Genomic DNA, 288,358 nt, shown 5'->3' with positions numbered 1-288,358 from the left:
GTCAATACGAACTGGGAGGTGGGACTGAGGTCCAGTCCTGTACTGCCTGTTGTTGCCTGGGATAGTTGGGCAATGTTTGGCCTGCTGGAATCTGAATTTGCTGAGGAAACACTGACATTGCCCCTATTGTTTGATGGGGCCGGGGAGGGCCCCATTGTTCGTTTCCCTGCCCTCCAGTAGTACATTTAGGCCTCCCCTTATTCTTCCAATGTTTCCCATGTCTACAAAGTGGGCAGAGGTCTGGAGCCTTAAGGGCTGGCTGTCCTTGAGGGAGAGGCCGAGACCAATATCCGGGGAAAGCAGGGCAGTTTTTAGCAAAATGCCCCGAACCCCCGCATTGAAAACAGTTTCCACGGGCAAAAGTACTTCCCTGACCTTCCTTCCTTCGCTTGTTCTGTCCTTTATCAAAATTTTGTCCTGGAAATCTTGCCTTATTACCTGTGGTAAAGGCAAGACCTTGCATGTATGAAGGCCCAACATCAGCGCAAATTCTAATATAATCCTCTATATCTCCCTTCTTGCGGTGAGGCCGAAGTGCAGCCTGACAAGCAGAATTAGCATTTTCATAGGCTAGTTGTTTTATTAAAACCTTTCCCACATTTTTATCCCCTACTATTCTTTCAACTGCTTGAATTAGCCGTGAGACAAAGTCTTGAAATCGCTCGTCTGCACCCTGCCTAATTTTACCAAATTCTTCTGGTTTGGTCCCTGGAATAGGCAGGCATTTCCATGCCTGTGTGGCTAGCTGATTAATTATATCATAAATAGCTGGTCGATACTCTAATTGAGTTGCCGTATGGGCATACTGTCCTTCTCCAGTTAACATATCTACAGTAACAGCAACCTCCTCTTGCTGATTTTTCTCATCCAGCTCTATAGCCTTTTCATGAAAGTCTGACTTCCACAACAAATAATCACCCCCAGAGAGACAAGCACGAGCAATCGCCTTCCAGTCATTTGGGGGAAGAGCCTTTGCACTAATGGTATCTAATAAACCAAGTGTAAAAGGGGCAGTAGGCCCATACTGAGCACAAGCAAGTTTAAGCTCTTTCAGAGTTTTAAAAGGTACAGGTTCATGTTCTCGCACTAGTCTCCCTGTATCATCCTGTCTTTCCACAATAGGAAAACAGGCAAAGCCATCTATTGTTTCCCCTATATTTCGAGCCTGGTCTATAGATTGTTGGAGAGGAGATTTCCCAGATTTTGAGCTATAGACTATGGAATCAGCCCGATAAGGGAACGGAGGAGCAGAGGGTTGAATGTAGGAAGGAGCTGAGGGCAGCGGAGGCCCCGCGGCTAAGGCAGCCATAGCCACGGATTTTTCATCCCCCCTGTCATCCTCAGACTTCAAGTTATCCTCATATTCACATTCTTCTGTTTCCGGCTTACCCTGATACTCTTCAGACAATGATTTGTCTTCATATGGAAACATTTTTACAAAAAGGTCCCTTACTTTTGACCCTATCTGTCCCATATTCTTTTACTCCCAACTACACTTTCCCTAAAAACTTTCTTTACTCACTGTGCGCACTTCACTTTGGGGAGTTCCATCACCTTCCTTCAGTTTTAGTTTCCTCGTACTCAAGTCGTCTGTTCGGGCGCCACTTGCCGCAGACCAGCGCAGCTTCCAAATAACGGTGCGGAATTAAGGAAACACACTTTGTCAGAACAAAACCGATGGGACTGGGAGGACTCTTCAAACTGCCTGGCAGTATCTGAGTGCCTCACAGCCCCAGTTCGCTTTATTATATGGACCTATGCAAATCAAGGACCCTGATACAAACTTGCACATCAAAGGCTAAGACAGGAACTCTCCCAAGGCAAAAACAGGATACATTAGTGAAATTTACAAACATCTGAAACAAACAGAGTCAGAGGAAGGGTATGTATATTGCTTCCTGCAACCCAAGGAAGGAAGTGGAGTGGGTGCAAACACTTAGCATCAAAGCCAAATATGGAGATGGAGGGGGGAGAACTTAGCCTTTTGCTAAGCCTTGAATCTATAATGGCTTCCTGCCATTAACGGTCCACAACAGGCTAATTAATAATCCACCTTGAATATTTTTCAACCAATCCTTTCTTCCTAGAATATATACAAGGAAACTCCACTCAAGCCTAGGTAAAATGATCATCAATTCCAAATGGGTGGTGGCTTAAATCAATATAGTGTCGCTGTTTCTATTCCTTGCATTAGATTCCCCTCCATTTGTGCAGATAACTGAGAACTGAAGTAGTCAACATAAAATGTGAGAGCCATAATGCCCAAGTGGCACTTACTTAAGGAGTGATTATGGCTAGAAAATGGCCCATAAAAATAGCTCTCATCCTTACATCACCTCACTCATTCCCAGCAGCGCTTTCCAGACTTCCTGAAAACAGGCCTGCCCTCCTGCAGACCCAGGATTCTGTTCTGCCCCACACACCCCGACACAACTGCCAGCTGAGTTTTAATAGCAGAATCTTCATTACCAGGGATGATTGAAACTATAAAAAGAACTCAGCTGAATTTTTCCCATCCTGCTGGGTGAGCACAAGGGCTGGCTCTCCTGTTCCTGCCCCCTCTGTCTCTCAGCAATTATCCTGGGTCCCTGTGTGGTCAGGCTCCTGCAGGAATTCTGAGCACTTGATAGATGTTACCTCCCTTCTCCTCTGAACCTCCCTCTTGGGGGGGGCTGATGGCCATGATGAATATGATTGGCCTTCTTTGACAGCTGCAGAGATAAGAGCTTCATTTATTAACCTCCCCCCACAACACACACACCTCTAAGTATCTGCCTAATGTCACCCAGAAATGTGTGACTGGAGGGAAGTAGCAGACATTTCTCTGGCCCCTTAGGCCTTTGTGACAACCTATTGGCCTCTTTCAGTTACATCCTTTGTACTTTAGTCCATCAACAAGCATTTATAATGCACCTGCTCAGTGCTCAGTACGGAGTTAATTGGAATGAAGGGAGACATCCAGAAGCAAGAGGCCACCAAGGAATTTAAAATCTAATTGGAAGGCAAACGAGACCGAACTGCTCTTGGTTCTATAACTAGTAACTTTCAGAATCAAGGGAATGATTTATGCAAATTTTATATAAAATGTATGCAAAACCATTTTTATCTTTTTCTATCTGGGACAGGGAGAGGAGAGAGAGAGAGAGAGAGAGAGAGAGAGAGAGAGAGAATGGATTTATATATCTAAAAAGAGAAAGGCAGAAATGTCTGGAAAGATGTTCACTAAAAAAGTTAATTGTTGCCATCTCTCAGACCCTTGTAGCAAAATGATCAAGAGTGTAGTCTGAAGACACAAAGTAGGCTTAAATCCCAATTCTGCCACTATGTTACCTGTCCTTGTTATATTTAACTTCTCTAAGTTTCAGTTTTCTTAAAGTGGGATAGTAACTGTAGCATCTCATAGGGTTCTTGCCAGAATTAAGTGGGATAATGTATGCAGAGTATTTTGCAGTGCCTGGCATTTAAATATAAGTGCTCAAAAAATGTAACTGTTTACACTGATGAGATGTGGAAAAGAGAGAGGATGGGAGGGGAGGTCTTGGAAAAGGCAAGACTTGAATTGGTCCTCAGAGAATGGTGAAGACTTAGTTAGCTAGAGGGGAAGACTGGGATGGGTTCTGGAAACATTCTGAGCAGAGGCAGAGGCAAGAAAGAGCTTCATCTATTCTCTAAGATAGAGAAGGCTGTGTGTGGAGTGAAAAACAAGGTTGTGTAAGGAGGGGCCCCAAAATAGAGGGTCTCAGGGAAAAGAAAGCTCTGGGTTGTATTTGAGTGGGAAAGATTCTCATCAGTTGAGTGTGCTAAAAAAAATTGTCCTGCAGATAAGATTTTTTTTAATGGAGCTAGAAGGAGAATAGAGACAAGATGGTGGCTAAGATGGTGTGATTTTTAATCTCCTAGATGTCACCCAACAAAAATAGACAACTAACATAGCAAAACAAGCCAACAAGAAGGAAGCCACCAGACTAGAAGGCTACAGAGGGAAGACAAAGAACATCTGACAGTTCTAAGAGCCAGAGAATTTAATTACTAATAAGTATTTGCCTTCAAAAGGAGGGAACTTCACAAAGGTGTTGAAGCTGAGAATGTGAGGGGTCTACTCAGGCTCCAAATGTTGGCCTGTGGCCAACTCCCCCACAGAGGGAGAGTCAAAAGTGGAGAGAAGTCTTTAAAAGACTTAAAAAGAGAAGTGCCCTGGGTGGATCACTGCCTGCCCCAACATCACTGAGAGAAGGGGAGAGAGTTCCAGGCCAGCAGAGGGTTGGTGTTATGTCAGTCTAGAAGCCTGTTGCGAGGAGGCGTGAAATGGATAGCCACAAAAGCAAAAGTTATAGTGGCTCTTCTTCCTGCTTCCTGCCAAGGGAGTAAAACCCCTTAAAAACCAGAGCTGAGGACAGAAGTGAGATGACTAGGCCTCTGTCTCCATGAGGGCTTCCATCCTCAAGGAGGTTAAACTGCATTCCCTCACGAGGTCAGAGAAGTGTGCCCAAGTGCTTATTAAGTCTGCTTCAAATTTACTGATGTTACATTAGTCAAAATGAGTCACATAATTACCTGTGCACTCCCCTCCTCAAAGTCACATGAACTTAACACATCTCTGATTGTTTCCTGTTTATTGATGTCCCATTGGTCAAAGTAAGGCACATGACCAAGCTCAGCATCCATGTGAGAGGAGACTGACTACACATAGTGAGAAATGGGATTCATTGGGCACCAGATTGTTACAACCCACCACATCTTCCTCTCTTAACGTGTTTTTCCTTCTGGGACTCCTGTTACACGGATGTTAAATTTCTGTTTCTGGCTTTCATTACTTTTACCTTTTCCACTACAGTTTTTTCACTTTATTTCTTCCTGATGCCTTGTGAGATATTCCTCAACCTAATCTTTTGTTTGCTAATTGAAATTTGTATGTATCTATATTGTGGTCTCTTCAATTGTATTCCTTAATTAAACTGTTATATATTTCCTAGCTGGAATTTTTACTTGATCTTTTTAAAAATTATTATATTCACTTTGTGTTAACAATATTCTGTGTGTCACTCTTTGATAGTATTATACTTGTTCAAGTTTTTAATCTGTCTATCCTGCGTAGTATAGGTAATTCAGTTTATTACCTTTTTTTTTTTATTAGCAGTGGCATTCCTCAGTTATCTGGGTACTTTTATTTCTGTTTTCTTTTGGTCTTATAAGTGTCTGCTGTTTGGTTTATGTACCTTTATTGGGGAGGAGTATAAACTCAGCCTCTCATTTGTGTCTTTAAAGGAAGATGAGGAGGTCGCCAAGCGAAAGAAATCAGTGGATCATAGTCTGGGTTTGACCATCCCCAATTGCTGCCTTTTCATGAGGTGATCTTGTCCTCATAGTGTAAGTTATTAGAAATGTAGGTCTAGACCTTAGGAGAGAGAGGTTAGGGTAGAGGACATAAAACTGAGAATTACTGGAATTTGAGAAAGTGACTGAAGCCATGGGTATGCCTAAGTTTCGCAGAAAGGGAGTATGGGAAGTAAATGTCAGGTGGCCAAGTTCTCTAGGAGTCCATGGTCCAAAAGGAGGATCCAGTTCTGCCTTTGAGATGTGCAGGGAATGCTGGGAAAAGTGAGAGCCACGTTTTGGTAACTGTCAGATCACATCTGTGTTCTTTGGTGTTTCCTCACTGACAATCAAAATGCATAAATACATGCAACATATTGAACAGACAAATCCACTCTGTACAGATCAGCCTAAATATTTAGACATAGCCAAGCAGTGACAGAAATTATTAAGAAATTAACTTCCAGTCACTAGAGGTGGTCCTTGAGAAAGAACAGCTCTCACTCCGACCTGACTGTCACCGTTGGACTGGAGGATGTTGTTTCTTCTGGAACGGGGAAAGGACAATTCAATGGGTGTGGACAATTATCTCTCTGTCTGATTGTGTGTATATCTTATTCCTTAATTCTCCTTTGGTGAGCTTTCTTCCCATGGGCTCCCACCTTGTGAGGGTTTATCAGGGAAGTGATCAAAGGGCAGGGTTTACACACAGTGAGAATTTTATATCTGGTGTCAGAAGATTGAATTCAAGCCCCAGCTCCATTGATTGCTACCTGTGTGACATAGCCTCCCTGCACCTGTTTTTATCTATAAAATAGGGATGTTAATCCCTGACCCATCTACCTCACAGGGAGGGCACTTATATGTCACTGATTTTCAAATTGTGTTCTTCAGGCTCCAGACTTCCCTAGTGGTTTCTCAGGAGCCACTGCTACAAGGGGTAAGGAGGGCAGGAATACACTGGGGGTCCTGCCCCCTAAACACACACCTAGCGATGTCTGACAGCTCCACTTTTATCTGCTTTATATACTGAGGTCCCAGAGGACATTTTGTATGAAACTATGTATCTGTTGCTAAAAACATCCTTGAAAATCACTGATGTATATAAAAGGGCCACGTATTAAATGTGATTTTTTTTATCACTGAGGTATAATTGACATATATAACATTATATTAATTGCAGGTGTGCAGCATAAAGATTCAACATTATATCTACTGTGAAATGGTCATCACAGTAAGTCTAATTACCACTGGTTACCAAATGTTTGTTCTTGTGATGACAAACATAAATTACTATTATCATTAGAGAGTAAGTTCATGGCCCTTGATAAATGTTGAATGAAAAAGAACATATATCTGAAATGAGCATTTTGGATTATCTGCTCTGGTGTCTTCTCTTGAACTTCGTTATCAGCTAATTAAGAATGCATTGTATGTGAATTTCTATTATAATAATTATACCTTGGCTTTAAGTACTACACTGAATTGCAATCTCCTCCAGTAAGACCATACGTAGATTTACTTATCTGGATCACATCTATGGACTGGGTGCTGAGCAACCAGGGACGAGTTCCACCGTCCCCCATTTAATTATGACTCCCCAACGTGCACCCAGTGGAACTGTCGAGCAGGGGCAGCCTCCCACGCATCCCATCCCCACTGCAGGGACACCATGCAGGAGAGTGAAGTGCCTCCTCGGCCCAGAGAGCCTGTGGGAGAATTCAATTTTCCTGCGAGTTTAGGCATGTTATTTCACACCATTAGATAAGGAAGGCCCTGTCACAAAGGCCGGTGCTGGGGACAAGAGGCCGAGCCTGGCTTTTCTGCAGGCAAATGATGAATAACCTCGCTCTGATCTAAGAGTACTCCCAGGAACTTGGCATTTGAATGGCCTGTAGTGCTAATCTTCCACGTAAGGGAAATGGGTTAACAAAGGGAAATTTCCAGACCTGCTCTAGTTTTAAAAAGAGCGGGAGAAATCCTGATCAGGTGTCGTAACTATGGAAGCTGGAGGTAGTTAATTGTTATTCATGTATAAGAATATCACGTGTTAGCCACAAATACCTCCTTTTCGGCAATAACACCGAAAAATGCCAGTCAGAAATAAAGGGAACATTTAATTTAACAAAACTCTTAAATTCTTAATTATTTTAGCTGCTGATAACTGCTGGCCTTTTGGTCAGCGTCTCTGCAGATGCAGCTTTTGTGTCAACTCACTTTTTCCAATGTTGGCTTCCACCTTCTCAGAGACATGTCACATGGCAGCCTGTCTCTCTTCAAGTTTTTTCTCTAAGGCCACCTGGTCATCCCAGGACACTGGGAGAAAACATTGCATATTTTTTCCACTTCAAATCAGCCAGAAATAGTGAGTGTTTCCTAAAGTCATGTTTAAGGTCCAGGTGACCTCTATCATGGAAAATGAGAAAATATTTAGGTCTCTAAATGGCAAGCAACAAGACCTTATGTAAGGGATTAAAGGAAAATTCCAGAATCCTTCAATTATCTGAAGCAGAAGGAGCACAGAGACCTGTTGGCTTCCAGGAGAGCCATGGGATTCCAGCCCCCATCAGCTTATATCAGAAGTTTAGAGGGAGGACATTGTCAACTAAAAGGTCAGGCCCAAAGTTCATACTGTCAGACTTCATTTGGAAATTTCCAAACCTCACCAGGAACTCTACTTGGCTTCCTCAGGGAGCTTAAGAACGAGAATGGCCGCACAAACCCCAAACGTGATCCACCCAGCCCAGAAGTTGCTTTATCATGAAAAGTCTGGTGCTGTGTTACAGAGAGCATGCTGCTCCCGAAACCCAAATGTACTCAGTGTCCACCAGGAGTACCTCTGAGAGCAAAGTCTCCATAATTCAGAAGACTAGTGTGACTGATTTTATTATTCTACTGCTTGGAAACCTTCAATGACTCTGACATTGACAGGATAGAGACCAGACTCCTCTGTGTGACTTTGAGGCTGTCCATGGCCTGGTTCTGCCAGTTGCTCCAGTCTCTTTTCTGGCCACATTAAACCCTACGATTTGACATTGAACTCTACGCATGTCATGCTCTCTAGCAATTCTCCAACCTGTTTCCCTGGACTATGATGCCCTTACCACCTACTTTAGACTGTCTTGGTGAAGTCCTTTTTCTTTTTTTTTGTCCCAACTAAGAGCAACACCAGTTCTGTGAAGTCTGCTCTGATCTTCACAGGCTCAGAAGCTCCGCCCCCAGTGCAGTACCTTATAAACTGGTCCCTTAGAGCATTGATGACATTATCCCTATTTATTATCCCTGTTTTTCAGATGAGGCAACTAGGGATTGGAGAGGTTAAAGTGACACACCGAAAGTCATACAGAAGCAGAGATGGAACATAACCCAAGAACTCTGAGGGCAAGTACAGCAATCTTTCTCTACCAGGACACCTCTGAGAGCAGTCTTTGGTCATTCTGCTGATGGTGAGAGGGTACTATGATTTTCTAGTTTAGCACTCTGACAGACTCTCCTTTCCCTTTCTGACAATAGACAATAGGGTCCCAGACAGCCCAAGACCGAGGCATCTCAATAGGTCCCAGGCACCTTAAGACCCAAGGCAGGTAAACTTGTTCAGGGTCATGACTCCACTCCCTCAATCTTTCTATCAACAGCTGACACTGTGATTGATTTGGCTGCTCCATTGTCTCAAGCTTCAGATTAATTTTCTGAAGATTGTAGCCAGAGAGGGTAAGTAGGGCAAGGAGAGGCAAGGGTGAGAACAGAGAGGTAGTGGAGGGAAGTAGAAAGAGCAGACAAACCTAGGGTCAAAGTCTAGTCCTATCTACTCCCTGTTCCATATAGATACCCAGTACCTCTAGCACCATTTGTTGGAAACACTTTTCTTTCCCCAGTGGACAGTTTTAGTGCCTTTGTTGAAGAACAGTTGCCTGTATATATAAATGGTCAATTCTTGGGCACTCAGAGGTGAATTAAGGTCAGTTGAGGCCCCAGGTGCAGAAGAGAATATTGGACCCCTTACATTAGAAAAAAGTGTAAAGTTGGGGTTTTGCGGGGCCTTCAGAAGTCTGGGCCCAAGACACATGCCCCATGCGCCTGCCGTTAAATCTGCCTCTGTGGGTACTCTATTCAGTTTCACTGACTTATTTACTTGTCTTTCCTAGTACCATACTGTCTTGAGTGTGGAGCTTCGTAATAAGTCTTGAAGCCAATTTAAATCCTCCAACTCTGTTCTGTTTCAGCATATCTTTGCACAGTTTATGTTCTTTGCATATAAATGTGAGATTCAGTTTGAAAATTTCTACAAAAACTCTGGGGAGATTATGATTGGAATTGCTTTGAATCTATAGATCAATGTGAGGAGAATTTACATCTTAACAATACTTAGTCTTCCAATTTGTAAACATGGTATATCTATCCAGTTATTTAGGTTTTTTCAATTTTCCTTAGGAATGTTTTCCAGTGTTGAGGCCTTGCACATATTCTGTTAAATTTACTCCTGAGTACTGCATGTTTTTGCTGTTATTAAGAATGAAGTTATAGCCTGACCAGGTGGTAGCACAATGGATAGAGCATCAGACTGGGATGCAGAGGGCCCAGGTTTGAAACCTCGAGGTTGCCAGCTTGAACATGGGCTCATGTGGCTTGAGTGCAGGCTCACCAGCTTGAGGGTGGGTTTACCAGTTTGAGTGTGGGATCATAGACATGATCCCATGCTTTCTGGCTTGAGCAAAGGGTCACTTGCTCTGTTGTAGCCCTCTGGTCAAGGCACATATAAGAAAGGAATCAATATATAATTAAGAAGCCGCAACAAAGAATTGATGCTTCCCATCTCTCTCCCTTTCTGTCTCTCTGTCCCTATCTGTCCATCTCTGTTTCTCTATCACAAAAAATAAAATAAAATAAAATAAAAAAGAATGGAGTTATAGTTTTAAAAATTAAGTTTATTTTCTAATTCTAAGCTATTAACAACAAATGTAAATTTACACAGAGTTAGTAAGCCCTAAGCTTCAGAGTCCTCCTTTGCAAAGACTCTTTGCTAGATCTTTGGAGATACCCAAGCAGTTTTGTAGCCATACATTTTTATTATTTTTATTAAATAAGGCTCCCTAAATTGTAAAAAAAAATCATACCACACAAAATTTAGATCTATCCCCTATTTGATAGTAATATTCTTGATCTCTCTTAGAGCCTCAGTTTTGTTATCTGTAAAGTTGGGATCATAATACTTATCTTCTAGGATACTTTTATGGTGATAAAATACACCTGACAAAATTTACCAGTTTAATCATTTTAAAGTGTACAATTCAGTGGTGTTATGTACACAACGTTGTACAACTATCACCACTATATTGTTCCAGGACTTCTTCATCACTCCAAAAGGAAATTCTGCACCCATTAGGCAATTGTCCCCATTCTCCCCTCTCCTAGCCTCTGACAACCACGAATCAGCTTTCTGTCTCTATTACTGTCTGTTCTGGATATTTCATGGAAATGAAATCACACAATCTGGCCTTTTGTGTCTGGCTTTTTTCACTTAGCACAATGTTTTCAAGGTTTATCCTTGCTGCAACGTGTACCAACACTTCTTTCCTCTTGTGGCTGAGTAATATTACAATGTAATATACCACGTTTTGTTTATACACCTGTTCATCTGTTGGTGTACATTTGAGTTGTTTCCATCATTTAGCTATTGTTAATAGTGTTGCTATGAACATTGACATATAAGTTTTTGTCTCAACATCTGTTTCCAATTCTTTTAGGCATATACCTGGGAGTGGAATTGCTGGGTCATATGGTAATTCCAAGTTTAACTTATCAAGGGAATGCCAAATGGTTTTCCCTCATTGGGTTATTTTTCAGGAACAAATGAGCACAAGGGACTTAATAACATCATTTCCCAAAGATAAAATTCAAATTACTTATACAGTACTGGCAACAGAGAACATCTGTTGTAAAATATGTCATATGTTGACGGGAACAAGTAGTCCCTGCTCTCTATTGTTTTGTGTGGAGGGACTACCCTTAGAATAACATTCCAAGACCCTTTCCTTCCCACTTCCAAGAAAAGAGGAGTGACTTTCTATCTGGAAAACCAAACTGGGTGATCTTATGTCAGCCCGTTTCACTCTTCCCTTGGGATCTATATGCCACAGGAAGCATATACTCAGTCCCCACTGCCATGCCATCAAGGTAAGGGTCAGGCCCCTGAATCAGCGGTCTGAGGCTGCTCAGCTCTGACTAAGGCTGACATAGCAGGATGGGACAGGGGTGAACATAGTCTGGGCCAGGCTACTAGCAAGCACATATACTAACAGATCTAAACCACCTTCTCCAAACACCTCCCTCATAAGTAATAAAGATTATATTTTCACTTTACTTCGGCCTGACCCCTGTGTGCCTCACATAATTGGTTCTGTCAGTGGAAAGGACAGGGATATGATATATCACCTGTCCCCACATTCTCCCCACACACACACACAAAAATACTCTGAACAGAACCATAAGACTTAACAAGCCTGATTTTAATTCTCAAGTTCTTCTACATCAGTCGTAGTCAACCTGGTCCCTACCGCCCACTAGGGGGCACTCCAGCTTTCATGGTGGACGGTAGTGGAGCAACCAAAGTATAAGCAAAAAGATAGATTTAACTATAGTAAGTTGTTTTATAAAGATTTATTCTGCCAAACTTAGCAAAAATCCGACACAAAGTACCTGGTAAGTAATTATTATTATATGCTTTAACTTGCTGTAACTCTGATTTATAAATTTTATAAAGTAAAGTGACTTCCCTACTTTATAAATCACCATTACTGTGGAACCAGTGGGCGGTTAGAAAATTTTACTACTAACAGAGATACAGAAGTGGGCGGTAGGAATAAAAAGGTTGACTACCCCTGTTCTACATCAAATATAAGTTAAAAGATGAACTTTAAGTTGAGATAAAATATCATGAGTAACTATTTGTGTTTTTCAGAGAGTTTTATCTTCTTTGATCTTGGAGATGTTAGAATTAAAATAGAAAGGCTTTGGGCTATCCTGTGGTATTGTTAGAGTAAACCCTGGTCTACAACGTGCCTTGCCAGCAATTCACTATCGTGGAAAGGCTTCACTCCAGGGGCCCCATATTCTTCAATTACCAGCCTTGAGATGGCATTTGTCTTTATTGTCATACTTACCAGAGCAGGGCGCCACAGTCCTGCTTTTCTCGCCTACGATAAGGGTAGAATTGATAAGTCGTGAATGTTTTCTTTTTGGTTCGATTCAGCAAACACTTATTGAGCATTTGCTCTGTGCCAGGCACATGCCAGGCATGTGGAGGAGACCAAGATGAGCAACCTTTTCATACAGGAGCTTTCGGTCCAGTGGCAAATTAAGAAAGATATTACATAAGCAAATGCACAGCAAAATTTAGCTTGATTGGGTTTTAAATGGGTTTCAGCCATTTGGTTCAGATAATTAAAATCTAATACATCTCACCAAAGGAAATTAGATTCAGAATTTTTATTTCATTACTATTCCCATGTTGGCTATCCTCCCTCTGTCAGGCTAAATTCCTCTCTCCCTTCAGAAAATAATGTTTCCTATAGTTGCCAACATATCATGGCCTATTCCACAAATAGTCTATTTCATCATTATGAACCAAGCCTTTAAGGAGCCTCACTGTTTAGAGTTGTTTTTCTTTTTCCTGCTACTTCTTAAGCAGGTAGCAGAGAAAAACAGGTTGACAAATGAACAAACTAGCCAATAAGTAGCATCCTAGACTGAGTCACAGAAAACCTGAGTTTTAATTTCATCTCAGCTTGGAGAATCTTAGACCTTAGAAATTCCTTTCCCAAAGCCACTTCCCAGTTCACAGCCTACATTTATATGAAAGGTATCTCAAAGGAATAGAAAACGATGACATCCATAGAGCATCTATGTCCACAGAAACCTAGGTAAGAAGGTATCCTGGAGGACAGATGTGGGTACATTCAAGGCCCAAATGAGAGGTAGCTGTCACTAAATGATTTAGGATGTGGCTTTCAACTTAGATTGCTCAGCCGTGGATCTTGGCTCTTTCCTTCACTAGCTCTGGGACCTTGGGCTAGTACAGCAACTTGGTTTCCTCATTTGTAAAGGATCATTATAGTGTCTGCCAAATAGGTTTGTTGTGGGGAATGAAAGGGAGTTAATATTTGCATGCGTGTGGACTGGCATATGGGAAGGACTCCAGCACTCAGTTGAAATACAGCCAGGAGTGCAGAACCCAGAGGGATCAACACAGAGCCCCCAAAGGACACAAAGAGGTTGAATGGGATGGGATGGAGTGAAACAAGAGTGGTCACACTACAGGGAAACATAGAAAATGGAAAAGAACATGAGGCAAATACCTGGCTCAGAGTGAGAGAATGACCTAATTGTAGAGTGGGGAAGCAGGACTGATGACCTTCTGCTTCCTGTTCTAGGTGACCCTGGACAGTTCACTGACACTCCCTGACACCTCTGACTCCTTCCCTGCATAACAGAGGAAAGGCGGTAGAGTATACTGTGTAAATACCAGCATCAGCACTGACCAGCTGTGTAACCTTGGGCAAGCCACTTAACCTGTCTGGGCGTTAGTTTCAAATGTTCCATGAGGACTCTAATAGATACAACTTAGTAGGTACTATGGGGTCAGGAAGTGTGTGTTTAACTCGAGGTCTCAGGATATCAGTCTGTATGTTAAATAAAGCACTTTATAAACTTCTAAGGAAACTGCCCCTATAAATATTAGGAATTATTATATGGGCTTCAAATTCATTTTGTGATTTTCATTTAGAGAAAATGAAATGGCCTAAACATTTTCTTTTTCTCCCCATCCAACCCATTTGAGAAGTAACTGAGAATCTTGATCAGTGGAGAGATTTCATAGCTCTGTCTCTCCTCACTGTGGGCTGGCTTCCTAGCTAATTCTCTCCCTCTGGATAGCTGTAAAAGCAAGAACACCTGCCAGGACAGTGCTTATCAAAATATTTTAGCATTTCTGCATCTGGTCCTGGCCATAAAATAAAAGTGAGGAAACATTTATGCAAAGCTATTAGTGCCGTGAAGGAAAAAGAGATCTCTTATTTTATTGGCTCCTGTGCATATGTCTTTCAGGTCAGGAAGGAAAAAAAAATAACTCAAAGATTTAAACCAAAAGGCATTCAGTGAAAGAAACTTCAAGATATGACATGAGTAGCAGCAACTAAGATAAACAAGAGAAGAAAAAGGAGTGAATGTTGTGGAGTGAATTATCTTTCCCCTGGGCTCTGTTTAGCTCTGTGTACCAAGTAAAGTAATGAGCTGGGTCAATGGGAGAACTCAATGATCCATTTGCTAACAAATCAGCTTCGCACGCAATCTTCCCACCCTTAACCAACTGCTGTGCTGACCGTCCACATCCGTACCAGTCTCCGGGCCCCAGACGCCTTCTTTCCATTTTCTTCTACAGCCCAATCCTGTCTGTCCCAGCCGTGATCAAATAGAAAATGGGTAAGAAAGACAGCATTCTTTTAATATGCATGGGACTGTTGCGACCAGGCTAGAATCTGGGTGTGAAGATAAACAAGACAAAAAGCCTTGGCGGAGGAGTGAAGGGAAAGCTGTGGCAGGAACTCCTTGGGGATGTCCTGGGAGCACAGAACAAGGAATTGCCACCCTCTGAGGGCCATGGGAAAGACAAAAGCTTCACTTGGCACTTCTTATACCCATTGTCTCATATGGTAGGAGGGAGGTATTATTTTTTTCACTTTATAGATTAGGAAACCAGGGCTCATCATAAGTAAATGACTCAAGGTCACAAGTGACTGAATATAAATCTGACTGCAGAGCCTCTGTTTTTTCCAGTGTCCTTGTGTTGTTGGCATGGAAGAGGAGGGTCCAACGTTGAGATTCAGAGGGAAGGAGAAAGGGTCGTGGAACCCCTGGGTCCTCCCAGGGGTTGTGTGTAATAGTCGCAGGGAGGGAGGAGTGAGGAGTGAGGTTCTTTGGAGAAAGAGAGGGAAGCAGTGGTATGCTGAAGGCTGCCCTTACCAAGTCCCAGATTCAGGAGTTCTCTAGCTGGCTGTCAGACCACTGGTAGTCGGATCTGCCATGGCGAAAGAATTTATAGAGCAGAAGGTGCTGAATGTTACAGATCAGCAACCCCCGCCTCCCCAAAAGCCAGTGCACCAGCACGCCACTGGGGGAAAGGCATGGAAGAGTGTGGATGGTCAATGAAGCATTTACATGTAATAACTTTGTAGTGGCTGGGGAAAGTCTGAAGTCTCAGCGAGGACACCAATTCATTCACATACCTCTGTTTCTAGTGATGAAAGAGAGTTCTGCGCCTGACCTGTGGTGGCGCAGTGGATAAAGCATTGACCTGGAAATGCTGAGGTTGCCGGGTCGAAACCCTGGGCTTGCCTGGTCAAGGCACATATGGGAATTGATGCTTCCAGCTCCTCCCCCCTTTCTCTCTCTCTGTTTCTCCCTCTCCTCTCTAAAATGAATAAATAAATTTTAAAAAATTTAAAAAAAAAAGAGAGTTCTGCGTGGAGACTGTGGTGTATCAACATTAACTGACTTTTCTTTTCCCTCGTTAACATGCTGCAGTAGACTTCTTTGGGTTTTAGGTTGTGGGTGACTGAAACCAAACTCAAGTTTCCTTGAGCAAAAAGAGGCTTTTGTTTAAAAAGGAAGTTCAGAAAAAAGTTGGCCACAGGGGTCCCTGAGAGTCAGAAAGTGCTGTCAGTTGCCAACCCTGTATCTTTTTCTCCTTTTTTATATTTCAACTTTATTCCAGGTGTTTGCCTTATTCTGTCCAATTGCACAAAAGGTTTCTATGCAGAGGAGGTGGGAGTAAGTGAATCTAGAATGGGAAAGGGGGGAAATGGCCACACATATTGTCAAACTGTATCTTTCCACCTTGGTGACTTCAGAGGAAAGAGACTGCCTCTCCTTTCCAGTATCCAACTCTATCGCAAGAACAACTGTGAAAGTTCTGGCCTTAGGCCATAATTCCACGTATGGGATACTCTGACTGCCTAAACCCAGGTGATGTGATACTCCTGAGGCCAGGGAGAGTGAGGTTCTGTTTGGTTGACCCACCTGGTTTGGAGTAGGTGAAGTGGGTACAGTAATTACCAGAAGAAATGGGAAAGAGACTCATTAAGTTAAGTGGATCAAATGATATCCCCTATATCTGCGAATCTTATTTTCAGTTAACACAGTGCTCAATAAATGTGTCTTGAATGGGTGAATTTCTCAAAGTCCTCTCAAGTCTTCTTGGCTCATTTTTAACCCCTATCCACATGTTGACTCATCTCTTTTCCCCAGTAGACACTGACCTCCCCGGGGACAAGGACAGTCACTCACATTCACCTTTTTATTTATTTTCATTCCTATCCCCCTACACCCTTCCCCTTTGGCAAACCTTCAGCTTGCTCTCTACATCTGTGGGTCTGTTTCTGTTTTACTTTGTTTATTTATTTGTTTTGTATTTTTAGATGCCACATATAAGTGAAATCATACAGTATTTGTCTTTCTCTGTCTGACTTAATTCACTTAGTATAATGCCCTTTAGGTCCATCCTTGTTGTGTTGCTGCAAATGGCAAGATTTCATTCTTTTTTACTGCTGAATAATAAATATTTATATATATATACACACAGACACACATGCACATACACACACACACACACACACACATATATATATATATATATATATATATATATATATATATACTGATATATGATATCATATCTTCTTTATCCATTCAACTATTGACAGACATCTAGGTTGCTTCCATATCTTGGCTATTACCAGTAATGCTGTAATAAACATAGGGGTACATATACCCTTTCAAATTAATGTTTTTGTTTTGTTTGGATAAATATCCAGAAGTGGAATTACTAGATTGTATGGTAGCTCTACTTTTACTTTTTTGAATCTTCATACTGTTTTTCTTCGTGGCTGCACTAATTTACAATCCCACCAACAGTGTACGAGGTTTCCTTTTATCTCTATATTCATTTCTTCTAGATTGTTGAATTTGTTGGCACATTTGTCATAGTATTCTTTAATGATTCTTTGTAATTCTGGTTTGGTTTTAATGTCTCTTTCATTTGTGATTTTATTTATTTGGGCTCTCTTTTTTTCTTGATTAGTTTGGCTAATAGTTTGTCAAATTTGTTTATTCTTTCAAAGAACCAGCTCTTAGTTTTCTTGATCTTTTCTATCATTTTTTAAATTTTTGTTTTGTTTTTTCTGCTCTGATTTTAATTATTTCCTTCTGTCTTTATACTTTGGAGTTTTTTTGTTCTTTTTTTTCTCCCTTGTTCCTTTAGGTATAGAGTTAGATTGTTTATTTGGGATTTTTCTTGTTTCTTGAGGTAGGCCTGTATAGCTATAAACTTTCCTTCTTAGAATTGCTTTTGCTGCGTCTCACAAATTTTGAAAAGTTGTGTTTTCATATTTATTTGTTTTAAGATAGTTTTTTATTTACTGTTTAATTTCCTCTTTGACATTGGTTGTCTAGTAATATACTGTTGTGTTTTTTCCATTTTCTTCCTGTAGTTGATTTCTAGTTTCACGCCATTGTGGTCAGAAAAGATACTACATATGATTTCAATCTTCTTGAATTTATTGAGGCCTGTTTTTGGCTTAATATGTTAATTATCCTAGAGAATGTTCCATGTGCACTTGAAAAAAAAGGGGATCTACAGTTTTTGGATGAGGTGTCTTATAAATGTCTATTAAGTTGATCTGGTCCGATGTGACATTTAAGGCCATTATTTCCTTATTAATTTCTATCTGGATGGTCTGTCCTTTGATGTGAGGAGAGTACCAAAATGCCCTACTGTTACTGTATTACTGCGGATTTCTCCCTTTGTTGGGTATATAAATATTTAAAATTCTTCTTGAATTAAACCCTTTGTAATTACCATATTTTTCGCTCCATAAGCATACCCTTGTCCCCCAAAAGTGGGAGGGGAAAAGCCCGTACATCTTATGGAGCAAAAAATATGGTATTTTATTAAATATTTTAACACACCATTTGGTTCAGAATTTTTTTTTCTTATTTTCCTCCTTAAAACCCTAGGTGTGTCTTATAATCAGGTGCGTCTTATGGAGCAAAAAATATGGTATATAATGTCTATTTTTTTTACATTATTTTAAGTTTAAAGTCTATTTTGTCTGATATGAGTATTGCTACCACAGTTTTCATCTCTATTTGCATGGAATATCTTTTTTCCATCATTCACTTTTAGTCTGTGTGTGTCTTTCAATTTGAAGTGGGTCTCTTGTAAGCAGTATATAGATAGGTGGGGTATGTTTTTTCATCTATTCTGCCACTATGTGTCTTTTGATTGGCACATTTGGTCCATTTATATATAAAGTAATTATGGATTAGCATGTATTTATTGCCATTTTGTTCATTGTTTTTTGGTTGTTTTTATGGTTCTCTTTTTTTTTCTTCTTCCCTTGATCTCTTTGTTTGTGATTTGCCGTTTTTCTTTTGTGTTTTGTTTAGGTTTCTTTCTCTTCATTCTTTGTATATCTTTTGTAGGTTTTTGGTTTGTGATTATCATGAGGTATATATATATATATATATATATATATATATATATATATGATCACTCTGTATCTGTAGCAGTCTATTTAAGCCAATTAGCCTTTAAGGTTAAATATATTTTATGAGGACTATATGTTTACTCCTTTTGCCACTCTTTATGTTATTAATGTCATATTTTGGGTCTTTTTGTGTTGTACATCTTCTAACTACTTATTGTAGTTTGAGTTGAGTTTAATACTTTTTTCTTTTGACCTTCATAGTAACTGTTTAAATGTCTGATTATCAGCATTTATTAAATATTTGGCTTTACCTGTGAGAATTTTTCCTGTCTCACATTTTCTTATTTCTGGTTATAGGATTTCCTTTTCTGAATAAAAAATATTTTTAACATTTTTTTTTATAAAGCTAATTGAATAATGATGAACTCCTTTAATTTTTGTTTGTCTAAGAACCTCTCTGTCCTTCAATTCTGAATGATAACCTTGCTGGGTGAATTCTAAGTTGTAGATTCCTTTCACTTAGCACTTTGAAGATGCCCTGTTGTTCCTTCTGGCCCATCAAGTTGTTGCTGAGAAATTAGTTGATAGCCTTATGGGCTATCAACTTCCTATGTTTCTTTGTATGTAGCTCATTGTTTTCCTCTTGCTTCCTTAAGATTGTCTCTTTATATTTTTTTTGTTATTTTAAGTACAATATATTTTGGTGTGGGTCTCTTTGAGTTCATCTTATCTGAAACTCTTTGTGTTTCCTGGACCTAGATGTCTGTTTCCTATGCCAAGTTAGAAAAGTTTTCAGCCATTATTTCTTTTTTTTTTCTTGACAGAGACAGAGAGAGAGAGTCAGAAAGAGGGACAGATAGGGACAGACAGACAGGAAGGGAGAGAGATGAGAATTCTTCATTGTGGCATCAACCTTAGTTGTTCATTGATTGCTTTCTCATATGTGCCTTGACGGGGGGGGGGGGGGCTACAGCAGAGCGAGTGACCCCTTGCTCAAGCCAGCGACCTTGGGATCTAGCTGGTGAGCCTTGCTCAAACCAGATGAGCCTGTGCTCAAGCTGGCAACCTTGGGGTTTGAACCTGTGTCCTCCATGTCCCAGTCCAATGCTCTATTTACTGTGCCACTGCCTGGTCAGGCTCAACCATTATTTCTTTAAATAAAATTTCTGTCCCTTTTTTTCTTCTTCTTGGATCCTATAATGTGAATGTTTGAGCACTTGATATTACTCCATAGGATCCTTAAATTTGCCTTGTTTTTTAAAATTCTTTTTTCTTTTTTCTGTACTGCCTGGTTCATTTCCACTAGTTCATTTCAGGTCACTGAGCCATTCTTTTCTTTTAGCTCAAACTGCTGTTGATTCCTTCTAATGTATTTTTATTTCAGTTACTATATCCTTCAAGGCTGCTTGGTTCTTTATTGTACTTTCTCTTTGTTGAAGTTCTCCCTAAGCTTCTTTGTCAAGTTTGGTGAGCATTCTTACAATCATTTCTTTGAATTATTTATTTATTTTTGGTGAGGGAGAGAGAAAAAAAGAAAGGGAGACAGAGAGATAGGAAGGGAGAGAGATGAGAAGCATCAATTCATAGTTGCATCACTTTAGTTGTTCATTGATTGCTTCTCAAATGTGCCTTGACTGGGGGCTCAAGGCAAGCCAGTGACCTTGGACTCAATCCTGCAACTTTGGGTTTCAAGCCAGCAACTTTGGGACTCAAGCCAGTGACCTTGAGAGCATGTCAATGATTCCGTACTCAAGCTGGTGGCCCTGTGCTAAGCCAGATGAGTTGGTGCTCTAGCTCATGACCTCAGGGTTTTAAACCTGGGTCCTCAGCATCCCAGGTAGATGGATGCACTGTCCACTGTGCCACTACTAGTCAGGCTCTTTGAATTCATTATAATGCAAATTACTTATCTATTTCTTTAGGATTTTTTTCTGGGTTTTTTTCTTGTTCCTTTATTTGAGAGATATTTTTCTATTTTTTTTATCTTGTTTGACTTCCTATGTTTGTTTGGATGAATTAGGCAAAATAGCTATCTCTCCCAGTCTTGATAAAGTGGCCTTATGTAAAAGAGGCTCTGTGAAGGCTGTGTGTGCTGGGTGGTTTTGGCAGGCCAGTAGGAGTTGAGCAATTGCCTAAGGTATCTGGTGCATGGGCCTACCAATCTGGAGATGCTCCAGGTGGGGAGGCCAGGTATGTGTAGTAATGCCCTTTTGATCTTGCTTGCTTCCTTTGTTTAGAGCCAAGCCCAGATGATGTGTCTGGGAATGCACTGCAGCAACCTTCCCGGTAAGTCAGTGTACCTGGATAGAGCCCCTACAACTTCTGTGTGGGCTTTATATGCTGGGTAGTTTGGGAAGGCTATTTGGAGCCAGACAGGTGCTTGTGGTGCCTGGGGCGCTGGCCTGGCTGGAGTGGCTCTGGCAGGGAGGTCAGGTGCAGTTGTGACACCCTGTTGTTCCTGCTTCCTTTGTGCAAAGACAAAATGCTCAGGCGATGTAGTTATGAATGCACTGCTGTGATTTTGCCGGTTTCCAGAGCAGAATAGAGCTCCAGCCACCCTGTTGAAGCAGAGGGGGTGTAAACAATGGCCATCACTGGCTCCTCCGGCCCAGAGTTCCCACAGCTCCCAGAGGGCTCTCGGCTTCTCTTTATCTCACTTGTTGTTCAGCAGCCGTTCATTCAGCTCTCTATATGCATGTATATTTGAGTTTGTTCACAGAAAGGGCAAGGTTAGCATCCTCCTGTGCCACAGGCTTCTTAGACCTCCTAATCCTTTATTTTCTTATTAATTGACTGTATCTTTCTATTAGAGTATAAGCTTAACCAGAGCTGGAACCATGTCTGTCTTATCCACTTTTATGCTCCCCTGCCCTGGCACAGTGCTCATATAGAACAGTGTTAAATAAAGACCTGCGGAATGAGAAAATGGATACAATTGCATTTATTATTTTACTCTAATCAGCAGAATAAACTTGGGGCAAAAGAGGAGGTTCAGGTTTTATGTAATTTTAATTTAGTTGGTAAAATCCCTCTGTCTTCTATCCTCATTTCTCCACATAAATTGCTCAAAAGTAAATGACGCTCACTTTCTGGCCAAATCGAATGAAGGTCTCTTTGAGTCACTTTATCCTGACCTTTCTGCTGCCTTTGGCACAATTCCCAACTACTCACTCGATTTTTCTCTTTCTAATTTTAATTTCCACATCTCGTTGTTACCTTCCTACCTCTTCTGCCCTTCCTTATCTCTTCTTCACTTGCTCCAAGTTTTTCCATTAATCCTGACATCCATCAAATCTCAGTTTATTTTGTTTGCATATTTATGATCGTGTTAACACAGCTCAGCCCAAAAGAAACATTTAGATTTATAGGAATCAAAGCTAGTAAACCAACCAAGAATAGGAGTCAGAATTCCCAAGTGTTATTGACATAACCTATAACAATATTTTCCAGGAACTTTAATATACAGGGCATCCTCAGGTTATGACACACTTCTGTTCCTATGCCAGTGATGTAACCCAAATTTTGGTGTAAGTCAAAACACACCCTAGTCTAAGTCACTTACCTATCCAAACAAAGTTGTGAAATCATAATCTAGAACATAAAAACACAAGTAAGCCATAGAAAAAGGAAAAGGACATAAATATACTGTACTGTAGTAACAGAAAAAAATGACAAAAAACAAGTGTAAAGAAAAGTATGATGCTAACGGCATAAGCTGAAACACATTTTAATTTTTTAAAGTTTTTATGGGAGTGAGCATAATAAACTCAAAATGTTCTATGTCGAGACTGTCGTAACCTGAGGTCCTCCTGTATAACTCAGTTATATACTGACTAGAATAGAGTTAGGAGTATTCCTAAAGAAGTAGCAATCTTTTCACAATATGTAATGTCAGAGATATAATTTTTGAAAACTTTGGATTATTTGCAAGAACAGCTTTTTTCTGTTTGTAGCTTCTGAAAAGAGAAAGTATACATAAAGTTCTGCACAAAGGAGGTCGAGCTCTCAGTCAGAGTGGGATAACTGTACTTCCCCGGTGTCACTGTGCATCAAATGTCCAGGGTATAGCAGGAAGTAGCAGTGTAAAATATGGAATTAGATTCTTAACTTTCTGTCTGTGAAGTTTGGCCTCGTTTAATTAAAGAAGAAGATTGTTTGTCAATAGTGATTTCCTGAGTTTTACAGGCAAGCCTCGTGATGAGAAAACAACTGAAATTAGAGACGATGGAATGAATATTTAATAGACAAGAAAAGCTGATATGTTGAAAATGGGAGGCTGATTCATAAGGTGAAATGCATAATCTAATTTATTAGAAGTAATCAGTAAATCTTTATATCTACTAATGGAATAAAATATAAATTACACAGTCAGCACAATTCAGGGCATACAAGCTATGAGGATAATGCAAAACAATAAAGAACAACAGCTAAGATAATTGACCGTTTCCATTTTTATTCATTGAAGAACTATATGGCAATCACTTAACTTGGAAAGAACTGTATTTTGTGGATAATACATTTAACCATACCAGCAATTTTCTTTGGTAATATATTTATTTTCATCCTATTATTATATTATTTTTGTTATTGGGACTTTTGATATTAAAAGCCCAAGCAGCACGCAACATCTCTGGGCCTTCATTTTCTTTTTTTTTTTTTTTTTTTTTTTTTTTTTCCGTATTTTTCTGAAGCTGGAAATGGGGAGAGACAGTCAGACAGACTCCCGCATGCGCCCGACCAGGATCCACCCGGCACGCCCACCAGGGGCTACGCTCTGCCCATCAGGGGGCGATGCTCTGCCCATCCTGGGTGTCGCCATGTTGCGACCAGAGCCACTCTAGCGCCTGAGGCAGAGGCCACAGAGCCATCCCCAGCGCCCAGGCCATCTTTGCTCCAATGGAGCCTTGGCTGCGGGAGGGGAAGAGAGAGACAGAGAGGAAAGCGCGGCGGAGGGGTGGAGAAGCAAATGGGCACTTCTCCTATGTGCCCTGGCCGGGAATCGAACCCGGGTCCTCCGCATGCTAGGCCGACGCTCTACCGCTGAGCCAACCGGCCAGGGCTGGGCCTTCATTTTCTTATCTGTGCAATAAGACTGTTGGGATGCTAGTTCTAATACATACTTCATTCTGTGGCTTTGGGACCACAGGATTTCACAAACATTTTATCCCATTTTAGGAAAGCTGATGTTGACATAAGAATGTATTCATCATCCATATCCTTGGAGTCCAGTTTTTCTTAATCAAATAGCCTTACTCATCATGTAGATAAGTTTTATAGCATGCAAATATTATATATTTGAACTGATAAAATAAATTTACTCTGATGTTTTAAAAATTGTTTTACTTATTGGGTAGAGCTTCGTGTAAGGTTTTGTTGGAAGGAACATGGTTTTACTGCTCCAACAACAATAATAAAAAGTTTGAAAACTGTTGAGCTAGAAGAGCTGCAAGGTTGTGCTCAGTGCTCAGACTCTGAAATTGTATACAAACAGCATTCCCAAGATTCTTGTTCCAGAAGTATTAGGTCAGGCCTTGCCCTAACATAGCTCATCACCTTGAACTAATCCCCTCGAAGGACCAAGGCCCATTTGTTACACTACTCTTCACTTTTGAAAATCACTTGAAGGATCTAATGGTTTCTTTGTACTTTTAAAACTGTCACACGAGGAAAGAAGTTCATGCTATATTAATACATTAAAAAAAACAAGCTATAAAGAAATATGAATACTGCCCCATTTTATAAAAATATACAGCTGGATCTAGATAGATAAATGCTATAGATATAGATAATATTACTTTTATAGATCTGACTATGCACCATTACTATTTGAAGAATTTTGTGTGAATTAGCTTATGCCCCCAAAACTCTGTGAGGGGAGGTAATATTATTATCTTATTTCACAAACAAGAAAACTTATGCTCAATAATTAATTATGTAACTTACCCGAGGTCATACAAATGCACAGAAACACATTTCTGACAGTATCTGTTCCAAAAGTTTTTGTTCTAAAAGAGTATGAGGTGATGTTTGTGCCTTTGCCTGTGTATAATTTCTTAAAAAAGAGAGAGAGAGAGAGAGAGTCTGTATTACTTAGGTAACAAAATGAAAGTGGAGGCTATTAAAGCCCCCACGCTCTTGTTTCCTGAAAGGGTCTCATTTGGAGTCTGAGTGGTAGAGAGCCTAGGATCCTAGATCCTGCTCTATTTGGGAATGGGGCAATGGTCTATTAGGATTTACAGAGGATTATTATGCCTTTCCTAAATATTCTTTTATATTATGTGGGACAGTAGCAATTTAGCTGAGGGGAAGAAATGATTATGATAAAATGTCTTTGGGAAGAAACCTTGCCCTCATAGGCTATCTCCCTTTTACGAAAGGTGAGTCTTCAACCTGCCCTCTGAGGCTGTCAGTGCCAAGCCCCAGATGAATCAGGATTGTAGAAATCATGTCTTCATCCACTTGGCTCCATGAGAATCAAAGATCTGGCACCAACTTGTGCCAATATTGTATTGAACTGCTTATTTTTGATTTGTGTTATTTATCTGCTTTAGGTCTCTGTGTTTAATATTCCCAGTGAGATTATGAACTTCTGGATTACTTTATTTTTCCCACAATGCATTCAGCACAGAAAGTGCTTGATGAATTGTAGCTGAATGGAACGGAGTCAAATTAGTATGTAATGGTAGATTTTGGCAATTTGGAGTATTTATTTTCTGTTTTAGACAAATGGGCAGCACAGTGATAATTAGATCCATCATCAAGATAGTGTCCCATTGAAAAAAGTTCACTTAGATATATGTTCTAAAAAATCAACATCATGAAGGCCTGACTGGACGGCCTGGATGGCCTGGACTGTGCCAGGTCATACTATAGTGCTATAAGCTACCTTAGAGAACCCACACTACAAAGGTGGCCCCCACTGATGCTGCTACATAAACAAAGAACAGAAGGGTCTCCTCGATCTCTTCCCTTCCCTTCCCTTTCCTTCCCTTCCCTCCCCTCCCCTCCCCTCTCCTCCCCTCCCCTCTTCTCCCCTCTTCTCCCCTCCCCTCCCCCCCTCCCCTTCCTTTCCTTTCTCTTCCGTTTTCTTCCTCTTCCTTCTGCTTTCTGAACAATTCAGTCCTAAAGCCATTATGTAGGGCAGCGCAAGGTGGTGGTGGCCTGGTGCGGGGTGTCAGAGCCCAATAGGATGAGCATGGAGATGCTCTATTCAGGAAAAAGGGCAGTGGCAGGATAAGAAACTGGCTACATACAGGGGAGTTGGTCGAATAAATAAATATATTAAAAATAATGGGAGGAAAGTTTCTCACTGTTGTATAAGAGAGTTAGAAATAAGGAAAGGGGCCCTGGCCAGTTTGCTCAGTGGATAGAGCATCAACCTGACGTATGGATGCCCCGGGTTCAATTTCTAATCAGGGAACACAAGAGAAGTGACCATCTGCTTCTCATCCCCTACCTCTCCCCCTTCTCTCCCTCTTCCTCTCTTATAACCAGTGGCTCTGATGGTCTGAGCGTCAGTCCCAGGCCCTGAAGATTGCTAGGTTGATTCAAGCATCAGCCCTAGATGGGGGGGTGCTGGGTGGATCCTAGACAGAGTACATGTGGGAGTCTGTCTCTCTATGTCCCCTCCTCTCACTTAAAAATAAAGAAATAAGGAAAGGGAGCCCTGGCCGGTTGGCTCAGTGGTAGAGCATCGGCCTGGCATGCAGGAGTTCCAGGTTCGATTCCCGGCCAGGGCACACAGGAGAAGCGCCCATCTGCTTCTCCACCCCTCCCCCTCTCCTTCCTCTCTGTCTCTCTCTTCCCCTCCCGCAGCCAAGGCTCCATGGGAGCAAAAGTTTGCCAGGGCGCTGAGGATGGCTCTGTGGCCTCTGCCTCAGGCACTAGAATGGCTCTGATTGCAGCAGAGCAACGCCCCAGATGGGCAGAGCATTGCCCATGGTGGGCATGCCGGGTGGATCCCGGTCGGGCGCATGTGGGAGTTTGTCTGACTGCCTCCCCGTTTCCAACTTCAGAAAAATACAAAAAAAAAAAAAAAAAAGAAAGAAAGAAAGAAATAAGGAAAAGGAGAAAATAAAAATGAACACTGGAGTGTTAAATTGATAATGGAGGTATCAATGTAAGCTTATAGATTTCAATAAATATATATAGATATGGAAAGAAATTTAAAGGTTAATATGTATATATAGATCTATCTCTAACATATATCTATATCTATATACTATATGCATGTATGTGTATACTTATATACATACATATGCCTTTCCTCAATATTTTTTGGCTTTTCAATATTTTCACTTCCACATTTACTCTATCTGGCATTCATTTTTGTGGACAGTATGAATGGTGTACCACATTTTTTTTTACTAAATAGCCAGCCAATTTTTCCAACACTATTTACTGAATAATTTATCTCTCTCCATTGATCTGAGATACTTCCACTTCCATATATTACGTTGACTGCAAACATCTTAGAAAAGCAACCTTGATTGTCCGATTGTCTCATTAATGATGGAGAAATGCTGACATATCTCTGCTTCTTTTCCTCTGACATCTTGCTGGGCATCAATGGCCTTTTTCCAACTGAGTGTCCAATAAAGCATCCTTAAGCTCAACTCTTCCCAGACTAACCTGATCCTGTTTGTCCTCATATAACCTCAGGAAACATCGTCATCAGCCTAACCACCCAACGATAAACTCAGCTGTGTCTGACTGCACGTCTTTCTCCCTGCTAAGTTTCTTCCTCCCCTCCTTTTCCTCTGCAGCTCTTTCACTAAGACTTTATGACTTTTCTCCTGAGCTATTGCAGTAGCTTTTTTAATGCTTACTGCTCCTAATTCATCCTTCATACTGATTTCTGAATAATGAATATAAACAATAAATAAATAATACACAATATTAGTAATAATCTGAGCCTGTCCTTTGACAGCAATTCAGAAACTCTCAGGTTTGAACGTTGTCTCGAACACCATGATGGAACATTCACGGCCACTATAATTGACCCAGTTGCTCTTTCTTCTACCTGACTCACACACACTCTTATATCTCATACTCAGCTCCAGGCCTGGATTTGCCAAACACTCCCCAGTTTTATAACTTTTTGCCCAGCCTGGAAAATAGTTTTTTTTTGTTTTTTTTTTAGGATAATCAATTCTTGGCCCTTGCTGGTTAGCTTAGGTGGTTAAAGCATCATCCCAATGTGCCAAGGTTGCAGGTTTGAGCCCCATTCAGGGCACATACAAGAAGCAATGAATGCATAAGTGGAAAAACAAATCGATCTCTCTCTCTCTCTCAAAAATCAATAAATAAGTAAAAAAGAAAATCAGTTCTTTCAAGGTCCAGCTTCAACACAGGCCCTGTCCATGAAGTGTTTTCTTGATCCTCCAGTTGGAGCTCCTTGCTTCCCACTTGTCTCCACGTACTTTACGCTTGTCTTATACAGTACAACGTGTTTCATTGTGCCTCGTATGTAAGTGCTGTACACCTTAGCTTTCAGACCTGGGTTCTAATCCTGAGGACAGGACCACATCTTTGTTATGTCTGACTTCTGTCTATAGCTAAGAGTTTTAGCCCACTTATTCTGGCAGCCTCCTTCCTTCCTTCCTTCCTTCCTTCCTTCCTTCCTTCCTTCCTTCCTTCCTTCCATCTTTCCTTCCTCCCTTCCTTCCTTCCTTCTTTCATCTTCCTTTCTTTCCTTCCTTTCCTTCCTTCCTTCCCTTCCTTCCTTCCTTCCTTCTTTCATCTTCCTTTCTTTCCTTCCTTTCCTTCCTTCCTTTCCTTCCTTCCTTTCCTTCCTTCCTTCCTTCCTTCCTTCCTTCCTTCCTTCCTTCCTTCCTTCCATCTTTCCTTCCTTCCTTCCTTCCTTCCTTCCTTCCTTCCTTCCTTCCTTCCTTCTTTCATCTTCCTTTCTTTCCTTCCTTTCCTTCCTTTCTTTCCTTCCTTCCTTCAGTACTAATCAAATAAATGCCAACTGTACACCAGGCACTATTCTAACACTAGGGGTATTGTGATTAACAAGATAAGCTTCTTGCCCTCATGGAATTTGCATTCCTTATGGATTCTTATTTAATCCTATCAAGACTCTATGACATATGGGCTATTACTCTTTCCCTTTAAATCAGGAGTCCCCAAACTACGGGCCGTGGGCCGCATGCGGCCCCCTGAGGCCATTTATCCACCACCACCACCCCCCCCGCACTTCTGGAAGGGGCACCTCTTTCATTGGTGGTCAGTGAGTATGTATGTGGCACAAAGCACAGTGTCACTCAGGTACAGTACTACTTCTGGTGACGCTGGATGCACGCGTCACGTCTCCGGAAGCACGTCATACCACTTGTTACGGCTAGCAGTGACAAATATGGAACCGGACATTTACCATCTCATTAGCCAAAAGTAGGCCCCTAGTTCCCATTGAAATACTGGTCAGTTTGTTGATTTAAATTTACCTATTCTTTATTTTAAATATTGTATTTGTTCCCGTTTTGGTTTTTTACTTTAAAATAAGATGTGTGCAGTGTGCATAGGGATTTGTTCATAGTTTCTTTTATAGTCCAGCCCTCCAATGGTCTGAGAGATAGTGAACTGGCCCCCTGTGTAAAAAGTTTGGGGACCCGTGCTTTAAATTATCCTTCAGGAATGGCCACATATTTGTTAAGTGGTAGAACTGGAATTCAGATTTGTGTGATACCAGCTGTCCCTAACACCATGCCTTGCAGAAATATTTGTGGAACTGAAAAGGAAAGAGGAAAACAATTACATGTTACTGTTTAAAAAGCCACAATCCCCTTTGCTGTCTCTATATGCCAAGAAGTAATTAGAGAAACTGAGTCTTACACCTGCATTGGATCTTCATTCTCAGGGCCCACATTGCTTTATTACAGAAAATTGAACAGCTAAACACTCTTATTTATTGAGGTAGACATATATATCCACATACTTTGCTTTTTAAAATCTTCACAAGAGCCCTGGCTGTGGTGCAGTGGCTAGAGTGTCCTCCTGGAGCGCTGGGGTTGCTAGCTCCATCCCAGGACACACTAGTCAGAGCCGCAATTAGGGCATGTGTGAGAAACAGTCACGGCTACATAACTAAGTGGAAAACAAGTTGATGCTTCTTTCTCTTTCTCTCCCTCCTCCCCCTCTTTCTCTTTCTCCAAATATATAAATAAATAAAATATTCACAAGAACACTGGTAGGTAGACACTGTTATCTCCATTTTTTATTGATTGATTAATTTTAGAGAGAGAGGAGGGGAGAAAGAGAGAGACAAACATCAATTTGTTGTACCACTTATTTATACATTCATTGGTTGATTTTTGTATGTGCCCTAATCGAGGATGGAGCCTGCAACCTTGGTGTATCAGGACAACACTCTGACCAACTGAGCTGCCTGACCAGGGCTTGTTGTCTCCATTTTTATAAGTGAGAAACAGACTCAGGTGGGGAGTGGGGTAAACAACTTCCACAGTCACCTAGCTATTTCTCATATTACATTTTAAATAAAACTTTTATCAATGCATATGTAGAGCTTATATAAATCAAATCATGTTTAAAATGTACATGGGGAAGTTGATATTTAAAGGACCCCTATAAAAGGTAGATTATTCAATAAGTGGTAATTGGATTTACTGTATTGACATTTTTTGGGGAAAAGACAAGTAAAATTGGTTTCGGATCTCACTTCTGATGCCAAAATAAGTTCCAGATAGGTAAAGATGTACATGTAATTCATGAAATCACAGACATCTTAGAACATGTGGATGCATATTTTTATAATACTAGAATGGGCAAGACTTATAGAAAATCCAGAAGTCCTAAAGGAAAAGAATGATAAATTTGATTGCATAAAAGTTAGAGTTTTGTATAGCAAAACTCTTAAAAATCTTTTAAAAATAAAGATAAAAGGTAGATCTCACCATAGGACTGCACTGGGGTTTGGAGCTAAATCCCTGTAGGTAATGCAGGACTGCATGGTCTGCATGCAAATTTTGCCTGACAGCTTCAAGTGCTAGTAGGCAGCCAATCAAAACCAGGATTGGGGTCCATACTCTATATCCTGGACTATTTGTTTCTTCCTAGTCTCAAATATAACTATCATTGATCCTTGAACAACATGAGTTTGAACTGCATGGGTCATTTGAAAAAAAATCTGAATTACACTCAACTGTAATTTCCAATTTACTAGTTGAGGGCCTTAATGTAGGGAAGGAAATATGTGGTGTGATTTTTGAGGCTTTAGGATGGGAGGAATAGATGTGAAACTGAAACGTGGTCTGTTTCACAGTCAGGGCTGACTTGGTGGATCTGGGTGACCAGATCCCCACAATCCCTGTCACTCTTGGAAGCTGAGTCTCAGTCATAGAAGAAGAAAGAAAAACAAGAGCGAAGAGGCAGGTGAACTCTATTTGCTGTCAAAACTGGATTTTCTGTGCATGGTACCATTGTGCTATTTTTAAAAGAAATTTAGTTGAAGGGAAACTATGATTGAACTTCCTTTAGAAAATGTACAAAATGTATTAATTTAGAACACCGTTAGAAACTGGGTTAGAGGTCTGTGGGGGACTCTCTGTGTATTTGTGTTATATTTACATTTGCAAAGTTCAAATCTTCTATTAAGTAATTTGTTAGACAAATCTACACTTACTGGAAATGAGCAATAGAGTCTTTTCTTTTTGTATAGCTGTGCTTTTATTTTCCATAGTCATTTAAGTTATTTTCTAATGAGACTTTTTGAATAACGCTGAAATTTTACAATAGGAAGATGGTGTTTAGGAAAGCCAGTGACCTGTCTCAGTCTATTTATTTTTGCTTTGTAATGGAACCTCAGGGTGTGTGTGTGTGTGTGTGTGTGTGTGTATGTGTGTGTGTGTGTGTAAAGAGCAGCACACTCCAAAAGCTATAGCACTTTGGGGCCCCAACAGCTTTGCTATAACCCTGGAAAGATGGCTGAGAAGATCTTCAAAAAGACTACTGAGCTGTCATAGAACCCTGAGAATGAGACATGAAACCAGGAAGTAACAGTGAGATCAAGGCGAATCATCACACCTGGATCCTTGAATAGAGGGCAAATGCAAGAGAGTCCCAAGCACGCATTACCAAGATGGGCAGTTTCAGAGTGCTAGTGTCATTAGCAGGCTGGAGAGGATATGCAGACATTCACAGGAACTCACGGAAACAGTGGAACCCAAGAAAGATTGGATTTCAAGGCACATCCTCCAGGAGACGGGTGAGGGCAGGAACTATGCTCAGAACCACCCCAATTTGGGTATAAATGCCTGTGAGGCCTTGCAGGGTGATAAAGTCTGAATATTGTTATATTTCAGGCTTCCTTCCAGAATTTTTATGAATCCTGGAAATACATAGATATGTCCCAAGGACTGTTATTTCCTCTAAGAGTTACAGTCATTTGTTATTTGGAAATGGCAGTGATATTATAGGAGTGATATGCATGGAAGTGGATGTGGGTCCTCATTCGTCTGTGAGTGCCAGGGAATAGTGAAGAAGCTAAAATTAAAAACACTCAATAGCCTTCTTTAAAGACCTCAGAAAGGTAAGGACATTGCAACTTTTTCAGAAAGGAAGAAAAAGCAAATGCAGCCTTACTAGAACTTACTTTGCATCTCCTGGCAAAACAAGCATGTGGAAAGTTGTTTTTCAGCCCTACCTTCCCCCACCCATCCTTAAATAATGAATTTCCATAAATATTGAACCTCTTCCTAGATCACAACAGGCAATGAATGTCAGACATGACCGGAGTCCTTGGGTCAATGATCATTCAACAGATTTAAACCCATGCCAGCCACCTGCCATAAGTACAGCTGCTTATGGGACAGAGTGGTGGAAACCGTGTGGTCAAAGGCAAAAGCTGGTATGCTCCTCACAGTGCAGGGGAAGACACACACACCCTGGCAAAGGAAAACCATGCAAACACTGCAAAAATAGCAGGCATCAGAAGTAGAGTAATAACGGCATCAAACACAACTGTGACCATAACTCGCATTTACCAATTGCTTACAAGGCATCAGGCATTGTGCAAAGCCCTTGACAAGCATCATCTCATTTAGGAAATTGAAGGGGTGAATGCAGAACCTGAGAGGCTTGACATTTGAAGTTATATATACCCTAAGTCATGTGGCACTTCAGGAACAGTGGCTAAACGTTGGAGAACTCTGGAGCGGGTATTTGGGAGTGTTACCAACTATAGAGCTGCACAAGCAAAGTTGCCAAATCATCAGTGGGCTGAAAATTAACAAGAAGCTTATTTATTAAAACTGGAGACCCTCTGATGGTAGAGAAGAAAATCTGGATCAGCCACTCTGTGAACAGACAATTTAGGGGCTGCCTTGAGCGGAATACTTCAATTAAAACTCCAGCTGCCAGTTTAAGAACAGGCTCCTAATTCCTTCCAGCTGCTCAGACTAGGGACTGGAAGCTAGGAGTCACTCAGACCACTGGGGCAGCCACTGAACTGCTAGGAAGGCAAGGGCCTCGCCTCAGATCTAGAGCTTCTGAGAAGACCTACGGTGGCCTCCTTCCAGTCCCGAGGCTGTCTTCCAAGAAACAATGTGGGGAATGTTGCCCAGAAAACTGGGCGGCAGAGCTGTCCTGCAGGGGGCTATCAAGGCTGCCTGCAGAAAAGACCTTGACCAAGAGGAAAAGCCATGCTTAACATTCCGGAGATAAAGCGCATCAAGGAGAGTCAGACATGGCAAAGTGGCCCAAGACATGAATTGGCTCTGTCCCTCACAGTAGCAGTCACCAGGCATGCAGAGATTTGAGAACATCAGAGGGGAGCCAAAAAGAACAGAAGGGATTTGGTGTTCAAGCCATGCAGAACAGCGGGTCACACGCAAAGATTACTTTCCAATCACTCTGACCTACACCTGACCCACCTCCTTTTATAAGGGTGGAGAGGATTATGTGGTTTTAGCGTAAAGGTTTTACCCCTCCCCACTCTGCAACTGGGGGCGCAAGGCTAGAGTTTCTCTGGAGGAAAGGAAGAGGTGGATGTAGGCAGCAGCGCCTGTGTGCCTGAAACAAAAAGGCAGGAATGGGGAAGCTGCCGGGGGAAGAACCCTCATTTACTCAGAGGGTTCAAACGTGATTCACACGTGGACTGCAGGCTGGAAGGAGCTCGGGAATCGCCCCCAGGCTCCACCTATGCAAGCTGAAGCCTAGAACACAGGTGTGGGAACCAGCCAAAGGCTTCTCCTCCTGAGGCTGTTCCAACTGCATTTTCAAGAATAAACTTGAAAATCTTAGAGAGTGCCACTGCTAGGTGGAAAGAGAGGTGGAGGAGAAGGTAATTCTCTGGAACCAAATTTCCCCTTTCTGCAAATGGGGCTCAGTGGTCTTCAGGGAAAACAGCATAGAAGAAGAGAGCGGCATGACCCTTTTCCCTCTAGGGGTAAATTTGCAAAAATTGCCTTGCTTGGGATTAACGAGATCACCTTGAGGAATTCCTGATACCTGTAAAAGTCTTGAGGTCCTACGGCCTCTACGCTTCCTCATGGAAAAGGCAGGAAAATGGGTTTAACAAAAGGTGTAGATTTTAGCATTCTGAATAGATTAATTAAAGCAGACCACTGTCCACAGTGCTTGCCCCAGACTGCCTGCTGGAACATCAGTGATTTTCAGTATTTGAGCAGAAGGCTGTCAAATCCCCATGATTGAAAGGAATAAAATACGACCGTGAAATAATCTGCGTAAAATTGCAGTTGGAGAATTTGGAAGCAGAATGACTTGTGTCTAGGCCTAGATGTTATTAACAAATATACTTTGAAAACTAATGTATGCTGCTGTAAAGCAATAAGAAAATAACAAAGGGAGGGGCTTGCGCTGCTGGGGCCGCTCTGTCCATGGGGAAGGGCATGAGGTGGCCCAGGGCCAGCGAGCCTGCGCCGTCTGCTCACTGGTCAGTCTTATCCCAAGTCCACGTGTCCTGCAGACGCACCTGGCATCAGAGCAGAGCGTGAACTGCAGTGGCCAGAGTCGAGGCAGGACAGGCATTTAGAAAGTTTCTTCCCTTCTATGACTGAATATTTGTTGAAAGGAGTGCTGTAGAAACTATTATGCTTCCAGAAAAATATCAAGGGGAAGTATTGCAAGCGACAGTAGTAGCTAGCTGTCAGATCGGGTTCCAAAGGGAGGGTGGAGAGATTCAGCCAGTTAGCATGGAAGCTGGAGATAAAGTTCTTGCAGAATATGGAGGCACCAAAGTAGTTCTAAAGGACACTGAAGTTCTGAAATCTTTCATCATGCAAATACTACTTTCCATGTCTCTTATTAAACTAATGATACTAACATTAAAAAAAAAGAAAGCAAAAAGAAAAAGAAAAAAATTACAAAGATTGAGAGCATGAGTCGAGGCTGGTATCTCCCTAATTTCAGTCATTCCCACGCCACCACCTTCAACATTTTGGCCATTTCTTTGTCCTTAGTGTTTTTCTTTAAACTAATGTGCACTTTATACTTACACCCTTTCAGAGAAGAAAACTTTATATCATGACTCTAAAAAGAAAATTATATCACTTGGCATAAATAGGAGATAACAATAAAAACAGGTATTTGTGTAATAAAAACTTAAATGTTATAAAACACTAGCTAGATACTATTACATGCCAAAGGCTTTCAGCCTGAGGCCAGCTCTCTTTTAAAAGGGGAGATTAGCAAGTGATAGACCAAATGGAAACTTTTTCCTTGAAGTAATCAGCAGACCTGAGAGAGAATTGGAAACTGGATAACTCTCTCACTAAGTGATTCAGTGCTGTTTAGTGTCAGTATCTGGCCACTATGGGTAATAAACGTATCCAGTCCCACTTATGCTCATTCACAGTTTGCATGCTGTATATACTTTGGGAAACATAGTTTCTGACCATCTTACATGGTTCAAACCTCATGCATCCTGAATGGAGTAGAAATAAGATGGGGAAAGACGGCATTAAAAAAAGGCCCTGGGCCTGACTTGTGGTGGCGCAGTGGATAAAGCATTGACCTGGAAACACTGAGGTGTTCAAAACCCTGGGCTTGCCTGGTCAAGGCACATTTGGGAGTTGATGCTTTCTGCTCCTCCCCCCTTTCTCTCTCTCTCTCTCTCTCTCTCTTTCCCTCTCTCTCTCTCTCTCTCTCTCATTCTAACTCTCTCTCCTCTCTAAAATAAATAAATAAATAAATAAGAATTAAAAAAAAAAAAAAAAGGCCCTGGCCAGTTGGCTCAGAGCGTTGGCCTAGCATGTGGATGTCCCGGGTTTGATTCCTGGTCAGGGCACACAGGAGAAGTGCCCATCTGCTTCTCCACCCTTCCCCCTCTCCTTTCTATCTCTCTTTTCCCCTCCCGCAGTTAGGTCTCCATTGAAGCAAAGTTGGCCCGGGCGCTGAGGATGGTTCCATGGTCTCCACTTCAGGTGCTAGGATGGCTCCAGTTGCAACAAAGCAACACCCCAGATGGGCAGAGCATCGCCCCCCTAGTGGCATTCCAGGTGGATCCCAGTGGGGCGCATGCAGGAGTCTGTCTCTCTGTCTCCCTGCTTATCACTTCAGAAAAATACACACACAAAAAAAGCTTAGGCTCTGGTCAGTTGGCTCAATGGATAGAGTGTGGGCCTAGCATGCAGACATCCCAAGTTCGATTCCCAGTCAGAGCACATAGGAGAAGCGACCATCTGCTTTTCTCCCCCTACCTCTCCCCCTTCTCTCCCTCTTCCCTCCCACAGCCAGTAGCTCAATTGGTTTACACATAGCTGGTTGATTTGAGCATCTGCCCCAAATGGGGTTGCTGGGTGGATCCTGATCAGGAAGAATGCAAATGTCTGTCTATCTCCCTTCCTCTCACTTAAAAAAAAAATCTATAAAGCAGATTAGAAAAATTATGAAACAGAAACAGCAGGAGCAAAACATAAAAGCAGCTAACAGGATGAACTTATGTTTGAAGTAAACCAAGGAAGAAGCAAAGGTCTTTAAAGACTGAAGGTGGCTATGAAGTGACATCTCCAATCAAGATCAGCACAAGCAGAAATGCAGAAAGTTATCCAAAAGAGCTCGTGGCTAACGGTAGGCCATAGCAACCCTTGTTCATCGAGGGGAATTGGAGGTGGGGAGGTGGTCGAGAGATGACTGGTGGACCCCTCTGATTGCCCGCTGGTAGGCCATCACATGATTGCACCAGCTGCCGAAGTAACAGGCCCTGCAGCAGAGTCAGGTGTTCCAGCTACTTTATTTTTTTATTTTTATTTTTTTTATAAATTTTTATTAATGTTAATGGGATGACATTAATAATTCAGGGTACATATATTCAAAGAAAACTTGTCTAGGTTATCTTGTCATTAAATTATGTTGCATACCCCTCACCCAGAGTCAGATTGTCCTCCGTCAATAGAAGACTGGATAAAGAAGATGTGGCACATATACACTATGGAATACTACTCAGCCATAAGAAATGATGACATCAGATCATTTACAGCAAAATGGTGGGATCTTGATAACATTATACGGAGTGAAATAAGTAAATCAGAAAAAAACAAGAACTACATGATTCCATACATTGGTGGAACATAAAAATGAGATTAAGAGACATGGACAAGAGAGCGGTGGTTACCAGGGGTGGGGGGAGGGAGGACGCAAGAGGGAGGGAGGGAGAGAGTTAGGGGGAGGGGGAGGGGCACAGAGAAAACTAGATAGAGGGTGTTCCAGCTACTTTAAAACAAACACGTTCTCCCGCTCTGCCCCTGCCCCACTCCACCACAGGGAGAAAATGGGTATTTGTTCAGTCGAGTTTTACATCTCAGACAGCTGTTTTTCTCATCACTTAGTTTGTTTTCTAGATAGAAATAAAAGGTGATTTATAACTGGTAGGTTCAGTGGCCAGTGAGAGTGATAAAATTCCAAACGAAAGCATTGGTATTCAGTACCTTTAGCTATTCTGCTATCTAATCTAGTTTACAGCAGGCAGAGATGGGTCACTTGGGGCTCCTAGAGTTTCCATTTATACTTCAGAAAATAATTTCTAATGATTGGGGCAGGGTAAATAAATAAAAAGTCAATAAAGCTCAAGGTAAAAGCTACGTGTAGATCACATCAGAAGCTACACATATGCTAACTGACATAAAACTGTGTTTTGTTGCTTTAAAATTCCACCATCTGGGTTATAACAGTGACTCAACATAATAAACATAAACATGTTATAATATACCTCATATGAATATAATGTAAAAATTTGTAAATATGTATTTTAAGCTTCAAAATGGTTCTCAAGTACTGTTCCAAATGTGATTCTCTGAATTTTAAAGTCCCTTCTAATTTTGGTTTGTCTTCACATTTGACAGAATGAAGCAGAATGAAAAATATCCTAGATTTTAATGAAAAATTTCAAAAATAATGGCTTACATTTATATATATATATATATATATATATATATTTTTTTTTTTTTTTTTTTTTGCATTTTTCTGAAGCTGGAAACAGGGAGAGACAGACAGACTCCCGCATGCGCCCGACCGGGATCCACCCGGCACGCCCACCAGGGGGCGATGCTCTGCCCATCCTGGGCATCGCCATGTTGCGACTAGAGCCACTCTAGTGCCTGAGGCAGAGGCCACAGAGCCATCCCCAGCGCCCGGGCCATCTTTGCTCCAATGGAGCCTTGGCTGCGGGAGGGGAAGAGAGAGAGAGGAAGGCGCATTGGAGGGGTGGAGAAGCAAATGGGCGCTTCTCCTGTGTGCCCTGGCCGGGAATCGAACCCGGGTCCTCCGCACACTAGGCCGACGCTCTACCGCTGAGCCAACTGGCCAGGGCCTGGCTTACATTTATATAGTGCATTGCAGCCTATGGAGTATTTCCCATATATAACATCTGTTGCTCTTCATCGTGGACCTTGAAGCAGGTAAACTTTAAAGAGGAGTTAACCGAGTCAATAAGAGTAAATAATTGAAGCCCACACAGCTGGGAAATGAAGCTGGTACTCCAAGTGAGCATGTGTTGAAGCTGAGGGGCGGCCAGGGGAGGAGAGGCTGGCTGTCCCCTTGGGGACTTCACAGGTGGCCTTATTCCATTGAGTAGCCAGGTATAAGATCTGTCCTTCGCTGTCAGTGTCCCAGAACTTTGCTTTCAAAGTCAACTGAAGCACCCTAACCAAACCCGTGAGGGACCGAGGTCTGCACTGGTTTCTGTACTGTGAGAAATATCACTGCCATGGGAAGCGGAGGGATGCCGTTGTTGGCACACCGCCATGCCCTCCTTGTGGGCAGAGGTACATGGGGTGACACATCACAATCACAAAGAGTGGTCGCATGAGGAGGCAGATGTTGGCAAGGAGAAAATGACACGTATTGACACAATATGCCCATTATTATTATTATCAATTGCCTTATTACCAGTACTTACCATTATCTGTCCCATTCTAGAAAGGAGGAAATCGAGACACAAAGAGACTAACTTGCCCAAGGTCACACAAGCAGTATGAGAGAGGATTCAAACTTGGTCTCTCTGCTTTCAAAGCGCTTGGACCTTCTTGGAAGGAATGAGTAGTGATTATATGGGATGATGGTGATGGTGGGGGAGGAAGAAGAGGGAGGAGAGGAGGGGGAGGAATGAGGAAGGAGAAAGTGAGGGGGTAAAGGGAAACAGAAGTAGGACAAAGACAAGAAAGGGAGGGAGGAATGGGATCGATCTAGAAAGAAAGGAACAAGGAAGGGGCAGGGGCAGAGGGGAAGGAGAGCCAAGGCTAAGACATAGCCTCTCTAATTGAAGTAGGATTCCACACTTTGAAGGTGCTCTCACAGTAACTCAATCTGGAGCCAATGGCAGGCCTCTGCCTAGTCTGTGCTACCCAGGGAGCAAGGCTATTTATTCTCCTGGGGGGCAGAGGTGGGATGGGGAAGGGGAGAGCCAGGCAGGCACTGCAGGGCTAGTATGTGTGCAGAACTTCTGCCCACTTGTGACTGGGCTAATCTACCACTGGGGAATTTGTACAACAACCTATTACAAGAAGAAAATTCTAGCCCATACCACTTAGAAGTGACTGTACTATCTCATCAGATCTTTAACTTGAGGTTCAGGCTTCACTGTTCATTTTCTAACTCGAGTACATCATCACTTAAACTCTCCGAGCCTCAGTTTTCCCATCTGTAAAATGGAATTGAAATATTTGCTCTACCTTCCTTATATTATCTAATATTTTGAAGCATTTGCCAGATACCTGCACTATGCAGTGCTCTCTCCATAGGCGCCATTGTTTTTAATACTTATAACATCTTATGATTCATAAAATAAATTATGATTGTATTCATTTTATAAATGATTAACACGAGGCTGAACAAGGCTGAGCATCTTGCCCAAGGTGATCTTAGGGTACTTTGTTATAAAAATCTCGGACTTAGCTTAAAAGTTTTCAACTCAAAGAGTAATGTTTTTTGGGTTTTTTTAATCCTAGCCCTGGGAACACTGGAACTTCATGAGGAAGAAAGCATCTGTTTGACCTCATTTCTAGGTACTGCTTCCTGATATGGTATTCTCACACTTGAGCTGGAAGTAACTTGTTTTGAATTACAGCCATAAATAAAGGGTGAGGGAACTTCTCACATAGTGGGTCAGGGCATACAAGCTTGACAGGAGCCAATCTGTCTATGGATAAACCCCCTGGCAGGGCCAAGATAATTCCCTTTGAGTCTCAGCCCCGTGACTGGTGCATCAGTGAATTTGTTTAGTAGAGTGCTTCACACTGAGCAGAAGGCATTGCAGTCCTCTCTGGGGCTGCCCTCTCCTGGTGGGGCCGTCCTGCCAGACAAGAAGCGGTTTGGGACTTGGATTTAACAATTCCAAAAAACCTTTTGAGATTCTTTGTTTTTCAACAGTGACATAAATACCCCATTGCTGACATATAATTTGATGAGTAGTAATAGAGGACCCAATCCCTCTTCTTTTGTAATTTTATAGCTTCCACATTATTTTTTAGAGGTTTAAACACATAATCTCTTTAGGACCCTGTAGATTTTAATTACCAAAACAGCTATATCAGTTTTTACCAAAAGCAGAGTGATCTTATTTTATAACTGAAACAGAGCCCAAAGCTTGGTCCTAGCAGTGGGCAGTTAATAGGTCATTCCATAAAAATTTATATGTACTTTGTGGACAAAGAAGAATGTCAAATAGGGTAAGTCAAACTATGAACTCACTTTAATCACTGTAGGCAAGTTAGGATTTACTTCAATTAGAGGCTGCATTCTGGCTCAACGTGGTTTGTTTTTATGAAGGTTCCAAAAAACACCACCATTAAAAAATTTGGAGAATAGTAAAATCAGCAACTAATTTTCATCTACCTGCAGGGGAAACAAAAACAACAACCAGGTTTTCTTCTGTTTCGGCATGAAGGCAGCCTCCCAGTGGGACCTGAGAAGCAGGCAGTGTCTCATAATTGCATTTACACAGCTGACATGAGGAGATATTACTCCCAAAGTGAAAGCAAAACGTGGACAGAAATAGCTGGGTGTTGGAGGGAGGGTGTGTGTGCGTGTAGGAGAGGGTGTGGAGCCCTCTTATCTTTTAGATTTAGTGACAGAAATATCAACTCAGCTTCCAGCCCATTTTGCCTCTGTGAAATTCTTTTTTTTTTTTTTTTTTTTTTTTTTTGTATTTTTCCGAAGCTGGAAACGGGGAGAGACAGTCAGACAGACTCCCACATGCGCCCGAGCGGGATCCACCCGGCACGCCCACCAGGGGCGAAGCTCTGTCCACCAGGGGGCGATGCTCTGCCCCTCCGAGGCGTCGCTCTGCCGCGAACAGAGCCACTCTAGCGCCTGGGGCAGAGGCCAAGGAGCCATCCCCAGCGCCGGGGCCATCCTTGCTCCAATGGAGCCTTGGCTGCGGGAGGGGAAGAGAGAGACAGAGAGGAAAGGTGGGGGGTGGAGAAGCAAATGGGCGCCTCTCCTATGTGCCCTGGCCGGGAATCAAACCCGGGTCCCCCACACGCCAGGCTGATGCTCTACCGCTGAGCCAACCGGCCAGGGCCCCTCTGTGAAATTCTTGAGAAAAAAAAATCTGCAATTAAAATTCTCAATCTCTACATCCCTTATCCCACACCCACTAACCTCTTCCCTCATAAAAAATCTGTTGCCAGTGCCTTTGCTCTGGTCCTTTCTTGTAGAAGTTTTCTCTGTGAAATGACAGCAAAATCAGGAAAATGTCTTGACCACAGCTCACTGGTTTGGTGACCACATTGAGTCCAGCTGGGGCCCTGCGGGCTTAGACTCCGGCCAATTGCCACAGAGGCAACTGCTTTGAAAAGCAGCTTCTCAAGTCACCATTAACCTCATGCAGGAAAAAGAAAAATGGGGAACACAGTAATATTTTATTCAGTTTTCTGCTCGTTCTAGAAAATAGAACCAAGGCAAAATAGGATTGGAATGAAACAAGGTTATTTTTAGCAAGTAAACATTCCACATACAGATCAGTACAAAATGTGGTATAGAGAGTATTCTGAAATAAAGTCTAGGGGCATTCTTCATTTTCCTATCAGTGAGGACCAGGATGAGGTGAGCAGAGGGGTGGGTCATGAATGATTGACATTTAGAGAAAAGGCCTCTTTATTCCTGTTTTTTAAAATAGCCTTCAAATGTGTATAAGCTTTACAGATAAGTTTGTCATTACAGAGAGAAGTGTCTTTTAAGCATATTCTGGGTGAAATATAAGCGAATGTAGTTGTTACAATGTTTTGAGGTATCAAAATTAAGACTACTAGAATCTTCTGCACTATAGCATATTCTTCATTTGCAGTATAAAACCCAGAGCCCCTTTGCTCTTAGGGAGGAAGATTAGGAGGGGCTGGTTTCAAAGCAAGAACAACACCAGGCACAACGGAATGAAAGTGACAGTTTGCCACCAATGATAATCCATATATCTTGGCTCTGACATAGTGAATACACATCTCTAATCACTTGGCTTATTCCTGGCTCTCTTTTTCTCCCCGAGCTCCTGCTGTCGGTTAATAATTTCTTGCATCCGCCTGAATGGCTGTGTCCCCTCATTGCGGGAGCTCACTGAGGCCGGCATGCCTAAATGAGCAGAGACAGGAGTTCCCTGGTGTGATCCTGCCTTGAAATTACATTGTTCTCTTCACTGTGGGATAGGCAAAGGAGGGGCTTCCTACAGTTCAGATGTCACGTGAATCCACAGTTCTCACTCTGCTTCATCGCACAGAGAGAGAGAAGCTCAGCTGCAGAGAATCAGACTTCAAAGTGAGATGGAAGTCAGGGTGGGACTGGACCTGCCTGGCCAGTGGGAGAGAGGCTGGTGCCTTAGGAGGAAGGTCAGTGCAGTGGCTATGAGTCCAGGCTGCGGGGTCAGACAGGCTGGTTCCTACTAACCACCTGATCTTACTTAGGCTCATTTCTAAACCTATGCAGTTTCAATGGCAGCATTGAGTTTCCTTATTTCAAAAATGGAAAAACTATGTTCTGATCATTACAAGAGCCTGGCTGGTTGGTTCAGGTGATTGAAGCATTGCCCCAATGTACCAAGGTTGTAGTTTCGACCCCTAGTCGTGGCACATTACAAGCATCAACCAATCGGTACATGAATGAGTGGAATGGTAAATAGATATTTCTCTCTCTCTCTTTCTCCCCTTCTCTCTTTCAAAAGTCTGAAAGTAAAAAAATTAAAAAAAGAGATAGCACATATCTGACATGTAGTAAGCACTCAATAAATATTATATATATAGACTCACAATAATTGTAAGTCATGCTATATATCTTAAACCTATACAGTGAAGTGTGTCAATTATAGCTCAATAAAACTGGAAACATTGAATAAAATAAACAAAAATAACAACACTATTTAAAAAAAAAGAGTAAACAGACACATATTTTTTCAAATGGCATCTGATGTGTGACTGATGGTTCTTTTGTCCCTGAGCTCAGGTTCTCGGATAGGTAAGTAGGGGGCACTTTTAGCCAGGCTTTAAATTATGTCATTAACTTCAGTTCTGCAAATTTTGATTTTGTGTTGGATTCATTTCTGTGCAGAGGAGCTGGCATGAAAGTAGGCTGGAGCTCTCAGTTGGCCATTTTCCCTTTTTGCTTTACCTGGTCTCTACAAGCCATTAATGAATATTAATGAAGCAGTTTTAATAAATGTCTACCTGAGAGAATTGCAGAGTGGAAACCTCTGACCTTTCATCCTGTCTCCCCTGTTTGCTGGGGCTTTGAGAGTGACAATTATGGTTGTAACATCAATTTTTATTAAATAAGGAAAGAGACTAAATTAGGAAAATGAAAGGCTTGGTGCAATTGGTTGTGCTTTTTTAAATGTGTATTAACTGTTAACACTAACTTTGTTCTGGGCACTATGCCACCCACTTTCCTCACACTCTGTCCTTTGGTCATTGCAGGAACCTATGTGGAAGTAATTTTATCCCTGCTTTAATGAGGATCAGAGAAGTCAAGTAACCTGCTTTAAGTTACACAGCAGCTAATCCATCACTAGCTATGTCTAACTATCCATCCATTCCTTAAATATTTTTGGAGTGCCTGCTATGTATTAGTCACTGTTCTAGGTGCTGGGGACAAAATGGGGAGGCAGATAGACCCAATTCTGGTCCAGGGGCTTCTAGCCTACTGAGGATAGTGGACAAATAAATAGACAATTGTAATTTGTTATAACGCAGAGAGTGTGGGGTGGAAAACTCATTTCAGGCAGGAAAAACAGCCTCTGCTAAGGCCTAGGGGCAAAAATGAACAAGACACTTTAGGGGAACTGCAAGGAATTCACTGAGGTGTTAAATGTTATATAATAAATAAAGGAACAGGTCAGAGCTGTGGGCTCTCAGGAAGGGGACCACTATCTCTGCCCATGAAGATTTAGGCTGACTTTGAGTTTATTTGACAAATTGTGCTGTCTGATTCTGATGTTTTCCAAAGCAATAATAATAGGCTCTGAGGATGATTATGTGTTATTTCTCGGATTATAATTGTCTGAGAAAGAACGGGACTCAAGGTTTCTCCAGGGTTGTTCTGTGTCCCTATGCCTCCACAGAAGGACGGCAGCCCTGACTCAGTCACAGCACAGCAGACTCACCAGAGGAGTCACCAAAACATGATGCAAGGTCCTAGTGTCCCAAAGGGGTAAAACATTTCTCCTCACAACATCACTTGACCTTGACCACCTAACACTATGTGCCAGGCTGTGTTCTCCAGCTACACAGGCACCAACTCATTGAGTCTTCATAATAACCCGAGGAGGTTGGAGCACTTACTCCTAATGCTTCAGATGAGGAAACTGAGGCACAGAGCTTAACTAAATAAGATGCCCATGTAAGTGCCAGAACCAATTTTTAAACCCAGATCATCATGGTTCTAGCTCTTATTCATGGTCCTGTACCCTCTCTTCCCTCCAACTGTCTGAAGTATGTTCAAATTGCTGAAAGGTCATGGAATCATCTACGCAAATTACGGAAGATGAGCCATAGTTCCATTCTCTGGCAGTATATGAATTAAAACCACCCATAGGCAATCTTGTGGATAAATCTATCACCACCCACACTCGCCCCAGTGCTTTCGACTCAGTACCTCTGCACCTTCACCAACAACCAGGTGTTGTAAAGCTTGTAACTTTCAGTGGAGTGGTAAGCAAAGGCATCACAACTCTGACCTTGGTTGCTTGGAAGTGGAGTGACTGCCTGCAGGTGGGTGTTTTCTTCACTCAGGCCTGAACCCTGGCTCCTCCTCTGATTGCTCTCGAAAGGCTGAACCCAAGGTGGGTGGTGGTGACACTATGGCAGCCTTTTGTTCCCAGGGAAGCACCTTAGGGTTCATTACATAATCCCACTCCAGGAGATTCTTATTTAGTGGCTCAGGAAAGTATGCAGATTAAAAAAAAACAAAATTCTATAGTAATAATGATATACTGCTGAAACGAAGAACCACTGGAACTGGTTGATCAGATGGGTCGTTAATATGTCTGGTTCAGAGAGAAAGGTGAACACACCTGGAGCCAGTGATGATGATGTGATGATGATGGTGATGATGATAAAAATTTACATGCTACCAGACTATTTGGCTATTTCATTACAAATAAACAGAGTTCCGTGCCTTTGCTGTGCTGCAGTCTCATCAAGAGACCCATCTCTCTATGGAAAGTTATAACATAATCTACTTGCAGTCCTGTGCCTCTCGCTCCATCTTTCTCCCTCCCTCCCTCCCTCCCTCCCTCCCTCCCTCCCTCCCTTCCTTCCTTCCTTCCTTCCATATACATTATTTTTCGGGAAATACAAAGATTTGAAGAAAATATTTACCACCAAACACAAAAACAAAACCCCCTCAACTTTAATACATATGTCGATCAACTGGAAAAATAAAGAACTATAATTTTATTGCCATGGCCTAATTTTGTCCATTATGTTTAAAACTAACACATTGTAATTTTGAAAAATATCAGAAAAGTAAAGTATGTCAGCTCCCTCACCTTGCATTATAGGAAGATGCCGCCTACAACACCCTGATAGCAGGCCCTCTGTGATTTCAGCATTTCTCCAGTTAACGGAGAGGTATCTGTATTGCATTATGGCACCCAAATCATGCTTTAGGTTGAGGGACATAGCAACAGGCCCTAAAGGAGAAGCCCATTCACTATTTTGCTTTCACTACATCTACCTGGATGCGGAGGGCTGCAATTGAAGAAGGAATATGGATGGTCTAAAGTGAAATTATACAATAATGGCTTGTAATAAACAACAGCCTCCAGGTGTAAAATTTATTGCAATCTGAGCCCTCAAAAAAGTGTTAACTTTAAAAATCAGACACAAAAATCGCTGGCATGAAGAAGGGATCATCATCATGACCTCATTGTCACTGACTTGAACCCAAAGGTTGCTGTCTTAAAGCCCAAGATCACTGGCTTGAGCCCAAGATCACTGGCTTGAGCAAGGGGTCAATGACTTGACTTGACCCCCAGGTCAAGGCACATATGAGAAGCAATCAATGAACAACTAAAAGTGATGCAACTAGGAGTTGATGCTTCTCATCTCTCTCTCTCTTTCTGTCTGTCTCTCTCTCTCACACACACACAAAGGTTGGTTTTGACACAAAGTAAGGTTTTGTCTCTTCAAAACACATCCTTGCCATCATTTAAGAGGCAATAGTATAGTCACACATTTCATTATGTTTTTTTTTACTATCAGGAAACTTCCAGTCTGCAGACTCCCAGTTGGATTCCCTCTTAGGTTCCAAAGGATTTCTCAGTTGTTGGAGCAGTCCTGTTCTGGATTCCACGCTCAAACTTTAGCAGTGTGATAGAATGTTGGCTGAAATTGTACAGCCCGTCTGGAACTTTAAAACTACATCTCATTTGCATTTTGGAATGACTGTAAAATAAATATGAAACCTTAAAATTTATATTGGAAACCTGTAAGTCTTTTCCATCTTTTTCATGCTTAAAGCTACTAAATAAAGCGCCTTTGGAAAAATAGCTCCTTAATTTTCAGCACTTATAAGTGATCTCAGTTTGTCCACCGCACCCAACATCAGTCAATGAAAAATCATTGTTTTTAGAAGGATAACACACATTGTAAATTCAAACAGTAGTTTAAGGTATTTAATAACAAGCAGGAAAAGAAAAAAGAGTCATATGCTACGAAATCTATGACTTGGTAAGAATTCACAGGTCATCAGACAGGATTTACTTGTTCTTAATACAAGCTGTGCCCTAAGGAAAGTCATGACTACTTTATTTCTTCAGTACTTAGGCACATAGGTGTGTTTGAAAATCCATTATCTATATACATATAGAAATATGAAAATATGCAATATAATATAAATAATCTTAAAAGACTATTATTATTTTGTGGAAACAATTATTTAGAATAGATGCACTTTTTTTTGGATATTATTATTATTTTTTTTTTGTATTTTTCCAAAGTTGGAAATGGGGAGGCAATCAGACAGACTCCCACATGCGCCTGACCGGGATCCACCCGGCATGCCCACCAGGGGGCGATGCTCTGTTGCAACCAGAGCCATTCTAGCGCCTGAGGCAGAGGCCACAGAGCCATCCTCAGCGCCCGGGCCAACTTTGCTCCAATGGAGACCTGGCTGTGGGAGGGGAAGAGAGAGACAGAGAGGAAGGAGAGGGGGAGGGGTGGAGAAGCAGATGGGCGCTTCTCCTGTGTGCCTTGGCCGGGAATTGAACCTGGGATTCCTGCATGCCAGGCCGACACTCTACTACTGAGCCAACTGGCCAGGGCCTAATTTAACTTTTTAATGAACCAGTATGAATGCCAAAATTGAGGGGCTGGGAGTTAAGTGGCACTATCAGAAACAAGGAAATAATCTCATCTTTCTCCCCAAAGTCCCACTCTTCCTCTTTGTTGCCATGCATCAAGTTCTCTAGGGCAGGAATATGGATACTGTCTCAGATCCTCTCCTCCACTATCCAATCTACTATGCCATCTGAATGCTTCTTGAAATGCCTACTGTTCTTATACACCAATGATACTACTATATAGTTCAGGCCATTTGTATCTCTTGCTTAGATGGTAGAGTTTTTTGTTTTTCTTTCTTTCAATTGATTTTAAAGAGAAAGGAAGAGAGAGAGAGAGAGAGAGAGAGAGAGAGAGAGACATCAGTTTGTTGCTCCACTTATTTATGCATTCATTGATTAATTCTTGTATGTGCCCTGACTGGGGATTGAACCCACAACCTTAGCATATGGGGATGATGCTCTAACCCAGTGGTAGTCAACCTGGTCCCTACCGCCCACTAGTGGATGTTTCAGCTTTCATGGTGGGCGGTAGCGGAGCAACCAAAGTATAAATAAAAAGATATATTTAATTATAGTAAGTTGTTTTATAAAGATTTATTCTGCCAAACAACAAAAATCCAACATAAAGTACTTGGTAAGTAATTATTATTATATGCTTTAACTTGATGTAACTCTGCTTTATAAATTTTATAAAGTAAAGTTACTTCCCTACTTTGTAAATCACCATTACTGTGGAACTAGTGGGTGGTTAGAAAATTTTACTACTAACAGAGATACAAAAGTGGGTGGTAGGTATAAAAAGGTTGACTACCCCTGCTCTAACCAATTGAGCTACCTGGCTAGGGCCAGGAGGAATTTTTTTAGAAAAACTGATGTCCCTGCCTTTATGTAGTCTGACCACCCTGAAGTTCATTCTCTATTTTATAGCCAGAGTGATCCTTCTAAAAATGTATGTCTGATCTAATCATTTCTCTGCTTAAAACCCTTTAATGGCTTCCTATTGCTCTCAGAATAAAACCCAACTCCTTAATGTGGCCTCCTTAGAGGCCCTTCATGATTCCATCTCTATTAGCTCTGTTTTTGTCTGCCTGATCTAGCTGTGTCTGATTGATTGTTAAAATCTCCCACTCAGAGGTTGGGCTTATCAATTTCTCTTTGTAATTCTGGTGGTTTTGCTTTCTGTAATTGAAGGCAATATTTTTAGGAACATTTAACTTCTTGGTAATGACCTTCTTTATTTCTATTAATACATTTGGTTTAAAAGTTATTTTGTCTGATATTAATAATGCTTCATCAGCTTTCATTTTGATAATATTTTAATAATTTATTATTTATCCCTTTATGTCCAGTATTTCTATGGTTTAGTTTTGTGTCTTTTGCTAGCTTTTTATACCTGAATATTATTTTATATGACCTTGATAATCTGTCTTTTAATAAGGAATTTACATCTGTTCAGTTTTGTGTTTACTGGTATATTTGGACTTAATTCTCTTTTCTGTGTGTTGTTTGACATGCCTTTCTTTTCTTTTTTTCTCCTTTTCTGCCTTCTATTGAATGATCTGTTTTCTATATCAAATCTCCCCAACCTTTGGCCACATTTTTCTTGTTGCAGGTTTAGAAGCTCCAGATCAGTTTTTTATTAATATAAAGTTTCTTATAAAGTATTCAACATCATTATTTTACACCTCTCCCAAATCTGACAAAGGCCTTAGCATGCTTTACCTACCCATTGTGCATTTCCTTTTTTCTTGTTATTTTATTTTAACACTAGAGTAGTTATTTTTTATTCTACCATCACATTTATTAATATCTTTCCTCCCCAGGATCCCTTGTAGCCTATGCCTTCCCTTTGGGCTTATTTTTCTTACTGGGAAGTACATTCTTCAGTAGTTCTTTTCAAGTAGGTCTGTGAATGTTGTACTCCAGGGGTCCCCAAACTTTTTACACAGGGGGCCAGTTCACTGTCCCTCAGACCATTGGAGAGCCGGACTATAAAAAAACCATGAACAAATCCCTATGCACACTGCACATATCTTATTTTAAAGTAAAAAAACAAAACGGGAACAAATATAACATTTAAAATAAAGAACAAGTAAATTTAAATCAACAAACTGACCAGTATTTCAATGGGAACTATGCTCCTCTCACTGACCACCAATAAAAGAGGTGCCCCTTCCGGAAGTGCAGTGGGGGCCGGATAAATGGCCTCAGGGGGCCGCATGTGGCCTGCGGGGCCGTAGTCTGGGGACCCCTGTTGTACTCTCTTAGTCTTTTATGATTGAAATGTTTTGTTTTGCTCTCTCTCTTCCTGAAATGACAATTTATCTGGAAATCAAATTTTTGGTTGAGAGTGTTCCATTCGATACTTCTAATATACTCAATTGCCTTGTTTCTGTTCTTGCTTTTCAGCACTCTAGAGTCCTCTTGTAGATAATCAATGTTTTTCCTTTGGTAACTTGAGATTTTATCTTTTTCCTTATTGCTCTGTGGTTTCACTATAATGTGACAAATGTGTTAGTTTACTTTTATTTATCTTGCTCATTACACATGGTGTTCTGATGTTTTTGATTAGAAAACCTTTGTTATATCTTCCTTTTTATAAAATATAGCTTTTGTACTCTTCAATTTTTCCTTCTGGAACTCTTGTAAGACATATCTTGGTGCCACTCAACAGAACCCCATGAATCTTAACTTGTGAAAAATCACATTTTTAAATCCCTTTACTATTCTCTACTTGTGTTCTGGGTAAATTCTTTAATACATCCCTTTAATCCATTACGTTTTCTCTTCAACTTTGGCCAGCTTCCAGTAACTTCACGTATTGACTTTTTTCATTTCAATGATCGTATTTTTATTTTCTATATATCTCTTAGTTCTTTTTCATATTTACCTATTCTCAATTCAGCTTGTATCTGTTACCTAATTTCTTGTCCTTTTAAAATGAGTGCTATGCCTTCACTTGTTACTTTGAGAATACAAAAATACTAATTAAAAATAATCTTTGTCAGACAGTCCCATGGAGTTAATTTTATGTGGAGTAAATCCACGTTCTGATTGGTTATTCGGTTGGCCTTTTTCTTAGTATTAGATATTTGTGTGTGTTTGCAACTTGCCAATCATGCTTATGCTGAATGGGAAGTTTTCCTTTGCTTTTCTCTGTTTCTGCTGGTTTAGTGTTACTCTTTTCCTCTCGCCCCTCTGTGTTTGTCCCTGCATGTCCCGTGAATTTTGCCTCCACCTGCTTTCCTGGACCTCCATTCTAGAATCAGTGTAACACTGGCATTTCCGTGCTCCTACCTCACAGTGACATTGGGGATACTGCAGAACCAATCACATGGCCAGCTGCTTGGCCTGGTTCCTGACTCTAAGGCTGGATCTTTGTCTGCTGCTTCCCAGGCAGTGGGTTGGCAATTATTTATTTCCAGCCCCCTTTCACCAACTCCTGACCTCAAGAACTAAGTGTCAATTCTCTCCTCCACCTTGTTTAGAGCAGCTTCAGTTCCTGTCTCCCTGCAGGAGACAAAAACCTTGGCTTTTGAAATAGGTCCATGGGGACCCTGTGGCTTCAGACTTGCTAAATGCTGCTTCAGTTCCATTTCTGATCTATGAAAAGGTTTGTTTTTGAGCCTGGTTATGTCTTTTTGGTTTTCTCCTATATTTTAGCTAGCATTATTATTTGTATACGGTAAAGGGAGTAGATCAAAACATGACCTTACTGCACCAACTCAAGCAGAAATTTTCCTGTGTTTAACATTCCAGCTTTATCTCACCATCCCTTCTTCTACAATCTATGTTCTAGCCAAAGTTAATTTTTTTAGAAGATCAATAAATTGCATGCCCTTTCCCTTCTTCCTCCCAAAAAAATTTTGGATGAAATAAGACAAAGAGGATAATCAAGTGGAGAGTTTTTTAAAATGTCAGCTTTCTTACAGATAAGTTAATAAAGAACAAAGTTCTAGGTCTGTAACCCAAAAGAGCTTGCTAACATTCTGCAGCTTTCAACCATCATAGAATTTAGCCTCTAAATAGCCCACCAAAGGGTAAGGCAGGGTCTGTAGAGCAGACATGTTTACCCAGGATCACCATCTGCACTGGTCTGGGGCAGAAAGGGAACTAGAAAATGAATCCTCAGTAATTGGAGATCTTTTTAATAGATTAGTTCCATCCAATCAAAAACTATGAGCCATTGAAGGTAATGGTACTCTCCAATAAAGTAACTCATTTCTGAGTGTGAAGGTTAGTGGTATAGGAGCCAAAAGTTTTATTCTAATAGAATATGCTTCCAAGACAGTCCCCTAATCGCCTAGAAAATGGGATCAGGGGAAAGGAGGAACTCCTAACATATGCCATGACCTTTCTCCTTCATCCAAGTCTTTCCTTAGGTTCTTCCCACCTCTTTCTCTGCTAACTCCTATAATATTTACTGAATGCCAACAATGGAGGAGCAGTATTTACCTCATTTAATCCTCATAACAACCCTATGAGGTATGGATTTTTATTTTAATCTTAAGGGTGAAGGAATTAAGCATAAGGAAGGTTTCCAGTGTTCTCAAGGTTACACAGGTAAATGGTGAGGTAGGATTAGGCCCAGGGTTCTCTAGTTTCAGAGTTTATATTCTTTTCATTATAGCCAGCTGTCTCCCATATTTTATTCCTTTTCAGACATGCTCAGTAATATTTAATGAATGAATATGTAAATCAGTGAGACATTCTCAAACTAACTGCCTTGAGTGGATTAATAACAATTTAATATGAGAATTGATAAAGAATGCTTAACCTCCTTTGGCATCAGATTGCTATTTATTTATTTATTTATTTATTTGTAAGAGAGAGAGCAAGAAAGACATGAAGGAATAGAGATGAGAAGCATCAACTCATAGTTGTGGCACTTTAGTTGTTCATTGATTGCTTCTCATTCATGCATTGACAGGGGGCTCCAGCCAGTGACCCTTTGCTCAAGCCAGTGCCCTTGGGCTTCAAGCCAGCAACCTTTCGGCTCAAGCCAGTAATCCCATCTTCAAGCTGGTGGGCCTGCACTCGAGCTGGCAACCTTGGGGTTTTGAACCTGGGATAGTGTCAACCTCAGCGTCCCAAGCCAATGCTCCATCCACTGTGCAACCACCGTTCAGGCTCAGGTTGCTTTTTATTAAGGTGGACATGGGCATTCGATTTTGAATGTATGTGGGAGCTGCTAGGTTGGTTCCATACAGCTTTGCTGTTATCTCTGTCCAGCCCTTTCAATTTTAGGTCTTCTCCCCCTGGTGTCCCAAAAAGACAGTGGCTCTCTCTTTGTTCTACTCCACCTTTGTCCCTGGCCCAAGCCTGTTGGCCCTTAAAAAGTGGGTACCTTTGGTCCCTGATGCTTTGTTCTTGTGGAACGACTGATGCTTTATATCCTCCTGGCAGCCACCTGTGTGCAAAGACATGCTGTGTATTAGCCAAGACTCTGCACTGCAAGCCACAGAAACTAATTTACTTAAAAAGAAATTTATAGGCTTGTGTAAATGAGAAGTTTACAGAATGAACTGTCCTTAAAGATGGCTGGATGCAGAACAGAAATAGATTTATGATGAACCCAGTGAAGTTTAACCTTCTTGGTTCCTCATTGTTTTTAGCTCTGTCTTCGGCACTGGGAGAAGTCCTAGCAACATATTTACACAGTCATATGTTTTTCTAAAAGTTGTAAATTTCACTCCCCCAGTTCAAGAATGTTGGGGGATTAGGGCCAGGAAAGCTATATATTGGAAGAGTGAAGCAAGGGAGAGGTGAGAATAAGTGGCAGGAAAAAGCAGCTATGTATGCCTGTGCATGTTCTGCTACCTAGGTTGGAACACCACCCTTCTCTCTCCTGGTTAATTAAAGGCTCAGCTTAGGTGGCATTTGGTCTAGGAACCTTCCTGACACATTCCCAATCCCCCTCCCCTCACTCTGGTGCTCCTTTAGTGTTCCTATGAGCCCCTGGGGCTTTATTCTAACTGTTCTCTTCTTCCTGTCTTGTAATTGCCAGTGCTCACCTGTCTCCCCACGTCAGACTGTGAGCTCATTGGATAGGAATTCTGACTTATTTCTCCAATTTCGGACACACAGTAGAGGGTTTGTCACACAGTAGTCCAACAAAGAACTGTTATAAGCAAATGAGCCTCAAAGGCTTTAGCTCAGAGAAACAGCTGAAACTTTTTCAGCTTTGAGTTTCATAACACTGAACTTCAGCCTACCTTTGACCTCGGAGAAAAAAAAGCTTCACAGAATAGCGATTTTCAATCTTTTCCCATCCTATGAAACACAAACTAATTATTATAATTCTGCGGCACACCAAAAATAGTTATTTCTTGTTCACCTGACAAAAAAATAGGTATAATTTTGATTGATTCAAACTGGACAGTTATTGTTGTGTTGGTTGTCATTTTTTAATTTGACAATCTAAGGGAAAAGAGGTCAGTGTCCCTGACTAAAGTCATGTATTTCATGTTTTAAAAATTCTTAAGGCACACTGGTTGAAAATCAGTGCCTAGAATACAAGAGAGGAAAGAGCTAAGTTAAAGCCTGGTCCTTTGGTCATTTTTTCACCCTATATATTTTTTACATGTCCTACATTTCTCTACACATGGCCATGTCTGATAATTTCTTCTCTAGTATCTTCCTTGGATACTCTAGTTGAAAGTAAGAAGGAAGAGGTTATATAAGTAAATCAAAAACCTCTTTTTGCATATCAACTATATTTCCCCCCTCTAGCATATAATTTCAGTTTTATTAACACAGAGCTAGAAGGAGTGTGCATGTGTAATAGGTGTTAAAATTGTTTCACTAATGAAAAACAAAACATTTGATTGAGCAAATACAAGTTACGTTTATATTGCAGTACATAAGTGGATCTCAGGAATGGTCCTATAAATCTGAAATATGTAGGGGTAAATTTTGTTTTGTTAGGAATTTAATAATTTTAATTTCTTAAAAGTTTTTAATTTATATAGATTTGTGAAAGGAAAATCACCACTTTATAGCCACTTTGTTATCTTCTCTATACCTTTGATCAAAGTGTAACTATTCTTGGAAGATGACATATTGTCTTTAGACCCTCTAGAATGACATCTTTTCTTGTTGCATATTTATTTATTTATTTATCTATCTATCTATCTCATGTACTATCCACTTTCTGTTGATTACCTTCAGATGAACCCATTCCTGTGTCCACCTATTTGAAATCTGACCTTAACTTTCTCAAGTACCAGTTTCTTTAAAATTATTTACTTATTTAATTATGAAAGTAACACGAACCCATAGGGGAAAATCATATGTAATACCAACATCTTAATACAACAGCTATATTTTCAAATATTTCCTTTTCATCTTTTTATATGCATATTTTATACTTGTAAATCTTACTTTATGAATAAATTTGCAACTTCCTTAAAAAACAAAGCAGAACTGATTTTTTTAAGAACTCATTTGAGAGCCCTGGTTGAATAGCTCAGTTGGTTTAGAGTAATGCCACAAAGTAGAGAGGTTGTTGGTTCAATCCCTGGCTGGGGCACACACAGGAACAGCTCTATGTTCCTCTCTCTCTTCCTCTCTTGCTAAAATCAATAAATAAAAATAATTTAAAAAAACCTCATATAAGACAGACCTAGTTAGTCTCTGGGAGAAAATACACACACCATATTTTTTGATGCTGGTGTAGGATCAAAATAAAATAACTGATAGCATCATCACTGGCCTTAGAATTGCAGACTGCACTTGAACATCTTGCAATAACCCCTAATTTAAATAATGATGTTTTTACTCTCCTAAAGGAAAAATAAATTTTATAAAACAGGAAAGGGCAAAAATAAAAAATGGCAGGGGCACATATAAGTCTCCTCTGGCTATTAGGCTGAGCCTGCTTATATCACACTTGTCAACTAGGTGATGGCAGGTTTCATTTATCTCTGTGGTTAATGGTGTCAACCTAGATAATATTTACTTTTCATATAACTTGCTATTTCATTCAGAAGTCAATATTTATTTTCCCTCATCTTTTCATGGAGAATAATGATCTCAAAGGTAAGAAACCAAAGTGTTTTCCTTTCAGAGGTTCATCATTAGAAACCTCCTCATAAAATTGACATTTTATAAAGACACATTGGGAAGGCAGTGACTTTCTTACATCTACTCTTCACGAGAACTCTCACTTTTTTGGGCACTCTTTCCTGCCACCCTGACTGGGTGAACGCTGAGAGCTGGACTTATCATTGTACAGCTTTGTTAGATTTGGTGAAGCGGGGTTCATGACAACGACTTCTTTTGTCATATGGTATGTAGTTAGATATGCAGAGCTTCTGGAAATAGTGCAGACTGGAATGTACTTTGAATTATGCCAATGAGCATGAGGATATTTGCTTTTTTTTTAACCTAAGGCTGACCCCCCCCCCCCCTCCATTTAAGGGCCTCCAGTCCAATTCCCAGTCATCAGTAAGGTTATGTAGAGGGGTCTGGAAGTGAAAATACACATCTATATATTACAAAGAATTTTTTTTAAAAATATTTTATTTATTGATTTTTAGAGAGAGAGAGATTGAGAGAGAGAGAGAGAGAAGGGGGAGGAGCAGGAAGCATCAACTCCCATATGTGCCTTGACCAGGCAAGCCCAGGGTTTCGAACCAGCGACCTCAGTGTTCCAGGTCGACACTTTATCCCACTGCGCCACCACAGGTCAGGCTTACAAAGAATTTTTTAAAACTTAATCACAACCTGGTTCTTCTCAATACTCTGATTAACAGAATCCACACAAGAGATGAGAGGGGGACATCTTCCAGACACTGAGCCAGGAGAAAGCTGTGTCACAGACTCCTCAGAAAGGAAGACTAATAATGGAAAGCCAAGGTCGCCATTTTCTTTTTAACACAGAGCCTGGCACACGGTTGGTGCTCCGTATTGATGACTCGAGCCTCGGGTGCCCAACTGCGTGCACATGGGCTACATATAATAAGTCTGAGCCCTTGTCGGGCTCTCGGGATCATAGATCTGTAATTGCCGACAAGACTTCCACGGAGCAAGATGAAAGGTTAGCCTTAGACGTCAGAACCCTTAATTCCAGTTTTCCTTAATTGCAGGGAAACCTCAGTGACCCGAGCCTCCTCTCCTCCCTTTGGCCCGAACGGCTGTCCAACCGCCCCCCTTCCCCCAACTGGCGATGGCAGGGCGCCTGGCACCGCTGAAGTTGTCAGCGAGGAACAGAAGCTCGCCGTGCCCCATCGCGCCCGGTCGGCGGGCGGCGGGCGGCGGGCGGGCGCTGGAGCCGGGAGCGGCGGAGGCCGGAGCGCGGCCCGGCGGGGCGGGGGCGGGGCGGCGGCGGTCCGGGAGCGTGCGCGCGCACCTTACACTCCACCGCCCGGGGACGCCCGCTCGCCAGTCCCGGCCGTCAGGCCAGCCCCAGCCCGGCCGCCCCCCACCGCCCGGCTGCCTCTCCGGCGTGTGCCCAACGAGTGTCGGCGGCCAGCTGTGCGGCGCTCTGGCCCCGAGGAGACCGGTGGCAGGACCGAGTCGCAGCCCCGCACCGCGTGGACGCGCCGCCTCTACCACAGCCGCCGTCAGCGAGCCGCGCCAGCGACCGGAGGCAGCACGGAGGAGGCCCGCGCGGCGGCCGGCAGCTGGGCCGATCTCTGCCCGCCCGAGGCGTGGCCGCTCCCGCGCGTCCGGGGCCGCCGCCTCTCCAGGGCTGAGCGAGGAATGAGCGGGTGCCGGCCCCCGGCTCTCGGACCGAGGGGCCGCGGCTCGGCTTCTCCTCACGCCGCAGAGCCGCGCGGACTCGGTCACCACGAGCGGGCGCGGCGGGGGTAGCGGCGGCCTCGCTTGGAGGAGGAGGAGGAGGAGGTGGAGGAGGAGGAGTCGGAGTCGGCGGGGCGGCCCCGCGCGCACGCCGGGGCTGCTCAGTGGCCGCCCGAGGAGGAAGTTCCGCTGGCTGACAGAGCCGGGCGTTAGCAACAGCAGCGGCGGCAGGTGGGCGCGGGTCCCCGGGGTGCCGATGCCCTTCGAGCCCGCCGTCGAGGGGCAGTGTCGGAGCTCCCCCCGGAGCTCGGAGCCGCGGCGGGAGGCGCGGGGGTCTGAGACCTTCTGCCGCCTCGGCGGACGCCGCTGCTCCGGCTTCCTGGCGCGGCGGGAGACCGCCCTCCCTCCCAGTCGGCCGACTTCGTGGAGAAACCCTGATTTGTCCACCGCTTAGGTTGAGAGATTCTGGGGACGAAGCATCGGAGGAGGAGAAGTGAGCCTCCCGCTACTCCGCGTATCTGGTCAGGCTGCTCTCGGGGGGCGGGAGACTACACTGGAGCCTCCGCGGGGTGCGGGAATGGAGGAGCCCACCTGGCATCCTCTCGGCGGAGCTGCTTGCCGGACCCACCCTTAGGAATGAGGACGGCGCTTGTAAGAACCCAGAGGAGGTCCTGAAAGGTAGCTGTCACAGGACAGAAACCAGTGATCTTTTGGGGGTCACAGGCGTTTCCGAATGTGACTGGACGAGCGTGGAAGAGGTGTCCTATTAAAAAAGCACAGCAATCCTTTACGAGGAGAAAAACTGAATTTTCCCATTTTTTGGACAAGATTTTGAAGACTGTTCAATGTATTGTACATTTGATGTAAGATGAGAACTTGAAAAAAATATTCTGTCCAAGAGCATAAACGATGACTACCCCAGCCCTGCTGCCCCTGTCTGGACGAAGGATACCACCTCTGAACTTGGGGCCACCTTCCTTCCCACATCATAGGGCTACCTTGAGACTTTCTGAGAAGTTCATCCTCCTCCTTATTCTAAGTGCCTTCATCACCCTGTGCTTTGGGGCATTCTTCTTCTTGCCAGACTCTTCAAAACACAAACGCTTTGATCTGGGTTTGGAAGATGTGTTAATTCCTCATGTAGATGCCAGCAAAGGGGCTAAAAACCGTGGCATCTTCCTGATTCATGGACCCGATGAACATAGGCACAGGTTTGTTTATTTCAGAACTTCTGAATTAACATTTGGCAGAACAAAGTAGAGTTTCTTGCATCAGATCGGTCTCTCTCTCTCTTTTTTTTTTTTTTTTTTTTTTTTTGCAGTAAAATGCAACTTTCCCTGAGTTGTGAGACTTGTTATTTTGAAACTGGTTGAGTAGAACCATAGATTGAAGAGGCTCCTAGAACCCCATATATAGTCCAGCTCCTTTATCTTATGCAGGAGAAACATTAGTGTCCAGAGATAACCTAAAAAATAGTGGCACACTCCATGCCTGCATTTATTAAGAATATGTTGCATTCAGTCATTGTGCTACCCAGTGAAATAGGGAATCCTGACAGCTTCTTTTGGTTTGTCCTCTCCCAAAGGGCTTTCATTCTCATTCTGTGACTGAATAATTAAAGCTTGGTAGTGAACCTTAGTTTTTTAGGAAGATAAATTGCATGTCATTTCTTTTTTTTTTTTCATTTTTCTGAAGCTGGAAACAGGGAGAGACAGTCAGACTCCCGCATGCGCCCGACCAGGATCCACCCGGCACGCCCACCAGGGGGCGATGCTCTGCCCATCCTGGGCATCGCCATGTTGCGATCAGAGCCACTCTAGCGCCTGAGGCAGAGGCCACAGAGCCATCCCCAGCGCCCGGGCCATCTTTGCTCCAATGGAGCCTTGGCTGCGGGAGGGGAAGAGAGAGACAGAGAGGAAAGCGCGTTGGAGGGGTGGAGAAGCAAATGGGCGCTTCTCCTGTGTGCCCTGGCCGGGAATCGAACCCGGGTCCTCCGCACGCTAGGCCGACGCTGTACCGCTGAGCCAACCGGCCAGGGCGCATGTCATTTCTTAACATGCAAAAATACCCTTGTTATTTTCAGGGGGTGTTTTTGTGCGCTCTGTATGGAGTCAGTTAAGTTAAAGATGTCATTGAATCTTGTCATTTCGCTTTGTGAATCTTGTAGACAAGATTTGGTTATGTTTTTAAATTTAACCATGATATATATATTTTCATTCTTTGTTTAATTGAGAGATGGAGTGTGTGGAGTAACTATTAGAAGATATGGTTGATTAAAGGGTCCACATTCTTTCAAATTGCCAAATCTGAAGTGAGCTCTTGGGAGAGTTTGGTCAAATTAGGATAAAATAAAATGGGAGCTCTAGTTAAAATCTCTTTGGCCCTGGCCGGTTGGCTCAGTGGTAGAGCGTTGGCCTGGCATGCAGGAGTCCTGGGTTCGCTTCCCGGCCAGGGCACACAGGAGAAGCACCCATTTGCTTCTCCACCGCTTCCCCTTCTCCTTCCTCTCTGTGACTGTCTTCCCTTCCCACAGCCAAGGCTCCATTGGAGCAAAGTTGGCCTGGGCACTGAGGATGGCTCTGTGGCCTTTGCCTCGGGCGCTGGAATGGCTCTGATTGCAGGAGAGCATCGCCCCCTGGTTATTGAATTCTAATAGCAAGGGATAGTAAGTGAGCCAAATCCCGAGACTCTGGATAGCAAGTGCTGTATGTGAGAATTTATTCAAATGTATCTGTTTCCTGAATTTTGGAAAGCAGGAATTCACATAGAGGTTAGGTAGCAAGGTATCTCTGCATAAATTTCTGGGTTTTATCAGTTATTTTTATATTTGCTTGGTATGTTATAAGTTGTTACTTAACCATATCTGAAAACACAGGCAGTGGTATAAGAAGTCTTCTAATTTGAGCAATCAAGTGTACATTTCAGATTAGAGATCATTCAAATAACAAGTTCAAAATGAATCATTAAACATCAAATCATTTTTAAACATTAACTTACTGAAAAATTCAGAAAGATAGCATTTTAACAATTAGTTGGTACTAAGATCATACCTAATTTGAGTGTGGGTCAGAAAAACATCTTTCTTAATTTGGAAAAAATAAGTTGATAATTTATCTTAATTTTGTGTGTGTGGAGAAGGATGCAGGATAGAGGGATGAGAATGAGTAATGGAAAATAAATCATGTCTGTTATTTCTTGTTCACAGTATTTAAGAGATACTTTTTGAATTGGTTCCTTTATTAATGAGTTAGTTTATTATAGTAGTTTTAGTTTATTATAGTAGTTTAAGTACTTAAGCTCTGAAGTTAGATTTAGACTGCATGGATTCATACTGATAAGATGTATACAGGAGCAAAATTTTAAACTTTGTACCTAAGTTGCTTCCTCTGGATGACAATGGCATCTTCTTTAGAGATCGTTATATTAAATGTGATAGTACATGCAAATTTCTTTTTTTTTTTTTTTTTTTGTATTTTTCTGAAGTTGGCAATGGGGAGGCAGTCAGACAGACTCCCTCATGTGCCCGAGCGGGATCCACCCGGTATGCCCACCAGAGGGCAATGCTCTGCCCATCTGGGGCATTGCTCTGTTGCAACCAGAGCTATTCTAGCGCCTGAGACAGAGGCCACAGAGCCATCCTCAGCGTCCGGGCCAACTTTGCTCCAATAGAGCCCTGGCTGCGGGAGGGGAAGAGAGAGACAGAGGAAGGAGAGGGGGAGGGGTGGAGAAGCAGATGGGCGCTTCTCCTGTGTGCCCTGGCCGGGAATCGAACCCAGGACTCCTGCACGGCAGGCCGACGCTCTACCACTGAGCCAACTGGCCAGGGCCAGTACATGCAAATTTCTTAACATAGTTCCTAGCATTTAGTAAATGCTCAATAAATATTAGCTATTATTGCCTGACCAGGTGGTGGCGCAGTGGATAGAAGGTGGAACTGGGAAGCATAGGACCCAGATTTGAGGCCCCAAAGTCACCAGTTTGAGCATGGGCTCATCTGGTTTGAGCAAGACTCACCAGCTTGAGCCTGGGGTCGCTGGCTTGAGCAAGGGATCACTCAGTCTGTTGTGGCCCCCTGGCCAAGGCACATATGAGAAAGCAATTAATGAAGAGTTAAGGTGCTGCAGTGAAGAATTGATGCTTCTCATCTTTCTCCCTTCCTGTCTGTCCCTCTCTGTCCCTTTCTCTGTGCCTCTCTGTCTCTGTCACACACACACACACATATATATATAAGCTATTATTATCAATAATTACAGTTTTAATTGAATATTTTAATTCTGAGTCTACTTACATTTAAGTACTATACGTGCTTCTGGAAAGTTGGGTACACATTAATATTTCAAAAGTATATGAGAACCTTGCCTGACCAGGTGGTAGCACAGTGGATAGAGCATTGGACTGGGATGCTGTGGACCTAGTTTCGAGGCCCCGAGGTTACTGGCTTGAGCAAGGGCTCATCCGGCTTGAGCACAGGCTCACCGGCTTGAGCACAGGGTTGCTAGCTTGAGCGTGGGATAATGGGCATGACCCCATGGTCGCTCGCTTGAGCCGAAAGATCTGTGGCTTGAGCCCAGGGTTGTTGGATTGAGCAAGGGGTCACTCGCTCTGCTATATCTCCCACCCCTAAGGCATATATGAGAAAGCAGTCAATGAACAACCAAGGTGCTGCAATGAAGAATTGATGTTTCTCATCTCTCTCCCTTACTGTCTGTCCCTATCTATCCCTCTCTCTGACTCTCTCTCTGTCTCTGTTAAAAAAAAAAAGTATATCAGAACCTTATTGTCTAAAGCAGGGGTCTCAAACTTAACTCAGCATGTGGGCCGCAGAGCAAGATCACAGCCGTTTGGCGGGCCGCACTAGGTCTACAAAAGGCAACTGTTATGCAACACTTTTCTCACTGCAGTTGAAAACAAAAAAAAAAATCAGTACAACAAGCACAATCGTACGTGCAGTTTACTCAGTGTCACAAAACGACCAGAAACTGTAGTTCGCATCACAACTGCTGTTAACTAAGCTAATATCTAGCTAGGATGCTAGAGAAATGAAAAATACAAGTAGGCCCCTAGGCTTACTTAATTTTATCCAAAATATTTTGAACTTCGTGGATTAGTCTGCAGGCCGCACAAAATTGTTCAGTGGGCCGCGAGTTTGAGACTCCTGGTCTAAAGGAACGTTTTATAACCAAATTAGTTAGCAACAAATGTGTATTATGTGTTCAGGCCCTGCTTTTATGGACCATCTGGGGGGGGGGTTATGGACATTAAATGAATAAATTTATTTTTGAGATGTGATGAGTGTTAGGAAGTTCTCAGTGCTCTCAGAGCACACACAGTGTGTTTAGCCTGTGGAGGCCCCAGGGGGTGCTGGGTGTGGAGGGTGGCAGCAGAATAGGGAATGCCTCCCTGAGAAAGCAATGGCTCAGAAACTTGAAACAAGTTGGAGATCTCTGAGGGAAGTAGAGATGTGGGAAAAACGTGGTCAAAGCAGAGGACATGATGTGGGTCAGCCCTTAGGTCAAAAAGCTTAGCATCGCTGAGGATCTGAGAAATGTTCAGTATGGCTGATAGAGAGATTACAGTGTGGGGCTAGGTGAGATTAGGAGGGAGATCAGATTCGGCCTCCTTATTGTTGTTCAGAAAGTTGGAGTTAGCTGCCAGCATTCACATACCAGGAGACTTCATATAGAAGTATGGACTTCTGATTTCTCTTGAAAAATTAGAGTTTATGGCGACACCCAAGTCTGTGTTTTCAGAGGACAGCACTCAGCTGGATCTGGGAAGCAGTTACTCTCTCTATGCCACTCAATCAAGTTGCCACATAAGTAAATCTAACCTGGTTATTTTGAGTTCAGATTTTCTAGGCAGCATCCTGGAGAGTTTGTAGTTAAGTGTTTCTGTGGGAAGTCATTGAAGGGTTTTCATTAAAGCAAGGGAATCACATAATTATTGAAAAAAAAAAGAATCACTTTGGTTGTAATGTAAACACTGGATTGGGAAAGAACAGGAGGAGATGTAGTGAAATCAGTTAGGAGATTCTAGGTCCCAGATGATATTGGCTTAGACCACACTGGTGATAGTGGAGGACAAAAATAAGTGGAGAAAAGTGGTTGATTCCAGAGATGTTTAACCGTTAAGTTTCACAGAACTTGGTGGGAGTCCAGGATAACTCCCAGTTTCTGGGTGACATGATTATGGATTACTAAGAAATATATATTATATTTAAAGTTATGTAATTGCTATTACATGAATTTAAGATAAAATATTTTCACCAGAAAACCTATGTGTTCCTTTTCATTAAGTGGTTCATAAATAATTTAGAGTTTACAGACAATATATACCTTCCAGAAGATAACATGAAATGTATAGTTTGATGTGGATGATAGTATCAATAATTTTTAGCATCTGTGATTTTAAAGTAACAAAAACAAGTGTTGGCTATAATATACATGAATGTTGTTATAAATGTATATAGATATACATGAAGTATTATGTTTGTAATTTGTATATATACTAAACCTAATTAAAAATTTCCTTTCTAATTTCTTTCATTTTTTTTAAAACTGACATTTGTTTTAAATAATGGTAGTATATAAATGGACTTTGTGGTTTTGTTTTGTTTCTTAAATACTTTTTTGAGTTGCCAGTAAGTTTCAGCTACCAGTCACGATTTTGTTAGTCTGAATTGAATACTTGAGGGTCAGGTATATGTTAACTTTTGATTGTTTTCTCAAACAGAAGGAACATAGGCTTAGGATTTAGAAGGTCCTAAAGTTGCCTCTTGGTTCTACTAACTAGCTTTGTGATACTGAACTAGACAATTATTCTAAATCTGTGTTGGCCAATATGGTCCTTTAGTGATATTTGGCTCCGGAACTTGAAATGTGGCTGGTTCAAATTGCAGTGTGCTCTATAAGAAATTCTCAGGTTTTTCATGTCATGATTTATATTTTTGCTTGATTCAGTTTTGTTTTTTATTGCAAAAGTAGAGATTTAAAATCTCACTCTTATAATTTAAATTTTCTTTCTTTCCTCGTCTTATCCATTCTTTTCCCCCATATCACTCAGATATGAATAAGGTAAGGTCTGTTATACTTGATATTTATCAGTAGCCTGTAATATAGATGACTTTATCACATGTATTGAATGAATACCTCTTTTCAGCTGTGTAGTTCATCAGTTGATCTGTACAGCTCTCAGGCTATTTTTCTCTATTCTACAGTGACGGTAGAGACTTTTGTCCTCTCATCTGTTTTGGTGATGGAGTAGATTTTATGTCTTTCTAAATTCAGAAACAGTTGGCAGTGTGGACAGCTGCTGAGATTTCTTTTGTCTTGTCCCTTGCCACCTAGAATGCAGTTTTTCATTTTATACTTCACGTGTGCTTAATTTCCCCAGTCCTCCAGGAATTGCTCTCATAAGAACCTAGCTAGTTAGATAATAAGGTAAGAATTAAGAAGGGACTGTGGGGAAAGGCAACTTGAACAGTATTCTGACTACATATTGATAGAAGTCTCTGTCCCATTTTTTCATTGGAACAGACTGGTTGCTGAGATAAGTTACACTTGGGGTGGGGTGGTAGTTTGACATATTTTGTTTCATGAGTTTGGTCTTGGTGTTCTGTATATTCTAGCTATGGTTATAAGTAAATAAACAGTTCTTCCAGATTCTGTTATGATTGCTCCTGTTTCTTTGATAGTCTGAGTTTTTACCATTTTCTGCATTTTTATGAATTATAATAATGATTTAGAAAAGGCTATATTTTGGGGCTAAGTAAAGTGATAGTAACTTTGGTTTTTTTTTTAGTTCAGTATTTTAAAATCACTGAACATACCAGTATATTTTTCATTCTTCTTAGAAATGAGTAAAGTATTAGTATGCTATGGTTAAAATGCAGAATGCTAAGGTAGCAATCCTGATTTTCATGTTGATCAGTAAGTGTTGGAAGTTCCAGAAAATGACATACTGTACAGTGCCACACAAGTTGAATATTAATAGGTGAACAGTATTTATTGGATGAAGTTAAATGTTTTAGGGAAATAAAATTTGTTCAAGCATTAATTTATTTGCTTTAAAAGCTATCTTTACCTTTTTCTAATTTCTCTTGGGTCTTATAAGAAGTGTTCTAGGGCCTTGGCTGGTGGGGCAGTGAATAGAGCATTGCCCCGGAGCACCGAGGTTGCCCACTAGATCCTGAGGGCCCTGGCTTGACCCTGAGGTTGCTGGTTTGAGCCCCAGTCAGGGCACATATGAGAAGCAGTCAATGGGTGCATAACTAAGTGGAACAACAAGTTGATGCTTCTTTCTTTCTCTGCCCTTTCTTCCCTCTTTTCCCCCTTTTCCTTTCTCTTTCAAAAAGAAAAGTGTTCTAAGGCTATGAAATGTTTATTGACTCTTATTTATTAATATTTCTCTTGGACTTTTGTTTTTAAAGATTTTATTATTTTTATTGGTCTTAGAGAGAAATATAAAAGCGGGGGTGGGGAGGAGGAGCGGGAAGCATCAACTCATAGTAGTTGCTTCTCATATGTGCCTTGACCACTCAAGCCCAGGGCTTTGAACCAGCAACCTTTGCATTCTGGGTTGACAGTTTATCCACTGATCCACCACAGGCCAGGTTGGACCCCCACCCCCTTTTTTTTTAAGCAAGGAGAGAGAGAAAGACAGGCAGACAGACAGGAAGGGAGAGAGAGGAGAAGCATCAGCTCATAGTTGTGTCACTTTAGTTGTTCATTGATTGGTTCTCATATGTGTCTTAACAGGGTGGGGAGAGCTCCAGCTGAGCCAGTGACCCCTTGCTCAAGCCAGCGAACTTGGGCTCAAGCCAGAGACCATGGGATCATGATGATCCCACATTCGAGCCAGCGACCTTGCACTCAACCTGGTGAGCCTGCGCTCAAACCAGATGACCCTGCACTCAAGCTAGCAACCTCGGGGTTTGAAATCTGGGTCCTCAGCATCCACCACTAATCAGGCAAGGCTGGACTTGTTAAAGAATCAAACATACAATCTTACAACATACAAATTTAGAATATTCCTTCCATATTATTAACATAGACTTATGTAGATTATGTAAGCCTCTATAACATGTAGTTTAAAATTAAGTGTTGTTTTTATCATTTATTGTAAAACTGTGCTTGAAATTACTTTGAGTGATATGCATTTAATCTTATTTCCTATTAGCGTTCTCTCATCTAGTGGTTCTTGTTAATGTTAATTTATGTATTAACAGCTGAGATTTCCCAACGTCATGTATAGATTTAGTCTCTTAGCTCTCCTGCCTCTAGGTAGTCTTTTTCCTGCATACTTTTATCTTTCTCATGGATTGTCTCTGATTGCTTATCTGTCACTTGCTTATCTGTCTCTCCCAATTTAACATGGGCTCCTTGAGGACAGATGACTATCTTTTATTTATCTTTATATCTCCAGTGCTTGAAATGTCTTAGTAAAATTGTATACCTATTGAATAAATGATGTCCATGGTAAGGTGACGGATTCCACAAGAGAAAGTATAAGGAGAATGCAAGGAAGAATTGAGAGAGAAGATACTAAAGTAGGAGGAATAATGTCTTAAAGTGAGAAGGATAGTTTTAATAAAGGCCCTTTATAACAAATAATTTAAAAAATTAGGGAATAATTTGTATTGACCCTTTCTAGAGCATACTTATTCTTGAAAATGTGTCGAAGGCATTTTACATGCCCCCCATTGAATTTCTCATTATTTAAGGGAAAAAAAAGAAAACAATAAAGAGTATGTAATGACTTCACATATTTAACCTTTATTTTTCTTAAAAAAAATTTTTTTTTAAAATTTTTGTGACAGAGAGAGGGACAGACAGGCAGGAAGGGAGAGAGATGAAACATCAATTCTTTGTTGTGGCTCCTTAGTCTCCTTAGTTGTTCATTGATTGCTTTCTCATATGTGCCTTGACCAGGGAGGTGGGGGGGGGGCTGCACCAGAGCAAGTGACCCCTTGCTCAAACGGCGACCTTGAGATCAAGCTAGCGACCATGGGGTCATGTCTATGATCCCACACTCAAGCCAGTGACCCCATGTTCAAGCTGATGAGCCCATGTTCAAGTTGGATGAGCCTGTGCTCAAGCCAGTGACCTTGGGGTTTCAAACCGGGGTCCTCCGCTTCCCAGTCTCACGCTCTATCTGCTGCGCCACCGCCTGGTCAGGCTTTAATCTTTAGTTTTCACATCTGATCTATAAGTTGAGTATTAGTAATCTCAATTTAACAAAATATGGGTACTGTAAAACTTAGATCATACTGAAAGTTGGGAGATTGTCACCGTAGAAGCCAAACACCTATTCAGTGGTACATGAAACATTAATACGATTGCTCAGCTGGGCAAATGTTATGGTTTCTATTGTGTGGCAATTATAAAAATATTTGGGCTGACTCTCCAAATTCATTGGCTAGGGAAATCATTTTGGTTCTTTCATTTTCCATAATTGTGCAAATTCAGTCATAAAAGTTTCTTTTGATTGCCATTGAATTTTTTTATTGATTTTAATTTATTGTGTTTACATAGATTTTAGTGTTGTCCCAAATGCATCCCTCCTCCCCTGTATTCCCCTCAACATCTCCTTTACCTCCCTCTCCATAGTGCCCTCCCCCTTCCCTTCAGGTTTATCCCATCCTATCATCCCCTATCCCTCTGTCCTCTTTTCCTCTGTTTCCTTTGATCTTTCCTGTGTCTCCAGTCCGTTCCTCAGTTCACATTGTTCATTGGATTCCTCAAATGAGTGAGGTCATATGATATTTTTCTTTTTCTGCTTGGCTTATTTCACTTAACATAATAGTTTCCAGGTCCATCCATGTTGTCGCAAAAGGTAAGATTTCCTACTTTTTCATAGCCCCATAGTATTCCATAGTATATATGTACCATTGCTTTTTAATCCACTCGTCCACTGACGGACACTTGGGCTGTTTCCAGATCTTCACTAATGTGAACAATGCTGCCATAAATACGGGGGTGCATTTCTCCTTTTGAAACAGTGCTATGGTGTTTTTGGGGTGTATTCCTAAAAGTGGGATAGCTGGGTCAAAAGGCAGTTCCATTTTTAATTTGTTGAGGAATCTCCATACTGTTTTCCACAGTGGCTGCACCAGTCTGCATTCCCACCAGCAGTGCAGGAGGGTTCCCTTTTCTCCACATCCTCGCCAGCATTTATTCTGTATTGTTTTGTTGATGAGCGCCATTCTGACTGGTGTGAGGTGATATCTCATCTTTGTTTTAATTTGCATTTCTCTAATGATTAGTGATATTGAACATTTTTTCATATACCTATTGGCCATCTGCATGTCATCTTTGGAGAAGTGTCTATTCATTTCTTTTGCCCATTTTTGATTGGATTATTTATCTTCCTGTTTTACAAGTTCTTTATAAATCTTGGTTATTAACCTCTTATCAGACATATTGTCGAATATGTTCTCCCATTGTGTAGTTTGATTGCCATTGAATTTTTGCTGGAACCTTTTTTCTTTTAGAACATATCTGTCATGAATGCACTGGAGATTTATCTGCAGATTGGGTTTTAGGATTTAAGATAAAGAGAAATCTTCAAAGGGCTTTCATTCCAATGATTTATTTTGGAATTTTATGTATTCCAGAAGGAAATCACTATTGTATATTTAGAAGAACATTGGGCTCAGTGTTAAAAAATAGAAGCTTCAGAGCCTGACCTGTGGTGGCACAGTGGATAAAGCGGCAACCTGGTAATGCTGAGGTCGCTGGTTCAAAACCCCAGGCTTGCCTGGTCAAGGCACATATGGGAGTTGATGCTTCCTGCTCCTACCCCTTCTCTAAAAAAAAAATAAAAAAATAGAAGCTCTGGTTTTAGCATTGTTCTTACTTGTTGGAGTGTATTTAGATAAGCTATTAACGTCTGTGTCTTATTTATAAAATGAGGAAATTGATTTAATCTTTAAAGATTCCTTCTAGCTCATACATATGAAATACGAGTAATTTTATGAAGCAGGGAACCATGAAAATAAAAATGTATTCTAAATAGAATTAGCAGTGCCATTTTTATATGTAAAAATTGAGATTTAAAAAATCATTTTATAAATGACTACAATTCATTTATATATTACAGTAGTCCCCTCTTGTCCATGGTTTTGCTTTTTGAGGTTTCAGTTACCTGTGGTCAACCGTGGTCAGAAAATATTAAATGGGAAATTCCAGAAATAAACAATTCATAAGTTTTAATTGTGTGTCATTGTGAGTAGCATGATGAAATCCTACTCCATCCCATTCTGTCTCTTCTGGGATGTAAATCATCCCTTTGTCCAGTGTATCCATGCACTGTACACTGCCCATCTGTTAGTCACTTAGTAGCTCTCTCAGTTATCAGATTGACTATCCTGATATTGCAGTATTTGTGTTCATCACCCTTGTTTTTCATAATAGTAACCCCAAAGCAAAAATGTAATGATACTGACAACTCTCATATGCCAAAGAGAAGCCATAACGTGCTTTAAGTGAAAAAGTGTGGTATATAGGAAAAAACATATTGAATGTGTCCCCTGTGGATAAGAGGGGTCCTACCTACTGTATATGATTATTTATAAAGTGAAATATGTACCAATTTAAAAAGTAAATGAATGAAGTGCTGTTTTATACGTTCTTGTTTTTCATAAGTTTAAAAGTAAAATTTATTGAACATTTTATATACCAGCCTGAAGGTAATAGGTATATTTACAAAAATATTTCCAGGTCTCATTTTTTAGCCCAGTTAACAATTACATCTTTTAATTTATCTAAGACTTTAGGATAGATTTTGTAGAAAATGATAGTCCTAGCCTCAGACCTTGTGAAATTTTCTTGTGTTTAAGATTGTAATTTTCTGCCTGGCCTGTGGTGGCACAGTGGATAGTGTCGACCTGGAATGATGTTGCCAATACAAAACCCTGGACTTGCCTGGTTAAGGCACATATGACGAGCATCAAGCAAGCAGTGAACAACTAAACTGAAGCAACTATACTTCTCGCTAACCCCCCTCCCTGCCACCCTTTCCTCTCTCTGTAAAATCAATAAAAAAAAAATCTTAAAAATAAGACAAATTTTCTGACCTTAATATTGAGAAACACCCTTGAAAGGTGTTTCTCCATATCTTAACAAGAACTTTAGGGACAAGTTATATAGTTAAAAAAACAAACAAAAGGATATGAAGTAACCTGGAGAATACAAAGAACAATGTGTGTTGTTTTCTTTTTATATTCTTGACATTTACATATTTATAAAGTTAATCTCTGTTCCTTAAGCAGATTTCTTGATATCTCCTTAGTGATATTGCCATTACATCACTTAAAAAATATTGGTCACATTTTGGCCTTGGCTAGTTGGCTCAGTGGATAGAGTGTCAGTCCAGCATGTGGACATCCCAAGTTTGATCCCCAGTCAGGGCACACATGAGAAGTGGCCATCTGCTTCTCTTCCTTTCCTTCTCCCCCTTCTCTCTCTCTCTTTCCCTCTTGCAGCCAGTAGCTTGACTGGTTCATGCATTGGCCTCAGACACTGAGGACAGCTCAGTTGAGTCCGGCATCATGGGCCCCAGATGAGGGTTGCTGGTGGATCCTGGGCAGGGAGCATGCGGGAGTCTATCTCCTCTCCTCTCTCACTTAAAAAAATATTGGTCACATTTATTCAGCAAATGTTTTTGAGTAGTTATTATGTGCTAAGCATTATACTAAGTATTGGGGATTATTGGACAATAATATAGACCAGTGTTTTTCAGGTGCCAGTCTGCCAGAAATTTTGTACTGTTTCACAGAAGAGTTAAACACCCTGATGTCGTATGAAGATTATAGACCCAGTGATCTTAGTCAAATTCACTTATGCTGAGGGTGAATTCTGCTTTAGTAGTCCCCAAATAATTCTATTTTCACTGGTTCCCAAGTGTTAAAAAGGTTGAAAACCACTAATATAGATGACTAATTTTAACACAAATACTACTGAAAAGTTTAAATCTTAGGTTAACATAATTCTTAAAGCATATATTATCATCTTTGGAGTCAGATTCTAGGGGTTCTTAACAATATCTTTTAACTAGGTGAGGCTCTGATGCATGCATTTAGATCATTGGCATTTTTTTTGAAAGTTTAGGTAAGTTATTGCTTTATCTTTCCTTTTTTTTCTAACATGCATTAACTTATTCATTTCTGGCATATGGACTGGTTATTTGGATATAAGTTGCAATGTTCTTGCAGCTTTTTTCAATAAGGAACTAGACCCTAGCATCTGAAAAAAATAAGCTAATCATTGTGCTAAATTGAGATCTGGCACAATTGTATGTGTTGATGTACCTAAAGCTATTTATATGTAGCTACATGGTTGCATTTGTTAAGTTTATATAAAAACTTATATGTTCCTACATGACCTCTTTAGTTACTTGGCAGTATGGTAGCATCTGAAATGAAGTTTATATCTGTTTGCTGTATATCTGTTATGTGTGTAATAATTAATGTGAATTTTTTGTTAATTTGTGATGCCATCATAAAGCACTTCCTTTTTCATGACCTAGATAGTTTCCTGTATTAAAAGGATTGGTAATACCTATGGTGTGGTGAGCATTGAGCTGCTAATTCCTCTTTTGCCTACACTGTTGGTGTTAAGTATAAATTAATAGAATTTTTGTGAAGAACAATTTAGTAATAACTAATTTAGAGTACATATTCTTTGATCCAGCAGTTCTTCTAAGAAGTTATTTTTGGTAAATTTTCACATCAGTGTGCAAAATAATGTTCAAGAATGTCCCCTAAAGCTAAAATATGACATATTGTAAATGATTTAAATGTCTTGTCAACAGGGGATTAGTTACATAAATGATAATATATCAATATATGTACAGAATTCTTTTTTTTAACTTCCTCCTGCCATAGACTTTGCTGGTTATTCCTAAAAGCACCATGATATTATTGTTTTTATTATTTTTATTTATTCATTTTAGTGAGTAGAGACAGAGAGATAGAGAGAGAGAGAGAAGGGGGGAGGAGCAGAAAGCATCAACTCTCATATGTGCCTCGACGGGGCAAGCCCAGGGTTTTGAACCAGCGACCTCAGCATTCCAGGTCGATGCTTGATCCACTGCGCCACCACAGGTCAGGCTGCACCATATTTTAATTGTATCATTTTATAATACTATGTTTAGATATCTGGTATATATTTTCACTATAATTCTTAGTTTTTAAGTTATAAGCATACATAAAAATATTAACAGATAATATTGTCACTGTATCCACTATTTCAAATCTTAACATTTTAACTGAAGATTACCCTTCTTGAGGTAAACCTCTGAGTTTGATGTTATCTTGCTCAATACATGGTTTCATACTTCTACAATATATATATTGAATAAATATAGCTGGATGATGCTCTAACCCAGCAGTTCTTAACCTGTGGGTGGCAACCCCGGCGGGAGTCGAATGGTCGTTAGACTCCTGCCGGGGTCGCGACCCACAGGTTGAGAACCGCTGCTCTAACCAACCAAGCTATCAGGCCAGGCTAATTTCTATTGATTTTTTTTTTTTTTTTTTTTTTTTAGAGAGAGAGAGAGGGCAGGGGGAAAGGAAGCATTCATGTGCTGTTCCACTCAGTGTGCATTCTTTGATTGCTTCCCGTGTGTGCCCTGACTGGGGATAGAACCCACAATGTTGTTGTTTCGGGATGACACTCTTGACCGACTGAGCTAACCAGTCAGGGAGGGCTTACTCAACATTTTTAAATGATTTATATATGTTGATATATTGAGCTGTGGTTCAGTTATTTTATACACTTAGATATATGATTAAATCTCAAATTATACATTCCCCTGTTGATAGATTTTTTTTTTAATTAATTTATTTTTTACAGAGACAGAGAGTGAGTCAGAGAGAGGGGTAGGGACAGACAGACAGGAACGGAGAGAGATGAAAAGTATCAATCATTAGTTTTTCATTGCACATTGCAACACCTTAGTTGCTCATTGATTGCTTTTTCATATGTGCCTTGACCACGAGCCTTCAGTAGACCGAGTAACCCCTTGCTGGAGCCAGCGACCTTGAGTTCAAGCTGGTGGGCTTTTTGCTCAAACCAGATGAGCCCGTGCTCAAGCTGGTAACCTTGGGGTCTCGAACCTGGGTCCTCTGCATCTCAGTCTGATGCTCTATCCATTGCACCACCGCCTGGTCAGGCCCCTGTTGATAGATTTTTAAGTTGAGTCCATATTTTTGCTGCAAAATATTCTTGTACATGTATTTTTGGCCATCTGTATTTTTTATCCAAGGTAAAAGCTTAGTAATAGAACTATTAAGTTGTAAAGTATGTGTGTTATTGACTCTAAATTTTGTTGCTCAATTAGCCTCTCCAGTGGTTGTACCAATTTACACTCACACCTGCATCTTTGCAAACCATGGTATTGTGTATTTAAAAAATCTTTACCAATCTGATGTTAATTTTACTTTTCATGTTTCTCATTACTAATAAGGTGGAATATTTTAAAACATATTTATTGGTTGTTTGTGTTTCCCAGTCTTTTAGTTGCTCACTCACATTTTTTTGCCAATTTTTCTTACGGGTTTTCCTTTCTCTTACTCATTTGTAGGAATTATTTATATATCCTGATGAATTCTTAGGTAGATACATCACATGTATCTTCTTGCAGTGGATCTCTTATTTTTATACTTTGTTTATGGTGTCTTTTGTTTTACAGAAGTGATAAATTTTAATGTAATTTAAATTGTCAATATTTCTCTTTATGGTATAACTTTTTGGATTTTGCTTAGGGAATGCTTTTCTACCTTGTAGTTATAGTCTCCTTATTTTCAGTTTTGGTAGTTTTAAAGTTTTGTTTATCCTATCTAGAAATTTAATCATCTTGGTTTTGGTTTTTGTATATGTTGAGGTTGGGATTGAATTTGTATTTTTCCATATGGGTGTTCAGTTGTCCCCATGCCACTTATTGAAGCGTCTGTCCTTTCCCATGGATCTGTAATGCCACTTCTGCCATATAACAATTTTTTGTATTTTCATAGGTTTGTTTCTAGGTTCTCTAGGACCTTTTGTATATTTTTGTTGGATCAGTATGGCATGCTGTTTTAATAATAATAATAATAAGTGTAGTAATAATTATAGCTTTAGATAATGTATAGACTGAATATTTATGTCCTCCCAGAATTTATGTGTTGAAATTCTGTTCCCCAATTTCATGGCTTTTGGGAGGTAATATTTCTATAATTAGGAATGGGATTAGTGCCCTTATAAAATGACATGAGAGCATTTGCTTTCTCTCGCCTTCTACTCTTTCCTTCATGTCTGCAACCAGGAGAGGGTTTTTACCAGAACCTGACTGCATTGGCACCCTGATCTCAGACTTGCACCTCCAGAACTGTGAGAAATAAATTTTTACTGTTTATAAGCTACTCAGGCTATGTATGGTGCTATGTTACAGCAGCACAAAGTGAATATGTTTGTTTGAGTTCCTGTTGTCAGTTCTCTTCAGTAGCTGAATCATTTTATATTTTCATCAACAATTTCTAAAGGTTACAGTTTCTATGGTCATTGTCAACACTTTTAAAAAATTATATCTATTCTAGTGTATGTGAAGTAGTATCTTACGGTTTTGATTTGCATTTCCCTAATGACTAATGAAGTCGAACATTTTTTGTGCTGTTGGTCATTTGTTATATCTGTGTTGGGTAAATGTCCATCCAAGTTCTTTGTCCAGTTTTAAAATTGGGTGGCATGTAATTTTGTTGTTAAGTTTAGGAGTTTTTTATATCTTTTGGATACAAGACCCTTACCAGTATATGGTTTGTAAATATTTTTCTCCTTTTCTGTAGGTTTTCACTTTCTTTATAATGTCTGTTGATATAAAAAGTTTTATTTTCTTTTGTGGCTTATGTATTTGACATCATATTTGGGAACCTTCCATTGCCAACCAAGGTCATGAAGATTTCTGTTTTTTTAAAGACTTTTATGATTTTAACTTTTTTTTAAACGAGAGAGAGAGCGAGCTACAGAGAGAGACAGAGACAGGGAGAGAGATGAGAAGCATCAACTTGTAGTTGCGGCACTTTAGTTGCTCATTGATTGCTTTTTCATATGTGCCTTGACCTGGAGGGGGGTGCATCAGCTGAGCCAATGACCCATTGCTCAAGCCAGTGACCTTTGGGCTCAAGCCAGTGACCATAGGGTCATGTCTATGATCCTACACTCAAACTGGCGAGCCTGCACTCAAGCCAGATGAACTCATGCTCAAGCTGGTGACCATGGGGTTTCAAACCTGGGTTCTCGGTGTCCCCAGACGATGCTCCATTCACTGCGCCTCCACCTGGTCAGGCTATGATTTTAATTTTTATATTTAGGTTGTGGAGCCATGTTGAGTTTTTGTGTATGGTATGAGATGAGGGGCCTCAGGTGTAATGGATGCCTTTTGTGATGGGACCTTTTCTCTAGAGAGGCTTTTCATCTCCCTTAGGTGATGGTTTTGAACTGGGTAGATGATCAAGACCTCTCCCCAGGAATGACTGAGGCAGACCTTTTTAGCTTTTGCTGGAAGTTATAGCACAGGGGTTGGGAACCTATGGCTCACGAGCCAGATGTGGCTCTTTTAATGGCTGTATCTGGCTTGCAGACAAATCTTCAATAAAAAAAATAATAACGTTAAAAATATAAAACATTCTCATGTATTACAATCCATTTATTTCCTACCACTCATGTTCATGGTTGCGGGTGGCTGGAACCAATCACAGCTGTCCTCCGGGACAACACCAAATTTTTATTGGATAATGCGTAATGTACATGGGTCGTTGTATGGCTCTCACGGAATTACATTTTAAAATATGTGACATTCATGGCTCTCTCAGCCAGAAAGGTTCCTGACCCCTGTTATAGCAGTTCTCAACTCAGGCATGGGAACAGTCTTGCAGGAGACCAGGCTATATAGGTTAGTGCCTTGCGAGGTCCCACATCTCTTTCCAGATTTCTGAAAGTACCTTCTATATGAATGATTAATAGTAAAAAGTAATTATGTGCTATTTGACTGTCTCCCTATATTGCATCTTGTTCTCACTTATGTCATATTCAGAATAACTTTGAGTTTTATTTTTTCATTTTTTATTTTTTATTTTTTTTAATAAATTTTTATTAATGGTAATGGGATGACATTAATAAATCAGGGTACATATATTCAAAGAAAACATGTCTAGGTTATTTTGTCATCAAATTATGTTGCAAACCCCTCGCCCAAAGTCAGATTGTCCTCCGTCACCCTCTATCTAGTTCTCTGTGCCCCTTCCCCTCCCCCTAACTCCCTCCCTCCCTCCCTCCCATGTCCTCCCTCCCCCCACCCTTGGTAACCACCACACTCTTGTCCATGTCTCTTAGTCTCATTTTTATGTTCCACCAATGTATGGAATCATGTAGTTCTTGTTGTTTTCTGATTTACTTATTTCACTCCTTATAATGTTATCAAGATCCCACCATTTTGCTGTAAATGATCTGATGTCATCATTTCTTATGGCTGAGTAGTATTCCATAGTGTATATGTGCCACATCTTCTTTATCCAGTCTTCTATTGAAGGGCTTTTTGGTTGTTTCCATGTCTTGGCCACTGTGAACAGTGCTGCAATGAACATGGGGCTACATGTGTCTTCACGTATCAATGTTTCTGAGTTTTTGGGGTATATACCCAGTAGAGGGATTGCTGGGTCATAAGGTAGTTCTATTTGCAGTTTTTTGAGGAACCACCATACTTTCCTCCATAATGGTTGTACTACTTTACAGTCCCACCAACAGTGAATGAGGGTTCCTTTTTCTCCACAGCCTCTCCAACATTTGCTATTACCCGTCTTGTTGATAATAGCTAATCTAACAGGAGTGAGGTGGTATCTCATTGTAGTTTTGATTTGCATTTCTCTAATAACTAATGAAGCTGAGCATCTTTTCATATATCTGTTGGCCATTTGTATCTCTTCCTGGGAGAAGTGTCTGTTCATGTCCTCTTCCCATTTTTTTATTGGATTGTTTGTTTGTTTGTTGTTGAGTTTTATGAGTTCTTTGTAAATTTTGGATATTAGGCCCTTATCTGAGCTGTCGTTTGAAAATATCAGTTCCCATACAGTTGGCTGTCTGTTTATTTTGATATCAGTTTCTCTTGCTGAGCAAAAACTTTTAATTCTGATGTAGTCCCATTCATTTATCTTTGCCTTCACTTCTCTTGCCATTGGAGTCAAGTTCATAAAATGTTCTTTAAAACCCAGGTCCATGATTTTAGTACCTATGTCTTCTTCTATGTACTTTATTGTTTCAGGTCTTATATTTAGGTCTTTGATCCATTTTGAATTAATTTTAGTACACGGGGACAGGCTGTAGTCGAGTTTCATTCTTTTGCATGTGGCTTTCCAGTTTTCCCAACACCATTTGTTGAAGAGGCTTTCTTTTCTCCATTGTGTGTTGTTGGCCCCTTTATCAAAGATTATTTGACCATATATATGTGGTTTTATTTCTGGGCTTTCTATTCTGTTCCATTGGTCTGAGTGTCTATTTTTTTGCCAATACCATGCTGTTTTGATTATTGTGGCCCTATAATATAGTTTAAAGTCAGGTATTGTAATGCCCCCAGCTTCATTCTTTTTCCTTAGGATTGTTTTGGCTATTCGGGGTTTTTTATAGTTCCATATAAATCTGATGATTTTTTGTTCCATTTCTTTAAAAAATCTCATAGGGATTTTGATGGGAATTGCATTAAATTTGTATATTGCTTTGGGTAATATGGCCATTTTGATTATATTTATTCTTCCTATCCAAGAACAAGGAATATTTTTCCATCTCATTGTATCTTTTTCGATTTCCCTTAACAATGCTTTGTAATTTTCATTATATAGGTCCTTTACATTCTTTGTTATGTTTATTCCTAGGTATTTTATTTTTTTTGTTGCAATCGTGAAGGGGATTATTTTTTTGAGTTCGTTTTCTAATATTTCATTGTTGGCATATAGAAAGGCTATGGACTTTTGTATGTTAATTTTGTATCCTGCGACCTTACTGTATTGGTTTATTGTTTCTAATAATCTTTTTGTGGAGTCCTTCGGGTTTACGATGTATAGGATCATATCATCAGCAAAAAGTGATAGCTTTACTTCTTCTTTTCCGATATGGATGCCTTTTATTTCTTTGTCTTGTCTGATTGCTCTGGCCAGAACTTCTAGCACCACGTTGAATAAGAGTGGAGAGAGTGGACAACCCTGTCTTGTTCCTGATTTAAGGTAGAAAGTCCTCAGTTTTATGCCGTTTAATAGGATGTTGGCTGATGGTTTATCATATATGGCCTTTATCATGTTGAGATATTTTCCTTCTATACCCATTTTGTTGAGAGTCTTAAACATAAAATTGTGTTGTATTTTATCAAAAGCCTTTTCTGCATCTATTGATAAGATCATGTGGTTTTTGTTCTTTGTTTTGTTGATATGGTGTATTACGTTAACCGTTTTGCGTATGTTGAACCATCCTTGAGATTCTGGGATGAATCCCACTTGATCATGATGTATTATTTTTTTAATATGTTGTTGTATTCGGTTTGCCAGTATTTTGTTTAGTATTTTAGCATCTGTATTCATTAGAGATATTGGTCTGTAGTTTTCTTTCTTTGTGCCATCCTTGCCAGGTTTTGGTATGAGGGTTATATTGGCCTCATAAAATGTGTTTGGAAGTATTGCTTCTTCTTCAATTTTTTGGAAGACTTTGAGTAGAATAGGAACCAAGTCTTCTTTGAATGTTTGATAGAATTCACTAGTATAACCGTCTGGGCCTGGACTTTTATTTTTGGGGAGATTTTTAATAGTTTTTTCTATTTCCTCCCTGCTGATTGGTCTGTTTAGGCTTTCTGCTTCTTCATGACTCAGTTTAGGAAGGTTGTATTGTTCTAGGAATTTATCCATTTCTTCTAGATTGTTGTATTTGGTGGCATATAATTTTTCATAGTATTCTACAATAATTCTTTGTATTTCTATGATGTCTGTGGTGATCTCCCCTCTTTCATTTTGGATTTTATTTATTTGAGTCCTGTGTCTTTTTTCCTTGGTGAGTCTTGCCAAGGGTTTGTCAATTTTGTTGATCTTTTCAAAGAACCAGCTCCTTGTTTTATTGATTTTTTCTATAGTTTTTCTGTTCTCTATTTCATTTATTTCTGCTCTGATTTTTATTATCTCCTTTCTTCGGCTGGTTTTGGGTTGTCTTTGTTCTTCTTTTTCTAGTTCCTTAAGGTGTGAAGTTAAGTGGTTTACTTCGGCTCTCTCTTGTTTGTTCATATAGGCCTGAAGTGATATGAACTTTCCTCTTATTACTGCTTTTGCTGCATCCCAGAGATTCTGATATGTCGTATTTTCATTTTCATTTGTCTGTATATATCTTTTGATTTCTGCACTTATTTCTTCTTTGACCCATTCATTTTTTAGAAGTATGTTGTTTAGTTTCCACATTTTTGTGGGTTTTCCCCCCTCTTTTTTGCAGTTGAATTCTAGTTTCAAGGATTTATGATCAGAAAATATGCTTGGTACAATTTCAATTTTTCTAAATTTGCTGATATTGTCTTTGTGGCCCAACATATGGTCAATTCTTGAGAATGTTCCATGTACACTAGAGAAAAATGTATACTCTGTCGCTTTGGGATGAAGTGTCCTGTAGATGTCTATCATATCCAGGTGTTCTAGTATTTCGTTTAAGGCCACTATATCTTTATTGATTCTCTGTTTGGATGACCGATCTAGAGCCGTCAGCGGTGTATTGAGGTCTCCAAGTATGATTGTATTTTTGTTAGTTTTTGTTTTAAGGTCAATAAGTAGCTGTCTTATATATTTTGGTGCTCCTTGGTTTGGTGCATATATATTAAGGATTGTTATGTCTTCTTGATTCAACTTCCCCTTAATCATTATGAAATGACCATTTTTGTCTCTGAGTACTTTTTCTGTCTTGTAGTCAGCATTATTAGATATGAGTATTGCTACGCCTGCTTTTTTTTGGGTGTTGTTTGCTTGGAGTATTGTTTTCCAGCCTTTCACTTTGAATTTGTTTTTATCCTTGTTGCTTAGATGTGTTTCTTGTAGGCAGCATATAGTTGGATTTTCTTTTTTAATCCATTCTGCTACTCTGTGTCTTTTTATTGGTAAGTTTAATCCATTTACATTTAGTGTAATTATTGACACTTGTGGGTTCCCTACTGCCATTTTATAAATTGCTTTCTGTTAGTTTTGTATCTAGTTTGATTCTTCTCTTTTGTTTTTCTATCATTTTTTTTTGTTTGTTTGTGTTCCATACTTCTTTCCTCTGTTGCTACCTTTTTTAAGTCAAGTGTTTTTGTGGTGGTTTTTTTGAAAGTGGTTACCATTAAGTAATGAAAAGGGTACCTACCATATTCATTGTAGTACCCTATCTTATAAGTATTTCTGCACTTCATCATCCTTTGCTACTGTTAATCTCCATCCTCTCCCCCCTTTTTTTCCTTTGTTGTCACAGTTTAAGTTTGGTTTTGTTGTGTTCTTGGTGGAGCTGTTACTTTTGGTGTTGTTTTCTTTTGTTCTTTGAATCTGGTTGGAAAACCCCCTTTAGTATTTCCTGGAGTGGGGGCTTTCTGTTGATAAATTCTCTCATCTTTTCTGTATTTGTGAATGTTTTTATATCTCCTTCATACTTGAAGGATAGCTTTGATGGGTATAGTATTCTTGGCTGAAAGTTCCTCTCTTTCAGGGCTTTAAATATTGGGGTCCACTCTCTTCTAGCTTGTAGAGTTTCTGCTGAGAAATCTGATGATAATCTAATAGGCCTTCCTTTATATGTTGTACTCTTCTTTTCCCTGGCTGCCTTGAGAATTTTTTCTTTGTCATTGGTTTGTGCCATCTTTATTATGATGTGCCTTGGAGTGGGTTTGTTGGGGTTAAGAAAACTTGGTGTTCTGTTTGCTTCTTGAATTTGAGGCTTTAGTTCCTTCCACAGGCTTGGGAAGTTCTCATCTATTATTTGTTTGAGTATATTCTCCATTCCATTTTCTTTCTCTTCTCCCTCTGATATACCTATTATTCTTATGTTATTCTTTCTGATGGAGTCAGACAATTCCTGTAGGGCTTTCTCGTTTTTTATTATTTTTGAGTCTCTTTCTTCTTCTCTCTGTTGTGCCTCAAGTTGTTTGTCTTCTATTTCACTAATCCTATCTTCAATCTGGGCTGTTCTGTTAGCTAAGCTTGTTACCTCGTTTTTCAGCTCGTGAATTGAGTTTTTCATTTCTGTTTGATTTGTTTTTATAGTTTCAATTTCCTTGGTAATATATTCTTTGTGTTCATTGAGTTGTTTTCTGATCTCCCTATATTGCCTTTCTGTGTTTTCTTGTATATCTCTGAGTATTTTTAAGATTTCTATTTTAAATTCTCTGTCATTTAGCTCCAAGGCTTCCAATATGTTAAGCCTTTTCTCCATAGATTTTTCCACATCTATTTGTGTTACCTCTCTTTCTTTTGTATCCATAATATTCGATTTCCTCTTTCTTATTGGCATCTGAGGGTGGTCTTATTGATAGCACTAATTAGAATTAATAAAGAGTAAAAAGTAAAAAAAAAAAAAAAAAAAAAAAAAAAAGGTAAAACACCCCACAAAAAAAAAACAGTAATAATTTATTATTTCCCCCTTTTTTTCTCTCTTCTCTTTCCCTCCTCTCCCCTCCTCAGGGAAATATCGTGCCTATAATAGAGGGGCCTGATTTGGGGTGAAGAGTTCAAGGGGCAAAAAAAAGGGAATAGGGACCTACTAAATGCAAAAAAAAAAAAAAAAAGGAAGAAAATCTTAGACAAGCATAAGATGATTTGCTTGTAAGTGATGGTCAACTAAGAGATATAATGAGAGGGATAAGAGGGAACCAGAAAAAAGGACCAAAAAAGAATAATAAAGAAGAAAAAATAAAAATAATAAGTAAAAATCTGTTGTATTAAGTGGAGCGAAGACTAAGTACAATGGAGACCTTGGGTTGGGAGGACCCAAAATGCCACAAAAATAAACAAACAAGAAAAAAAAAATAAAAACAAAAGCAAAAAAGAGAAATAAAGCCAAAAAATGCCTTGAGTCCCAAATTAACTAATTTGTTCGTGATTGAGGATTATATGGGAGGAAAGTAAAATGAGAAAAGAAAAAACGAATAGAAAGGAAAAAATAAGAAAAAGAGAAAAACGAAGGAAGAAATAAAATAGGAAGATAAAAAAACAAAATAAAGCAAGACAAAAAAAAAAAAAAAACAAAAGAGGAGAGAGTGAGAGTTAAGTGTTTTGGAGTATAACCTTAAAGGAGGGTGAGGATAAAGAAGAAAAATAAAATGCAACACTCATGGGTAGTGTAGCTCAAGAAAGGGGAAGCATAAGATGGGCAGAGAATAGAAGGACCGAGGTGGAGGAAATAAAGGCAAAAAGATAGAAGAAACAAACAACAACAACAACAAAAAAAAAATTAGTGGATCAAGTTGTAAAGTCTGTGGGTTTTTCTTGATTTTGAGAGGTTAACTTCTTCCTTTTTCTTTTCTCTCCCTCTTCCTGGTCGGTGACTCTGTACCCCAGGCTCTGCCCCTGTGTCACTCTTAGGTAGGGATTTGCAGTTGATGGGATTCTATGGCAATGTCATATAATTGGCTTTAGTCTTGCTGGAAGTAAAGGCTTGTTGGCGTTTGTAGTGTCCAGCGATGAGAGAGTTTGCTTTCCTGGATTCTCTCTCCTAGTCCCCCCTTTCTGAATTAGCAGCCTGGTGATCCAGCTATAAGGCTGCAACTGCTTCTGCCTGGGGAGTAAGAGGCTCAAAGAGCTGGGAAATCCCCACTCTATCCCCACTCAGTGCAAGGCTTTGGGAAAGGCTCTGAGAGTCAGGGCCTCCAGTGTAATCAGGCGGGGGTGGGAGTCAATTGTTGTCAAGGTGACTGTTCAGCGCCTATCATTTAGTTGGACCTCTCAACCCAGGCTTTCCACACTTTGTAGCCTGTTTTTGCAGGGAAGAAGAGGCACTAGTCTCTGCTTACGACTAGTGTAGTATAGACCTTATTATCTGCCAAGTCCTTCTTGTTAGCGTTTATCCCTGAATATGGAGGCTCTATCAATCAGAAGTTGCCCCCGCCCCTTTAGCGAGAGGCACTAAAAAATATCACGCCTCTTGTCTTGGATCGCTGAACTGAGATAGATCTTATCAATTAGAACCAAGGGTGCGCAGATTTTATGGGTTAAGCTAATTTCAGTGATTGGGTCGCATCTGTGCTTCCGAAGGTATTTTAGGCTGCCTGTGGGCGCCCCTCCCCCAACGCTTGATTGTTAGCTTGAATGGCTGGGTGAGGTGCCCCGCCCACGGAGAGAATCTCCCAAGCCTCTCCCGCTCGCCCCGCCGCTGGCGGCTGGACCGCACCAAGCGCAGGATAATGGAGCCCCCTGGGTGTGCGGGCCAGCAGGGTGCCCTGGGCGCGTGAAATGCCCAAGGCACGCGTGCGAATGGGGCGCTCCGGGCACCGGTGGCCGGCGACCCCCACTCGCAGTGTGTGGGCCGCTGGGAACGTCAGCGGTGCTCAACCGGACCGGGCGCGCGCACGCGGCTCACGGCGGCGGCTCGTGGCGGCCGCTCGCAGTGGCGGTTCACGGCGGCCACGGGTCGGGGCGGCTCGCGGGGGCTCGCGGCGGCTCGCGGTTCCCAAGTATATGGGCTGACTCACCACAGGCGCACTTCCTTGCGGTTTGAAAGAACGTCCCTGTGGTAGATTCCTCCACACCCTCGTCTCTCAGATTCAAGTGATAACAGTCCTTTCGCTATCAGTTTGTGTGGAACTCCGGAATGCTCCGAGGATAAATTTTTCTGTTTCTAGTTGATAAATTTGTTGTGATTTAGGGGAGAGCTGTCGGACGCGCTGCTCACGGCGCCATTTCCGTGACGTCACTCCAACTTTGAGTTTTAAATATGTAAGTTGGACCCTATTTCAGTGGTGTTGGTGGGCCAGAATTTTCTATTCTATGTTAGTTGAATTGTTTAACAAGAATTGAGAGGGATTGAGTCAAAGGCATGTACTTTGGTTGTAGTCCTAGAATACCTTGTCCATATTTGCACTGAAAAGACTTGTAGAAGAGGAATCTTGTATATAAATAGTAGTGACCAACTATAATATAATGCATGTAAAATGGGTATTAATTGAAAGACTGTTGGTTGGCTTTCAGAACTGACATAAGATCTAGAGAACTAGGTTTAGGAGATAAGCATTGAGGGAAGGCAGGTATGGCAGAACCATGCTGAAGATTAAGGAACAGTTAATGTACCATTGTCAGTGCGGCTAGTCACTGAGACTGTTTATGGCTTTGCTACCTTGGGACACTGGATTTCTCTGCTTTCTGACTGATTTCTAAAGCTGAGTTCTTGTTTCTTTAAGTCATTTAGTCCAGATCTTTGTTTTCAGCCAGACCATCTGATTGCCTAGGCCTTGGTCGGCAAACCGTGGCTTGCGAGCCACATGCAGCTCTTTGGCCCCTTGAGTGTTTAGCAAAGGCCAGTTTAGGAGTACCCTAATTAAGTTAATAACAATGTACCTACCTATATAGTTTAAGTTAAAAAAATTTGGCTCTCAAAAGAAATTTTAATCGTTCTACTGTTGATATTTGGCTCTGTTGACTAATGAGCTTGCCGACCACTGGCTAGTGTAAGTCATAGGGCCTTGCCATGCTGTTAGACAATAGAAAGATAAGGTACTGAGGACCATTTGGCTTCTATAGTAAGAAAAGAGATTCTGTTACCAGTAAACTGAAAATTTGAATTTAGATAGGGGATTACATATTAACATATTAAGAAATGTAAAGTAAATTGGAAAGAACCCTAAATTTTATTACAGTGATTTGTATTATAGTTGAGGATAAAGTTCTTAACTTGTGCTGAGTTATTTAGAAATGTAGATATAAAAGTTTTCCTAGACTCTACTCTTTTAGCACTTTCTGTGCAGTGGGTTAAAATAGGCCAGTACTGCTCCTCTTAGAGAGGAATCTTGGAAACATGAGGGTATTTTTTGTTTTTCACCATGAAGATAATTCTGAGTGACACTGTTGGCATTTAGTTGATGAGGGCAAGGAATGCTAACTACTCCACCATAGTGCCCTGATGTTCTGCATAACAAAGAACTGAGTTATCTTGCCTAAAATGCCCATAGTACAGTTGAGAAGCACTAGGTTACATGGATCATCTTAATGAGGGCTAGAAATGCGTACTGGCCCCCATTGCTTCACAGTCTGCACTGTACAGCTTGAACATCATTTCTCACTTTCTTGTTCTGCTTCTGGTCTCTTCTTAATTCAAGGGACTTGATTCCTATTTAAGCCCCCTCCCGCAATTTAAAATCTGCCTCCAATACCATATATAAAAATTAACTCAAAATCAATCAAAGACCTAATGTAAAAGCTAAAAAAACTATATAAAACTCTTGGCATTAGTTTTTGGGCTTCAGGGCTTGGAGTTGAGGGCAGGGGGCTATCATAGTCTTCTTACGCTGCCATAACAAAATACCATAGACTGGTGGTTTAAATAACAGAAATTTAGCCCTGGCCGGTTGGCTCAGCGGTAGAGCGTCGGCCTAGCGTGCAGAGGACCCGGGTTCAATTCCCGGCCAGGGCACACAGGAGAAGCGCCCATTTGCTTCTCCACCCCTCCGCCGCGCTTTCCCTCTCTGTTTCTCTCTTCCCCTCCCGCAGCCAAGGCTCCATTGGAGCAAAGATGGCCCGGGCGCTGGGGATGGCTCTGTGGCCTCTGCCCCAGGCGCTAGAGTGGCTCTGGTCGCAACATGGCGATGCCCAGGATGGGCAGAGCGTCGCCCCCTGGTGGGCAGAGCGTTGCCCCTGGTGGGCGTGCCGGGTGGATCCCGGTCGGGTGCATGCGGGAGTCTGTCTGACTGTCTCTCCCTGTTTCCAGCTTCAGAAAAAAAAAAAAAAAAAAAAAAAAATAACAGAAATTTACTTCTCACAGTTTGAGGTTGGAAAGTCCAAGATCAAAGTCTAGCAGGATTGATTTCTGGTGAAGGCTTCTTCCAGGCTTGCAGGTAGCTGTTGTCTTGTTGCATAATTACATGGCCTTTGTTTGTGCTTGCAGTGGGTCAGGAGGGGGTGTTGGGGTGGGCGATAGGAGAAAGTTATAAATAACGATGAGATATACTGCTCACAAAAATGAGGGGCTATTTCAAAATGAATATGAAGCAATAAAAAAAAGCATTTAATTTTTTTCTGTTAAACAAGAACATCAGAAAAACAAATGACAAGTCAAAGAAAGTTGATTATGCAAATGAGATGCAAAATCAACTTTTATTTCATTGATGAAAATGCACTCTACAAAAGGCTGAAAGTATTGAAGTGTCTGCACATTCCTTGATCCCCTAATTTTTGTGAGCAGTGTATTTCTTTCTCTCTTCTTTGTTTTATAAGACCACTAATCCTATCAGAGGGCCTCACTCTTATGAATTAATCCAGTGGTTCTCAAACTTTTTGAAGTCAGGGCGCATTTAAAATCCTACAAATAATTGTAGGTGTACTATATACAAATTTCTGAGAAATATGTTATAATAATTAAGTCAAATATTAAAGAAAAATATATAAAGTCCAAGCATGCTTTTATGGTAATTAAACCAAATAAATATGTCAAAATTAAATGTATTCTGACATTAAAAAACATTTTTATGTTACATTTTTTGTTATGCTTTTTAGAATTCGTAAAGAAAGGGGGTTAAAAAATTTTAAAAACGACAAAAAAGTTATCTTTTTATATATATAGATGCATTCTTAGTAAGATTTAGTAAATTCAGCAGGTCCCTGTGCAAATGTGTTAAGTTTTTTCATTCTTGTGTTTATGAGAACATGAGCCTGATGTGTCCTAGTGATTTCTTCAGTGTTTGGGCATATATTTGAAAGGCAAACTCTCATTTCTTCATCAATGCAATGAAAAATTTCTCATTTTACTCTTAATTGTGTGGAGTGCAGAAAACCCCCACCATACATATTATCTTAACTTTACACCAAATAAGAAGAAGACGGAAGAAACTTGCCTCCAGTCTTTCCGGGGAACATGGGAGTTAGTGTAAGCAATCCAGCACCACAGTTTAACAGCCTTTTGCAACCTAATCAAGCAAGTAAGATGGGGGGTTGGGCAGACTGTCAGCTTATAGCCAATTCCCCACACCTCTGTCCCCCAAAAATCTAAACTCTAAAAACCCTGTTGGTCCCCAACAGACACATATTTCTCTGGAACACCATAGGGCGCACCTGGAAATCTTCTAGGGCACACCAGTGCGCCCTGACACACACTTTGAGAACCACTGACCTAATCTAACACTAATTACTTCTTTTGCAAAAGCCTCTTCTTCATATTCCATCATGTTTGGGGTTAAAACTTCAACATATGAACTTTTAGGGATACAAACATTCAGTCTAAGAGGTAATATCTTATTGAGAAACCAGATGAATGTAGGTAGACCACAGAAACATTGTCAGTGTTAGAAATTTGATTCTGGAGTACTTAGTAACCTGGGAATGGCTGACCATGTGTATTTCATTATAACAGTTGAGAAAATACAGTTGAATGATGTTGAATGGGAAGAGTACATAGAGTACAAACAGAAGTGAGGATGGAATAAAATATTTTGGGGGGCATTGATGATTTTGGAGCCAATGATAAGCAATGTGTTGGAAAGGCAGGTCTGAGGAAGAGGGAATTTCAAAGGAATGATAAACTTAGCTACCAGTTTTTTTGGTTTTTGGGTTTTTTTTTGCATATTTCTAAAGTTGGAAATGGGGAGGCAGTCCGACAGACTCCCGCATGCACCTGACCAGGATCCACCGGGCACGCCCACCAGGGGGCGATGCTCTGCCGCAATCAGAGCCATTCTAGCACCCGAGGCAGAGTAAAAGTAAAAGGAGAAAAGAAGAAACGAATAGAAAGGAAAAAATAAGAAAAAGAGAGAAACGAAGGAAGAAAAAAAGGAAAGGAAAAAAACCCCAAAGAAAAACAAAAGGGGAGAGAGTGAGAGTTAAGGGTTTTGGAGTGTAACCCTAAAGGAGAGTAAGGATGAAGAAAAGAAATAAAATGTAACACTCATGGGTAGTGTAGTTCAAGAAAAGGGTAGCATAAGATGGGCAGAGAATATAAGGACCGAGGTGGAGGAAATACAAATAATAATAAAGGCAATAAGAAAGAAGCAAGAAACAACAACAACAAAGAATTAGTGGAACAAGTTATAAAGTCTGTGGATTTTTCTTGATTTTGAGAGGTTAACTTCTTCCTTTTTCTTTTCTCTCCCTCTTCCTGGTTGATGACTCTGTACCCCAGGTTCTGCCCCTGTGTCACGCTTAGGTAGGGATTTGCAGTTGATGGGATTCTATGGCAGTGTCATATAATTGGCTTTAGTCTCGCTGGTAGTCAAGGCTTGTTGGGGTTTGCAGAGTCCAACAATGAGTTTGCCTTCCTGGAGTCTCTCTCCTAGTCTCCCCTTCCTGAATTAGCAGCCTGGTGATCCAGCTATGAGGCTGCCACTGCTTCTGTCTGGGGAGTAAAAGGCTCAAAGAGCTGGGAAATCCCCACTCTATCCTCACTCAGCACAAGGCTCTGGGTAAGGCTCTGGCAGTCAGAGCCTCCAGCGTAATCAGGTGGGGCTGGGAGTCAATTGTTGTCAAGGTGACTGTTCAGCGCCTACCATTCAGTTGGACCACTCAACCCAGGCTTTCCACACTTTGTAGCCTGTTTTGGCTGGGAAGAAGATGCACTATTCGCTGCTTGCTGTATAGATCTTACTATCTGCCTAGTCCCTCTTGTTAGGTATATCCCTGAATATGGAGGCTCTGTCAATCAGAAGTTGCCCCCGCCCCTTTAGCGAAAGGCACTGAAAAATATCACGCCTCTTGTCTTGGATGCTGAACTGGGAGAGATCTTATCAATTTGAGCCCCGTGGGTGCGCAGATTTCGTGGGTTAAGCTAATTTCAGTGATTGGATTCGCAGCTGTGCTCCAGAAAGTATTTCAGGCTGCCTGCGCGCCCCTCCCCCAATGCTTGATTGTTAGCTTGAATAAGCCCAGGGTTTTTAACCTGCAACCTCAGCATTCCAAGTTGAGGCTTTATCCACTGTGCCACACCACAGGTCAGGCAATTTTTTTTTTTTTTTTTTTTTTTTTTAGGTGAGAGGAGGAGAGCTAGTGAAATGGACTGCTGCATGTGCCCCTACTGGGATCTACCCAGCAACACCCCCCTGCCCCTCATTTGGGGCCAGTGTTCACAACTGAGCTATTTTTAGTGCCTGAGGCTGACACTTGGATCAACTAAGCTATCCTCAGCGTTGGGGCTGAGGCTTGAACCAGTCAAGTCATTGAATGTGGGAGAGGAAGAAGGAGAGCAGGGGGAGAGGGACGGAAAGAGAAGCAGATGGTTGCTTCTCCTGTGTACCCTGAGTAGGAATCAAACCCAGGACAAGTATATGCTGGGCCAACACTCTATCCATTGAGCCACCAGCCAGGGCCCTTAATTCTACTTTTAATTTTCTCCCTCCCATCTAATTTCTCACTGGTATGTCTCCCTTCATTCCTTTCTTCCTCATTCCCTGCCCCCCCCCCTTTTCATGTGTCTACTAATAGGTTACTGATTGCTGTTTTTTCTGTTCTCATTGGCCCTGAAATTGCAACTTTCTTTCTAGGTTTTCTCTTCATGCATTCTGTAAAGTGTTAGCTTGACAGCATCCAGGGCCCATACCAAGTTATATTTGTCCTGTTCTTTAGCAGATAGATCAGAATCTCTACAGATTGAATCTCTACAGATCATTCTTACCTTTTAATGACAGAAGAAGGAAGCTATCAGAGTTTGGTGGAGGAAACTTCAAGTTTTACATTTAAAGCTTGAAGTTCTTGAGGGTCATGCTAACCAATCTTTTTTTCCTCCTCTTCTTAAAGGGAAGAAGAGGAACGTTTGAGAAATAAAATCCGAGCTGATCACGAGAAAGCCCTGGAAGAAGCAAAAGAAAAATTAAAAAAGTCAAGAGAAGAAATCCAGGCAGAAATTCAGACAGAGAAAAATAAGGTATTCCAAGAAATGAAGACGAAAGAGAAAAAGCCACTGCCACCAGTCCCTATACCAAATCTTTTAGGAATAAATGGTGGAGACCCAGAAGATAATGACATAAGAAAGAAAAGGGACAAAATTAAAGAGGTAATAATAAGCTGAAATTTATGATACAGAGTGGTTATGGATATATATTTGACTGGAGATTCACACATGCACACACAATTTATGTTGTCATATTTGATCTTGTTTGTTTTTGGGTCATAATTGTAGTTCGACTTCAGAGTTGGCAGTAAGGGCTAGAACTCTCCTAATATGGATTATAATATAGTTATTGGACACTTAAAATTTTGTAATGTTGTTTGGATGGTTACATCACTCAACCCGTGTTCAGAGATTTGTTGATATTTAGCATTTTATAAATAATATAGAATAGCTCTATAAATAATTTATCTTTGAATGAGAAATTTCCTAAGTGTTAAGTTATAAAGGACTCTGTTAGGTACTGTGCATATCTCCTTATAAATATGCTTATGAAAAATTAGCATTATATCTGCCATCTTTTAAGGGACATGTCATAAAACCCATAACTATACAGCTGATTAAGAACATATTCCTTCCAGAGAGTTCAGTGGATTGAAGAATGGGGAGGGATTGATCTCAGAAGTTTTAAAATTTGTTTAGTCACAGAAGTCTTTCAGTTTGTTATTTTGGGAATGACTTAGAGATAAAGAGAATACTGGGTGGAGGGTATTTAGTGAACATTTCAGATGAACTTTATTAATTAGAACTCCAGCTAATTCTGGGTATAATTTGCAGTTTTACTACCCATGTAAAAGAAGATTTTGTCTGAGTGTAATAGCATCATCAATATTTTAAATAATCAGATATCTCTATGAATATATTCTAGTAATGGATATGAACCATTTAGCAGGTACTTTAAGCTTGGCCTTATAAATTATTATAAGACCTTGACCTTGATGGAATAAAAATAGAACTGTACTCTGAGTTTATCTTACCCCTGGTGTCTTGTTTATGCATAGATTGCTTAGGCACTTTGTTTAGGTAGTGTTGGGGAGATGTTAATAGTTTTTTTTTTTTCAGATGCCTGACCTGCATTTTTAGATGCCATTAGGATTTACTGAAATACTTTCTCATGTACCTAGTAATTTAGATAGGTAACTGTGTGTTTAGGGGACCCTAACACCACCCAAAGGCTCAGTGATATGCTAGAAGTTCTCATAGGACTTAGCAAAGCTATTATATTTGTGGTTTCAGTTTATTACAGCAAAATTAAAATTAGTAATAGAAAAAGCACATAGGACAGAGTCCAGAAGAAACCAAGTACAAACTTCTAGTTTTCCTTTCCTCACGGAGTGATATGGACAGTGCTTAATCCTCCCAGCAGTAATGTGTAGCAGTGTGCATGAAGTGTTGCCAACCAGGGAAGTTCACCTGAGCTTTGGTGTCCAGGGTTTTTATTGGTTTGTTATGTGTAAACTTGGCTGAGCTTAGTTCTCCAATTCCTACAGGGGCCAGGCTGATACTATATGGCCCAAGGCCCCTACTGTAAATCACATTGTTCACATAAACTATCTGACACAGTCTAAGGCTTTAGGTGAACAAAGCTACTTTTAATAGGTAGGGTAATAAAGGGTTATAGGTTATTTTTCAGGAGCCCAGCACTGGCTAAAACCTTTCTTAGCTCCGTGCAGGTTTTGGACAACCCAGACCTTCTGAATTAATCCTCTAGAACAGTGGTTTTCAGCTGCAGAGCTGCCAGAAATTTTGTCCCAGTCCGTGAAAGTTCATAACCACCCTAATGTTGTATGAAGAAGAGCACAACATATTATCCAGTGTTCTTGTAAATCAACATAAAACATATTAACAACCCCTGTGTAGGTTCCTGTTAAACATTGTAGTTACTTAGTGAGCAAAGAAAGTTGAAACCTAAGCTCGCAGGGGAAGAGCTAACAAGGGCAAGGTGGCTGGGTAGGTCAGTTGGTTGGAGCATTGTCCCAATATGCCAAGGTTGCAGGTTTGATCCCTGGTCAAGCACATGTGAGATTCAACCAATTAATTTGTAAATTAGTGGAAAAACAAATGGATGTTTCTCTCTCTCTCTTCTGTGTGTGACAGAGACAGAGAGAGACAGACAGGAAGGGAAAGAGATGAGAAGCATCAATTCTTCGTTGCAGAACCTTAGTTGTTCATTGATTGCTTTCTCATATGTGCCTTGACCAGGGGGCTACAGCAGACCGAGTGACCCCTTGCTGAAGCCAGCAACCTTGGGCTCAGGCTTTTTTCTTACTCTCTCTAAAATCAGTAAATAAAAATTAGCCTGACCAGGTAGTGGCACAGTGAATAGAGTGTCAGACTGGGATGCAGAGGACTCAGGTTTGGAACCCTGAGATCACTGGCTTGAGCCCAAAGGTTGCTGGCTTGAAGCCCAAGGTGGCTTGAACAAGGGGTCACTTGCTCTGCTGCAGCCCCCCCCCCCCGTCAAAGCACATATGAGATAGTAATCATTGAACAACTAAGGTGCTGCAACAAAGAATTGATGCTTCTGATCTCTCCTGTCTGTCCCTGATGTGCCCCTCTCTGTTGCAAAAATAAATAAATAAGTAAAAATAAGTAAATAAATAACAATTAGAAAATATATATGTAAAAAAGGCAAGGTGATGTGAACTACAGAATATCTGGAAGTTTCAAGAATTAGAGACTATTTTAAGAATTAGATACTATTTACCTTTGAAGGCATGGGTTAAAAATAGATCTGGAAGAGGATTATTTGAAAGTTTTAAAAGATGGTTAACTTCTAGATACCTAATTTTCTGGCTATGTATCTTAGCTGCTGTCCTTCCCTTCCCAGCAGAGGACCAAAGTTAATCTTTTGGAGGAATGAATTAAAGAATATCTGGACATTGGGAATATCAGACATGGCTGCATGAAAAGTTCAGAGGCCATTCTAAAAAATGAAAGGAGTGGTGGGGTAGAAGGAATTAAGTGAAAAGTGCATTCTGAATATTAAGATCACTTTCTGCTGCTCAGTTCTCAGAGTTCTGGAAGCCAGGTTTCTGTTCAATAAGTTGGGGAATGGAATACTTCTCTCTGAGGAGACTGGTCCAAGAGAAAAGACCTATACTGTTTCTCCAGCACGCCTGGGTTTCACCTGATCTAAGATGCAGCTCAGTCAGCTAGTCTTGCTCATTCACTGACAGTCTTTGTCTTGTAAGTACATCACTCTTATGTGGAGAGCAAAGCAAAGATCACCAGACATTTAAGGAAAGTTGGTCACAGGAGAAAACAACAGATGGAAGAAAGAAATTCGGAGGATACAGAAATAATATAAGGAGCAGAAAAAAATATGTAAAGAAATTAATATCACTGGAGTGGCAAAACAATTGAAATCATGAAATGAGAACAGTAAGTTATAAGAATATTTATAAAGTAAGAAAGAACTCTTAGAAGTTAAAAATATAAAATTTAAAAATTCAGTAGAGGAGTTAGAAGATAAAATTAAGCAAATCTCTTAGGGGGAAGAAAGGATTGAGAAAATAACAAAATGTTAAGATCAGTCTAGACAGTGATTTTCAACCTTTTTATTCTTGTGCCATACATGAACTAATTACTAAGGGAGAAGAAGTCAGTGCCCCTGACTAAAGACAATTGTTTTTATCTCACGGCACAAATAAATTAGTTACTAATGGAGAAGAGGCCTGTATAACTCTTTTTCCTTAGTAATTAGTTTATGTGTGCCATGAGGGAAAAAAAGGTTGAAAATTGCTGGTCTAGGACATCTAGGACAAGTGATTAGATAGGTATGGTCAGGAGAGAATAGGGATAATGGAGGGGAAGAAGTCAAAGAAGCAATTTTAGAAAATTACCAAATCTAAAGGAAGTAAGTTGCCAGATTGAAAGGACCTGCCAGGCATCCATCACAATGAACAACAACATAAAGACTCCTGAAACTTTAGAAAAATAGGCATTAAAGAAAAAAAAATAAAGATCCTAAAAGTTTACAGAGGAGAAAACAGGCTCCACCCAAAAGATTGGGATTGTACATAATGGCGCATCAGATTCCTCAGCAATAATGGAAACTAGAAAGAAGTATGTGTTCAATCAAAATTATGAGTCAAATCTGAAGGTAAAGATATTTTTAGGCATTTTTCTCAGATTGCTACTATAAAATATGTTTTAGCTCAAAAATAGGAAGAAAAGGGATTTGGAAATGGTATCTGCCATTAGAGAGAGTAAAGAGGGCATTCCTAGGACTGTGACTAGGACAGTCAGCAGGATGGTGGCTGAACTTCAGCTGGAGAGAACCGAACTCCAGATTAAAGGAGGAGGTGAGAGAGCTTCAGGAAGAATGTATCACAGGATAAAGTAGAACTGATAGTTTATCTAAAGTGTTTGATTATATTGTGACAAGTTGTGAAACTCATAGTTTCATCATTGTTACATTAAAAACTAAGCAAACAAACAACCCCAACAAACCCTCAGACCAGTAGCTAAAAGCAGGGAAAACAAAAATTGAATGAAGTTATATAATAATTATAAGAAAAAATGTTAAGTAGTGTATCAGGAGGATGAGGGTCAGGGAAATACATATGGGGAAGTATATGTGGAGGTGAGGTGATAGAGACATTAGAGAGCTAAATTATCTTAATGGCTAAAACAAAAAACACCCAAGCAATAACAGTATAACCTATATTTAGAAATATAATGGTAAATAGAAAAAACAGGTGAAAGTTTAAGTGATTGCCCCAGGAGAGTAGAAATTATGAGTGGGGAAGATATGGAAGGTTATTAATTTTTTTAAATTCAACTTATTGAAACATTATATACATCAAAATTGTACCTGTTTTAAGAGTACAGCTTGGTGGGTTTTGACAGATGTATACACCGGTGTAACAGCAATGATAATCAAAATGTGACTATGTCTCCTGACCAGGTGGTGGCACAGTGGCTAGAGTGTCAGCCTGGGATGCTTAGGACCCAGGTTTGAAACCCTGAGGTCACCAGCTTGAGCGCAGGCCCACCAGCTTGAACACGGGGTCATAGACTTGAGCACGGGGTCAATGATGTGACCCATAGTTGCTGGCTTGAACCCAAGGTTACTGGCTTGAGCAAGGGGTTACTGGCTTGGCTGTAGCCCCTGGTCAAGGCACATACGAGAATGCAATCAGTGAACAACTAAAGTGCCACAACTATGAGTTGATGCTTCTTATCTCTCTCCCTTCCTGTCTGTACGTCTCTCTCCCCCTCCCCAACCCCCCTTGCAAAAAAAAAAAAAAAAAAAATGTGACTATGTCCATAATCTCAAAATAGATTTTTTGTGCCCCTCTTTGGTCAGTTTACCTGATTCGTTGGTCCCAGGCTACCACTGATCAGCTTTTAGTCATTGTAGATAGATGTCTTTTCTAGAGTTTCAGTCAAATGGAATAATAAGGTCTGTAATATTTTGTTGCTGGGCTTTTGCTCAGCATAAAAGTTTTTGAGATTTACCTGTGCAAATGCACATAAAGGTAATTTTTTTCTTAGTATTCCATTTTATGGATATATCATGGTTTGTTCTATTCATTCACTTGTTGAACATTTGCTTAACATTTGTTCCAGTTTTTGGTGGTTATGAATAAAGTTGCTGTGAACATTCGTGTGGGCACGTTTTAGTTTTTTAACTTTTCAGTCTGATCTGTTGTGAATTAGTTTTTTTATTGTGTGAAGTAAAGGTCTTGCTTTGTTTCTTTCACATGGCTCTTTCTACTTGTTCCAGTTGTTGAAAGGATTATCCTCTCCTGATTGAATTATCTTGGCACTTTTGTTCACAATCAATTGACAAAATCTATACGTGTCGTGTCTCTTTCTGGACTCATATCTATTCTCTTAATCTACGTGCTCCTTAATGCCAATATGATACTATGTTGATTAGTTTATAGTAAGTTTTTTAAATCAGATAAGTCCTCCAATTTTGTTCTTTGTATAAATTGTCTTAGCCATTCAAAGTGCTATTATTTTCTGTGAAAATAAAAGGTTATTGGATTTCAATTGGGATTTTACTGATTTTGTAGATGAATTTGGAAAAATTGTCATCTTAACAGTAGTCTTCATTTGATGCACGTTATATCTTTCTACTTTTTAGATTTTCTTTCATTTTTCTCAGCAGTGCTTTGTAGTTCCCAGTATATAGTTCTTCCACATATTCTGTTATATTTATTTCTAAGTAGGTCATGTTTCTTGATGCTATTATAAATGGAATTATATTTAAATTTCCATTTTCATTCATTACTAGCATATGGAAATATATTTGATGTTAGTTTGCTAAATTTGTATTCTATTATTTTACTGAAATAATTTAATAATTCTAGTGGCTTCTTTTTTAGATTGCTTAGAATTTTCCTTGTTCAGAATCAAGTCTTCTGTGACTAGGGAAACTTTTACCTTTTTTCTTTTGATTTTTATATCTTTCTTTTATCCTCTCTTATTACACTCTAGGACTGTTACATTATAGAAAAGAAGTGGTGGGAATTGACATACTTGATTTGTTCTCAATTTTAAGGGTTAAGCATTGAGTCTTTTACCATTAAATATGTTGTTAGAAGTAGGTTTTTTGAAGATGCCCTTTATTAGGTTGAGGACATTTCCTGATAGCTGTAGTTCACTGACAGTTTTTATCATGAATGGGTATTGGATTTTGTGAAATGCTTTGTCTGCATCTATAAGATTATTGGATGATGTTTTTCCTTTTATTCAGTTAACATAGTGAATTATATTGTTCGGCTTTTTAATGTTAAATTAGCCTTATATTCCTGGGTTAAACTGCATTTGGTCATTTATCTCTAATTTTTGTTCAGTAGTTTTACATTTGTGTTTTATATTGGTCTTTAGTTTCCTTGTAATGTCTTTGCCTGTTTTGTTTTTTTTTTGTTTTTTTTTTTTACAGAGAGAGAGTCAGAAAGAGGGATAGACAGGGACAGACAGACAGGAACGGAGAGATGAGAAGCATCAATCATTAGTTTTTTGTTGCGCTTTGCGACTTCTTAGTTGTTCATTGATTGCTTTCTCATATGTGCCTTGACTGTGGGCCTTCAGCAAACTGAGTAACCTCTTGCTGGAGCCAGAGACCCTGGGTCCAAGCTGGTGAGGTTTTTTTGCTCAAGCCAGATGAGCCCGTGCTCAAGCTGGCGACCTCGGGGTCTCGACCTGGGTCCTTCCATATCCCAGTCCAACGCTCTATCCACTGCGCCACCGCCTGGTCAGACCGTAATGTCTTTGCCTGGCTTTGGTGTCTGAGTAAGGCTGGCAGTAAAAAAACAAGTTGAGAAATGTTTTAATTAATAGTGTACTATTAAATGAACAGATTCTAGATACACTAAAGTTCTACTATTAAATATAAATAATTAAACTGGTGTATAATTAAACACTTTGCTGTTGTGTTGCTTAGACTCCTTGGGTTGTAAGAAACTCAGTTCAAACAAATTGATACAAAAATAATTATTAGCTTAATGGCTCTGAGGGCTTCAAGGTTGGCTGAATCCAGGTCTGTAGATGTTATTGTCAATAATATGTAGCTGTCTCTCTTTCTTTCATTATTAACTTCTCTATGTTGGGGGAGAATTAGCCCCCTTCAACTCTAGGATTCTATGTTAGACTTTGAGGTTGCAAAATGAGAGAGTTCCTCTGCCTCCTACTGTCTGTAAAAATATGTGTAAAAGGACTTGATTGTCAGTGCTTAAATCATTTTGTCTAGGTCAGGGGTTGGCACACTACATCCTGTGGGCCAAATTCTGCCTTTCTAAAAATAAAGTTTAATTGGAACAGGCATGCCATTTGTTTACGTATTGTCTAGCGCTGCTTTTGTACTACAACAGCAGACTTAAGTAGTTGATATACAACTGTATGGACTGCAAAGCCTAAACTACTTACTCTAAGGAAGAGTTTGCTGATCTTTGGTCTAAGAATAAGGGTTTTTTTAGCCAGGCCTTGTTAATTGTTGTGGAATCAGAGCCTCTTGATTGACAACTCTATCGAAATCACAGTGAGGGAAGGAGATTAGTTCCCAAAATAATTGGCAGTTCCTAAAAGAAAAGAATGCCAGGCACCTTCCTTCTTAGTAAACAGAACTTGTCTATTACATCCAATTTTTTCTAGTGTTGTGTAAACACTGAGATTAAACATTACTTATGTGTTTCACACTGATATAAATGTTAACAGAATAACATATTAATGTAGGAAATATAGGAGAATGTGTAAGGATATAGTGTTAGAATCTATAAATTACATAAAATGAAGAGATAATAGTGTGAATGATGGGAATTTATGGATTATAATTTTTCTTTCCTCAGATGATGAAACATGCCTGGGATAATTATAGGATATATGGATGGGGACATAATGAACTCAGACCTATTGCAAAGAAAGGACACTCCACTAATATATTTGGTAAGTTTACGTTTTTTCTTACAGTTTCCATTTTCTATCTTCATTTTAAAAACAATTTCTAACTTTTTAAATACTTTCTAAAACCTGAGTATTTCTATGGAATTATAATTTGGAGCAACATGTATTTTTTTCTCAAGTTTCAGTCAAGATTGATTATGGTTGCTGTGTTGCATTTTCAGTGTACATATATGTGCTGTAGTCATTGATAGAGTATTTTGAAGCTTTTTTTGCGTTATTTTTAATACTGAGAAATTAGGTATCTATTTGTAATTCCTTTTCTTCAACACAGTACCAGTTCTGATACTCACACATTATAGATCACAGGGGGGAAGGAAAGGAAATATCAGTAGTGCTGTGTACAGGCATAACTTGGAGATGTTGCAGGTTTGGTTCCAGACCACCACAATAAAGTGAATACTGCAATAAGGCACAACATACAAATTTTTTGGTTTCCCAATGCATATAAAAGTTATGTTTATACTGTATTATAGTCTATTAAGTGTGCAATAGTATGTCTAAAAAACAATGTACATACCTTAATTAAAAAGTACTTTATTGCTAAAATTACTAATTATCATCTGAGCCTTCATTGAGTCTCAGTCTTTTTGCAGATACAGGGTCTGGCTGACTGATCAGGGTGGGAGTTGCTGAAGGTTGGGGTAACTGTGGCAATTTCTTAAAATGAGACAACAGTGAAGTTTGCTGCATCAAATGACTCTTCCTTTCACCATTGATTTCTCTGTAACATGAGAAGCTATTTGGGTAGCATTTTACCCATAATGGAACTTATTTCAGAATTGGAGTCAATCCTCTCAAACCCTGCTACTGTTTTATTAACTAAGTTTATGTAATGTTCTAATTTTTTTTTTTTAATCTTTCTGAAGCTGGAAACAGGGAGAGACAGTCAGACAGACTCCCGCATGCGCCCGACTGGGATCCACCCGGCACGCCCACCAGGGGGCGACACTCTGCCCACCAGGGGGCGATGCTCTGCCCCTCCGGGGCATCGCTCCGCCCGGACCAGAGCCACTCCAGCACCCGGGGCAGAGGCCAAGAAGCCATCCCCAGCGCCCGGGCCATCCCTGCTCCAATGGAACCTTGCTGTGGGAGGGAAAGAGAGAGACAGAGAGGAAGGAGAGGGGAGGGGCAGATAAGCAGATGGGTGCCTCTCCTGTGTGCCCTGGCCGGGAATCAAACCCGGGACCCCCACACACCAGGCCGACGCTCTACCACTGAGCCAACCGGCCAGGGCCTAAATTTTTTGTTGTCATTTCAACAGTCTTCACAGCATATTCATCAGGAGTAGATTCCATTTCCAGAAACCATTTTCTTTACTCTTCCATAAGAAGCATCTCCTTACCTGTTCAAGTTTTATTATGTGATTGCAGCAGTTAAGTCACCTCTTCAGGCTCCACTTCTAATTCTAGTTCTCTTGCTATTTCCACATCTGCAGTTATTTTTTTCACTGGAATCCAGAACTCCTTACTTAAAGTTATCAATGAAAGTTGGAATCAACTTCTTCCATACTCTTGTTAATGTTGATATTTTGGCTTTGGGCTGTGAATTATGAATGTTCTTAAAGACATCTAGGATGATGAATCCTTTCTATAAGATTTTCAGTTTATTTTGCCCAGACCCATCAGAGGAATCACTGCCTATGGCAGCTATAGCCTTATGAAATGTATTTCTTAAATAATAAGACTTGAAAGTCGAAATTATTCTTGCAGATTGTATGTTGTGTTAGCAGGCATGAAAACAACATTAATCTCATAGTCTCTATTAGAGTTTTTGAGTGACCAGGTGTGTTGTCAATGAGTAGTATTTTGAAAGTAATTTTTTTTTCCTGAACAGTAGGTCTCAAATATTAAAATATTCAGTAAACCATGCTGTCAGTAGATGTGCTGTCATCAAGGCTTTGTTTTTCCTTTTATAGGGTGCAGGCAGGATAGATTTAGCATAACTCTCAAGGGTCCTAGGATTTTCAGAACAGCACATGAGAGCACTGACTTCAATTTAAAGTCACCAGCTGCATTAGCCCCTCACAAAGGAGTCAACCTGTCCTTTAAAGCTTTGAAGCCTTGAAGCCAGGTATTGACTTTTCTGTAGCTGTGAAAGTCCTAGATGGCATCCTCTTCCAATAAAAGGCTATTTTTTCTACATTGAAAATGTGTTATGCCTGACCTGTAGTGACACAGAGAATCAAGTGTTGACCTGGAATGCTGAGGTTGCTGGTTCAAAACCCTAGGCTTGCCGGGCCAAGGCACATGTGAGAAGCAACCACTATTGAGTTAATGCTTCCTACTCCTCCTCCCTACCTTTCTCTCCTTTCCCCTCTCTCCAAAAATCAATAAGTAAAATCTTAGAAAATGTGTTATGTAATGTCACCACCTTCATTAATTCTCCTAGCTAGATCTTCTGGATAACTCACTACAGCCTCTACATCAGCTGTTGGTGTTTCACCTGCCATTTTTATGTTATGGAGCTGGCTTCTTTCCTTAAACCTCACAAACCAACTTCTGCTAGCCTCAGACTTTTCTGCAACCTCCTCACTTATCTCAGTCCTCATCGAATTGAAGAGATAGTTAGGGCCTTGTATGGATTAAACTTTGGCTTAAGGGACTGTTGTGGCTGGTTTGATCTTCTGTCTGGACCACTAAAACTTTCTCCATGTCAGCAATAAGGCTGTTTTGCTTTCATATTTGTTTATTTATTTTTTACAAAGACAGGGAGTGAGTCAGAGAGAGGGATAGACAGGGACTGACAGGAACGGAGAGAGATGAGAAGCATCAATCAGTTTTTCATTGCGCGTTGCAACACCTTAGTTGTTCATTGATTGCTTTCTCATATGTGCCTTGACCGCGGGCCTTCAGCAGACCGAGTAACCCCTTGCCGAGCCAGCGACCTTGGGTCCAAGCTAGTGAGCTTTTGCTCAAACCAGATGAGCCCGCGCTCAAGCTGGCAACCTCGGGGTCTCGAACCTGGGTCCTCTGCATCCCAGTCTGACGCTCTATCCACTGTGCCACTGCCTGGTCAGGCTTGCTTTCATATTTGTATGTTCACTGGAGTAGCACTTTTAATTTCCTTCAAGAAAATTTTCTTTGCATGCACAACTTGGCTAACTGGTGCAGGAGGCCTGGCTTTTGGCCTGCCTTGGATTTCGACATGCCTTCCTCACTAAGCTTTATTATTTATAGCTTTTGTTTAGAGTGAAACATGCAACTCTTCCTTTTACTTGAATAGTTAGAGGCCATTGTAAGGTTATTAATTAGCCTGATTTTAAATTCTTGTGTCTCAGAGACCTGAGGAGAGGGAGAGAGACGGGGAATAGTTGGTCAGTGGAACAATCAGGACATATACGTTTATTAAATTGTTTATCTTATATTGAGACCACAAAATAATGACAACAGTGACATTAAAGATCACTGGTCAGGAGACCAGTCCCTGAGCAAGGGCAGAGGAGCACAGCCTTGCCCTGCCCGTGCAACCCAGGCTTGCAGTCTGACTTGGTAGCTGGCTCCTCCCGCAGGGGTGGAGCCAAAAGCCCAGAAGAGGCGGAGTTCCGCTACTGAGCTGAGCTTGGGAACGCAGTCCTGCCCAGCGGTAGAGCCAAGGCTAGCAGCCGTTCCTTGAGTGGGCTCCTCCTGCAAGGGCAGGGTGAAAGCCTGGAAACAGGCGGAGACCCGCAGCTGAGCAAAGGTGCTCGCCAGTGCCCTCAGGACCGAGCATAATATCACACACAGGGGCGGGGCAAAGGCCAAGGCCACCAGCGCTTGTACACCCGCACGTGATCACAGCCACTCCCGTGAAGAGAAAATGCGGAGGCAGAGAAATACAACACAAATATACCAAGAGAAATCCCCAGAAAAGGACCTAAGTGAATCAGATATAACCAAATTTCCAGATGCAGAGTTTAAAATAACGATTGTTAGGATGCTCAAAGATATCAGAACAACCATAGATGGCCATTACAAAAATCTAAATAAAGAGATAACAAATATAAAAAAGGACATTGAAATAATAAAAAAGAATCAGTCAGAAATGACAAATACAATATCTGAAATAAAGAATACAATGGAAGGAATTAAAAGCAGGATGGATGAAGTAGAGAATCGAATCAGTGAGTTAGAGGACACAATAAATAAAGGCACGGAAGCAGAGCAGAAAAAAGAAAAGAGACTCAAAAAGTCTGAGGAAACTCTAAGAGAGCTCTGTGACAACATGAGGAGAAATATCCGCATCATAGGGGTTCCTGAAGAAGAAGAGAAAGAACAAGGGATAGAGACTTTGTTCAAACATATTATAGCGGAAAACTTCCCCCAATTAAGACAGGAAAACATCACACATGTTCAGGAAGCACAGAGAACTCCATTAAGTAGAAACCCAAAGAAACCAACACCAAGACACATCATAATTAAAATACCAAAGCTAAATGATAAAGAGAAAATATTAAAAGCTGTTAGAGAAAAAAAGACTATCACCTACAAAGGAGCCCACATAAGGATGACTTCTGACTTCTCAACAGAAACACTTGAGGCCAGAAGGGAATGGCAAGAAATATTCAAAGTAATGCAGAAGAAGAACCTACAACCAAGACTACTTTATCCAGCAAGGCTATCATTTAAAATTGAAGGAGAAATAAAAAGCTTTACAGACAAAAAAAAAAACCTCAAGGAATTCACTGCAACCAAACCAAGGCTGCAAGAAATGCTAAGGGACCTGTTGTAAACAGATCAAAGGAAAAAAAGAATATAGCAAAAGAGGAATACAGTTTCAAAGAAAAAAAATGGCAATAAACAATTACATTTCAGTAATAACCTTAAATGTTAATGGATTAAATGATCCAATCAAGAGACATGGGGTAGCTGCGTGGATAAGAAAACAGGACCCATACATATGCTGTCTACAAGAGACACACCTTAAATCAAAAGATGCACATAGTCTGAGGATAAAAGGATGGAAAAAATATTTCACGCAAATGGAAATGAAAAAAAAGCTGGGGTAGCAATACTTATATCAGACAAAATGGACTTTAAAACCAGGACCATAGTTAGAGATAAAGAAGGTCACTACATAATGATAAAGGGAGAAATCCAAAAGGAAGATATAACCATTATAAATATCTACGCACCTAATATAGGAGCACCTAGATATATAAAGCAGACTTTGATGGACTTAAAGGGCGAGATCAACAGCAATACTATAATAGTAGGGGATTTCAATACCCCGTTAACATCATTAGATAGATCCTCAAGAAAGAAAATCAACAAAGAAACAGCAGACTTAAAGGACATATTAGATCAACTCGGTTTAATAGATATCTTCAGAACCTTTCACCCTAAAACAGCAGAATATACATTCTTTTCAAGCGCTCATGGTACATTCTCTAGAATAGACCACATGTTAGGGCACAAAAGTGGTCTCAACAAATTTAAGAAGATTGAAATCATATCAAGCACTTTCTCTGATCATAATGGCATTAAACTAGAAATCAACCACAATAGAAAAATTGAAAAACATTCAAACACTTGGAAACTAAATAGCACGTTATTAAATAACGAATGGGTTAACATTGAGATCAAAGAAGAAATTAAAAAATTCCTAGAAACAAACGATAATGAGCATACATCAACTCAAAATTTATGGGACACAGCAAAAGCAGTCCTGAGAGGGAAGTTTATAGTATTACAGGCATACCTCAAGAAGCTAGAAAAAGCTCAAATAAACAACTTAACCCTGCATCTAAAAGAACTAGAAAAAGAACAGCAAGTAAAGCCCAGAGCTAGTAGAAGGAAGGAAATAATAAAGATCAGAGCAGAAATAAATGACATAGAGGCTAAAGAAACAATACAGAGGATCAATGAAACCAGGAGCTGGTTCTTTGAAAAGGTAAACAAGATTAATGAACCTTTTTTTTTTTAAACTTTATTTACTTATTTATATTTTACAGAGACAGTGAGTCAGAGAGAGGGATAGACAGGGACAGACAGACAGGAACGGAGAGAGATGAGAAGCATCAATCATTCGTTTTTTGTTGCGTGTTGCAACATCGTTGTTCATTGATTGCTTTCTCATATGCACCTTGACCGTGGGCCTTCAGCAGACCGAGTAACCTCTTGCTGGAGCCAGTGACCTTGGGTTCAAGCTGGTGGGCTTTTGTTCAAACCAGATGAGCCCGCGCTCAAGCTGGCGACCTCGGGGTCTTGAACCTGGGTCCTTTGCATCCCAGTCCAATGCTCTATCCACTGTGCCACCGCCTGGTCAGGCAGATTAATGAACCTTTAACGAGACTCACCAAGAAAAAAAGAGAGAGGACTCAAATAAATAAAATTAGAAACGAGAGTGGAGAAATAACAACTGACACAACAGAAATACAAAATATTGTAAGAAAACACTATGAAGAACTGTACGCCAAAAAACTAGACAACCTAGATGAAATGGATAAATTCCTTGAATCATATAATCTTCTAAAAATCAATCTGGAAGAATCAGAAAACCTAAACAGACCAATTACAACAAATGAGATTAAAACAGCTATCAAAAAACTCCCAAAAAAGAAAAGTCCTAGGCCTGATGGCTTCACAAGTGAATTCTACCAAATATTCAAAGAAGAACTAACTCCTATCCTTCTCAAGCTATTTCAAAAATTTCAAGAGGAAGGAAGACTTCCAAGCTCCTTTTATGAGTCGAGCATAATTCTGATTCCAAAACCAGGCAAAGACAACACAAAGAAAGAAAATTATAGGCCAATATCCTTGATGAACTTAGATGCAGAAATCCTCAACAAAATATTAGCAAACCGGATCCAGCAATATATGAAAAAAAACATACACCATAATCAAGTGGGATTTATTCTTGGGAGGCAAGGCTGGTACAATATTCGCAAATCAATCAATGTGATTCATCACATAAACAAAATAAAGGAGAAAAACCACATGATAATTTCAATAGATGCAGAAAAAGCATTTGATTAAGTCCAGCACCCATTCATGATAAAAACTCTCAGCAAAGTGGGAATACAGGGAACATACCTCAACATGATAAAGGCCATCTATGACAAACCCACAGCCAACATCATACTCAATGGGCAAAAATTAAAAGCAATCACCTTAAGATCAGGAACAAGGCAGGGGTGCCCCCTTTCACCACTCTTATTCAACATAGTTCTGGAAGTCCTAGCCACAAGCAATCAGACAAGAAAAAGAAATAAAAGGCATCCGAATTGGAAAAGAAGAAGTAAAACTATCATTATTTGAAGATGATATGATATTGTATATAGAAAACCCTAAAGTCTCAGTCAAAAAACTACTAGACCTGATAAATGAATTCGGCAAGGTGGCAGGATATAAAATCAACACTCAGAAATCAGAGGCATTTTAATACACTAGTAATGAATGGTCAGAAAGAGAAATCAAGGAATCAATTTCTTTACCATTGCAACAAAAGTACCTAGGAATAAATCTAACCAAGGATATTAAAGACTTGTACTCGGAAAATTATAGAACATTGATAAAAGAAATCAGGGAAGATACGAATAAGTGGAGGCATATACCGTGCTCATGGTTAGGAAGAATAAACATCATTAAAATGTCTATATTACCCAAAGCAATTTATAAATTCAACGCAATACCGATTAAAATACTGATGACTTACTTCAAAGATATAGAACACATATTCCAAAAATTTATATGGAACCAAAAGAGAACACGAATAGCCTCAGCAATCTTGAAAAGGAAGAATAAAGCGGGAGGTATCACACTTCCGGATATCAAGTTATATTATAAGGCCATTGTACTCAAAACAGCATGGTACTGGCATAAGAACAGGCCCATAGATCAATGGAACAGAACAGAGAACCCAGAAATAAACCCACAGTTCTATGGACAACTGATATTGGACAAAGGAGGTAAGGAAATACAATGGAGTAAAGACAGCCTCTTCAACAAATGGTGTTGGGAAAATTGGACAGCTACCTGCAAAAAAATGAAACTAGACCACCAGCTTACACCACTCACAAAAATAAACTCAAAATGGATAAAAGACTTAAATGTAAGCCGTGAAACCATAAGCATCTTAGAAGAAAACATAGGCAGTAAGCTCTCTGACATCTGTCGCAGCAATATATTTGCTGATTTGTCTCCACAGGCAAGTGAAATAAAAAGACAGGCTAAACAAATGGGACTTTATCAAACTAAAAAGCTTCTGCACAGCTAAAGACAATAAGAACAGAATAAAAAGACAAACTACACAATGGGAGAATATATTTGACATTGCATCTAATAAGGGGTTAATAACCAAAATTTATAAAGAACTTGTAAAACTTAATACCAAGAAGACAAACAATCCAATCCAAAAATGGGCAAAAGAAATGAATAGACACTTCTCCAAAGAGGACACACAGATGGCCAATAGGTATATGAAAAAATGTTCAACATCAGTAATGATTAGAGAAATGCAAATTAAAACCACAATGAGATATCACCTCACACCAGTCAGAATGGCGCTCATCAATAAAACAACACAGAATAAGTGCTGGCGAGGATGTGGAGAAAAGGGAACCCTACTGCACTGCTTGTGGGAATGCAGACTGGTGCAGCCACTGTGGAAAACAGTATGGAGATTCCTCAAGAAATTAAAAATCGAACTGCCTTTTGACCCAGCTATACCACTGTTAGTAATATACCCCAAGAACACCATAGCACTGTTTGAAAAGAAGAAATGCACCCCCATGTTTATGGCAGCATTGTTCACAATAGCAAAGATCTGGAAACAGCCCAAGTGTCCATCAGAGGACGAGTGGATTAAAAAGCCTTGGTATATATATACTATGGAATACTACTCAGCCATAAGAAATGATGACATAGGATCTTTTATAACAACATGGATGGGCCTTGGTAACATTATACTGAGCGAAAGAAGTAAATCAGAGAAAACTAAGAACTATATGATCCCATACATAGGTGGGACATAAAGATGAGTCTCAAAGACATGTACAACAGTGTTGGGGGTACAGGGTGGGGGGAGGAGAGAGAGGGGGTTGGGGGAGGAGAGGGGCACAAAGAGCTTGGCTTTTCAGCATTTGCCATATTCCCCCTTTAATCTATCGACAGACAGCAAATATCTACTTATGGTGTTTCCACTATAAAGACCGCTGTCTTAGCGACAAATGTTGATGAACTATTTCAGCAGTTCCTCCTTCTTCAAAGACTTATATGTCAACATAGAGCTCCATGTTTCATTAGGACATACTTAAGCTCACTCCATGCTCCCTGGAGCTTTAACACAAGGGAATGCCTTTTTTTTTTGGTTGTATTATTTCTTTTATTTATTTATTTTTTGTATTTGTCTGAGGATGGAAATGGGGAGGCAGTCAGACAGACTCCCGCATGCGCCTGACCGGGATCCACCTGGCATGCCTACCAGAGTGGAATACTCTTCCCATCTGGGGTGTTGCTCTGTTACAACCAGAGCCATTCTAGCGACTGGGGCGGAGGCCATGGGGCCATCCTTAGTGCCCGGGGTGGCTTTGCTCAGGTGGAGCCTTGGCTGCGGGAGGGGAAGTGAGAGACGGAGAGGAGGGAGAAGGGGAGGGGTGGAGAAGTAGATGGGCGCTTCTCCTGGGTGCTCTGGCCAGGAATCGAACCCAGGAATCCTGCACACTAGGCCAATGACTCCTACGGGTCTACCATATCATGCTTTTTACTTTAAAAAAAAAAAAATTACATTTCTTTTGAAGGCTGATGAACAGGAGACACCAAATCTTTTTCGCCTGCAAACTACTACCTTCTTTATTAGATCCAGCTAATAACACTGTTTTGTCTTTTTCCAAATAGCTGCAGATATATGGAAAAGATTTATATAGGCAGATGGGGATCCTCAAACCCCTCAGCGAGATCTTCTGAGCATGGCTTTTAAGATACCTAGAGGCAGAAAAAGCCCAATAGAGATCAGGGGAACTACCAGCTTTTAGGATACACCCTTAAAGGCTCCAACGCCCCAAAGGGGTCTCATAGGATGCCATCTGGGTCCTGCTTCAATAGTGGAAAGGAAGGTCATTGAGTGAAAACCTGCCAGGCTTACTACATGCCTCTGCTGTGAGGAAACAGGGACACTGGAAGGTAGGCTTCCCCCTTGCTCCTCTAAGGGAGGGTTCAGTCTCTTCCAGCCCTGCTCCAGCCACCTATGACCTAACCTTGCCCAGAAAGCTGGGGTTTGCCACTGAAGGCTGAAGGTGCCCAGGGCCGTCGGCCCCATCTATGACACTGTGGACGAGCCTAGGGTATTTCTTCCAAGAAGCAGGTAAACTGATCTCATTTGCACAAGGGCCACTTAACTATGTTTTGCCTGAATAGTCAGGTTTTTTATTCTTCCCTCAAAGATCTCTGTTGTGGGTGTTGATAGTCTTATTTTCTGCTGCTTTGCTTAATATATAGTGTTTCCTTTATCCCTCCTACCTCAATGTCCCACTCATTTTTCAGGCTGGGACCTACTCCTAATTTAGAGTTTTCTTCCCCCCTTTTGCCAACTTGTATTATGAATTTACCTTTCCCACCCAGCTTAGTGTATCCCAAGGTTCTCTTTACCATGCCATAGTTGCAGAGCTCCAGGGAAAAGCAACCTGGTCTCATCTCTCTAGGCAGAGGAGAACAGAAGCTTCATATCCATGCATGCTGCAAATGGCTTTTCCAGTCTACCTGAATCATTACCAGCTAGAAGCAGCGGTTATTGGGACTTGGACATGAGCTGCAAAATATAGAATGGTGACAATTCCAGTGCCATGTGGACTTTTCCTGTGTGGACTTTTCCTGGACTCCTGTTCCCTGTGACAGCTCCTAACAGACTGAACTGTGGTTGGGTTGCATTTTTCAGGGATTTGGCATGGTGATGGGGCCAATTTGGACTTGGTGAACAGGTTAAGGACACCACTCTTTTATGGATTCTTGCTGTATTGGCCAAGAGTTTGCTTAAAGGCTTTTAATCACTGTAAAAAAAATAGAAGACTGGATAAAAGAAGATGGGGCACATATACACCATGGTATACTATTCAGCTAGAAGAAACGATGACATTGGATCACTTACAGCAGAATGGTGGAACCTTGATAACATTATGCGGAGTGAAATAAGCGAATCAGAAAAAAACAAGAACTGCAGGAGTCCATACATTGGTGGGACATAAAAGCGGGACTAAGAGACATGGACAGGAGTATGGTGGTTACGGGGGGTGGGGAGAGGAAAGGGGGGAGAAGGGAAGGGGAGGGGGAGGGATACAAAGAAAACTGGATAGAGGGTGACGGTGGACGATCTCTCTTTGGGTGATGGGTATGCAACAGAACTAAATGACAAGAAAACCTGGAAATATTTTCTTTGAATATATGTACCCTGATTTATTGATGTCATCCCATTAAAATAAAATTTTATTTACAAAAAAAAAAAAAAAAGATCACTGGTCACAGATTACATCACAATAATGAAAAAGTTTGAAATGTGAGAATTAATCTAAGTATGACACAGAAACACGAAGTAAAAAAACAACAACAAAAAACACGAAGTAAGCAAATGCTGTTGGAAAAATTGGTGCTGATAGACTTGCTTGATTCAGGGTTGCCACAACTTCCACTTGTAAAAAACACAGTCTCTGTGAAGCACAAGAATGCGAAGCGCCATAAAGCGAGGTGTGCCTGTGTATAAAACATTTAACCTGCTTAAGGTGATTTATTTGGTAAATTGAGTGGTTTATGTTGTGCTTTCACAGTTACAAAGAAAATATTAAGTGTGATTGTAGGTGGATGTCTGGGGAAGAGATATGTTCAGTTCTCTCGAACTTTCTACCTCTTTTGAGTTCAGTCCACTTATTAAACTTCTCAATTTAAAAAAGTTAACTTACTTAACTAACACCTTTTACTTAACTTCATGATTAATTTTGAGAATTATTAAGCTGTTTTTTATAGTCTTCACTTCTTTCACTATTTTCAATCCTTGTTGTGATGGATATCTTTTAAGTAACAATAGATGAAAATATTAATGGGGTAACAAGATACATAAAGCAGTCATATGCAGTGTAGTTGTCTTTACTAAATGTAACACACCACCACAGTCATTCAAATAGCAGCATTTTCTTTGTGAAACCATGGAAAAATTTTTCTAATGCTTTGTTTTGCTTATAATTTGTTTTTGCTTGGGTGTTTTCTGTAAAAAAGAAAATGAATGAAAATATAATTTTCCCTGGGTATGAAAGATATTGGGACGAAAGAGTAATGGAATATATATTTTAAAATTTATATTATTTAAAAATTATAATGAGATGCTTGGGATCTCTTGATATGACATTTAATTTAGTAAAAATCACTTAATGAAATAAAGTATATTTCCTCAGCAGAGGTTACAGTTGGACAAGTTCCCATTGCTTTGTGGATGCCACAGTGCGAGACATTAGTGCAGTAAAATCCATTATATATATATATATATATATATATATATTTTTTTTTTTCCCTGAAGCTGGAAACGGGGAGAGACAGACAGACTCCCTCATGCGCCCGACCGGGATCCACCTGGCTCTGCCCACCAGGGGGTGATGCTCTGCCCACCAGGGGGCGATGATCTGCCCCTCCGGGGCGTCGCTCTGCCGCGACCAGAGCCACTCCAGTGCCTGGGGCAGAGGCCAAGGAGCCATCCCCAGCGCCCAGGCCATCTTTGCTCCAATGGAGCCTTGGCTGCGGGAGGGGAAGAGAGAGACAGAGAGGAAGGAGGGGGTGGGGGTGGAGAAGCAAATGGGCGTTTCTCTTTTGTGCCCTGGCCGGGAATTGAACCCGGGTCTCCCGCACGCCAGGCCGATGCTCCACCGCTGAGCCAACCGGCCAGGGCAAAATCCATTATATTTAATGGTTAATTAAAACTAGATCCTCTTTTCAAGTAAATATCCCTTTATATTAAACTCAGTAGTAGATAGTCCTTTTATAGGATTGGAATATAAAAATGTATGGAAAACAAGAGTTGGATATTAAGTTTTTACTTGTTATTTTAACCTTATTTCTCAAAATAGTTAATGTATTAACATTTATCAAATAGATACTGGTTCTAGGCAGTGTAGTGGGTGAATAACATACATAATTTTATTTAATCATTGCAATAACTGTTAGGAAAGATTGCTGAATTTATATTCAGAAGATTAATGAGCTTTCATGTAACTTTAAAAATTTCATTTCTTAAAAGTCAATACAAATCTTTTAGCGTGCAAAGGGATGTTTCTTTCTTAACTGAATATAATTTTGTTAAAAGTTTTTCTTTTTAAAAGTAATAGAATATTTAAAAAATGAAAGGCAGTTCTGGTTTTGGTAATTCTGTCAGACTTATTCAAATGTAAACTTTGTAGATCACTTTTTTGTTAGGTTGGTAAATGATGAGTAGGGCCTCAGGTTCAGATTATATCAGGTGAATTCTTACTAGTTGGTCATTAGGAGCACTTAAGTTGATTTACTGTGTACACTAAGAGTTATTTGTGAGATCATAAAAGTCAAAGGAAGTTAAAGTTGGGAATGAAGACTTTACAAAATAACCCTCTCATTCTGGGTTAACTGGGTATAGAAGCAAGATTTTCCCAGTGGTCCTCCATTTCAGAGGAATCATTATATAAGTGAATATTAATTAAATATATAGTGTGTCCGTAAAGTCATGGTGCACTTTTGACCAGTCACAGGAAAGCAACAAAAGACGATAGAAATGTGAAATCTGCACCAAATAAAAGGAAAACTCTCCCAGTTTCATACCTATTAAGTGCAGTTCGATGTGAGCTCACGCACAGATTTTTTAGGGCTCCTTAGGTAGCTATCCCCTATAGCCTCTACAGACTTGTCACTGACTGATGGCCTACCAGAACGGGGTTTCTCCACCAAACTGCCGGTTTCCTTCAACTGCTTATCCCACCGAGTAATGTTATTCCTATGTGGTGGCACTTCGTTATAAACGCGCCGATATTCACGATGCACTTTGGTCACGGATTCGAATTTAGTGAGACACACAACACACTGAACTTTCCTCTGTACCGTCCACATCTCGACTGGCATGGCCGTGGGCTGCTCTGCTGTATACATGGTGTTATGTCATCATCTGCGCATGCGCACATGCTGCCACATCATCCTACAGAAATTGGGAGGGTTTTCCTTTTATTTGGTGCAGATTTCACATTTCTATTGTCTTTTGTTGTTTTCTTGGGACTGATCAAAAGTGCACCATGACTTTACAGACATGCTGTATATTCCAATAAAATATTTTACTTTTGTCCTGGCCAGTTAGCTTAGTCCACTAGAGCATCGTTGCAACACAACAAGGTTGTGGGTTCAGTCCCTGGTCAGAGCACATGCCGTTAAGCAGCCAGTGAATGCATAACTAAGTGGAACAACAAATGGATGTTTATCTCTCTCTCTCTTGCTAGCTCTCTCCTTTTCTTTCTCCCTTTTCTCTTCCTTTCTCTCTTCCTCTATCTTTAAAATCAATCATTAAAAAAAAGTTTTACATTCTCTTTTGCCAGTCTGACCTGAGGTCAGTTATTTGCTTTAGATTTTGTAATTTGGTTTGTGAATAAGGCTATTTTTCTTTAGAGCAGTAGTCATATACACATTAATAGTAATTAACATCCACAGTATTTATATAGTTTATAGTGCTGTGAAGTGAATTGTGTTCCTCACAAATTCACATGTTGAAGCTCTAGCCTCCAGTGTGTATTTGGAGATAGAGCATTTAGGAAGTAGTTAAGTTTAAATGAGGATGTAAGTGTAGGACTCTAATCTTAAGGTTAAATGAGGTCATAAGTGTGAGGCTTCTTAAAAGAAGAGGAAGAGACACCAGAGCTCTCTCTCCCTTTGCATATGTTCCAAGGAAAGGCTATGTGAGGACATAGTGAGAAGGTGGATGCCTACAAGCCAAGGAGAAAACCACCAAAACCTGGAGCCGTGATCTTAGGCTTCTAGTCTGCAGAGCTGAGAGGAAATTAATTTCCTTGTTTAAGCCTCCTAGTCTATGGTATTTTGTCATGGCAGCCAAGCTGTCTAATAAATGTAGTATGTGCCAAGGACTCATTTCAGAGATTTATGTGAATTGTACTTATGTAGTACCAACAGCAACTTTATGAGACAGATACTATACTTGTTTCCATGCATAGACTAGAAAGCCAGTCTGAATCAACTAACTTTCACAAGGTCACAGAGGAACTAATGGGACCAGGATTTGAATCCAAACATCCTGGTGCCAAGATCCATGTTTGTAAGCACTATTCTAAACGGATTCAAGAATCCTTCAAGATAGAAACAAACAAAAAAAAATCCAGTTATTATCAGCAGAGAAAAAAATCCATGTGAGAAGGAAAATATAGTGAAATAGTAGACAAAGGGAAAATGCAATCTGCAGAATTTTCAATAGTCAAAATGAGATGCTTATATTTATTATTAATATTTTTGAGTTGGTTACAATTATTTTCCCAGCCAAATAAGAGTTTAGGAATGGATCCTTTATTGTTTTTTTTTTTAAATCTTATGTTTTAGATCTACAATTAATTTATTAAAGGATTAATAAACAAGGTTTAAAACTTTGTTTCCTATGTACTCTGTTCCTTTTCTGTATCTAATATTCTTGGTAGTGAGTATAATTTGGGAGTTTGTGTTTTTTTAAATCTATTCTTTTACCTTTTCTTTGTTTAAATAGAAGTCTAAAAGAGGGGTGGTAGTTCTGAGTGTCTCATTTGACATCCCAAATTCAGTATGCCTTTATAGAATCAGAATCTTAGAGTTCAAAGGAACTTTAGAAGTTTAGCCTCTCTATTAGTATAGGTACATACAGGCGAGTATTGGTACCTTTAGTTACAATATTCTAGATTATACATAAAACAGCTTAAAACGTTTTATTTTATTTTTTTTTAAGCTTTGATTATTAAAAAGTTCTTATACAAAAACCAGTATTCCTTTTACTTCTATCCAGTTAGTCCTACACATCAGAAGATTCTTCATGTGCAGATAACAGAAAATCCATTTCAAAATGGCTTAAACTAAAAAAGAAATTTAATCAGTTTAATGAAGTCCTGGAGTAGATTGGATTCCAGCTAAGCTTTTTTTCTCTATTTCTTTTCTCTGTTTTCCTCTGTGGGCTGGTAAATTCAGACTGGCTTTTCAGCAGGGTGGCTGCAGCAGCTCGAAGCTGCCTGTTTCATACTACCACATCTACAGAAAAGAGAACACTGTAGAGAAGAGAGCACTTGGCTGTTTAGAAACTTCATTGAAAGACTCATTGTTTCTTGTTTCTAACTGGGTTTTGTGCCCATCCTTGAACCAAATGCTATATACCCAGAAGGATGAGATTTATTTGTTTGGTTTTGCCCAGTTAGGACTCACCGCTGGAGCTTGTGGGTAGGGAGAGGGAAATGTTGCTGGACATAAATTAACACTGATACTACTTTTTCCAATAGAGATTAGAGTCTATATATGCTACGTTCCCTTTAGTCACTTAATAGCTCTCTTGGTTATCAGATCGACTGTTGCAGTGCTTGTATTCAAGTAACCCCTTTACTTAAAAATGACCCCAAAGTCATTCACATAACTTTTATTATGGTATATTGTTATAATTGTTCTATTTCATGGTTAGTTGTTATTGTTAATTTCATACTATGCGTATTTATAAATTAAACTTTATCATAGGTATGTACGTATAAGAAGAAACATCGTATGTATAGAGTTTGGTACTGTCTGCGTTTCAGGAATCCATTGGGGGTCTTGGAATGTATCTCTTGTGGATAAGGAGGTGGCTACTGCACTGAATATTGTTGTAATGTCAGTTCTCTCTAAATTTAGATTTAGAGTTAAAGCATTCCCCCCAACATGACTTTAATGTATAAATGATAGGCTGACTCTGAAATCTATATAAAAATGCAAAGCATGTGAAATAGAACAGTTTTTAAAAAGAAGAACAAAATTGAAGGATTTCCATTACCTGATTTTAAGATTTACTGTATAGCTGCAGTAATGAGGGCAGTATGATCTTAGCTAGCATAAGGACAGCTAGAGATCCATGGAAAAAAATAGACATAGTTCTGCACATACAAGGTTAATTGATTTTCATCCATGGTGCTTAGGTAATTCAGTGGGTAAAAAGATAGTCTTTCCATAAATTATGCTGGATTCACTACATATTCATGTAGGAAAATAATGAACCTTGACTCTTCAACGTTGTGCACAAACATTAACTTGAAATGGATCATAGATCTAAACATAAAGCTAAAAATTTAAGCTTCCAATAGAAAGCATTTGAGAAAATCTTTGTGACCTTGAGGTAAGTAAAGAGTTTTTAGAATACAAAAGCATAAACCATTAATGAAAAAAAATGGTAAATTAGACATTAAAGAATTAAAAATATCTGCTCTCCAAAAGACATTAAGAAAATGAAAAGACAAGCCACAAGACTTGGAGATATATATGGTATATATATACAAAGATCTATTCAGAATATGTAATTAATTCAGATACCAAAGAAGGTATATGAATAGCCAATAAAGCACATCAACCACCAGGGAAATTAAAATTCAAGCCATAGTTCAACATCCTACACAGCCATTAGAATGACTGAAATTAAAAGACAAACAATACCAAATGTTGACAAAGATGATACAGCAACTAGAACTCCATATTGGTACCAGAAGTATAAAATTGTGTACTCTGGAAGGCAGTTTGTCAGTGTCTTATAAAGTTAAACGTAAACTTACCATACAGTGCAGCAATTCTCCTAAATTTTTCTCTGATGCTCACTATGAGATCAGATAGTTTTATTTTTATATATATAAAACATTATAATAAGCCTTATATGAAGGGTATCTTTTTAATGACAGTTTTTCCTTTCCAAATACAGGAAGTTCACAAATGGGTGCTACCATAGTAGATGCTTTGGATACCCTTTATGTCATGGGACTCCATGATGAATTCCGAGATGGGCAAAAATGGATTGAAGACAACCTTGATTTTAGCGTGGTGAGTATATGATTGATGATTTCTTTGATTGACTATGAGAAAAACAGTGTTGAACCATAATAGTTTTGAGCACTACACTTGCAGTTTAAGGAAATCCTGTCTCATTTTTTGGGGGGATTATTAGTTGTTATTTAATTTTTGCATAAAATACTCTCACCATCTTCCTTGTAGTTTTCTTGCCCTTATCATTTGAGGCAGTGTGTTAAATGTGTTAAGGCAATAGTTGGGGGAGGGGTACACTGAACTAGAAATATGAGGAAAGCATGAACTGTAAATATTGCTTTTTTATTTATTTATTTATTTTTTTAAGATTTAATGATTTGGTGCAGCTTTGATGAACCTTCCTAATTAGGCCTGTGCCCATCCTTCCAGCATTTTGGCACAGTTGTTAAGTGGTACTGCTTAGGTTTGAAGCCCAGCCCATCTACATACAATCTACTGTGTGACTTGGGGAACTTTCTTATTCTTTGTAACCCTATCATTGAAGTGCTTTCCCGTTGCAATATTGTGAGAATTATTTGAGATAATCTGGTACATAGAAAATGCTCAGTAAATGAAAGCAATTATTTTCATTATTATCAGTCTTTGTCTAAAAGATGTGTGGACTGTTTTGTCATCTTCATTATCATCTCTCATGGTATTTGTGCTTGCTGTGCTCTGGCTCCTCTATGAGAGTGGCTCACGCTCCTCTATGTGTTTTTCTTTTTGGCAGACTTTGTATATTCTAATTGTGATTTAAATTTATAATTACTTTTTTCTCTGATGTCTTTTCTGATGCTAACTAGACAAAACTGATTACTTTCTTTTATATTATTCTAGTAGTTTGGACATCTCAATTAGAACAATTTCTATTATCAGGTAGGTTTAGGCTTGGCTGTGAGTGGCAAGAAAAGTATTATGAAATAGCTTAGATTATATAGATGTTTATTTCTCTTTCATTCAAATTAAGTACAGAGATAAGCTGTGTAGAGTTGATTTGGATAGCTCCTGATCATCAAGGTCCTATAGTTTTTTGTCTCACCAACGTCAGCGTACAGCTTAGAACTCCAGGTATAAGGTGGCTTCTCAAGATAAGGTAGAGAAACCTTCCAGTTACAGAAAAGAGGAAAGAATAGAGGAATATGCTATTTTTTAAGAACACTTCTTGGGAGTTGATCAGCCCACTTTTTCTTGTATACTGTTGAGGACCTCTTATTCATATGGCTCTACCTTACTGTAAAGGAAGACTGAGAAATGCAGTCTCCCCCCAACTTCCATTTGGCTATGTAGTCCTTATAGATGTAGTACTTTTTGATTCGGGTTTAAGAAAGCCCTGCTCCAGAGTCATGAAGATATATTGCTATATTTAATTTTAAATATTTATTGTTTGTTTTTGCACTTAGGTCTTTAATTCATATGGATTTGATTTTTTTTTTTTTTTGTATTTTTCTGAAGCTGGAAACGGGGAGGCAGACAGACTCCCGCATGCGCCTGACTGGGATCCACCTGGCACGCCCACCAGGGGGCGATGCTCTGCCCATCCGGGGCTTCGCTCTGTTGTGACCAGAGCCACTCTAGCGCCTGAGTCAGAGACCATGGAGCCATCCCTAGTGCCCAGGCCATCTCTGCTCCAATGGAGCCTTGGCTGTGGGAGGGGAAGAGAGAGACAGAGAAGAAGGAGAGGGGGAAGGGTGGAGAAGCAGATGGGCGCTTCTCCTGTGTGCCCTGGCCGGGAATCGAACCCCAGACTTCCTCATGCCAGGCCGACGCTCTACCACTGAGCCAACCGGCCAGGGCCATGGAATTGATTTTTTATGTAGGCTACTATCAGTTAATGATAGCGCTATTTATTTCCCCACTATTTGTACATGCCACATTAGTCATATTAGTCTATTATTTTCTATTGCCCTTTTTTCTTTACCCCTTCATTATTAAACTGTCTTAAATACAATATTTTTATAAGAAACTTGATATCTGTATTTGAATCCTGATATCTGATCTTGTTTATCTTAATTCGCAGCTTTTCATTCTTTTATAAAAAAAATATTTTAGCCTGACCTGTGGTGGTGCAGTGGATAAAGCATCGACCTGGAAATGCTGAGGTCGCTGGTTCGAAACCCTGGGCTTGCCTGGTCAAGGCACATATGGGAGTTGATGCTTCCAGCTCCTCCCCACCTTCTCTCTCTCTCCCTCTCCCTCTCTGTCTCTCTCTCTCCCTTTCTCTCTCCTCTCTAAAATGAATAAATAAAATTAAAAAAAATTTTAAAAAAAGAAATCTTTAAAAAAATATTTTATTTACTGATTTTACAGAGAGAAGAGAGAGGAGTGCGGGGACTGAGAAGTATCAACGCATAGTTGCTTCACTTTAGTTGTTCATTGATTGCTTGTTGTATGTGCCTTGACCAGGGAAGCCCACGGTTTTTAACCGGTGACCTCAGCATTCCAGGTCAAAAGGCAGATCTTTGTTCTTTTAAGCTCTGGAATACTGTTGAAATTTTGATGAGGATTACATTAAATTTATAGATTAATTTGAAGAGAATTGACATCAGTACAATCTAAAATACTCCTGTTCATTAACGTGGCAGCTTTATTATGCCTAATAATTTGCTCATGTGTTATTTTATCAGGAATCAGAACTAAACTATTTATTTTAATTAGAAGATTTGCTTTTAAAAATTGTTAACCAGGCCCTGGCCGGTTGGCTCAGCGGTAGAGTGTCGGCCTGGTGTGCGGGGGACCTGGGTTCGATTCCTGGCCAGGGCACATAGGAGAGGCGCCCATTTGCTTCTCCACCCCCCCCCCCCTTCCTCTCTGTCTCTCTCTTCCCCTCCCACAGCCAAGGCTCCATTGGAGCAAAGATGGCCCGGGCGCTGGGGATGGCTCCTTGGCCTCTGCCCCAGGCGCTAGAGTGGCTCTGGTCGTGGCAGAGCGATGCCCCGGAGGGGCAGAGCATCGCCCCCTGGTGGGCAGAGCGTCACTCCTGGTGGGCGTGCCGGGTGGATCCCGGTCGGGCGCATGCGGGAGTCTGCCTGACTGTCTCTCCCCATTTCCAGCTTCAGAAAAATACAAAAAAAAAAAAAAAAAGTTAACCAATAATGGGGAACTGAAAAGGCAAAAAGAGGACACTGTGGTATCACAAGAGGTAGTAGTAACTCTAGAAAACAGCTACCACCCCTGGCACTTTGAGAACTATGTGAAGAGATTGGGATAATGAAAATTTAGTAGCTAGGGACTCTGCTTCTGGTACCTTAGGAGCTGTTAGAAGGGCTTTCTTGGAGCTGGGCCTCAGACTTCTGAGGAGCAGATACCTAGCTAGCACTTGGTATTGCTAACAGCTGTAATGAAGCTGATTGGGAGATTGTGTATGTGTGGCAGGGGAACTGTAATCTGGAACCAATTGCCGCTGCCAGGGTGAAACTAGAGGTAAATTGGGTGGAATAAGTCCTTTCTCCTTCCTCTATTCTTGTATTATCTTCGTAAATTTCCTATTGGGACAGCCTGGAAGACAGCCAGCTGGCAAATGAGAGCTGCATTTGCAGAGTTCCAATTCTGGTATATGAAAGTAGAGTACAGAGGGTGGGTATGAACCTGAGTAAACATAGCTTAATGATTGGCACGATCATTTATCATCCCTTTACTTTTAACCTGTGTCATAGGTTTAACTGTACATTATACATATGGTAGTATTTTGTTTTTGTTATATTTTTTAAATCTTGGAGGCTTTTAAGTGTTAAGTGTGAAGTAAGTATATTATAACATATTTAGAGTTGGAGCTTTGTCTTTGTTCAGCTGCCTTTATTATTGTACTTTTCATTTGCTTTTATTTTCTGTCTTTATTTTGGTTTAAATTACTTCATGTTTCTTTTTCCCTCTACTAGTTTGACATTTATACTTTTCATTCCCATTCATTTTAGGGTTACGTTTAAAATTTATATGTATTCTTATCAAAGTTTAAAATTAATCAGTTTCTTTGTTCTCCTTCTAGAGAACATAAGCATCTTAGAATACTTTAATTTAGTTCATTCCCCTCTTATCTTATAATTCTTATCTAATTGGTCCCAACTTGTATTTGAAACTTCCAAATAAAGTAATGAATAAATAAATATATTGAATGCTTCCTCTGTAAAAGATACTTAGATTTTGTGAAAAAAGTAATGAACAAAACAGTCATATCTCTTTCTTTAGGTTATACTCCAGTTTTTGGGAGAAAAACAGTTGTTAATCTAAAAAGGAAAAGCGAAAGTGAGAGGCAACAAGAATTTATTTGGGATCAAAAAGAATTGAAATATAAGAATATAAATTCAGCAGAACCCCAAGTTATGTTCCAATTAGGAGGGAAGGCAAGAGCTTTTTATGAAAAAGGAAAAAAAATGTGATTGAAAGGAAGGAATTTCTGTTGGTACTAATGAGCCGAGTTATTCGCTATCTACCCAGTTGGTAGTGCTAATTCTAAAGAGAGTCCTTAATTTTCAGTCCTTGTCAGGATTTCTGCTTCCTGTTAGCTTTACAAACAACTGCTTGCAATATACCGTCATTAGTGTTGCCCAGTTCAGAGGTATTGTTGCCCAGTTCAAATATACCGAAAGTTAGAGGAGTAAGATAGCCAGGTAGCTCCTCTGGAACGACAGCTCTGATTCCATTCTGAAATTGCTTCATTTATAACATTTTCACACAGTAAACAAATATTCTAAGTTATAAGTAGTCTATCAGTTGGTAATAAGTGCTATGGAGAACAATAGAGTAAGTAGGATTGGAATAAGTAGTCCCTGGGACTGCTATTTTACAGCAGGTAGTTTTGAAGGACTCTGTTATGATGATATTTTTAAGAGGAGATCCCAGGGAAATCATAGGGCTATAAGGCTTCTTTCTAATAGATATTATAGCTGGATATAGAATTAGAGATTGATCATTATTTTCTCTTAACCTTTTATAGATACAGTTCCATTGTTGTTTAGTTTCTGTTATGCTGTTGAAAACTGTCTAATTTTTCAAAATAATGTCTGTTTTCTCCTTATTTTAATATTTTATGTTTTGCTTTGTTGTAGTGTAATTCCATTATCATGTGTCTATTACCCTTTGAAGGACTCAGGGTGTTATCAGCCTGAGGATTTATGTTTTTATCAATTTTGGAAGATTCTCAGTTCCTACTCGTTTGAATAATGCCTGTCTCCCATTCTCTCCCTGCTCTCCTTCTAGAACTTCTCTTGTGAGGGAAGGTATGAGTTTTACAAATACCTAATTATATAGTAATCAGATGATAACTGTTAATCAGGGGAATAATGCAGGATAAGGGGCATTAGTGATGAGGGATTATTTTACTATTTTACATTGTGTTGTCAATTCTGGAACAGCAAGTAGAGCCATTTGATAATAAAAAAGTGAGTCCAAGAAATATTGGTAGGAAGTGACATCAGAGAGGTTGTGAGTAATCTGATTATGTTGAGTCTTATCAGTCATTTTACGCTGAGTATAGCCAGAAGTCATTGTAAGGATTTGCGCAGACTCATAGCCTAAACAGATTTAAGGTCACTCAGCTATAGGATGCTGTATAGATAGAGTGTAATCAGAAGGGTAAGGATGAAATCAGGGAAACTGGCTAGAAGATTATTAAGGTGATAGAGACCCTCCCTCCCTCTTTCCCTGCTGTCTATATTTGTGAATGTCTGTTACAGTACGTTATATATTGGGAATATATGGAATAATATAAAGCACCGTGCTTTTGAGGATGGGGTGTGATGACAGTTATGTTATTAGAAGTTACATTGTATTGTGAAAATTCTATATTGGAGAAATATACTTGTGTTATCAAATGATGTGTTCTGTCTATGAATGTTGGAAAGACTTCAAGGTAATATGTATTTCCTTTTAATTTTTATTAATAAATTAATCATAAATGTTATCTTTATATTGGTTGGTTGTGTATATCCTGTGAATTCTTGGGTCATATTCTCTGTCACTGCTGCTTTTCTTTTTTTGGGTTAGTATCAAATATTTTGATAATTTCAGGATAATATGTAAAGGACATGAAAATGGCCTATTGTTTTGTCAGTTAGGAAGCAGCAAGGACAGTAATGGAGGAGCAGCAGTAACATTAGCAAATGGGAGGGGAGATTGCAGTTGCATAGAAAATGGAGATGTAGAAAGTGGAAAAACCTTCTCCACAGGATGTTTGCAAGGAATATATGAAGTATGGAAAACTCTAAAGACTTAAGTATATGTGACTATTTTCAATATGTTTTCACAGAATTCAGAGGTGTCTGTGTTTGAAGTCAACATTCGATTTATTGGAGGCCTATTAGCAGCGTATTACCTTTCAGGAGAGGAGGTGAGCAAGATCAAGTAACACATTGTTTGTGTTGGGGAAGGAATTGTGAATGGAATTTAATAAAGTGAAAGATTCCTCTAGCACAGCATATTGTTTTCTTAATTGTTGAATATTGAACTAATGTTAAGGTTTGCTGGAAGAACTGGAGGCTGCAGGTGGGACTGTTCTATGGAAATAGCTTTTCATTTTGAGAATCTCAATAAAACATAAATTCATCACAGATCTTAGCTTTATATATAGCAGGTCTCCTCTGCAAGAGCCATCCTTCTCCAAGCTGTTGCCACTACAATTAATTACATGGTCAAAACAAAGGGGGGAAATTAATAAGACCATAATTAAAGAATGAATCAGGAATATTGAATATGGATCCTCTTAAGATCAAAAATTAATTATTAAAACTGTCTGTCTGAAATTGAATTCAGTTTTTTTTTTTTTGTTTTTTTTTGCTATAAGTTAAAAAAACAAAATAACTGAATTCTCCTTTCTAGCAGTCTTGGTGTTAATAGGGACACACTTGAGACCTACTGTGTTGGGGAAGTGGGCATGGAAAATTTCCTTTTCAACACAGATGGGGTAAAGAATAGGGCTGAATGGCCAGTTGGCTCAGCAGTGGAGCGTCGGCCTGGCATGCGGGGGACCCGGGTTCGATTCCCGGCCAGGGCACATAGGAGAAGCTCTCATTTGCTTCTCCACTCCCCCCCCTTCCTCTCTGTCTCTCTCTTCCCCTCCCGCAGCCAAGGCTCCATTTGGAGCAAAGATGGCCCGGGCGCTGGGGATGGCTCCTTGGCCTCTGCCCCAGGCGCTGGAGTGGCTCTGGTTGCGGCAGAGCTATGCCCCAGAGGGGCAGAGCATTGCCCCCTGGTGGGTGTGCCGGGTGGATCCCGGTCGGGCGCATGCGGGAGTCTGTCTGACTGTCTCTCCCCATTTCCAGCTTCAGAAAAATGCAAAAAGAAAAAAAAGAAAAAAAAAAAAAAAGAATGAGGCTGAATAGGAGGAGAAAGAGAGACTAAGAGAAGGAGGTTTTAAGTTTTTTCTGTTCCGTTTGCTGAGACACTACTTCCCCTAAATATTTAATTGGTTTGTTGGTCTAAATAATTGCAAGAGCTCTTTGTAAATTTAAGAAAATTCATCTTTTGTTGTATGTGTTGTAAAGATGGATTTCTATGTTGTTTTTAGTTTTTATGTTTGTTGGTTAACCTTAAATTCATGATTTTTAGAATTTTTTTAACCTTTATGACATAGATTTTGTTTATTAGAAAGTCATCCCCATGTCTGTATATTATACAACAAAAATTCCCATCTTTCTTCTGGATTTTAATGATTTTATATGCTTATATTTAAATATTTCATCTATGTTGTGTGCTTGTATGTGTGCAAAGAGTGAGATATTTCTGTAGTATAATTTTTTTAGAAGTAATATATTCTTCTAGTATTTACTTCTAAAGATGCTGGTATGTACTGTCAAACTTTATTATGTAACCTTGTTAATACCTTCAACCCATTTGGCTATAGCCAGAATACTTCAGTTCACATTTAATACAATTTTCACAGAACTCAGTTGTACTCTGGCCAGCAAACAGGTGTTCAAACTTCAGTGTGTACCAGAATCACATAGGGTGCTTTTTAAAAATTAAGGTTCTAAAACCTCCTTGCAGGACTGTGATTCAGGTGGTTTAGTGCGGAGACCATTATTTTAATGTTTTTTTATGGAGGCTTCTTGTTAAAGATGGTTTTGGAAATGGTGCTTTTATACTTTGAGAAATTCTGACTTAGCTTATTTGAGTAAAATTATTGTAAATTAAGTGATAGTATTTTTAAGGTCAGATTTATTGAGATATTATTACATTGAGTAAAATTTACCCATTTTTGTGTATACTCCTGTGAGTTTTGGCAGTGAATATAGTCTAGTAACCACCATCATAATCTAGATAGAGAAGAATTCTTCCCAGAAAATTCCTTTTCTCTTTATAGTCACCCTACCCCCTACTGCCTGCCCATTAGTCACTTTGCTGTCTATCAGCTTGATTATCACAGTATATCACAAGTGTTTGTATAAGTAACCCTTATCTTACTAATAGTGGTCTCAAAACATAGGAGTAGTGATACTAGCAATTAGGATATGCCAAAAAAGAAGCTGTGAAGTGCTTCCTTTAAGTGGCTGTAAATTCTCTCAGTTTCTTTTAGTTTGAAAGTCTATATGAATTTTTTTCCTGTGTGTTAAATTTAGGTTTTTTTTTTCTTTCAACAGTTTAAAAATGTCACTACATTATCTTATAGTTGATGATGAGAAGTCTCTGTAATTCTTTGTCTCTCTGTATGTAAAATGTTCCTACCCACCCCATTCCTCTTTTGGCTGCCTTTAAGATGATCTGTTCATATTTTGTTTTATGAAGAATCTGAGTGGTTTTTCTTTTCTTTTCTTTTTTTTTTTTTTTTGGAGGGACGAGTTGGATTTATTTATCTTTTAGGTTCTATGAGCTTCTTAGATATATTTTCATATTTTTCTTTTGAAAAATTTTTAATCATTATCTTTTAAATTATTTTCTTCTGTTTCCTTTCTCTCCTCCTCCTGGAATTCCACTTACACATACATTAGTCTGTTTGAAATTGTCTCATGGCTCTTGCATTTGATATTCCTTTTTCTCCTATTCACAACTTTTTTATTCCTTGTGTCTCAGTTTGGGTAATTTTTATAAATCTACCTCTGAGTTCACTGACTTTTTTTCTCAGCTCTATTCATTCTACTTTTAAGCCTGTTGAAGACATTTGGCATCTTTCTTACTTTGACTTTTTATTATTATTGTAGTATTTCATTTGACATTTACAGTTTCAATTCTCGTTGTCTTTATGCATATTATGCATATTTTCCACCTTATCCACTAGCTAGATCTTTTAAGATAGTAATCAGTCATTTTACATTCTGTTTCAATCTCAGAGTCTGTTTTGTTACTTACTTTTTCTCTAGAGAGTAGACTGTTTTTTTTCTTCCTTTCTTGGGTATTTTATAATTTTTGATTGAATGCCAAATACTGTGTATGGGGCAATAAAGACTGAGGCTAATAATATTTCTGCCTGGATTTGTGTGCCTGTATTGTTAGCTGTCAGTTGAGTCGGGAGTTGAACCAGGTGTAGGTTTTTTATTGCTCAGATTACCTGTAGTATAACACTAGGTTTAAATTCTTCTATCATTATTTTGTAATTAGAGTGGGCCTGGTTTGCAGACCAGTTTTTCTTAATGTTCTTGCTCAGGAATGCCTGCGCCTCAGAGTGTCTCTTTCTTTTCTTTCTTTTTTTTTTTTTTTGTATTTTTCTGAAGCTGGAAATGGGGAGAGACAGTCAGACAGACTTCTGCATGCGCCCGACCTGGGATCCACCGGGCACGCCCACCAGGGGCGATGCTCTGCCCACCAGGGGGCGATGCTCTGCCCCTCGGGGGGTCTCTCTGCCGCGACCAGAGCCACTCTAGCGCCTGGGGCAGAGGCCAAGGAGCCATCCCCAGCACCCGGGCCATCTTTGCTCCAATGGAGCCTTGGCTGCGGGAGGGGAAGAGAGAGACAGAGAGGAAGGAGGGGGGGGTGGAGAAGCAAATGGGCGCTTCTCCTATGTGCCCTGGCTGGGAATCGAACCCGGGTCCCCCGCACGCCAGGCCGACGCTCTACTGCTGAGCCAACCGGCCAGGGCCGAGAGAGTGTCTCTTTCTATATGTACTTTGCCTCTCCCCAAGCCATGGACTGCCGTTACTCCATGCTTCCTCTCCTTTATATCCATACTCTTTTTTGTCTTTATATATATTATCTATATAATTATCTATATATAACTATAATTACCTATATATATCTATATTATCTATCTATATATATTATCCATATATCTACATATCTAGATCTAGATATATAGATATATGGATAATATATATACATAGTGGAAGCCATGAGTTCATGCCAATAGCTCTAATTTCAGCTAACACAGTAAGATTCATTCTAGCTTTCTGCCTTTTCATATTTCTACTTCTCTAATAGTGAGAAACCTGCCTTCTAACATTCCTTATGTATTTACCTGTTGGCTTAGCCTTGCTGGATGAAACCACTTCCTGACCTCACCAGGCTGCTGCCTGGTTGGGTGTATCATCTTCACATGGACTCCTTTGCTTGGTCGGCCTTACTTTCCTCATGTTGGTCCCACCCCCTCCAGGAAGTTGTGCCCACTTCAGTCATACCTTCTGTGCTCTGACCCTGGACCTCAGGAGCTTGTGAAATATGAAACAAGGGAGGAAGAAAATGGAACTATTTGATGCCTTCAATTTCAGAGTTTTCCCCTCACATGTCCATGAGAAAGGAGAGCATTTTTCTTCTTACTTTTATGCTTATCTGATTATGTAGAAGAAATACTAAATATTCTGTGTGCAATTGGCATACTTGATTAATTTCCCTATCAAAGGCATATGATTCAGAATTCATTATGAACAGCTTGTGAAAGAGAAGTGTCAGCTTTGGCAATTTCGCATTGGGCTCCGTATCTGAAGGTTGAAACAGAATGTTGACAGTTTGGTTGCTGCTGTCATAGGAAAACACTAAAATAATGAAAAACTTTATAATCTTACCAGCATTTCTTTTTGCCATTTTTATGTCCCAAATTTTAAGAAGAAACATTTTGAGATGGAGGAAAGTACATATGCTTTGACATTAGAGGTTTGAGTTACTACTCTGCCTCCCTTTGTTAATGATATCTGGCAAGGCACTTACCTTCAGTTCCTTCATCTGTGAAAATGTGAGAGTTCACTTGAAAGCTGTGAGGTTAAGTTTCATGACAGTGCCTAAAGTAATACCTGACTCAGTAGATTCTACTGTATTTTTCCTCCTCTTCTGACTTTTTTCTGTGTGGTGAATAGTCTATTTCTAATGGGTGGGGAACCCTTTTATTTATTTTTAAATAGCCATCATATATTAACTTCTTAGGATATAGTCTACTAAAAAATAAAGAGAATGTGTTTTACTTTTGTGACTTTCTCATACAATAGACTATTACCGACTATTTTACTTTTCTCTTTGATCATTTTACATCGAAAGCTCTATGTCCCAGGAAACCAATAGTGAGTCCCTCAGGTTGGCTAAAAAGAAGTTAAAACATAGAAAAATAATTTAAATATGATGCATTCTAATACTGGATAGACTTATACATCTCACATAAGCCAGAAAATTACCTATAACTATGGCAAAGTGCCTCTCTTCTGGAACATTTTACATGTGTTCTTCTGTTCATTAACTACTTGAGGGTTAAATGTCATCCTAACAAAGTGTTCCTCTACCGTTGATTTATTCATATCATAAATGTGAAACTTTATCATTTTCTTTTCTTAGAACAAGGCTATTTTTATTAAATATTCACAGTTTTAAAAATCTTGATGATTTATTATGTTTACTTGCTGCTAGCCTCAAATATATGGCATTTCTTTTACAGGATTGTCTCTTCTCATTTTTTAATAGTTATCGAAGTGGCATCTTTTCCTGAGTAAGATAATAATGTAATTTATGTGGATAACTGTATCTGAAATCTGTCAGGTGGAGTAGAGAAATGATTATGTAGAGTTTAACACATATTTCACAGATAATAAAAACAAAATAAAAGAAACACCACCACCAAACTCTTTCTTTACCAAAACCCAAATGGTACTATATTGCTTATAGGATAAGATCATTTCTGAATAAGTTCAGGGATATTTTCTTAGACAAATGAGATATCCTTTTTTTTACCTAAAGTCCTTTAATAAAAGTTGTGAATTAAAAAAAATGTAGAGTATTTATTTTCCCTGCTTTAAATATTGGTCATTAATCTCCTACTGCACAAATTCTCAATTTATTTTTGGAAAACCTGATTTTGCTCAAAAAATTGCTGAAATTTTCATTGAAAATTTGTCATCTTTATTTTCTATGGAAGTGTTGGTAATTAGACAAAACATTTCACTCTGCTTTGCTGACCCGGATAACATTTTAAAATACACTTTTCAACATTTTTCTCCTAAATGTGTGAGTTCATATACAAGTTTGTACACAATCATACATGTATACATGTTTAAAGTCACAGAACTAATACCAATTCATAGTTGCTGATTATGGTTATAATTACTGGTTGGACAAATCAGAAGACAGTGTTTGGAGTCTCCTACCATAGGAGTTTGAAATTTAGGTGTGAAACCCAGGATTGAGGGAGCAGAGAGGACAGCCTCAAATTCTGCATACATGAGACTTTGTATTTAGACCACATTGTTTTTATTTCTTTGTATTTTTGTAGAGCTATTCCATAATTTTCTGACAGAAATAAACTCTCATCCTTCTACTTTCCATCTAGTAAAGAACTTCAACTCCTTTGAGGTTAATTTACATGCAATAAAATGCACCCACTTTCAATGTATGAAATGTAATTAAATGTATAGTTTGAATTTTAACAAATGTATGATAAGCTGTTGGAAAGAATACAAAAGATACAGCTTCTGGAAAATTATTTGAAAGTGTCAGGTAAACATTTAAAATTTAAAATTCTCTTTGACACAGTAATTCACTTCTAGGAATATACTCCCTAAAAGTAAAAATGTAGATACATGAGATATACTTAGGAAGGAGATTTCATTGTGTTTATAGTAGTCAATATTTGAAAAGACCTAGGGGGAAATGATTGAATAATTACTATATCTCTTACTATAGAATGCTATAGAACTATGAACATAAGTTTGTTATATTTTAACTAGAAAAGTATGTTTGCTGTGTGTGTGTGTGTGTGTGTGTGTGTGTGTGTGTGTGTTCCATTCATCTAATCAGTTAGTCATTGCAGTATTTTGGATAATACATAAAGGCATCTTGAACTAAGATGGGTTGTAGAGATGAGAGATATAAATGACTTCTAGGGATTTCGGAGGTAAATTCAAAAGGATTAGTGATATTTTGGAGGGAAAATGAGGCAGAAGGAGGATTTGGCTTGTCTCCAGATTTCTGGTTTTTAAACTAGACTGATGATCTGAGAGTTATATATAGAATACTTTAAGAATACTGGATTGGGAAGGAAGATCATCGTTCATTTTAAGTATTTTGAGTTTGAGGGATTTTGCTGTATTTAAGTGGAAATAGGTAGTAGACAGTAGTAGATTTGGTGCTTTTTGTAGAAGTCTTGACTCGATTTATAAATTTGGGAGTCAATTGCTATGTAGCTGATAATTGAAAAAAATTACATGAAATCGCTCACATGTGCAATGTAAGGGCTAGGAAGAGAAATACAACATTAAAGGTTAGATATGAGGAGGATAAGTCAGTGGAGGAGGCAGGGGTATTTTAGGACTACTGAACACAAGGGAAGAACTGCCCAGTAATGACTGAAAATGCTTTTTACTCAGATGTGTGGCTAATTCTTTGCAAGATTCATTTCAGTGAAATGATGGGGCAGAAGCCATGTTGGGATAGGTCGAGGAGTAAATAGGAGGAGAGGAAATGGATACAGTAAAGTAGACAATTTTTTAAAAATTGGAAAGGTACTTGTGTTATGTTAGTAGCAGGAAAAGATAGAATAAAAATCCAGCTACTTAAAAATTATAAGTATATACAGAAAAAAAGAGGATATAAATTTATCAAAATATGCAGGAACCATGCAAGATTTAAAACTTTTCCTTTTGTATTGATACTTTTTATTTTTTTGGTTTTTAAAATAAGCATACATTTAATAATAGACAATAATAAAAAATATGGCTTATTTATTTATCATTCAGGTCCATTAGGAGCTAGAAACTATGCCAGTTATTTGAACAGAATTTAATATAAAGTTTTAATAACTAGGCATAAAGTTAACTTGATAAGTGCTAGATTAAAAACAATACCTAAAGGGTATTTAAAGTGAAATAAGTCAGAGAAAAACAAATACTATATGATTTCACTTATATGTGGATTAAAAACAAACAAAACAGAAACAGACTCATAGATACAGAGAACAAGCTGATGATTGTCAGGGGAGTGCGGGGTGGGGGGAAGGAGAGGGGCTAGGGGAGGGGGAGGGAATGGCACAAATTTCCAGTTATGAAATAAATACATTATGGGAATAATAATATGTACATCATAGGAAGTGTAGTCAGTAATAATTGTAATAACTTTATGGTGACAGATGGTAATTAGACAACTCATTGTAAGGTAATAAAATATACAATCTATATAAAATATAGAATATACATAAAACAAATACAATATTGTACATGAACTATATTTTAATTAAAAAAATGAGTAAAGTGTCATGGAAATGGCTCCTACAGGAAGCAACCAGAACTGAGGGACTAAGGGGAAAGGTTTCATTACTAAATCTTAGAAACCTTAAGAGGAAGAGCTATGCAGAGCTGAAACAGACCTGTCATGACTGTGCGCTGCAGGTGGTGCACCTGCTACTGTCCCTGGAGTGAGGGTTGAGGGTGATGAAGCTGGTTCTGCAGGTGTTGGAAAAACTGCAAAGTGGATTCATCTGTTGCTGCAGGAAGGAGGTGTTGCCACTGCTGATGTGAAGGGTTAGGAAAGCAGTCAACCATAGTGCTTGAATGTCCTTGCTCACTTTTGCTGAGAATACAAAGAATACAAGGCCCTGACTATTCCTTACCCAGGTCATTGCAGCTATACTTTCAGGGATGCAGCTAGACCAGAGCCGAAGGAGGTCTATTGGCTGCTGTGTGCCAAGGTGAAAGGAAAGGGCACTACTTGCATGGTATGAACAGTCAGAACATGGAACACAAGCATGGACCAAGGTAAACTGGAAATTGTAGAGTAAGAAAGGGACCATCTTAACATTACATTGCTTGGTGAGCTAAAATTGCCTGGCTTGGGACATTTCCAGTCACGCAACTGCAAAGTGTTTTATTCTGGAAATGACACATACAACAAGGAAATGGAATGGCTTTAATATTGAGGCAAGGTGTAGCATGGGTCAGTCAGACTTCTAGAAAAACCTGTTTACATAACCATCATTCAAGTCTATGCTCCAACTGCAGAGGCTGAAAGCTTTTACACCAGTATCCAAGAAAAAATTGATCACACACCAGAACAAGCCAGGATAATAATTATAGGAGACTGGATGGTAGAAGTAGGAATATAGCAGAATCAAATGCCATTAGAAAATTTGGACTACAGGTCAGAAATGAAGGAGATTGGTCCATGAATTTCTGTAGAGTCAACAACTTGTTCATTACAAACACATGCTTCAGACAACTGTATACATGGACATCACCAGATGGCCAATACAGAAATCAAACAGACTGTGTAATTGGAAGCAGGAGATGGAGAAGCTGTACTTTCTCTGCCAAAACAAGATGAGGAACAGATTGTACTGACCACGAACTGTTAACATTAATCATTATTAGAGTAAAACTGGAAGACGATCATTAAAAGAATAACAGTGCCAAAATATAATGTAAATAACATTCCTGAGGGATTTATTTTTGCAACTAATTTTTTTCCTTTTTATTGATGTATTGGGGTTACATTGGTTAACAAAATTATTCAGATATCAGGTGCACAATTCTACAACACATCATCTGTAAACTGTATTATGTATTCACCTCCCCATGTCAAGTCTCTGTCCATTACCACTTATCCCCCCCATATCCTCCTCCATTTCCCCCTGCCAAACAGTTGTCTGTGTACATGAGTTTTTTCTCTTGTTCAATGCCTCCACCCCTGCCCCCATTTAGCACCACCCCCAACAGCTGTCAGCTTGCCCTCTAAGGAGCTGTCTCTATTTTGCTTATTTGTTCATTTTGTTCATTAGATTCCACATATGAGTGAAATCATATGGTACTTTTCTCTGACTGGCTTATTTCACTTAGCATAATGCTCTCCAGATCAATCGTGTTGTCAAAGAGGGTAGGATTTCCTTCTTTTTATTTTTACAGCCAAGAAGTATTCCAGTGTGTAAACGTATCATAGCTTTGTGTGTGTGTGTGTGTGTGTGTGTGTGTGTGTGTGTGTGTGTATTTTTCTGAAGTGAGAAGCAGGGAGACAGAGAGACAGACTCCTGCATGTGCCTGACTGGGTTCCACCCTGCCCATTTGGGGCATTGTTCCATTGCAACCAGAGCCATTCTAGTGCCTGAGGTGGAGGCCATGGAGCCATCCTCAGCACTCAGGCCAACTTTGCTCCAATGGATCCTTGGCTGAGGGAGTGGAAGAGAGAGATAGAAAGGAGAGGGGAAAGGGTAGAGAAGCAGATGGGCACTTCTCCTGTGTGCCCTGGCTGGTAATTGAACCCAGGCCTTCCAAATGCCGGGCCGACGCTCTACCACTGAGCCAATCGGCCAGGGCCACATACCTTAGCTTTTTATCCACTCACCTACTGTTGGGCATTTGGGCTGCTTCCAAATCTTGGCTATTGCAGATAACTCTGCAATCAACATAGGGTGCATATATTCTTTCAAATTAATGTCTCAGGTTTCTTTGGATAAATTCCCAGAAGTGGAATTGCTGAGTCTTAAAGCAGTTCCATTTTTATTTTATTTTATTACTTTTTAGAGGAAACTCTGTGCTGCTTTCCACAGTGGTTGCACCAATTTGCATTCCCACCAACAGTGCAGAGGGTTCCCTTTTCTCCACATCTTCACCAATACTTGTGGTTTGTTAATTTATTGATGATAGCCATTCTGACAGGTATAAGGTAATCTCATCGTGGCTTTAATTTGCATTTCTCTGATGATTAGTGACATTGAGCATGTTTTCATATGCCTGTTGGAGAAGTGTTTATTCAGGTTTTTTGCCCATTTTTAAATTGGATTGTTTGCTTTTTGGTTGAGTTTTATAAGTTCTTTATAAATTTTGGATTCAGCTGTATTCGTGAATCATGTTCTCCCATTCAGTGGGCTGCCTTTCCATGTTGTTGGTTTTTTCCTTTGCTCTGCAAAGACTTTAATTTGGTGTAGGTAGTCCCATTTGTTTATTTTCTCTTTTGTTTCCCTTGCTGAGGAGATATATCAGAAAAAATATTGCTACAAGATATGTGCAAAATTTTACTGTCTATGGTTTTGAGTCTTACATTTAAGTCTTTAATCTATTTTGAGTTTATTCTTGTGTATGGTGTAAGAAGGTGGTCTAGTTTTACTTTTTTGTACTTATCTGTTCAATATTCCCGACGTCATTCATTGAGTAGACTATCTTTACCCCCATTGTATGTTCTTTTTTTTCTCTTGCTGCTTTTAAGATTTTTTCTTTGTCATTAATCTTTGTTATTTTGATTATGATATGTCTTGGTGTGGGCCTCTTTGAGTTCATCTTCTTTGGGACTCTGTGTTTCCTGGACCTGTGTGTCTTTTTCCTTCACCAGGTTAGGGAAATTTTCAATCATTATTTCTTCAAATAGGTTCTCAATCTCTTGCTTTCTTCCTTATTCTGGTACCCCTATGATGTGGATGTTGTTAACACTTCATGTTGTCCCAAAAGGCCCTTTAAACTGTCCTCATTTTAAATGATAGTCTTGCTGGATAAAGAAGTCTTGATTGTAGGTTCTTGTTCTTCATTACTTTGAATATTTCTTGTCATTCCCTTTTGGCCTCAAGTGTTTCTGTTGAAAAGTCTGATGTCATCCTTATTGGGGTTCCTTTGTAGGTGATTGACTGTTTTTCTCTTACAGCTTTTAGTATTTTTTCTTTATCTCTTAGCTTTGGTATTTTGACTATAATGTGTCTTGGTGTGGGTCTCTTTGGGTTTTTTTTAATGGGGTTCTCTCTGCTTCTTAAACCTGAGTACTCTCCTGAATCAATTTAGGGAAATTTTCAGCTATAATTTCTTCAAACAGGATCTCTATTCCTTGTTCTTTCTCTTCTCCTTCAGGAACCCCTATTATGTGGATATTGTTTCTCTTCATGTTGTCACAGAGCTCTCTTAGAGTTTCCTCAGACTTTTTGATCCTCTTTTAATTTTTTTGCTGTTCTGCTTCCATGTGTTCAGTTATCTTGTCCTCTAAGTTGCTGATTTGATCCTCTGCTTCATCCAGCCTGCTTTTAATTCCTTCTAGTGTAGTCTTCATTTCTGATATTTGTGTTTGTCATTTCTGTCTGGTTCTTCTTTATGATTTCTGTGTCCTTCTTGATGCTTACAGTTTCTTTATTGAGGTGTTCATGAAGTTCGTTCATTGTAGCTTTGAGATCCTTAAGCATCCTAACAATCATTATTTTATACTCTGCATCCGGTAATTTGATTATTACCGTTTCATCCTCAGATCTTTTTCTGAGGATTTGTCTTGTTGAAGCATATGACTTATGTTTCTCTATCTCCCATTGTTTCTGTGTGTGGCTTGCCGGCTTGTTCCAATTGTGGTCTCCTTACCTAGTAAAGCCGCTTTGAAGTCTTGATTTATTTGTTTTCTTTTCAGTTTACTTAACTCAGTGGCAGGCTTGTTTACTGATCGCAGCAGGGGGCTTATTTGAAACTGTATCCAGGAACGTGGTGGGTGTGACCTCTGAGAATCTGAAGGAGTACTGCCAGCTGCTCAGGGGAGGGGGGGGGTGCTTTCTCAGCTTCAGTAGGGGGAGGTGTATCTCCTAAACTGTCCTTGTTTTAAAATTATTTTTTCTTTTTGTTGCTTTCTGATTGGGTGTTTTTTCTTACCTTGTCTTCCAAATCACTCATTTGATCCTGTGCTTCATCCAACCTTCTGTTTATTTCTTCCAGTGTATTTTTTATTTCAGATATTGTATTTTTCATTTCTGACTTGTCCGTTTTTATGGTTTCTATGTCCTTTTACATGCTGTTGAGCATCCTTATCACCATTACTTTGAACTCTATATGTGATAAATTGCTTGACTCCATTTCATTTAGCTCTTTTTCTAAAGATTTCTCCTGTTCTTTGATTTGGAGCCTTTTCTTTGCTCCTCATTTTGGCTCCTCTTTGTGTCTGTTTCTATATATTAGGTAGATCTGCTGTGACTCCTACTTTTTGTAGGATCGCCTTCTATAGCAGGTTTCCTGTGAAGTCCATGGTGTAGTCCTCTTTACCACCTGAGCTGGATGCTCCAGGAATGTACCTGGTGTGGGTAATGTGGGCTGTCCTGCTGTAATTGAGTCTTGACGGCTACTGGCCTGTTTGTGTGTGGGATCAGCCCTCAGGCTAGCTGACTGTGAGGCTCAACCCCTATGAAGGCATGCGAGCTGCTGTGCAGGTGCTGACTACCTGGAGCGGAATTCACCTCAGCAGGGTCTGGTGCTTGCTGAGATCTCCCTTTGTACATGTTGCCTGTGAAGTTTATTAGATCCTGTCTGATGTTATCTGAAGCTGGCCACTGGATGTATTTGTTCTGGGCCTTTTAAGAGGTTCTCTGGTGCAGGTCAATGTAGAATGCTGCTGGTGACTGGCCCATGACAACCTGTTTGGAGCTACAAGCAATCCATCATTTGTGGCTGCCTTTGCTGGACCTGGGTGCATGCAGCAAAGACCAAGCTGTGTGCCTAGGCTCTTTTTTTTTTTTTTTTTTAAATAATTTTATTTTTTTAATGGGGTGACATCAATAAATCAGGATACATATATTCAAAGATAACAAGACCAGGGTATCTTGTCGTTCAATTATGATGCATACCCGTCACCCAAAGTCAGATTGTCCTCTGTCACCTTCTATCTTGTTTTCTTTGTGCCCCTCCCCCTCCCCCTTTCCCTCTCCCATTCCCCCCTCCCCCCCGTAACCACCACACTCTTATCAATGTCTCTTAGTTTCACTTTTATGTCCCACCTACGTATGGAATAATGCAGTTCCTGGTTTTTTCTGATTACTTATTTCGCTTCGTATCATGTTATCTAGATCCCACCATTTTGCTGTAAATGTTCCGATGTCATCATTTCTTATGGCTGAGTAGTATTCCATAGTGTATATGTGCCACATCTTCTTTATCCAGTCATCTATTGACGGGCTTTTTGGTTGTTTCCATGTCCTGGCCACTGTGAACAATGCTGCAATAAACATGGGGCTGCATGTGTCTTTACGTATCAATGTTTCTGAGTTTTTGGGGTATATACCCAGTAGAGGGATTGCTGGGTCATAAGGTAGTTCTATTTTCAGTTTTTGGAGGAACCACCATACTTTCTTCCATAATGGTTGTACTACTTTATATTCCCACCAACAGTGTATGAGGGTTCCTTTTTCTCCACAGCCTCTCCAACATTTGCTATTACCTGTCTTGCTAATAATAGCTAATCGAACAGGTGTGAGGTGGTATCTCATTGCTGTTTTGATTTGCATTTCTCTAATAGCTAAAGAAGATGAGCATCTTTTCATATATCTGTTGGCCATTTGTATTTCTTTCTGGGAGAAATATCTGTTCATGTCCTCTTCCCATTTTTTTATGGGATTGTTTGTTTGTTTGTTGTTGAGTTTTATGAGTTCTTTGTATATTTTGGATATTAGGCCCTTATCTGAGCTGTTGTTTGAAAATATCATTTCCCATTTAGTTGGCTTTCTGTTTATTTTGTTATCAGTTTCTCTTGCTGAGCAAAAACTTCTTAGTCTGATGTAGTCCCATTCATTAATTTTTGCCTTCACTTCTCTTGCCATTGGAGTCAAATTCATAAAATGCTCTTTAAAACCCAGGTCCATGAGTTGAGTACCTATGTCTTCTTCTATGTACTTAATTGTTTCAGGTCTTATGTTTAGATCTTTGATCCATTTTGAGTTAATTTTAGTACAGGGGGACAAACTGTAGTCCAGTTTCATTCTTTTGCATGTGGCTTTCCAGTTTTCCCAGCACCATTTATTGAAGAGGCTTTCTTTTCTCCATTGTGTGTTGTTGGCCCCTTTATCAAAAATTATTTGACTATATATATGTGGTTTTATTTCTGGACTTTCTATTCTGTTCCATTGGTCTGAGTGTCTATTTTTCTGCCAATACCATGCTGTTTTGATTGTCGTGGCCCTATAATAGAGTTTGAAGTCAGGTATTGTAATGCCCCCAGCTTCATTCTTTTTCTTTAGGATTGCTTTGGCTATTCGGGGTTTTTTATAGTTCCATATAAATCTGATGATTTTTTGCTCTATTTCTTTAAAAAACGTCATTGGAAGTTTGATGGGAATTGCATTGAATTTGTATATTGCTTTGGGTAATATAGCCATCTTGATTATATTTATTCTTCCTAGCCAAGAACAAGGTATATTCTTCCATCTCATTATATCTTTTTCAATTTCCTTTAACAATGGTTTATAGTTTTCATTATATAAGTCCTTTACATTCTTTGTTATGTTTATTCCTAAGTATTTTATTTTTTTTTGTTGCAATCGTGAAGGGGATTATTCTTTTGAGTTCCTTCTCAGTTGTTTCATTGTTGGCATATAGAAAGGCTATTGACTTCTGTATCTTAATTTTGTATCCTGCGACCTTACTGTATTGGCTTATTGTTTCTAGTAGTCTTTTTGTAGATTCTTTGGGGTTTTCGATGTATAGGATCATATCATCTGCAAAAAGTGATACCTTTACTTCTTCTTTTCCGATATGGATGCCTTTTATTTCTTTGTCTTGTCTGATTGCTGTGGCGAGAACCTCTAGTACCACATTAAATAAGAGTGGAGAGAGTGGACAACCCTGTCTTGTTCCTGATTTAAGGGGGAAAGCCTTCAGTTTAGTGCCATTTAATATGATGTTAGCTGATGGTTTATCATATATGGCCTTTATCATGTTGAGATATTTTCCTTCTATACCCATTTTGTTGAGAGTCTTAAACATAAAATTGTGTTGTATTTTATTGAAAGCCTTTTCTGCATCTATTGATAAGATCATGTGGTTTTTGTTCTTTGTTTTGTTGATATGGTGTATTATGTTAACCGTTTTACGTATGTTGAACCATCCTTGAGATTCTGGGATGAGTCCCACTTGATCATGATGTATTATTTATTTTTTTTTTCCCCACCCCGCGGAGCTGCGCTCGGCCCCCTCTGGTGCGGCGGCGGCACTTTGGAGGGGTGGTTGTGGTGTGGGGGAAGGCGGGGCATGTCGTTCCGCCGCCCTGCGTGCTCCCCAGCCGCAGTGGGCTCCCACCCCCGACCCTCTCGCGGCCTGGCGGCTGTGTGCTCTGCGACCGCGACCCCGACCCCTCCCGGCCGTGCGTTGGGGGGAAGCGTCGCTCGCTCTCTCGGCCTGTGGGTTTGAGGGGTGTGCTTGGTGAGGTGTGGCGGGGAAGAGCCGCTTGTTGTTCCCTGTCCTGGTCCTCGCCTGGTGTCCCTTCCCCGGCGGGCTGCTGGGCGTGCGGGCGCCCCTGCTGCTGCTGCTGATGTATTATTTTTTTAATATGTTGTTGTATTCGATTTGCTAGTATTTTGTTTAGTATTTTAGCATCTGTATTCATTAGAGATATTGGTCTGTAGTTTTCTTTTTTTGTGCCATCCTTGCCTGGTTTTGGTATGAGGGTTATGTTGGCCTCATAAAATGTGTTTGGAAGTATTGCTTCTTCTTCAATTTTTTGGAAGACTTTGAGTAGAATAGGAACCAAGTCTTCTTTGAATGTTTGATAAAATTCGCTGGTATAGCCGTCAGGGCCTGGACTTTTATTTTTGGGGAGGTTTTTAATGGTTTTTTCTATTTCTTCTCTACTGATAGGTCTGTTTAGGCTTTCTGCTTCTTCTTGACTCAGTCTAGGAAGGTTGTATTGTTCTAGGAATTTATCCATTTCTTCTAGGTTGTTGAATTTAGTGGCATAAAGTTTTTCATAGTATTCTACAATAATTCTTTGTATATCTACGGTGTCCGTGGTGATTTCTCCTCTTTCATTTTGGATTTTGTTTATATGAGTTCTTTCTCTTTTTTCCTTGGTAAGTCTTGCCAAGGGTTTGTCAATTTTATTGATCTTTTCAAAGAACCAGCTCCTTGTTCTATTCATTTTTTCTATAGTTTTTCTGTTCTCTAATTCATTTATTTCTGCTCTGATTTTTATTATCTCCTTTCTTTGGCTGCTTTTGGGTTGTCTTTGTTCTTCTTTTTCTAGTTCCTTAAGGTGGGAAGTTAAGTGGTTCACTTGGGCTCTCTCTTGTTTGTTCATATAGGCCTGAAGTGATATGAACTTCCCTCTTATCACTGCTTTTGCTGCATCCCATAGATTCTGATATGTCGTATTGTCATTTTCATTAGTCTGTATAAATCTTTTGATCTCTGCACTTATTTCTTCTTTGACCCATTCATTTTTTAAAAGTATGTTGTTTAGTTTCCACATTTTTGTGGGATTTTTTTCCTCTTTTTTGCAGTTGAATTCTAGTTTCAAGGCTTTATGATCAGAAAATATGCTTGGTACAACTTCAATTTTTCTGAATTTGCTGATGTTGTTTTTGTGGCCCAACATATGGTCAATTCTTGAGAATGATCCATGTACACTGGAGAAAAATGTATACTCAGTCACTTTGGGATGAAATGTCCTGTAGATGTCTATCATATCCAGGTGCTCTAGTGTTTTGTTTAAGGCCACTATGTCTTTGTTGATTCTCTGTTTGGATGACCGATCTAGAGCCGTCAGCGGTGTATTGAGGTCTCCAAGTATGATTGTATTTTTGTCAGTTTTTGTTTTAAGGTCAATAAGTAGCTGTCTTATATATTTTGGTGCTCCTTGGTTTGGTGCATATATATTAAGAATTGTTATGTCTTCTTGATTCAGTGTCCCCTTAGCCATTATGAAATGGCCATTTTTATCTCTGAGTACTTTTCCTGTCTTGTAGTCAGCATTATTCGATATGAGTATTGCTACACCTGCTTTTTTTTGGATGTTATTTGCTTGGAGTATTTTCCAATCTTTCACTTTGAATTTGTTTTTATCCTTGTTACTTAGATGAGTTTCCTGTAGGCAGCATACAGTTGGATTTTCTTTTTTAATCCATTCTGCTACTCTGTGCCTTTTTATTGGTGAGTTTAATCCGTTTACATTTAGTGTAATTATTGATACTTGTGAGTTCCCTATTGCCATTTTATATCTTGCTTTCTGTTAGTTTTGTGTCTTGTTTGATCCTTCTCTTTCGTTTTTCTATCTTTTGTTTTTATTTGGTTGTATTCCATACATCTTTCCTCTGTTGCTATCTTTTTTATCTCATGTGCTTCTGTGGTGGTTTTTTCAATGGTGGTTACCTTTGAGTAATGAAAAGGGTCCCTACCCTGTTCATTGTAGCAAACTATTTCGTGAGTACTTTTGCACTCCATCGTCTTTTGCTACTGTTAATCTCCATCTTCTCCCCCTCTTTCTTTTTGTTGTTGTCACAGTTTAAATTTGGTTTTATTGTGTTCTTCTTGGAGCTTTTACTTGTGGCTCTGTTTTTTTTTTGTTCTTTGTATCTGATTGGAGAACCCCCTTTAGTAATTCCTGGAGTGGGGGTTTTCTGATGATAAATTCCCTCATCTTTTCTGTATCTGTGAATGTTTTTATTTCTCCTTCATATTTGAAGGATAGCTTTGATGGGTATAGTATTCGTGGCTGAAAGTTTCTCTCTTTCAGGACTTTAAATATTGGGGTCCACTCTCTTCTAGCTTGTAGAGTTTCTGCTGAGAAATCTGATGATAACCTAATGGGCCTTCCTTTATATGTTGTATTCTTCTTTTCCCTGGCTGCCTTGAGAATTTTTTCTTTGCTGTTGGTTTGTGTCAATTTCATTATGATATGCCTTGGAGTAGGTTTGTTGGGGTTAAGAAAACTCGGTGTTCTGTTTGCTTCTTGAATTTGAGGCTTTAGTTCTTTCCACAGGCTTGGGAAGTTCTCATCTATTATTTGTTTGAGTATGTTCTCCATTCCATTTTCTCTCTCTTCTCCCTCTGATATACCTATTATTCTTATGTTATTCTTTTTGATGGAGTCAGATAATTCTTGTAGGGCTATCTCATTTTTTTTAATTTTTGAGTCTCTTTCTTCTTCTCTCTGTTGTGCCTCAAGTTGCTTGTCTTCTATTTCACTAATTCTCTCTTCTATCTGACCTGTTCTATTAGCTAAGCTTGTTACTTCGTTTTTCAGCTCGTGAATTGAGTTTTTCATCTCTGTTTGATTTGTTTTTATAGTTTCAATTTCTTTGGACATATATTCTTTGTGTTCATTGAGTTGTTTTCTGAGCTCCCTAAATTGCCTTTCTGTGTTTTCTTGTATATCTCGGAGGATTTTTAGGATTTCTATCTTGAATTCTCTGTCATTTAGCTCCAAGGTTTCCAATATATTAAATTTTTTCTCCATAGATTTTTCCTCATCTAGCTGTGTTACCTCTCTTTCTTTTGTATCCATGATATTCGATTTTCTCTTCCTCAATGGCATCTGAGGGTGGTTTTGTTGATAGTATTAATGAGATTTAATAAAGAATAAAAAGTTAAAAAAAATAAAAAATAAAAAAGTTTTTTTTTAAAAAAAAATTAATAATGAAATAAAGAAAAATAAAATAATAATTTTTAAAAAAAGGAAATTATTCCCCCCCTCCTTTTTTCCTCTCCTCTCCCCTTTTTCTTGAGAAAATCTTGTGGTGAACTGTGAATTATAACAAACAATGCCTGTGATGGAGGTCCTGAATTGGGGAAAAGTAATAAATGGGTAAAAAAAATAAAAGAAAAAAAAAGGAAAAAAAAAGTGGGGCGGTATGGACCCACAAAAAGCAAATAAGGAAAAAATTTGAGTCAAGAATAAAATGATTTGCTTTTAGGTGTTGGTGTTGTCTAAGAGTTATGATGAGAGGAATAAGAGAACAGAAAAATGGGGGGACAAATTAAAAAAATACTATTGTATTTAGTGGAACAAGAACTAGATAAAATGGAGAGCCAGGGATGGGATCACTGCTAGTTAGTTAAAAAGGTGAAGTAAAAAACCCCCAAAATGCCACAAACATAAGTTTGAGTCCCAGATAAGATCATTTGTTTGTTATTGAGGTTTGAATGAGAGGAGATGTAAAGGAGAAAGGAAGAAACTAATATAGAGGGAGAAAAGAAAGAGAGAGAGAGAAAAAAAGAGGGAACCAGTAAAAGAAGAAAAAAGAAAGGAGAGAGAGAGAGTTAAGGGTTTTGGAGTGCAACCCTCATAGAGAGAAAGGAAGAGGAGAAAAAAGATAATGGGAGATGTAACACTTATGTGTAGGGTAGTTCAAGGAGAGGAGAGAGTAAGACCGGCAGAGAGTTAATCGGCCAAATTGGAGGAGGAAAAAAAGTATCAAGAATGAAGATAAGAGAAACAAACGAACAAATATAATAAAATGGGATAGGTTATAAAGTCTGCAGATTATTCTTGATTTTGAGAGGTTATCTTCTTGTTTTTTCTTTTCTCTCCCTCTTCCTGGTCGGTGACTCTGTACCCCAGGTTCTGCCCCTTTGGCACGCTCAGGTAGAGGTTTGCAGTTGATAAGTCTCTATGGCAATATCATGTATTTTGCTTTAGTCTCGTTGGGAGTCAAGGCTCATTAGCTTTCATAGGCTCCGACAGTGAGAGAGTCCGTGTTCCTGGAGCCTTTCTCCTAGTCTTTCCTTCCTCAATTAGTAGCCTGATAATCCAGCTATTGGGTTGTTGCTGCCTCTGCCTGGATAGTAAGAGGTTCAAAGAGCTGGCAACTCCCCACTCTATTTCCACTCAGCACAGGGCTCTGGGTAAGGCTCAGTCAGTCAGAGCTGCTAGCATAATCAGGCGGGCTTTCCGCCCACTCAAAGACCTCTGGCTCTGCCACTCTGTCCGGTAACACAGGCAGGCACCCACTTCCGGGGTGCTTGGAGGAAACTCTCATTCACTATCTGCGCGCGCAGACCAGGATATCCGGCCAGTAGTCTCACGCTCTGAGTGAAACCCCCAACCGCATGGAAATTTGCAGCGCTGGAATTCGCTCTCGCTCCGTCCCCGTGCGCGGTTCTTGCAAGGCGCTGGGGCGGCCCGAGATTCTGCTTTTGCCCACACAAAGGCCCCTGACTCTGCCCCTCTGTGCGATAACACGGGCGCGCCCTGCCGAGGCACTCGGAGGAATCGCTCACTACCTATCTGCACGTGCACACCAGGATATGAGGCCGGCCACATTTCCCTGAGTGAAACCCTCACCAGCACGGAAAATTTCCACCGTTGGAATTAGTTCTCGCTCCCTCCCGTGCGCGGCTTTCCCAGGGCGCTGGGGCTGCCCAGAGATTCTGCTTTCGGCCCACAGAAAGGCCTCTGACCCTGCCTCTCTGTGGGGCAACACGGACACCCACTTCTGGGGCTTAGGAAGAGATCTCTCGCCCACTAACTGCGCACCAACCAGGAGAACGGGTAAAATGGCTGCCCCGCTTGTCTTTCTTTCTTTGGGTTTGGCGCGAGTGTTAGCTTGTATTGCCCGGCTTGCCACAGGAACAGTTTTTCCTCCGCTAGGATCTTCGTGCCACAGCCTGGTTCGGCCTTTTGTGCGCGGCCTGGATGTATTCACCCCCTTTGCCCGCCTCAGTTTCTATATTCACAGTTACCAGAGAAAGCCGCCCTGTTTAGGTTAGTGAGGAAGGCGGAGCATTTCTTACTCCCTATTTCCTTCAGGATTTCGTTATATATTTAGCCAATTTTTCACTCGACCATACCTTCGGGTGTATTGTGAAGCATCTGGAGGCTCCAAGTATAGGTTTTTCTGTTTCTGGTTGAAGATCTTGTTGAGTTTTGGGGGAGATTTATCGGTATCGCTTCCTACTCCGCCATTACTCTGACGTCATCTCTTTTTTTTTTTTTTTTTTTTTTTTTTTTTACCAGCACTGGGCCCGGGGCAGGTCAGCAAAACTCCCAGGCACCCCAAGATCTGCCTCCACCTTCCAGCTACCTTTAGGCTCAGTCACTGACAGAGCCTTTGGCTCCACTCCTCAGTAGCTGTTAAGCTCCACAGGGTGGAGCTTTTGCTTTCTCCCAGACTGATCCCTCATGGCAGGGAGTGCTCCACTCAGGAAAGATGGTGTCTGCTATATGGGAGAATAACTCAGCACAGAGATCCCACAGGCTTTCCCTTCAGCTCTCTCCCCAGAGCAACAAGCCCCAGACTCTTCTCACACAGCTCTATACTGCTCCACCTTCCCTTTGCCAGAGCTCAGAGTGAGTGGTTGCAAATGAAATTTTGTGCATGGGCCAATTAAGCAGGCACCTATGTCTATAGCAGACTCCCATCTCTTTTTGCCAGACAGCTCTGGCAAACTGCTCTGCTTTTCATAGCCAGATGTTCGTTATATAGCTAACTCTTCCCAGCTCTTAAGCTCTGGGCCGGGGTGCCCTGCTTTGCCCTACTTGGGTTTAGATCCCATCCTTCTCAGGATGAGCCCCCTGCAGCTGAGAGATCCCTCCAGAACCTCAGCCGCTGCCTACATGTGCTGGGCCAGCCATTTCATATCTCCGCCCTTCCTACTGGTCTCCATGTGGCTTCTGTAAATCCTTAGTTATGAGACTTCAGTTATTTTTCCGTTGGGTTTTCAGGATGATTGTTGTATAATTTAGCTGTAATTTCATTTTGGTTCTGGGAGGTGGTGTGTGTAGCTTCCACCTACTCTGCTGCCATCTTGGATTGCTTTTTACTTGGCCTGGCTGGTGGGTAGAACCAAGCTGATGTTACTGACTTCTGACGAAAGGGAATGAAGAAAGTGCCAAAGTAGGATTTCATTTGAACAACGAGAAGACAAAAATCATGACCACAGAAGAAATGCATAACTTCAACATAGACAATGAAAATATTTAAATTGCTAAAGGTTTTGTTTTCCTTGAGCAAGTCATTAATTCAGATGGATACTGTGGCTATTTAATTAAGAAAAGGCTGAGACTTGAAGGGCATCTGTGAAAGAATTAGGAGAAAGCACCAAGAGCAATGATGTGTCATTACAGACCAAGGCTAAGATCATATACACCCTCATGTTCCTATTTACTGTGTATGGATTCAAAAATTGGACAGGGATGAAGGCTAATGGAGAACAAATTAATTCATTTGAATTATGGTATTGGAGAGAGCTCTGAAGATACCCTGGAAAGAGAAAGTGGGTCCTAGACAAATTAAGCCTGAAACATCACTGTAGTAAAAAATGACAAAGCAGAAGCTTACTCTGGGGACATCATGAAAAGGCAAGGTTCTTTGGAAAAGACAATAATGCTGGGGAAAATAGAAAGCAGGAAAAGAGGAAGATCAAATAGGAGGTGGATTGACTCTGAAGGAAGCCATGGCATGAGTCTATAGGAGCTGAGCAGGGCTGCTGAGGACAGGACATTGTGGACGCCACTCATTCATAGAGTTGACAGGAGTTGGAGTCTACTCACTCGCATGTAACATACAGTATCTACGTCTGTAAGTAAATATTGATATTTAAATGTCAATATCTGTATTTAATGTACTTGACCCTTGAACAATACAGGTTTGACCTGTGTGAGCTCACCATTTAAGTGTTGTTCAAGGGTAAGCTGTACAGTGAAATAGTCAAGCAGGAACACAGACTCTAGATCTGACTACCTGGATTTAAGTTTAGGCTTACCGCTTACTAGCTGTATGACTGTGGGCAAGTTAACTTGTCTGTTTGATACCTCAGTTTCCTACTCTGTAGAATGGTGGTCACAATGATACTTATTTCATTGGGTTGTTGTGAAAATTAAATGGGTTAATATATCTGTTTGCCATTAGCGTCATAGTCATCATTCCATCATTTTTGTAGACTGTCTTAAAAAGTGCTTAAGACCTTTGTATATTAACATTGGCTATTTCAAGGAGATAGGGGTTGGTATGAAAGAAAGAGAAGGTGATTTACTTGTTTATTATAAATCTCTGTGCCCTTTGGCTTCCTAAATTTATTCATTCGACATTTGTTGAGTACCTCTTATATGCTAGGTACCAAGTATACAACAGTGAATAAAACAAAAAATTTTCTGCCCATTACTGTAGGGGTAACAGGCAATAAACAAGATAGATATGTGGGAGAGTGTGCGCTTACACATATACATGTATAGCTACATACACTAAAAAGGATAAGTGCTAAGGAGAAAAATAAAGCATGGCAGGGAATAAAGGGTTTTTAATTTCAAATAGAAATTTGAAATTAAATTTCAAATTTAATTCAGGGGAGTGTGTGCCAAGGTAAAATTTGTGTAAAGGCCTAAAGGGGATGAGAGAATTGTGTGGATGTCCTGTTATAAGAGCATTGAGTTGAAAGGAACAGCAAAGGAAGAGATAGTGAAGCAAAAGCATCACTAGCATTCTCAGAAATAAACAAAAGAAGTTAGTAAGGTAGAAGCAGGTTCCTGTAGGGGGAACAAAGAAGGGAGTAAGGCCATAGAAACGCTCACTTAAAGATTTATATCCTTTTAAAGGATTGTGATTTTTACTCTGAATGAGATGGGGTACCATTTTAGCATTCCAAACTTGACTTCTAGTTAACATTCTCATTCTGACTGCTAGGTTGAAAATAGGCTGAAGAGTATATTACCTTAGTAATTTAAATAATCCAATATAGAAAACAAAAGTACCCATAGATTCTAATATCACTTTCCTCCTCAAGAATCTACCATGGTTCTTGTTATCTATTGTCTTGCTTTGTTTTATTGCTTATATTTTAAAGGTTTTTGTAATCTTGCCATATAGTTTCTGTTTGGCCCCATTCCTCAGATCTAGGAATAATTTTTTCAGTCCTAATTCTTTCAAATGTAGGACCAGTTTTAATATAAAGAAAGTTGATTTTATATAATGGACATTGAATACATAAAGATTTTTGTTCTGTAAATAAATGTTTTCTAACATTTAATCTTAAACAGGCGAGTAATTGATTTACTTTTGTCATCTTATTGGTCAAGGGTCCTAGTTGCAGAAAACAGAATTTGTTTTACCTAGTGACTTATTAAAGGCTAATGACTAGCTAACAGAATCTTTAGGAGGGACATGAAATCAGATGCTTTTTGTTATATAGCTTGGAACCAGACAGCCAAGAGAAATTCCCAAGCATACTATACAGGTGATCAAGCACCAGCTCCGTTGCCTTCATTGCCTACGAGGTATCCATGAAGATGAAGACTAATTGCTAGAACTTCTGTTAGAGCTACCACAGAAGAAACAGACACCTTTGCCACTGTGCTTGCAAGACCACGACCTCAGATCATTTGCTTCTTATTTCCCAATATTACATATGTTGGTATATTTGGCAATGCTTATGCCATTATCTAGAACCTTAGCTGGAGTGGAGTCTGAGAAATGTTATATAGTTTTCTATCCTCTGCAGTTTATGAAGGTATGCTTGAAAGGACTGAATGAGTGTTGAATATCTGCCACCTTTATCATAAAAGAAATGGAAATAAAAATGACATTGGGATATTCTTTTTCATATCATATTGGTTCTATAAATTTCAATAACTTTGGTGTTAAGAAAAATATAGGGAAACAGCCACTCAAATTCTGTTAGGAATATAAATTAGTAAAATGTGTGGAGGACAAATTGGCATTAACTCTCCAAATTACAAATGAATGTACCCATTGATTTAATAGCAACAATTAGGACCAAGGGATGAAGCATTTATAACTCTCAAAATTAAACTTGGAATGTTAACAGATGTTTTTTTTCCTTTAATAATTTGAATAAACCTTGATTGAAAATGTTGAGACATAAATGTGCTTATAGTACTTCAAGGGCATTTATCCAGATTTTATTGCTTCTCTTTTGTACTAGTCTTGTATATCATGGATGAACATTTCAAAGCCTAATAATGTTTTCTCTTAGATCTTTTTCCAGCTGAAAATACAGGTACTAGCAACACCAAAACCATGTCCTTCCCTTTCAATTAATTGTAATTTCAGCCCATTATACATTGGGTAGCTTTCTTCAGTATCCAGTTTATATTTTCCCTGATTGCTGTCTGCCACATGGTACCAAAGAGATGGCATTTTTTGCCCTGAACTTCTTCCATGTATCTAGTATCTTACATATGCATCGTAGGAGAGACCAGTAAATAGTGATGGCTATCATCTATGAATATTCATGTTTTTATCTCAGATATTCAAGATTAAAGCAGTCCAGCTGGCTGAGAAACTCCTTCCTGCCTTTAACACACCCACTGGGATTCCCTGGGCAATGGTGAATCTGAAAAGGTAGATTCTATTTTTATATGGTTATTTCTGTTTTAGAATTCTATTTTAATTTATCTATTAGGATTTTATTTTAATTTATTTATTAGCTATTTTTTAGTGGTTGCTTTAGGAATCACACTGTACATAATTAATACATAATTAATTTTTCAGTTAACAGTTAATATTTTAACACCTCATGTAAAGTATAGAAACATTTCAACTGTACCTGTTCCTTTATTCTCTCCCTCTCCTACATTATGTGCTATAGTTGGCAAGTAAATTACATCTAATACACTATTAATCTCAGAATGTATTGTTAAAATATTAAACATATCTATTTATTATTTTATAGAATTGTGGGGAATCTAATATATATTATCCAGTATTCTTCATTCAACTTTAAACATCTGAGTTTTAATCTGGAATTACTTCACATCAGCCTGAAGAATTTTATTTAGCATTTCTTGTGATAATCTGTTGGGGTGAATTCTTATTTTCTTTGTTTGATAAAGTCTTTACCTGACTTGAGCCCAAGTTCGCTGGCTTGAGCAAGGGGTCACTGGCTCGGCTGGAGCCCCCCAGTCAAGGCACACATGAGAAGCAATCAATGAACATAAGTGCCATAACTATGAGTTGATGCTTCTCATCTCTTTCCTGTCCTGTCTGTATGACTCACTCTCTCTGTTTCTCTCACTAAAAAAAGAAAACTAAAACCTTTGCATTCATTCCCTCCCTCCCTCCCTCCCTCCCTCCCTCCCTCCCTCCCTCCCTCCCTTCCTTTCTTCTTTTCTTCTTTCTTTCATGAGAGAAGGGGAGAGTGAGAGAAACAGACTCCTGCATATCCCCTGACCAGGATCCACTCAGTAACTCCTGTCTTGGGTCTATGGTTGAATCAACTGAACTATTTTTAGTGCCCGAGGCTGATCTGCTTAGACCATCCAAGCTATCCTCAGTGCTCAGGGCCAAGACCAATCTAGTCACTGGCTATGGGACGGGAAGAGGGACAGAAGGCAGGGGCGGTAGGGAGAAGCTGATGGTTGCTTCTCTTATGTGCCCTGACTGGGAATCGAACCTAGGATGTCCATACTCTGGGCTGATGCTCTGTCCACTGAACCAGTTGGCCAAAGCCTGCCTTCATTCTTAAAAGATATTTTCAGTGTATGTATAATTTTTGAATAATGGGTTTTCTTCTTACTATGCTTTTCATTGTTTCTGATGTCAGAATTTGAATTGCTTTTTTAATATTTTGTTTAGGGTCTTGGATCTTTTTTGTGTGTAGGATATTGGTCTGTACTTTTCCTCTTAATATTCTTGTGTAGTTTTGGTATCAAGGTTGTGCTTCTCTGAGAAAATATGTTGAGTAGTGTTTTTATATTCTTCTTTGGAAAAGGTTGTATAACAGTTTTCATTTTTATCCTTTTGCTTGGTAAAAGCTTCTGGTAAAGTCATTTGGGTCTGGAATTTTGAGAAAGTTTTATACTGCTGATTTAATATTTTTTATTACTTAAATAAATTAGATAATTAGATAAAATAGATAATTAGTTTTTTATTTATTTTAAGTAAATTTTAATAAGTTATACTTTTCTAGGACTCTGGCCATCTGGCATAATATAGTAATTATATCCTTGTATTATTTACTCTCAGTATTATATGTTGCATATTTTCATTTTTATACTAATATCAAACACTCAGTAAGGAATAGCATTTAATTGTTTTCTGCATACTCCTAAGCAAGAGACTGTAGATATTTGGGTGGAGAATACTCAGTTCTCCTGTCAAAGTATCAGCCAGGACTATGTGAGTGATATTCAGTGGAGTGAACATGGGACCCAAGTAATGTTATAAAGTAGAGGGCATCTGGCTTTGGCCAGTTGGTTCAGTGGTAGACCATTGGCCCAGTGTGTAGATGTCCCAGGTTCAATTTCCGGTTAGGGCACGCAGGAGAAGAGACCATCTGCTTCTCCACCCCTCCCACTCCCTTCTCTCTCTTTGCCTCCTGCAGCCATGGCTCAATTGGTTCTAGCACATCGGCCTCAGCTGCTGAGGATGGCTCCAGATTGGCAGAGCATTGGCCGCAGACAGGGGTTGCTGGGTGAATCCCACTCGGGGCACATTCAGGATTCTGTCTCTGTCTCCCCTCCTCTCACTTGGAAAAAAAGAAAAAAAAAAGTTTAGTATTCTAGGAAGTGTTTAAATGCACTATGGGATGAAACTTTCATTTGGGATTTTTGGCCAGAAAGTGTTTACAGGGAAGAGGAAGGGGAAGCTGTTGGACTTCCTAGGGACTTTGTGTTTATACTTGACCACACTATCATTTATTCTCCATGCTGGTGCCTAGGTAATCTTTCTAAATGATATGATTTATTCCTTAAATCTTATGTTACATTTCTTAAAGTCCTCCATGACTTTAAAATTTTACTATGACCTTACAGAATTCTTATGTAGTTTAGATTATGCTCTCTAACATTTATTTCACCTTCCTGGGCTCTAGCTGCACCGGCCACCTTCTTTTTTCCTCAAGGTCGTTGCATTTGCTGTTTCTTTGCTGGGAAGTCTCTTCTTCCAGATCTAGTCATCACTTGCTCCTCCCTCATATCATTCAGGTCTCAGTTCCAAATTGTCTTTTCAGAAACATTTTCTCTGAACATTATACATAAAAAATCTCTTCTAACTCACCTTCTTCACTAGTATCCATTTTCTATATCTCTATTTAATTTTCATTTATTAGGGGAGCAGGAATGTTACGTTAGGTTCACTCCTCTATCTCCTGGAGCATAGTAGGCACTTACTATTTGGAAATGAGTGACAGTTCTACGTAGTTACTTACTGATATGTATTTATATTTCTTCCTTGATTCTCACTTCTAGCAACAACAAAAATCTGTTACTGGTACCATATTTTCTAAGACAGTGTAAAAACTGCACCAAATAATTAAAGAACTTTAAGTGAAGCAGTGATAATATCTTGACATCTATTTTAATGTTTTCCCAACACAGATAAATAAAATATGTCATATTGAATTGGCAGTATACAGGTGGATGTACAATGAGTAAAAGACTTAAATTTTTACTTTGTCAACAAAGTAAAGACTCTTGAGAATGGTTTAGAGTTCTAGGAGGAATAACTCAGGAACTGTGCCTGTGAATAATTAAACTAGACTTCCATTTCCAATCATGGAATAGACTATGTCAGTTTACCCCTATTGCCAAAAACAATCATGAACGGTTGGCAAAATGGTTTGGGGCATTGGAGAGCAGCTGACTCAGGTAGGACTTCCTAAGCGAAAGTCATCTCCATATAAACATTGGCTTTTTCTTTTTTCTTTTTTTAATTTTCAATTTTTTTGACAGAGACAGAGAGAGAGAGGGACAGATAGGGGCAGACAGACAGGAAGGGGGAGAGATGAGAAGCATCTGTTCTTTGTTGCGGCACCTTAGTTGTTCATTGATTGCTTTGTCATATGTGCCTTGACTGGGGGGGGCAGCTCTAGCAAAGCAAGTGACCCCTTGCTCAAGTCAGTGACCTTGGACTTCAAGCCAGCGACCGTGGGGTCATGTCTATGATCCTACGCTTAAGCCAGTGACCTTGCGCTCAAATTAGTGAGTCCACAGTCAAGCTGGATGAGCCCACACTCAAGCTGGTGACCTCAGGGTTTCGAACCTGGATCCTCCATGTCCCAGTCCAATGCTCTATCCACTGTGCTACCACCTGGTCAGGCTAGCTTTTTTCCTGAGGGCATTTTTCAAGTCATAGGGTAATAAAAGTCAAGACTAACATGCTGGTCATTGGGAGTAGAGGAGGCTGTGATCAGGTATTGGAGCTGCCAAAATGACTGAGACATGAGGCACAAAATCTCTAGGCAGAAAGGAGTTGCAGGGGAAAAGCTCAAAGTTTTATGTACAAATTTTCCTCAAGTTTTTGGCTGATTCTCTTGACTGCACATTCATAGGGCAAGACTCAAGGAAACCCAGTAGAAAACAGCATTTGGAGGCTAAAGGGCAAAGATGAAAAGCTAACAGTCACATGGCAGTAGGGAGACAGAAGTTAGTGTTTAATACTGCCAAGGTGAAGGTCTATTAGTAAATACCTCTGGTTTCAGCTGAATCTCAGATGGCCAAAGGAGTAGAGGTAAAACTGAAATCAATGACCCTTAAATAAGCCTAACACCAAAGTAATCTGCCTGTATTTAACCTGTATTTCAGAAGAAGCTTAACCTTCCTAGAAAAGAGAATGTCCAAAGCCTCAACACATTTTCATTTAACTTGCCTGGCTTCCAATAAAAAATTATAAGTCAGACTAAGAAAAAGGCAGTAATATATCCTAGCAATACATCTGCACTAAAGAAATGTACATAAGATGATTCACTGTACAGGTTTTCATACTAACAAAATATCAGAAATATACTAACAGACCACCTATAGAGGATTGGTTAAATTATATCTATTCATATAATGTAGGTTTTACACTGGCACTATTAGCATTTGGGGCTGGACAAGTTCTTTATTGTATGATACTGTCCTGACCTTATAGGACATGTTACATCTTTGGCCCAAGCACAGTAAATGCAGGTTGCACCTTCAAGGTTTGAGATAACTCAGAATGCTCTCACACATTTTCATAGGCCTCTGGGGTGGGGCATTTCTAGTTGCAAATTTTGTGTAGCTGTAAAAATAAAATGAGGATTTTTTTATGAACTAATATGGAAAGGCTACTGAGGTATATCTTAAGAGTAAAATACAAGGTACAGAGAAGTAAGTATACTTTGCTATGTTTTGTTAAAGAAAGAGGAAAATAAGAATATATATTTAGATTGCTTATATAGGCATAAGCACTCTGTACTAACACATAAGTTAATGAAAGTGATTACCTATGGGGCTTGGTGTGTAAAGAGGTTGAGATTTCTGGGGTGAAATATATTTACTATCTACTTTTCTGTTTTAATTTTTAAAATGTGGATATAGTACCTAGTCAAAAAATAATAAAATTTTAGATATTAAAAATCTTTTGTTAGATATAATAATTTCTAAGAGATTTATTTAAAGTCTATGTTTTCATTAAAAAGATATTTTGGTCTTTATCCAATTCTGTCTCCTTTTCCCTTTGCTTTCACTCAGTGGAATTGGGCGGAATTGGGGCTGGGCCTCTGCAGGTAGCAGCATTCTCGCTGAATTTGGGACACTGCACATGGAGTTTGTCCACCTCAGCTACTTGACAGGGGACCCAGTTTACTACAAAAAGGTTAGTTTTCTTGCCTTCTTTTCTTTGTTATAAAAGAGTCCTTTAAGCTTTACCAAAAGACTTGATGAACGCTTAGAAAATGATTACCTTTCTAGAAAATGGATATCAGGACTCTGGCCTTCTTTTTCTTTTTAAATTCTCTAAAGAAATATTCTTTCTATTTAGAACATATTTAAAATATTTACTGTTACTTGAGAAATTTTAACCACTATTAGGCTTTTAAAAAATTCATTGCCATCTCTGTTCAACATTGTGCTGAAATTCCTAGCCAGCTTGGGAAGGCAAGAAAAACAAAGTGAACAAAAAGTTCAATAATTGAATTGACACGGAAGAAAGAAAACAATGATTAATCATAAATTACATGTTTATCTACCTGAAATATTAAAATAATCTACATTAGAAATTATTAGAAATAAGTTTAATATATTTTTTGAGTAGAGATATTAAAAAATCAGTAGCATTTCTTTACACCAGCTACAACAGTCAAGAAAACATACATTATGCGACAGGAACTAAAGTGTAAATTTTCTATAGATAAATCTACCAAAAGGTAAACAAAGTTTAAAACTATTGAATACCATTGAAGAGGACCTTAATAGAGAGATATATCATGTTCATGTATAGTTAAAACAATATCATAAGAATTTCAGTCACCTCCAATTGATCTGTAGTATCAGTTCAGTGCTAGTCGAAAATCCAGTGGCTTTTTGCTTTGTATTTTGTTTCTTGATTTTAAAATAATGATCATATGTCATCATAAAAATGAGGCATTCTTGACCACCATATCAAAAAAACAAAACAAAACAAAAAAACAGGCAGGGAGGTGGTGAAGTTTCTGAGTGAAGAAAAAACACAAACCTTAGATTAATATAAAGCCACGATGACATTTATTTTTGTTATATGCATTCTTTATTTTGTTTAGGTCATGCACATTCGGAAACTACTTCAGAAAATGGATCGTCCAAATGGTCTTTATCCAAATTATTTGAACCCAAGAACAGGTCGCTGGGGTCAATGTAAGTATTTCTAGTACAACTTGATATTTGTTAAAGGATCGTTTGTGTGAAAACTTTGCTTGATGTACTAAAATGTACAACACATGTAGAGTGAGAAGCCCCAGTTAGTGTCTAACCTTGTGATTTATAAGAATGTTAACCTTTGGCAAGTTTCTCATCTCTTTAGCTTCAATTTTTCTACTTGTAAAATGGAAACATTAACCTGTCTCACAGAGCATTTTATTTTATGTTTGTGTAAGTATTCAATAGTTTGTTAAAATATGGTGGGGCATTCACCAAGGGTTGTACTTTAAACCCCTATTTATAAGGCCTATCTTCATGTAAATAGGTATTTACTAAAGGAATATGAAGAACAAATGAGTATCTTAAATGATTAGAAATGGGGGTTATGGCCCTGGCCGATTGGCTCAGTGGTAGAGCGTCAGCCTGGCGTGCAGGAGTCCCGGGTTCGATTCCCAGCCAAGGCACACAGGAGAGGTGCCCATCTGCTTCTCCACCCCTCTCCACTCCTTCCTCTCTGTCTCTCTCTTCCCTTCCCGCAGCTGAGGCTGGCTCTGTGGCCTCTGCCTCAGGCACTAGAGTGGCTCTGGTCGCAACAGAGCAACACCCCGGATGGGCAGAGCATCGCCCCCTGGTGAGCGTGCCAGGTGGATCCCGGTTGGGTGCATGCGGGAGTCTGACTGCCTACCCGTTTCTGGCTTCGGAAAAATACAAAAAAAAATAAAGAAATGGGGGTTATGTCCCATCTTTTGTTTTAAAAGAAGGTATCAATGTCTGTTATTTACCAGGCTCTGTACGAAATTCTTAGATGAAATGAGATAGGGAAGAAGTACGTTAAGAGTTATTCTGAATTCAGGGAGCTCCCAGTATAGCTGGGTAGGCAGGCAAACACACTTAGAAGTAGCTGGAATATAATGTGATAAATGTGGTAGCAGAATAGTGTTCCAATTGTTATGTGAGCCTGTGGTAGAAGTGATTCCCTCTGAGGACAAAGTATTTTCTTTGGAGAGCAGTGATTTTCTCATTAGAGCTTTAGAATTGCTCTTTGAAGAATTGACTTTTTAAAAATAATAAATATTTATGTGGAAATGTGGGATTTACAGAATTTTTTTCTCTTTTGTGACAGAGACAGAGAAAGGGACAGATAGAGACAGACAGATAGGAAGGGGGAGAGATGAGAAGCATCAGTTTTTCATTAAGTCTCCTTAGTTGTTCATTGATTGCTTTCTCATATGTGCCTTGACCAGGGGCTACAGCAGAGCAATGACCCCTTAAGTGAGCGTCCTTGGGCTCAAGCCGGTGACCTTGGGCTTCAAGCCAGTGACCTTTGGGCTCATGCCAGTGACCATGGAGTCATGTCTGTGATCCCATGCTCAAACCAATGACCCTGTGCGCAAGCTAGTGAGCCCACGCTCTAGCTGGATGAACCCACTCTCAAGCTGGAAACCTTGGGGTTTCAAACCTGAGTCCTCTGCATCCCAGTCCGATGCTTTATCCACTGTGCTATTGCCTGGTCAGGCTTTTTTTTTTTAATAATAATTATTTTCTAAGACTTTATTTATTTAAGAGAGGAGAGACAGAGAGAGAGAGAGAGAGAAAATTGGGGGGAGCAGGAAGCATTAACTCCCATGTGTGTCTTGACCAGGCAAGCCCAGGGTTTCAAACTGGTGAACTCAGCATTCCAGGCTTTATTCAGTGCACCACCACAGGTTAGGCCTGGAACTTGCAGAATTTTAATAAATTGTGGGTTTATCAGTCATTTTCTATTAAAAGATCAGAAAACTGAAACAAATAGAAGTTGTGACTTTGCCTCTAGTGTAACACATTTGGACATTTTTTGAGACTAATAACATTATAATGAAGTAGTAAAAAAGAGGTAGAAGTAGTAATTACTTAATTTTATCTATGAGGATCACTGTTGAATCTGGCAGTAAGAAGTTATGTGGGCTCATGCTACTGAGAATAGGAAAACGTTTGCCATGGACTTGTCTTTTGGATTCCACTCAAAGGAATTGTCCTCTATTTTATGAAAGGAAAGCAGATTGGCCAATACAGTTATGTCTTTCATGGATCTGGGAACAAATAGATCTTTTGGCTCATACGTATTTTTCCTTTCCTGAAAGTCTTTACATGTAGCTCATCTTCTAGATCTAATTCCTAGACTGAGTGGAAATGGTACTTTCTGAAAAAACAAAACCCTGTGAGCAGCATTTCTAAAACATAAAATTGTACTTTTCTTATTTTACATAAGGATGACTGGTTTGGATGTCAACTCAGTAATTGGGGGAATTTTTTATCCTTAGAGTTATATTAAGATTTGGGAATATTCTAACACTGGGGGGAAATTATGTTCATTTTTTTCCTTATATGCTTTTATATGTTTTATATGGTATAACTATTTAATTGTAAAAAATGAAATTATAAAAGTACTAAATAAAAGATTGGTTATAATTAGGAAAAACTTTTCTAAACATGTCACATAAAGCAAAAACCATAAAGAAGAAGGTGTCAGTTTTACTACATTTAAATGTTAATCTACAGTTCATAACAACAGGCAAGTAACAAATTAAGCAAATATATTTGAACATATTTGGAAAACAAAATTTTTATATCCTCTCTACATCAAGAACTCTTATAATAACATAAGAAAAAGATGATCACCCCAATAGAAAAATAGATTAAGAACAGTTCATGAAAAAATCAACACAAATGACCAATAAACACATGTTCATACTTAACCTTAAAAGTGGTGCCTGGAGACAATGTAATGTCTGTACTATAATAAGATTTATAAAGATGAGCTTCTTTGGTGCCATATTTGTAGCATCTCTACAGGCCAGAGACCTTTGTTTCTCTCTTTTCCCACTTCACCACCTCCCTAATAAAATTAATACAGCTTTTAAACAGAAGACAGTATTCTTTTTTTCCAATATTGTTGGCAGTATTTTTTATTTATTACTATTTTTTTAATTTAAAATTTTTGTTAGTTACAGTATATATTCAGTATTTTGCATTAGTTTCAGGTGTACAGCATAGTGTTTAGCTTTAGACAGTCATATACTGTATTTTTCGCTCCATAAGACGCACTTTTCCCCCCAAAAGTGGAGGGGAAAATGTCCGTGTGTCTTATGGAGTGAAAAATACTATATTTTATTAAATATTTTAACACACTATTTGGTTCAGAATTTTTTTTTCTTATTTTCCTTTTTAAAATCCTGGGTTTGGTCAGATATGTCTTATGGAGCATAAAGTACGGACCGTTACAAAGTGTTCCCCCTAATATTTCCAGTACCTACCTGGTACCATACACTATTATTAGAGTATTAATGACTATATTCCCTATACTGTACTTTACATCCCCATGACTGTTTTCTAACTACCAATTTGTACTTTTTAATCTCTTCACCTTTTTCACCTAGTCTCCCAAACCTTCTCCTCTCTGGCTACTCCCAGTCTGTTCTCTGTATCTATGAGTCTGTTTCCATTTTGTTTGTTTGTTGATTTTATTCTTATTTTATTCTTTAGATTCCACATATAAGTGAAATCATATGGTATTTGTCTTTCCATGACTGACTTATTTCACTTGCCATAATACCTGTAGGTCCATCATTGCTATCACAAATGGTAAGATTTCATTCTTTTTATGCCAAGTAATATTCCATTGTATATATGTACCACTTGTCTATTGATGGGCACTTGGGTTGCTTCCATATTTTGCTATTGGAAATAGCACTACAATGTACATAGGGGTGCATATATTCTTTGGAATTAGTGTTTTAGGTTTCCAAGGACACTAAGGCCTTTATTTATTAAATTGATAAAGGAAATAAACATGTCTCTGGATGCAGTGGTTCAAAAAGTGGAAATTTGTATTCCTTTTGAACCAGCAACTCATTTCTAAGAACTTATTCCAAAGAAATTTGCAGAGCTATATATATAAAAAGTTTATTACAGTAATTTTTAGTTATTTATTCTAGGGATAATTTGGAAGCATTCTTGAGCTATCCAGTTTAGTAAAACTTCTTATGATGAGGAAAATGTTCTAAATCTGTGCTAATACAGTAGGTACATATGGTTATTGAGCTCTGAAAATGTGACTAGTACAATGTGGAACTGCATTTTAAGTTTTATTTACTTTTAATTAACTTAGATTTAAATAACTGTGACTATTGCCTACTATGCCAGAGAGTGCAATTTTAAAACATCCTATAAAAGAGATTTGGTGAAATAAATTATAGTGCCTCCAGATGTGATGTGTTATATGAAACCATTGAAAGTTATGTTGAGGCTTTGGCCGGTTGACTCAGTGGATAGAGCATCAGCCCAGGATATGGACGTCCTGTGTTCGATCCCCTGTCAGAGCACCCAAGAGAAATGACCATCTGCTTCTTTCCCCCTATTTCTTTCCTTTCTCTCCCTCTTCCTTTCCCAGAGCCAGTGGCTCAATTGGTTTGAGGGTTGCCCCAGGTGCTGAGGATAGCTCTGTTGGTTGAGTCAGCCTGAGGTGCTAAAAATAGCTCAGTTGATTTGAACATCAGCCCCAGATGGGGATTGCTAGATAGATCCAGTCAGGGTGCATGTGGAAGTCTGTCTCACTTGGAAAAAATGATAAAAAAAAGTTACGTTGTATGATATTTGGCATAGATAAATATGACATGTAGAGAGAGAAGATAAACACTAGAAGAATAGAATCCAGAGTGTTTTTTTCTGAATGTTTATTTTTTCTTTGCTTACCTTTAATAACCTAAGTTTGATAATGAACATCTATTACTTTTAAAGTAATATTAAAAACATTTTTAAATAAAAAAGAGGATGCTATCTTCCAGCCCCAAATCTTAGAATACTGAAAAAAAATAAATCACTGTTTGAGAGTTGTCAGCCTTTGAAATAACCCACAGTTTAGCATTGATAACATCTTAATATACTGTATTTTTCGCTCCATATAACTCATTCTTTTCAGCGTTTGGTGTTGTAAAACTGGATAGCCACATGTAAGAGAATGAACTTGTGTCTTTCTACCATATACAAAATTTAACTTGGAATGTATCAAAGACCCTAAATTTAAGACCTAAAACTGTAAAACTCTTGAAAGAAAACAGGGACAAATCTTTAGGACCTTCAATTTGGCAATAATGTCTTCAAAAGCAGAGGCAGCAATAGAAAAATTAGATAAATTGAATTTCATTAAATGAGAAAATATTGTGCATCAAGGGACTCAGGAGAGTGAAAGACAGCCCACAGAATGAGAGAAAATATTTGCAAATACCATATCTGATAAGGATTTATTATCCAGACTATATAAAGAACTTCTACAACTCAACAACAGAAAGACAAACAATTTAAAAATGGGCAAAGGAATTGAACATTTTTTCGAAGAAGATACACAAATGGAAAAACACATGCAGAAGATGCTCAACATCATTAGTCATCAGGGAAATACAAATCAAAAGCACAGTGAGATCCCACTTCATCCCTACAAGGATGGTTGTATTCTTGTATTCAAAAAGACAGAAAGTAAGTCTTGGAAAGTGTGTGGGGAATTTGGGACCCCCTACATTGCTGGTGGGAATGTAAAATGGTACAGCCACAGGGAAAAACAGTTTGATGCTTCCTCAAAAAGTTAAACTTAGAATTCTGTATGATTCAGTAATTCAATGCCTAGGAATGTAACCAAAAGATCTGAAAAAGGACTGAAACAGATTCTTGTATTCTAATATTCATTGCAGCATTATTTACAATAGCCAAAAGTAGAAGAGCCATGTGTCCAACAGATGAATAGATAAACAAAACTGGTATATTTATACAATGGAATGTTTTTCAACCATAAAAAGGAATGAAGTTTTAACACATGCCACAACGTAGATGAACTTTGAAAACATTATGCTAAATGAAAAAAACCAGTCATTAAAAGGACAAATAATGTATAATTCCACTTATATCAAATATCTAGAGTAGTCAAATTAATGGAGCCAGAAAGTGGATTAGGGGTTTCTAGGGGCTTGGATGAGGAGAATGGAGAGTTATTGCTCAATACATACTGTTTCCGTTTGAGGTGATGCAAAATTTGGAAATAGTGGTGATGGTTGTACTACATTGTGAAGTTATTAGTGCCACTAAATGGTACTTTAAAAATGGTTAAAATGGGAACTTTTATGTTATATATATTTCACCACATAAAGAATGGCAATAAAAATAATCCTTTCACTCTTCCTTGTTTTTTTCCTGCAAAATACATTGAGAGTGAATGCATTTACTCTCAGCAGTTACTACTTTTGAGAGTGCTGTCCAGAGCTGTTCAATGGTTATTTTGGCTAGGGTCTTGAATATACTAAGGGGTTGCCCGGGTATCCTTTCACAGCTGTAGCCCTTACTAAATTGTACAATTTATTCCTTTTCATGTTTTGTATATTTTATATCAGCTTCTGAAAAGTATATCAAATTTCTTTATTATCTTTGAGCAGGGTACATCTGTCATGTCTATAAATAGTCTGCAAAACAGTGAATTGAATTGAAATTTAACAATTCAGCTTCGGCTAACTGTGTTGTAATTAGGGTAATGATAATGTTTGTGACATGCACATAGCAATCACAGAGTAATTACTGGTAATTACCTTTAGGAAAAGTTCTTTCCAACAGATATAAAAGAATATAGTAAGAAACCTAAACTTAAAGGCTCATCATTACTATTTTTTATTTTTTTACTAGTATTCTAAGTACAATCCTTAGCCTATGCCATTTAATGACTGAAGTGGAGAAGATATAGGTAACTGGTCATTAATGATTCATTAAATTTTATACTACTAAATTAAAAATTGTGAAAAAAACAGAATGGGTATAATATTTGAGTTAGAAGACTAATCCTAGCTTTCCCACTTAATAATTTATTTATTTAACTTCTCTATGCCTTTGTTTCTTCATCTGTTCTGATTGTACTTATTTCATAGGGTAATCATTTGGGTCATATTTTGAGTTAATATATTTGAAAATGCTTCATAAATTATAACACATAATATAAATATTAGTTTTTAATTCTAGAATTTTCTATAAAACACTTTAATAAATAGCTTCTGTTAGTAACCTGCCATTAACTTCATGACATGCTGACATAGATTATATGAATCATTGATATTTAGTAGTGCTTATAATGTGTTATCAATTTCTGAATATCAGAAGGACCTTTAAGGGACACGGTCCATTGAATTTGACAGCTAGCAGTCATGATTCAGTGGTTCAAGTAAAAAAGTCAGACTACTGGGTGATAGTTGTCAGGTTTCTGCTGTATATTTATTTATTAAATGTATAATCTTCCACTGGAGCAACAGCCTAGAGGAGCTGCAGAGAACCTGTCAGCAGAACTGTGTCTACATCGTACAACCTAAGTAACATACAACTAAATCTGTAAACTGCAATAACTCACAGATCCAAAACACATTTCTCCTAAACCATGATGCCAAAGGCTTTTTTGTCTTTCTTTCCCTGCTTTCCCCTCTATTTCACCTCCTTTTATTCTGTTAAATTTTTTTTTTAATTTATTTAATTATTTATTTTTAAGATTTTTTTATTTATTCATTAGAGAGGAGAGAGAGAGAGAGAGAGAGAGAGAAGGGGGGAGGAGCAGGAAGCATCAACTCCCATATGTGCCTTGACCAGGCAAGCCCAGGGTTTCGAACCGGCAACCTCAGCGTTTCCAGGTTGACACTTTATCCACTGCGCCACCACAGGTCAGGCTATTCTGTTAAATTTTTAACCTCATTTTCTTTCCTGCTTATTTGTTTTCTCCTTAGATCTACAACATATTCATGTATATATATATATGAGGCCAAAGTACAAAATTTTAAAAAGTCCTTTATATTATGTTATTTTAATTGCTCTTTGAAAAGTCTTATGCTCCAAAGTACCATATTTCCCCGTGTATAAGACACTCCCATGTATAAGAGATGCACCTTAATTTGGGGGCCCAAATATTGAAAAAAAATGTATTGCATAATGTTACTGAATTCAAGTTTTATTCATCATAAAATTTATATAACTTCTAATCCCTGTCAAAACTCCCATACATTAGCTTGTCGTCATCTGTGTCTGATGATGAATCACTGTCTTCATATATTGCCTCATCCTCAGTTTCACGGCATTTGAAATGCCACACTTCTTAAATGACTTGACAACGATCTCAATCTTGGTATTATCTCGGGATCTTTTCACCCAGGTAAAAACTTCTCCTATAATTGGTTTCTTCACTCTTCCTGCTGCTGTCAAATTGTCCCCAGAAGACTTCATCCATTGGTTCCATTTGTTTCTCATGGCAGCTTTGAAGGGTTTATTAATGCTGACATCAAGTGGTTGGAGCTGCGGTGTCAAACCTTCAGGTATGACAGCAAGTTTTGATTTTTGCTCTGCAACAATCTTTGTGGTTTTTGTTATGTGCACCCTGAACTGATCAAGCACCAATATCGCAGGTTTGCATAAGAGCCCACCTGGTCTCCTTCTCCAAACTTTCTCAAACCAGATCTTCATCCCATCCTGATCTATCCAACCCTTGTCATTAATGTGGACAGTCACTCCTCGAGGAACGTCTTCTTCTGGCATTGTATTGCGTTTGAAAATCAGCATAGGAGGCAGCTTGGTTCCATCGGCACAACAAGCTAGAACAGCTGTATCATGGCTCTTTTCATGTCCACTTGTCTTATCAACAGCTCTGTTACTTGGGACATCAAATTGAAGGGGGACTTCATCCATATTTGCAATCTGTCCCAACTCAAACTGATGTGTCTTCCAACACTGAATGACGAAATGATGAAATTCAAGGACCTTCTGCTCATAGCTTTCAGGCATCTTTTTGACAAGTCTGGTGTGTGTACGCATGGTTAGTCCATTCCATTTCATGAACCTGAAGCACCATTTGTGTCCTCCTTTGAAATCAGCAACTTCTTTTTCAACAGCAGTTCTTCTTGCCTTATGGTGAACCATCTGTGTGGACACAGGAATTCCAATTGTCCTTTACTCTTCAATCCGTATCTTCAATTTTTTCTTGAAATCAGGCCATTTTGCTGACTGGCTTCTCATGGCCTTCTTCTGCTGTGGCGTTTTCAGTAGGGTTTCTTCATCCCATAGCCAGTCTCAGATTGATTTCTCAGTTGGAGGAGGACCAAATTTAGGCTCACAGCACAATTTCCATTTACTTTTGCAAACCGGATCACTTTTAACTTGAATTCAACACTGTATGAAAATCTTTTCTGAGCCTTTCTGGGCAGAAAGTGGCAAAAGGTAACCTACCGAAATATACCGGTAACAAATGCAAAACAATGAGTAAGAAGACAACAAGCGTGAAAAAGTGGAAATGCAAATTAAAAAATCTACAACGAGCACAAAAATAAGTGTGAAAAAGCGGGAAATGCAAGTAAAAAAAAATCTACAACCATCTATAAAAGATGCACCCAGTTTTTAGACCCCAAATTTTTTGGAAAAGGGTACGTCTTATATATACAGGGGGGAATATGATACTATTTGTGTCCTTTAATCACTTTGTGCATTCTCTCTGGATAAACTCTTATGGCTTAGATCCATTTTATATATTGATAACTCCCACCTTAGCTCTTTCTCTGGATTTCTCCATATCTGATTGACTATTTAGCATAGTAATTTAGATAGCCATCTCATCTGGCACTTCAAAGTCAACATGCCTATAATTCAGACTCCTTTAAGGGTCTGGCTTCATCTCTTCTTCCCTTTGGTTAATTTAGGCCTTCAGTTCTCTCTCACAGTTTGGTATCACCCCTTACCAATACATCCTTCACAGTGGCCTCCATGTTGATGGCTGCTGACTGATTAGGGTGGTGGTTGTTGAAAGTTGGGGTGCCTATGACAATTTCTTTTTTCTCCTTTTTGTTTTTGAGAGAGAGAGGCAGGGAGAGAGACAGGAACATCGAGCTCTTCCTGTGTGTGCCCTGAGTGGGGATTTGAACCAGCAACCTCCGTGCTCTGGGATGATACTCCAACTGACCAAACTCTTTGGCCAGGGCAGTGCGGCAATGTCTTAAAATAAGAAAACAATGAAGTTTGCAGCATCAATTGATTCTTTTCACAGAACCTGCAGTGCTGTTTGAGAGCATCTTAGAACTTCTTTCCACACCCTACTGCTGCTTTATCAACTAATCGCTTAATGTAAGATTCTAGATCCCTTTTTGTCATTTCAGCAGTCTTGACAGCATTTCACCAGGAAGAGGAGATTTCATCTCAAAAACCACTGTCTTTGTTCATCCATAAAAAGAAACTCATCAATTAAAGTTTTATCATGAGGTTGTAGCAATTCAGTCACATATTTAGGCTCCATTTGTAATATTAGCTCTCGTGCTATTTCTACCACATCTGTACTTCTTCCACTGAAGTCCTGAACTCCTCAAAGGTGTCCAGGAGGGGTGGAATTAGCCTCTTCCAGACTCCTGTTAATGTTGGTATTTTGACTTCTTCCCATGAATTACAAATGTTCTTAAAGGCATCTAGAATGGTGAATTCTTTCCAGAAGATTTTCAATATAAACTGCTCACAAACATTAGGGGATCAGGAAACATGAAGATACTACTCCAGTACTTTCAGCCTTTTGTATAGTAAGTACATTTTCACCAATGAAATAAAAGTTAGTTTTGCATTTTATTTGCATAATTGAACAACTTTTTTTAACTTGCCATTTGCTTTTCTGATGTTCTTGTTTAATTAAAAATAAAACAGCCTGACCAGGTGGTGGCGCAGAGCATCGGTCTGGGATGTGGAGGACCCAGGTTCGAGACCCTGAGATCGCCAGCTTGAGCGCGGGCTCATCTGGTTTGAGCAAAGCTCACCAGCTTGGACCCAAGGTCACTGGCTCGAGCAAGGGGTCAAGACACACATGAGAAATCAATCAATGAACAACTAAAGAGCCACAACGAAAAATTGATGTTTCTCATCTCTCTCCCTTCCTGTCTGTCTGTCCCTATCTGTCCCTCTCTCTGACTCTCTTTTTTTATTGCTTCATATTCATTTTGAAATATCCCTGAATTTTTGTGAGTAGTGTACTTTGCCAAGATCCAGCAGAGGAATTACTACCTACGATAACCTTAGCCTTACAAAAATGTATTTTTTAAATAATAGGACTTGAAATTACTCCTTGATCCATGGGCTGCAAATTGGATATTGTGTTAACAGGCATGAAAACAACATTAATCTTCTAGTACATCTCCATTAGAGAGCTTCATTAGGATGACCAGGCACATTGTCAATTAATAATATTTTGAAAGGAATCTTGTTTCCTGAGCAGTAGGTCTCAACAGTAGGCTTAAAATACTCATTAAACCATGTAAACAGATGTGCCGTTATCAGGCAGGTTGTTCCCATTTCTAGAGCACAGAGTAGATTTAGCATAATTCTCGAGGGTCCTAGGATTTTCAGAATGGCACTGGCTTCAACTTAAAGTCACCAGCTGTGTTAGTCCCTAACAAGAGTCAGCCTGTCCTTTGAAACTTTGAAGCCTGGCATTGACTTCTCTCTAGCTGTGGAAGTCCTAGGTGGCATCTTCACCCAGTAGAAGGCTGTTTAGTCTATATTTAAAATGTGTTATGTAATATCACCACCTTCATTAATTCTCCTAGCTAGATCTTCTGGATATTTCTATGCAGCCTCTACATCAGCTGTTGCTGTTTCACCTGCCATTTTTATGTTATGGAGACGACTTCTTTCCTTAAGCCTCATAAACCAATGTCTGCTAACCTCAGACTTTTTCTGCAGCCTGCTCACTTCTCTTAGTCCCCATCAAATTGAAGAGAGTTGAGGTCTTATCTGGATTAAGCTTGGTTAAGGGACTGTTGTGGCTGGTTTGATCTTCTGTTTGGACCACTAAAGCTTTCTCCATGTCAGCAATAAGGCCAGTTCACTTTCTTATCATTTGTGTGTTCACTGGAGTAGCACTTTTAATTTCTTTCTAGAACTTTTCCTTTGCATTCACAACTTGGCTGTTTGGTTCAAGAAGCCTAGCTTGGCTTTCAACATGCTTTTCGCACTAAGCATAATCATTACTTTTGATGAAAAGTGAGAGGTGTAGCTCTTCTTCCACTTGAACACTGAGAGGTTTATAGGGTTATTGATTCACTAAATTTCATTATTGTTTTGTCTCAGGGAATAGGGAGGCCTGAGGAGACAGAGATAGGGAAACAGCTAGTTGCTAGAGCAGCCAAGTTTTCCCTTTTATCTGGGTATAGTTCATGGTGCCCCAAACAATTACTAATATTAAAAGTTATAATACAAAACAGATGCAATACAAACCTATCATACATCATCCTGACAAGTGTAATAATGAAAAAGTTTGAAATATTGTGAGAATTACCAAAATGTGACAAAGAGATAAGAGGTGAGCAAAGGGTGTTGGGAAAATGACGCCAATAGACTTGCTTGACACAGGGTCACCACAAACCTTCAGTATTTAAAGAGCACAGTATTTGCAAAGCACAATAAAGCAAATGCATTAAAACAAACTGTATATTTCATTATTTACTTTTCTTGAGCTTTAAACTTCTCTTCATGTCGAGGGTATTTTTTTCTGGTTATTTTTTAGGTATCTTAAACTCAGTATTTACAGAATTAAACTTCTTGTCTCTCCCTTAAAATTTACTCCTGTGATTTCTTGTCTCACCCACACTCTACATAGTCTGTAGCCTGCGCCAGAAACTTGGCAGTCTGAGCAGACTCACATCCTATTGTTTTTACCTTCTTAGTAATTCTAAAATCTGCTCTTTCATCTCTTCTTCCCTTTGGTTAATTTAGGCCTTCAGTTCTCTCCCACAGTCCAGTATCACTCCTTACTGGTTTCATCTTCCACAGTGCCCTTTACATGAAATAACCAATTTCCTTCATGAGTGGGGACTGAGAAAAAATTACTCTTAAACTGTAGAGCATCATTTGGTTTGGCTATATTATCAGCTAAAGCCAGAATTTAGGAGATTAAGGAGTAAGTAGATGAAAAGGAAGCAGCTGTCAATCCAAACTCTGTAAAGAGAGAAGAGAGGAGTGGAATTGTATATTTTTTACAAAATACATTTCTACTGCAGTCACCTGAGTAGTCTGAAGTATTTTATCTGGACATTGAGCTGTGAGGTGGTTAAAAAGCTGTAGGTGCAATGGTATGTTTACAGAAGATTATAAAACTCCAAAAGGAAAAGCTTAGTATCAAGATTTTTATTCATTTTTCTAATAATTCACATTATTGGAGTAGTTTTTTAAACTATCTTTTCAATGTAAACAATTTTATGTATTATAGTTATGGACACCTTAATATTGGGGGAATAAGGAAGTGTTTAAAATAATACACATGAAAATTTTATTAAAATTTGAATGAGTACTTCAGGTATTTAATGTATTCATTCTGCAAACATTTTTTTTGTTGAACTTGTAATTATTGTGCTAGGTATTACTACCTATGTCATAATTACTTGTTTTCCTAAACTGAAAGGCATGAGATACTATACAAATGGAAACATTTTTTTAAATGGTTTAATTTTTTAAAGTAAAAGTACCTTAAAGACAGGTTATAATTGTGAAATGCTATTAATACTTGAAAATGGAAATTTAGCCAATCGTTTAATGCATGCTTAGTGAGTACGCGTTACTGTAAGAATTGCGCCAGGTGCTGTAAAGAAGCTTTTAAAGCAATAATGTGAGTGTCCATTGTCAAGTTGCTCATAGGTGGGCAGAATCTGATTTTCTTTCAGGTAATTCTGACTTCTCAGAATATTAAACAGGGCTGTTTTCAGATGGAGTCTGATTTTTTTTCTGATCGATTCATTGTTTTTCAAGTAGATTTAATAAAATTTTTTATATTTGCCAATTTTTCAATGGAATTTTTATTTTGGGTAATATTATCTTTTTACTTTTTTTCTTAGTACACTTTAAAAATATACTTACCATTTTTTTTCTGTATTTTTCCGAAGTAAGAAGTGGGGGTGGGAGTGGGGGTGAGGGTGGGGAGGCAGACAGACAGGCTCCTGCATTCACCTGACCGGTATCCACCTGGCATGCCCACCAGGGGGCGATGCTCAGCCCCTCTGGAGTGTTGCTCCACTGCAATTGGAGCCATTCTAGCACCTGGGGCGGAGGCCATAGAGCCATCCTCAGTGCCCGAGCCAACTTTGCTCCATGGAGCCTTGGCTACGGGAGGAGAAGAGAGAGATAGTGAGAGAGGAGAGGAGGAGGAGAGGGGGAAGGGTGGAGAAGAAGATGGGTGCTTCTCCTGTGTGTCCTGACTGGGAATCAAACCCGGGACTTCCACACACCAGGCCAACACTCTAACGCTGAGCCAACCGGCCAGGGCCTTCAAGTAGTTGAACACATGCGTGAAAAGTAGCTTTGTTTAAGGTGATTATAGGGTACATGGGCTTTACTTGAAATTTTTCTCCATCACCTTATTCTTGGCATTTACTAGTGGGCATTATCATGCAGCTCTTTTAAAAAATTGAATGATTTCATTGAAGAATGGTAAGACTTTTTATATGGATGTTGGTACCCCAGAATAATGCCTCCTTTCATTCTACAATTCAAGCAGATCCACAGAGCACAATATGTACATCATTCCTGTCTCTAAAGCAAAGCCTGCCAGTTAGCCCACCTGTCCTCCTTAGCTACACAGAAAGCATCCAGTCAGAATTCCCAATCAGGAGAGAGACGTAGTGACAGATATATCTTTCTAGTGGAGGAACACCCACTGTTCAGTGGAGGAAACCCACAACTAGCTACCCAGAACTTCAGTGGAGCAGAGCTATATACATCAACATGATTGAATCTCACAGTGTTGAAATACAGAAACTAGACACGAGAATAAATAATGCCACTTATTATGTATACCGAAGGACAAAATAAAGCAATAGTGGTTAGAAGAGGGTATTCCATGATAACCATATGGAAAAATCAAAGTGATTACTCCCAAATTCAAGATACTGGTTACCTCTAGGAGGTGGGAACTGTGATTGAAAAGGGGTAGGCTTTTGGGGTACTGACATTATTCTGAGCAGAGGTTCTCTATAATGAGCATAATATTTGTCTTTTACATGCTTTTTTGTATGAATGTCAAATTTCACAGCAAAAAAAATGTTTAAATTTATAAAGGGGATCCCAAAGGAGATTAAGGCAATTTTATAAATAAACATTTTTAATCTTCTCTTTAATTCAAAGAACTCTAAAAATATATTCCTAAAATAGGAATAGGATACTATGAAAAAGAAGCAATTAGAGAACAGAAAAGAACCCAGAGGTTAAAACTATGATTGCTGACATTAAAGCTTTAATATAAGGACTAAAAGATAAAATTGATTTTTTAAAAGTTCCCAGAATAAAGAGAAAGAAGACCGAGAGACTAAAAATTGAGAGTAAAGAATACTAGAGTCAGTTTAAGAGGTATAATTTCCAGCTAGTGTGAGTTTCAGAGCAGAGATGTGGAGAAAATAAATAATGTAAGAGCATTTTCTCCAAGCTGAAATACATGTGAAAAGTGCTCAGCACAATGAATGTAGGGGAAAAAATTAACCAATATCAAAATGAAGATTTTAAAGCTCAGGAAGGCCAGTTGAGTGAGAGGAGGGGGAATTGAGACCTACACAAAATAGAATGGGGGGGGGGGTATAAAAAAGACATTTTCAGACAGCATGGTTACATCCCACATATTCTTTCTTGGGAAATTCTGTGATAATATGATTCAGTAAAAGAGGTATAAACTAAGACATAAGCTTGAGGAAATAGTGAATCTAACTCAGGAAAGCAAGAAAAGTCTCGACGATCGCTTGTACAATGTGCTTAGAAAATAAGATTGGGAGGAAGGTCTCTAGGGGCAGAAGAAGGGCAGGGGAGACTCAATGTAAGTCTGAGTAACTTGATTGTGAGGCTGGGATACAATACGAATGACAAAAGAAAAAGATAGGAGGCAACCGAAAATCTGGGGCAAAAACTTAAAAGCTAGCGAGAGAATCATGGTTAAGATAGGAAGACAATTAAAATACAGCATGATTTTAAGCAGCTGATGAAGTCTAAGAAAAACCCAGGCAGCTGGTCAAATAGTAATGCTGTCGTTTCCTCATTGAGGCAAGACATGTTGCCATAGCCACAAAACTGAAGTAGAAGTATTGATGGAGATATTTGTTATAGTGCTTTGAATATAAAACCACTGCCTTTTATTCATTGCCAAATAATGTGCCCAAAAGGCATCCCTAATCCTTGCTCTGTCCCAAATGCCTGTTAAGTATGAGGGACTTTCCCACTCTATTCCATATTGTTTTAATATATTATAAGTATATTGTCTTTTTGATTTTTTATAATTATAAAATGTTTAAGTGTTAGAATTAATTTAGCATCTAGGTATAATTTATCCTCTAAACCCATCATCATTATAAAATTCTTAAATGTAAGTGTGATGAGTATTGAATGCTATTAGAAATTTAATTGTGATTTTTTTGCATGTGTGCAGTTTGAAGCTTAGAGTAAGGGATCACATGGTAACTGTCTTCTGTTCCTCTAAGTGTCTTCTCTAATACCCAGTCACTTACCAGTGTCAGAAACACAGAGTGTCAAATAAGCAGAGGCATCCTCCTCCTAAATATTTAGATGGAAAACAGTGGAGAAGATTGTTAAGCTAACAAATTACAGTTGAAAGTAAATTCTGTTTTATTTAATGGCCATTTATATAAGTTTATATATGAACTTGGCAAAAAAATCCATGATGATAGAGATCAGAAAAAATGGTTATCTTTGGAGTTAGACATTGATTTTGAAAGCCACATGAGGAAGATTTTGGGATGCTAGATACTGGAAATGCTATATATTTTTATCTTGGTGGTTTTGTGGCTATATACATATGTAAAAATTCATTAAATGTATATTTAGGTTAAAAAAAGAAATAAGAGCATTTTAGATGCAAGTTGTTTAAGGTACAAGTGAATTATTAGAGTATCAGCAGACATATTACCTACAGTGAATGAGGGCACTTTTCCCCCTTTTATTACTTTCTATAACAAAAGATGACTTAATTATGCAAGTTACATGTATTCTAATAAAATATAAGTACATAAAGTAAAAATTGAAGGGCTCCTTCCTTAGAGTTAATCACTGTTGACACTTGTCAAACCTTTTATATGTGTACATAGCATTCATTTAAACACATAAATTTTTAGTAGTATTAAACTATTGTTATGAAACCTGCTTTTTTGCTCCCCACTGCATTCAACAACATATAATAAATATCCTTCAATATGACTTATAGATTAACCTGATTCTCTTTAATGATTTCATGGTCTGCTGGAGTATGTTTAGACATAATTTATTTAGCCACTTCCCTAGATATATGAAGAATCTTACTATTTTGCTAGTGGGAATAGTGCTGTGATGCATTTAAATCTGTGTATTTATACAAGTATTGTTACAGGATAATTCCAAAACTAGAAAAACCAAGGTTTAATTTTAATAGCTACTACAAAATTGCTCTTCAATTCCAGCAACTGTGAACCATAATCTTAGCAACATTGTTATTAATCTTTTAAAATGTTTGCACATTAAACAGAAAAAAATGAAATCTCATTGTTTTAATTTGATTTTCTCTGATCATTAGTGGAGATGAGCTTCCTTTCTTAGGTTAATTATCAATTTGTATTTCTTTTTTGTTAATTATTTATATGTGCCCTGTATCAGTTTTCCTTAGGTTTCAGAGTTCTTTGTGTAGAACATAAGCCCTTATTTCTATTATATATGTTACAAATATCTTCTCCCAGTCTCATTCTTTTTTTTTTTTTTTTTTTTTTTGTGAAGCTGGAAACGGGGAGAGACAGTCAGACAGACTCCCGCATGCGCCCGACCGGGATCCACCCGGCACGCCCACCATGGGGCGACGCTCTGCCCACCAGGGGGCGATGCTCTGCCCATCCTGGGCGTCGCCATGTTGCGACCAGAGCCACTCTAGCGCCTGAGGCAGAGGCCACAGAGCCATCCCCAGCGCCCGGGCCATTTTTGCTCCAATGGAGCCTTAGCTGCGGGAGGGGAAGAGAGAGACAGAGAGGAAGGCGAGGCGGAGGGGTGGAGAAGCAAATGGGCGCTTCTCCTGTATGCCCTGGCCGGGAATCGAACCCGGGTCCTCCGCACGCTAGGCCGACGCTCTACCGCTGAGCCAACCGGCCAGGGCTCCAGTCTCATTCTTGTCTTACAGATTCATTTATGATAGCTTATACCTATCATATGATACAATAAATCTTTTCCTTTATGGCACCTTTGTTTTGTGTTTTGTTTAAGATCATCTGCTTAAGAAGAGCAGACATTTTCTTATATTTTTTTCTGGTATACTTAAGTTTTCTGTTTACTTTGAAATCATTAATCCACCACAATTTTTTTTTTTTCTGAAGCTGGAAACGGGGAGGCAGTCAGACAGACTCCTGCATGCGCCCGACCGGGATCCACCTGGCACGCTCACCAGGGGGCGATGCTCTGCCCATCTGGGGCATAGCTCTGTTGCGACCAGAGCCACTCTAGCGCCTGGGGCAGAGGCCATGGAGCCATCCCCAGCGCCAGGGCCATCTTTTGCTCCAATGGAGCCTCGCTGCAGGAGGGAAAGAGAGAGACAGAGAGGAAGGAGAGGGGGAGGGGTGGAGAAGCAGATGGGCACCTCTCCTGTGTGCCCTGGCCAGGAATCAAACCCGGGACTTCTGCACGCCTGGCCGATGCTCTACCACTGAGCCAACCGGCCAGGGCCTAATCCACCACAAATTTATTTTTGTGAGCTAAAGATATAAATATTGATATGCATTTCCCCCTGACAGTTGTTGCCATAAACTACCGACTAGTCTATCCTTCCCTCACTAATTTGAAAAAAACCCAACAATAATTCTAAATGAATGATTGAAAGGGCTATTAGATACATGATCATTTTCTTTTTATGCAGAGAGGATGTGAGTTTTGAAACAAAGTTCGTGGATGTAGGGTATGGTTGCCTTGGGAGTGATATTGAATTGGATCGAGTTAGAATAGATGGGATAGAATAAGAATATACCTAGGACAAATAGGTACTAATAGCTATATAAATAGTAATCAAGGGTATTGATTTAGGAACATTCTATAGAATGTAAGCAAATATTGCAAAGGAATTCTTGGGCTTTTTTTTTTTTTTTTTTTGAAGATTCATTTTAATTTACTGTCTTCAGCAGAGAAATCACTGTTCACCACTCTATAGAAAAATGAGCTCTTTTTGGTTAACATCACATTTAAGTATATCTCATATTTAATCTTATAGCTTATATAGTTAAAGCCACTAAAATATGAAGGATAATTATTTTTAGTTCTGGAAACATTTGTATGTGTGACAATATGCAAACTATGTGACTAAAGAAAAGACTACTAACTGTGAAATACTACAACTAGCAGGAAAAGATTTTCTAGAAAATTGGATACACGTGTAGGGGAGAGTAATTATGGTGTGCTCTTACTGGACTAAATTTGAACTATATGTTGGAAATAAAGCTGTTAATATAATTTTTAAATTATTGACCTGTAATAGTCATTATAATTGAAAAACATTTTTGCATTGTTTTCTCTCTTGTTACAGATCATACATCAGTTGGTGGTTTGGGAGACAGTTTTTATGAATACTTGCTGAAAGCATGGCTGATGTCGGATAAAACAGATCATGAGGCGAGAAAAATGTACGATGATGCTATTGAGGTAATTACAGTCAGAACATTTACTAATTTAACATATTGAATATCCAGTGTATTTGATATAACAGATGAATATTTTATATGCATTTTATTATATGCACTTGCTATAAAGTTTGTTAGTATTTTAATATAAAAGTCATATTAAATTTTCCTTTATTGTGACATTTTAAAGAAATTATTGAAAGAATTTAGTGTAGCATATTTATGTATGAAAATTTATTTTAATAATTAAAATAATTAAATAATTAAAATAATTCCAGTTATTGTCTGCAGAGACTGGATAAACTTCTGACTTTACATGTACTTCCATTAACATTTCTTCTTTCAAACGACTCACTGAACCTGCATATTGAGAGCTTATTGGTAAATAAGAAAGGCAAAACACGTATATATACTGCTCACAAAAATTAGGGGATATTTCAAAGTGAATATGAAGCAATAAAAAAAAGCATTTGATTTTTTTTTTAATTAAACAAGAACATCAGAAAAGCAGTCAACAAGTCAAAGAAGGTTGTCTGATTATGCAAATGAGATGCAAAACCAACTTTTATTGCATTGGTGAAAATGCACTATACAGTGTGTCCGTAAAGTCATGGTACACTTTTGACCGGTCACAGGAAAGCAACAAAAGATGATAGAAATGTGAAATCTGCACCAAATAAAAGGAAAACCCAGTTTCTGTAGGATGATGTGGCAGCATGTGCGCATGCGCAGATGATGACATAACACCGTGTATACAGCAGAGCAGCCCACGGCCATGCCAGTCGAGATGTGGATGGTACAGAGGAAAGTTCAGTGTGTTGTGTGTCTCACTAAATTCGAATTCGTAACCAAAGTGCAACGTGAATATCGGCGCGTTTATAACGAAGTGCCACCACATAGGAATAACATTACTCGGTGGGATAAGCAGTTGAAAGAAACCGGCAGTTTGGTGGAGAAACCCCGTTCTGGTAGGCCATCAGTCAGTGATGAGTCTGTAGAGGCTATACGGGATACCTACCTAAGGAGCCCTAAAAAATCTGTGCGTGAGCCCACATTGAACTGCACTGAATAGGTATGAAACTGATAGAGTTTTCCTTTTATTTGGTGCAGATTTCACATTTCTATCGTCTTTTGTTGCTTTCCTGTGACCGGTCAGAAGTGCACCATGACTTTAAGGACGCACTACAAAAGGCTTAAAGTACTGGAGTATCTGCACATTCCCTGATTCCCTAATTTTGGGGAGCCTATTGGTTAATTCTAGCACTGTTCTAAGCCCTTTTCACATGTAAAATAATTTAGTCTTTACTGCCATCTTACGTACGAGGACCTTAAGTCACTGAGAGCTTCAGCAACTTGATGAAGACCACACACTTAATAAGTAGTGGAGCTTGGAACCAAACAGTCTGGCTCTGGAGCCTGTGCTCATAACCACTGTATTGTACTACATTTATATAACCTCATGCCACAATGCCCTGACAGTTTGAAATTGGAAAAAGTTTCATTCTTGGAAACACACATGATATTTCCAAGCAAAAACTGAAATAGAAATTTGTTAATTACTTAGTAAGTTCTTTGCTTTTTGATCTAGTATAAACATATCCTTTTAATGATTTTAACCACTTTTTTAAAGTCCTATATTTTGTATATACTAAAATATATATACAATTCTGACTGTAGTCATCAGTCAGTATTTAGAGTTATAGTTGTTGTTTGTTTTTAAATTGTACCAAGGATTTTATTACCTATTTTATATCTTTACCTTTTAGGGCAGCGGTTCTCAACCTGTGGGTCGTGACCCTGGCGGGGGTCAAATGACCAAAACACGGGTCGCCTAAAGCTATCGGTTGGCGCGACCCACAGGTTGAGAACCGCTGTTTTAGGGAAACAGTTTTCTGTAGTTGTTTACAAAAATGCAGAGGAATTGAACTAATATGTACCATGTAGTGCTTTGCTCATTGTAGGCATTAGATACATTTTCTTGGGGAACTGAGTTAACTAAGAAATTGAACTAAATTAATGTATAATCAAGAATCTTCATTTTAGTATGTGACTTCAAAAATTCAAAAATTCTTACATTTTGGAAAGTTATTGTGTTATTAAACTTTAGGCCTAGAAGGTTTTATGACTTGGAAAAGTCATCTCTAGGAAGAATGTAGTAGTCTTAGAATCATAGTGTTGAAAATACAAAGCTTTTAGCCAGGGGTCCCCAAACTGTTTACACAGGGGGCCAGTTCACTGTCCCTCAAGACCGTTGGAGGGCTGGACTATAAAAAAAAAACTATGAACAAATCCCTGTGAACACTGCACAAATCTTATTTTAAAGTAAAAAAACAAAACGGGAACAAATACAATATTTAAAATAAAGAACAGGTAAATTTAAATCAACAAACTGACTAGTATTTCAATGGGAACTATGGGCCTGCTTTTGTCTAATGAGATGGTCAATGTCTGGTTCCATATTTGTCACTGCTAGTCATAACAAGTGATATGCGCTTCCGGAGCTGTGACATGTGCGTCCCGTGTCACCGGAAGTAGTAGTGTACTTGAGTGCCGCTGTGCTGACCACCAATGAAAGAGGTGCCCCTTCCGGAAGTGCGGCGGGGGCCAGATAAATGGTCTCGGGGGCTGCATGCAGCCCGCGGGCCGTAGTTTGGGGACCCCTTCTTTTAGCCATTACCAGTAGACTGTGGATTCCTTGAAGGCAGACTGATTTCTTTGCCAGTGTCACAGCACCTTGTGTAACACCTGAAACAATAGGTTATTCAGTATTTGATAAATGAACAACTACAGTATATTTAATATTTTTAACATATATATATATTTTTTTTGTGTGTGTGGCAGAAACAGAGAGTCAGAGAGAGGGACAGATGGGACAGACAGACAGGAATGGAGAGAGATGAGAAACATCAATTTCTCATTGTGGTTCCTTAGTTGTTCATTGATTGCTTTCTCATATGTGCCATGACTGCAGGCCTTCAGCAGACCGAGTGACCCCGTGCTTGAGCCAGCGACCTTGAGTCCAAGCTGGTGAGCTTTGCTCAAACCAGATGAGCCCACGCTCAAGCTAGCGACCTTGGGGTTTTGAAACTGGGTCCTCCGCATCCCAATCCGACGCTCTATCCTTTGCGCCACCGCCTGGTCATGCTTAACATATATTTTTTATATGTTTTTTATATTTTAAATATACTTATAAAGTAACAATTAAATTTTAATTTGAAATATAATATACTTAATGTTGTACATCTTAGCTTTCTTTTTCAAAATTATGTACAGTTACAGGTTTTATATTCTGATCAAGTTTTTGGGTTTTTTTACTTTGTTTTTTTTAAATTTAATTAATTGTGTTCACATAGATCTAGGGTCACCCCGAATGCAACCCCCCTCCTCCCTATTCCCCTCAACATCTCCCCTGCCACCCTCCTTACAGCGCCCTCCGTCTTCCCTTCAGGTTTGTCCCTTTGATCCCTCCTCTGTCTCAATTCCGTTCCTCAGTTCTCGTTGTTCATTGGATTCCTCAAATGAGTGAGGTCATATGATATTTTTCTTTCTCTGCCTGGTTTATTTCATTCAACATAATAGTTTCCGGGTCCCTCCATATTGTTGCAAAAGGTAATATTTCCTCCTTTTTCATAGCCCCACAGTATTCCATTGTATATATGTACCAAGCTTTTTAATCTACTTGTCCACTGACAGACACTTGGGCTGTTTCCAGATCTTCGTTATTGTGAACAATGCTGCCATAAACATGGGGGTGCATTAATTTTTTTCAGTTGGTGATATGGTGTCCTTGGGATATATTCCTATAAGTGGGATGGCTGGGTCAAAGGGCAGTACTATTTCTAATTTTTTGAGGAATCTCCATACTGTTTTCCACAGTGGCTGCACCAGTCTGCATTCCCACCAGCAGTGCAGGAGGGTTCCCCTTTCTCCACATCCTTGCCAGCACCTACTGTGTGTTGTTTTGTTGATGAGCACCATTCTGACTGGTGTGAGGTGATATCTCATTGTGGTTTTAATTTGCATTTCTCTAATGATTAGTGATGTTGAGCATTTTTTCATTTGTCTATTGGCCAACTGTATGTCCTCTTTGGAGAAGTGTCTCTATTTTTTGTGCCCATTTTTTGATTGGATTATTTGTCTTCCTGGTGTTGAGTTTTACAAGTTCTTTATAAATTTTGGTTATTAATTTCTTATCAGATGTATTGTCAAATATGTTCTCCCATTGTGTGGTTTGTCTTTTTATTCTGTTCATATTGTCTTTAGCTGCACAAAACCTTTTTAGATTGATATAGTCCCATTTGTTTATCTTTTTATTTCATTTGCCTGTGGAGATAATTCAGCAAAAATATTGCTGCGATAGATGTTGGTGAGCTTACTGCCTAAGATTTCGTCTAGGATACAAATGGTTTCACGATTTACATTTAAGTCCTTTATCCATTTTGAGTTTATTTTTGTGCATGGTGTAAGTTGGTAGTCTAGTTTCATTTTTTTTGCAGGTAGCTGTCCAGTTTTCCCAATACCATTTGTTGCAGAGACTGTCTTTACTCCACTGTATGCTCTTACCTCCTTTGTCAAATATCAATTGTCCATAAAGATGTGGGGGTTATTTCTGGGTTCTCTGTTCTGTTCCATTGATCTATATGGCTGTTCTTATGCCATTACCAAGCTGTTTTAAGTACAATGGCCTTGTAGTATAACTTGATATCAGGAAGTGTGATACCTCCCACTTTATTCTTATTTTTCAAGATTGCTGAGGCTATTCGTGTTCTTTTTTGGTTCCATATACATTTTTGGAATATGTGTTCTATATCTTTGAAGTATGTCATTGGTATTTTAATTGGTATTGCATTGAATTTATAAATTGCTTTGGGTAATATAGACATTTTAATGATGCTTATTCTTCCTAACCATGAATACGGTATATGCTTCCACTTGTTTGTGTCTTCCTTGATTTCTTTTATCAATGTTTTATGATTTTCTGAGTACAAGTCTTTAACCTCCTTGGTTAAATTTACTCCTAGGTACTTTATTTTTTGTTGTTGTAATAGTGAAGGGGATTGTTTCCTTAATTTCTCTTTCTGACAGTTCATTGTTCATGTATAAAAATGCCTGTAATTTCTGTGCATTAATTTTATATCCTGCCACCTTGCTGAATTCATCAGGTCTAGTAGTTTTTTGACTGAGACTTTAGGGTTTTCTATATACAGTATCATATCATCTGCAAATAATGAGAGTTTTACTTCTTCTTTTCTAATTTGGATGCCTTTTATTTCTTCTTCTTGTCTGATTGCTGTAGCTAGGACTTCCAGTACTATGTTGAATAAGAGTGGTGAAAGGGGGCATCCTTGCCTTGTTCCTGATTTTAGGGGAATTTCTTTTAATTTTTGTCCATTAATTATAATGTTGGCTGTGGGTTTGTCATAGATGGCCTTTATCATGTTGAGAGGTATATTCCCACTGTGCTAAGAGTTTTGATCATAAATGGGTGCTGGATTTTATCAAATGCTTTTTCTGCATCTATTGAAATTATCATGTGGTTTTTCTCCTTCCTTTTGTTTATGTGGTGAATCACATTAATTGATTTGCGAATGTTGTACCATCCTTGCCTCCCCAGAATAAATCCCACTTGATCATGATGTATGATTTTTTTCATGTATTGCTGGATCCGGTTTGCTAATATTTTGCTGAGGATTTTAGCATCTAAATTCATCAGGGATATTGGCCTATAATTTTCTTTCTTTGTGTTGTCTTTGCCTGGTTTTGGAATCAGAATTATGCTCGCTTCATAAAGGAACTTGGAAGTATTCCTTCCTCCTGAATTTTTTGAAATAGCTTGAGAAGGATAGGAGTTAGTTCTTCTTTGACTATTTGGTAGAATTCACCAATGAAGCCATCGGGCCCAGGAGTTTTGTTTTTTGGGAGCTTTTTGATAACTGTTTCGATTTCTTTTGTTGTAATCGGTCTGTTTAGGTTTTCTGATTCTTCCAGATTGATTTTGGAAGATTATATCTTTCAAGGAATTTGTCCATTTCACCTAGGTTAATTTTTTGGCATACAGTTCTTCATAGTGTCTTCTTACAATATTTTCTTTTTCTGTTGTGTCGGTTGTTATTTCTTCACTCTCATTTCTAATTTTATTTATTTGAGTCCTCTCCTTTTCTTGGTGAATCTTGTTAAAGATTCATCGATCTTGTTTACCCTTTCAAAGAACCAGCTCTTGGTTTCATTGATCCTCCATATTGTTTCTTTACCTTCTATGTCATTTATTTCCACTCTGATCTTTATTATGTTCTTCCTTCTACTACCTCTGAGCCTTACTTGCTGTTCTTTTTCCAGTTCTTTTAGATGAAGGGTTTGGTTGTTTATTTTAGCTCTTTCAAGCTTCTTAAGGAATGCCTGTAGTGCTATGAACTTCCCTCTCAGGACTGCTTTTGCTGTGTCCCATAAATTTTGAGTTGTTGTTTGCTCATTATCATTTCTTTCTAGGAATTTTTTTATGTATTCCTTGATTTAATTGTTAACCCATTCGTTGTTTAATAACATGCTATTTAGTTTCCATGTGCTTGAGTATTTTTCAGTTTTTCTGTTGTGGTTGATTTCTAGTTTCATGCCATTGTGATCAGAGAAAATGCTTGATATGATTTCAATCTTAAATTTGTTGAGATTGCTTTTGTGTCCTAACATGTGGTCTATCTTAGAGAATGTACCATGAGCACTTAAAAAGAATGTATATTCTGCTGTTTTAGGGTGAAAAGTTCTAAAGATATCTATTAAATCAAGTTGATCTAGTGTGTCCTTTAAGTCTGCTGTTTCTTTGTTAATTTTCTTTCTTGAGGATCTATCTAGTGATGTTAGTGGGGTATAGAAATCTCCTACTATTATAGTATTGCGGTTGATCTCGCCCTTTATATCCATCAAAGTCTGCTTTATATATTTATGTGCTCCTATATTAGGTGTGTAGATATTTATGATGGTTATATCTTTCTGTTGGATTGTTCCCTTTATCATTATGTAGTGACCTCCTTTATCTCTTACTCTAGTCTTTGTTTTAAAGTCCATTTTGTCTGATATAAGTATTGCTACCCCAGGTTTTTTTTCATTCCCATTTACATGAAGTTTTTTTTTTTTTTTTTTTTTTTTACAGAGACAAAGTCAGAGAGAGGGACAGACAGGGATGGAGAGATGAGAAGCATCAATCATTAGTTTTTCATTGCACATTGCTACACCTTAGTTGTTCATTGATTGCTTTCTCATATGTGCCTTGACCGCGGGCCTTCAGCAGACTGAGTAACACCTTGCTCAAGCCAGCAACCTTGGGTCCAAGTTGGTGAGCTTTTGCTCAAACCAGATGAGTCCACACTCAAGCTGGTGACCTCGGGGTCTCGAACCTGGGTTCTCGGCATCCCAGTCCGACGCTCTATCCACTGCACCACTGTCCGGTCAAGTTGCATGAAATATTTTTTTCTATCCTTTTACCTTCAGTTTATGTGCATCTTTTGTTTTAAGGTATGTCTCTTGTAGACAGCATATGTAAGGGTCCTGTTTTCTTATCCATGCAGCTAACTTATATCTTTTGATTGGATCATTTAATCCATTTACATTTAAGGTTATTATTGATATATAATTGTTTATTACCATTTTATTCTTTAAAGCTGTATTCCTCTTTTGCTATATTCTTTTCCCACTTTGATCTGTTTACAACAGGCCCCTTAACATTTCCTGCAGCATTGGTTTGGTTGTAATGAATTCCTTGAGTTTTTTTGTCTGGGGAACTTTTTATTTTTTCTTCAACTTTAAATGATAGCCTTGCTGGATAAAGTAGTCTTGGTTGTAGGTTCTTGTTCTACATTACTTTGAATATTTCTTGCCATTCCCTTCTGGCCTCAAGTGTTTCTGTTGAGAAGTCGGATGTCATCCTTATGGGACCTCCTTTGTAAGTGATAGCCTTCTTTTCTCTAGCAGCTTTTAATATTTTCTCTTTATAGTTTAGCTTTGGTATTTTTGATGTGTCTTGTCTTAACTTATATAAAATGCCAAACTATTGAATTACAATTAAGAGTAATATTATTGCTCTTGGTGTAGGTCTTTTTGGATTTCTCTTTAATGGAGTTCTCTGTGCTTCTTGAACTTGTGAGACCCTTCCTTGCATCAATTTAGGGAAGTTTTCAGCTATGATTTGATTGAATACAGTCTCTATCCCTTTTTCTTATCTTCTTCTTCTTCTTCTTCAGGAACCCCTGTGATGCGGATGTTATTTCTCTCCATGTTGTCACAGAGCTCTCTCAGAGTTTCCTCAGACTTTTTGAGTCTCTCTTTTTTCTGCTCTGCTTTCATGCCTTTGTTCATCTTGTCCTCCAACTCACTGATTTGATCCTCAGCTTCATCCATCCTGCTTTTAATTCCTTCCATTGTGGTCTTCAATTCTGATATTATATTTGTCACCTCCGACTGATTATTTTTTAATATTTCAATGTCCTTTTTTATACTTGCTATCTCTTTATTTAGGTGTTCATAATGACCATCCATTGTTGTTCTAAGATCCCTAAGCATCTTAACAATCATTATTCTAAACTCTGCATCTGGCTGTTTGGTTATTTCCATATCACTCAGTTCCTTTTCTGGAGATTTCTTTTGTGGTTTCATTTGGATTGCACTTCTCTGTCTTCTCATTATGTCTGTGTGTTTGGGTGTTTTGTTTGTAGTGCTGGCTGAGTCTAAGTTTGGTGTTGTCTGCCTCCAATTTTCAGTTGTGTTATTTCTAGGTCTTCTTGGGTTGGCATCAGCTGTTATTAGTAATCCACTTTTGGATTTGGGCTGCTTTGAAGTCTTGATTTGTTTGTTTTCTTCTCAGTTATAGTCTTGTTTACTGATCTCAGCAGAGGGCTTATTTGAAACTATACAGGAATGCAGTGGGTGTAACCTGAGACTCTGAAAGTCTAATCTGCCAGTTAGTCTCTCTGGAGGTGGGGTGCTTTCTCTGCTTCAGTAGAAGGAGGTGTATCTCAGATCTCCATGGAGGCCCCTTCTCCTCACTTCTTGTTTTCAGCTGTGTCTTGTTGTGCTGATTGGAGCTGGAGAGATGTCAGGCTCAGTGTGGCTTCTTCTTTGCTCCTTGGTTTTTGAGAGCTGGTCTTGTAGTCCAGAGTTGGTTTTACACTCTGATTGTTCCTAAATTAGTTTGTGATCCAGTTTGGTGGTGTGAGCTGGGAGTCTGTGCATCTGCCATCTTCAGGTCTCCTATTCTGATCAAGTTTTTATTTAGTCTTTAATTTTTGAAATAAGAAAAACATACTTTTTAAGGAATAAGAAAGTAATGCATTATTTATGAAGATTTGTTGAATAGAGGGCAATAATATTACTCTTAATTGTAATTCAATAGTTTGGCATTTTATATAAGTTAAACTCTTAGACATTTGTCATTTTTTAGAGAGAAGAGAGCCTTACAAGTGATTTACTGGTCAAAAGTCCTATCTTTATATCTACTTTTTACTTTAATTCTACTAGATCCATGGATATGTTTGGTAACTTTTAATTATAGTAAGATTTGTTTTATAATGAACAAAAATGACAAAAGTATCATAAAGTGGTTTGGTATCAAACTGGATATGCTCCTTTAGGTTTTTACTGAGTGCCTCACATGTGGAACACATTCTAGGTGCCATAGGTCCACAGGTGAAGGGTGTGGTCCCTGTACTCACACACCAGTCTTCTCATTTGTGCTTCAGAGTGCTGTGGTTAAAGCAAACAATGAACATTCATAATCCAGTGGCCCCTAATTAAGCTTATCAACCACTCCTCATTCCCCTAATAGGTGAAATACAATTTTTTACCATTTATTTATAAAATGACTTATTAATTAAACATTTATTGAGTACATATTATACTTACAGGCTTTGGGGCATATAAGATGATGATGAATAAGGCATAGTACTTATAATTCTTAAAACATTATTATAAAGAAAATAGAATAATTTTTTCCAAAGCTGATTGTTACTGAGCTTGTTAGAGAAAACCCCACAGTAAAAATGTGAGTTAATTTAAGTTCCTTTTTATTGTCAGGAAATTAGTCTCTAATTATATAATAAGGGCTATCAAAGAGAACTGAATTAATGCAGTTTCTTAATCTTTCCCATAAAACTATCTCTAGAGGAAGAGAGTCCATAGATTCCATCAGCGATGTGTGAGAACGTAGTCCAAAGTAACAAAGCTCTTACAAATCTCATTTAAAAAATTAAATGTAATTGTTGGACTCTACTTTTTTATATTCAAGTTTAATATAAAATATTTCTCTTGCCATCCCCATGTATTTTGAGTAAAATGGACATTCCAAGAGGATGGACCACATGGCCTGTCCTAAACATGGCACAACATCCAAAATAATGCCTCACTTTGCAAAGTAAGGGATTAAGCAGTTAAATTTGAACTTACAACTAGTTTCCTAAGCTTTATAACATATAAGGTATCTTACCTAATGGTGCCTTTTTAAAGTACTTTGAGTAGAGGTATAGTTATACAACAAAGGAGAAACCATTACTAAATATCAAAGTATATTTTTCTGATTATCTTAGGTATTCTTTCTATTCAGTTTTTGTTGAATGAAATAGAAAATAAATCCACAGAGCCTTTGGGTTTTAATATGTCATCGTGATCTCAATTGACTGATTATTTTAGCTCAAGAAGAAAGATGATCTTTAAACTATTCTCCCCTCTTACACCTTGTTTTGTTAAAGTAGTGATTGGGATATTTGTTCAAATATGTGCAACTTGATTATTCATTCCAAAACTTACTTATTGTAAATTAAGCCTCTCAGTTTGGAAAAGTTACTGCTCTGTAGAATATATTACCAAGGTCTTATAGTCAGAAGGATGCAGTAAGTTTGAACTCTTAATATTTTGCTTCTGAAATTTGAATACTCTTTCTTATAGGCTATCGAAAAACATCTCATTAAGAAGTCCCGTGGAGGTCTCACCTTCATTGGAGAGTGGAAGAACGGGCACCTGGAGAGGAAGATGGGGCATCTGGCCTGCTTTGCTGGAGGAATGTTTGCACTAGGAGCAGATGGTTCCAGGGACAAAGCTGGTCATTATTTAGAGCTAGGGGCGGAAATTGCACATACATGTCATGAGTCTTATGACAGAACTGGTAAGAATATTAATAATACCAATTACTTAGTCTAAATTATCCTAGAAGATAAAAATATGTTCAGGAGTTAGAAGGAAAATATATAGACATTTTTATTTCAAAAGAGTTTAATACAATAAATTATTTTCTTAAGAACTTGAATTTTAATTCTGGAAATGTATTCCTGCATCATTTTCTTTTTATTATTACTGAATTCTGCTACTGTTTCTATTAATAAAGATTTTGAAGAAGTTGTTTTAAAATCAAGGGCTAGGACATTTGGGGATATGTGGGATAACAGTATTTATTTTAATATAGTAAGAATCTATTTAGCCATTCAACTCAGCTTCTATAAAAATGGTTACTTTAAAGAGGACACAAAATTAACTGATTTAGGTGACATGCCTTGCCTATTCTCTTGTGAAAATAAGATAGTAGTGGTTATATTGATTGTATAATTGGTATCTAGGTAACTAGTAGTTTCTCTCTTAGTTTACCAATAATTTTTTGAGTTGTTTGTGCCTTTAACTAAAAAGATTCTCTGGCATTGCTTTAGGCAAATATGTAACATTTCCTGGGCTTTATCCTTACTTGGAAAATGGGATGATTCTCAGCAGTGACAATAATTGATTCTTGGGGGTGAAAAATATTTTTTTATGTACAAAGCATAGATATACATACAGTTATAGATAGGTAAACAGTATGTATTATTAAAATTTCATGGAGAGAAAAGGCAATTAGATTTTTTAAATGCTTTAAAATAAGATTGAGGAAAACTGAACTAGACCTTTCAAGGTTTTCTGTGGCTTTAAAAATGTATGTTTCTATGTGAAATAATGGGTAATGAGTTCCCTGAAAGAATAAAAATCAATGATTCCTGTTTGTGATTTCAGAAGTTGAATTGTCCATATATTAAACAACTGAGTTTCTGTTTTAGGGTTAATTTTACATCAGGTACCATGACACAAATACAACTGACATAAAATTTATTCTGTTTCAAAAACTGTCAAATTATTTTTATATAATAAGAAATTGAACTTGTGGTATAATTAACCCTTTAATTTCCTCAGTAACTAAGTCAAGGCTTCCATTTCATAAAATTAACTAAATCAAAAGGACATATCGAGAGATCTTATTTTAGGGTAGTTTAAGTGTTGGTATATAATTCATGTAAAATCAATGATCCGAGTTACAAATAGAAGCTAAATTGTGTTATCATGTTAATGATATAGAGTATTAAATATGTACTTAAAATAGAACTCCAGTTAGTAACACATTGAGGACCAGGATGGATATTCAGTGTTTGTGTTAGTACCCGTAATAAGGCTTGTTATTATTCAGATTTTGACCACAAATCAAATAATTGTTATAAAATAGGAAGATCTTAAAATATAACAGGCATATTCAAAATATACCATAGTTGTTATAATTAATCATTTACCCCATTAAACATGGAGCACCTATTATATGTCAAGCATTACACTGGTTGCTTATAGGTGAAAGTATGAATTCATAGAATACCAAAGTTATGAAAAAATTCTCTGTATTATATTTCTGATCTTCATATTTTATAATGACATTGTTATTGCTGATATGAAAGACTGTGATTATGGAAAGAACATGTGAACTGAGATTCAAAATTCCTTTGTTCCACTATTACTATTTATGAACCTTAAGCAAATCATTAGACTTTCCTAAGTCTCAGTTGCTCCATATGCAAAAATTTGGTATAATCGTACTTGCCCTGTCTTCTTCATAATGTTGTGAATATAAATGAATTTTTAAAACAATACATTCTAGTCCTGGCTGAATAGTGCTGTTGATTAGAGCCTTGTCCCAATATGCCAAGGTTGTAGGTTTGATCCTCAGTGGGGGCTCATTACAAGAAATAACCAGTGAATGCACAACTAAATGGAACAACCTACTGATGCTTCTCTCTCTCTCTCTCTCTTAAAAAACTGATTTAAGTTTTAAAATCTGTTGTTTTTATATACTATATAGTATGCTTTAAAAAAGTATATACTCAACAACCAAGTCTAATTCAAGATCTGGGCTCTGAGCTTTAAATGTCAATGAAAAAATGATCTGAATGCTTAGTGTGTATTATTTTAAAATGACATTAAAATTGTCTTGACTTTTTTTTAATATTTTTTTTTCTTAAGCTAGTTGGAGACAGACAGAAAAGAAAGGAGAGAGATGAGAAGCATCAGTTCGTAGTTGAGTTACTTTAGTTATTCATTGATTGCTTTCTCATACGTGCCTTGACCAGGGGGCTCCAGCTAAGCCAGTGACCCCTTGCTCAAGCCAGCGACCTTGGGTTTCAAGCCAGCGACCATAGGATCATGTCTCTGATCTCTCACTCAGCCAGCAACCCCATGCTCAAGCTGGCAACCTCAGGGATTCAAACCTGGGTCCTCAGCATCCCAAGTCGACAACCTATCCACTGCACCACCACCAGTCAGGCAAAATTGTGTTGACTTTTTAAAAAATAGTTCTATACAGTACAGTCTCATTTTATTTTGGAACAAAACAGAACATGTAATGTGCTTCTGTCTGCCTTTGCATTCATTTCCAAAGGACTACTGGACTCTTGTCAGTATATGGAGATTTAACAGTGTGTTGATGTACATTATTTATGAGAGAGATTTCATGTCAGAATAATAGGAATATTTAAAAGTCTATTATAAGAAAACCAAGTGTGGATCTTATAAAGTGACTGATTTTGCAAAACAGCAACAATAAAAATAAAACAAAGGACAACAATAACTATTTCATCCCCTATCCCTTCAGGGGAGGAAAAAACTTCGGCATACAAACATGCATAGTTTATTTTCTCATTTATTTCTTTTGTCGTGTTACAGCCTTAAAGCTGGGTCCTGAGTCCTTCAAGTTTGATGGTGCAGTCGAGGCTGTGGCAGTCCGGCAGGCTGAGAAGTATTACATCCTCCGACCAGAAGTCATTGAAACCTATTGGTACCTGTGGCGATTCACTCATGATCCAAGATATAGGCAGTGGGGCTGGGAAGCAGCTCTGGTAAGTAAATCAGTTTTTCATTTCATGTGCATGTGTTATGTCAAGTCCTTTCTAGTGTCACTTCTCCTCCATGCACCTCCGGTTCAGTAACCATAGGGCTACTTACCTTTATCTGACAGAAAACTCTGTTGGTCAGTTTAACTTTCTTAAGCAGCAGAAGTAAACCTTAGAATCCAGTTTAGGTCCTAGCTGGTTGTTTAGTGGATAGAACTTCGGCCCAGCGTATGGATGTTCCAGGTTCAATTCCCAGTCAGAGCACACAGGAGAAGTGACCATCTGCTTCCCTCCTCTCCCTTTCTCCCTTCTCTCCCTCTTCCCCTTCTCTTCCTCTTTCTCTCCTGCAGTCAGTGGCTTGATTGGTTCAGGCGTGGCCCGGGGCACTGAGGATAGCTCCATTGGAGCATATCAGTCTCAGTTGCTAAAAATAGCTCAGTACTTGAGCATCCAGAATCGGCTCCTGGTGGGGTTGCCAGGTGGATCTAGGTCAGGGTGCATGCGGGAGTCTATCTCTCTATCCCTCCTCTCACCTAGAAAAAAGAAAAAAATAGAATGCAGTTTAGTTCTCTATAGTCATGTTTTCCTACTAGTATTTATTCATTATTCTTATCAAATAACTATATAGAGTCATTTAAAAGGCAATTTCTCACTATGACTATAAAGTTTCTATACTTCCCTGCTAATGCTCAAACTCTGAAAAAAAAGAAAATATTGTAAAACTGTCCAAATTCACAGCATAGGTAGATTGCTCCCTAATTTATTTCAGCTTATGTTCCAAGTAATTCCTTAGTGGATCACAATAAGAAGGATCAATGAATTGTTAAAAAAATTTTAGATTGATGGATAAATATATATGTTTAAAACAAGGAATTTTTAATAGTAAAGTAAGCAAGTAAGTGGTTTACTCTTACAACATGGGCCTGAGAGCCTTGCAGCTCTCAATGTCAGGGCAGGAAGAAAGCCTTAAGTCTTTTTGTGAAAGAATAGCTTATTCTTGGGAGTGGAGTGTTGTATTCTCTGAGATATACTAATTATGATAAATAGTACTAATTAGGATGAATATTCATTTTTAAATTGTTTAACATAAGCTAGAATGAGATAAATAAGGTCAGTAAATTGCTCAGACAAGAATGTACAAGATATGTTCTAGGGCAGAATGCAAACCAATGTATGGAAACAGAATGCTTCACAGGGGCAACCAGAGAGAGCAGTTTGAAACCATTGTGAAGATGGCCTTACATGCCAGATCTCAGTGACACAGGAATAGCACGTGCATGCATGCATGTGTGCGTGCGTGCACACACACACACACACACACACACACACACACACCTCACTCACACACTTCTCACTTACTGCGTAGGTGTTTCTCATATGGTGATAAAAGTCTTTTGTCCATATATACTGCTCACAAACATTAGGGAATATTTCAAAATGATTATGAAGCTATAAAATATCCCCTAAATGTTTGTGAGCAGTATATAAAGCCCATCAGATCTTTTTCCTCACCATCTGCTCCCCTCCAAAGGTCCCTAACTTGAAGAATCCATTATAGGGTTACTGAAGATTTTCAAAGGGGGAGGAACTACTTGAAGGCTTTTTAGTGGGGAGTAAGAAAACAGAAGGGTCTGACTGTAATCTGCAAACTGGTGGGTTTTGGAGACTGCTGCAGTACTCTGGGAACAATGCAATATAGACTTGAAGTAAGGTGAGGACACTTACATGTCATTTGTCATTCAGACGGGGAAAGTCCTTACAGAGTTTAATTATAAGAGAAGAGTAATGGAAGGTTGGTAACATAGAACAGAAGCAGAGGCAGCGTTTGTTGTTGCTGCTCTTCCACCTGGGTCCAGAATTGGGAACAGAGGTGCTGGTGAAACTCTGTGCTGCAGTTGAGAAGGTAGACAGGTTGTTGCCACATGGCTCAAAAACAGGACACACATCTGTTGGTAGCAATGGCTTACCAACACTTATGTAAGTCAAACAATATTTCCAATAGGGGCAAGAAATAGGTAAAATCCTGCAGTGAACCTGACTTGAGTGTCCCTAATATGTAATGGTTCTTACTTAGAGGAAAAGGGGGATAGATCTGAATTGGGGCTAAAGGGTGGTGGCAGAAAGGTCTACTCTTTAAGAAATACTAGGGTAATTTATCCTGTTCCTAAGGTCCTTTTTTCTTGTGCACCTTCTTATCCATCAAAAAGAGGTTTCGGTCCTGGCCGGTTGGCTCAGTGGTAGAGCGTTGGCCTGGCATGCAGAAGTCCCGGGTTCAATTCCCAGCCAGGGCACACAGGAGAAGCGCCCATCTGCTTCTCCACCCCTCCCCCTCTCCTTCCTCTCTGTCTCTCTCTTCCCCTCCCGCAGCCAAGGTTCCATTGGAACAAAGTTTGCCCAGGTGCTGAGGATGGCTCTGTGGCCTCTGCCTCAGGCGCTAGAATGGCTCTGGTTGCAGCAGAGTGACACCCCAGATGGGCAGAGCATCACCCCCTGGTGGGCATGCCGGGTGGATCCCGGTTGTTTCCAGCTTCAGAAAAATACAAAAAAAAAAAAAAAAGGTTTCATAAACTCAAATTTTAACCCATATTTGTCTAAATTTGAATTAATAGAAGTTTAAATTTTGCTTCTAATAGCGCATATGGGCACACACAAAGTATAAAGAACAAGACTGAAATAGTTATGCTTTAAATTCAAGTTTCAAAAGTAATTTGTGATGAGAAAGGAGGCGGGGGTAGAGACCAAAGAGGAGGAGTCACATGATAAATAGAACTTGCTTGTCACACCCTCCCCTTTTGGATGTGAAGAAAGTAAAGGGAAGATGGGCAGAGACAGGATAGTGCTATCTCAGGTCCTCTGTAGCTTTAGCTTTTCCATGTACGAATTCAAACTTCCAGACACTAAAGTATATCACATTTGAAAATTTGCCTTTAAGAAATGACTTTTAAGCGGCTTAATGATCAGGCATGCCTCCTACTTTCTCAGTATTCTTCAACTGCTCTGATAGTTCTGTGGGGGTAAAGATACACGATCATTATGCAGAGCATGGTGTTTAAAAACTCTTGCATTTAAAAGATTAGATGGAGAAAAGTGACAAATCCTGTGGTAAGAAGACTTGAAAACCCAGCTGTAATCAAAATGGAACTAGATAAAAAAAGAACAGTCTTATTAAGAAAATATAATTAGAGTTAATTAGCTTCTCATTTGAAAGGAGGAAGACCAGAAGAATAAGAAAAGTAGCAAGACGAGGAACAATGAGCATAGCTTCATTCCAGTGTCACAGGGTCTGGTAGGGAAAGAAGTCCACACGTGCTTTCAGCCTCTTGTGGATGGCTGATTTCTGGAGTGTAATATACCTACAAAAGTAGGATAGGATAGTTGGTGGCTTTGAATTAAAAACATGCTTTTGAACAGATTCCATTTGATTCAGTATATTTCATTTAGACATGTTCAAAGATGCAAATGTAGATATAAATTAAAATTTTCCACTCCCAGTCAGTTAATAATGTGGAACAAATTACTCTGCCTCAGTTTTCCCATCTGAGAAGTAGAGCTGAGACCACCTCCTGGTGTTGTTGGGAATTTAATCGTTAATACATGTAAAGCTCTGACAAGAAAGAGTCTTCAGCACAGTCGATACTTCACCACTGCTGGCTCTTAACATGGAATTATTATGATAGGTGTGTGGGTGGGTGCTTCCTGCTGGCAGGTACCACCCATAATGCCTAACTCATAGAATTAGGGTGATGCAATCTCTGTCATATAGTATGTTTGCAATAAATATTATCACATTGCTATTCCTAGGCAGAAGTCTAAAGTAATACTTTTGTTTGTTTTTTAGCATGTTTGGATTATTGTTATCCTTGGAAGTAATAAAATTGCATTTAAAAAATTTTAATTCAGATTGACCTCCCTCTTGATTTGTCAGAATTAGTGAGACTTAATTGTACCTTACAGGTCTCAAATCCAGTGTGAGTAGTCTAACTTTGATTCTTAAGTTAGGAAAATATAAGATGTCCTAAAAATATTTTAAGAGTTTTAAAGAGGGAGAAATTCTACAGGAGGCAGGATACCTCAATTAGTTTTTCCAGAGGGAAATACTTCCATTTGATAATAAATTTTATTCTTAAATTGTCAAATTCTCATTTAGAGCTCTATGAAGTTTTAACTGTGGTCCTTCAACACTTGAAGTTTGTGGAATTGATCCTCTGTCTGATTTCTCTCCCAGGCCATTGAGAAGTCCTGCCGGGTCAGTGGTGGGTTTTCCGGGGTGAAGGATGTGTACTCCTCCACCCCCGCACATGATGATGTGCAGCAGAGCTTCTTTCTTGCGGAGACATTAAAGTAAGTAGAAGCCTTTTCAGTCATTTTTATTGTAGGCTGATTTTGCAGGATGATCACTACATGATGAATTATGACTGTAATATATTACACTAGATTTTATTACAAATATCTTTTTATTTAATTGGTTTTAACTTGTTAGCTGCATCTCAAGAAGAATGACTATGAGGTAGATATTTTGGCAAATCAGAGTTTAGTGCCTTTGTTTTTTCCTTAGTTCTTTATTGTGCATTAGAATCACCTGGAAGACTTCATCAACTAAAGATAACTGAGCCATCCCTGCAGTTTCTGATTCAGTATTCTAGGGTTTGATTCTTAGCTTAAGACAGTGGTTCTCAAAGTGTGCACCAGGGCGCACTGGTGTGCCCTAGAATATTTCCAGGTGCACACTATGGTATTCCAGAGAAATATGTGCCTGTTGGGGACCAAAAAACCAACAGGGTTTTGGAGTTTAGATTTTTGGGGAATTGGCTGTAAGCTGACAGTCTGCCCAACCCCCCACCTCACTTGCCTGATTAGGTTGCAAAAAGCTGTTTAGCTGTGGTGCTGGATTGTTTACACTACTCCCCATGTTCCCCAAAAGACTGGAGGTAAGTTTCTTCTATCCTTTGTTTGATGTAAAGTTAAGATGATATGTATGTTGGGGATTTTCTGCACTCAACACAATTGAGAGTAAAAAGAGAGGAATTCAATGTATTGATGAGGAAAAGAGAGTTTGCCTTTCAAATATGTGCCCAAACATTGAAGAAATCTCTAGAACACATCAGGCTCATGTTTCTCATAAACACAGAATGGAAAAACTTAACACATTCATGGCAGGGACTTGCTGAATTTACTAAATCTTACTAAGAATGTATCTATCTATATATATATAAAGATAACTTTTTTGTCGTTTCTTTATTTTTTAACCCTTTTTTACGAATTCTAAAAAGCATAACTCAAAAAATGTAACATAAAAATGTTTTTTAATGTCAGAATAAATTTAATTTTGTCATATTTACTTGGTTTAATTACCATAAAAGCACGCTTGGACTTTATATTTTTTCTTTAATATTTGACTTAATTATTATAACATATTTCTCAGAAATTTGTATATAGTGCGCCTACAATTATTTGTAGGATTTTAAATGTGCCCCAACTTCAAAAAGTTTGAGAACCACTGGTCTAAGAATTTGTATTTCTGACAAGCCCCTAGACAATATGAATGATGCTGGTCTGGGAACCACACCCGAATTCTCTGCACTAGCTAAGGAATTTTGTTAGGAGTAATTGTGGCACTTTGATAGTACTAGAGAATATATGACCATAGCCACCCATTCTTTCAGTAGAGATTCATGTAAAGATATACACAAAGGCAACAATGGAAAAGAAAAATGACAATGTCATTATTTGGGCTTATATTCAGAACTTCAGGGAGAGTTCTCTTTATAATGACTGAAAGAAGGTAGAGACCTTAATTTTTTCCATTGATTTGAGAGAGAGAGAAGCATCAACTCATTGTTCTACTTAGTTGTTCCATTTAATTGTGTACTTGTTGATTGCTTCTTGTATGTACCTTGACTGGGGATCAAACTCATGACCTTGGTGTGCCAGGACAATGCTTTATCCACTGAGCCACCCGGCCAGGCCAAAGGTGAAGACCTTAAATATGTCCACTTCCCTAAAGACTACAAAGTAAATATGTCTTGATGCTTTCTCTTAAGCTTCATATTTCTATTTCCTGTCTGTCTGTACCTGAATGCCTCACAAACTGTCACATCATTTGTTAAAAAAATGTTATTTTTCAGTCATTGCTCAGGTTATTTGAGGATAAATCAATAGGCAAAAAAGATAAATATTCCTGCTCTCCTGAAGTTTTCATGCTACTATATTTCTAGCTTACATAGTAAATTTATGTTTGAAACTAAGTTTCATATCCTAATGGCCATCTTTATTCAATTTTTCTTTTTCATTCTTTTTTTTTTTTTTTTTGTGACAGAGAGAGACAGATAGGAACAGACAGGAAGGGAGAGAGATGAGAAGCATCAGTTTTTCGTTGCGGCACCTTAGTTCATTGACTGCTTTCTCATATGTGTCTTGACTCGGGGGCTACAACAGAGTGAGTGACCCCTTGCTCAAGCCAGCAACCTTGGGCTCAAGCCAGTGACCATGGGGTCATGTCTGTGATCGTCCGCTCAAGCCGGAGACCCCTCCGCTCAAGCCAGAGACCCCATGCTCAAGCTGGTGAAACTTGCTCAAACCAGATGAGCCTGCACTCATGCCTGCGACCTTGGGGTTTCGAACCTGGATCCTCTGCATCCCAGTCCGATGCTCTACCCACTGTGCCACCACCTGGTTAGGCTCAATTTTTCTTTTATTAAAACTAATACTCTTATTTGCACGTTTTCAGTTTGTGCATTAGACAGCTTTCTTTTTTCTCCTAATATATCACTAAGTCTTGCTATGTTGTTTCTTTATTTTGCCTCTCGTTTCCATATTTACAGTTGACCCTAAGCGAGACTCTGTTACTACTGAGATGGTTTAGAACACCTCCCTGGTAGTCAGTTCCCTGCTTCTAATAGTCATTTCTGTTTTGATGTATCCTGTGTGATTTGGCTTGAGACTGAGAGAGTTGAAAGAGCACTGGACTGTCAGATTAAATCACAGCGGTGTTAGTTACACACTTGCTACAACTTAGCTGAATGACCATGACAGAATAAGATGTGACCATGTTTTCAGTGATCACATCTGAAAACTGTGGAAATTGCCCCAAATTATATGAGCTCTTATTTTTTTTAACCAAATTGTAAGAATAAAATACAATGAGTATTTGTATGTCTTTCACCTAGATTTATCTCTGGTTAATTTTTACCACACCCCCCTACCCCTGAATAGATGTATGTACACATGCATAGTTTTACTATTTATTTAAATTTTTTGCTCTATAATTTGAGAATTACCAGATTTCTGATACTATAATAAGCATTTTCAAGAAAAGGGCATAACCCTACATAAGTCATAGTACAGTTATCACACTTGGGAAACAACATTCATATAACACTGTTATTTCCTATGTAGCTGTTTTCAGATTTCTCAATTGTCCTAATAATGTACTTTAAAACATTTTTTTAACCCCCGAAGGATCATATGTCACATTTGGTTGTCATGTCTCTTTTGTCTCTTTTAATCCTTGCTTTTTTTTTTGTTACGACACTGACATAAGTATTTAGGCTAATTGTACTGAAGAATGTTCCTCAATTATATATATATATTTGTGATTGTCTCCTTATTATCAGATTTAGTTTTTAAAGACCTTTTTGTTTTTGTATTTTTCCAAAGTGGGGGGGGGGTGCAGACAGACTCTCACATGCACCTGACCAGGATCCACCCGGTATGCCCACCAGGGGGTGATGGCCCCTCTGGGGCGTTGCTCCTCTGCAATCGAAACCATTCTAGCACCTGAGGTGAAGGCCAGGAAGCTGTCCTCAGCGCTCGGTCAACTTTGCTCCAATGGAGCCTTGGCTGTGGGAGGGGAAGAGAGAGAAAGGAGAAGGGAAAGGGGGAAGAAGCAGATGGGCACTTCACTGTGCCCTGACTGGGAATCCAACCCGGGACTTCCACATGCTGGGACAACACTCTACTGCTGAGCCAACCAACCAGGGGGTAGTTTGAAGATTTTTGAAGCAAATATTACAAAAATGGTGTTCTCATTGTATTCTTTAAAGAGACATATGATAACAGTTTAACACCTAATTGGTGATTTTAGGTGTGTTCATAAGCTTAGATTTGATTATAAGGTTATGTAAAGAATCTTTTTTTATAAATAATAAGTAATAACTTTGGTAACTTTCAGACTGAATATCCTTTTTCCAACAGTCTTTCATTCACTGTTATTAGCATCTTGCCTGAATCAGATATTATTGTAGTAGTGATAAAATGCTCATTCTGATGTTCCTTTTAGTCTTAAAAATAAATTACTTTGATTTTCAAAATGTATATACCATTTTCTTCATATCACTTTCCTCCTCAAAAGCGACAATGATTCATTCCTATCTAGCTTCATCTCTCTTTTTTTTTTACTTACAGATTCTATCCTTAAACCCAGCTACTCTATATTCAAATATTCACCTATATAAACATGTACATATAGCTATACATGTAAGTTGTTCCTGTGCATGTCATTGTCTGTTTCATATTTTATTGGTTCTGGCAGGAATACTTTTACCCTTTTTGTAATTAACACCCCTGCTCTTGTTTCTAAATTTAGTTCATATTTCACTTCTTGCAGATTGGCTTTCATAATTCATTCTTAACTGCTTCATTAGTGCAGACCTTGAGCACTTTAACACATTGGATAGAGCTGCAAATGTGTGGCCTTGCTGCCTGGTCCCTTCCAGTGTATACGTAGGGAATAGCACCAGTTGACTTTGGTAATTTTCCCTACCTAGTTCTGGAAGAATCCTTCTCAATGCAGTACTCTAGATAACCTGTTATATATCTATATAAATTACTATAATGCTTTCAGAAAAACCATATATACATTTGGGTTAGTAAAAGTAGAAAAGATCAAACAAGGAATCATACAGTAATTATAATGAAACCTAGGCTATGAAAATTTCAACAATTGAGTACAGCATTCAGCACTGAGCTTCCTGGCAGCTAAAGCAAAGGGGACTTCCTGCTCAGTGTCATTTTTATCTGTGAGTTGAGAGAACATGCTGCTTTGACAGATGAAACAAAAGTTTTCCATACTGCTAAATTATAAGGTAACTTAATTTGATAGTTCATTATTTAAAAATATTGAACTATTAGGTAAATGGTATAAAATTGTTTTTTTAAGTAAAAAACAGTTGAATACTGTCAATTCCATGTGATTTAACATAATACTTAATGATAAATATATTAAAACATTGATATTATAGAGAATGCAAAAACACTCACTATGACTTACTCTTTATAAAAACTGATGACAATATTAAAATGCAATTGAATCAAGACATTTCTGTGAAGACAAATATAGTTGTATGTTTATATTTTTCTTATTAAGCTAGAGCTTAAAACTATAGAGGAATGACAATAAGTCTGACTCCATAGAATTTTCTCAAATATTAATTTAAGTAGACTTTTGTCAGAAGCTGAGTAACTTAATTGAAATTGTATAGTCTATCAAGTGGTTGAAATTTATTGTGAATTCATGAAAGCGTAGCAGTCTATGTGTTTTAGCTACTCAGAAAGGTGAAATGACACTAAGCAGGGTGCTTCCTTTTTGCTTTAGCTTATTATTAATTAAATTATTAAAATAATATGTGGATATGGCAAAATGAATTTAATAGTATGGAACATAAAAAATGAAAAATAAGTTTCTCTGTATCCCATATCCAGTTTTACTTCCCAAAGATAACTCTTATTCAACAGTCCTTGATGTAGCCTTTCTTTTAGAAACATAAAAACACATTTATGTCCTGGCCGGATAGCTCAGTTGACTAGATCATCATTCTGAAGTGCAGAGGTTGCTGGTTTGATCCTCAGCCAGGGCATTTACAGGAACAGATCGATGTTCCTGTTTCTCTGTCTCCCTCCCTTCCTCTCTTGCTAAAATGAATCAATCAATAAAACTATTTATAATATATATACCCTTTTAATAGCCTTTTATCCTCCCCCCAAGATACATTTATATATACCTCCTATTCTGAAACTTGAATTTTTCATCTTACTCTAGAAAAGATTTCCATGTGGACACATATAAATCCACTGAGGAGTATATCACAATTTTATTAATCAGTGCCCTATTTTTAGGTATCTGGTTGGTCTAGTTCTTTGCTATCATAAATAGTGAATGCCCTTTTGTATATATTCACTTTCTGTGTGAATATAAATATTGGTTTAGATTCCTAGAAGTAAAATGGCTAGGTCAAAGGGCATATACATTTGAATTATAACTTTAATTAAACAGAATAAGCCTAGAGAGCTAACTCTTCACAAAACCTGTGATGGCAGAGTGGATAGAGCTTCGACTTAGAGCACCAAGGTCGCTGGTTTGAAACCCTGGGCTTTGCCTGGTCAAGGCACATATGAGAAGCAATCTATGAACAACTAGAGTGAAGCAACTATGATCTCTCTCTCTCTCTTTCTCTCTTGGTCTCTCCCTAAAATCAATAAATAAAGATCTTAAAAATAAAAAAAAGAAGATAGAAATGTTAGAATCAAGGGTGTTCTGAGAAGTAAAAGAAAAAAAAACATTGCACAAGATAGCTAAAGGAAGGTTTGAATGAGTGGGCTTTTTAAAAAGTTTATCTTAAATTATTTTGAATTTTTAGTGATTAAGAATAAACTCAGACAAGAGAAGAAATCACATTTTTTTTTTCTGTAGGTTAAGAACATAGATAAGTCAAATAATCAAAGGATCTTGGAAAGTTAATGGGGATTTCACCTCTTTGTTCTTTATATAGATCTGCACACTGTTTTTTAAATCTTCTAAGTAAATGGTGTTTAAAATATAGAGATGATACAATGTACTATGCACGATAATTCATCAGACAAGTACTTATTATTAAGTGCCTTGTATGTGCCATTGCTGTTTCAGGATACATCCTGATATCAGGGAACTTACCAGGCACATTCACACTCTCCTTAACCTATAATTGCTGTATTTGTTGTGTGGCTGCCTGTGAAAATAAACCCTATGTATGTATGTATATCATCTGTACACTCCATTATTTTTTCCCCCGTCCTGCTTTATTTTTCTTTATATCATGTTAACCACCTGATGTATGTTTGTTTATTATCTTTCCCTGTCAGTAGAATAAGCTTCACAATTACAGGGACTTTGCCTTTTAACTGCTCTCACCTCCCTAGAACCCAGCACAGTGTATGAGGCACTTGAAAAATATGTTTTGAATTTGTTGAATACGTCTTTAGCCTGTGTGTTCAGTAAGAAAAAAGTTGACTATTTGTACCTGTACTCTGATCATTCTAGTAGGGTTTTTTTTGGCTAGAAATAAATGATAAAGATTTATTTAAGGATCTTAGGGTTTTCAAATAGAAACACAGCTAGGCAAAAACTCAGAAATATTCCAAAAAGGAAGAAAAGTTAAGGGTTCTCACAGAACAAATGCATTCTAGTGAATAATTAGCCCTGCACTGTTAGCCCTGGGATTGGTCCAGGATGTTATCAGTTGGATGTCAGGTGGTCTGGATATGTGGACATTCTTTTCTTAGTCCTTCAAGGGTAATCAGAGGGTTAGGTTATCTGGAGTTCTGATGTCTATATATCCAGGCATTGCTGCAGGACTGGAAATTCAAAAGTTTAGTTTTCTCGGCTAGTTAAAAGAAGAATAGACTAATTTCCTCATACCTCCACCTACTTGAGTTTAGAAATTTAACAGTTTGACTAGTGACTTCATTTATATATTCACTCTTTTGCTCACATTATGTAAGTTTAAGGTATAGAGTATGCTGATTAGGGATACATTTATATATTGCCGTACAATTACCACCATAGTGTTAGCTAACATCACTTAATTACTCTTTCTTTTTTGTTGTGAGAACATTTAAGATCTTCTCTCTTAGCAACTCAAGAATATAATGTAGCATTGTTAACCATAATCACAGTGTTGTACATTAGATCTTTAGAGCTTACTCATCTTTAACTGGAAGTTTGTACCTTTGACCAACATCTCTCTTAACGCCTTACCCCACCCTCCAGTCATGGTAATCACCATTCTGTCCTCTGTTTCCATGTAAGTTTTTGGCTTTTTTAGATTCTACATATGGATATTATACAGTATTGGACTTTCTGTCTGATTTACTTTCCTTAATGCCCTTAAGGTCCATCCATGTTTTCCCAAATGACAGGATTTCTTTTTTTTTTTTTTTATGGCTGAATAGTAACTTATTGTATATGGGTTTCACATTTTCTTAGGTTCTTTTAATATCTTGGCTATTGTGAATAATACTATCATAAACACAGAGTGCAGATAGCTGATACCCTGTTTTTGTTTCCTTTGGATATGAACCCAGAAGTGGGATTACTGGATCATATGGTAGTTCTATTTTTAATTTTTTGAGGACCCTCCATACTGTTTTTCATAGCAGTTGTACCAATTTACATTCCCATCAACAGTGCACAAGGGCTTCCTTTCTCCACATCTTATTTCTTATCTGTTTGATAATAGCCATTCTAGCAGGTATGAGGTGACACCGCATTGTTGTTTTGATTTGCATTTCCCTGGTGAATAGTGATGTTAAGCATCTTTGCATGTATGTGTTGCTATTTGGAAACATGCTATTCAGTTCCTCTGATTATTTTTTTAAATTTATTTTTTTGTTGTTATTATTGAGTTGTATGAGTTCTTGGTGTATTTTGGATATTAACCCCTTATCAGATATGATTTGCAAATATTTTCTTCTGTTGTGTAGATTGCCTTTTCATTTTTCTGATTGTTTCTTTAGCTGTGTATCAAAGATTTTTAGTTTGATGTTGTATCACTTATTTTTGTCTCGTTGCTTGTGTTTTTGATGTTATATCCTAAAAAATGTTGCAAGATCCTTGTCAAGGAGCTTTTCTACTGTGTTTTCTTCTACAAGTTTACAGTTTCAATTTCTCTTTTTAAATTTCTAATTGTATTTTTAAGACATTCCTTGATCCTTCTGTATAAAATTTCAAATTGCTCCCTTGTTCTCTATCATTTTCTCTTTACCTTTTTGCATAGCACCTCTCATCTTAACATTACCATAGAATTTCCTAGATGTTCTGCAGCTGGAGTGAAAATCCACTAGGGCAGTGATTTTTGTACGTTTTCAGTAGTTATTGTTTCCCCAGTGTCTATGGTGAGGCTACACATTCGTGTTTCAGTATGAAATATTTGCTAAATAAAGGAGTGAGTTATTTGATTCCAAAAGAGATGGCTGAGAAACAGGATTACCTAAGATTTTGCCAGAAATGGGAGCAGTAAGAAGAGAATAATAGATCTATTTTATTTCCTGGTTAGGACTCAGGGCTTGAACACAGTTCACTTGGTGCTAGGAGCTTGGTAGTAATGAATGGGTTAAGGAATTTATAAAGCAAATAGGAGAGGCCCAAAATAGGATGTGAAAAGTTGGGGAGTCAGGGCAGTGCATCTGTTTTCAGCAGAGTCAGAAGTTCCGGTGCCCACATGAAGAGAAAAGCAGAAACGGTATAAACTAACTGTTGTAAGAAGTCACACAAAGTTGGTAAACCTAGGGCAGTGGTTCTGAGAACTCGAGCATGCATCGGAATCACCTGGAAAGCTTCTTAAAACACAAATTGCTGGGTTTCATCACCAAAGGTTCTGATGAGTAGGAAACAAGTTCCCAGGCGATGCTGATGGTCTTGAGGATACACTTTGAGAGCCACTGATAGCTGTGACCGTTTATGGGAGTGTAAAGCCAGTATCCACGGCCACTATCACAGCCGCCTGGCCCATGCAGGTTCGCATTGGATTCGGACAGTCGGTAAAGAAACAACAGAGCCAAAAACTGATGGGCATCTTCTTTAATTCTAGCTTGCACCCGGCAGGCAAATAAAAACACACCCTGGGCTCCAAAACCCACTCACATTCAGTTTTCACAAAGCTACTGACTTATTCGAGTTTCCTAGAATCAAAGGTTTCTAGCTCACCAGATTTATTCACCTCTGTTCCCCATCTCCTTCCTTCTCCCTGCACAAACTGCACAAACTGCCTTCTCACTCAACACTCCACCATCTTGGCTGCTTCTCCTGGCCTCCTCCAGTGGCCTTTCTCTGCTCTCTGCTGTGATCTCTCTGCTCTCTCATGCTCCTTGTGGGCAGCGTCATCTCTAACAAAGTGAGCATAATACATTTTATCTGCCCAACAGTAGTTAATTCTTTTCTATTAGCAAGTAGTAGTATTTTATATGGATATGCCACATTCTGTTTATTCATTTTTTAATTGAATTTATTAGGGTGACACTGAATAATAAAATTATATAGATTTCAGGTATACAATTATATAATACATCATCTCTAAATTGTAGTCTGTATTCACCATTCCCAAGTCAAATCTCCTTCTGCCACCATTTCTCCCCACTTTACCCCCTCCCCCTCCCCTGCCCTTTTCCCTCTTGTAATCACCAAGCTGTTCTCTTTGTCTGAGTTTTTCTCTGCTTAATCTCTTCACCTTCTCAACCAGCCCCCAATTCCCGTAGTCATATGTTTTTGAAAGGAGTTAGAAAAAAAGGAATAAATGAATCACTTGGTCTGAAAATTAAAATATCTCTGCTTTGAAAGATGTTTGAAAAAGAATGAAAGAAAATTAAATGAAACAATGAAAAGTGTCTAGACTGTATACCAACAACAGGGTAACATATAACCCAATTTAAAACCAGAAGAAAGAGCTGAAGTGACTACTTCACTAAAGAAGATTATAAGGATGACAGGTGAGCTGATGAAAACATGCTTGATGTCATTAATACAAATTAGAGCTACGAGATACTACTGCACACCTGTTAAACTATCAAAATAGACCCACATCTGGGAGATATCTGCCTTTACGTTCTGACTTTGGACGTCCTTGTGTGGAGATGTAAGGCAGGGAGCATCTTATAATTCTGAGGAAGAAATCAAGAATATTACTAAGATCCTGATAACTGGGGGAAAAAATCAAAAAATAAAATCTGCCAACTCAGAAGATCCTGTGCGCAAGTGTAGCAGAAAAAGAAAACATTTTTACTGCTAAGTAAGCATTAAGCCAGACTACAGTTTGCATCACAGGCACATTGCAAAGATGGAAGGAAATCCCACCTTTCCATGTAACTGGGGCAGACCGTTGCATACATGTTCTGAAGGTAAATGATAACTTGTCCTCATGTAGGAATACTGTCTCCATAGCACCACCTTCTATAGTAGTTCATTCTCAGGGCACATGGTGATTGGGGTGACTATCTGTGTTAGTTCATTACCTTAACCCAAAGAAAAAAGAAGACTTCTGTCTTAATTACAGAAGTTACCTAAACTAACCTGCCCTAGTGACAGGGAGGTTGGCTTGCTTTCTTCCTTGATATTTACATTTCAAGGTCAGAGCACCCTGGCCTTGAAGAAAAACATATCTGGATTGTAAAACTGGGAAGAGGTTTGCTTTTAAAAAGATTTATATACATATTAAAGGGATAATTACAGGTTTTCTCAAGGCAGTCATCTAAGAAAAACAGAAGGAGAGATAAAGTCTTTTGTCAAGAGGAACATTGTAATACTTTTACATTAACCTTATAAAATTGGGAGCCCTACAATGTTTTACTGCAAACCTAACCAACCTTTGTTACCATCTACCTCTGGGCTGTTTGTTATGCGAGATAACTCCAATTGTTTGTGTAGTTTAGGTATCCTTTCTCCTATAAGCAAAATTATCCTAACTCACTTGACCCTTGAGGGCAGAAGAAAATGAATTCTCCTTAGCTCCCTATCAGGACAAAGTGTGACCCATCACCACATACCAAAGATGTCTGTCTTCTTCATCTTATCTTTAAAAACTGAATGTGTATTTTGCATTTGAATCCATAATATACCCATGTTTCTTTCAATGTTTTTTCTTCCCTATCCCCCCACCCCCAGAAAAGAACTTTAAGATTTGACAAAAGATGTAGGGAAGGGCAGAGAGGGGCCAATCCTTTGAAGAGCTTAATGGCTGTGTGTTTTAATTCATCATCCTTCAGAATATAATTTTTACTTGCAATTTTAATTTGATTTCTAACCAGTCAGTTCCAGAGATACTATTTAAATAGTAGAAATATAAATGAAATGGAATTTTTAAGTAAATTATTTTTCAAACAGTCTATTTCTTAGCAGTTCCTTGTAGTCCTTAATGCAAGCCTTTTTAGAGTTGTAATCTGTCCGTAATGTACTCAACGTTGCCATTGGGAGTTGTGAAGAAGAATAACTGAGTCCTCAAGGCTTGTTTAATAAATAAACATAAGGGACTAAATAAGAATTCATTAAGGTGGTGGTTGGCCCCTTTGACCTTACCATTTCTCTACAGGTTTCTTGTCAGACTGGTTGACTACCTTCTGAAAAAGCCCCCTATTCAGTTTCCACTAGCGTTGCATTAATGGCTTCTGGCAGCACCACCACCTCTGAGTGTCTTGTTTTCACAGCGTTTAAAAATAGGTCTAGACCAGGGGTCCCCAAACTACGGCCGGCCGGCGGGCCACATGTGGCCCCCTGAGGCCATTTATCTGGCCCCCACCGCACTTCTGGAAGGGGCACCTCTTTCATAGGTGGTCAGTGGAGGAGCATAGTTCCCATTGAAATACTGGTCAGTTTGTTGATTTAAATTTACTTGTTTGTTATTTTAAATATTGTATTTGTTCCTGTTTTGTTTTTTTACTTTAAAATAAGATATGTGCAGTGTGTATAGGGATTTGTTCATAGTTGTTTTTTTTATAGTCCAGCCCTCCAACGGTCTGAGGGACGGTGAACTGGCCCCCTGTGTAAAAAGTTTGGGGACCCCTGGTCTAGACAAAAGTAAACAAGACATCCAGTGAAACAGCTACTTAATAGCACCTTTTTATATACCCACAGGCTTCGGTCAAAGTCATTTGTAATGTACAGTGTTCCGTAAAATCATGGTGCACTTTTGACCAGTCATAGGAAAGCAACAAAAGATGATAGAAATGTGAAATCTGCACCAAATAAAAGGAAAACTCTCCCAGTTTCATACCTATTAAGTGCAGTTCGATGTGGGCTCACGCACAGATTTTTTAGGGCTCCTTAGGTAGCTATCCCGTATAGCCTCTACAGACTCATCACTGACTGATGGCCTACCAGAACGGGGTTTCTCCACCAAACTGCCGGTTTCCTTCAACTGCTTATCCCACTGAGTAATCTTATTCCTATGTGGTGGCACTTCGTTATAAACGTTGCACTTTGGTCACAGATTCGAATTTAGCGAGCCACAGAACACACCGAACTTTCCTCTGTACCATCCACATCTCAACTAGCATGGCCGTGGGCTGCTCTGCTGTATACATGGTGTTACATCATCATCTGCGCATGCGCACATGCTGCCACATCATCCTACAGAAACTGGGAGGGTTTTCCTTTTATTTGGTGCAGATTTCACATTTCTATCATCTTTTGTTGCTTTCCTGTGACTGGTCAAAAGTGCACCATGACTTTACAGACACACTGTATTATCTCTAAACTTGAACTGTAGTTTCTAAAAAATCTTTATTAGAAGAAAAAATATCTAGTAGGCTGACAACTAATTTAGACTATAGATTTTCTCAACTTTCACAGCAAAGATCATGCTCCTTTAATTGTTCTATTTTTAAACTCCAGGTTAAAATTTTTAAAGTTAAATCAATAATACTATACTGTGTCCTTGACATCCTCTTTTGAATTTATAATCCAGAGTTAAAAAGAGTTGTTTAGCTGTATTACTTAAATTTTGAATATTGACTTTGTTACAAGTTTTAACTGTACACTATATTATTTAAAAGTCTAGTGCAGGGATCGGGAACCTTTTTGGCTGAGAGAGCCATGAACGCCACATATTTTTTATTTTTTTATTTTTTTATTTATTTTTTATTTTTTTGTATTTTTCTGAAGCTGGAAACGGGGAGAGACAGTCAGACAGACTCCCGCATGTGCCCGACCGGGATCCACCCGGCATGCCCACCAGGGGTGAAGCTCTGCCCACCAGGGGCGATGCTCTGCCCACCAGGGGGGATGCTCTGCCCACCAGGGGGCGATGCTCTGCCCCCTCCGGGGCGTTGCTCTGCCCTGACCAGAGCCACTCTAGCGCCTGGGGCAGAGGCCAAGGAGCCATCCCCAGCGCCCGGACCATCTTTGCTCCAATGGAGCCTTGCTGTGGGAGGGGAAGAGAGAGACAGAGAGGAAGGAGCGGGGGGGGGGGGGGGGGGGGTGGAGAAGCAAATGGGCGCTTCTCCTGTGTGCCCTGGCCGGGAAGCCAACCAGCCAGGGCTGAACGCCACATATTTTAAAATGTAATTCTGTGAGAGCCATACAACGACCCGTGTACGTTACACTTTATCCAATTAAAATTTGGTGGTGTCCCGGAGGACAGCTGTGATTGGCTGCAGCCACCCACAACCATGAACATGAGTGGTAGGAAATGAATGGATTGTAATACATGAGAATGTTTTATATTTTTAACATTATTTTTTTATTAAAGATTTGTCTGTGAGCCGGGTGCAGCTATCAAAAGAGCCACATCTGGCTCGTGAGCCATAGGTCCCTGACCCCTGGTCTAGTGTCAGCCCCTGCTCTTCATGCATTGTTTAATTCTGCCAGAAGGGGTCAGTCTTGCTCCAGACCCCGGGACCAAGCAGCAGTACTTAAGAGCCACAGGTCTCAGAGAGGGGAGGGATGGAAATTGTGTTGTTTTGCTAGGGCTTCTGTAACAAATTACCACGAACTTGGTGGCATGACAGAAGTTGATTTTCTCTCAGCTCTGGAAGCTAGAGGTCTGAAACCAGCTCTTTTTAAAGGTGCTCCTTGGCTTGTGGCAGCACAGCTTCAGTCTTTGCCTCTGTCTTCACATGACCGTCCCTGTGTGTCTGGACCCAGACCCCCCCCTTTCTCTTCCAGCTATACAAGCCCTTAGATTTATAGCTCACACTACATCAGAATGATTTCATTTTGAGATCCTTGAGATACTGTTTCCAAATAAGATCACATTTGGGGGCTCTAGGTGAATTGGGGGAAAGGATGCAGTATTCAGCCCACTATAGTAGTATTTAATTAAGATCCTTAAAAAAAAATGGCCTCTTTTGTTATCTAAAATGTTCACATTTGTTATCCTACTGATTTTTATAACATTTCTGTTGACCTGGAAGTACTTCCATAGCATCTCCCATGGAAAGGAATTGCTTTTCAGGAAGCTCTTGTGTTTTCTCTCTTCCTTCCTTCACTCACACCTCTTCAGAAAGTGATGAGATTAGAGTGAGGCTGATCCATGAGCCCACATTCAACCGACAGACCAGGAAAGTGGCACAAACTTTCCTGGACATTTTTGTGCTCCTGGTCTCCACTGGGTAAGTAGACCCAGCAGAGCGTCTTGCTGTGTCCAGCCAAGGCTGTCTTTTCAGCTCTAATGTCTGCCTGCTGTGGGGTGAATCAGTCAGTCGAGCAGGCCGCAAGGTCCAGGGTCAAGGACTAAGCCTGGAAGCCCGTCCCTCTCTCCTCCAGCTTTAGTGCTTGTCAAGTTGATGTGCAGTCTCCATTGATGTCAGTGCTGTGTGTTTATACTCCATCATCCAGAACTATAGCAGTAATCAGAAGAGATATTCAAATGCCCATTTAAAAAATAAATTTTAGCTAAAATACTGTAAAGGAATTATTTACTGAAGCTTATCAAGGCCCAGCTAGTTGTTGCTAAAGTTATGAGTTAGAACCCAGAGTTCCTTACTCTGTGTGTAGTTAGTTTTTATTCTCTTTTTTTTTTTTTTTTTTTTTTGTATTTTTCTGAAGCTGGAAGCGGGGAGAGACAGTCAGACAGACTCCCGCATGCGCCCAACCGGGATCCACCCGGCACGCCCACCATGGGCGTTGCTCTGCCCCTCCGGGGTGTTGCTCTGCCGCGACCAGAGCCACTCTAGCGCCTGGGGCAGAGGTCAAGGAGCCATCCCCAGTGCCCGGGCCATCTTTGCTCCAAAGGAGCCTTGGCTGTGGGAGGGGAAGAGAGAGACCAGAGAGGAAAGGGGGGGGGGGTGTGGAGAAGCAAATGGGCGCTTCTCCTATGTGCCCTGGCCGGGAATCAAACCCGGGTCCCCCGCACGCCAGGCCAACGCTCTACCGCTGAGCCAACCAGCCAGGGCAGTTTTTATTCTCTTTTATGACCTCTCCCCCCAATAGAATTCAGATTGGAATTTGCCCAGCGCTATAGGTAAGAATCACACTTTGTGTTAAATCTATCATTTGTGATTCCTAAGTAAGCACTGTGGCTTGCCTTTCTCGTGGAAAGGTCAGGAATCCTTGCCTTCATATAAACAGTGCTGTGACTCATGAAGAGAGATTAATAATTACTAAACCTCCTATTAATCCATGTTTCTGAAACCTTTATTTAATAGTTTGTAGCACCTGCAAAAGCTAGTAATATATTAGGAGTGTGTAAATGTTCTTGCTATATCTGAATAATGTACTTTATTTCCTTCAGTATTTATTTACAAATGTCAATTTATTAATTTCTATTTATGCTGTGTAAGCTGCCAAAACATATGACTGATACATTAGTTTTAAAAGAATGTCTGAAAAATTATGACGTGGTTTGTCTCATTGCATTTTGCAGCCTGTTGTTTTCCGTGCCTCAGACAGGTGTGTGAACCTGTCCTTTCACGTAACTCAGAGGTCTCACCATGCAGGGTCCTGGGCGTACTTAGGCGCCGTTCTGGGACACACTGGTTTTGTGTTTCAGATCATCTTTATGACTGGAGTTCATCCTCTGATGTGTTTTTCAGCAGTGCTGCTCAATATAGGTTACTGGTGTCCTCTGCTATTATAACTGGACCACAGGGTCTTCTTGTTGAATTCTGATTGAAGCTCATTTTCTCTCCTTTTATTTTTAGGTATTTGTATCTGCTGTTCTCCGGTGACGACCTTTTACCTTTAGACCACTGGGTGTTCAACACGGAGGCTCACCCTCTGCCCGTGTTACATTTAGCCAACACCACACTTTCAGGAAACCCTGCTGTTCGATGAAAGCAGCTCCAGAAAGCCCATTTTCACCTGTGTGTTGTTTACACGGACCACCACAGAAGTTAGTCTGCAGAGGGGACATTGGAAACCTGAACATCTTAGGCCCACATGGCAGGGTGGAACATGACTCATTCCCCACAGACTTCGCAACTTGTAGATCTCAATTTTAAAATAATTCCATTTTATACCTGACCAAAACATATTCCAACGTGTGTAGGACAGAGACCTGATGTGCTTTGATTCTTAACGAGATGGTCACATGAGGAGTTTTGCCAGTTGCTACGATACTGTTTGTTTTTAGAGTCCTGAATCTGGAGGCTAGACTTCCTAAAAATAAGCCAAGAGTGTGGGCGGAGCATCTTGCTGAAGTTAGAGATGGCCTCTGGCACCAGTTTATATTTATCTCCCCCAAAGTGGAGCAGCGTTCCAATCAAATATTTACGCCTTGTTTATCTCCCTTTTCTCCATTTTTAATAATGGAATTGACTAAAATACACAAGAAGAAAAGAACAGTGTAACTGTGTCAGCAGCAGGAAGACTCAGAAGAGAAACAGATGTACCTACCCCCATCTTAATTTCCACGTTCCCCATTGGATGACCAGACTGGCAACCATTTCAAATCCCAATCTATTCCACAGTAATTACTTAGTTAAGATAAATGTTCTCTGGGGCATGATTTACAGAGAATAATCTGCGAGCCTCTGTCTGCACATGGAGCCATGGAAGCTCTGGGTCACAGCTGCTGCTCGGAGCTGGGATTGGCATTCTGTGCATGTCGTTGAGCCTGCGGTTGGCAGCGTGACAGAAAGTGGGGGATGCCGCAGTTTGTTGCCCTGAAACCTATTCTAAGGGAAAGCCTTGGTTCTGCTGGTAGGAGATTATTTTTCCCAACCAGCAAATCTACCAAGCAGCCTTTAATCATTTTAACCTCATCACAAACTTAGTAGAGCCCCTCAATTTACAGCTTTGTTTTCGTGGCTTGGCCAAGTTTGCTGTACTGTCATGTAGCTCTGCATTTACCCTAGTGAGCCAGATTCCTGTGGCAGATCATTAAAAAAATGCATTCAGTGAAACTTCCTTAAATAGTTTTATCTGAAATGGGAACATGGGTTCCTTTATTATCTCATCAGATGAGTGAGCTTTTCAAGAATATTTTTATGTAATAAACTTTTATTTTCTCCAAGGATATTTATAGAAATCCAAAGAGTTAATCAAAATAGCTGGCAAATAATTCAAATAATTTTTAGTGTGGTGTAACTAATCATATTACACTGAATTTGGGATATAGCTAAAGAATTTTCTCATACCATTCAATAGATTTTACAATGCTATTTCCTTTTAAATAAATTAATATTTCTTTATATTTGGAGGAAGAGCTTAAATTTTATCAAGAACTATATTGTAAGATAAGTATCTAATGCTTATAAATTTTCTGTCCCTTGAACTATGTCACAGTGCAAGACACTCTTTATATTTAATACAGATGGCTTCCATTAACAATAAAAAGTTGGGAGTAGTTTAATTAGTCTAATATTTATTCTGACTTTGAAGATTTCAAGAAAAAAATGTTTGCATAAGAAGCCCATCTTGGAATTCTGAAGTCTTAATTCCTTATTTTAATAGCTTTTATTTTAAACTTTTTATGGGTATGTAGTAGATTTAAATTGGGCAAAGATTTATAAATTAATAAAATTAATTTTTTTCTAAGGGTGATCATCTTACCCCACAAATAGTCAAGCAGCCTGTAAAGTTCAGCGAATGACCAGTAATGATCACCGTCCCAAGACTTTCTGTGTACACAGAAAACAAGAAGGCGGAGTCAGTTACATTATTTACATCTTTAAGAGAGTTCAGTTTTAGCTTATATTTTGAAATTATAATATCTTTACTACTTGAAAATTAAAAGTTTAAATGAGGTTAGCTGATTAATTTCAAAAGAGAAAGGGAAAGTAAAGTATTTTCTGAAAAAAAGCAAAAAACTTGCATCAGCAAGGACCCAGGACAGCTGTGCAGATGGCACTGAACCCCTGCACTGTCTAAAAGCATGCAGAGGAAAGGGCCCTCCCTCCTGAGCTCCCCAAGAACTTCTCAAGGATTAAGGCAGAACCCTCACTCCTAAGTCCTCTGTGTAGTTCTCAAATGCCTGCAGGGAACTTAAAAGAAGGTGGACAAGTGTACAAGCATGGCCAGTCCTGGTAAATTCAAGCACAGAGTTTGAGAGAGACAGGGGAAGGGTCACCCCCCTGCCTGCCTTGTGCCTATGAGAAGACTAGAACCTCTAAGAATGCTTCCATTTCTTTCCTTCTTAAATACCAAAGGCAATTAAATTAAAGTTAGCTACAAATGACTTGCCAGTGTCATGTTTTATTTTTGTTATGAACTTTTAAAATTTTTTTCTCCGAGGTCAATCCTTAGGTCATTTTCTGCTTAGTTTCCAAGAGTATTCTTTACTTCCTGTCCTTGACAGTCCTTTGCATTCTGTAGCCCTGTGACTCCGTTTGTGTAACTCAGTCCTTGTGTAAAAGCTGCAGCAAAGAGCCTAGAAATGGTCCTTTCAAAGGTGTATCCTCAAAGAGAGGACACCTCACTGTGCCTCTGGTACAGATTTGCAAAGTAGATATATCAGTTGGTACATAAAAGAAAAAAAGATGTTGAATACCCCTCTACCTTCTACATTTATTTCTATTACAATTTTAGAATCACACCATTTTGTTAAAACCAGTATGAAGTTCAGGCCAAGAAGATGTGGCCCTAACCAAGAAGACGTCTCAGTGCAGAAAAATAAGTTGCCAGTCAAGGGTTCTTATTTCTGGTGGATATATGCTGTTTGTGTCTCTCTGACACCAACTTATTCCTGTCTTTGAGCCAATGTTTATATATAACTGGGTGTTAAAGGAATGTATTCCTTTTGTGGAATATTCTGTGATGTTATCTAGGGCTTCACTTGATAGATTGTAACCAAGCATTCTGAAGTTTTGTTCATCTCATCTCCACTTTCTATTGCCAAAGTCTTTGTCAAAACTACAAGTGTGTTGATAAAAGATTGTGCTTGCCATTCTCATCATGTAGTTTTTCCTTCAACCTGGGCTTCTCTGAATGAATGCATGAGTGAGTGAGAGCATGTGCGTACACACAGCGCCCACATGTGCCAGGCATCACGCGGGGCACTTTCATGTACAACGCTTCGTGATTACAGTGGCATTTTCTCTATGAGTGTGGTTCATACCATTTTAACTGTTTTCCAGTATGAATCTTGTTACAAAATTCTTAACTTTCTATTTCATTGAAATTTAAAGAGTAAAAGAAATTGTTTACATTTTAAAGAATTTGTTACTATATAATCCCAACAGCTATAATTGTAGTTAATGACTAAAGTCTCTTGGAAAATGTCAAAGAAATACTTGATTCCTGATGCAACTTTGACTAAAAGATTTAGAAATAAATACATTCTTATTTTGCTGTACCACTTTAATTGTATAGTTAATGTTTTCTAGAAATACTGGTTATTTTCTATTCAAAAAATTTTGTCACCTAATTCATGGGTAAAACTTTCAGTTGTAAATTATCTTTGTTCTGCTATATGTCCTACAAATGGTTCTGTGCTGTTAAATGTAAAGAAAAATATACTAAAATATTTCTAAGTTTCAAATAATAGTTCCCAGTAATAGTATTTTGAGTTATTTTTCTTTACGTTTTCTTACCCTCAAATTGGCTAGCTCACATCTTACCCACCTTTTACATGAATACATAAATACAGTTATACACAGAAATTTTTAATACTGTGTGTTTACAATTGTTAACTGGGTTTTGGCTGCACAGCGTCTAAGCAGAATATTTGAGTAATCAAATATGGTCTGAAGATATTTAAATATACTTGTTCTGGTTCAAGAACATTGGTAATGATGATTTTCTGTTCCTTTAGCTCATTCAGATCATGATGGAGATGTTCTCTTTGGTCTGTGGCTCAGCATGCTTTTCTGTAAAGGTCCAGATAAATATTTCCAGCTTTGTGAGCCGTCCAGTCTCTGTCTCTGCTACTCAGTTCTGCTGTTGAAATATGTAAGACTATATAGGCATTATGTAAATGAAGGGGCATCTCTATGTTCCAGTAAAACATTATTTACCAAACGAGAAGGGCTGCGTTTTGCCTAATGGGTCACAGTTGTTAACCTTGGTCCCAAAGTTTAATTTGTGTAAGACCCTATGATCTTTGATCTGCATCTTTTCTCTGTATGTGAATTGCATAATTCATTTTTAAAGCAAAAAGATATGTGTGTGTACGATTGTATGTATTTGTGTAACCTAAATATATATTTTGTTGTAACCTAAATATATATTTTGTTGTCTTGAAAGTAGGTACACTCCTCTGGAGTCTGTTCAGGTTTCAATATGATGCAGCTATCATGAAAGAGGCACATATTTTTGTCCTTGGGGTATGCTGTCAGCCAGTATCCTTGCCTTGTCATTTAATTCCAGAGTCCCCATGTAAAAGTGTTTCTGTGGTGTCAGAATAGTAATTCTTTCTAAATTCTGCCTGCTGATTGACCTTTGGACCAGGACTCTGGATGGATGGGTCTGCAAAAATCCTTGCACTTGAGTACTATTAGAGCCCTCTGACAAGAATATGACAGAATTTGTGACCTTTTGCTACAGAAACCAATCTCTTGAAAATTTTTAAGCAGTAAAAAATGAGTTATGTGCCATTTGGTAGCCACTGCTACTTTTCAGACTGCCCCTCTTCTAGAACTGCCCGAATCTGAGGAGTGCAGAGAAAAGATGCGTCCAAAAGGACAGTCCCCCTTCCTCTTTCCTTGCACAACTCACCTGAAACCCTTCATAGGTTAAGCATTATTTCAGAATGTCTGTATGCATCATATTTAAAGTAATCCATTTGAAACTTTGAGCTCAGCAGAACTCATGATATTACTCAACATCATTACTAGTAGCTTCATGGCAATGCACCAGTCATCCTGAGAGAGAATCAGTTTTTTGCTAAGAAGTTTACCAAGTATTTTTGGAAATTCCAGAGGAGAGGAAGCCCGTATTCAGAGTGACAGGGAGCACACATTATCTGAGCTGCCTTCCTAGGTCCAGTATACTGTGCAGACTGCTGCAGCTCAGTGTGAAGGAGCACAGACACAGAAGCCTGCATGCGTGTGTACATGGAGGACTTGAAACAATTGAGAGTGTCTTGCAACTATTGCTCTATATTACAGAATTTTACTGCAGACTGCATACCAGAAAACTCCATGGAGATAAGCGCAGCTCTTGGAAAAACTTAGTTTTTAGAAAATTGAGAAATTAGCTTTTTGTTGGATTAATTCAATTAAGTATGCCCACTTTTAATTGCTGGATTTGGCAGTTGAAATGCCATTGCTCAATCTCACTGGTCTCAAATTCACTGATACAGTTTTTCTTAAACTAGTAAGTGGAGTAAGTGTAAGCTCTTCAATCTACTGCTGGCTGCTCCTGAACTGATTTCCTGTCATGTTCTCCGTATGTAATTTTTATAAATTAAAGGCAATACTGTATATTAAAGATCAAATAAAGATGTTCTTTAAGTGAAAAGTCTTTGTCCTTAATTTGTACCCACTGATGACAACACGGTTAAGTTTTTCTAACTACAGAACAGATCTGTCTTTTGCAGCAGCTGGTGGTCTCCAGCGCCCTGCATTCGGAGTATTTCCTTTGGTTCTGCGAATCATCACGGTCCTTGATCTTACAGAAGGATGAAGAGCTGACTTGTGGGTAATTTTTATTACTGAAAATATTTAGTTGTATGGATATACCATACTTTGTTTATCCATTCACCAGTGGTAGACATTTGAATTGTTTCCACTTTGTTTAATATTCTGAATAATGCCATTATGAACATTTGCATACAAGTCTTTGTGTGGACATATTTTCATTTCTCTTGGATATGTACTTAGGAGTAGGATTGCTGGGTAATATGGTAAAAGTTATGTATGACTTTTTAGATGTTACCATACTGTCTTCCAAAGTAACTGTTTTTACATTCCTGTCAGCAGTGTACAAGGATGGAACTATGAGTTTTTTCTCATCCCCATCAGCACTTGTCTGCCTTTGTTTGTTTGTTTTTTATGTGAGATGGGAAGAGATAGTGAGACAGTCTCCCACATGTGCTCCGACCAGGATCCACCTGTGTTGGGCCAATGTTCAAATCAACCAAGCTATTTTTAGCACCTGAGGCTGAAATGCCCTAATATCAGTGCCTGGGGCAATGCTCAGTGTGGTTTTAATTTGCATTTTCTTAATACCTTAGGATGTTGAGCACCAGTACTATTAGTCATGTATATGTCTTCCATGAAATGAATTTTTAAATATTTTTCCCATTTAAAAAATTGGATTGTCTTAATGAGTTGTAAGAGTATTTTATATATTCTTTATTTTCTCTAAGAGTGTGGTTTGTCTTTTCATTTTTAGTGGTCCATTTTGAAATGAAAAAATGTTTTAAATTTGATAACATGCAATTTATTATTTTTTTAATGGACTGTCCTTTTTTTGCCTAAACCAAGTTCACAAAGACTTTAGACCTAGGCTTTCTTCTAAAACTTATTATTTTAGCTTTAACAGTTAGGCTGTGATTCATTTTGAATTAACCTCTCATGTTATGGTAAGGGTCTAAAGTCATTTTTGCATGGGGGTATCAATCCCAGTACTATTTATTGAAAAACCTATCCTTTTCCTATTAAATTGCTATTAAATCCCTACTAAATTGGTGCCTTTGTGAAATATCAAATTGATCATAAACGAGGTGGATTCTTTTGCTGCATCCATCTATGTCTTTCCTTAATCAATACCACATTATATTGATTATTGTAGCTTTAGAGCCGTGGTTGTCAACTGAGAGGTTGATTTTGCCCAACCTGCCAGGACATATGTGGCAATGTCTGAAGACATTTTTGATTGTCATGACTGGAGGAAGGGGAATATGTTACTGGTATCTAGTGGGTGGAGGTCAGGGACAGAGACGATATTTGACTGCTGTTTTTCCCCCTAAAAATAGATCACTTTTTTTTTCTTTGCATATCTTATAATTTTTTTATTGAAAATTGGACATTTTAGATATTTTGTTATAGCAACTCTGTATTCTGATCTGACCTCCTCTACCCAAGGAGGTGGTGGTTGTTGCTACTGTCTTGTTTGTTTGTTTGCTTGTTTGTTTGTTTGTTTAGTGATATCCCCAGACTAAATCTATGGAGATGATCTTTTCTTGGTATATGGTCACTGCTGTCTCTGCTCAGTTTTGTATTTTTAAAATATTACTGCCCTGGCCGGTTGGCTCAGCGGTAGAGCATCAGCCTGGCGTGCGGGGGACCCAGGTTCGATTCCCGGCCAGGGCATATAGAAGAAGCGCCCATTTCCTTCTCCACCACCCCCTCCTTCCTCTCTGTCTCTCTCTTCCCCTCCCGCAGCCAAGGCTCCATTGGAGCAAGGATGGCCCGGGCGCTGGGGATGGCTCCTTGGCCTCTGCCCCAGGCGCTGGAGTGACTCTGGTCACGGCAGAGCGATGCCCTGGAGGGGCAGAGCATCGGCCCCTGGTGGGCAGAGCATCGGCCCCTGGTGGGCGTGCCGGGTGGATCCCAGTCGGGCGCATGCAGGAGTCTGTCTGACTGTCTCTCCCCGTTTCCAGCTTCAGAAAAATACAAAAAAAATATATATATTACTCATATTTATTTTTAAATCTTGTTTCCTAGGAGACACCCCTGTGTCAGCATAGCTTGGTGGTCAGCCAGTGATTTGTCCGAGGTTGTTATCAAATGCCTTTAGGCAGGAAGGGCTCCCACCCTTTGCCAGTGGATCTGTGTGTAGAGGGGACCACATTCAAGGTTCAGGCAGTTTCCGAGTCTTCCCTGATCTGGGCCCTTCTGTGTGTTTTCTGCCTATGTCATGGGCCTCACGTTCAGCCAGGAACACATGCAGATAAGGCTCTGTCTGTGTTCTCCCCTGAATGAGTACCCTGCCCTTGCTCTTGCATGCAGTCTTCCAACCCCAAGGGCTCTGTGGCAAGGTGCACTATGTTTGTCTCATTCCATGGTTTGTCTCATCCCATGGGTCCATCTCCCTGTTACATTTCTGGCTGGTCTGCCAATCTGTTGCTTGTCCCTGCTAGAACCAAAACCTCAGGTTAGCTGCGTTGACTTTTCCCATTCATTTGCCACTGAGATGCTTCTGTTTCTGACAAGCCCAGGCAAATGGAGTTTTTCTGTACTCTACTCCAAATGAAGTCATCCCCTCCCTGCTGGTCCTGCTGGGCCAGATATCCTATTGACTCACCCAGAGTCAATGATTTTTCTTGAGTAAATGCTTTCTGATTTGCTGTATGCCTTTGCTCAATTTCTAGGAATTTTTGTCCATTTTATTTCTTTTGGGGGAAAGGTTTTGCCATTCCAGGAATAAACAGGAGATGAATGGATGGATCAATATTTTTATTGATATTTCTTATCAATCCCTCTACAAATGTTAGCCTTCTTAAAGCTTTACTCTTTCTGCCTGATAGGTCTTTATACACTTTTATCAAAATCCTACTCATCTCTGTTCTCACACACTGAAACTTTTACAGAAACTTTCCTAACTTCCCTACCTTTGAGTGATTTCTTCCCCATCTCTGCATCCATTGCTCCTGCTCTATTCTCGCAGTTGATCACATCCTGCCTTCCATTTACTACAGACATGCCTTCACCATCTCTCCTGATTGTCTGTTGCTTAAGAACGTAGACAGTATCCTAGTCATTTTTTTATTCCACTTAACATTTTGACTATCTGTTGAATAAACACCCAGTTCTCAGCCCTCAGTACTCTCCACCAGACCAGGCTGCCCCATTTAAGGGTGATTAGAGTCCATTTATCTTGATTTGGAATTTTCTATTTAAAAACAAAAACAAAAACAAAAACTTTAGCAAAGCCATAGACAGAGAAGTCTAAAGTAAACATTATAACAGTGATGTGGCATGTATTGTGCCTTTTTATGCAGCTGAGGGAACTGCACAGGGCTGTTGGTGCAACAATGTCAGGAAGCTCTAGTGAGACAAATAGGGATTTCTGACTAGTCAGGAACCCAGAACTACAGTTCTTCATCCTCCCCTGATTGATTCTAAGACAAGTTACCCGGTTTCTCCAGACCTCAGTGTATTTATAAAACAAGGGGTCTAGACTAGAAAATTCAAATGTGATGCATGAGATAGTTAATATGGTTATTATTATATTCTAGACACAGTTATTGAGCTTTTATCTACTGTTTCCAAATGCTCTAATAAGCTTTAAGTATGCAGAAATAAATACAAAATCTCTACCCACAATGAGCTGACCTGCTTAATATTGTGACAAAAGGTGTGATGGAGGAATGCATTTTGCATTATAGGGAGCTTCTAATTAGGAGGAACTTCTAATTAAGCTTAGGGTAGGTTTGGAAAGATCCAAAGCACAGGTAGGAAGGCTAGCATTGAACTTGAAAGGAACATCCATTTCACTCAGACCTGTATAACAATAGTCCTCGTGTGCGGTCCTTTTCAGACCCTGAGACTGCCTTGTCCATTGCCCCGCAGCACCCACCATGATCCCCACAGTGGCTCCCCCTCTTGAAAGTCTGGGTTCAGAGCCCATGAGATACAAAAAAAAAATGAATGTTATTCTGGAAAAGATTAAGGGACTCCCTGGAAATATCTTTCAAAAATACTTATCAAAGCTTTGGATGATCCAAAAAGATTAGCATGGGCAGTTTTTCAACCAGTTCAGCAGTAAAAAGCTAGAAGTGTGTGCCACCAGAGGGCGCTAACGTCTCTTTATTTCAACAACTCCCCACCAACACCCCCCAGCCTCCCCTTAGTTTTAATGAAACCTCTGACTTAAGTTTTTGCTACACCCTGAGGTTGACTAACAGGCACACCACAGGTCTTGACTGCCCAGGTAAGCCTGTGACTAAGAACTTGCTGGGACCTACAGCAGCCTCAGTACAGGACTCTGCCCACCCCAGGGCTCATGCCCCGTTGAAATCAAGTCAGTGATGAAGTGTTTGTCAAACAGAAGACAAATATTGCCTTAAAAAGACTTCCTTCCTTTAAAAAGAACTTTGAACTAAAAGGTAAAAGTTTTTAGAAGATGAAAAATATAACCTAGACCTAGAAAAATTTTAATTTGAACCCTACAAATAATTTTAGCTTACATAGTCCAATAGATGGGTTGTGGCATAGTATATTCAACGACATTTTATAAATCAAATTGTAATTACAGATCTTTATTAAATTTTAATTTGTTTTTTCTTTTTTTCTTTTATATTGGATTTATTGAGATGACGCTGGTGTAAAGCCAGGGGCTGCCACCGTGGCCATGCAGGTTCTCATTGGATTCCGGCAGACGGTAAAGGAACAGTGGAGCCAGAAAATGGTGAGCCATTCCGTTTATTAGTTTCCTAACAGCAGACGAGCAAACAGGCAGGGAAGACCACTTCTCTTTCTCCCATTTCAGGACCCCACCAGTGTCTGGGCTCCCAGCCCCTACTTGGTGGCTGGTGCCACAACCCAGACTCACCCTCAGGACTCCCTTGGCACCCTCTCTTTCTCTCTCACCCTGGACTCTCCAGCAAAACGGGCTGTGGGGAAGAACCCCTGCTCCAACAAACAAGAGCAAACAATGGCCCCTCCCAAGCAGGAAGGCAAGCTGCAATTTGCAATCTGCCGCCCTGAGGGCAAGCACCACAGCCTTCCATAAACTGCACACATGGCACTGCCCCAATACAAGGGAGCAAACCTAAAAAACACTTGTTTACTCAACACACTTGTTAATAAAGTTATATAGATTTCAACTGTACAATTCTATAATACATCATCTGTCTATTATATTGTGTGTTCACCACCCCAAGTCAAGGCTTCTTTTGTCACCACTCACAGTTATTCTTGTTTACACAATGCTGCTTAAATCCTTTTGGAATTATTATTTTTTTGAAACATTTATTGAACATGTATGTGGCAAGAGTCATGTGAGGCACTGGGACTATAGAGCCAACTATGATACTTAACTTGTGTGTCGTCTGGGGTAGAAGAGAATAAACCAGCAAGCCAGAAACTATGTTTTTTAGGAAAGGTGTGTACTGAGTGCTGCTGGAACTTAGAAGAGAGACACTGCTGGTGGGGGAAGGCAGAAGGGTATGAGACACCATATCACTGATCATGAGCCCGAGTCTTCCCCTTCTGTGGAGCAAGGACAAGGTTTGAAGATGAAGAAGAGGAGGAATCCAAACCATCCTGATGCAAGTTTTCAGAGAGGAAGCATTTGCCTGCAGTGTGAGGAACGACAGTCTGGTTGGATGTGGTAGGGACCTGGCTATAACAGACAAGGCAGAGATTTTCTGGGAAAAGGAAACATATTTGTGATTTAGGAGGGGAGCAATTAGGAATTTTTTTTTCAACATACTAATTTTGCAATTCCTGTAAGACATCTAAGTGAACGTGGAGCATAAACCATTGGCCCTGTGAACCTGGAGTTCAAGAGACAAGAGATGTGGCCAGTCACCAGCATGCAGGCAGCCATTTGAGCTTATTGAGATCACTTAGGGCAGTAGTTCTCAAAAGTGTGTGCCAGGGCGCACTGGCGCACCCTGGATTTCCAGGTGCACCCTATGGTATTCCAGAGAAATACGTGCCTGTTGGGGACCAAAAAACCAACAGTTTTTGGAGTTTAGATTTTGGGGGGACAGAGGTGTGGGGAATTGGCTGTAAGCTGACAGACTGCCCAACCCCCCACCTCACTTGCCTGATTAGGTTGCAAAAGCCTGTTAAGCTGTGGTGCTGGATTGTTTAACTCCCATGTTCCTCGGAAAGACTGGAGGCAAGTTTCTTCTATCCTTTGTTTGGTGTAAAGTTAAGATTTGCTAATGGCCTCACTTTGCCCTATAAATAAACAAGATGTGGTTTTTGGGGTGCACTTTGTTCTTGCCAACAGCAATTACAGGGCCCTCCAACCCCATATTTTCTTAATTCTGCGTATTTTCTTAATTCTGCACCGTTCCCCCTTTGGGACCTGGAATTACTAGCTGCACTGGTTCTCGGCATGTGCCCAGATATAAAAATATAGTTACTCTGTTATACCATTTCATTACGGAAATACCACTCTTTTTGTTAACACATCATTATTATATTATTAACACGTCATTATATTATTTTTAGATAAATACACTCAAATAAAATGGATAAATTTCTCAAAAAGAAGCGTGATATTAAAGAATCCGATTCTGGAAGTGAGCAAAAGTGAAGTGCAAGTAAGAAAGCAAAATCGCAGCCTACTCACAAATATAGTGAAAGTTATTTAAGCTTTGGTTTCACTTGCACTGGAAGTGAAGATCATCCTTTACTGCTATGTTCAGTATGTGGATGTAAAATGGCAAATGAATCATTGCTTCCTAGTAAGTTGAGTAAACATTTTAAAACTATACATTCTAATTTACAAGATAAATCTGTAAGTTTTTTCAAGAGATTGAACAGCAAACAAAAGTGGCAAATTCTTTTAAAAGTATAATGACTGTTTCTGATAAAGCTCAAATCACTTCTTATCAAGTCTCAGAACTGACAGCAAAAAACTGCTGTCAGCTCATACTTTAGGTGAGTCACTTCTTTTGCCTGCATGCAAAAAAATGGTCGTGACAATGCTAGGAAATGAAGCAGCAATGAAAATAAGCAAGATTCCTCTGTCCAACGATACAGTTCACAGGCATATTATAGAAATGTCTTCTGATATCGAGAAAAATGTATGCAGTAATAAGCTTCAGTATTCAAATTTTGCATTGCAAGTTGATGAGTCAACAGACATTACCAACACGGCACAACTCTTAGCATTTGTCCGTTTTATTAGTGAAGATCAAATAGTAAATCAGTTTCTTTTTTTGCAAAGAATTAGGTGTGTCTACAAAAGGTGAAGACGTGTTTAACATTTTGAATAACTATCTTGATAAATGGCAGATAACATGGAAGTCATGTGTAGGCATTTGTACAGATGGTGCCCCTTCCATGGTAGGCTGTGTTAAGGGTCTTACATCTTTTGTAAAAAAACAAAATGAGAATGTTATCGTAGCTCACTGCTTTCTTCATAGGGAGGCCTTGATGGCAAAAACATTGGGAGAAAAAGTAAGAGAAGTTTTAGATCAAGTTGTTCAGATGGTAAACTTTATTAAAACAAGACCTGTGAAATTGTGCTTATTTGAAAGCTTTGTATCAATATGGATTCACAACACAGATGGCTGCTTTTACACACTGAGGTCACTGAGACGAGGTGAGTATCAAGGGGAAAAGTACTTATCCATGTACACGAGCTACTACAAGAACTTCTTGCGTTTTTTGAAGAGATGAAACAGTTATATTTTTGTAACCTCCTTCAGTGCGAATTTTGGATTGCCAGGTTACAGTATTTGGCCAATATATTTCAGCAGGTCAATATTTTGAATACTAGCATGCAAGGGAAAGAAGAAAATATTCTCACATCCACTGACAAAATGAAAGCATTTCAGAAAAACTACAGATTTGGAAAAGAAACGCTGTTGAAGGTAATTTGGAAATGTTTCTACTTGTAAATAACACTTGCATAAATGAAACACTTCCAATAATAGTTGAACATTTAATAAGTTTAGAAGAAAAATTGAGTTCTTATTTTCCATCATTTAACACTGAACAATCCGACTGGATCAGAAACCCATTCATGGAAGCTTCAAGTGATTTGGGTTTGACATTAACAGAAGAAGAAGAATTGGCAGCTATATCCACTGATTGTGGAGTGATGATTAAACATAAGGAATTATCTCCTGAAGCCTTTTGGATTTCTATAAAAGAAGAATGTGTGGCAATATCTAAAAAAGCTTTGAACATTTTACTACAATTTTCAACATCCTATTTATGTGATTAGGATTTTCTACCCTCAATACAATTAAGAGTAAAAAGAGGAATTCTTCAATGTATTGATGAGGAAATGAGAGTTTGCCTTTCAACTATATGTCCAAACACTGAAGAAATCGCTAGGACACATCAGGCTCATGTTGCTCATAAACACAAGAATGAAAAAACTTAACACATTCGTGTCGGGACCTGCTGAATTTACTAAATCTTACTAAGAATGTATCTATATATATATAAAAAGATAACTTTTTGTCATTTTTTTTAATTTTCAACCCCTCTTTTTTACGAATTCTAAAAAGCATAACTCAAAAAATGTAACATAAAAATGTTTTTTAATGTCAGAATAAATTTAATTTTGTCATATTTATTTGGTTTAATTACCATAAAAGCACACTTGGACTTTATTTTTTTCTTTAATATTTGACTTAATTATTATACATATTTCTCAGAAATTTGTATATAGTGCGCCTACAATTATTTGTAGGATTTTAAATGTGCCCCAACTTCAAAAAGTTTGAGAACCACTGACCTAGGGGTTTAGGTCAGGGGAGAGAAAGAGAGAAAAGAAACCTTGGAGAGGCATGCAGATGGTTAGGTGAGGGGTCTGCAGGATAAGAAGCTAGAGAAGGAAGTGGTTGAAGGGAGTGAGAGGCTGCCCCTGAGGATCAAGTGAGGTGATTGCTGAGAACTGACCAGAGGATTAGGCGACTGGAGATCCTTGGGGACTGTAAGAAGGCCCAGTGGCCACCACTGTGGGCATGCAGGTTCCCATTGGATTTGGGCAGCCGGTAAAGCAACTGTGGAGCCAGAAAATGGTGGGCTGTTCCTTTTATTAAAGTCTTATAATGGAAGATGAGTGAGCAGGCCGGGCTCCCAAGCACCTCAGCATTCCAGATTCACCCGGATTCACAGCCCCCACCAGCCTCAGCACTCTCCAGCCAAACAAGCCAGGATGAAATTTCAGGGCTCCCAAACCCCTCAGCTAGCTCTCTCTCTATCTATCTCTCTCCTACCCCCTCCCTCCTCTCCAAAACCAATCTGCTGCCCAGAAGGCAAGCACCGCAGCCCAACACAGACTACACACAGAGGCGGATTTTTTTTATTATTATTAAATTTAATGCAGTGACATTGATAAATCAGGGTACATATGTTGAGAGAAAACATCTCCAGATTATTTTGACATTTGATTGTGCTGTATACCCCTCACCCAAAGTCAAATTGTCTTCTGTCACCTTCTATCTGGTTTTCTTTGTGCTCCTCCCCTCCCCCACCCCCTCTCTCCTTCCTCGCCCCATCCCCCCTCCCCCTACCCCCCTACCCCTGTTGCCATCACATTCTTGTTCATGTCCACAGAGGCGGATTTAACAAGCGCACAGGGAGCACGCCCTGGGCCTTGACTTCTGAAGGGCCCTCAAAACCCCAACTTGACACTTTTTTCTAATGACACCAACTTTGGTTGTCACATATGCAATTTTAACACTAATAGTACATAATATTTTTTGTTTATTTAAAAATATGGTTAACATGTATTTTTATTTTCCCTCTCTTTTTTTTAAGGGGCCCAATATTTTCTTCTGTGCCCGGGGCCTCAACCGACCTTAATCCGCTTCTGACTACACACACATAGCGCTGCCCCGCACCAATACAACAATAAGGCAAATAGGCAAAATATAACACACTTGACACACACTGGTTTGCCCAACAAGTAACCTTGACAAAACCTATTCTGTGGGATGGTGGGGACAAAAGCCAGCTCAGAGTAGTTGCAAAAAAAAATGGAAGGGAAAGAGGTGGACCATGTCAACAAGTCCTTGAAGGAGTTTTGGTGCAGTGGGGAACATAAAATCTGGAACCAAGAACAGATTCTCTCTTTTTTTTTTTTTTTTTTTTGTGTGTGTGTGTTTTTCTGAAGCTGGAAATGGGGAGGCAGTCAGACAGACTCCCACATGCGCCCGACCGGGATCCACCCAGCATGCCCACCAGGGGGCAATGCTCTGCCCATCGCTCTGTTATAACCAGAGCCATTCTAGCACCTGAGGCAGAGGCCACAGAGCCATCCTCAAAGCCCACTTTGCTCCAATGGAGCCTTGGCTGCAGGAGGGGAAGAGAGAGACAGAGAGGAAGTAGAGGGGGAGGGGTGGAGAAGCAGATGGGCGCTTCTCCTGTGTGCCCTGGCTGGAAATCGAACCCGGGACTCCTGCACGCCAGGCCAACGCTCTACTACTGAGCCAACCGGCCAGGGCCTGAACAGATTCTCTCTTAGCAGAAGCTGTGGCTACCTGCTTGTACTCTGGGCGGGAGCCAGTCCCTATGGGTAGTGCGTGGTCCCCTGCGCAGAGGCCTCCCGGGCTCCCACTCCTTTCACCAGGAGGGAGGGCAGAGCGCCAGAGAAGAGAGGCAGGTGAGACTCTGGGAAGGGGGAGCACGGGGAAGTTCTCTTCTGACTGCGCTTGATTTTTCAGTGCAATAAGAAGCCTAGTACAGTGTGTCCATAAAGTCATGCTGCACTTTTGACCGGTCACAAGAAAGCAACAAAAGATGATAGAAATGTGAAATCACCAAATAAAAGGAAAACCCTCCCAGTTTCTATAGGATGATGTGGCAGCATGTGCGCATGTGCTGATAATGACGTAACACCGTGTAAACAGCGGAGCAGCCCACGGCCATGCCAGTCGAGATGTGGACGGTACAGAGGAAAGTTCAGTGTGTTCTGTGGCTCGCTAAATTTCGAATCCATGACCAAAGTACAACGTGAATATCGGTGCGTTTATAACGAAGTGCCACCACATAGGAATAACATTACTCGGTGGGATAAGCAGTTGAAAGAAACCGGCAGTTTGGTGGAGAAACCCCGTTCTGGTAGGCCATCAGTCAGTGACGAGTCTGTAGAGGCTATACAGGATAGCTACCTAAGGAGCCCTAAAAAAATCTGTGCGTGAGCCCACATCGAACTGCACTGAATAGATATGAAACTGGGAGAGTTTTCCTTTTATTTGGTGCAGATTTCACATTTCTATCTTCTTTTGTTGCTTTCCTGTGACCAGTCAAAAGTGCACCATGACTTTACGGACACACTGTATATAAGACTGAGCATGGGGGAGGCGGCGTCGGGGTTTGAGGGTAAAGGAGAAGGAGATCAGAATCAGAACAAGGAACGTCTCTCAGGAAAGCGGGTGCATGAAGCCCTGGGGAGCAGCAGGTTATCCACTTGGATTAGTGGCGACGGACTTGCCATCCCTCCCCCCCCCCCACCCTGCGTACAGAGGACAATTTAAAAAACCAAATGAAAATTTATAAACAAAAGAAAAATCTTTTTTTTAAGGCATATAAGAACTGCAAGCTGGTGAGGGATTGGGTCAAACCAAAATCTAGGAAGAGTGAACCCAAAGAAGTCAGCCTCGCCCTCAAACTGCCTTTGACCCCAAGGGCATTGGTGACAAGGAAGTATCTGAGACAAGAGCTCCTAAATTGTACCTGAGGGGAGCATTAAATAAGTCAAATACCACCCCTACCCCCACCCCCCACTCTGCCAGTTCTTCAGTGTCCAGGCATTAATGGGGCACTGAGGTGGAGGGCCTCAGGGTGCAGTATGTGACCGCCACTAAGAGGCTCTGCCCGCTCACAGTGAGCCTGGCCTTCACAGCGCACAAGCCCTCTGTGCTCCCCAAGTCGCTCAGCTTTCTGTCCTCTGTGCCTGTGTTTGGGGCCTTACACCTCTCAGGGCACCTGCACCAACGTGGGCAGCTCCGCTGGCTATGGCGCCAGGAGGGTCGCTGGGCCGAGGAGGCCACCCGGCTGAGCCTGCCCATGCGGCTGTGTGCCCGCAGTGCTGCACGTGTGCGAGAGGGTGCACTGTGTCTGGTAGGTGTTCCACTCTGCGACCACTGAGAGGGGTCACACATAGGGGGCTGATTACCTGGGCAAACCCTAACATTCTCCACTGAGGTCATCCCCATCACTACAGTCAAGCTTAGCTGTTGAGGGCCAACAGGACTCCCCTCTACTTCTATGCTTAACAAAAAGGCATTTCAAGTAGGAAAGGATGAGGTGAAGGGTAACCACTAATCTCTGCCCTGTACACAGGGCCCAAAGCAGCACCCACCTGCTTGTCCTGGTCACCCTAGGCAGGGTCACTGAGGAGTGGCCCAACATGGCTTTGGACTAGTGCTCTTCAACACAAGAGGCAGGAACCAGATCTGAATACTTAAGCCAAAAGGACTTATGAGAAGGACATATGGGGACTCAGATCATCTGCAGAGGACTGGGGCTCAGGAAGCCAGACCACAGAAGCCCTGGGCCACTGCCAGGCACAGCCCACACTGTGGCACCATGGCAGACCTGTTCTTGGTTGGCCCTTGCTCTGCAGGCGTGAAGTTTGTGTTTGGGGTGAACAATGAGGAAGGGTTTGGCTGCTCACTCTGGCTAACAAGTTGAGGAAGCATTGAGACTCAGGTAGCAATGGATTCCCTGTAACTTGGAAGCCTGCCTAGGAGCCGGCAGGTAGCAACAATGGAAAGGACAGCTGTTCCTATAAGGTCAAATATGCTCGGGGTGTAAATTCTAGGTCTGGTGCATATTCACGATGTGACTGTGAGCCACTAATCTAATGTCCTAAGCCCAAGTGTTCTCATCTGAAAAACGGGACCTCTAACAAGGTGGTTGGGAGGATTAATTAGCTTGCCACACATGGCACCACGAGGTCAGATCAACTGAGGCTCAGATCATCTGTTGGGTAAACGAGTGTGTTTAGGTTTGCTTGCTTGTGTTTTGCATTGGCAAGGGGCAGTGCCATGTGTGTGTAGTCCATAGAAGGCTAGGGTGCTTGCCCTCAGGGTGGCAATTTGCGGATTTCCTTCCTGCTTGGGAGGGGCCCTTGTTTGCTATTGCTTGCTGGAAAAGGGGTTCTTCCCCTAGCCTGTTTTGCTGGAGAGTCCAGGGAGAAAAAAAGAGAGAGAGAGAGAGAGCTGAGGGGTTGGGAGCGCTGAGATTTCTGCCTGGCCTGTTTGGCTGGGGAGTGCTGTTTTGCTTGTGGGGGCCTATATGTCCGGGTGAGTCCAGAGGGAGAGAGGGAAGCGGTCACCTGCTTGTTTGTCCACTTTTACAAGACTTTAATAAATGGAATAGCCCACCATTTACTGGCTCCACAGTTCTTTTACTGTCTGTCCAAATCTGTGAACCTGCATCTGTATGACCATGACAGTGACGGCCACTGGCCTTATGTAAGTCCAGAGGTCGCCACCATCACAGCCAGGCAGGTGCAGGTTCACATTAGATTTGGACAGATGGTAGAGATGCTGCAGAGCCAAAAACTGGTGGGCCATCCCTTTATTCTAGCCTCACACCCAGCAGGTGAGTAAAAACACACAGGGCACCAAAACCCACTCATTCAGCGCTCACAAAGCTACTGACACATCCGGGTTTTCCTAGAATCAAAGGCCCCCCACTAGCTCAGTCTCTCTGGTTCCCATCTCCTTCTTTCCGCACAAACTTGCTTCTCCTTCAGCACCCCGCCATCTTGGCTGCCTCCTCTGCAAAAACGGGGCCTCTTTCTTTTCTTTCTCCTTCTTCACAAACTTTTCTTGGTGCAAACACCCTTCCTCCAGCACATATTAGCATAACAAAGCCCTTTCCCAAGGAGGAATATAATTAGCTGTTTCACATGGGCAACGGCCATTTTTAACAATAAAAGTGAACAAAATCAAATAACACAAATTTTACAAACTTATTTTCCCAACATCTTAACAACCATCCTTAACTGTCCTGCTGGTGGCCCAGGCCAAGGGCAGGGCTTCACTTGCAGATGGGCCATCTGACTGCAGCCTTGCTCGACTCCTCGCCATCCACCAGGCTCTACAGGTGACAGGTATTTGCTGTGCCTCGTGTGAAGACTGTGACTCCTCTACACTCAGCTGAAGAATAATACCCTTGTATTCCAAGCCCCTCTAAAATGCCAGGCACCATGCTCATCACACGACAAGCACCCTCTCATGTAATCCTTTTAAGAAAGCGTGCGGTGGGTACTAAGATCTCTCCCATTCGCAGATGAGCATGCTGAACCTCAGAGAGGCTAAGCTGCTTCCCCCTGGTCCTTTGAACTGAAAGCACACACTCCTAACCACTGGACTACATCACCTCTGGCAACAGTTGACTCTGCCCGTGGGCCCAGCCCTGGCTGCGGTAGCACGAAGGCCACCTTCCTTGAGAGCCAGTGCCCTCTGCAGTAGTTACAGGGACCCTGCCACCCCCTACAGAGCTGGGCGGGCCTGTCCTTCCACATCCTGGTCTGAGGTATGGGCAGGGCTGAGCCAGTCCAGCCAGGACTCTGGGTGGCCCACAGGGCTCTGCCCCTAACTGAGATCTTGGGAGGACCCCCAGCCCATCCCAGGGGGCTCAGAGGAAGCAGCCCCACAGGCAGTGGCGCAGGTGGCCCTGAGCATCCTCTCTGCCTGGCTACAGCGGCCAGGAGTGGTGCTATCCAAGGTGTGCCCAACGTGCTCGGAATGAGTTGAGGGCCGGGCCTCTGGAAGCCTCCATGGCTTGTTGAGGAGATCCATCTGAAAGGGCACCAGTGTGACACATTGTGACAGTTCCTCGGGGCACTCAGGGCCAGCCCTCTTCAGAGCAAGTGCCCGGAAACAGCAGCCCTTTTTGTGGAGGACAGAGGGAAATGGCACACACCTGGCCTGGCAGATATGGTGTAGTTCATTTTACCCCTTAGAGGAAGTGTTTCTAAGAAACACAGAAAGAAGCCCTTTGGGGATTGGGTATTTTTCCACTTGGCAAACATCTGTGATTTATGGGACACTTGGTACTCCTCGCTGAATTTAGTCCTTTCCTTCTGCCTCCACCCGTGTCCTCTGTCCACCCGGCTTAGGCTGAGGACCTGGGTCAGCTGGGCACACACAGTTCACAGGACCTTTGTCTCTCGGTGGGGAGTCCTGAGGGAGACCTGCAGGGAGCAATCCAGCGGCCACTCAGACCTGGCAGCCAACAAAGCTTCTCCAAATGCAAGAGCAGAGACGCAGGGCCCTGGGTTTTCCTGGAGCCAGTAGATGTCAAAAGAGGCCTCAGTTGACATGTTCCTGGTCTCACAGCAACATCCGGAGAGTAGAGGACATGCAGGGCGAAGCCACCAGCACATCGTAGCTACAGAATAAAGCTTCCATGGCTTCCACCAGCTCGGCTCGAACAACCATCAGCATCCTCTTAACGAGCAAGAATTTTTTTTTTTTTTTTTTTTTTTTAATAATTTTATTTTTTTAATGGGGTGACATCAATAAATCAGGATACATATATTCAAAGATAACAAGTCCAGGTTATCTTGTCGTTCAATTATGTTGCATACCCACCACCCAAAGTCAGATTGTCCTCTGTCACCTTCTATCTTGTTTCCTTTGTGCCCCTCCCACCCCCTATCCCTCTCCCATTCCCCCCTCCCCCCCGTAACCACCACACTCTTATCAATGTCTCTTAGTTTCACTATTATGTCCCACCTACGTATGGAATAATACAGTTCCTGTTTTTTTCTGATTTACTTATTTCGCTTCGTATCATGTTATCAAGATCCCACCATTTTGCTGTAAATGTTCCGATGTCATCATTTCTTATGGCTGAGTAGTATTCCATAGTGTATATGTGCCACATCTTCTTTATCCAGTCATCTATTGATGGGCTTTTTGGTTGTTTCCATGTCCTGGCCACTGTGAACAATGCTGCAATAAACATGGGGCTGCATGTGTCTTTACGTATCAATGTTTCTGAGTTTTGGGGATATATACCCAGTAGAGGGATTGCTGGGTCATAAGGTAGTTCTAGTTTCAGTTTTTTGAGGAACCACCATACTTTCTTCCATAATGGTTGTACTACTTTACATTCCCACCAACAATGTATGAGGGTTCCTTTTTCTCCACAGCCTCTCCAACATTTGCTATTACCTGACTTGCTAATAACAGCTAATCGAACAGGTGTGAGGTGGTATCTCATTGCCGTTTTGATTTGCATTTCTCTAATAGCTAAAGAAGATGAGCATCTTTTCATATATCTGTTGGCCATTTGTATTTCTTCCTGGGAGAAGTGTCTATTCATATCCTCTTCCCATTTTTTTATTGGATTGTTTGTTTGTTTGTTGTTGAGTTTTATGAGTTCTTTGTATATTTTGGATATTAGGCCCTTATCTGAGCTGTTGTTTGAAAATATCATTTCCCATTTAGTTGGCTTTCTGTTTATTTTGTTATCAGTTTCCCTTGCTGAGCAAAAACTTCTTAGTCTGATGTAGTCCCATTCATTAATTTTTGCCTTCACTTCTCTTGCCATTGGAGTCAAATTCATAAAATGCTCTTTAAAACCCAGGTCCATGAGTTGAGTACCTATGTCTTCTTCTATGTACTTAATTGTTTCAGGTCTTATGTTTAGATCTTTGATCCATTTTGAGTTAATTTTTGTACAGGGGGAGAGACTGTAGTCCAGTTTCATTCTTTTGCATGTGGCTTTCCAGTTTTCCCAGCACCATTTATTGAAGAGGCTTTCTTTTCTCCATTGTGTGTTGTTGGCCCCTTTATCAAAAATTATTTGACTATATATATGTGGTTTTATTTCTGGACTTTCTATTCTGTTCCATTGGTCTGAGTGTCTATTTTTCTGCCAATACCATGCTGTTTTGATTGTCGTGGCCCTATAATAGAGTTTGAAGTCAGGTATTGTTATGCCCCCAGCTTCATTCTTTTTCTTTAGGATTGCTTTGGCTATTCGGGGTTTTTTATAGTTCCATATAAATCTGATGATTTTTTGCTCTATTTCTTTAAAAAATGTCATTGGAATTTTGATGGGAATTGCATTAAATTTGTATATTGCTTTGGGTAATATAGCCATCTTGATTATATTTATTCTTCCTAGCCAAGAACAAGGTATATTCTTCCATCTCATTATATCTTTTTCGATTTCCCTTAACAATGGTTTATAGTTTTCATTATATAAGTCCTTTACATTCTTTGTTATGATTATTCCTAAGTATTTTATTTTTTTTGTTGCAATCGTGAAGGGGATTATTCTTTTGAGTTCCTTCTCAGTTGTTTCATTGTTGGCATATAGAAAGGCTATTGACTTCTGTATGTTAATTTTGTATCCTGCGACCTTACTGTATTGGCTTATTGTTTCTAGTAGTCTTTTTGTGGATTCTTTGGGGTTTTCGATGTATAGGATCATATCATCTGCAAAAAGTGATACCTTTACTTCTTCTTTTCCGATATGGATGCCTTTTATTTCTTTGTCTTGTCTGATTGCTCTGGCTAGAACCTCTAGTACCACATTAAATAAGAGTGGAGAGAGTGGACAACCCTGTCTTGTTCCTGATTTAAGGGGGAAAGCCTTCAGTTTAGTGCCATTTAATATGATGTTAGCTGATGGTTTATCATATATGGCCTTTATCATGTTGAGATATTTTCCTTTTATACCCATTTTGTTGAGAGTCTTAAACATAAAATTGTGTTGTATTTTATCGAAAGCCTTTTCTGCGTCTATTGATAAGATCATGTGGTTTTTGTTCTTTGTTTTGTTGATATGGTGTATTACATTAACCGTTTTACGTATGTTGAACCATCCTTGAGATTCTGGGATGAATCCTACTTGATCATGATGTATTATTTTTTTAATATGTTGTTGTATTCGATTTGCTAGTATTTTGTTTAGTATTTTAGCATCTGTATTCATTAGAGATATTGGTCTGTAGTTTTCTTTTTTTGTGCCATCCTTGCCTGGTTTTGGTATGAGGGTTATGTTGGCCTCATAAAATGTGTTTGGAAGTATTGCTTCTTCTTCAATTTTTTGGAAGACTTTGAGTAGAATAGGAACCAAGTCTTCTTTGAATGTTTGATAAAATTCGCTGGTATAGCCGTCAGGGCCTGGACTTTTATTTTTGGGGAGGTTTTTAATGGTTTTTTCTATTTCTTCTCTACTGATAGGTCTGTTTAGGCTTTCTGCTTCTTCTTGACTCAGTCTAGGAAGGTTGTATTTTTCTAGGAATTTATCCATTTCTTCTAGGTTGTTGAATTTAGTGGCATAAAGTTTTTCATAGTATTCTACAATAATTCTTTGTATATCTACGGTGTCCGTGGTGATTTCTCCTCTTTCATTTTGGATTTTGTTTATATGAGTTCTTTCTCTTTTTTCCTTGGTAAGTCTTGCCAAGGCTTTGTCAATTTTGTTGATCTTTTCAAAGAACCAGCTCCTTGTTCTATTAATTTTTTCTATAGTTTTTCTGTTCTCTAATTCATTTATTTCTGCTCTGATTTTTACTATCTCCTTTCTTCGGCTGGTTTTGGGATGTCTTTGTTCTTCTTTTTCTAGTTCCTTAAGGTGGGAAGTTAAGTGGTTCACTTGGGCTCTCTCTTGTTTGTTCATATATGCCTGAAGCGATATGAACTTCCCTCTTATCACTGCTTTTGCTGCATCCCATAGATTCTGATATGTCGTATTGTCATTTTCATTAGTCTGTATATATCTTTTGATCTCTGCACTTATTTCTTCTTTGACCCATTCATTTTTTAAAAGTATGTTGTTTAGTTTCCACATTTTTGTGGGATTTTTTTCCTCTTTTTTGCAGTTGAAGTCTAGTTTCAAGGCTTTATGATCAGAAAATATGCTTGGTACAACTTCAATTTTTCTGAATTTGCTGATATTGTTTTTGTGGCCCAACATATGGTCAATTCTTGAGAATGATCCATGTACACTGGAGAAAAATGTATACTCAGTCACTTTGGGATGAAATGTCCTGTAGATGTCTATCATATCCAGGTGCTCTAGTGTTTTGTTTAAGGCCACTATGTCTTTGTTGATTCTCTGTTTGGATGACCGATCTAGAGCCGTCAGCGGTGTATTGAGGTCTCCAAGTATGATTGTATTTTTGTCAGTTTTTGTTTTAAGATCAATAAGTAGCTGTCTTATATATTTTGGTGCTCCTTGGTTTGGTGCATATATATTAAGAATTGTTATGTCTTCTTGATTCAGTGTCCCCTTAGCCATTATGAAATGGCCATTTTTGTCTCTAAGTACTTTTCCCGTCTTGTAGTCAGCATTATCCGATATGAGTATTGCTACACCTGCTTTTTTTTGGATGTTATTTGCTTGGAGTATTGTTTTCCAGCCTTTCACTTTGAATTTGTTTTTATCCTTGTTACTTAGATGAGTTTCCTGTAGGCAGCATACAGTTGGATTTTCTTTTTTAATCCATTCTGCTACTCTGTGCCTTTTTATTGGTGAGTTTAATCCATTTACATTTAGTGTAATTATTGATACTTGTGAGTTCCCTATTGCCATTTTATATCTTGCTTTCTGTTAGTTTTGTGTCTTGTTTGATCCTTCTCTTTCGTTTTTCTATCTTTTGTTTTTATTTGGTTGTATTCCATACATCTTTCCTCTGTTGCTATCTTTTTTATCTCATGTGCTTCTGTGGTGGTTTTTTCAATGGTGGTTACCTTTGAGTAATGAAAAGGGTCCCTACCCTGTTCATTGTAGCGAACTATTTTGTGAGTACTTTTGCACTCCATCGTCCTTTGCTACTGTTAATCTCCGTCTTCTCCCCCTCTTTCTTTTTGTTGTTGTCACAGTTTAAATTTGGTTTTATTGTGTTCTTCTTGGAGCTTTTACTTGTGGCTCTGTTTTTTTTTGTTCTTTGTATCTGATTGGAGAACCCCCTTTAGTAATTCCTGGAGTGGGGGTTTTCTGATGATAAATTCCCTCATCTTTTCTGTATCTGTGAATGTTTTTATTTCTTCTTCGTATTTGAAGGATAGCTTTGATGGGTATAGTATTCGTGGCTGAAAGTTCCTCTCTTTCAGGACTTTAAATATTGGGGTCCACTCTCTTCTAGCTTGTAGAGTTTCTGCTGAGAAATCTGATGATAATCTAATGGGCCTTCCTTTATATGTTGTATTCTTCTTTTCCCTGGCTGCCTTGAGAATTTTTTCTTTGCTGTTGGTTTGTGTCAATTTCATTATGATATGCCTTGGAGTAGGTTTGTTGGGGTTAAGAAAACTTGGAGTTCTGTTTGCTTCTTGAACTTGAGGCTTTAGTTCTTTCCACAGGCTTGGGAAGTTCTCATCAATTATTTGTTTAAGTATGTTCTCCATTCCATTTTCTCTCTCTTCTCCCTCTGATATACCTATTATTCTTATGTTATTCTTTTTGATGGAGTCAGATAATTCTTGTAGGGCTATCTCATTTTTTTTAATTTTTGAGTCTCTTTCTTCTTCTCTCTGTTGTGCCTCAAGTTGCTTGTCTTCTATTTCACTAATCCTCTCTTCTATCTGACCTGTTCTATTAGCTAAGCTTGTTACTTCGTTTTTCAGCTCGTGAATTGAGTTTTTCATCTCTGTTTGATTTGTTTTTATAGTTTCAATTTCCTTGGACATATATTCTTTGTGTTCATGGAGTTGTTTTCTGAGCTCCCTATATTGCCTTTCTGTGTTTTCTTGTATATCTCGGAGGATTTTTAGGATTTCTATCTTGAATTCTCTGTCATTTAGCTCCAAGGTTTCCAATATATTAAATTTTTTCTCCATAGATTTTTCCTCATCTAGCTGTGTTACCTCTCTTTCTTTTGTATCCATGATATTCGATTTTCTCTTCCTTAATGGCATCTGAGGGTGGTTTTGTTGATAGTATTAATGAGATTTAATAAAGAATAAAAAGTTAAAAAAAATAAAAAAATAACAAATCGAAAAGAGTTGTTTTTTTTAAAAAAAAATTAATAATGAAATAAAGAAAAATAAAATAAAATAAAATTTTTTTTAAAAAAGGAAATTATTCCCCCCCTCTTTTTTTCCTCTCCTCTCCTCTCCCCTCTTTCTTGAGAAAATCTTGTGGTGGACTGTGAGTTATAACAAACAATGCCTGTGATGGAGGGCCTGAATTGGGGAAAAGTAATAAAGGGGCAAAAAAGAGAGAAAGAAAAAAAAAAAAAAAAGGAAAAAAAAAAAAAGAAAAAAAAAAAGAGCGTATGGACCCACAAAAAGCAAATAAGGAAAAAATTTGGGTCAAGAATAAAATGATTTGCTTTTAGGTGTTGGTTTTCTAAGAGTTATGATGAGAGGAATAAGAGGAAAATGGAAAAATGGGGGGACAAATTAAAAACTTACTATTGTATTTAGTGGAACAAGAACTAGATAATATGGAGAGCCAGGGATGGGAGCACTGCTAGTGAGTTAAAAAGGTGAAGTAAAAACCCCCCAAAATGCCACAAACATAGGTTTGAGTCCCAGATAAGATAATTTGTTTGTTATTGAGGTTTGAATGAGAGGAGATGTAAAGGAGAAAGGAAGAAACTAATATAGAGGGAGAAAAGAAAGAGAGAGAGAAAAAAAGAGGGAACCACTAAAAGAAGAAAAAAGAAAGGAGAGAGAGAGAGAGAGTTAAGGGTTTTGGAGTGCAACCCTCATAGAGAGAAAGGAAGAGAAGAGAAATGATAATGGGAGATGTAACACTTATGGGTAGTGTAGTTCAAGGAGAGGAGAGAGTAAGACCGGTAGAGAGTTAATCGGCCAAATTGGAGGAGGAAAAAAAAGTCTCAAGAATGAAGATAATAGAAACAAACGAACAAATATAATAAAATGGGATAGGTTATAAAGTCTGCAGATTATTCTTGATTTTGAGAGGTTATCTTCTTGCTTTTTCTTTTCTCTCCCTCTTCCTGGTCGGTGACTCTGTACCCCGGGTTCTGCCCCTTTGGCACGCTCAGGTAGAGGTTTGCAGTTGATAAGTCTCTATGGCAATGTCATGTATTGTGCTTTATTCTCGTTGGGAGTCGAGGCTCATTAGCATTTATAGGCTCCGACAGTGAGAGAGTCCGTGTTCCTGGAGCCTTTCTCCTAGTCTTTCCTTCCTCAATTAGTAGCCTGATAGTCCAGGTATGGGGTTGCTGCTGCCTCTGCCTGGATAGTAAGAAGCTCAAATTGCTGGCAACTCCCCACTCTATTTCCACTCAGCACCGGGCTCTGGGTAAGGCTCAGTCAGTCAGAGCTGCTAGCATAATCAGGCGGGCTTTCCGCCCACTCGAAGACCTCTGGCTCTGCCACTCTATCCGGAAACACAAGCGGGCGCCCACTTCCGGGGCGCTTGGAGAAAACTCTCACTCACTGTCTGCAACCAGGATATCCGGCCAGCAGTCTCACGCTCTGAGTGAAACCCCCAACCGCAGGGAAAAGTTGCAGCGTTGGAATTGAGTCTCGCTCCGTCCCCGTGTGCGGCTTTTGCAAGGCGCTGGGGCGGCCCGAGATTCCGCTTTGGCCCACACAAAGGCCCCTGACTCTGCCCCTCTGTGCGATAACACGGGCGCGCACTGCCGAGGCACTCGGAGGAATCGCTCACTCCTTATCTGCGCGCGCAAACCAGGATATGAGGCCGGCCGCGTTTCGCTCTGAGTGAAACAGCCTCCAGCACGGAAAATCTCCACCGTTGGGATTAGTTCTCACTCCCTCCCGTGCGTGGCTTTCCCAGGGCGCTGGGGCTGCCCAGAGACTCTGCCCTCAGCCCACAGAAAGGCCTCTGACCCTGCCTCTCCGTGGGGCAACACGGGTACCCTCTTCCGCGGCTTAGGAAGAAATCTCTCTTCCACTAACTGCGCACCGACCAGGAGACCGGGTAAAATGGCCGCTCCGCTTGTCTTTCTTTGTTTGGGTTTGGCGCGAGTGTTAGCTTGTATTGCCCGGGTTGCCACAGGATCAGATTTTCCTCGGCTTGGATCTCTGAGCCACAGCCTGGTTCGGCCGTTTTTGCTGCGGCGGCCTGGATCTATTCACCCCCTTTGCCCGCCTCAGTTTCTATATTCACAGTTACCAGAAAAAGCCGCCCTGTTTAGGTTAGTGAGGAAGGCGGAGCATTTCTTACTCCCTATTTCCTTCGGGGTTTGGTTATATATTTAGCCAATTTTTCACTCAATCATACCTTTGGGTGTATTGCGAAGAATCTGGAAGCTCCAAGTATAGGTTTTTCTGTTTCTGGTTGAAGATCTTGTTGAGTTTTGGGGGAGATTTATCGGTATCGCTTCCTACTCCGCCATTACTCTGAGCAAGAATTTTTTTAAACTCTAGCTTGACTGTCCTTAGAGACAATTTGAAAATTAGGAAATTAAAAAAAAAAAGGAGGGAGGTGGGAAGAGGGTTTTAAAAAAATTATTCATGTAACATTTGTTTATTTACAAAGCACATGCTATAATCATTAGTGCTGGGTTACGGAAGGTTTATAGGATTAGTTATATTTAGTCCCTACCTTCAGGGACTTATCACTATATGTCGTTTCTACTTTGAATCAGGAAAATCACTCCAGAGAGAAATCATCCCATCTAGTCTTTCTGACTAACTTTTAAACCTGGTTTGCTTTGAGGGAAGTGACTCAGCTAACAATTAGGCTAGAGACATTTTTAGTTCGAGTTAGTGTAGCCGGTATGGGTTCAGTTCAGCTGCACAAGCATTGAGTGAGCATCTGCTATGTGGTCGGTACTGGTAGGCATCAGGGGTGCAGCGGAAAAGGGATGCAGTCGTTGTTCTCAAGATCACAGTCTGAATGTGTCCAAAATGCCACGGAAAGGCATGACAAGCTGTGGGCGGAGAGGGAAGCTCGCGTGACTGGGAATTAGGAAAGCTGTCTGAGGAAGGAGGCAATGGAGAGTTAAAACAAACTTCCCTGGCCGGTTGGCTTAGTGGTAGAGCGTTGGCCCAGCATGTGGAAGTCCCGGGTTCGATTCCCAGCCAAGGCACACAGGAGAGGTGCCCATCTGCTTCTCCACCCCCCCCCTTTCTCTCTGTCTCTCTCTTCCCCTCCTGCAGCTGAGGCTCCATTGGAGCAGAGTTGGCCCAGGCGCTGAGGATGGCCCCACAGCCTACATCTCAAGCGCTAGAATGGCTCCAGTTGCAATGGAGCAACAGCTCAAATGGGCAGAGCATCGCCCCCTGATGAGCATGCCAGGTGGATTCTGGTTGGGTGCATGTGGAAGTCTGTCTCTCTGCCTCCCCACTTCTCACTTCAGAAAAAAGAAAGAAAAAAAAAACCCTCCCCAATGCTGCAATCCCTCTGTCTGTCTCATCCCTCTTTTGCTCTTCCCTGCCAAGTCACTTTGTTCGTATATTTAGTCATCCATTCATTCACTCACCAAATATTTATTAAGGTCCACAGTGTCCTAGATACTGTTCTAGATCTGGGGGTGCAGAATGGGTAACACAGATAAAGTCCCAGCAATTGGCATACATTCCAATAGGGTGGAGATGGATAACAGATACCAACAAGTGAATTAATAAATGTAATGTTGGTGCTGTTATAAATTAAAATAAAACAGGGTAAAGGGACTGGCAGTGCGTGTGGATGGGGAAGGCATGTGTGTTTCATTCCAAGCACAGTGTTGGACAGGCTTCTCCAAGGTGGGACATTTGAGCAAAGATCTGAATGAGGCAGTGAGGTGAGCTGAGCACTTTGTGGGGAAGAGCATTCCAGGAGAAGAAACGGCAAGCACAAAGGCTCTGAGGTAGAAACCTGTTTGATGGCCTAATGGCAGGTGCATTGTGAATGAGCAGAAGAATGGTGAGAGAACTTGGAGGGACAAACAGGGGCCAGGTCAGGAGGAGCCAAATAGGGAGCTTGGATTGTATTCTGAGGGTGATGAGGCCACTGGAGGAGTTGATGATCTGATAACGTGTTTTTAAGAGATGATTGTGGCTCTGGGTTTAAGAACAAACTTTTAAAAGGTCAAGACAGGAAGCAAGGACAACTTGTAAAGTATTTTCTGTTTGAGAAACAGAAAGTAGAGCTGACCTTTCTGATGGAGGGAAATAACAGAGGAGTCCTGCTGGGGGCAGGGAGTGCCGGTCCAAGTGCTGGCCTAAGCTGAATATGCTCACTAGATATCTGAGTGGAGACACTGAGCAGGCATTCGGACTCTTGGGTCTGAACTTCAAGGAAATAATACCGACAGCCACCCAGAGGCAAATGAGATGAAGACTAGCAGATTTCTCTAAGATTTGGTATGCAGGAAATGTTTACAACTTCCTCTCCTAGAGAAGCCTCAGTACAGTGAATAATGAGGGTAAAAGCCAGATTGTGGGTGTGAAGAGAGTGAGTATAGATTATTGTTTCAAAAGAACCACCCTTTGGCTTTGTTAACTCTGTTTCTATGTGCTTTATGTCATTCATTTCTAGTCTTATCTTTATTATCTACTTCTTTCTGCTATCTTTGGGCTTTCTGTCTTTTTTCTAAACTCTTAGGATGGAGTCTTACCTAATTAAGTTTTAGGTTTTCTTCTTTTCTGATGGAAGTGTTTCAGGACATTAAAGTTTCCAAACATAACACATGTTGCGTTCCCACGAGTCTTATATACTCTCATTTAGTTCTGAGTATTTTAGATTTTTTATTTTGAGTCGTTCTTTGACCCTGACTCCTGTCTTATTCCAAATAAGAATGCAATTACAAAGATACATTTACTGCAGAAAACCAACTAAAATTACAGATTTGAATAACAAATGGAAATTCTGGGAATGAAAGCTGTAACCACTGAAATAAAGATCACATTCAGGCCCTAGCTGGTTTGCTCAGTGGATAGAGCATTGGCTTGGTTGGTTCGAGCATTGGACCCAGACAGGGTTGCCGGGTGGATTCTGGTCAGGGCACATGCGAGAGTCTGTCTATCTCCCCTCCTCTCATGTAAAAAAAAAAAAATCACAATGGATGAAACAGAAGATTAGACACATCAAAAAGAGAATTTATTTAGAGTGCAGCAAAGAAATATAAGAATATGGACAAAAAGACTGAAGAGGCCTAATATATCTGATTGGAATTTTTTTTAATTTTACTAGGGTGACATCAATAAATCAGGGTACATATGTTCAAAGGAAACTTGTCCAGGTTATCTTGTCAATCAATTATGTTGCATACCCATCACCCAAAGTCAGATTGTCCTCGTCACCTTCTATCTAGTTTTCTTTGTGTCCCTCCCCCTCCCCCTTTTCCACCCCCCCCCCCCCGTAACCACCACACTCTTGTCCATGTCTCTTAGTCTTGTTTTTATGTCCCACCTACATATGGAATAATACAGTTCTTGGTTTTTTCTGATATACTTATTTCACTTTGTATAATGTTATCAAGATCCGACCATTTTGTTGTAAATGATCCGATGTCATCATTTCTTATGGCTGAGTAGTATTCCATAGTGTATATGTGCCACATCTTCTTTATCCAGTCTTCTATTGAAGGGCTTTTTGGTTGTTTCCATGTTTTGGCCACTGTGAAAAATGCTGCAATGAACATGGGGCTGCATGTGTCTTTACGTATCAATATTTCTGAGTTTTGGGGATATATACCCAGTAGAGGGATTGCTGGGTCATAAGGTAGTTCTATTTTCAGTTTTTTGAGGAACCACCATACTTTCTTCCATATTGGTTGTACTACTTTACATTCCCACCAACAGTGTATGAGGGTTCCTTTTTCTCCACAGCCTCTCCAACATTTGCTATTACCTGTCTTGCTAATAATAGCTAATCTAACAGGTGTGAGGTGGTATCTCATTGCAGTTTTGATTTGCATTTCTCTAATAACTAATGAAGATGAGCATCTTTTCATATATCTGTTGGCCATTTGTATTTTTTCCTGGGAGAAGTGTCTGTTCATGTCCTCTTCCCATTTTTTTATTGGATTGTTTGTTTGTTTGTTGTTGAGTTTTATGAGTTCGTTGTATATTTTGGATATTAGGCCCTTATCTGAGCTGTTGTTTGAAAATATCATTTCCCATTTAGTTGGCTGTCTGTTTATTTTGTCGTCAGTTTCTCTTGCTGAGCAAAAACTTCTTAGTCTGATGTAGTCCCATTCATTTATCTTTGCCTTCACTTCCCTTGCCTTTGGAGTCAAATTCATAAATTGCCTTTCTGTGTTTTCTTGTATATCTCTGAGTATTTTTAGGATTTCTATTTTAAATTCTCTGTCATTTAGCTACAAGGTTTCCAATATATTAAATTTTTCTCCATAGATTTTTCCTCATCTATCTGTGCTATCTCTCTGTCTTTTGTATCCATGATATTAATAAAAAATAAAAAGTTAAAAAATAAAAATAAAAAAGAATAAATAAAAAATTATTATCCCCCCCTTTTTTTCCTCTTCTCTCCTCTCCCCTCCTTCTTGAGAAAATCTTGTGGTGAACTGTGAATCATATTGTGCTAAATAGAACAAAACTACCTATAATGGAGGGCCTGAGTTGGGGAGAAGTGATAAAGGGGCAAGAAAGGGGGTATGGACCCACAAAATGCAAAAAAGGAAAAAATTTGTATCAAGAATAAAATGATTTGCTTTTAGGTGATGGTCGACTAAGAGATATGATGAGAGGAATAAGAGGGAAACAGGAAAAAAGGGGAAAAAAATTAAAAAATTACTATTGTATTTAGTGGAGCAAGAACTAGATAAAATGGAGAGCCAGGGTTGGGAGAACTGCTAATGAGTTTAAAAAGTGAAGTAAAAAACTCCCAAAGCACCACAAAGAAAAATTTGAGTCCCAGATAAAGTAATTTGTTCGTGATTAAGGATTGAATGAGAGGAAAAGTAAAGGAGAAAAGAAGAAACTAATATAGAGGGAGAAGAAAGAAAGAGGAAAACACAAAAAGAAGAAAAAAGAATAAAAGGAGAGAGAGAGAGAGAGGTAAGGGTTTTGAAGTTCAACCCTCATAGAGAGAAAGGAAAAAGAAAGAAAAGATAATGGGAGATGTAACACTTATGGGTAGCGTAGTTCAAGAAGAGGAGAGAGTAAGACCGGCAGAGAATTAGACGACCAAATTGGAAGAGGAAGAAAATAATCAAGACAAGAAGATAAAAAAAACAAACGAACAAATATAATAAAATGGGATAGGTTATAAAGTCTGTGGATTCTTCTTGATTTTGAGAGGTTATCTTCTTGCTTTTTCTTTTCTCTCCCTCTTCCTGGTCAGTGACTCTGTACCTCGGGTTCTGCCCCCCCTGTAGCACGCTTAGGTAGAGGTTTGCAGTTGATAAGTCTCTATGGCGATGTCATGTATTGGTCTTCAGTCTCATTGGCAGTTGAGGCTCATTAGCATTTTCAGGCTCTGCCAATGAGAGAGTCCATGTTCCTGGAGCCTCTCTCCTAGTCTTTCCTTCCTGAATTTGTAGCCTGATGATCCAGCTATGGGGTTGCTGCTGCATCTGCCTGGAGAGTAAGAGGCTCAAAGAGCTGGCAAATCCCCACTCTATTCCCACTCAGCTCAGGGCTCTGGGTAAGGCTCAATCAGTCAGAGCCACTAGTACAATCAGGCGGGGCTTTGGCCCACACAAAGACCTCTGACTCTGACCCTCTGTCCAGGAACACGGGCGCCCACTCCCGGGGGAATCTCTCGCCCACTATCTGCACTCACCGACCAGGATATCCGGCCAGCCGCCTCTCACTCCCGGTGAGGCGCCCCGCCCGCACGGAAAAGTTCCAATGTAGGAAATTTTGCTCCCACTCACTCCCTGCGCGCTGCTTTTCGGGGTGCAGGGGCAACCTCAAGACTCTGGTTTCGGCCCACAGAAAGGCCTCTGACTGTGCCCCTCTGTCCGGGAACATGGACGCCCACTCCCAGGGGAATCTCTCGCCCACTCTTTGCACTCACCGACCAGGAGATCAGGCCAGCTGCCTCTCACTCTGAGTGAGGCACCCCGCCCACACGGAAAAGTTTGAGCATAGGGAATTTCACTCCCACTCACTCCCCACACACTGCTTTTTGGGGCGCAGGGGCGACCCCAAGACTCCGGTTTCGGCCCACAGAAAGGCCTCTGACCCTGCCCCTCTGTCCAGGAACACGGGCACCCACTCCCGGGGCTCTAGGAAGAATCTCTTGCCCACTATCTGAGCGCGCCGACCAGGAGATCGGGGCGGATGGCTGTCCCAAATGCCTTTCTTTGTCTGGATTTGGCGTGAGCGTTAGCTTGTGTTGACTGGGTTGCCACAAGCACAGTTTCCTCGGCTTGGATGTCCGTGCCACAGGCTGGTTCAGACGTTTGTGCCGCAGTCTGGTTCTATTCACACCCTATGCCCGCCTTAGTTCCTATACTCTCAGTTCCCAGTGAAAGCAGCCCTTATTTAGGTTAGTGAGGAAGGTGGAGTGTTTCTTCCTCCTTATTTCCTTCAGGATTGATTATATATTTAGTCAATTTTTTGCTCAATTATACCTTCGCGTTTAGTGTGGAACTTCTGGAGACTCCAAGGGTAGATTTTTCTGTCTCTGGTTGAAGATCTTGTTGAATTTTGGGGGAAATTTTTTTTTTTTAATATTTTTTTCTTTTTTTAAATTTTATTTATTCATTTTAGAGAAGAGAGAGAAAGGGAGACAGAGAGGGAGAGAGAGACAGAGGGAGAAGGTGAGGAGGAGCTAGAAGCATCAACTCCTATATGTGCCTTGACCAGGCAAGCCCAGGGTTTCGGACCGGCGACCTCAGCATTTCTTGGGGGAAATTTATCGGTATCGCTCCTTACGGCGCCATTTCTCTCTCTGATTGGAATTCTGAAAGGAAACTATAGGGAGAATGGAGAAGAGGCCACGATCGCTAAGGAGAGTCCTGAAATGGCGAGCAAGACAGGTGAGCCCACGGTTGGGGAAGCGTAACAAGAGGAGGGTGGGTTAAAACCAAATCCATGCCTAGACACACTGTAGCAAGATGGCAAAACATCAAAGTCAGAGAGAAGACTTTGAAAGTAGGCAGAAAGAAAGATGGATGGCTTAAAAAGGTCTGTTAGACTGACAGCTACCTTCTCAACCGAACAGAGGAAACTAGAAGATGGGCCATGAAGGGTTGAGCGGAAAGTGCTGCCAACCTGGACTTGTGAACTCAGCAAAAGTACTGTATGTGAATGAGAACAAAATATTTACAGAAAACTACATTTAGAGCATTTGCTGCCAAGAGCGCTATTCTGAAGAATAAACTTCAAGGAAGAAAATGACGCTGACAGTGGAGTGTGATAGGCGAGAAAAGGTGGTAACTATATTAACAAACTCAAAAGTGTTTTTTGCTGAATTAAAAAATATTCCAAAGAGCACTGAGTTCAGAGGGAGAGAAATGGGGCTAAATTCTAGGAGAGGAAGAATAAATATACTTCAACTTTAAGACTTTAGACTAAATATGTATGGTAAACTTTGAAAGTAACCACTAACGAAATAAAAATAGTTTGCAAACATTTCAACTGTGTAGAGGAGGGAAATAAAGTACAAGAAATAATTTGATTAATTGTTGAAAAAGGCAAGAATGAGGAGAGACAGAAATCGCCAGGTTAAAATAAAACAGTGGTATGCTATTTGTGCAAGACAAGACCAAATGATGAGAACAGGGAAAAGTCACATGTCCCATTGAGGAGTTTAACATCAGAGTGACTGATCAGGCTCAGTTTAACATCAGAGTGACTGTGGCACTGCTCACACATGGAGTGTGGAGGGACAAGAAGGCCGCAGATGCAACACTTAGCAAACTTCACCACAGTCTAGGCCAGGAATGACAAGGCCCTGGGCTGAGGTTGCAGCAGTGACAGTAGTGACAGGCCAGGGTGGGCTAGGGAACATGAAAAGGACATCACAGGATTATCCTGAGATACAGCCCCTAATGGCCAAGCTCTTAAAACCAAAATGACAGCCACAGGCCTCTGATCTCAAACGGGGAAACTGCAGCACTGTTCCAACACCAGGTCTGGGTTCTAGGCCCAACATCAAGGCCTCTGGAATTGGAACCATGTGAAGCTGACCTCTTTTCACTTACAAATGACATCATCTGTGCAGTCTATGCCTTCTAATCCTGCCATTGTGGGAGGTGCTTGCCAAATTGTCACGTTGAAAACCTGTCTCTGCAATTGTCATTTGAAGCTTTCCTGCCTCAGAAACTAGAAAAACACTGTAGGGTAGAGTGAAACACATACACTATCTAAAAACTACCATGTCTGAAGTTATTGCAATAAAAATTCCTTCCATTGAACAAAGCGTGGCCCAGTTCTCCTCCCTGCTCTCACGAGCTCTTCATGCCTCCCTGCACCTCCCTGCACGAGTAGATCCTACCATTTGGTCAGGTTGGGCAGCCAGTATTTTTCATGTTTCTGTCTGCAGATGAGGGGACAGCAGCCCAGAAGTGGATGTGCTTGCCCACGATCCCTCCACAGTAAGCGCAGGCTGTGAATGGAAGCAGGTCGGGTGTGGGGCCAAGTCCCTTCCCGCTGACAGGTGCAGACGTGTTTTGGTTAAGAGGCAGACAGTGGAAGGGAAACCTGAGACTCCAGCCTGTATTTCCATCCACCCCCACTCACCAGTCTTCCTTCTTTATGTGAAGAGGTTTGGGTTTTTACAACAAATAAGATTTTGAGATAAATATAAGCCTTGCATTTAGATTTTAACAGTAGATTTCTCAAGTTCAGTGTCAGAAGGCAGTTCCTGAGAAACAGACCAACACCCTCACAGTGGGAGTTACTGAGAGAGAAAACAGAGGAGGAAGTCACCAAAGAAATAAGGAGAATTTCTCCCTACTGACAAACATGATTTACACATTAGAAGGACTCTCTGAGTCCCCAATCACAGAAGGTGCAAATAGACAACACAACTGGAACTGTGACACGTCTGAACACTGTGGATAAAAAAAACAACCTGGGGCCCTGGATGGGTGGCTCAGTGGATGGAGTGTTGTCCTGGTGCGCTGACGTCGCAGGTTCGATCCACAGTCAGAGCACATGTGAGAAGTATCCAATGAGTGCACAACAAGTGGAACAATGAGTTAATTCCCCCTCCTTCCAAATCAATGGGAAAAAGTTTTAATAAAAAATAAGAAAGAAAACAATCTGGAAAGTTTCTAAAGAGTTGGAGTAGGATGCTAACGGTTATATAAAAAGGATCAGGAACCAGAACGGATTTGCATTTCTCAATAGTAACCCTACAGGCTAGAACATGTGGACCATTGCTTTCAGGATTCTGGGAGAAAATAATTTGCAACCGAGAATTTTACGTTTGATCAAACTGTCAAGCACAGGACTAAAATGAGGACATTTTCAGACAAGCAAGGTCTTAAAAATGTGCCGCCCAATAAGAGATGCCACAGAATGAATGGTATTGGCTGAAGTCCCTAAATCACTGTCATTGAATGAACCCCTGAGATACATGACTAAATCAGAAATTTTACTTTTAAAGTTTACTACTTAATATGTTTAACTATTAAAAGTTCCAGAGGTCAATTTTTAAAGTTTGAAATTGGAATGCAGCAATTTGTCAGCCTTCAAGCTGCTAGATCACTCCTGGTATCATTATATTTGTCATACAAGCAGATGCTCACTTCCTACTGAGGATTGGTGGAGGAGAAAGCTATTTTTAGTGTCTCCTTGCCAGTGTGGGGTACCCCTGATGGTGCTCCCAAGTAATGAATCTTTTCTTTTCTCTGCCATACCAAGGTAATGCTTATTTAGTTCTCAACTCTTACTTAGCGATTTGATTGCTGATGAAGATGCTATTTAATTGAAGCCTGCCCACAAATTCAAGTTTCATACTGTTAGAATATTTTCATAATGAAACTTCAGATTTTTGTTCTCACACAAATTTGTATTTTTTGAAACCTTAAATAAACAAGTATGGAAATAAAGTAAGAGACTAGATTTCAGAATAACCAAATCTATGTTTCCACCTGTATCAAAGATTTTATTGCAGGCACACTGATTTCAGCATTTTTCCTAGAGAAGAATGAAAGGAGAAAAGAGGAGGTTGTCCTCTTAGAGTTCATCATTTTGGTTACTTCTACAGCAGGTTCTGGCAAATGAATTAATTTCTCTGCAACCAACCTGTAGGTGTAAGCAAATCCCACTAACTTGGTGTTATTACTTCATACATACAATATTAAGTCATTTTGTTTTAAAGATTTTTATTTATTGATTTTAGAGAGAGGAGAGAAAGAGAGAGAGGTGAGGGGGAGGAGTGGGAAGAATCAAATGGTAGTTGCTTCTCTATGTGCCTTGACTGGGCAAACCCAGGGCCTAGAACCACTGACCTCAGAATTCCAGGTGGATACTCTATCTGCCATGCCACTACCAGTCAGGCCTTTTTTTTTTTTTTTTTTTTTTTTTAGTGATAGGAGGGGAGGCAGAGACAGACTCGCAGCCTGATTGGGATCTACCCGCAAGTCCACTAGGGGGCGATGCTTTGCCCATCTGGGGCCCTTGTTCTGTTGCAACTTGAGCATTTTTTAGTGCCTGAGGCAGAAGCCATGGAGCCATCCTCAGTACCTGGGGCCAACTTGCTCCAATCAAGCCATGGCTTCAGGAGGGGAGGAGAAGAGAGAGAGAGAGAGAGAGAAGCGAGAAGAGGAGGAGTGGAAAAGCAGATGGGCGTTTCTCCTGTGTGCCCTAACCTGGAATCAAACCTGAGACATCCATACACCAGGCAGACACTCTACCACTGAGCCAACCTGGCCAGGGACCAGTCAGGCATTTTTTTAAAATCAAATTATCTTTTAATATGTGATTGCTGCTGTTTCCTTTTGTTTGACTATCTCATATAAGTAAATGACAAAACAACTCCAAAGTCATGTCGTTTCTCTTTAGCTAAAGAAGAATGATGACAGTGGTCCCCCCTGGTTTGCTTTGGCCTGTAATTCTGTTCAGCTATACTGTTATAATTTCATTCTTAACATACAACTTAAGGATGTATACAAAAATTTTTTGCTTATGATTCCTTAATCACTTATTTTCTTCACTATGATTTTGCTATTGTCAACCTAAAGATTGTTTTTTATATTCTCTGAATGAATGTTTTCCATCAGTTTCACCATTCTCTTGATGAGACTGTCTTTCCCAAATAGGACACCATAACTGAAATCCAAGAGAAAAAAACCTTGAAATATCAACAGTCTCACAGATGATCCTGGTATTGAAGTTATCAGACATGATTCTAAAAATAATTGATTAATATTTTTAAGAACTGATGACAAAGCCCTGGTGGGTTAGCTCAGTGGTAGAGCATCAGCCTGGCATGTGAATGTCCCAGGTTCGATTCCTAATCAGGTCACACAGGAGAAGCACCCATCTACTTCTCCACCTTTCCCCCTCTCACTTCTCTCTCTTTCTTCCCCTCCCACAGCCATGGCTTAACTGGAGTGAGTTGGCCCTGGGTGCTGGGGCTCCATGGCCTCCACCTCAGGCTCTAAGAAGAGCTCGATTGCTGAGCAATGGAGCAACACCCCAGATGGGCAGAGCATCACCCTTTAATGGGTTTGCCGGGTGGATCCCAGTAGGGGCACATGTGGGAGTTGGTCTCTGCCTCCCCTCTCGAATTAAAACAAAACAAAGAAACAGATGACAAGATGAAGAATTTTATTGGAGAATTGAAACCTATAAACAGAGTCAAGTGGAAATTATAGGACTGAAAAAACAAAATAATTGACATTAAGCTTTACACAGATGATTTGAACTGCAGAGTTTATATAGCATAAGAGAGAATTCATGATTAGGAAGACAGGTTAATAAGAAATATCCATACTGAAGTGAAGAGACAGAAAAAAGATGGAAATAGAGAGAGAGCAGGAGGCACAGAAAACCATGAAAAGATCTAGTGTGGATGTAATTAGTATCTCAGAGGACAAAAAAGAGAATGAGACAGAAACAATATTTTAAGAACCACTAGCCAAATGACAAGAAAATGTATTTTGTTTTCCTCATTTTTTCCAAAAAACTTTCATTTTCATTCATTATTTATATCTTTGTTATGTCTGGATCTAAGGGGATTTATCATGGATGATGTGGTACATGGTTTTGAAGTTTCTGCCTTTTTATGAAATGTCTAGGGGACAAAGTACATGCTCAAAAGCCATGGCAAATTTTCTTGAAACACCTTTGGCCTAAATGGAGTTAAATAATAAAAAGTGAAGCAGATCTCTTAATGTTTATTTTGTTAATGTTGGGAATGCTAGTACATCAAAACATTCTACAATGATTCAAATTATGCTGTGATTTAATCACGATTATTCTCTTTGTGGTATTTGGCTTTTTATTAACATTTTTATTTCAAAAAGTTCTTTAGATAATTTAACTAGCCACTCTATCTCACCTTTCATATCAACTGATAACCTATTTTCTATATATTCAACTATTCAAATGTTTTTTCATAATTGTTTTATAATGTAAAATAACATTATGGTAGTATTTCTATTTTGAGACAGTAGACATACATTTATATTCAAGTTATTTATAGAATTAAAAAGTACATGAAGAGATTCTCACTCCAAAATGCACCTAAATGATTACTAATACTTGAAGGTAAGTATTCTAATATTAACAATAATCAATAGCCCTGGTCAGTGGCTCAGTGGATAAAGCATCAGCCCAGAGTATGAACATCCTGGGTTTGATTCCCTGGCACACAGGAAAAGTGCCCATCTGCTTCTCTCCACTCCCTCTCCCCATTCTCTCCCTCTTCCTCTCCTGCAGCCAGTGTCTCAGTTGGTTATAGTGTCACCCCAGGTGCTGAGGATAGCTTGGTTGATCTGAGCCCATTGACCTCAGGTGCTAAAAATAGCTCAATACTCGAGCATTATCCCTAGGTGGGGGGGAGCCAGTTGACAGGTGGATCCCAGTCAGGGCACCTGGCAGAGTCTGCCTCACTATCTCCTCTCCTCTCACTTAAAAAACAAAACAAAACAAAAAAACAATAATCTGAATGCCATGATGTTTATATTACTGACATTTTTTGTGCTAATTAGATATGATAGTAACTTTTAAGATCACACAACTTTTGAATGTCACAAACTCATGGGTGCCAGAAATAATGGTGAAGTATGCATTTGGCTCTCTGGCCTTCTTAAGGCTGAGGGTTAATACTAAGGCCAAAACTAGTACACAGCCTGTGCATACTATGCCCCATTTCTTAGGTGGTCTTATATCAAAATGAACATGTAAACCGAGAAAGAAGAAAACATGAGATTCAGGCAACAGGAGTTCCAACTTAATGGAGGGAGGAAGAAAATCTCTAATTAATGGTGAAAGGAGATTTTGGGATCACAGCTGTGCAACAGGTATAGCTAGAAACCAGTCCAGCAGGTCCAAAGGATCCAGAGATAGAGCTCCAGGAAGTTGAAATTGACAGACTGCCTGATGTCTCTGAAGGCTCAAGGGGGCTTAGATGGACAGATGAGAGCTGAGATGGCTTAAGTGATCATATATGGAAAACTGTGTCAGACACAAACTCTGGGAGCCTTTCCAGCTGTCCCTGCAGTGGGCCAACCCGAAGTCCCCAGAGTTTGTGTCCTCCCATCACTTCCAGTGTTTGATGAAACACTCTGCCACAAGGTGTGGGATCTGTTATCCAAATAGGCAGCACAAGAAGAGACTGGATATGCACCTGGAAGAGCAAGTGTTATGGAGCAAATGTTATCAAGTAAGAGACCAGAGACAGGAAGGAGGCAGACAGGCAGACTCTCTCCCTCTTCTCTTCCATGGAGGACGCTGAGACATGGGTTATTTAACCTTGCAGCTCACCTGGAGAAATCTCAGGTGCAAATGAACATACCAAGCAACCTGCCGCATGGAGACACGTCATTTGCACTGCCTCCCGTCCTCTCTTGCCTGCCTTCCCTTTTCCTCATCCTCCGAACTCGGCATTGCATCTTCCACATAAAGTTTAAGCAGTAGAATTTCTACTTTGGACCCTGCTTTTTGGAGGTTCTGGGTTAAGATTAAAAACTAAAGAAATAAACAAGAAACTTACACAAAAACTAAAAGTAAGCAAGAAAGGAAAAATAATCAAAGTATAGTACATGGCTCAGGCATTAATAGTATTTATTCACAACCTCTAAATACTAATTATCCAACAAAAACTGAGACCTCGCTGCACAGGAATGATGGTGACAGGAGACACTGTGTGTGAAGTAGCAGGGGTGAAAGAGACCCAAATTCTCATCTTTTGTAGTGAAAAATCATTTAGAACAGTCTGAAAAACTGAAAATTAAATTAAAAGTAACAACTAATGGAGTTGAATCATGATTGCACTCTTAGAAAAAGGGAACAATTGAAGACAATTTTTCATTTTCAAGTCTTACTGAATTAATCAACTCTTCAATCATTTACGTTTATTACTTCATTTTCAAAAGATACATTGCCTGACCAGGCGGTGGCACAGTGGATAGAGTGTCGGACTGGGATGTGGAGGACCCAGCTTCGAAACCCCGAGGTCGCCAGCTTGAGCGCAGGATCGCCAGCTTGAGCATGGGATCATAAATATGACCCAAAGGTCACTGGCTGGAGCAAGGGGTCACTGGCTCTGCTGAAGTCCTCCCCCCCCCCCACCCAGTCAAGGCACATATGAGAAAGCAATCAATGAACAACTAAAGTGTGGCAATGAAGAGTTGCTGCTTCTCATCTCTCTCCCTTCCTGTCTGTCTGTCCCTCTCTTTCTTTCTCTCTCTCACACACAAAACAAACAAACATAAAAATACATTTCAAGTGCTAATTGTGATAAAGGGCAAAAATGTGATTTTATTCTTGTTCACCCTAAAATCAAATTATAATAAATGATTGTTTCTCTTTTAAAAATTTTTTTAGTTCTCTGAAGTGATTGTACCATTTACTATTTTCTCTGGCATGCAAGACTTTTGCCCATGATGCCTCTTAAAAGGAATGGCCAACCTGTCAACATATTGCCACCAGCAGTGGTGGTGTCAGTCTGGGACCCTGTGCCCACCTGCAGTGATGTTGATGAGCCCAGGCTGGTGCTGTGTGCATCAGACCTTCACTGCAAGGCCACTCTAAGCACCAGACACCAGGCGTCCACCTGCCCAGGCAGTGGCTCTGCCCTGTCCCCTGCAGGAATCAGGCTGCTTGCCAGCCCGCAGCCATGCCAAGTTAGAAGCCAGGGCAGGGGACAGAGTCACCTGAAAGCACTCTCTACAGTGGGAGCATCTTATGTGCCAGTGAAGAAGCCTCCTGTTTTGTTGGGATGGTGTTGTCTAGTGTGCAAACCCACTGTGAGGGAAGGAACTGCTAGACCCGGAAAAGGTACCTAGGGAACAAGAGAAGGAACATTTGTGATGCCCACTAAGCTCCAGTGGGCCCGCTGGATACTCTGTGAGTGATATCGCTAAACCCCACAACAACTCTGCAAGTGTGTAAGCCTTGTTCTGTCTTGGAGAGTAGAACTTGACATTCAGAGAGGTTACAGAACTGGCCAAAAGGCACACAGCACTAAGTGAGGAATCAAGGCTCCATCTTCCTTCGGAGCCCCATGTTCCCCACTAACATCCCACTGGTGCCTTTTCAGAGAGAGGCCTTGGTGGCGCTGCTGGAAGCTGAGAGCTGGCCGTTGGTGCAGAGTTTCCCAAGGAAAAGGGTCCCAGAATCTGTTTGTTCTCAGGTCACTGCCTTAGCCTGGGCTAGAGCATAACCTGGGCCAACAGCAACACCTGGAAGGCTTATGGCAAAAGGCTTTCACCATTGTCGTCATCACAGTCAGGATTATTGTTGCTAGGCTGCAGACTCGACAGCTGATTAAACCTTTGCACACCCCTTCTTTTATTTGACCTTACAACACCCTGGGAAGTGGGTGTTAGAATTATGTCCATTTTTCAGATAAGCAAAATGAAATGCAGAGAAGTCTTTCCTCCCAGAAAGTTCCTTCCTAGTGAGAGATCAGTGTAACCCCTCTGGGGAGGGGGAGGAAGAAGCAGGCTCCCCCCCTTCCGGAAGTCAGGGGCCCTGCCAGATGTCTGTGGGTGTGAGACTTCACCCAGGTAAGGGTGGAAGACACCAGGCCCAGTGGATCACCAAGCATTTGAACTCAGCCTCAGAACAGCAAATATTGATTCAAGAAGCTGCCCAAAGGAGCTGACATTTTTATAGTCAACAAATCAAACCAAGCCCCTCCCAGCTCCCCTTAGTCAAAGGCCCTTTCTCCTAGCAGCTGCCAGGGTACATTTCTGTCACCTGTGCCTGGGAAGAGGAGGAAGAGCCGGTGGGAAATGTCCACAGGGGACTGGCTGACGTCACCACTTCACCTTTAGAGAGGGGGGAAGCCCCCACCGCAAGGGTGGGGCCTCGGGGAACCAGCCAGCCAGCCTGACAGGTGTCAGAGTCCCTTGGGGCAGAGCAGAACCTGGCACTGAACCCCAAAGACAACAGACACACCCCCAACATAGCTCCTACTATGGTGGCTCTTTGGCTGCTTAGCATGGCTTGGTGCCCCTCATTCATGGAGGATGAACCTGAGGCCCAAAGGAAAAATAACTCCTCAAGGTAATAGTAGAACAGCAAGGTCCACCTTTATCTTCTGTTTCAAGGCAGTGGGAGGGTCAGCTCTCTCTAAGCTGGAAGCAGAGGCCATCATTGGGCAGACAATGTGCCTGCCCTTGGCTCTGCCACATGCCCCGAAGCCTGGCACTCACACGCCTACCTCATCCTTTGCTCAGTCAGGTAGGTCCTTCTACTTTCCATAACCCTTTTGGAATGCTGTTCCCATTGCCAGCCTTGCCCACCTGTTATCTCTTCAGAAAATCTTTCAACTCCCTCCACTCTGCGCTCAATGCAGGGCACACAGAATCACTGCTCCCTGCTCAGTGCTCCGAAGCACAGGCTAGCTTCCTGTCTGGGGCAGGGGGGTCATTTCTTGGTGCTTGTCTCTCAGTCCTTCCAGACCAAGAGCCCCCAGCAAAAGCAGCTGCACTTGATCCATCTCTGTGGCCCCAGGAGCCTTAGAAAAGCGCCTGGTGTCTGGCAGACATTCAGTCGGTGTTTATGGAATTGAGTGAGAATAATCCAAGATACGTGATGAAGAAAGCCAAGAGCAAATTCGGCTACACCTGGACCCAGGAGAAACTGACCAAGCCCCAGGTGGGCCACCACAGGAGGAGGCTCTTTCTTTATTGCCCACTCAGCCTTCTCTTCACCCATCGGCCTGTCACGTAGGGTTGAGCCCCTGGGCCAGGCCTTGGTTGGGTGCTGGGAAGGCCAAGGTGGGGAGCATGTGCTCTGCACTCTGTCTGGAGCTTCTAGAGCATGCCAGGGGCTCTAGAAGCCAACAGGCCTTTTGGCTCCCACACTGGCCTGCGGGCCAGCCTCTGTGAGCTGAGGCTGTAGGACTTCCTGGCATGGAGGACCAGCCCCAGGCAGAACTGCAGGGTTAGCTGGTGGTGCTCATCACTGCTGTATACCTGCGGTGCTCCACCTTGCAGGCAGGCAGCAGGATGGCTTCACCGGCCCCTGTGGTCGACTGTTTGCCTGAGCTAGCTCAGGGTGTACTGACCCCTGCTGAGCTGGATACACAAGTGCCTATTTCATCACCTACATGAGGCCCTCAGGGACTCTCATCCTGAGTAGGCATTTCAGTGCCCTGAGGCTGTCCAGGGACCAGTAGTGGGGCAGCTCTGGTAGTCTCCACAGGAGGCCTGGATATCTGGCTGTGTCCATGGCAACTGTCCCATATGTCACCAGTTCTCAGACGGCAGGAAGGTAAGAGAAGGTGTGCTGGCCTTCAGGAAGATGAGCCAGGGGCGATTTTGTTCACATCTGTCAGCCTAAACTTTGTCACATGGCCACACCTACCACAAAGAACTCTGGGAAATGTGGTTTCTAATAAGACAGCCATGTGCCCCGCTTAAACTCAGCAAGGTTTATTATTCAAATGAAAAAGAGAGCATGGACACGGGATGGCTAGTGGTCTTGGACTTACTCCTGCTCTACTCTGAACAGTGCCTGGTTTTCCTCAACAGGCCCTGGCTGCCCACGGTCCATCCCCCAGCCTCCTGGGTCTGGGGACCTCTCCCTCCCTTTCACCGTCCACCTTCCAGCTCTGAATGACGTTGGACGTCCTTTTCCTCATCTATAAAAGAAGGGTTTTAGACCATGGATCACTGAGGTTCCTTCCAGCTCTGACATTTGTCGTCTGTGGTCACAGGCAAGTTATTTAACCTCTCCGGGTTAATTTCCTCATCTAAAAAGTAGAGATTAAAATAGTTCTTACCTCAGAGGATTGTTGTGAAATCATCCAGTGTTCTGCCTGACATATAAGAAATAATCGCAAAGTGCTTTTTGTTTTTTTAAAATTTTGCTATTATCAAAATAATCTGAGTTCCGTTTGTCAGTTCCTTAGAAAGAATCTGATGTACTTGTTCGTACTAAGGCCTAACATGGGGCCAGTAAGTATTTGGCACAAGTCCTCCCTCTGTAGCAGGTAACAGACATCATTAATCAATCCAGACATTGTTCACATGAGCCAGGCAATAGCCTCAAAGACCTCAATGCAACCCCACCAATCAATGTAAGATGGTATCCCTTCCTCTAGGAAGCCTTCTTGCTTCAGCCCTAGGTGTGTCCCCAAATCGCAGGCACATATCCCTGTCATGGCCGTGGCTATCTGTAGTTTCCTTTTCACTTGTTCGTGCACCAGCTAGCCTGAGTCCCATCGCAAGGACTGTACTTTCCTCTCTACGGTCCTGCCCAGTGCCTGGAACATTGTATATATTAGAAAAACAAAGGCTGGACCCTGTGGCTGGCAAGAGGAGATGTTTAGGGATGGTCCATGTCCCTGCCCCTGGAAGCTGCTGCAAGGGCTGTGGAGTGGGTCCCAGCCAGATTTCCCTGCAGGGTGGGCTGGACACTTCTGAGTGAGTGGGGGCAGCCAGCATATGTGGGTACCAAACTAGGACAACTGGCGTGGTGGCCTGAACCTCAGGCTTCAGGCTGTGGGGCAGCTTCCAACTGAGCCAGGCACCTGTTTCCTACTCTGGCAGACTGACACTCAGCATCTCCTTGGTGACAGTAGAGAACTGGTGTGTGTATGTGTGGAGCTGCCACCTGCCTGGTTACCCCAGAGAGGTGATCACTGCTCGGGCCCTGGCAAGTGAGGGTGAGGGCAGTGGCCCAGCTGTCCTTGAGCTGCATGAAGTGCTCGCAGACAAGGTAGAGCTTCAGACACAGTGGCTCATGGCCACACAGTGTCACCTGATTTGGGGGCTATACAGTATGGTTACTGCATGGGTCAGATGCGGAAGCATATGTTATTCAAGGGGACTAGGAAGGCCTATGTGTGCCACTTACCTACCCTCTAGCTTGTCACAGCCCGTGAAATGCCATAATGAGGAGGAAGCCAGGAGAATCACCTTACTGAGAATGCCTCTTGGCTATGCAATCTATTATTGCAGCCATTTTATAGATAAGGATCCTGAGACTCATAAAGGTTAAGTGACTTCTAAAGGTCACATGGCTTGGAAACCAGGTGTAGGGCTCACCTCTCTGTCCTTCAGACCTTGGCAGTGAGGGCTTGTTCCTCTAACCAATTGACCTATTGTTCTGCAGCAGACAGAGTCGATAGCAAGGGTCCCTGAAGGGTGACAGCTAAGAATTACTAAATATGTTAAAATTTCTGTTCCTGATCTTAGGTGCTGGGGTGAAGGTGGCAGCAAGCCACAAGCCTGGCCTCCAGGACTTCAGAGCTGGAGGTGGACTCTGCCAGGTGACGGCGAGTGTCCCATGATGGCATCTCCAATGGCATCTGCGGTAAATAATAACAATAATAACACACATGCGCCAGTTAGGGAGAAAATGTGGTGAACTGTATTTGCAGGCTTTCCCTCCCCCCCACCCGTCTTCCACACCTGCCACCAGCCTTCTCTGGGTTCAGCCAGGTTGTCTGTGGCTTCCCGGGGGCGGGGGGGTGGGGTGGGGTAGGATTGTTACAACAGGAGCACAACAAGACAAAATTATTATGCAGATTTTGATTTCCACAAGAGGTCTTTTCAGAGGCAAAAGTTGTGAAAGTCATTGCTACTAATTTATAAAAACAAAGGGTACTAAGAGGAAAACAGTTTGTTTGCAAATCCAAATTTCATCAGTCACTTATTCAATGAGTATTTATTGAGATCTTGTTTTGTGTCACCGGCACTGCTGTGGGTACTAAGGCTGCTCCCATAAACACAGTGGGACAGGAGGCCTCCCGGATCAGCCAGCCTCCTGGGGGGGCTGGGTTTACTCTGACTTGAAGGTTGGAGAGTAGGGGGGCAGAAGGTTGAGGTGGAGTCCAGTGTGGCCTCCTGGACCAGAGTCCTCAGGGAGAACGGTTTTGGTGTGGGGACACTGCCCAGCTCGGCCCGAGCAGCTGCAGGCTCTCTTGTTAGCACTGCCTGGAGTGGGTCTCCATGGTGTCTGCGCCAAGACAGCCCCCTGAGTCAGCAAGAGAGGTATCTGCCTATGCCTCCAGACCTAGTGCTGGGCCTCTGCCCTGTATGGCAACGCTTCATTTTTAATGACCCAAGGTAGCATGGGAAACTGCTGATCTCTCTGAGCTGCAGTGTTCTCATCATACAACATGAGGCGAGGATTCCACTTTGCCTGGAATGTCCTATGTGCCCCTCTGGACTGACTCCTCAGGACTGACGATCAGATGTAGAAGTCCTGGAGCAAAGGGCTCCAGTGCTTTTAAGACTGACTGGTGCTACATGTAGCCAAATGGTTTTCTAGAGTGATTGGCCCAAGTGACACTTTCACCAGCAGTGGGCACAAGCACTTCTTTCCCTGTGGCCTCCTCAGCACGGAGAGTCGGCGTCTCTAGGTTATTTCCAGTTTGGTGAGTAAGCAAGGCACCCCACTGGGGAGACTACACATGGTGTGCTGCTCTAAGTGCACGCTCTGGGGCCGACTAGTGTGACTGACCTAGGGCCTGCTCCTTGGCCTCGGTTTCTTCATCTTTAGAATGGGAATACATCATGGAATTGTTGTGAAGCTTATTATGATAAGCCACATGGAACATGGTAGGTGCTTAATAAATGTATCGTTTCCATTTCTCTGGCTAGTGGTGAAGTTGAACTTTTATATTTCTTGTCTTTCTTCTCCAACAAATACTATAACATGTTTTTTGCCCACTCTTCTATGCAGTACAGGACTCTTTCTTACTGATCTTCTAATAAATCTTTATTCATTATATTGACATTGGGTTCTCTAATTTTTAATACTAGATACAGATTAAAATCACCTGGGAGCTTTAAAAACTTAAATCAATCTTGTGGGATAGACCTGGGCTTGATAATCTTAGTGTGCCTCTGATGTAGCCAGGGTTCAGAGACAGTGGTCTCTGTTAATGTGGTCATTTGTTTGCTAATTTTGTGTATACCTAGCTTGAGGTTCAGAAGGTTAAATGCTCATGTGCACAGCCATGTTTGCCTTTTTGTCTTACGTGATTTCTTCAGTATCCTTCATGTTTGAGAGGTTCTTTCCTGCTCAAATAGGCACATGTTTCTTCTAGTTTCATGAGATAGCTTCACCTCTTCCTCAGTGTTGGCCCAGCCCAGGCCCTGTATTAGCAGGTGGCTGAACCCTCCAGGCTTCCTTTTCTCCAAAATGAGGGAGTTGGGCTAAATCAGATTTTCCCCAAATCTTCTGACCTGTTTTGTAAAGAAAACGGGTTACTTGTCCAAATAAGTTTGAAAAATGCACATTACTATATATCAAAAGTTCCAAGAAATTATACAGTAAAGCAGCGATTTTCAACCAGTGTGCTGCAAGAATTTTTAAAACATGCGATACCTATTTAGTCAGTAGCATGGACCTCTTCTCCTTTACATTGTCAATAAAAAAATGACAACAGCCAACACAACAAAAGCTGTTCAATAGAAGTGAGTCAAAACTATATCCATTCTTTTTTGTCATACTGGCAAAAAAAGGTTGGAAATTGCTGGGGTAAAGTATGATGACCCAGCAGTCCCCTTCCTGGGTGTATGCCCAAGAAAATGAAAACCTATGTCTGCACAGAACCCATACATGAACATCCACAGCGGCTTTATCCATAATGGTCAACAGGCAGATACAATATAATCCACACATCTGTGAATTGATGAGTGGCTAAACAAAATACCCAATTGCCAGACTATTATTCAGTCATAGAAAGGAATGAAATATTGATTCATGCTCAACTTAAACAAAGCTTGAAAACATTATGCTAAATGTAAGAAGCCAGTCACAAAAGACCACGTATTATGATTCCATTTATATGAATTGCCCAGATTAGACAAATCTACAAAGACAGAAAGTACATTAGTGGCTGCCTGGGGCAGAGGGAGAGGAGGGAATGGGGACAGGGTTTCTTTCTGTGGTTGACATTGGTGGTGTAACTCTGTGAATATACTGAAATCACTGAACTAAATAGTTTAAAGGAGTGAATTTTATGGCTTGTGAACTATATTTCACAAAGCTGTTTAAAAAAAAAAAAAGGTTAGAACTTTTGAGGAGCTTCCCATATTGTCTTTGCCTAACCCCAAGACCATGGGCAATATTTTTTAAAACTATCTTCAAGCCTCTGTTTCCTCACCTGAAAACACAGCGTGGAGCAGCACGTCACGCAGCGGGAAGGACACCCCCTCCTCTGCTCCTCGCTGCCTTTCCGGTATAGGCTCATCAACTGAAACAAAACCCAAGCTCCCATGAGGGCAACTGGGTTCACGGCAGCTGTGAAGTGGTGGTGTTTGGATTTGAACCCGTTTCTGTCGGGCTGGGTGCGCTGATTAATGTCGGCCCAGCCAAGGTCCCTGGGGTGTGGAGAGGTTTGCAGTAATAATGTACAAGAGAACCCGAAGGTGCTGTGCAAAAGTGGGGCATCCTGCTAGCCAGCAACGCTGGGCGAGGAGTGGTCTGGGGGAGTCACACCCATACCCGCTTCCTCTGAAGCTGGGATGGTATCTTTGTTTTAATCTGTGCCCCCTGACCAGCAACCTCACCACTCTGAGTTTGGTGATCCTTGTTGAAACAGAAAGCCAACCCTGACCTCATGAGAGCTGGTGGGAGACAATAACAGCTGCCCCTCACTGACTGTGAATCAGGCGTATGTGCCCCACCAGACTCAGTGCTTCATGGAGGCTCACGAGACACTTTGGGTGGTGTGTGGTCACCCCCTTTCACAGAGAAGCAAAGAGGGGCACACCAGCCATCTTATAGCCTGATTTCCCTGTTTAACCTCAGCCCCATTGTTCAATAGTCTCTGAAGAGATTGTCAAAGGCTATATAACTATTCTGTCATAGGCAGGTACCTCCTTTAACTATTGCCCTAGTAGTTGACATTTGTTCCTGTTTTACTTTAAAATACAAACAATGCAATGATGGATACACTTACTCATTTAGTGCATTTTATTAACTTGAGGTGGATTTGGGAAGTGGAGTTATGATGTGAGAGGGTATAAACATATCTACTGTTCTTCCTCTGTGTTGCCAAGCTGCTTTCCAGAAAAGAAGGCTGAGCCCTCCACACCCCACGAGCAGTGTGGGCCAAGCCAGTGCTGGTAGACCAGAAACCAGCTCAGGCCTCCGTTCCTTCTCCCATCCATGTGGATGATCCCCTGAAAACTGACCTGACCCAGCCTCACACTTGTTAAAACTTAGGTTAACTAGTAACTAGGGATTGTCAATCTCATGGGTCTGTGGAAATCCCCAGGGCACCTTCCCATGGAACCCTAATTGTCAAGGTAGACAATAAATCAAGAGGGAGTGACTAGTCCTGTGGACATTCTCATAACTTTCTGGTGAGGTCTCAGGTATCATCTGCTGTGTGACAATGCCACTCCTGGCAAGAAATACGGTACTTTGATGCTGTCATCCCCAAGCCAGCCAATCATAATAATTCTTACCATTTATTGAGTATTTACTCAATACATTATTTGTATTAATTAATCCAATCCTGATAATAATCCTATAGGTAGACTTTCTCACTTTGCCCATTTTGGCAGTGGAATGAGGAAATGAAGGCACAGAAAGGTTAAGTAACTTGTCTGAGGTCACACAGTAAGTAGGTAGTAGATTAGGGGGTTGACTTGATCTTAGTGGGTCTAACTCCTTAGGTCGCATCCTCACCCATGACACTGTACTGCTATACTGTCTGGTAGGTGGGCAATAGGTACTCTTGGTCAAGCAGCCTTGAATTGACAGGTATAGAGGCCTGAGAATATTTCAGTGGGGCTGGTTTCTAGAAAACTCTGTGAGGACAACACTTAACAGAAAATTCAGCCACACTTGAGGCAATCTAATGCCTCTATTGGTTCTGGTATCCATTAAAGGAGTCAAGGTATAAAAAAAATAGGTGCAAATAAATGGAAGCATATACCGTGTTCATGGATTGGAAGAATTAACATAATTAAAATGTTCATACTACCCAAAGCAATCCATAGACTCAACTCAGTTCCTATTAACAATGGAATATTTCACAGATCTAGAACAGATATTCCAAAAATTTATATGGAACCAAAAGAGAACCTTGAATAGCCTCAGCAATCTTGAGAAATAAAAGAGCAAAGTGGGAGGTATCACACATCCTGATATCAAGTTATACAAGGTCATAATAATCAAAACAAGTACTGGCATAAGAATAGGCATGTAGATCAATGGAACAGAATAGAGAACCCAGAAATAAACCCACACCTTTCTGGTCAATTGATATCTGACAAAAGAGGCAAGAGCATACAATGGAGTAAAGACAGTCTCTTTAATAAATGGCATTGGGAAAATTGGACAGGTACCTGCAAAAAAAAAAAAAAAGAAAAAAGAAACTAGACCACCAACTTATACCATACACAAGAATAAACTCAAAATGAATAAAAGACTTAAGTCACAAAACCATAAAAATCCTAGTTTTCTGATTTACTTATTTCGCTTCGTATCATGTTATCAAGATCCCAACATTTTGCTGTAAATGTTCCAATGTCATCATTTCTTATGGCTGAGTAGTATTCCATAGTGTATATGTGCCACATCTTCTTTATCCAGTCATCTATTGACGGGCTTTTTGGTTGTTGGGTGATGGGTATGCAACATAATTGAACGACAAGATAACCTGGACTTGTTATCTTTGAATATATGTATCCTGATTTATTGATGTCACCCCATTAAAAAAATAAAATTAAAATTAAAAAAAAATCCTAGAAGAAATCATAAGCAGTAAACTCTCAGATATCTCTTGTAGCAATATTTTTTCTGATATATTTCCTCAGGCAAGAGAAGGAGGAAAAAATACCCAATGAGACTACAGCAAACTAAAAAACCATCAGCAAAATGAAAAGACAATCCACCGAATGGAAGAACGTATTTGCTAACACATCTGATAAGGGATTAATATCCAAAATTTATAAAGAATTTATACAACTCAATACCAAAAAAAATTCAATTACAAAATGGGCAAAGAACCCAAATAGACACTTCTCCAAAGAGGACATACAGATGGCCAATAGACATATGAAAAACACTCAACATCACTGATCATCAGAGAGATGAAAATTAAAACTGCAATGAGATATCACCTCACAACTTTCAGAATGGCGCTCATCAATAAATCAACAAATAGTGTTGGTGAGGGTGTGGTGAAAAGGGAACCCTCCTGCACTGCTGGTGGGAATGCAGACTCATGCAGCCACTGTGGAAAACAGTATGGCATTTCCTATAAGAGATTAAAAGTGAGTCTGCCTTTTGACCCAATTCCACTCCTTGGAATATTTCCTAAGAATCGTGAAACACTAATTCGAAAGAATATATGCACTCTGTATTTATTGCAGTGTTATTTATAATAGTCAAACATATCTGGAAACAGCTCAAGTTCCCATCACTGGATGAATGGGTTAAAAATGCTGTGGCGCATTTATACAATGGAATACTACACAGCCATAACTAGGGAAATCTTACCCTTTGTGACAGCACAGATGGACCTGGAGATCATTAAGTGAAATAAGCCAGTCAGAGAAAGACCATATGATCTCACTTATACGTGGAATCTAATGAATACAATAAACTGATGAACAGAGGCATGGACACGTGGAACAGATGGACAGCAATCAGAGGGTTGGGGGGAGGAGGTAGGATGAAAGAAGGTGAGGGATTACCCAAAAAACATATATACATAATGCATAGACACATTCAACAGGGAGGCAACAGCCAGGGGAAGGGACGTGCAGGTAGGTGGAAGCAGGAAAGGAGGGGAAACGGGAATGGAAGGGGACTTTGCTTGGGGCGGAGGGTGCATGATGCGGTGTGTAGATGATGTTATCTTTACTTGTACATTTGAAACCTGTACAGTTTTGCAAACCAATGTCATCTTAATCATCCAAATAAATTTCTTCTTTAAGATGCAAAATGGTTTTTATTCATTTACCTTTGTGTTCAGTGGAGGGCGACAATTCTTATGCCTCTTCCTTGTGCTACCAAGAGTGAACAGGAGTAGGTATTGATGTGGCTACCAAAATCTTCCTGGGTCCTGCCCAGTGATGCCCATTCCGTTCTCCCTCCCCTCTGCAGGGTTGTAAGGAGCGCCGTGCATGTGTCGCGGGCTCACTTCCTGTTTGCTGGAGTGATCAACTGCAGCGCTGAGACCTGGGCCCACCATGGCATCAGGCACAGTGAGGCTCAGAGTGTGGGAAGTGTGGCAGGCCTGGTGTATGTGTGTGCCCAGAGGGGTAAGAGGGTGGAGGGCTCAAAAGAGATCTCAGCGCCATTTCTTCCACAAGTCTCCATAGACTGTAGGCTCTGTGAGAGCTGGGGCCTGTGGCTATGCTCTGTGACGCGTGCTAGAAAGTTGACAAATGTTAGCTGGAGGCGGGTGTGGTGAGGTTGTCAAATATAAATGAAGGATTCCACTTTTAGGAGTTAGGAAAATAGACATAAAGCCCAGGAAAGGGAAAGTCCAATGTGGAGGAAAAACATCAGTGAAGGAAGTGAAGTGAATCACTGAGCGTCTGCCTTCCGGGGATGGTAAGAGGACCTGCTGTGCCAAGGAAGGCCGTGAGGACCATGGATGGTGTGGGCTCGTGGTGAGAGCAGAGGTTGGAGGGGGACGGGACCTGTCTGGGAGTGCCCGTTCTGGGGTCTCCTGCAGGGCTTGTTAAAACAGACTGCAGGGCCCACCCTATAGTTTCTGATTCAGTAGGTCTGGGGCGGGCCCAGGAATCTGCATTTCTACCAATTCTCCTGACACCTGCAGAGCTTTGAGCTCAGCATTCCTGCCCTGGGGTGCTCTGACCCTCATCTCAGGCTTATCTGGGGCTTGGGAGTTCCTTCTGCCTTGAGTCAGGAGACCTGTTGGGCACAAAAGCTGCCCTGTGGCTTCCTGTCCGCACACCAGGCCCATCTGCGTTTCCCCAGGACGGGGTACTTGTGAGAGCACACACGGGCATGCAATGGAGTAGCACAAAGCAGGCCCCGTGAGGTGAGTCCCATGGGGCAGATTCACCACATGGAGCTGGGCTTTCCTCCCATCTCCGTGCTGCCTGCAGACTGCTGCCAATGCCCTGGTGGGTGTGGGTTGGGGGAGGCCAGGCCAGAAGGCTTTAGAAACACAAACTCCTTCCACAGCAAATTCCTGCGAGTTGCTGGACAGACATACACAGTCACATCTCTGTGACAGAGAACCGTGCCAAGTAAAGTCCCTGAGAGGGAGCCCCTGAGCCACTGAGACACCAGTCTGTACCCTCCCCCCATACCCCCCATTGTGAAGACCTGGAGAATCAGGGCTGAGACAGGGGAAGCAGTGGGCCTGTGACTGGGTTCAAGTTCAGCTTCTGCAGCTTAGATTAAGCAGACCAGGTGAGTTACTAACCCCCCTGGAAGGGTGCCAGTGTACCTGTGAGAGCAGGACACTGAACCCCCCAATGTGGTGGGGGGCTGTGGGGGTAAACGAGGGTACCCTTGGTGCCGCACAGTGCTGCTCAAGGCCTGGGAGGTCCCGGCATGGGTGGCTGTGAGGGCCCCAGGCCTGGTCCAGGTGGCCGGTTGGAGCAGGGGCCGAGGCCACGGTTCCTGTGAGTAGAACAAAAGGACAAGGCCGCAGACCCAGCACGGAGCAGCCGGAGGCAGGTGCCGCTTTCATCTGTCCTGTTTCCCTTCAGGGGAGGGCTTGACCCCCTCCCTGCCCCTGGAAGCCACAGGCTGGGGGCTCTGGTTCCTCAAGGGCCCACCCCTGCAGGCCCAGCTGCTCTGCCCAGCCCTCCCCTATGATGTCAGGAGAAGGATCAGGGATTTCATTAGGCCAGAGGTTCTCAAACTCAGCCTGCCTCAGAGTCCCCTGCAGGGTTTGCTGAAACGCAGACTGCTGGGCCTACCCTCAGATTTTCTGACTCAGTAAGTCTGAGGGGACTGAGACTCTACGTGTCTAACTGGTTCCTGCATGATTTGCAGTCTGAGACCCACTGTATCAGGCTCATCTCTGCCAGGCGTTCTTCCAATTCCACTCCACATGGCTCTGAGGCCCGGCACTGTTCCAACCTGACTGTTCCATGTCCCCAGCATGGGGCTCTGTTGACTGTCGTGTGGCTCACTGCACAGGCATTCTGTATGGTCTTTCCCATGGCTTCTTCCCTTCCGCTGTTCCTCCCGAAACCACCTCTGCTTCCTGCGCTCTCCGCTTCCAAGGGCTGCCCAATCCTGGGCTCAGCTTCCCGGGTTCCTTGCCTTTGCTTAGGACACAGCTCTGTCATTTTCCAGGCCTCCTCAGAGGCTCGCCCAGGCTATGCCTAGTATGTTCACCCCAGGCTCATGTGCCCCCTCACAGGGCTTCTTTCGTGCAGGGGCCCCAGTGCCCACGCCCACCCTCCCTGACCTATGGCTTTAGCTTGCTCTACTCTGTGTTTGGCCAGGGCCTCTCCTCTGGAACTTTCCTCCAGCCCACAGAGGGGGCAGTAGAGGAATGGCTGAGGCTCAGGAATGTGCTGGTCCTGGTGGGGAATGCTTGTCTCCTGTGGCTCCAGCTGCAAAGTACATGTGAAGCAATTATTTACTGAAGGAAAAGGCAATAAAGGAGCTCAATAAATATTTGTTGACTAAGGGAACTCAAACACCACTTTTCATGATGCACACTCCAACACGCCTCTTACGGAGGGCACTTTGATTCTGAGGGCCCCGCAGGTGTGCAGGCAAAGCCCTGAGCCCTTGACCCAAAGTGAGAAACAGGAACCCCCTTGGTGGGAACTTTTTCAGGCTGGAGACTTCCAGGGAGTTCCATGGCAGTTGGTGTCTCAGGCTGATTAGTGCTACGACTTCAAAAAGGGACTTGGAAAGCAGTGGAGGGAATGAATGTCCACCAGTCCCTGTGCTAGGGGGACCTGCCTCAGCCAGGCTGGGAGAAACTTGCTTCAGGCCTTGAGGACCATCTCCCCAGCTCATTGTCCTGGGATGTGTCTGCTGGACACCTGCCTGGGAACCAAAGGGAGCGTGCAGGTGGGCGCAGGAATAAGGGCGTTCTTCATTCAATCACAGAGCCCCTCTCAGCCCAGAGGAACCAGCGTTTGTGCCCAGGAAGGAGAGGATTTCCTTCCCTTCCAGGCTTCCACCAGCAAGGCCAGAGAAAGTCACCCCTCCCCTGACTCCTGAAAGAATGCTGGGGCCTTGGGGGTAATTGCTGAGGGTCACAAATAGCTTGACAACCTGAGGTCAGAGAGTCACACACCCACACACTAGGGTTGTATGGGTGGCAAACCCTGCAGCTCCAGGCCACTGGAAACATAATCCTGGTCATCCTCCTGGGAACCAATGAGCCACACAAACACCGGTGGGAATATGGACAAAAAGGTGAGCACGAGTTTGGAGGGACATCTCGGGACAAGGCTGGAAGAACAAAGCCCCAGAGGCTGAACTCTAGAATACTAGGTTGGAGGCAATGGTGGCTCAGACTGAGCCTGGGCACCAGGTCAGAGAGGAGAGGACTCAGGCAAGGACAAGCAGTTGGTGGCAGCAGCATGTAAGTGGTCGGTTGTGCTGCGATCGGGGAGGGCAGGGTGCAGGCACTGCCCTGGCAGATTGGAACCACTGCCCACCTGCTAGTGCTGCCCACTGCAGAAGGGTCAACAGAGTCAGGCCTGGGACTAAGGGGCACCAAGTGAGTGTCCTAGCTTGAGAGCAACATTACTGGGCTGTTCTTCTACCTGCAGACCCATGGGATAGGGGTCATGCCTGGCTCCGTTTCTCCTCCTGGGCCACTTCTTTGCTGTGCCCAGCCTGCGAGGGCCAAACTCTCAGCTTGGGCCACACTCTGCTTTTTTATTCTTCATGCTGCTGGTGCTTCAGGTCTCCACCTAGTGTGATGTCCTTCTCATTGCAGGAACCAGTGGGTGACTTCTGAGCCCCTCTGGACGTTTCTTTCTGACATACCCCTCCTGAAGGTGTGTGTGATATCTTCCTGAGGCTGTGTGATGTTTGGGACCTTGTCTTGATGTTTGTCTTAAGTATCTAGCTCCTTAGAGGGCTCAGTCTAGATTTGATTTGATTTGACATAAGGGTGTGAAGGGTTAATCAAAAGATACTGTTGCCTGACTGGGTGGTAGCACAGTGGATAGAGTGTCAGATTGGGATGCAGAGAACCCAGGTTCGAGGCCCTGAGGTTCCAGCTTGAGCAAGGGCTCATCTGGTTTGAGCAAAAGCTCTCCAGCTTGAGCCCAAGGTCGCTGGCTCGAGCAAGGGGTTACTTGGTCTGCTGAAGGCCCGCCATCAAGGCATGTATGAGAAGGCAATCAATGAACAACTAAGGTGTTGTAATGCACAATGAAAAACTAATAATTGATGCTTCTCATTTCTCCATTCTTGTCTGTCTGTCCCTGTCTATCCCTCTCTCTAACTCTCTCTCTCTGTCTCTGTAAAAAAAAAAAAGAAAAAAGATACTGTTGATCTTCATTTCAGCAAAGTTTAGCTGAGCCTTCACTCAGTGCCAAGTTCTGTGACAAGAGGTGACATTCATGCTGGATTTGAAGGATAAATAGGAGTTTGCTCATAATACATGGTAGGAAAAGTTGGCAGGCATTCCAGCAGAAGGAAGGGCTTCTGCAGGTGTGGTAGGACTGAAGGTGCATGATGGGCACAGGCTATGACCATCATTAAAGTCCTTGCTGGGTTGCTGAGATGACCAAGAGAAACTGGGGAGCAAGACATTCATCTTGGAGAATAATGTGGGCAATTCTTCACTGCTTTGCAGCCTCAAACTACATGTGATGAGCATTTCCTGGCATGTGCCATGCTCTCCCCATGAACTTCACTTGTCTTTCCCTAAAACTCTCCTGACTCTGAGTTTGCCCCTTCTGTGATAGTCTGGTATGGGGTGCAAGGCTCTGTGGGGCTTCTTCAGCCACACTGCAGGGGTGGTTCTGCTCCAGCAGCTTATGGAGGACAGGGACCCCAGGAGGCATTTGATGCCCAGGTGATTGTTGTGGGTGGCAAGACCATAGCTCAGAACTAGTATAGAATAGGACGGATAACCTCCCCTCACCGATCACTGGTCACCAAGTGGGCTCAGAGCAGAGATCCACCTCAGAGGGCATCTGGGGTGCCAGCAGGGTGGCTGGTCAGAACCAGGACAGAGAAGATGGAGCCAGGCTCAGAGGTGGATGCTGCAAAAGGATCAATGAAGGATGCCTGCCCTGGGTAGCAGCACATGGGCTCAGAGTGCAATGTGGGTGCCAGGTGCCATCTGGTGGGGCCATGCCTGTGGCTAGACAGTCCCCCTCATGTGGCTGGCTGGGGCTTTCGCAGGTTGGAACTGATAGGTGGCAGAGAAAACCAGCTCAATCTCCTAGGGAAGTGGGTGTTTCACGTTTTTATTGTTTTCCTCTGCACAGAGTGTTGGTTTGGCAGGTGAGACCAGCCTACTGTCTCACATTGGTACCTAATATTTATTTGGGGCTTTCCCTGTGACAGGCACTGTGCTATGTGTGTGTTGTTTTTTTGTTTGTTTGTTTGTTTTGTATTTTTCTGAAGCTGGAAACGGGGAGAGACAGTCAGACAGACTCCCGCATGCGCCCGACAGGGATCCACCCGGCATGCCCACCACGGGCGACACTCTGCCCACCAGGGGGCGATGCTCTGCCCCTCTGTGGCGTCGCTCTGCCGCGACCAGAGCCACTCTAGTGCCTGGGGCAGAGGCCAAGGAGCAGCCTTGGCTGCGGGAGGGGAAGAGAGAGACAGAGAGGAAGAAGGGGGGGGTGGAGAAGCAAATGGGCGCTTCTCCTATGTGCCCTGGCCGGGAATCGAACCCGGGTCCCCCGCACGCCAGGCCGACACTCTACCGCTGAGCCAACCGGCCAGGGTGTGCTATGTATTTTGAAAGCATTGCCTCATTTAATGTCCATATCGCTCTGCATGGGCAACGTTGTCCTCATCCCTGCTTAGACAGGAGAAACCACGCGCAGGGCAGTTACACAACGTGGCCAGGACTATGAACCTACACCCAGGAGCTGTGCCCGGGACCACTGCATGGTGCCACCTTGTCCCCTGAGGGCAAGGCTGAGGAAACTGAGCTGTGCCTGCATCCTCTACCTGCCCCACTGCCCATGTCCCCATGTTCACCACAGTGTTTGCTGACAGGGTCACTGTCCTAGTGGGAGAACCAGGCTGCGCTGAGGTTCCTCATCCTGCCCCGTCCCCCCTCGCTGGGCGAGGCAGAGGCTGGGGCAGCTGCGTCCCCCCTCGCTGGGCGAGGCAGAGGCTGGGGCAGCTGCGTCCCCCCTCGCTGGGCGAGGCAGAGGCTGGGGCAGCTGTAAACTGGGTTGGCTGTCCGGGAGCTGAGAAGCCATGAGGGCCCGAGCCACGAAGATTTCCTGGGATTAAGGATCCTCTGAGGCCCATGGTACCTGGTTGTGGTGGAGGCAGTTGGCTCTTGGAACCAGGCATTAATCCGAGTGAAATACTTGGCATTTCCAGTCATTCCATCTGGAATTAAACTTAAATCAAGCCCAAAAAGCACAGCCAGGAGAATGTGAGCAACTTGCCAAAGAAACCAGGCATCCAGCCTGCTCAGATGCTGGTCTCACTCCTCAGGAAATGTGGACCACGCATGCCTGTGCCAGGGAGCAGGAGGGAAGAGAGCAGCGCCCACTGAGCTCCCAGGCGTCCTCCCGCTGGCCCCACCTGTCTAGCCATGGCCCACCTACACCACTGCTGGTCAGAGGAGAGGCAGGTAGCAGCGTGAGGCAGCCAGGTCAGAGCTCTGGGTTCTAACCTGGATTCTGCTGCTATCACAAGTCCCTTTAACCAGGGTCACACTGTCGTAGTTGGTAGCAGAGAAACAGCCCAGCTTAGTGGCTAGGGATGCGGGCACTGGAGCCAGTGCGCCTAAACCTGACTGGGCCACCCTTTGTGCGAGCACTCACCCGTGACCCTTGGCCGCAGCTACCTCACTGGGTGATTGTGAGTACTAAGTCGGTTGATACATGTGAAAAACTGTGCCTGGCAGATGGTAATCACTGGCCATTAGCTATTATTATTTCTGTGGCCTCAGTTTCCTCATTAGTAGGTGAGGTTGGGTGGCACTTGACCACCAAAGACCTTCATGCGATCTTCTCCAGCCATGGACCCAGCCCTGTCCCAGAAGAGTACCTGCATCCAGGGGAGGGCCTGGTGGCTATGTGTGCATGGAGTATGTATATTTGTATGTGTTTGTGTACATGGGTTTCTGTGTGTGTGTATATACATACATCTGTGTATGTATAGGAGTGTCTGTGTCTATGTGTACATATATTTGTATATATGAGCATATGTATATGTATCTTGTGACAGTGTGTACGTATATGTGTATGTTTACATGCGTGTTTTGTGTGTGTATGTGTTTGTGTTGTGTCTGTATACATATGTGTATATGTATCTATACAACTATGTGCTTCTGTGTATATGTGCATGTATATTGAGTGCATACGTGTGTGTGCCCATGCATATTTGTGTCCAGGTAGACAGTGCAGAGAGCCCACCCATCTGGTCTTTGTTGAAGTGCCGTGGGGAGCGCACCTTGGCAGGAGCCTGTCAGGTGGGCAGAGGGAGTAGCCCACACCCCAGAAGGAGGGCCGGAGGGAAGGCAGAGAGTGAGGGAGATGAGCCAATGTGGAATCTAGAGTGACAGGGCTACGGGGTGCAAGCAGGGCCAGTTCCTCAGCGGTGAGCACTGCCCTCCAGGCTCTCTGGGGTATTTGTGTCACCAAAAAAGTAGGTGAGGCTCAGAGGAACCTGCCTGAAGCCGTCAGTGGTGGAGCTAGGACTCAGGGGCTTCTGTGCTGTGCCGGGCAGCCCCCAGGGAAAGGCTGACAGACTGGGACAGGCACAGTCCCAGGCCTGCACCCTGCACGAACCCAGGTGCAGGAGGCTCACTGCCCAAGCAATGGGCAGTGTTGGACGGCACCTATCTCGGAAGGGGGGAGGTGGTCATGGTTCTAAGTGCTGAATGACAGAGCCTCTCAGCCTGAAGAGGGGGAGAATCTGCTGAGCAGAAAGCCAGGATCCCCAGAAGCCAGGGCAGCCAGAGGGCTCCAGGAGGGCAGTGAGGTGCTCAGAAAATGGCTTCTGCCTAGACTGCAGGGCATTTAAATTTTACTTCTGTTTACAATGTGTATCTTTGGGCCAAATGGGACCACAACCCCAAACCTGACTTCATGGGAAGAAACAATGTAGCACTGGGGCTAAGAGTACAGCCTTTAGCATCTCAACCATAGACTTTAGCCTATGACTTTTACATGCATGACTTTAGCCATAGACTTTTATATGCGTGTTTTGTGCACGCACGCACATGTGTATGTGTGACTTTGGGCAAGTCACTTAACCTCTCGGCCTCAGTTTTCTTCTATGTTAAATGGGACAACAGTAGTCTCTACCTTTACGATCACCATGAGCATTAACTCAAATAATTCCTATAGAACACTTAGAACAGCACCTGGCACAAAGAAACAGTACATGTTCATTACAGTTGCAGTTGCTGTTTGCCCATAAGGCTGTTGGGACAAAAGGAGCTTGCGCAGAGGAGACTGCTGGGCTGCAGGAACACCTGTGGGAAGAGAGTAGGTCCTATCATTGTTTGCACTTATCCGTGCCCTCCTTCCCTTTCACAGTAACACGTTTCACCCTGTTGACTTTGGACTTGATCGTATGATATAGAATGAGAAGATGTGATGACATTGTCCGGGTCTCAGCAAAGTTTAAAATGCACCAAGAGAGTTTCTAGCATCGCACTTGCTTCTTTCCTCTGTTGTGAGAAGTAGCTGACCCAAATGGGGAGCTCCAACAGCCTGGGCTCTGCCTGGAATGAGAAGTCATGGGGCAGAGCCCAGGGGCCACAGTTGACAGCCACCTATGTGATGTGAGTGAGAAAGAAATGTTTCTAACTGAGCCTCTGAGATTTGGGGTTGCTTGTTACCACAAACTGACCACCTAGACAGTATTAAGAGGAAGGGTCCCCAAGGAGGTGTCCCATGACCTGCTGGAGAGGAGAGGAGAAAAGTCTTGGAAGCTGATGTGAAAGAGGCAGTTGACACAAATAAAACACATACACACACAGGCGTGTGCGCACACACACAGATGAAACACAAGGGAACTCTCAACACGGTCTGCCCTTTAACTATTTCCACCAGACATTGGACTACTGAGCAGGTCGCTAGAGCTAGCTAGCTTTCCTGCAGGGTTCCCTCACCCCACCCTACTCCTCCTATGCTCCTGGCCTTGGCTCCTGGGTCGTTCTCACTTAGAAAGCCCAAGAAGCCCTTCGCGTTGGCCTGTGTTTTGTTTGCTTTCACTTGTGCCATCTGCTGTGGACAAGAAGGAGGCATGCCAACATCAGCCCCTGCCACAGACCAAGGGAAACATTTCTTGGCCTCTGGTTCGGACGTGGTTCCCTTCCCGTGGGTTGTTCTCCCAATACCGGGTGTGTAAACTTGGGGAGCAAATGGCTCGTTGCTGTACTCTATTCGTCCTGCAGAGATGTGTCTCAGAGGGGACAAAGGGAGGGGGCTGAGTCTTTGTCATGCTGCCTGTCCCACGGCCCCAGTGTTCTCACAGTGGGCACAGAGGATCTGGCGGACTCTGCCATCTTGCTTTGTGGAAGCAGGGCTGCTCATAGATTCTGACCTCACTAGTCTGGGACAGTTCTCCACTCAGAGTGCTCTCCATCCAGGAGGCAAAGCAAACATCTGGTCACACAGCTCTCTTGCTCCCTGCCAGCTACCCCACTTGGGGATTCCAGGCAGATTCCATCATTTCTCCATTTCCTTTCCACCACATCAGGCTAAGCTTTGGCTGCTTCTCTCTTCCCTCCCGTTCAGGGAACCATTCACAGCCTCCCCCTCGTGTCTGCTCCTGGCCCTGATGGGAATTTTCCTGTGGCTTTCTGTGGCCTCCAATCCTGTAATTTACCACCCAATGCTCGCAGCCTCCCCCAGCATGGAAGACTTTCCGAGCAAATCTTGGTCCAGTGTGGTTGCTCCGCGTAATTATCACAAAGGCCTTGGAGGAGCTGCATCTGTAGCCCAGCAGCACCCAGCCACCACCCAGCTCACAGCAGCTTTGTCTTTGGTGCTTTGTGTGCAAGGACCCGAGTCTCCACACTCAGGCAGCCCCAGGCATTGCTGGCAGGGCCAAGACTCAGCTGCATCAGCAGGACTTAAGGAGCTGCCTCCATTCAGCTCAGCAGCCAGGCCAGGACTGGTGCCGCCTCTCTCCCCGGCCTGCTTCTGGGTCTTCATCATTCTTGCACCTCGGTTGCTGCTGCGGCGGCCACTACCCCCCCCACCGCCCCCCATCTCTCCCCTCTTCTCCATCTCATTTGCTTCTGCTTGCTCAGAATGCCTCATGCTTTGTGGCTCTGCTCACTGCCATCCCTTGTGGGGACTTGCAGCTCGCTGCGCTCTGCTGACGGAGCCATCTCTGTGTGGTTGCTCTAGAAACTCCCTGAGAAGATGTGGTTAGGGCATTTCTGGCGTCTAGTCCTGCTGGACAGAGCTCTGTGCCAGGCCATCTTGAAGGTCTCTGGTGTCCTCATAACCAGCTCATCAATGCTTCTCCAGGAGTCAGTTGCCAAGCCCTAGGCCAACTGGTTACTTATGGCCAACTGCATGGTGGCATGAGCCAAAGTATGGCAACCAGTGGCTAAGGAACCACCATGGTAGCTCTATTCAGATGCAGGGTGGGTACAGTGGGTACTCGTAGACTCCAACGATTCAACAGCACTGAGAATGCCATTATCTGCCCCACTTAAGACTAGCCCATCTGTCTCCTACTGCTGCTCAACACACACCATGCCTCCAACAGGGCAAGTCCTCACATGTACCTCTGTCCTCCCTGTCCAGAGTCGCCCTCCCAGTCCCATACACCTGCTACTCAAGTCCCACTTAACCACGCTAGCTCCTCCCCGAAGTCCCTTCCAGGAACCAATTATTCTTGTCATTAGGGTTAGTCTTTGCATGTGACCTGTCCCGCACTGTTTGTTATGTGTCATTACCACACTGCTCCTCAATGGTGATGACACACGGCAAGGGTCACTGTGGGGAATCGGTCCTCAACAAGGCACTCCACTAATAGTCCTGCTTTCTTCTGGCCTCTGTAGGCACAGAGGGCTGAGATGGACTTCCCATCTGGTGGAGAGATCAGAAAGGCATGGTTCAGCACTAACAGTGGTATTTGTGAAATCATATCACGTCACTCCTTTGTTTAAAACCTTCTAGTGCTTTCTATTTGTACCATGAGTCGCATGAAACTCTCTATGTGACCTGCCAGTGGTGCCTATATGTCCTGATCCCTGCTGACTTCTTCAGCCTCCTCTCAAGCCACATTCCCCCAGCTCACCCAGACTTCTCAGTTCCTCAAAGAACCCAAACTCTGTCTTCTCAGCTAATGTACAAGCTCAAACGGCAGGCTCTGGGCTTTGGGTCTCCACCATGCTGAGATGCTCAACACATATGATTAAGTGAGCAAGCTGTGTGTGGAGTGACTGGAGGGAGAGATCAGGAGGCAGTGTGGCCATAGTGAAGGGCACAGTAATGGTAGACAGGCTGAGGAAGCTTTGGTCAGACCGGGAGTCTGAATGCCAGGCCAAAGTCTGGGCCTGACGCTGTAAGCTGCAGCCCAGGACTGGATGTCTTGCTTAGGAAAGATCATGAATGATTCAGGGAAGGCCTTTGGCAGCCACCAGCAGGAGACACTGAAGCATGAGAAACCTGGAAGGCAGGAGACATGTTGGGAGCCTTTGGAAATATCCTAGGGCTGGCAGAGGAGGCATGTGGACTGGGCAGGGCCATGAGAATGGATGGGTGAGGAGGCTGGCAGGGAGGGGGGGTACATGGTGGGCTGGTAGAGAGGAGACAGAGCCAAGTCTGGGAACATGGGGACTTGGGGTCTCTCCATGGGTGCCACACCCTGATTTCTAGGAGGGCAGAGGAATGGCAGGGTCTGGAGCAGGGGCAGATGATCAGACCAAGAGCACAGGGCTGCCATTTGCTGTGTCTGCGTGACACCGTGCAGTGTGGCATGGGCTTTGCCTGAAGTCCCACAGCCTAAGGTTATTTCCCATCTTTGTCATCTATTGGCTTGCTGAACTTGGCTAATCATGTAATCTTTCTGCACCTTCATTTCCTAATCTGTCCTGTGGGAATAATGACATCCTACTGTGACTCCCTAAGATGATGCAGGCAGAGGGCACCACACAATGTCCAACATGTAGTCAGTCCTGGGTTACATAGGAACAAATGTTTTGTGACTAATGTTATAGATAAAGTAACAATAATGCGAACCACACAGACTGGGGGCCTAGAACGAATGGGACTCATGCTTGATGACTTAAGCCCAGGTGCTCTGCTGCAGAACGGCATTCCCAAGGGATGGCCTCCTCGGTGATGCTTCTGATAAGAAGTGACAAGGCAGTAGTTGAAGCCAGGTACATAGTGTGACTTCAGGCTTGGCTGAAGGTTCTAATGACCTTGGCGCTCCCTGTCTGACCAGTGACCGAGGTGGCAGTCTCTGTCAGTGGGAGACGTATCCTCTGTTTCTCCTGTAGGCGCTTATGCTCCTGCTTATGCTCGGCCCCACCCTGGTTTCTGGAACTCGGCTCTCTGGCCGTGGGCACAGAATCACCGTGATGCTCATTCACATGATGACAGCACCTGGACAGGGACTGCGGAGCTCTGACTCAGATGGAACCAAGAGCAAGCCTGGGCCCTGCTGCTTCTGCAGAGGGCTCTCGGATGCTCCTCAACTTCTCTATGTCTGTTCTTTTGCCCACCTGAAAACATGGAGACGATGCTTGTCAAGTGCTTATTTGAAAGTTGGGTAAATGCTAAGTAGTAATTGAAATTCTTGAGAAAGCTGTCACACCTGTGGTCGTAGTTGACCGTCACAATAAAGCTGGGGTGTGGATGAGGCAGTTTTTTTTTTGTTTTTTTTTGTTTGTTTTTGCATTTTTCTGAAGCTGGAAACAGGGACAGTCAGACAGACTCCCACATGCGCCCGACTGGGATCCACCCGGCATGCCCACCAGGGGCGACGCTCTGCCCACCAGGGGGCGATGCTCTGCCCATCCTGGGGGTCGCCATGTTGTGACCAGAGCCACTCTAGCGCCTGAGGCAGAGGCCACAGAGCCATCCCCAGCGCCCGGGCCATCTTTGCTCCAATGGAGCCTTGGCTGCGGGAGGGGAAGAGAGAGACAGAGAGGAAGGCGCGGCGGAGGGGTGGAGAAGCAAATGGGCGCTTCTCCTGTGTGCCCTGGCCGGGAATCGAACCCGGGTCCTCCGCACGCTAGGCCGACGCTCTACCGCTGAGCCAACCGGCCAGGGCATGAGGCAGTTCTTATCTGCACCCTACAGGGAGACCAGTGCTCGCAGAGCTCTGTAGCTGACTCAGTGGCACCGAAGCCCGCTCTCTCCGCCTCGAAGCTGGTGCTCCAGGCCAGCTTCAAGTCTAAAAATCTTCGGCTCTGGGTGCTTCAGATTCTTGTTTAGAGGTGGGAGGGGGGTTCGAAAGTGATCTCTTTAAAAGCCTCCCCAGATGGCAAGCTGAGGAGCATTTAGGAAGCTAAGACCTGGAGGGCAGAGGCTCTGAGCCACTCGAGCTGTCATCCTCAAGTCCCTCAGGTGGAAAAGGACACACACATCAGGTTGCCCTGCACAAATACTGGAAACTTGTCAAACAAAAAGCTAGATGCTCTCCTGGCCACAGCTCCAAGAAAGGAGGCAAGCAGGGAGCAACCAGAGCTGCCCAGGCAGTGTCTGGAGGGCGATCCCTGCCCTCAAACATTCTGGAGAGACATTGCTCTTCAAGAGCAGCCAGCTCTGGAGCTAGATGGCCCATTTCGAGTCCTTTCTCTTGGCTCACTAGCCCCGTGGCTGTGACTAGGCCCTTAGTCTCTCTTCCTCCATTTTCCTATGTGAAGTAAAAGCCCCATTTCCAGGAAACAGAGCTTGGTACACAGCGAGCACGTAATGATCATGAGTGACTGTTCTGACCATCACTACCTTTGACTCCAGCAGCCTCTCCTCATCCTCATCAGCCTCTCTCTCTCTCTCTCTCTCTCTATCTCTCCAGCTCACGATTAGACTCAGCTGGGAACAGACAGGCTCAGGGACAAGTGTGGAGATGAGACTAACCCCATGGAAGTCAGGTCAGCTTTGCTTCAAAACTCTGTCATCCCTGGGAGAACATATTTGACAATATGTTTGATAAGGGGTTAATAACCAAAATTTATAAAGAACTTGTAAAACTCAACTCCAGGAAGATAAACAGTCCAATTTAAAAATGGACAAAATTCTCCAAAGGGGACATACAGATGGCCAATAGGCATATGAAAAAATGTTCAACATCACTAATCATTAGAGAAATGCAAATTAAAGCCACAATGAGATACCACCTCACGCCAGTCAGAGTGGCGCTCATTAACAAAACAACACAGAATAAGTGCTGGTGAGGATGTGGAGAAAAGGGAACCCTCCTGCACTGCTGGTGGGAATGCAGACTGGTGCAGCCACTGTGGAAAACAGTATGGGGTTTCCTTAAAAAACTAAAAATGGAACTGCCTTTTGATCCAGCCATCCCACTTTTAGGAATATATCCCAAGAACACCAACCACATCAATGATTCAAAAGGAGAAATGCATCCCCATGTTTATGGCAGCATTGTTTACAATAGCCAAGATCTGGAAACAGACCTAGTGTCTGTCAGTGGACAAGTGGGTTAAAAATCAGTGGTACATATACACAATGGAATACTATGGGGCCACGAAAAAGAAGGAAATCTCACCTTTTGCAACAACATGGATGGACCTAGAAACTATTATGTTAAGTGAAATAAGCCAGGCAGAGAAAGAAAAATATCATATGACCTCACTCATTTGAGGAATCCAATGAACAATGTGACCTGAGGGACGGAATAGAGGCAGAGGTGGGATCAAAGGGACCAGAGGGGAACCAGACAGAGGAAAAGGGGATGAAAGGATGGAATCAGAGAAGGGAAAGAGATTAATGAAATTATATACATAACACAGCGTTATAGAGAGCAGAAAAGCAAATTCTGAAGGGAAGGGGGAGGGCGCTGTGGGGAGGGGGGGCAAGAGGGATGTTGAGAGGAACATGGAGGAGGGGGGATGCATTTGGGAGGGGACACTAGAATCTAGGTAAACACAATAAATTTAAATTTTAAAAAATACAAAAAGTAAAAATAAAAAGCTCTGTCATCTCCATCAGAGCCTTCCCTCACGTCAGTGTCACCAGGGCCCACAGTACACTGGTCCAATGAAGGACAAGCCAGGCAGAGACCCACTCTAGTTGATTTTGCCATGTACCACCTTGGAAATGATGGCCACTCAGAATCGAGCCTTGCTGTCCTGGAAATGATGGCCACTCAGAATCGAGCCTTGCTGTCCTGGAAATGATGGCCACTCAGAATCGAGCCTTGCTGTCCTGGACACGCACCATAAGACACGGGCCTGTCGGCTGCCCCGCAGAGCTGTGTCCCCTTGCACAATACCAGAGAAGGGGAGACTCTGTTAGCATGGTGACAAGGTACAAGTCAGGCCAAAAGAGTGGGTGCCCAGAGGCGCTGTCCACTCTTCCCCTTGCTGTCCTGGCGTCAGGAAGACTTGGCTAGTGTTCTCGGCGCTGAAAACTATGTCCTCATCTTGGGCTTTCTCCATTACCACCAGCTCCGCTCCACCTGGACAGCCGCCCTGGAGAATTTGTTCAGCAAAACAAATAGAAATGTATTTTGTATCTGCTCACTGGCATCAAGAATAGGCACTAGCTGCCCTCTGACCTGTAAACTAGAACCAAGACCAAGCACTGTTCTATGGACATGCTGGCCGTGCCCTCACCCAGAATTACAGACTGCAAGTAGGGGGCATGGAACTGAAGGACAGTGGCTCGCTGCATACAAGGGCACTCTGAAGCTCAGGAGCAATTTGCCCAAGGTCACACAGCAAGTTCAGGAGAGCCACACCTAGAGCCCAGGTCTCTGAGCCCTCCCTACGCAGAGGTCCCCAGTTGGTTTGTGTGGGATGGGCATCATTTTTGGATGTTTGCCAGGACTTGAAGCTTAATGAGGTAGAAGCTGATTTACCCTGAATTCTAATTAGTAGAAAGGCCAGTTTGGGGATTCTCAGATACAGTGATAACCATTTCTCCTAAGAAGGACAACAAAGCTTTACAAGTTTTTAAAGTAACTTTCTAATCCTCAAGGATAAAATTATACTCAGCAGAACTTGGGAGTGGCCAGCAGTTCTGTATAAGTAGCCACATTAAAATATTAGTGTGTACACCTTAAAATATTATGCACCGTCTCCCAGTGAGCCCGGATACTTGACCACACAGGATGTTATAGTTCTCCAACGGCTGGACACCAGTTCTTGGAATACTACTAGAAAAACCAGAAGTCTAAGACTTAAGAGTGCTCATGGTGAGTGCATGAGACCTCTGCTCAGCTGTGATGTCAGCACAGGGACATGCTTGGTGCTGATAGTGCCCTAAGTGGGGGTGGAGGGGCAGGAACAGGCCTAAGGAGCACAGGGCACTTCCAGGCAGAGGGCTTGTCCACTTGGCAGAGAAAGGAGGAGGTGTGAGCGTGCTGGGATGGAGGTGTGATGGGGTGGGCTGTGTATCAGTACAGATTCTGAACAGAGCAGCCTAAGCTAGCATTCCTTCAAGACATTGGAATTAATGTTCATTCTTACAAAAAGTGCCCCTAGAGAGATCTAGGTCTGTGAAGGGGTTTTTAGTCACACTCTGTCACCCGTGCATTGAGAACAGCATCTCATATTGTTTATTCTTCTTAATGGTATAATGATACTGATATTGTTCCTATTTCTCTTAAGAGGAGACTGAGGCACAGAGAGATTAAAGAGCTTGCCAAAGACAGCACAGTCAGCAAGTGGCAGAGTCGGGCTGTGGCCTCAGGCCAGCCTCACACCAAAACCTTTCCTTAGACCAGATGTCTTTAGTTGTGGCCCTTGGTCATCCAGGTCAGAAACACCAGGGGTGCTTGTCAAAACCAAAGACCCCTGGGTTTTACTCCAGAGCTATGCAATAGTAGCCTCAGGGTTGGGACATGGCCTTTTTAACAGGTACCCCAGGTGGTTCCAACAGTCTTCAAGTTCGAAGAACAGTATCCTAAATGAAGGAACAAACCTGCTGCCACAGATGGGAAGCCCTCCCTCTCCTGACACTTCAGTCAAAACCCCAGGGCTGGGCATGCTCCTTGGGGCCTCAGCTGTTTCCAGTCTGAGAGGCACCCCTACCTCTTCCCCAGATGAGGGGACCCTGTGATGAGATCCCCCACATCCTTCCAAAGGCAGCCTTGTTTGCAGTGTGGGTCTTATGTGCTGATTCATTACAGTGACCGGAGGCCAGGTAACAACAGGCATCCCACCCTCTGCTTGAGCTGATTGTATAGATTTTGGCCCATGTGGTTACAAGACCTCTGTCTAGTCTGCAAACACCAGGCCTGTGATGTTTTAGGCTTTTTCATATAAAAACAAGCCCTTTGGGAGAAACGCTCTGTAACAGCACTGTCCTCGCTCTTGCTTTGTGATGGCCTCAGCTCGATGGGAAAGAATCCTTGGCCTGGGAGGAATCTACCTGGGAAGGGAGGGAGAAGGAAGCCTCCTGGTGACAGCTGCCTCAGCCACACACCGCCTGCCCCTCTGTCAGGCCTTGGGCTCTGGGCTTTTCTCTGCTGTCCCTTGAGCCCCTGTGCTCTACCATCCCAACCTAGTAGCCACACAGCCACATGGAGTTTGCTGGCACCACCCTCCCCTCTGGGAGTTTGATTTTAGGTAACATAGGTGTGGTGAATCCATGGTGGGAGGAGGCGCTGGAAAAGATTGTAGACGAGTCTCATGAATGATCAGAAAGTAATATGGTGCCGAGGGAACAATGAGACCCGTTGTGACTTTCTAGTTCCCAAACCAGGTTGTGGGTGCTATGAGGTCAGCTCTCCCTTCTGAGGTCTCTGTGAGATGCCTTTGTCCTCGGTTCCCCAGCAACTTCTGAGAAGTCTTCACTGGCTGAAGCCCTGTGACAGAACTTATTTTGTTGCAACCTCAGGTGGAGCTCTCCCCAGCTCTGTTCCTCATTTCAGTGGAGGCTGGTGGCTCCAGATAGAGGAAGAAAACAGATATTGACGAGACACCATTATGTGACAGGCACTTTCACATATCACGTGGACAATTTTACATAATCCTCACAGTTCCTCTGAGAGGCAGGGAGGGTGATCCCTCTTTGTTGATGGGCCCACAGAACGACACAGCACCTGAGACTCAAACCTATGGTCTTTGCGCAGCGCACCCTGCACTTGATGTCCAGTATACGCGATGAGCAGCATGGGCTGGATCTGTGTGTTTCTACTGCTAATTCTACACTGAAAACAAAAGAAAACAAACATTGCTGTCCTCCTAGAGAGCCGTGCAGGCCCTTGTGACATTTCTGAGGACAGGGTGGCCTTGCATGGTGCACTGGTGAGTTTTGGTTGGGACCCTTTGCCCCTCAATGAGTAAACCTTTGAGCACAGGGTTCCTCAGCTCCATTCTTGGCCAAAGGCAGCATGTCAGGCTGGAAGGGACCCTTCATTACTCTGGGGCACCCCCTCCTTCATCAGGGGAGGAGATGAATCCCAGGAGGGGAAGTATCTTGGATAGTCTCTAGCTGACATTTTTTGAAAACTTCCTGTCTGACACACACACACACACACACACACACACACACACACACACACACACGGGACATGAGTTAGCTACTTAATCCTCACAGCATCCAGATGAGAGAGTTCTCTCTCTCTTTTTATTTTTTATTTTTCTTTATTTATTTTTTGTATTCTTCCCAAGTGAGAATTGAGGAGGCAGAGAGACAGACTCTCACATGCGCTCTGACCAGGATCCACCCGGCACGCCCACCAGGGGGTGATGCTCTGCCCATCTGGGGCGTTGCTCTGTTGCAAACTGAGCCATTCTAGTGCCTGAGGCAGAGCCCATAGAGCCATCCTCAGCGCCTGGGCCAACTTGCTTCAATGGAGCCTTGGCTGCGGGAGGGGAAGAGAGACAGAAAGAGAAAAGAGGGGGAAGGGTGGAGAAGCAGATGGGTGCTTTTCCTGTGTGCCCTGGCTGGGAATTCAACCCAAGACTTCCACATGCCAGGCTGACGTTCTTTCACTGAGCCAACCACCCAGGGCCTTCTCTCTCTTTTTAAAATGACTATTGGAGTTTATTTTTTCAAATTTATTTTTCAATTACAGTCACACACAATATTATATTAGGTTCAGGTATACAACATGGTGATCACCTTAAGAAGTGGTTACCCCAGTTAGTCTAGAACCAGAGAGTAGTTCTCTGTTAGCATATCTTATTATCTTGAGATAAGGTAGCTGAGGCTGAACATGGTCAAATCACTCTCCCAGAAGGACAGGCCAAGCTGGAACTTGACCCCAGCAAGTTTGATCTGGGAGCCTGGACTTCAAACCACCATTGCAAATTATACCCCTCACCCGAACACATTTATTCTGCCACAAAAATCTGGACCCAAGTCGGCTTAAGTGGTCATAATGATGCACGTGGTGTTACCCTCCTAGGTCTCCTTTTTTCCTTGACACTTGTGAATGCTGAAGCTAAAGTTTCTGATGACTTGGTTACCACACAATAAAACAATAAAAAAAAGTTTTATTTAGAGAAAAAAAACTAGTATAGAAAATGCCTCTGTGTAAGGTGCAATAGGGGACTTTGGGACAATGAAGATGTCATTTGGAAGGTCAGCTTGAGTGAGGATGATGTAAAATCAGGGTTATCCTTAAACTGCAGGTGTGACACTTTTTGTTTGGTCAACATGACAGTCCTGTTCTCTGACAGTAGTTGAGTTGGAAAGAAGTTGTTTAATTATTTGAGTTGCTCTTGGTTGATCAGTATCAGAAAATACAGTTAAATTGGCTCAAACACAGGAAGTCATGGGCTCCTGGGAAAGAAGAGTTCAGTGAGAGTGTGGCCTTCTGATTTGGCTAGCATGGTCTTTGGCCAGCCTTTGCTGGTATGTAGCCTTCACCACACCCTGGGGTCTCTCCTGACAACCCGGTGACAGCAGCCATTGCAGAACTCACATCTACACACCATCCTGTCCAGACAGAGGTGAGTGTTCACTGCTTCTCTGTCTCCAACCACTGACCACGGGCAGGAGGTGACTTCTTATCCCGGAATGATCCCAGATCAAGGGGATAAAATTACACTGATGGACAGGGGTCCATTATTGGGACACTGTGGGACGGGATCCATGTCCAGTCTATCTAAGCATCATGGCAGCCCACCCCACCCCATCAGGAAAGGAGAAATGGAGGTTGGTTACCAACCTACAGTTCCCATTACCTACATTTTCCCCCCTATTTTATTTTCATCTTTAAGTAAAGACTGTCTATTATTTGATATTATCCCTAGTGTTAGATTGCAGTCTTCCCCCATGATTGAATAAAATTCATTTGCTACAATTCCTAGAATCCATTCATTAAAAAGCAATTACTCGCCTCACCTGTGGTGGTGCAGTGGATCAAGCGTCGACCTGGAATGCTGAGGTCGCCTGTTCAAAACTCTGGGCTTACCTGGTCAAGGCACATATGGGAGTTGATGCTTCCTGCTCCTCCTTCCCTTCTCTTTCTCTGTGTCTATCTTCTATAAAATGAATAAATAAAAATATATATTTTTAAAAAAGCAATTACTCCCTGACCAGGCGGTGGTACAGTGAATAGAGCATCGGACTGGGGATGCAGAGGACCCAGGTTCAAAACCCCAAGATCACCGGCTTGAGCACAGGCTCATCCAGCTTGAGCACAGGCTCACCAGTTTGAGCGCAGGGTTACTGGCTTGAGCGTGGGATCATAGACACGACCCCATGGTCGCTGGCTTGAGCCCAAAGGTTGCTGGCTTGAGCCCAAAGGTTGCTGGCTTGAAGCCCAAGGTCACTGACTTAAGCAAGGGGTCACTTGCTCTGCTGCAGCCCCCTGGTCAAGGCACATATGAGAAAGCAATCAATGAGCAACAACTAAGAAAACTAAGGAGCCACAGTGAAGAATTGATGCTTCTCATCTCTCTGCCTTTCTTTCTGTCTGTCCCTATCTGTCCCTCTCTCTGTCTCTGTCACAAAAAAAGAAAAAGCAATTTCTGTTACTTACTCCTCATTTCATAGACTGAAAAAACTGAGGCACATTGCAATCATCTTTTACAAATCCTGCCAGATAATGAAAAGGATGCTCTTCCTCTAAAATCACAAAGCCATAACCATCCACTCTCCCTCACAAACGAGACCACAGATATTACTAGTGTAACCTTTAAACAGGACACTTAACTCCCCTGGAGAATTTCAAACCTGGCCTGAAATGGATTTGGCCCAGGGATCCTGGACAAGACCAGCAGGGCCACCCTGGCCGTCAGCGGGCCCATGAGGCATCCAGGGGCAGGGAAGCCCACAGTCCACCTAGAGCCACTCTCTCCAAAGCCAAGCGAATGGGCCAGATGACCCGCCTGGTCCCTTTGGGCTCTATAACTTTCTAGTACAGCTTCTGCCGTACACTGTCCTATGATTTAGGCAAGGAAACTAGTGATAATCAATTTGATTTGTAAGCCAATGGGGTCCCCTTCCTTCCACAGGATTTGGTCTCAAGCCTCCTTTACATGACCCCTCAGGACCCCCTGAGGACACCAAAGAGCCTTGATTTATGTGAGTTACTTCTGTGGCTATTTACTGCAATAGAACTTCAGAGTGAGAAAGAAGGTTTTAGAACACAAGAACACAACACACATTCCATGAGCCTCAGAGTGATGTCATCACCTGTCACAGGCTCTAGAGACTTCATTGTGTATTCATGAGAGAATAAGAGCTCAGAAGGCAAATATTGACAGTCTTATTATCAAAATAGTTCTGAGCCCAGACTCACTGTAGTAGAGCATAGACTTTGAGAAAACAGGCGTTTGAATCATACTGTCTGAGTTAAAATTCTGGCTTACCTATTTAACTTTTCCATGCTGATTTCTTCAGCTACAGAATGGGGATGATAATAATAGTAATAATAATAATAACTTAGGTTATGGGGGTGTTAGGGGATTAACAATGTAAATAACCACAAAGTTCTTAGAGCAGCACCAGTATATAGTAAGCATTACCTACTATTAAATATCAATTACTATTGGCCTAAAAGATTGATTTTTATTTATAAATCACTTTTATTCATGTAGACCTTTGTGCTGTCCTCATGGGCTTGCCCCTCCACCTGGTTTATAGATGTCAGTGCTGTGCCCACAGCCCGGTGAGGCTGTGCCCCGAAGGCCAGTCCTCCTGCGTCTCCGAGGTGCCCAGCAGTGTGTGTTACCCCATGGAGGAGGCCGCACTGACCACAGAACTGAAGAGCTGATTCTGCCTCCAGTGAGCAAACCAGAGATCAGAGCTAGCAGCCAGGGCTTCTAACTCATTGCATTGAAGGCAACACCATAAAATAACATTTGTTGTCAAGGACGGAATTAAGACAGAATACTACATTTTCTAG

At 40.7% G+C, this 288,358-nt stretch overlaps 1 protein-coding gene, 1 non-coding gene and 1 pseudogene across 2 annotated transcripts; 1 reads left to right on the top strand and 2 right to left on the bottom strand.

Annotated features, from left to right (window-relative positions):
* Positions 1 to 58,337: 58,337 nt before the first annotated feature.
* MAN1A2 (mannosidase alpha class 1A member 2) lies at positions 58,338 to 214,223 on the top strand. Its single transcript, XM_066268165.1, has 13 exons — positions 58,338 to 59,045; positions 90,773 to 91,028; positions 99,227 to 99,323; positions 117,204 to 117,322; positions 123,546 to 123,626; positions 149,545 to 149,639; positions 154,733 to 154,856; positions 155,779 to 155,872; positions 175,464 to 175,579; positions 186,484 to 186,700; positions 189,541 to 189,713; positions 193,933 to 194,048; positions 210,588 to 214,223. Exons 1-13 carry the CDS (start codon positions 58,744 to 58,746, stop codon positions 210,718 to 210,720), a joined length of 1,923 nt encoding a protein of 640 aa, XP_066124262.1. The 5' UTR covers positions 58,338 to 58,743; the 3' UTR covers positions 210,721 to 214,223.
* On the bottom strand, positions 61,586 to 61,661 carry TRNAG-GCC (transfer RNA glycine (anticodon GCC)). The gene has a single exon. It is a non-coding gene; the product is annotated as a tRNA-Gly (tRNA).
* Positions 99,891 to 102,612, bottom strand: LOC136328671 (tigger transposable element-derived protein 1-like; annotated as a pseudogene).
* Positions 214,224 to 288,358: the final 74,135 nt, after the last annotated feature.

This window comes from Saccopteryx bilineata, chromosome 3, assembly GCF_036850765.1.
Source record: "Saccopteryx bilineata isolate mSacBil1 chromosome 3, mSacBil1_pri_phased_curated, whole genome shotgun sequence".
NCBI lineage: Eukaryota > Metazoa > Chordata > Mammalia > Chiroptera > Emballonuridae > Saccopteryx > Saccopteryx bilineata.
This window is presented reverse-complemented; position numbering and strand designations above follow the sequence as displayed.

Excerpts from the sequence above, each read along its gene's own strand:
- MAN1A2 (XM_066268165.1), top strand. The coding sequence starts at position 58,744 with ATGACTACCCCAGCCCTGCTGCCCCTGTCTGGACGAAGGATACCACCT. Across the intron at positions 117,323-123,545 it reads ACAACCTTGATTTTAGCGTG|AATTCAGAGGTGTCTGTGTT; the intron begins GTGAGTATATGA and ends ATGTTTTCACAG. Across the intron at positions 186,701-189,540 it reads TGAGTCTTATGACAGAACTG|CCTTAAAGCTGGGTCCTGAG; the intron begins GTAAGAATATTA and ends GTCGTGTTACAG.